This window comes from Homalodisca vitripennis, chromosome 8, assembly GCF_021130785.1.
Source record: "Homalodisca vitripennis isolate AUS2020 chromosome 8, UT_GWSS_2.1, whole genome shotgun sequence".
In the NCBI taxonomy this organism is placed as follows: Eukaryota; Metazoa; Arthropoda; class Insecta; order Hemiptera; family Cicadellidae; genus Homalodisca; species Homalodisca vitripennis.
In genome coordinates this window covers 95,830,004-96,118,361 of record NC_060214.1, presented here as the reverse complement: position 1 = coordinate 96,118,361, position 288,358 = coordinate 95,830,004, and the positions used below count along the sequence as shown (strand labels likewise).

Below are 288,358 nucleotides of genomic sequence, written 5' to 3'. Positions count from 1 at the left end.
AAGATTTAAACAGTCTAAGTGATATGCAGTTTTATTTTTAAACAGCTAATTATCGTTATTATTCATTGTGTAAGGTATTATTAATCGTGAAACATAACTAAAGGCAGATCAATAATAAAAAATGTTCTGTGTACAATCGGAATTCCCTACTGATTTATTTAACCCATAATATTTCGGAAACTAAACGTTCACGCGCACGCCAACACACGCACACACACACGCGCGCGCGCGCGCCTCTGGTCTCATACGAATTTATGTCGCGGCCACTTGCTTGATACATTTAGACATACAAAACAGAGTTGTTTCGAAATTTTAGAGACCCGGCAGAGTCAACAGCTGCAATGTTTTGAAGGTTTCTCTGCAGCACTCTCTGAAATGCAAATGTGCGATTAGTCGAATCGCTTGTTTTTGCAATTTGAACCCTCTCATCAATTGGTTGTTTGCACAAGTACCCCCACAATACCAATCCGTAGCAGAGGTGGGGTGCCTAATGACATATGATCATGTTTTTCATTAATTTAGGTTTGACATAAATAAAGTCCATAAAAAAGCTGAAATCAAATCTTTGTCACTGACGTTAACTTTAAATTCACTTTTTTCTTCTTACTCTATAAATAAAGGTCTTTATATGAAGTCACCAGGTTACAAAGATCATGTATTTGTTATGGTAGGTAAGCTACATGTATTAACATGTCACATGTTAAAATCCCATGTGATTGTACGAACTCAGTTTGCTTATTTTGATATATTATCGTTAACAGCATCGTTACTCATGAGTAAATGTGAGAAATATTTGCTAACGTTCAGCTAAATTCCATGGAGTGAAATGAAACTCAGTGATGCCTATATATAAATTAATCTTCATACAACATTTCAGTCTACAGGTCAGTTCATTTTCTAGATATCGTCCAAACATACAGACAGATAGACAAGACATAAATGGAATTGTTCAGCCCTTCGAATAATAGGCTTCGGTAACGCTGAGCCAATGAGTTGACCCTATACTATGGTATAAACTCAGATTCAGTGTAGAACAAATATTTTTATCCACCATAATGTTTTGTTATTTGTAAAATAACAATTTCAACCGCTGAATTCAAGCTCCTCTTGAAATCTAATTAATTATTCCTCCAACGTCTTGTTCAATGCAGTTGTTTGCCGCATTAGCCACCATTGTTGGGTTCTCTGATAACAAAGCCTGCTGAAACCACTGCTGACGTTCTTTACATTTGTGTTTTTCTTCACCACTTCAAAATTAACATCAATAACAATTAGTTAATAGTCAAACATTGTTAATTCTTGTCAATATGTAAGTAGATATGGTCATATTTGCTGTAAAATTTAAAACGTTAGTCAATAATATTAACTCTATATACATTTATTCGCCTATATTCTATGAGATTGTACGTACATGCATTTTGAAGAGGATCGAGGCACGTTGTAAAAAGGTTTTTAATGCTATGAACTTCTAAAAATTTACCCTTCGTAGAGACTAAATAATTCATCCTCTTCTATAATTTGTAGACCTATAAAAATTCTATGAAAAGATCCTACACGTAGCACATGTCTAATTAGTGTCATTCAAAAGGTTTGAAATTTAAAAAGTATTAATGCTCACATTATGAATAAGATTCATTTAATGATTAATATTATTTTATGTATAGTTCATATTGTGTATGGGTCGTTTCAGTATTGTGTAGATAATCTATATGTGATGGAAATATTTGTCCAAGGTAAGGAATAAAAGGATGTACAAACACAATTTTCAATGAAAGGGATTTGAAAGAAAATGTCACTCCATATGGTTATATTTTTATTTCATGAGTTTCTTCCAGGCTCATTTTGAGGTTATTAATTATATTATTGTATATTTATTATTTATTATTCACACTTTTGGAATGACCTCGACAACGAACTATTTTACAGAATAAAAATGAATCTCTTTCTTACCAAATATAATTCTAAATATTACACAATTATTTTTATATATCTTACTATTCACGTGAAATTCATTTAAAACAGTAATTAAATATTAAAATGGTTTTAACAAAAATAAAATATAAAAATAATAATAATTTTTATTAAACGTTTACGAAAGTTGAATACGAATTTTTTACAGCATTTAATTTATTTTTTTAAACACTCTTAAAGCTTCAGTGGTCGTATATTAGTTCACAACAATCGACAAATATACTCAAAGACTATTGACTATTACAGGAATAATTATTACAGCAAATGTTTCCATTACCGCATATGTCCTTTAGTAATTATAGCGACATGAGTCTATAGACGGACAGACCTGATTGTGTTTGCTGTTTGTTGTCTTTTGTTTGCTCACAAACACTGTTAGTGTCTGCGAGCTATAGAGCCAGACAATGGTGTGTTCAGGGCTGACATTTATGCTGATTACGCCCTTGTTCTCTGTCCCTTCCTGTCCGTTCACCAGTCAAATTTTGGGACAGTTGGTCGTGACCTAACCTGAAAGAACCATACGTTAAAATTTCCGATTCATTGAGAAATTTCAAAATAATTCATTCCTGAAGTAAAGAGAATTAAAAAAAAAATTATGCAATCTTAAAGTTCGGCTGCAGTGCGAAATTTTTTAAAGCGTGTACAATGTTCATTGCTTTCCTACACTTAAGATTCTTTCTATACCCGGTGGTTTGAACATAGAAGTTAAAAACATAATTCTTGTACACAGTTAATGCGAAATTAAAATATCTGCTTCTACTCAACTCAATGAATGGAGGTACTTATGTGGACTATGTTTCATAGTTCTTTATTGTAAGGTTTCTGGTTAAAAATTGTTTACTATATATTGAAGGTAAAAGTATACCAGATCAAGTCTACCCTCAATGACGTTGCAAGCAAAATTTTAATTCTGTAGCTTATTTTATTGTTAACATATTCCACGAACAAACAAGTAAACAGACTACAATACAAAATATAAAGGTTTTCAGCCTCCAGAAAAACCTAACAAAAGTGTATCAAGCGTAGTGAGTGTAAGAAAATACAAAAATTTGAAGTTTATATATAGCTCCAATAATTCTCGAAATATCTTTGTTAATTATATCCATATGTTTTGGAAACACTCAGCCTAATCCCCTGGATGGACTTGTATCATCAAGAAGTTCAATCATTTCTATGTATCACTCCATGAAAAATTTTAAGTCAATTTATCAAATCTTGAGATATTCACTGAATGACAGGCTTTATTACCGTTTCGTCAACTCACTAGCACGGACATGTAAAGACAGTAAAACCGATCTTTGTTATTTAGAATTATGCTTCATCCAAAGTTTACTGTCAAACCTTGTGGAAAGTTGGGCTTTACTAACGCTCGAGATATGCGGACGTAAAGACAGAAAAAAAATTGCCATTTTGATTGATTTCTTTACTGACGCTCAGCCAATACAATATGCAAATTACTACCACGTGCTACGTAACAGAGTCTGCTGGGACTGCATGAAAAGTTGCAACTCTATAGCTGCATGTTTTCGTATTTCACATACAAAGTTTGATTGATGTGGGTATTTAAGAAAATGAAAATTGAAACGGACAAATGAGATTGGGGATGTGAACGATTTGAAGAAGGATGGGTAAATTATATCACTCACTGCTGCAGTTTTTCTCTCCTCTCACATAAGTAGACTGTCTCTCCTCCACGTGACCATGGGTAGATGGAGAGTTAGAGACTCTGCTAACATTCCCTGTACTTCATAACAGTGTCTGGCACCGGGGGAATACATAGTAACAAAGAGTCTTATCTGTCGCGGGGCAACCAAAACTCTATTACAAACCTTGATAAACATAACGAGACTAGAGCGAGCGAGAGAGAGAGAGAGAGAGAGAGAGAGAGAGAGAGAGAAGGAGACAGACAGGCAGAGATAGTGCGTGACAGAGAAAGAGAGAAAGAGACAGTGAGTGAATGACAGATAGAGAGTGATAGATAGAGAGAATCAGAGAGAGAGAGAGAGAGAGAGAAAGAGACAGTGAGTGAATGAGTGAATGACAGATAGAGAGTGATAGAGAGAATCAGAGAGTGAGAGAGAGGGAGAGGGAGAGGGAGGGAGAGGGAGGGGGAGGGGAGGGGGAGGGAGAGGGAGGAAGAGGGAGAGGGAGAGGGGGAGAGAGAGAGAGAGAGAGGGTTTACATTTTGGAAGACTCGTACCCACTGCCTTGCCGGCCAGTGTACAGGGAACGGGAACGCTATGCCGGTCAAGCTATAACGTGATTTTAGGTGATGTTTGATTTTAAATGCTTCGGCCAATGGGAAGCATCACCCAGTCTGCTGGGACTGCATGAAAAGTTGCAACACTATAGCTGCATGTTTTCGTATTTCACATACAAAGTTTGATTGATGTGGGTATTTAAGAAAATGAAAATTGAAACGGACAAATGAGATTGGGGATGTGAACGATTTGAAGAAGGATGGGTAAATTATATCTCTCACTGCTGCAGTTTTTCTCTCCTCTCACATAAGTAGACTGTCTCTCCTCCACGTGACCATGGGTAGATGGAGAGTTAGAGACTCTGCTAACATTCCCTGTACTTCATAACAGTGTCTGGCACCGGGGAATACATAGTAACAAAGAGTCTTATCTGTCGCGGGGCAACCAAAACTCTATTACAAACCTTGATAAACATAACGAGACTAGAGCGAGCGAGTGAGAGATACTTTGATACTTTGATACTTTCTTTATTTACCCTGCCCCTGTTTGGACCAGAGGTCCACTCTTTCACCGAGACAGGCTCAAATTTGTACAATTACATTGTCTTTTTACAGAGTTGTGGCACACAATTTTATACTAACACACATGAAACATAGACTATTATTTAAATCATAATAATCTTACTTTACTTTATCTAAACTTTAAATTGAATTGTTAATTATAATATATTATTTGACTAAAATTATTTTACTTTCTAATTTTGATAGATTTAGAAAACACTAGCTACAATTATTTTCTACGGAAAAAGTTTACACAATTTATATTAATCTATTTAATTTATTTACTTAAACTTAAATGCGCAAATGTTTCTACTTTTTATATTGCACACATAAAAACACATTTTTACCGTTTTAAATATAATAAACTATTACTTAATAAAATTAACAGCAACAAACATAAGTGGAGTTACTCTAGACAATTAATATAAATCTATATGATTTTAATCAGTTTATCCTACAATGCTTAAATTTTCAACTTTAGACTACCTTTTAAAGCTAACAAATCGATTCTCAAATAAAACGTGTATTACAATAAAATCATACATCACAAGATAAGAATTAATTTTTCCTGCTTACGGATGACGTACATTAACACATTACTCATATCTTTTTACTAACTTGTCCTTCAATAATTTTTTAAAAGTTTGTTCTGAGGGAACATTTTTTATATTATTGTCTAAAACACTCATTAGTCTAATAGATTTTACATGAAAAGAATTTGTATAAATCACCGTTCTGTGAATAGGAAAACGCAAAGTTGTGCTTCCAAAACGAGTGTTTCTTTGATGAACATTATACATACTAACGTAACGCTCAAACAGATAATCCGGTTTTTCATATTTCAATATCTTAAACAACATTGTTAACACAGAATATTCTAATCTTTCTCTAATTTTTAACCATCTTAAATTCCAATAATAAATAGTTACATGATCATCAAGTTTTAGGTTATAAATATATCTTATACACGCATTCTGTGCTACCTGTAATTTATTCATTAGTGAGTTATTTAAATCACAATATGCTGCTTGAGCGTAATCAAAAAATGGGAACACCAATGTCTGAATCATTAGTTTCTTTACATGTACTGATGGATTAAAACTAAGTCTTTTAAACTGGTATAAACATTGATAAACTTTCTTAACTATACTATCCACCTGCTCGGCCCAAGATAAAGTGTTTGACATATTAAGACCTAAATTTACAAAACTATTTTCATATTTCAGTACTGTTCCTTCAATCACGATCGGTAATACATTTTCATAATCTATATTTGTCTAAGGTTCGGGAGGTTCCCAATATCATAGACTTACATTTTAAAGCATTCAAATTTAACCCATGACTTTTACACCAGCTAGAAATATTACATAAATCGGTGTTCATTGCATCAACAGCTTCATTTACCTTATTTATATTACAACTTATGTACAGCTGCATATCATCAGCATAACACATAAATTTGCTAAACATAATAATTTCATATATTCTATTTATATAAAGTGAGAAAAGTAAGGCAGACAATGTTGATCCCTGGGGAACTCCTACAGGATTAATCTTCCAATTGGATAACATTCCACCACTAGTTTTTACTCGTTGATTTCTATTCAATAGATATGATCTGAACCATTGAACTACATTGTCACTAATATTATAAGACTCCAAAACTGCTAATAACAACTCATGATTTACACAGTCGTAAGCACAACTGAAATCTAGAAGTGTTAAGACTACTATTTCCCTTTTATCCATTGACAACCTTATATCGTCCGTAATCCTAATCAGAGCCGTCTGAGTACTATACATTGGTCTATATCCAGATTGGTATTTACATAAAATATTACACTCATTAACATATATAGATAATTGTTGATACACCAACTTATCCATTATTTTACCCAAAACACACAATATATTAATAGGTCTATAATCTTTAGTTTCTATAGGACTCTTAACTTTAGGTAGCGGAAGAATTAATGCATTTTTCCATTGACTTGGATAGAGAGAGAGAGAGAGAGTTTACATTTTGGAAGACTCGTACCCACTGCCTTGCCGGCCAGTGTACAGGGAACGGGAACGCTAAAAGCTAAAACGTGATTTTAGGTGATGTTTGATTTTAAATGCTTCGCCCAATGGGAAGCATCACCTGTTCCACGCCCAAGTCCATAGTGCAACTCTTGATTAGACAGAGGCTGCAAATACAAACTAAATTATCTTATTCTAATAAATTATTATTGTAAATATTATGGCATGTGCTTGTACACACTTTATTCTAAATTTCCATCTTGGTTACCCATAAGATCAATGTCAAAACTTTCACTAATCTGACCTTTCTAAATCCCATGGAGTGACATGCAGCTGTATCGAATTCGATATTGCCTGTATATAAATGATGTTACTTAAAACATTCCTATAAGTCTAATGTCAGTTATTTTTTAATTACCGTGCAAACAGGCCAGACGAGGCACATTGCCAGCTCTCTGAGTGGTATATTTTGCTGACGCTCATCAAAAACATAATTACATTATTTAGTTACCATTTTTATTCTCTCCGTTTTAAAACAATTTGCATTACGAAGCAGTAAGTTTTGAATCTATACAAACATAAGTATACTAAACTTAAACCACATTTACCCAAGCAGAACCTCCCAATAAATGTTAATAGATTTGCTTATTCGGTTAACCGCTCTTTCCATAGCAAGTGTTTTATTTGAAATACTGCTGAGAAGTAAATTGTGCTTACGTCGTGGGAGGAGTGATTTGTTATTGTTCTCTGAAGAATTTCCACCCACTGTGCCACCCCTTGCATCAAAGCTTTCTCGGAATGATAAAACTACCCTTCCATCCCAGAGCGCAAAAGTCTTTTCTTATTCCATTCTACAAGTAGTAGTTATTCTAGAATATTACATTAAAACAACTTTAAATTCTTGTTTAATTCTTAGCCGAAATAATCATTCTTATAAGTTCCAGACGTAACATTGGGTATTAAAGTTCTAAATCATACATAAAACTTAAAAAGGGCAAAACTTAAAAGATACTATTGTGGAAGGGTAGATCTGATACAAAGGTATTCTGTAACTTCCATATAAGCAACAAAGCGCATTTTCGCATTCTTTATATTCAGAATTGCAAAGTCTCTTCAACCGTTCTAAAAAAATAACTAGTTAAAAGACATTTTCCACCGTGTTGTTGTAAATTAAGGTACGCACACATGAATGTAACACTTGCATTTATACAAGTATTACGTAATAATCGAAAGGCACCTTTAGAAATATAGTTTCTATTCTCTTCTTAAGGTGTGAAATCAAAGGTTGACCTTTAATAATAATGAGTCAAACAAAGAAAAATATCTCTGTGTAAACGCAATAATGTTTACTTAACAATATAAAGGTTGATAGTTAAGATATTTACAAAAACCAAATAATAAAATAAATTTGTAATAAGCATAATTACACAAAACCGATCCCGATGCACACAACACAACAGGCACATTGTTATCTGTTCCTATGGTTTCACCACGGTAAGGGACTAAAAAACAAGGGGTGACATCTTGGCTTATCCGCTTATCATAACAGACCTAAGGGACAGAATAGACATCAGACAAAATAGAGCATGACATTGATGGAAGTTTTGATTTAGCGGATATGCACCGCCTTATGTTATATATTTCTTTGCGTTGGCCTAAAGGTACCTACTTGTATCTGAAGCTCATTTCATTAGTCCGTAAAACCACAGTCAAAAACTTTCAATTGTACACACTACTTCAAGCAGTATAATGTTCATAAGTGGGATCACTTACGTATGTAATGCAATAAGAGAATAGTTCAAAATATTCTGTTATACTACGTGTCACTTAACAGGCTTTACTGCAGCTGCATACAGCAATCCAAATCTATAGCTCATTTTTAAGATATTCTGTGGACAAGCAGACAGACAGAAGGTACATTTTGCCAGTCCATGGAGAGGTAGTCTTCAGGCAAATTATGTTTAGATAAATGCCAAATACGGGACACACACGATCACCAAAAACGATATTTTTACAATTACAAAACTCAATGCTGCATATCATGAATGAAGCTAGAGGTAAAATGCCACATCTAATGCTCTACTCGTTCACTAGACATCCTGCGGAAAGTTAGTTTTCTAACGCTCAGTCAAATCTCATGAAGTAGCTTGTATCATCATCGAACTCAATGGTGTCTATGTAGTAATTAATTTTTATTCGGAATTTGAAGTCTATAAGTCTATTCTTCCTCGCCATATTCGGCGGACAGACAGAAAATAAATTTCGTCAGCTTCTGAGTTTAGAGCTACATAACCTGCTACAGGCTTGCTGGACATAAAAACCTAATTTAACTCATAACCAGTGGCCCTCTACTTCTTTAGGGCGACATAAGTTTAAAGAAACTTTAAAAATATGCTCTTTATGCATAAGATAGTGTGCACATCAATTTAAAGATATTTCTTAGTGGAGTACAATGCTGCAAACCAGAGCTTTAACGGACATCCGCGCCGGAAATGGCAACCGTTCAAAGATAGCTTTAATTGACAATGAATAGGTAAACGTAACAGAATTCAGAGTAGTTTGATTAATTATTCACATGCAAAACTAAATCAATTGATGATTGCTGGATCCCATTACAATGGCATAATTTAGGGATGAAATTGCAATGATTTAAGCATTAGTAGTTTACAGTTTTATTTACACTGCTTGATTCAAACCATCTTTAAACGGCTGCCATTTCCGCCTCGGTTGTCCGTTTGAGATCAGATTGTGGCATTGTACTGTAGTAATAAAGACCTTTACTTTGATTTGTATATCAATCAACTCATGCTTACATAAAACATTTTCTTCTAACTCCTTGTCGACTAAACCTTTGAAAAAGTGTCGGGTCACTGGACATGTATTAAATTAAATTTTTTTGTGCCGTGTTTTATAGCTCTATCTTTAGTCCTTTCAAAAATATTTTACCATCCCGGGACTTTCTATACACCTTGTAAATTGATCTTTTTTTTCAAAATTAATGCTATCCTCTTTTTCTTAAGTCTGTGAATAATTTACTTAAATAAATATTTCACTATTTACCAATTCTGTGATTCATAATGTATTATTCTAGTTTAAAATGCTTTTGACAAATTAAAGGATAGTGGTTGTGTATGCTACTTAATTATTCACAACTGCGATTAATGATATTAAATCACCGGGTTTATACGGTTTGTTGCCATTAGCTGATTAAATTGAGTGAGCAAACCTCTGAACAGGGCCATCAGCTCTGTTCACAATCAGCTGTGAATCTACCTCGGCTCCATGTTAAAACGCAGGCTCCTGTTATTAACCGAATGTCTCTCCGATAAATCGTATCCCTGATAAACCGTGACTCTCAATCATTTACGATTTCTCGTCCGGTTAATCTGTGAAATCTTTCCATTGCCGTAGCCCCCGTACTCCCCACAGCCGCCATATTATTTAGTTTCTCGAGAAAAGGTGAATACCATTATACAGTAAAGAAAGCATATTTTAAAATTTAGTTTATTCTTTTCACGTTAACATAATAGGCTACTTAACACTAATGTAGAAATTTACTGAGTATCGCTTTCTAAACTTTTGTAGCCATTAAAATGATATTAAATAATAATTTTTCTTTGTTGTAGCCTACTTAATGCCGATGATTACGATAAATTAAATCCACCAACATCGTTATTAGTTTTTTCATACACTTCTGGAATCTTCAGGAGAATTTTATAGTTTATTTGGACGCTAAAGTTTTATATAACTTGAAAATATACATCCGCAACCATTAAAATAATAATAAAAACATAAGAAAACCCGTTAGTATATTCAAAACTAAATGTACCATTTACAAAATCAAGTTTAAGGAGGGGAAATACTAATAAAACAAACCCATAAAAACAATGTAAAGATGGAATCACGGAATATTTTCTTAAGTCTTCAGTTAGTGCATTTCAGTGAACAGTTTGTATGTTTTATAAGCAACGTACAAAATGTCTAAAGAAACTATCTCGTGACCATTGTCTTTGTTAAAAAATACAACCTCATTTCACTATGTTCTCGTACTCGTTTATTTAGGCCGCAAAGGTCTAAAAACAAAGAGATTTATTGAAATATTTGGACCTACTTCGCAATCTAATTTATTTGGAATAGGGAACTGGAAAATTTTAAAAGTACTTGATGATCAACTCAATCAGCAATTTATTATTTTATCTATAGTTTTGTTTGAGGTAATATAATTTTACTTTAGTTTTAAACAGACGTTTCTGTAATAATAAACTGCTGCTTACCCGGGAGAAGTGTGTTCGGTTTGTGTATATCATTTTATATATATATATATATATATAAACAGGAATTTTTGAACATGTGATTAACACCAAAGAGAAATAAATAATATCATGAACAGAGAAAGAATTTAGAAAAATAATTTAGAAAAAACAATACATAATAATATATATATATATATATATATATATATATATATATACATATATGCATACTACCTATTGTGCTGTTCCCAATATTTTCGACGAGCGTCTTATAATATGAGCAGTGCAAACCTGTAACAATACATTAACCTTTGTTACTCAATCATAGGCCTTAAAAAGGGCCGTTTGAGATTTCTTGATAAGCCAGTCACCGATATCATGTTTGGTATTACATGACCCAGGAAACACGTGGACTGAGAAACACGTCGATGAAAGTAAACTATTTTATTGTCCAATTAAATCCTCCACCCAAACACTGATCATATTAAGCCATGAAACATAGAAAATGACCGGAAAGATCATATGACCCGCGTGTTTGAACAGCTATATCAATAGAAAATTAAGAACCAAGGACATCGTTAACGTCTAACCGAACATCCGGGCTTGTGGACAAACATTCAGCGGTCGGTTGATTCGGAAGCCACATTTCCAGGATCTGATTGATAAATTCGGTCTCCTAAACTAAATAAACGTATTCTCGAATTGGGTTCCCGTTTGTGGCTTCCAACGGCAATATTTGTTCTGAACTGCACAGTATTTTATTAGAAGTGAAGCTGTATTATTTGTTAACGTTTATACTATCAGTAAAATGTATTCGTATACTTGAAAAGAAGTTGTATTCTCTGTCCACAATAGTTCTGGGCAACATGGTTTCCAAATCTATGGGTATATTAATAATAATAATAATTAAATATAATAATAATTTTCGAAAACTCCAAAAAAAAGAGTAAACCAATAGTATCCCAGTACTTAAACGGCTCTTCTCTTTGCTTTGGCGCGCAAAGTACAATATGCGAACCCGGTTATTACATTGCTTAGTACAATCATCGATTCTAAAAGTATCGAATAATGAATCTATTGACATTAGATAATGGTTAAATAAAAAATAAAATTGAAGAATTAGTTTTATTTACAATATAAAAATATCATGGGGATTTTACATCTAAAGCCACAATTATAACATTAAATGTAAATAATTGTTTTGGAACAGTTTGAGATGCAAAGAGAGCCTAGCCTGAATAGCGGCGTATGAATAGTTCAACTGCCTTCAAAAAGTGGATGAAAGAGCATTATCCAGACAACCGTGATTCACTTATATAAGTATCGCAGAGTTTATCACTGTAAGGACGTCGGTTTTCGGTACAGATCCAATGTCTTGAAGACAGAAACACAGTTGATATATTAAAGCTAATTATGCTAAATTTCCTCATGTATATTTTAATTACACAAAAAACACCTTAAAAATAATTATTACGTTTACATTTTAAAACTGTTTTAAAATATGCTTTTAATTATTTGTTATATTATCAAGGCAACATTTTCCATGATTCGGTTTTTAAATTCAGTAGCACTACGTTTCGATATTTGGAATCTGATCTCATCCTCAGGTGGATAACTTTTAACACATAACTACAATCTAGGTTAAAATAAAGTAAATATACCGAGCGTTGTGACGCGCATTGGTCAGGAATCACAACAACAATGTTGTATCAACTCCATACACACTATTTCCAAAACATGCACTCAATAAAAACGAAAAACCAGTTATTGTTAATTAATTATAGAACACAGGTCACAATAAGTTTGCACTGAACGACAAACCTGTAAGAATTACTTTTCGGATTACTTTTACCCTCGATTACTGTGCGTGGGACTTGGTTGTCTCAGACTCAAGAATTGTTCATTAGTTTCGTCTCACGTCTAGTCTACTTACGAATACAACAAGGATTCTCTGAGACTTCTTTATGAATTTTCTAGCATGAACACGATGGTCACTACAGTTCAGAAAACATTGCAGGGTCACTCCACCAGGTCATGTTTGAGCGTTAGTTGGTTTGATGAAAGAGTCAGGATTTTGTATCTCATTACCATACCTATCAATCCGTTCTTTGCCTCCTATCTTCCATTTTCTCCTTTTGTGTTGTTGGCGTAGCCCTAAAAATCATTATACCGTCCAGAGTCACATTACCTAATAAGGAATTGAAGTACTTGACACTCTTCTGCATAAAGTGCCTCCATCGAAATAGAGATGCTTATTTTACTCTCTCTTGGAACATTAAGCCAATAAACCTATGTTCTCGTAAAATTGCACTCCATTGCAAACATATTTCTCTGCTCGTATAGTTCTCTGTATGTTGCGAAGGACAATGTTCTTGAACAGCTCCCTGCACTGTAATATAATGAATACACTGTCGTTTCATACATATAAATGTTAAACAGCTAAATGTTTACATGTTTTTCCTTATATAGATTACTATTTAAATATTCCCTATGCCTACAGACTGTCTGTAAAATATTCATAACAAGTGTAAACCCCCTTCACCACAAACTCCCCGCAGCCTGTTCCAGGCCAGTGGTTCATATAACCATCACACAGTTTATAACTTTTATCGCTTACATTATCATTCAAACATACATTACAGACAATCTGTCTATAGACGTTTTTTCCATGCAATATAAATTTAATAGTAAAACATATATATATATATATATATATATATATATATATATATATATATATATATATATATATATATATATATAAAAGCTATATTGCTTGCGTCAATTCATTTTAAACAGCTGAAAAGTGTTTTAATTAATCTAATAATGCTATTACAGAGCTCTAGTTCTTTTAAAACAGGAGACTAGCAAATCAGTTGTCATTGAAATGGGTTCACGAACACAGCTTTTGGTATTTCACACATTTTACGAGATCGAACATATATATTGTTCTGTGTGTAGGTGTGGCAACTCATGACGAGTACGAGCTTTCCAATTCAAAGTCCAAATTGTTTATTCATACTATTATACAATGTTGGGCTATGCTCAATTAAACATACGAAACGTGACAATATTTTATGCTGCATAAGATTTACAAAATCTCACTTATTTAAAAATTGAAACAAAATCTAAAATAAACTATACTTAGTTGAAATAGGTTGTAACTTAAAATATTTGCGGCTGTGAGCGAAAGACACTTTAGATTATTTTCTTCTTTATAAGTTACAAAATTCTCCAACCGTGTAGTAGGGCTGTCTAGGAGATGGTGCTTTTATAAAACTTTGTTTTGTTTTGTGGGAATTTTGAATTTTGAGAAGGGGAGAAATGTTTTATGCAGTTGCGGAGTATTGTATTAAACTATAACTAAGGATAATTTAAAAAACATTTTCTTTTACCCCCAGAATGAGTGGCAAACGTAATGATGAATTTTACCCTTATTTTAAACTTTCTATGTAGCAAAATAGGAATATGAAAATTCGTGAGCCAATATAAGTTACTACCTTGATTCCTATAAACATATTTTCCTTAGCTAATTACACCGTTATCACTTATACACACACGCATGTGTGACCTTTTTTACGCCACTTAAAACTCATTTTAAAAACGTAACTTAAAATGTTATTCTAATCTTACATCTGTCATAACCATTTAATTTCTTCGACAGGAACGATCAACGCAGACAGATTTTTATCACAAAATGATCCTCCCTATGCATGAATGATCCTTATTAACATATATGTACAAGGTACAGGTATATACGCAATGTTCTCATCATGGTTGCCTATAAGGCTAATATAATAATATTTGCTACTGCTCAGCCAAATCCCATAGAGTGACATGCACCATCATCGATCTCAGTGTTGCTCATATAAAATGAAGCTTCATGAGTGAATAAATTATAAAACATATTTTCTTATGGGTTTAATTCAAAACCTTGTATTTAATCCACAATAAAAACTGTTTATACATTAAAGTATCCCAACCAAATTGTCTCGTAGAAATATTTTATCTTGGTAATTTTATAGCATAGAAATTTAATGAAAATTATCTATAGCCATGCATACTTGTATCTGCTATGTACGTCTTATAATTATTTAAATCAAGTGAGATCCTCAGATCGTTGACCTTTTAAATTAATTTTTAAACTACTTTCACAGTGTCATACAATCAAAGAAGTACATAATTTGATGACATTTTTCCAGTTTGAACATTTCAATTTGCTAAGTGATGCTACCCATACAAGCCTTGTGTTGCATGAGGGCTTCTCTCAACTGTACGAGTATTTAAATATCCACAAATCACAACTTTCACTTCACAAATTTTAGTACATTTTCATTTAATACATTTTGAATTAATACTTTTTAGCCTAATTGAAACTATGTTTCAATAGAATTCAGAATTCAGTAAGATTTGTCCTATGTGGCTTTTAATTCTTAATGTGATGTGTAATTACAAAGAAATGAAAATTTATCATTTCATTCTATTGTGCCGCAAAAGATTTATTATAAATTACAAAGCAAATGAGAATTTTTACACTTTTTCCACTTATTTTACTTCAGTGTAAAACCTAGAAAATTGTAAAACGACTTATCTATTGTAGGTAAAAAAAAAAAACATTTTCTGAAATTTTTCCGTTGACTTCAAATACTTTTTCTTGGAAAAGTTAAATTTTCACCGTGCAAGATATCGAAAACAACCCAATTCTGTAAATATATATTTTCCAAACAAAACTCCACTTTTTACAAAACCGAGAGAGCGGTTTTACTGTAAAAATAACGGATTTACATGTGCATGACGGCATGGCTGTGTAAACCTACATGCTTGTTGTTTGCTTCCCAGACACAAAAGGGTGGAAACTGTCGGTTCGGATCCTGATAGAGCTCTTCCTTTTTATTATGCGCTTCGCCTGAATACGAATGCCCCAAAGTTTCTTGTTAACCAGTTATTTTGTACGATGCAAATATACATAAGATTTTGTGACTCAATATTGTACACAGAGACTCAGTTTTGTAATACTGTATCCAGTTCTCTATATGATATGGATTTCCAGACCAGCTTATACAATACAACCTCAAAACTCGGATAGATATTTTTTTTATAAATTCTCATTAATTTACCACTTTTCATTGCATTTCGTTGCTGGATTTAATGCATAAAATTCCAAAAATGACTTTTTTGGCTTTGACATACTTATCGGTAAACGTACTTGGTACCTTCAGAAATAATTATGTGAATATAAATATAATAACTTTAATATTTATACTGACCATTAAACTACAATTGGAGAACCTTTCCTTGTTTCTAGAGACATTTTAAAATACTCTCATCTTCTAAAAACTACAAATCTTCCATTATAGCGGCCATATTTGTTTATTTCTTATAAAATATCCCATGCGTACTATTTTCATAGAAAAGGTAATTTTATGACCTCAGTATTTTTTTCCACTTTTGTATTTCCCTTAGCGACATAGATATGAAAGCTAAAAGTGCTAGCATGCCTTATTAAGTTCAACATTAAAATTCCCATATATTAACTAATCCTACTAAACAAATACGGATTCTTCTTTAGTTATTCTTCCTCCTCGAATTCAACAACCGAATTTTTTTTATTGATGCTAATCATTCCTCAACTTGATAAAATGTAATGAGATATGTTCAGAAGGGTCCCTCCCTTCCCAAAATGGTACTGTGAAGTAAGAGATACAGATACATTGCTTACGATACGCACTTACTCAACGATTCATATGGACACCTTTCGATCCATTCAAAGCACTGATATGATACACTTACTTCCGTGTCCTTCCCATTTCTAGAATAGAAGTTCTAGGAATCCAGGACAAGTCGATGACCTACTTGTTGAAGCCGCATCCACTTTATTAGCACTGGGAACTCCTAAGTTATTTAAATCAAAGGAATGTTAAATAACCAAATATGGGCAAGCCTAGGCCATATTCAACCTACAAAGCATGAACGAGACCTTAACAAATATTGTTCACCCACAAAGATGATAGAATAAATATATTAAAGTAATGCCAGCCGATGGATATTGACTTTATCTCAACGCCTAAAGCGTGCTTGCTGAACGTTGTAACTGGGTGTTACGGGCAAATTCAATTTTGAAAACTATGTAAAACTACTCCCGGGGAATATTTTTAGATACTGACTCATTTCTAGCCAACAATTATAGCAGATATACTCCGTACACTATTTGTTCAATATTTAGTTCTTGCTTTTTTTCAATGTGGTTGTTTGTTCATTATTTGTAGCAAAATTATACGTTCACGCTGACCGAATGAAATTTAAAACCTTAAGAACTACTCAAAACGTCAGTAATATCCGTATTTTTTATTTTTACAAATAAAATCCCAAAATTAATAAGTTTATCCAAAAAGCTACATTAACACGTATTCTTCTGAGTTAAAGGACTTCATCATCCGTAAAAACACAACACAAGCTCTACAAGTCAACCCTTAAGTATGAACAACTGTTAAACTTCAAGCAGCTCAGGTACCATTGCAGACTGTTGGTCTCTCACTGTCGTCAACGTTTTATGAACCGCATTAACCAGTCAGTTATAAGCAACCCTAAGCTCCTCTGGGGCTTTGTAAACCAACTGAGAAATGTATCATCTTTCCCCACCAAGATTACCTTCGAAGGTAGGACGGCTGAAGACTCCGATTCTATCTCTAACCTATTTGCTGACTACTTCTCCACAATCTTCAAGGAACCAGCAAGTGAGCCCCCAACTTACAACTACACCAAGTCAAAGAACATATCAATCTGGCAAACATCTGCTGTGACCGTCGAGAGGAAACTAAAGAATCTCAACCCTGACAAAGGAGCTGGTCCTGACAACATCCCTCCTTCTGTACTGAAGTTCTGCAGCTCAATTCTCGCTCCTCATATCTCCATCTTTTGGAATTGCTTCTTCTCTTCTGGCATATTTCCCTCCTGCTTAAAGCCCGGTTTTATTGCACCTATATTTAAATCCGGTGACCGCACAGAAGCCAAGAACTATAGGCCCATAGTTATCCTCTCTTCTCTCTCAAAAGTATTTGAATCTCTCATAATGGATGGCCTGGAGTTTGAGCTGAAACACACAATTATTCCTGAACAACACGGTTTTATGAGTGGTAAATCTACAACCACTAATCTTGCCTTATTCCACCACTACATAACATCTGCATTCTCAAACGGAAATCAGGTTGACTGCATATTCTTAGACTTCTCAAAGGCATTTGACAGAGTGAGCCACAAGCACCTTATGGCTAAACTTGATGCCATGGGATTCTCAAACTATCTTTTGACGTTCCTTCATTCCTATCTCAGAGATCGTACACTCAAGGTTAGATGTGGAGGCGCTATTTCTCGGTCATTAAGTGCTTTATCAGGGGTTCCCCAGGGATCTCTCCTCGGGCCTCATCTGTTTAACCTCTTTATAAATGATATCGACCACTGCCCTGGAGTTGAGCTGCTACTATTTGCTGATGATGCAAAGATTTTCATAGAAATAAACTCTTTTACTGATCACCAACTGCTTCAATCAGCACTTTTCCATATCGAAAAATGGTGCCTTATGAACGCTATGGACCTTAATATATCTAAACGCGCTGTGATGACCTTTTCAAGATCTTTTACACCCTGTCTCTTCAACTACTCTCTTTACAACACCGTTCTTCATCGATTAGATAAAATAAAGTACCTTGGCGTCATCACAACACCAACTCTTCACCCTGCTGAGCACATCCAATACATCTGTAATAGAGCAAACTCAACTCTGGATTTATCTTCCGCTCTACTCGTAATCTTTCAGTAGACGCCCTGCTGATCCTCTACAAAGCACTTGTTCGTCCTCTCCTGGAATACAACTCTTCCATCTGGTCACCTTCCCAAGAAGGACTCAAAACACAACTTGAAAGAGTTCAGCATCGTCTTATCAGAACAGCTGGGTTCAGAGATGGCCACCACTACATGAATGTTCCAATTGCTGGTTATCAACTACAGCATGGCCTTGCTCCTCTTGAGGCTCGTAGAAAGATACATGATCTTATCTTTCTCCACAAGATCATCATTGGAAGCATTGATTGCCCGCAACTACTAAACAAAATCTACTTCCATGTTCCTGGGCATACGAGACTGCGAGACACCTTTGCAAGACTGTACTATTCAACGACCTACCAACAACAGAGTACGATACCTCGACTTCTACGCAGCGGAAATGAGATGGGACATCTTGTTGACTTCTTCGCCACCAGCCCTGCTAGATTTCGAGAAGAAATCATCAAATTAGTATATGGCACTCTATAATTCTGTTTCAACTATACCTTTTTTCTGTTTTTACTCGCCTTTTTTTAGTAGTACTTTGTTATATATTATAGTCTTTGCATTTAAATTGTTCGATATTGTTGTTGTATTTTATAGTTTATTGATTATTTCATGTACCTGTTCTTGTTGATCTTGTTTAATCAACCCTGTTTTGCTTGACTCTCTGTGCATCTTAAATCTCCAAACTTTTCTTGTTATATTGTCAAATGGTTACCTGTTGTTGTTATTGAATTATTATTATCTATTGATTTAGTCGTTATCAAGTTATTGTTATCCAATTGTATCAGTTGTTGTATTCGCTTGTTGCACTCTTATTCTATATTGTTATGTTATTTTACTATGTAATGGTATTGTAAAAGTGTCGTTTGCCGTGGAAATAAATAAATGAAATAAATGAAATGAAATGAAATGAAATACGGATTTAAATTTAGTTAAGTCATATCATGTAATTCTCTATATTATTAACGTCATATATTGATGAATGCTATTAACCGCATGTTGATAAGTGAAATTCTTAGGTTTTTTGTAGAATCGACTACGAAAATTCAGGTCTTTAGGGTTAAATAGTCAGATTATTTCAAATTGTAATTGTAATTTCATTTCACAAACAAGCTGGCCCTATTTTATTTAAGGTTCAATGTTGCCTAATAAGTGAGACTGGACTTCAGCGATTTATGAATCTTATCCTAACGGCAACATTAACCATCGGCTGGTCGACCAAATTCCCCACACTTATGCACCAAAGGACATAAAAGACTATCGAAGTATATTGAATTTCAATATTTTATCATTTTTTCTAGGAAATATTATTTGTTGTCTTAGGCAACTATGTGATTTATTAGTAAATTAATTAATTTCTTAGAGTTACATGGTGGATTGACACTTTTCTAATACGACAATATATTGTCAATCATCTTGTAAGGGACTTAAATTTTTAACAATTTCCAAAGTACAACACGTGGCTGAAGACATCGATAAGTTAAATTTATATTATTTTCAATAAAAATTAAGTAATTTTCTGATTCCGTTCATAATGTTAATAGGAGTAAAATTAAGCAACCTAAATTTTATCTTCCGTTTCAATATGCGTCTCCACGAATTTACGTAATTTAAACTGTATCGAAGCAATAACTGTTGGATAAGTCATTTATATCATTTTCTCTTGTGACATAAACACGGTTTTTGGTTGTAATTAAAAGTTTAAAATTATTTAAGTCTATATAGAACAACATATTTGTCTTTCTCCCCATATAAATTTTCTCGTACATCTCTCGTCAAGCAAGTGTTTAACACAATTAATTACGATGATGTATCGTCCATGTATAAAGCTATCTTCAATTATCATATTATGTTAAAATAAAACCGGACAAACCAACGATGCACTTCCGTTTGGAGGGGTGGTTTGGAGTGTTGAACGAAAAGTACCCGGTTATACTCAATGTTACACAGTTACGTTAGCTTTCATTGTGCTAGTTACAAGGGAGATGTAATTTAACACAGATGTGTGCTGAGATCCTAAACACTAGGGTAGCGCCATGTAACTTTAATTGTCACGGTTCAAATATTTACTACCTTAGCCTCTCACTCTACAGATAGCAATCAGAGCGCTCACATTCTCCGTGCCTTGATTTGTAATAGGTATTTATGTATTATATATATTGGATTAGTTATCTATTTGTAACTAATACTACCGAGGGTGTTAGTTACATTGTAACGCGGTGTGAATAGTGATGGCACCGGCCACTTATACCTCAAATTATTTACCAAATTGACTTTCCATCGGAAAGAAATATGTGCAATTTATTGCATCATTTTATACAGAGTGTCCCGTAACTCTCTGGACAAAGGTATACCACGTTATTGCTCAGGTCAAGTCAAACATATTGTACCATATGAACAAAGGGTCTCCGATTTTATAAAAAAAACTAATATCTATAAATTAAATTATACCAAATTGTTCTCAAATTTTTAAGATGAAAATTTCAATTACTGAAAAATATGTAATGAAATTATCCTCAGCATTTTCAAAATTGCGGGGATTAAAAATTTTGAGAGCTGCCGTTTATTCAGTGTTTGACTATTCACTGAGTACCTCAATATGGCCATGGTTTGTTTCAGTAAATATGCTCTAAATCAGATATTTATTATTCATTTAAATAATTTTTGTGTCATTAGATTCTTTTTAATTCTATCAAATAGCCGCCATGTTTAAAATGCAAAAATTTAATTTAATGATACATTTTTCAGTAAATAACCTTGATATCATAAACATTTGAGCCAAATTAATTAAATATATTATAATTGAATTTATTATTCTTTAAGATCTTAACTTTTTTATAAAAAACATATAGACTGACAGATTGGAAACTAAGCATATGTTCATATGCTGAAATATTTTAGTCTTGACCTGAGCAATAACTTGATATACCTTTGTCCAGAGAGTTACAGGAAATCGAATAATTATAGTGTACTTTTGGAGTGTCGGATATGAAGTAACAGTGCTGTATTGTAAACATGGCTCCACCATTTTTTTTCTACAGTTCCGTAACCATGAAGAGATTAATGATAGACCAAATATTAGTAAACTTTTATACACTTGTAATAGATATCAGTTGTAATTTAGTCCGTTCCTAATCAGCAAACCTTTCAGCATAATTAATGATACATTAATGATGGAACAGTTATTATTCGATACGCTAATACAATTATAAGAGACCGTTATATAGTTAAACTGTTAATGGTTTATTCAGCCATTCACCTGTCATAATCCATGGACTAAATAACATTAAACAAAGACTTTTCATATATACCGGCATTGGAAAATAAAAAAACTTCTGCTGTGAAAAATGCCGCGAGGAGTTTGGCGTGCACGTACTGTACTAAACAAAGCGGATACCGGTGTGTCATCAAGCTATTGTTTTATTTTGTTAGTTCTTTTTTAGGTTTGAAACATATCTCCACTGTGGTTAAAACCTAAAATTCTTCGGTGGAACGTATATATTAAACAAGGCTGGATTACATTACGCCATATATCGCAACAGGCTTCGCTGAGGTTACATGCAAAATTTCAAGTCTATACTTCACATCTTACTCTTACTCTTACTTACTTACTCCCAGGGCCATTTATATCGGAGGTGATATTTAGCCGCACCAACAAAGCTCCTCCATCTTGAACGGTCCTCTGCATCTTCCTCTGAAGCGCCCACCTTCTCCATATCAGCCTTCACCTAATTCCACCATCTCACTTTCGGTCTCCCACGGGGTCGTCTTCCTTCTGGGTTACCGTACCTTACCCTCCTCAGTTTGCATTCCTCTTCTCTTCTCAAAACAGAAGAGAAGATACTTCACATCACTCATGAATTTTCTGCAGATAGGCAGCTAGTCAGGCAATTATAGATAACAGAATCTTAACACCCTTCTCCCGGTAGACAAAAGAGAATCTTAGGTAGTCTACTTGGTGATAGGCTTTAATGACGCTCAGCCAAATCTTATGCACCATTGTAGAACGCATTCTTGTCTACATAGAAACGTTTCTGCAAGATTTAAATCGTACAGATGATATCTTACTCGATCTTACACATATTTAGTCTACATATTACAAGTTAAAATATCAAATTATTCTACTCTGTTCAGTTTTTATTCTCATTGCCATCATAGTTACCCATAATACCGATGTAAAAATGGTTCTTAACGCCCAACCAAGTCCCAAGAAGTGACATGCATCATCATAGAACTCAATAATGCCTGTATAGAAATGAAGCTTCATGTAATATGTCAGGTCTATAGGTTTGACTTACGTACTCAAACAATAAGTATGCACTAACTATATATATATATATATATATATATATATATATATATATATATATATATATACTTCTACAAATTTATGTTCTTTTGACAGCGAATGAACATCTAATAAATAATCAAAATCGACAAATCAGCTCTCTAAAATTAATATATACCTACTAATGCAGTATGGTGCGATACATGGTGGTATAGGGAGAGGTATTGTAGGCTATAGTCACAAATTTTATTTTTATTTCACTGTACAATGTAATTTTTGTAATTTGGTATATTACAAAAAATATGTGGCGTCTTTTGTGCCGCAAGTCTGCCAAAAATCGTCTGGATATTGTTGTAATTTTCCAATTTGGTGACCAATTTCTGTATTAGTATTATGAATATTTATTTAATGTATAATGTTTAATGTATTTATTGTATAATGAATATAGTATTTTATGATCAGTTTCAATTTAAAATTCTGAAAGTTATTTTTCTGTAAATAATTTCCTTAAAAATGTAAACTACATTTCGGCACGCTTGTTAAGGAGGGAACTAATGTACTAGTTGGCAAAACATTAATTCAAGGCGATATTTGGGGCATAATTAACCTGGGTTTTTGCCCTACATTATAATTTACACATTTCACATTATTCCTTCTTTGTCTTTCTTGATTCAACGATATGATATAAGGGAAACAGCCTCTGTAAAGCGCTTCACAGTGCTCATATCTCCTAAACTATTAGATTTATACAAACATTCATTTTAAATTGAAACTGATAATAGTTTAAGTGGTGCTCTTGGAAGTTGGCGATTTTTGAAGTTTTTGAATTATCTAAAAAGTAAAAAAAAAAATAACAATCCCCCGTGTAAAGCTGTCCGTCAGACTTTCACTTAAAAGATCAATATAACCCACTTTAAAAATAACCTTGTATATAACTACGTTATTAAAAATGTTCCCTTTTATATAATACAAACATAAATATTGGGTTAATGACAATTTTAAAGTTGTAACACTAAGTATTTAAAAATCAAATGTTACCTCATATTTCAGTAAATTTTATTTTCGTGATGTCATCCAAATAGTCTTTGAATTCCAAAAGGGTCTGTGGGCGATTGTAAAGCGAAAAATCTAAAATTTGTGTCACAGGATAATTTAAGGGCAAATTAGCATAAATTGTAAAACGTTTAGTTTTATGTTTATTAAATATGCATTATTTTATTATTGACGTTAGAAGAGGAATTGTTTATTATGAATTTTCCAACTACTTAAAAAAATATATTTAGATTTAGTTTGTTTTATTGTGAATATACATTATTTCAAAACCATAAATTGAGATTTAAAAATCACGTCTTTACGTTTAAAAAATTTTCAACTAAAGTAATTTTAGATATACCTATATTAGGTTTCTATTATGGCCGTTTCTGAAATGTCAAACTGAAGATTTTAATTTTAACAACACTGAAGGGGGATAATAACTGTCAACGCTGGCCTGTTAAAAGAATCTTAACGCTTTCAAACATTTGTAAACTCCATAATCTTGAAAACGAAACAAGATAAAAATTCATATCAGCTTAAAATTTTCTTTGTGTAAATATGGAATTGATTTAGTTACAATTAATCCAAAATTATGTCTAAAATATAATTATCCGCTTATACATCTTAAGCTTTAAACGTCCACTACCTTAAAAATTTAAGAATTAGTTGAAATATAAGAACAATTAATGCTTGAAATTGCTTTAAATTTCTTACAAAGAGATTTTAAAAAACGAGTCAACAGAAAAGATAAATATGTTACCGAAATGCAAATTAGCACCATTTTGACGTGTTTTATATGTTAAAACTGGCTTAAAAACTTTCCCAAGCAATGTGTGAATACTTTTTCCTTACCAAATTTTTTTTATCTGAGGTACTTGCCGTGTTCACAATTTCATTATTCTCGCAATGTGTGTACTACTTAAAACTTTGTAATGACCATCGTCTTGAAAGCTTAAAACATGGGGAAAAGTTAAAAGATGAAATTTGTTTATAAGTACTTACTATATGACATATATCATTTTAGGCATATATTAGACATTAGTCAAGTTTAAATTTTTGCTCGAATCCAAATGGCCGCCATCTTGAAACTTTAACTGGTTAATACTGACTAACGATCTAATCGAAACTATGTGGAAGAACTGCTGTTCACAAACTAGATATATATATATATATATATATATATATATATATATATATATATATATATATATATATATATAGACGTTTTTTAATTGTGATAGTTTTGGATTTTGAGGGTTATGGTCGGAGAAAACGCATAAAACCTCCCGGAAATCCCGATATGAGGGCGATTGCAATAAGCAGAGCTCCATGAAATTTGGCTAAAATGAAGGATCCAAAGTTTTTGTGATTGTTTTTTTTATTACTTTAAAACAACCGAACATAAATAACAATTAAATTCAAATTAATTGATCACATATAACAAACCGTATAAAAATTGTTTGACCTCACCTGTAATAGGTTATTAGAACGAGCTAGAAGAATAGCTCAGTTTAACTATGAATCTACTGTTGTAGTTCAACTGCCACTTGTATTAACAAGTGAAAGAGCAAAGTTCACAGAATAAGAACAGTTGTTAACTAGCCTCTTTGTGCTACCATGTTCTTTCTTTTAGAAGTAACATTTACTCTGATACTTGCATTTTTGAAAACTGAAGTTTTATTTGGATTAATATGTTGATTTCTATTTATATAATAGCAACATCCTAATAATATTATAAATGCGAAAATGACTTGGTTTTTTACGCGTAAACTATTTAATCAACTGTACTGAAATTTTACATGGACACTCTTGCAGTTCCTGGGATTAATGTAGGGTATTCAAAATATTTCGAAAACTCTCCGGGCTACGCCCCACTGGTCTTTAAAGTAATAAAAATCCCATCTTGGTTTCTAAAGTTGTGTAATATTGATTTAATGAGCCTGTCAAATGTAATCAACTGTTCTGTGTAAACGTTGTTTATTATTTTCAATATTTTACATTTATATTGAGTAAATGTTATAATAAGTTATCGTAATTTTAAACGCTGTTTTAGATTTCAGCTATTAGGTAAGTACTAATCTACCTTATAAAATGTCCTAAAACATAAGAAGGTTAGAATTTGACTCCAAAGACTACCTTTGATGCAGTCGACAAGAACTGTATACTAGATGTAATTTCGTTGGACTGTTCTTTTGAACTAACTAATATACCAATACTCGATCTAAATGTTCTAAAACATTTAAAACATTTTAATATAAATTTAAAGTTTGATATAAAACCTATCTTAGTTCTTTTTTGACATAAGTATACTTCTCTGATCTTTGTTATATTTTCTTGATCGGGAAGCAAAACAAAATCAACTATAGAACAAAACATACTAAGAAGGAATTAAATTACAATGGCTATAATTATAAACTTTTTAACGTATTTTCTTGATCGTGGCAATAAGGAAAAAATCTAAATTGGCGTCGGATATATAATTCACCTTAACCAGCAGTAGTCATATACGTGAAACGCCTACTAAATTGCGTGCGAAACCGCGGGTAACAGCTAGTTGTAATAATAAAAATTTCCAGTGCAATATAAACGCAAACACCTTCCAGTGATTAACAATTCTTCAAGTTAACTATTTTACCAAATAGCTGGAATTGGCTGTACATGGCTAAAATCATGTGTTTCTGTTTATTATTGCTCTCAACAACATATTCCCTTTTACTGTAATATGTACCAGTATCTCACCTGGGGCGTAGGAGACGGAAACCCTCCCAGTTATTTCATTTACAACTGGCTCCTTGACATATCAAACACAAATAACTTGAAATTAAATTTCAAACGTTTAATGTTCATAAAAATTTTTATTTAATATTAACCAATTAACAGACTAATTGAACCATGTATAGTATAATAGTACATCTGTTCATAAAATATTAATTAAACAACATTGAATAGCTAATTAAAAATAACAAATAACCGTAAAAGGCCATTGCTTGTTTTATTGTTTTAAGATTCAAAATAACCCATAAGCTTAAAATCACGTAGTTCCGAAAAATTCATAATTTAATAGATTAAGCAATATTAAACGACAAAAGTACCAAAACCCACATACAACACGTGTTTTATTACATGTAATTAAATAAAAAAATCACAACCACGCAATAGTTAAATGAACTTTATTACACTGTATTTCAGATTATGGATTCGTTATTACTCACATTTTATTTGTCTAAGCGTTATATTTTTTTATTTTTCCATGTAATAAATAAGCAAAGAATGCCCTCTGCAAAAGAAAAAGTAAGCCGAGCAATGAAATAATTATAAACTAAAACAAGAGGTATATGAATTAGAATATGTATTTTCAACAGCTATACATTTTATATCTAAAATCAAAGACATCTATGTAATAAATTATCAATCTTATCACAGCAATAATGCATTATATATAGGTAACTAACATTAAAACATTTGGTAGATATGATATTAAACAACATATTAAAATTAGTTTTTCTGAGAATAACGATGTAAATAGTTACTAGTTATTATTGCATTATTATTATTAATATTATTAATGAAACGAAATGTAATATACCCACTGAGTCGTATGGAATGGAAAATTCAAAACTGACTCGAGGAATTAAATGTCAAATTCTGAAAAATTATATTTTTTGTTCAATTTAGTAAACCTATAAAATAAGCAATTCAAAAATATCTCCTAAGAGTCTAAAATGTTTCTATGGACCTATGAAGAGTTAAATATGGACTACTTTGTAGTCAGGAAGTAGCTCATCGTGTGACAAATGTTATATTCATTTACCTAAGCTAAGTCCAGTAATAAAGTTATCCAAACAGTAGCCAAAATACATGTAAACCTCATAAGATGTCAAAATATCAAACCTGTATCACGAATATCATAATTTTTCTTTACAAATCATACCTCTACAGCATCTCTAGAATTTGTGAGACAAGCGGATTTAACAAATGTCTCAATACTCCTTGTTCGCTGTATAAAAATCTATCTCAATGTTGAGTACAAACCATACGTAAAACAAAAATTCATAAAACATTTAGAGATTTTGCGTTAGAGATATTTCCAACACTAGACCTCTACCTCCCTTGAGCTTCAAACCACTGCAAACCACTGTTGGTTAAATTAATCCGTTTAATTTTAATTTTCAAATAAAAATTCACCATATTGGCTAAAAACGAGCTCAAGATCCATTAATATTTACTATATATCAATGCCATTTTCGTGCTTTCAAAGTTATTGTGTAGAAAATGATTTTCGCACTAAAAATGACTATGCTATTTTAATTAACATATGTTGTACTCGAGTGTAATTTTTATTGTAATAATACATATGCAGTTATAAATTTAACAGAAACAGTGTGAGTAATAAAATAGAAATGTACGAACAAGTTATTTTGTAACTTTTTTAAAACGTTAAACTTTTGCTGAACTGTTTTTTAGTCAAATAACCGTAGATTGAAAAAGCAGACAGGCGAGCGGCTCATATTTCCGCCGATATCGCCGTTTATCATCGGTATGAGTGGTTAACTCATAAAGGTATCATCATTATGACGCCAGTAAACCTCAAGGCTTTGTGTTGGGCTTTTCACTGTCAAACAATACCTCACGCTCAATACACCGAACTTTGGCTTGTTGTGGTATCAATTTTGTCCCTCTTAATTTTCCCTTAATTGCTTACCAGAAGGTACTACTAAAACATAGGACATAAATCTATGATATTTTACTATGTCAATCTTGTTTTTTGTTATCAATATATAATATTGAAGAATTATTCTAGAAAATATTACATATTTTGGCAATTATTTCATGGCATATACCAAAAAATGCCAGAATGCGTACCAACTTCCACATGTTAAACCGTTATCAATGTAGTTCATCGTTTCTACACCATCAAACAAGTAACTGAAAGGTCCCAAACTGATACTTAAAATATATTTATTATAGAACAACATACAGTGTGTAATAGCGTCAATCATTTATAGAAAAATGTTTATTTATCAAAATGTGAATACAAACCATTTCAACTGAGTATCGAAGGACACGATAGAACGAACATAATGGTGCAAACACAGACTTGAAATGGACGGTTTGCCTTTTTACTAAAAAATCAGCGTTTTTCCTTGCATCATGATGTACCATTTAACACGTTTTAAGTCTGTATTCATTTACTTACTGAACCAACGGCAATTCCTTTGTGTACAAGGTAACATGCAATGATATAATAAGCGTTAACTAACTAAACTATTGAATATAAACTACAAACCTTATGCATTTAAAACAAGTTAAACTAAAATTAGTAAGAAACTTAAGAAAGAAATATTAAATATATCATAAATAAACTATTTTAAAATTAACACGCCTCAGCGTGTCCTTACTCCTTAGAGTTAAGATGCTTTAGGAACTTTAACACTAAGTATCGTAGACGGACAGAAGGACAGACAGACCGGTTGCCCTTTGACTCCAAAATTAATAGCGTTCTTCTTTAGGCCAAGAAGCCTACCAAGTTCCAAGTCTCTAGAACTTTTCTGCCAAGAGTTATTGCACAAACGAATGGACTGGTCTATGATCTTTAGATTACAAAATCAATAAAGCTTTTCCTTGAAGCAAGAGAAACATACGTGTCAAGTTTCATGTATGTGGACTTTTCTATGATCTTTTGATCGCAAAATAAATAGAGATTTTCCTTGGAATAAGATAAATCTATGTACCAAGTTTCAATTCTTTACGGTTTTCTACCATGAGTTGATGCAAAAATGGATGGACTGGTCTATGGCCTTTTGATTCCAAAATCAATAGAGATTTTCCTTGCACTAAGAGGAACCTATGCACCAGGTTTAAAGTCTCTAGGACTTTTATACCAAGAGTTATCGCACAAATATATGGGACAGACGGACGAATTGCAAGAAGGCCCTGTCTAATCCTTAAAAATAAGATTACTATACGAGTAATTTTCTCATTTAGCTAAATATTTAATCTTCTTAAACAGTCAGTGTGAAGTAAAATCCCCTCAACACTACAAGAGTCTCCTTGAAATGTTTTAAAAGCATAGCTCTTCTACGGGCATCATAGCTGTTTTGACAATGAATGCCCAAAACAGCATAACATAACAGCATGTGTTTAGTGTTTAGGTTCCAAAGCACTTAATTTAAATTTTGAATATCCAGAGGCCAAAATTTTTGCGAGCGTTCACGTGATCTGAGCATGAATTTAGGCACTATCTAGAGGGATGTTCATTTTTACCAGAAGTGCAGGGTGGCGCCAAAGCTGGCACTAATGGCCAGGGGCATTTCCGATCGGTACTTTCCCTGCCTGAGATCACGTGCCAGATCGTCGGTCGTCGAAAATGATGTAATGTCGGAAAATTTGGATGATCTGGGATGTTATCTGAGGTCGGAACGTTCGGATCAGAAATGCCCCTGGCAAGAAGTACGGGCTTCGTTGGCGCCCCGCCCCTTTGTAGATAGGGACAGAGTGATCTACTTCTCGCCCACATCGCTTCCTTTTGGGAGGCAGAAAACGAGAACCGACCGTCATAATATCATATAATTTTCACAATAAGTCAAATAAAGTCTGTGCTTTCAAATAATTTGGTTTATTAAGTCGCCGATAAGAAATACTTTTCCAAAAAATAGTGGCCTCCGCATGATACTAAAAGACCTTGACGAGTTTACAATAAACTTAACAAATTGGATTTTGTACTTACTAAAACTAACAGTATGCGCTTGAAATTAATCTAAAAATTCAGATTTTCTGATTGTTCTGTACACTTAAGCCTCTGGTCTTTCGTAGTTGACTATCTTGTAAATCGTTCGACTTATACAACATCAACAGATTGGCAAGATAATTGTATTATTGATTCGTACGCTTACGTGGTCGGTTTCATAACTTAAACCTAAGTTTTATTTAGTCACCGTGTGAATTATATTTGCTTTTTTCCATCTAGCGCGTATATAAGATAAGCTGAAGGTTTTCCCACGCATGGAAGGCCACATAGAGTAGCCCATGTGAGAAGCATGGATTCTTCGAAGCCTCCTGCAGCGATTTCCGATGTACACTGTTCATGGACATTGGAAAATAGAGTCGCTCATTTTCACGTGAAATGAAATGTTTCTGTTGACGTCTTATTTCACGAACTGAAGTGTTATTGTTTACATTCAACTGAACAATGGTGCGTTGTGTTGTCTTTCATGTTTGCCGACTGGTGTTATGTTAGCTGTAATAACACCTGTGTAATATCAACTGGTAATCAATCGAGGTCCGCACTGTATAATCGGATTAATCCGTTTTGTTTACAGAATAAAATGTGTGATGCAGTCTAATTTCTCATTGTTATTTTTTTAAGATATCTTATTTTAAAAGAGACACAGGCGGAAATAAACTAAAATTTTCTAGCCTCCCCGACTATTAAATTTCACTAAAGCTCATCCAACAGATTTAATGAGCAATTGGAGCGAATTGGCCTAATTTTATGCAAAACTAATTAATTTTAATAGTAGCTTTCTACAATCTACAAGAGGCTCTCGGCTTTCTTACATTTAGTCTCTCGCGATTGGACCGTTACGCTCGCTGTTTTCTAAACATTTTGTGTAATATATGTAATAATACCACTTTAAGTAAATTTAATACTTTAATGTAACCTGTTATTAATAATAAACTTATTGATTGATCTGTATTGACGTGCACAAAATCTTGATGATCAACCGTGTAAATAAAGATTCAATTCCATATATGTATATAAATAGTATATGTTATTAAGATCATTTCAATTATTATTCAACTGCCTTTTTGATAGATCAAAAAGTCAAATACATATCTCCAAGTTATTTTGGGGAAAAAATTCAACATAAAGGATTAATTTGTGGATTGATCTCTTTAAAATTAAACTGCAAGAAAACTACAAAAGTCCTTAAATACTCTACAGTTACCTCTTCCAGATTTTATCAATAATAAATCATTATCAAGTTCACACTTCAGGTCTGGTTTATTAAAGTATTAAATAATGCAGTGAAAACCCCCTAAATCATTTCTACCAAAAGCCTGAAATTATTCCAACACAATGTTTACGATAATGTTATCTGTAAGTTTTGTAATGGTCAGAAAGATACAGGAATTGTCAACGTCGCCTTTAATCCAAGGCAACCAGCTTCGAACCCGACAAATTACTCGCAGTATTAAACAACATACGTAATCCGGTAACACTTCATCGGCGAGCGATGAGAAATTGCCGGAAGGTAGATAAGATATCCCAGGAGAACGAGCTCCGTCAAACTTGGTTACTAAGCCGGAGAAAACTTCGTTTCTTACTCATACTTGATACTAAAGGTTATTCCACTGTAAATGATTAATATATTTTTGTCACTTAACATTATTTTGAAGTATTTTCCAAAAATAGATATTAAGCCGTTAAACATGCTTTATAAATAATACCCGGTAAACAAATTCAGAATTATTATAGGTGAAATTTCAATAGCTTATCACAAAGGATTATTCGTAACTAACTCCCAGAATATGAGGACACCGTGAAGAAAATAAAAGTAAAACACTTTCTCTTTCAGTAGGCGATAAATAAATTCAGAGTTTGGTCAGTTCTGTTCGCTTGTAAATGTCGGGAAAGTAGTCCCAGATTTTCCCGAACACGTTTGTCCGAGACACCTACCGCTTGCAAATTGCACCCTTAATTTTGCACTCCAATTTTGAGAGGATTTAGCAATTCTTATTCCCTTCCAACTATGCTATTATTTACAGTCCACCAACACCGTGCTCGCAACCAAGTGAGCTCATTACTTTTTCTTGGAAAACCCTTCTCTCCCACAATGAAATGTAAAGAGAGAGTCACTAGATTTTTATTTTTTGGTATCCCACAACAGGGCGGTTGCTTCTACTGGAGATAAGTTGCCTTGAATTGTTTAATTTTCATCTTGAAATTTTCCTCTTTTTATTTGTTCTACCTGTTGTATTTCTTTTCATAACCCTTTCTATACAGGCTGTTGCACATGACTCGTAAAATATATGTAGTTACTATCTACAAAAGCAAAGTAGAGCCCTGACATGACCAGATGTACATCTAAAGGTTTGTGCTGTATTTCCGGTTTGGCACGCTTTTCCTCATTGATACATGCATAAATTAATAATTGTGTTAGCCAATGATAACATTGTTTTATTCAAGAATTTGTCATTTTCTAAATACTTTAATTGTAGTTATGAGCTAACCACTACCTAAAATACGTACAAAATGACATTTAAAGGTCACAATCATCAAAATTATTTTTAGCAAAATGTCATGTAAATTTTTCATGACAAATATGGACAATTCTGTTAAAATAAAATAATTTAAATATTGAATTACTTAAATAGTTCCATTACATATGTTATTTTGGCTTAATTGTTTGAGATCGGTGCATTCCAAAATATAAGTTATTAAGCAAACATATAAATTACGATTTATGTAAACCATCATTCTATAAACTGCAGTACTGAAACTAACATAAAACATAAAATAACTTAATGATATACTCATTTAATATGACTGTATTTTGGATAAAACAAAAAATCAATTTTACGTAAAACTAAAATATAAATATCAAACGAAACATATTTAAACACTTTAAAGAATGGTGAATACAAAAAAACGTTTAACAATAAATAAACAATTTATCAAAATAATATTTTCAACAATATCTTAATGTGGAATATACAATAAAGACTAACGAGAAACTTAATAATTAGCAGAAGACATATTCTCGTTAGCAATGACATTATTTTTGTATTGTTATTATTCTCATGATTGCTCTCACTGAAGCATAAGGAAGCTTCATTATCCAGTTGCATTAAAATAAGTTGACAACAAAGGTGGAGTATTTTCTTCGATATAATCATTCAAACACGTTTAATTTTATATCCTTTTACGGCAATCGTATGTTTCAATGTATCGAAAAGGCGTAACCTGATTCACAACGGTGGACAGTAGGTTAATGATGCTAGAAGCATAACGAACTCTGACCTTCCGTCATCTCAACAACAGTGCTGCGTGGGCCCAGGACAATGGACACGTTTAATGACCCTAGCGGGAGGTAGGGTTGCGAGTCGCTTACGTCCATCCCTTACCACTGCTTTTACACTGATTGTCAGTGGCGTATTCATGGAGTGGACGAGGGGGGATCGCTCTCCCCCTCCATAAAAACATTCTCTGACAAGGGTACTCTGTTAGTATACGGGTGAACACGACTACCTGGGCCACTCATTGCATCGTTATAACAACTGTAGATAGTAGGTTAATGATGCCAGAAGCATAACGAACTCTGACCTTCCGTCATCTCAACAACAGTGCTGTTTGGGCCCAGGACAATGGACACGTTTAATGACTCTAGCGGGAGGTAGGGTTGTGAGTCCCTTACGTCCATCCCTTGCACTAAGTGTCAGTGGCGTATTCAGTGAGTGGCTGAGGGGGGATTCCCCCCCCCCATAAAAACACTCTCCGACAAGGGCACTCTGTTAGTATACGGGTGAACGAGAATACCTGGGCCAATGATTGAATCGTTAAAAAAGTAAAGATAGAAACTCCCTTTCAACCGTACATCCTCCCCCCCCATTTTGTGGCAAAGGAATTCGATAAAATTATTTTGGTCCCTATAAAATCTATAAGGGATATGTTTGGGGGATGAGGGTTGCATTTGGTAAATTTTTAAATGTTAAAGTTGGGGCGTGTAGTAACACATTTTAAACGTTTCTTGACGCGGATTATTTTTATGAATCATGCTGTAAATGAACATAGCGTAAAAAATTGGAAAAGCCAGCTTTAATTTTACCCAAAATTAGTTGAGTACCTACCACTCCAAAAGAAATTAAGATAATTCAGTTCCCAAAATCTTTCAACATGTAAACATTGTTTCCATTTGTAAAATTAAAAAATGTGCACAACTAAATATATATATATATATATATATATATATATATATATATATATATAAAATTTCATGATTTTAATTAAAGATATCATTACGGCAGATAAAAAGATTTTTTTAATTATTAAAAATTATAATTTCGAAGTTTTGTAAAGTATGAAAGGGAATAGTATGAACTTAATCAACGATGATGAATACGGTTAAATTTTTAGGGAAACCAATTTCGTATAATTCTTTTTTCCTTGTAAATTTGTGATGCGAATTCACATATCATAGCTTCTGTACATAAGAGAAAAAGAAAAATTCAAAATTTAAAGTAAAAAGTACATTGCTTTATATTCCAAACATTTAAAACTCTATGGCATTTAAACAAATGTATTTAAAATTCCAAAATCAATCATATTCTTGAAAACTGAAAATTAACAATATTCTTAATTATTCCGTTTTCCATAGATTCATAACCCACACTTTAGATCAGAAAGATTGTACTATGTACATTTAAAGTAGTACAATCAATATGCTGAAATTAAATGTCCCTGTTTTTTAATATTCTAACCACTTGTTATGATTTATAATGTATATTTCTTAAATTATCCAAAAGGGTGAAATCATAATTCTTTATATTCATAAAACTTTTTTTAATTGTCGGATAATCTTAAACTTCTTAAACATTTTACCTAAACTTCATGAAAATCGAAAAAATTTTAAATCCAGCCAAATTATCCCTAATTTTTAAACTCGTATCTCGTGAACTATTAGAGCTTTTTTATGAAATCTGCTCTATAGGGTCAGTAAATGTTAAAGAAGTTTTTAAAATCATCACTTCCAGTTACACTCTTGCTAAAAATATTTAACGCCATTTTATTGAATGACATTATAACAATTCTAGTTCAATTTCTTACTTAAATTATAAAATTAAAACAGTAGAAAAATATCAATTAATGTAACATCATCCGTTCCAAGATATGCTTCACCATCATATTTTGTTAAAATACCAGAAATATAAAATTGAAATTTAGGAGTGATTGAATTGTTTGCAAAATCAATATTAAACTCATTTTGTAATGTTTCATTAACATGCCAGTTAGTAATTGAGTAAAATATTTTAAAGTTCTGCCCTCTCATTATCGCTGGAATACTTTTGGTAATCCACCATTTATGAAAATAAAATATCCAATATTTTAATCAAATATACAAACAATAAGTATAATTGTTTATATAACATCTTTATCTGTTAATAATCTCCATAAACCATCAATATTTATGTGACAAATACTCCAAACCATAAAATAACTTTCGTATTCCATGTTTGTGTGTAAGATTGGTTTAAAATGGAAGATTATAATTTTACCGTACAGATACACAATTTGTTATAAAACCCCTTTATTTTAAAACTCAAAACTCTTGATGCCCAGTTTTAATAAAATAGAATAAATTACCAAAGATAGTATTTATTATGATACCATGTTTTTACGACATACTCATATTTCTAAATCAACAACACGCGCGAATCACGTGAAGCTGTTTATATTTTCGCCGATATTGTAGGTTATTATCGAAGTGCTCATAAAGGTATCAGCATTATAGCGCCACTAAACTTCAAGGCTTTGTGCTGTATTTTCATTGCCAAACAACAACTTCTACACAATTACACCTGATCGATGTAATATTTCTATTGTACACACAAACTGCCACTATTTACATGTAAATAAGTTTGCTAGTCTCATATGGGCATTTTACATAATTGAATTCCATATATTTCTTGCCATAGAATCGAGTACTGAATAGATAATATACTTTTTACACAAAAGACATTTCTTTCTTTGAAGTTTGTTTTTGACAATGGAAGGATTGTGAAGGCAATAGGGGTTTTCTGGACATTAGCCTTTGTTCAGTGATAAACAAATCGCTATCACTGAGTTTCAAGATTTTCAATCTGACCTCTTCTTCAAGTGAATAACTAACCGTAAAAATAACTCAAGTCTAGGCTAAAATAAATTATACATACTAGAGTGTTGTGACACGCACAATTCAGGAATCACACCAAATGCATTCATGTTCATGTGCATGGAGTTGACACACAAGATGGCTGTGATTCAAAAAAGTATTTAGCACCAAAATTTTGGTATAGTTGGAAAGTTAATTATTAATTTACACACCACACTACACAGTAGGAGAACACCATTAACTAAATTTCTAAAAAAACCGTGTTTTTTAATTGATTTATTTTATATTGAATATGCTTCGAACGTCAAACGCTAATATTCCATAATGCCATGGAAATTAGTAGTCTTAGATAATTGGAATAAGATTGTGTATTACATACCTTATAAATAATAATGTGAAGAAACAGAGTTTTTGGAAGATGTGAAGAGAGTTCATCTATAATTACAAATTCTCATAACATGTTTTATTTTATCTGCAGTGTTACAGCAATGTATTTATTTTATTTTTACAATGTATGAGTACACCATACCATGTATCTTGTAACAGACTTTGATGAGGCTGCATGCAAAATGTTTAATTTGTAACTCGTTTGATTCTCGAGATGCCCAGCTGGCAAAACAGTAGGAAGTAGATTTAAAACAACTATATTGGAATAATGGTGGAGATGGTTTTATATATGCTTTTCTTAAAGAAAACTGACACCTTTTCATTTGTTTTAAGATAACAAAACAACGATTAAAATTTATTAGGAATTACGTAAATTCTGCTGTTACGTAATAAACCGTATGATAAATGACTACCAATACTTGTCTTCAGCAATAAATTGTATCCACATGTCAAACACACGAGGAAAAGGCTCAAAAATGGAACCGAAGGATAACGAAAGATTTATCCACGCAAAACTTGAGAAAGAAAGGATCTGCCAGTGACCTAATAGAGTTTTAGTAAAGAATGAAACACGTGGATGTTTTTGTGAGGACAATTATGCGACAAACTCGATCGTTTCAGGTTAGATACTCAGCTGCTATGGGAATCGCATGTCCAGCTGACTAGTATTCCAGGAAGAATAAGTTGAGATCCTGCAAGAATCTCTTTTATAATAAGCAGGGAAGTTACTTTAAAAAAATTGAATCATTGAGAATTAATGATATGCGTTATAGAATTTCATTAAACACTTTACTACGCAAACGTGATTGAAGTTGACAATAAACGTAAATTGGTAGAAGTACATAACAACTGAAATAGCTGATACACAACTTCATCAAGTTTTAGGAACATCCGTTAGAGACATGTCCTTTGAGCAGAATTGACAGCCCGTCTAAGATGTGCTAAAAAGAAAGTTTGCCATGTTCTCTGTAACCATCTTCCAATATGTTAGTTGATTGTTCATAGAGTAAAATATAACTTTTCCTAAAAACGTATGTTTAAAACGCCTAGGTTTTCATTGCATCTTTGTCTACTGGTAATGACTAAAAGTCATACTCTTCGCAAGTTCTTTTAACTTATGGCAGTGTAATTTAGAGTATTTATTTGCCTTATGAAGGCCTAGCCTTTGTGTAGTACTTGTAAGATGTTTCTGTATCGGTTTTAGAAAGGCGTCTCAAAACAGTAATGACAAATTTGTAATTAATTGCTCCTTAATTTGGTAAGATAAGGTGAGAAATTTTACATTTAATATTTTGAGAACCACATAGATTACTTGTGGTTTACGTCAATTTAAACTGTACAAATTGCCTATTTTTGTTCGATTTTAATGAAAAATCTAAGCTTTCATTTTTGTTTTTCAGATCTTTTTGTTATTTTTTTCAGTAACCTTGGCTTTTTAAATTGAATTTTTAAACATTTACTATTGATAAACCAGCGGTAAGTACATTTTTTATTTTCATTTTTAGTTAAAGCATTACTAGCAATGTTAAAATACTGTAAGTGATAGGTGTAGCCTAGCAGCTGTCTGATTCTAGTAGACATTACGTTGTGTAGAGAGCTTGTATTGGGTAGTTTCCCACAAGGATTGCATACAATGAAAGACTAAAGGCTTTCAGAGACCAGCTAGTTAAGTACCTGTACATTTCAAACTGCTAGGGCACTATTGGAATTACGTGGAATAGTCCACGACTCGAGAGCCTATTAGCCATATATAAAAAATTTTTTTTAAAAACCAGTAAAATTTCATCTAAAAGATTTTGTCTGATGCTATAGTCATCGTACGTGTCGAATTTGGATTATAAGTGGAGGGGTTAGATAAAAATATGAAACGTTAATTTTTCTCTCATCATATGTATTAGCTTACACACTTAAAATCAGCGGTCAGACACATACAAAAGTACTGAAAATATTTTCAGTCAACGACATAAAATTAATGACAATCACCATTTTCAGCCAAATAGTCTATCTTTATACGGTAAGCTGATGCTAATTTGTTATGTTTTAGGATTTACCCGTTTGTTTTAAATATTTATCACTAAAAAACATAGAAAATTAAAAAATGGTGTCGTTTGATGATCTGAACCCTTTAAATATCTCCTTATTTTGACACTTACTAGAACTTAAGTGGATAACTGTCAATTACTTTCTTAGGCGAAATTTCTCTTTCAATGTCAACAAAAACTATAATGTGGTTTTTGTTATGTCGTTCTATGGCTTTTGCGCTAAAATTTCAGGATTTTTTTCTATTTTAAACTCTTATTAAATGATTTCTACAGTTTCTTATATGAGTTTCAAAATGTTATATGTATATTAATCCAATGACAAACGGGTCAGTAATCAGAGTAATACTTATGTACAAATTAAATTTTATATTAAATATAGCCATACAAAAAATGGAACACGTTTAAATACACAGGGTAAATAAGAAACTAGAAGGTTCCATACATTAGGTAAATTAAGGTAACTGGGGCCATTTATCTAGTACACATTTAGTTTAGAGCCTTTCAAAATATGATCGTTCCTAACTAAAGGAATATAAACGTCGAAGCTAAACGTTTTTTATTGCCTAAAGTTAAGCGAATCCTATCTCTTGTAGAGCTTCAGTCCTGTCTATATGTTAGTTTGCCTGACCACACGATATCTCGTAAACAAACTGACTTTTACCCTTTTATTTGAGGAATACCGAGGTCGACAATGGTGCATGTCACTCCATGAGATTTGGCTTGCGAATGTTTTTACATTGGTCATATGGGTAGTCACGATGAACCTAAGTGAAAATAGCAGAGACATTATTCTATGAACAAACTCAGTATACACATAAGGGATTCATGCAACATAAAAACACATTTATTATAACTATCCCAACACATACAAAATCATTTATAGTGACGTGGTGTGTAGACTTTGATTATTTAAAACTGATATGAAACAAAATTTAATTTAAAAATCTGATTGTATTACGTGGAAACATAAATCGTGAAAGATTTGAAATTTTGCATGAAATTTCTTTTATTCAAGAATGAAGTCATTTATCTTCCAACTAAAATTTGTATGATTGTCTATCTGTCTACAGGACGTTTCTGGAATAAAATTTGTCATGCAACCTCAACAATGTCTGTTACGACACGTGGTGTGGTGCAGTTGTAATTTTAAAGATTTGATCTGGTAAATTATTTCACTCTTGCAAGAACTTATATTATAATATTTAGCGTCTTAGAAGTCGAGAGAGAGCACTGTAGCAGGCGGTTCCATAACAACAACCACAAAGGAACAACTTACCTTTGACAACAAAGGATAGCGTTCTACACACCCTCGGAGCAATTACCATAATTTCACCCCTCCCCTCCCCACCACTTATAGCGCCACGTGTTGAACAACAACGAAATATAGAAGATGACGAACTTTTGATACGGAATAAAGTGGTTGCCATGTAGAGATTTAGGACAGCATGTACAAAGTTAACAAATTAATTTTTATTAGATAATATCTCTTTCTCTCTCTCTCTTTCTCTCTATCTTTTACTCTCTCTCTCTCTCTCTCTCTCTCTCTCTCTTGAAGTTATTTTATATTAGACAGTTATATCACACCAAGCACAATTATATAATATATAACTTATATCTGTCCTATATTTCTTGAAAGGTTACAGTTTTTCCCACCTGAAATGACTGCATGTTTAAGTAATAAAGTAATTACTGCTGATAAAGTAATTGTTTTAGAACCACCAGATAATTCTAATGCAAATTGGATCGAATTGCTATAAAGAATTACTATAAATCTATGAAGCTCCTCTTTCTGTGCTGTTAGATTTGTAATATTATTGGTTTTTCTTCATACCAACGGGAAAACCGAAGAGTAAAGAAATGTGTAAGCAAACTAAGCACAGTCGTGTGAGACTTTACACATGGCATATAGCCTAACTATCCTCACATGCATCATCTTTGGTGATTTGAGATGTAGACTTTAATTGTTTTAACAACGATAAGATACCCAACTGAATTAACAGACATCATTTTTTTCTTTTTTTCTGCCGGGAGTATGAAAAATCTTTATTCGGTATTGTTGTATGTCTGTCTATCTCTAAGGCCATCTCGAGTATTAAAGCTACAAACTTGAAATTCCAAATGAAACCTCAGCGAAACTTGATACCAACGCCTTGTGTTTTAACTTGCATTAATTAATTATTTTTTAGATTTTAAAAATTAAGTTTTATTTGTAAAATTTCATTGCAATCTTGAGAATGCAACCATTCTAAATCCACAATAAAATTAATAGTAATATAAATATTAACTTTAAGTATAAAAGTAGAAGATTTTATGGCAAATGTAGTTATGTTCGCTATTTGTAGATAGATAACTCTCCCATTATAAATATTTTGTTAGAATTTTAATCCTTTGCTGAAGAAAAAATGTTTATTTTTACCCTATTTTACTTTTTTTAATTATTGTTAAATATAAGTACTTATTACATTGCTTATTACAAGTGGTATTATAGTATATAATTACATGTTTTATGTAATATGTTTATTATTACAGTTTCTCTAGTTTGACACTGGATGGTGCTCCAGTGGTAACAGATTTTTACATTGATTGAAATGTGTTATTATTATTGAAGAATGAAAAATAAAAATTAAGAGAGGAATAATTTATTTGTTAGTGACACGATTGGATTTCATTGCACTTTTGCGATGTAGTACCCTTCCTAGCGCACCGGAAATTATATTATTAGAGCACTGCTATGAAACACAATTTAGTGGACAAAAATGTGAATGTATCATGTGGCAAGATATATATAGAAAGATCACATAATTACAGACTAGTCAATTAATACAGCACCAAAGAAGTTCTTTCAATTCAAATATAATTGGAGAGCGATATGGCATCGCGTCGTAGGTTAATATAAATGTAAATAATAATGATATTATAAATATAATGATGAGATATAACTCAAGGAATAACCGAGAGATAAAGTTTATTATGTTCAGTTATTACAATGCAATGAAATATTTGTATTTTTCTCCTGTTATTGGCTAAGTGTTGGCGAAGGTTATCACTCGAGGAACTGCAAAGATTTCATTTGTCTATTTATCTGTTAGTCAATACGATATCTCGAAAAGTAACTATATATATATATATATATATATATATATATATATAACTTTTTATAATATATATATTGCATATTTTGCATGTAGAAATATCGATTTCGATAATGGTGAATATCACTCCATGGGATTTGGTTGAACTTTAGCGAAAATTTCTGTTTTGGTCTTATGGATAACTATAAGGGCATCGAGAAAGTCGCAGAATACTCTTTACTCTTTTTACTCTTTACTCTTTACTCTTTCTTACTCTTTACTCTTTACTCATTACTCTTTACTCTTTACTCTTTACTCTTTACTCTTTACTCTTTACTCTTTACTCTTTACCCTTTACCCTTTACTCTTTACTCTTTACTCTTTACTCTTTACTCTTTACTCTTTACTCTTTACTCTTTACTCTTTACTCTTTACTCTTTACTCTTTACTCTTTACTCTTTACTCTTTACTCTTTACTCTTTACTCTTTACTCTTTACTCTTTACTCTTTACTCTTTACTCTTTACTCTCTTTACTCTTTACTCTTTACTCTTTACTCTTTACTCTTTACTCTTTTTACTCTTTACTCTGTTTACTCTTTATTTTATTTTACTCTTTACTCTTTACTCTTCGTACCGACACAATTGTGTATAACAAAATCAATGCTTCAAATATCTATAAACTAATCTATTTTACAGATAACAATATTGTAATAAAAGTAAACTTGAACTTAAAATCCTTAAATTATCTCGCATATATCTTCGTATAAATTATTAAAAGTTGTAAAATAAACAGATTAAAAAAAATTTAAGTCAAATATAAAATTTAATATTGTTATTTGCTTTCGGTGAGGTTGATTACCTATCAAGAGATATTTCATTAAATGCTGCAGTTCCTTTTAGCTTCCCTAAAAGTAATAACTAAACCAGTTACAATATTCAAGTGCTTTGTAAACTAATATTTCGTATTAGTAAGAACATTATTTTGACCTATTTTAACAATCAGCGATACGCTACTACAATACCGTGAGCTGTCGTAACGAGCTTTGCAGCAGTGGTTGACGTAAAGCCTCGGGTATGTGTACCCTTAGCAAAGCGTAAAACAGGCAAACCAACTTTACTTAGCTTGTACCGAGGCGCGCCGCTCCGCAACGTTACTCCGCTCTGCTCTTTGTTGTATCATTTATGTTCCCTGGGTTTGAGTGTTGAACTTTTATTTTGGTAGAACTTGTAATCTACTCTTTCCAATTACATAACTCAATCACCGCCCTGATGCTAACTCTCAGATTTGCTGAATTTCTTGGATAGCCCAAGAGCCGAAGACATTTGCAATGAACTCGAATAAGCAATCTAGTCTTTCTTGAAATCGGTAAAATTCCCTTAAGAAAAACCTATCGCCAGCTTTGCGACTTTTTGTGGGAGTTGAAAGATTGGGTTATTAAAAGAGTTAAAAATATTAAACATTTTTTTTCAGATTGTATTTTTTAGTTTAATATATTTAAAACTTAGCATCAGAGTCGTATATAAATATTATATTTAGCGTGAGGTAACGATTTACAGATCCCCAAAGTAGTGATTTGCTGTCTCTTTTTTACGAATATTTGTGAGGTTAACATTTAGTTTAGGTTTATCGAGCTATGAAAAATAAATAGTTTAATATGTTTAACTCTTTTAATGCCCTACTATTTCTACCTCCGCCAAAATTAGCGTAGTTGACGATCGTTTTTACACTTAAGAAAAAATCCTTTTATTGCTTTCTTTCAGGTTGCGCTTCTAAAGTGCGAATTGTCTCTCGAATACCATACTACGAAAAAGTGATAATACACAGCAAATTTGGGTTTTTGTTCTTAATTAAATCTCGAAAAAACCCAGTGTTGTTGCGCACATCTAGAACAGCCTCGGCGTCCACATATTATAGAGTTTGTTTGATTAGGAAATACTGATATCCGTATCACCATAATTATTCTTACCTTGATAAGAATAATGTAAATTGTTACTGAAAAATGTTTGAACTTTTTAGTATTGACCATATTGGAATTCCGACATTTTGGACATACAAACTGAACCATTTTAAGAGTAAGAGTGAAAGGAAACGTTAGATAAGGGCACGGAGAGATATTTATGCGAATAAAGATTAAAAGGAAGACAGATGATTGAGGATATGAACAAATCACAGAAAGGAGTTAAAATTTGTGCCATTCACCGACGACGTGGTTTTCCTTTTCTCACACGAACGTGGCATGGCACGGCTGGGACATCGCATCCTCCGGCGGGGCTCCCATGAGGTCCACTCCTTGGGTGGATGGGCAGTTGGCTACACCGCTAACATTTCACAACAAAAGTCATTGGCATTGGGGGTACACAGGTACAAAGGAACTCATCTACCATGATAATCCCCACAAATATAACGGGTTTTACGACATGCAACGGAGCCAAGGAGGGTTTCGAGATACCCTACAACTTAAAGGGTAGAACCAATGAAGATCAGTCACCTGATCCACGTCCATAGTGAAACTCAACCCAATTTATCAATTACTTTGGAAAAAGAAGATAAATGCAAACTAAACTATTACAAATAATAAAATTTTTTGTTATTCTAATCAAATATTATTTTAAATATTATACGCAATGGACGAAATGAACGTAACCAAAGATGACAAACATCTTCGAGAGTGCCTAAGTTAAACTAGATGCAAACGTGCAATATGAAGCTCACCTTTTATTGCACAAATTTAATTGTGCTCGGAACTTGCACCCTATGCACAACAGTCCACAAGGCCTGGGCTGGATTCTAAGCGGCTTTTTGGTATGTTTGAACTCTAGTCTTTCCCTTCTTTACTTCTTTCTGTTTGTTTTGTATTTATTAATATCGCCCACCTGATGAAGAGGATAAATTCCAATCCTCGAAACGTTGTGTTATACCTTATATAACCTATAATGATGGCCGCAATCCTGTTATCCTTTCAAACCTTCCGTCGACAATAGCAAACATTAAACAAAGAACATTTGAAATGTTACCATTTGTGTTAACTAGCAGTTAAAAGCCCAAGTACAATATAACGAGCGTTAGAGTTCCAACTGTTCCTCCGCTATAACTGTTACTGAGCTGACGTGTCACATTTAAGGTCGTTAGTGACAATACGATTACGAGGAGTTGTAATATTTTTTAGCCTTTTCTGAACGTAGTAATTCCAATTGCAGGTTTTCACGCTTTATTTAGTTGTTTAACAATCATTACTGAACTCTTACTAAGGTATCAATGTTTCTTTCTTACATTTTTGTGGTAAAGGGATGAAATTCGGCATTGAGAGCTGGAACTATCAGTATATTTTAAGACCAAATTCTGTAGGCTTCGAACTCCTTGTAAGACCATAGATCGTAGTTACTTGCCGTTTCTATCGGGCTATTACTTAATTAATGGCAGTTGCTAATAAATTGACAATATTTTATTAGTAACAAACCTACACTTCCTTCTCCGATACAATTCATCCATTATAATAATATATTACTCTATTTTATTCACCCATTGCATTGGTCTGTCGTAATCATTTATTGCACCAGCTATTAGATTATTGTTAGATATTCACACATTAAATCTATGCTGCGTTTTTCTAATAAATTCAGCAATTTCGGTCATGTGTACGAGTATTGTTACTTTATTAAATTTTTCCACTATTTTATAATACCACACAACTAGCCATTATATTCACCCATTTACATGCAAGCAATATACTAATAATTTGCATTCATTCACTACATTCGCTAATTAATTACATTGATACATAACACTCTGAAATATATGTACTTTGGAATGTAGTTGGTAATATAAATGAGTTAGAGGATATCGTAAATTAAGCTGAATGAGGTCTGGTCTTTGTATTAAACCCCCTTTCACATGACCCCCCCCCACCACCACTTGTACAAACAGCAGAACTATCATGTGTTTAACAAGTAGCAACTCGTCTTTTAATTCCCATTGTCGTAACCTTTAAATTAACAGTGTAAATTATAAAACCCCATTCTACTTTATCAAGTACGAGGGGTTTAATGTGTGAAGAACTATATACTTTTTAAACCTGAAAGATGCCAAAAATCCCATTTTCTTCGCAGTTTTATATTTTTCGCTGGGCATTTCTCAGTTATTTACCATTTTATTCCATGTTATAAAATCTCAACAAAATTAAATGTCCAATATTTTTCTTTTTTTTTGAAAAGAGGTAATTCATTTACGACCCAGCCTTACTATTTCTGATATCGTCTTCTGCAAAACGCTGAATTATTATTTTCTTTGAAACTTAATATGCACTTAATCTATGAATCACTATATACGACTTAAAACCGTACAATCGAGTCATCTTAAAATCCCAATTCGTTGCTTATATATGGGAAGATTTATCGTTTGTATTTGGGAAGAACGACTATCCAAATACGGGAAGAATGACCATTCGCATGCGGCGATACGACCTGAAATTGAAATGCATACATTTGAAATTTCGATTTTCAATGCCTCAATTATTCGCTTGATCAGATCCTATAATATGGTATAAATCAAATGTTTATACAGTAGTATTGTACCAATAGGAGCAATGATGTGTTCCATCAGTCACTTTACAAATCAGTCCATGTGGGATGTCTCCCTTGTGAGACAAATGGACGCGAGGCTAGAGGTGGAAGCAGACTACTGTTAGCAGGTACAAAGGAGAGCATAATTAATTGCTTCTTTTGTCCCTGGCCATGAATTGAGAGAAACCCATCTATTCCTCAGTACTTAGCAGAGATATCTTCCTTAATAGCTTTGGACAGGTTGCAAGAATCCCAGCCCACTCAGCAGTACTTTTTTATTTTGGTAAAATGAATCCCCTTGAAAAATTTCAAAATTTAGATCAGTATTATGTATATTTAAATGATTTATAACAGATATTTGGTGATATTTGATTAAAAATTGATTTTATTGCTAAATTTTTTAGAACCATGTTTCACGATTTTTGGATAATCGTAGAGCTAATTTACCAAAAATATTATATATTCTTACTAGCGGCTTCGCACGCAACTTTCAGGTTCTTAAACTACTTATTAAAAGCACTTACGATGTAGTATGATGGAGTCCAGTGACATTTTTTACTTAAGGGGAGCACGAGGGCAAAAATAAAAAAAAGATTTATTTTTTTAATTTTTATTTATAATTTTACAACTTATAACGAGTAATTTGATGTATAAAACATTATATAAAAACGTTTTAAAGTGTACATAATTAATTTTTGAAATCATTTGTGCAGTGCTTAAATACGCAAAATTTGCTATGTGTGGTTTGATACAGTAAGCAGTTTATTTCTACATAAGTTGCTTTGGTTTTAGTTTTTGTAGTTGGCTAACCTGATCTTTGTTTATTGGCCAGTATAGGACCATATGGTCCTGATCATAAAATATCTAAACTGTAATGTCCAACAACAGAAAAGAATGGGCACAAGATTGATAAGACTAAAATAAAGAACTAGAAAACAAACGTATTATTTTGTCTGACGGTAAAGGCTTAGGTGGCAAGAATAGGCTATCTCAAGCTGTCATTGATCAACTCCAGACCTACTATGGTTTAGCAATAAGAAGGAACACAGACAGTCTCGACAACATGGTGAAAGACATTTGGGCTTTGTACTTCCATAAGGTTTCAAGTGACAATGACCCACACCACGGTTTGTGTCCGAAAGGCTGAACAAGTTGGTGCGGATACCAAAAGGAAAATGCTAAAGGTGAGACTTACAGCCACAAACATAGTATTCCTGTGGCTTTAATGGAATTTATAAAACCAGTTTTTAAAAGTCTATCTGACAAAGAACTTTTGCGGAAAATGTTTACACGACAAGACACAAAATCCAAACGATAGTGTGAACGCGTTTATTTGGTCTAGGCTACCCAAAACCGGCTTTGTTGGACTGAAAACACTACATTTCGGAGTGTATGATGCTGTGTCAGTGTTCAATAGTGGTAATGTAACTAAATGCAGGTTGTTCCAAAAACTAGAGATAAACATTGGAAAAGTTTACTGTTCTTAGCATGAAAAAAATGGACCAACACCGCATCAAAGCATCGAAGCGTAACTCTTCAGATTTCAAAAAGCAAGCGAGGCAAAAGAAAAGACAAGTGAAGAGAAAGCTGGAAGATAAGGAAGAAGACCCTGATGACCCAAGCTATGGAGCTAGCCAGTTTTAGGTACTTTAAACTAAAGTTTTTGCTTACAATTTTATGTATTCATCATTTTTTGCCGTTTCCCGAAAAACAGGTTTTTTAAACTTTGAACGCAGATTCCTCAAGAACTACTGCATTTATTTCAAACAAATTTTTACCACAATTCACCAACATACTAATGCACACTTTAACACAGGGAAATATAAATATCTCTAATTTTCAAAAGAAAATAAATATTTTTTTTATTAAAATCATGTATTGTAATATTTAACAAATGTAATAAAACAAATATTAATACATATTCTTTTAAATCCATATGTTAAAGTGTACTGTAACATGTCTATAATACTTGGTAAAAATTTGGTTCAATTATCTTTAATGGTGTCTGAGTAAGCTGTGCTCAAAATATGCAATATTAACATGGGAAAGATACAACACTCGTGTTCCCCTTAAGTACGTATACATGAGGTACATATTATTTTATCAACCATGGTTTAGATTATCAGAGTTTTAACCTGAATCATGTTTTGCACGTCTAGGAGCACTTCTGGTTCGAATTGATTATATTTCCGTCGCCATAGCTGAGTCTTCCTTGTTGCCTCGATCATGAAAATATAAATACGTGGATCTCTGAAACCTACTTTGGTCACAAAGTGTTTACTTTCCGCCCTTATTATATACTGTCTAAGATATTTCGAGTACCATAGTAGAGTTTGCCTTGTTTTCTCGACGAAGAAAACATATATACATACATAAGACTGAGAAGCCTATTTTGGTTTATAAGGTGGTCTACTTCCGACCGTTTGAATTCACTTACGGTGCCACAGTTGTTTTGGTAGGTGCCTTATTGCCTCGAACAATAAGCAATATGTATGTAACTCTGGAAAATATACTTCGGTTAAAAGCGTCTGCTCTACTCTAAGAGAGTCTTCGGCTTTTGTAATCTATTTGGTCTAAGATATTTCTTGTGCCAAGATTGAGTTTGCCTTGTGATCCTAATGAAAAACATACAAGCATACGTAGGACTGTGAAGCCTGTTACGGTCTATAGCGAAATCAAACCTAACTCCTACATATTTCAGGTATAAGGGCGAAATCCTTATTAAGTTCATGCAACATTTCAAAGTGATCGTTTATAAAGTTTGCGTTACAGAAATGTTGTTGTTTTCGCTGACTAGTGTTTTATATCGTTGAAGCTTGTAAGTGTTCATTTCAATTTTTTTCCTTAAGCCACTGTTAAAAATCCAGTGGCATCAATCATAATTTCATATATAATAAATTTCATATATATAATATAATTATATATATAATTATAATATAATCAATAATTTCATATATATATATATATATATATATATATATATATATATAATTATATATATTATAATCATTTATAATAAATAATTTCATATATAATAAAATCATAATTTTAAGGAAGTCCACTAGTTTGAAGTACCCTATGTGAAAGAATGCATAGCTCTGTTCAATAAGATTGGTTTTATAATAGTGTTTAAATATTATTTACAATGCTTAGATGTTTTTAATTTGTCACTGGCACAGTCTGGAGTTAAAGTTAGATAATAACTTACTGTCTTTGCTATCTGCATTTCACTTCGCAGCTGTTTAGTATTTGGATTATAAAACATAAATATTACCAAAAATATTCTATGTAACTTATTCAACCTTGCTGTTCATATAAATCTTCCTCGGATTACAAAAAGAATTAGCAAAATCAGTAGAACCGTTCTCGAGATTAGCGCTTCGTAACAGGTTTTGCGATTCATTTTTATTTATACGATAACTATAACTATAAAGTTATTCATCCATGTTTGTCCGCTTTCACCGATAAAGAATGTAATGTACCGATATTTATTTTCATGATGATTTTTTATGCGTTAAAATGCTACTTTACTAACGTAAACCTAGTCTACTAAATTATTACAACTGTTTATTCAGTCAGGATACTCATAAGTATTTACCTAAAAATAAAATTCCGTTAGTGCTTATCCACCACGTAACATTACTGCACAGTATTTATCCTTTAGCTCAGTACTGACTAAACTTGATGTGTTACAGATAGTAATTTCGTGCTGGGTAACGCCCAAGTGCCGTCGGTCTACCCGATCGTGTACTGCACAGTATTTATCCTTTAGCTCAGTACTGACTAAACTTGATGTGTTACAGATAGTAATTTCGTGCTGGGTAACGCCCAAGTGCCGTCGGTCTACCCGATCGTGTACTGCACAGTATTTATTTATCCTTTAGCTCAGTACTGACTAAACTTGATGTGTGTTACAGATAGTAATTTCGTACTGGGTAACGCCCAAGTGCCGTCGGTCTACCCGATCGTGTACTGCTCAGTATTTATCCTTTAGCTCAGTACTGACTAAACTTGATGTGTTACAGATAGTAATTTCGTGCTGGGTAACGCCCAAGTGCCGTCGGTCTACCCGATCGTGTACTGCACAGTATTTATCCTTTAGCTCAGTACTGACTAAACTTGATGTGTTACAGATAGTAATTTCGTGCTGGGTAACGCCCAAGTGCCGTCGGTCTACCCGATCGTGTACTGCACAGTATGTATCCTTTAGCTCAGTACTGACTAAACATGATGTGTTACAGATAGTAATTTCGTGCTGGGTAACGCCCAAGTGCCGTCGGTCTACCCGATCGTGTACTGCTCAGATGGATTCTGCGAGCTCACTGGATTCGCCAGGGCCCAGATCATGCAGAAGGGGTGCGCCTGCAAGTTCCTCCACGGGCCGGACACCATGGACGAACACAAGCTGCAGATCGACAAGGCGCTGGAGTGCAAGACGGAGCTCAAACTGGAAGTCATCTTCTACAAGAAGAATGGTGAGTGTTGAGTGTTACACCCTTGAACTTTCATAGCTTTTACAATCTCCTCAATCTTCACGTGGGGGATAGCAAAGTGTATGGAAGCACACGGATCCTCTAACAAGCATAATATTGGAATGTAAACTTTACACCTCTTGCAATAAGTTAAAATGATTCACATAACTGTAACAACGCAATTATGAAACATTTATATAGGATGCTATGTACTTATGATTGTAATGAAGATGAGATTATCACCATAATTTCTTTGCAAGACAAGGAGGAAGATGGCCGTTTTAAAACCCTAGTAGTGTAGTACGAGATGATCCTCCATCTTGAAGTCTGTTTGTGTAGAGTATCAATTATGGATGTAACTAAATCTGGTGTAAAAATTTGTATGGTTCAATTGAGCAAACAAAAAGCAATTATAGATTTCATCAGCTGTATTGTTTTAGTTAGACTTCCATTACAATAATCCTCGTAACACACTTTCCTTTTTGCATAACATATTTCATTCCAAAACAGGACACTATTTTCTCAGATCATAATCCACAGAACTCAAAACTACCGTAACCCAAAAATTTATAAGGGCTGACCATTAGCGAAGCCTATCACTTGAGGGCCTGGAAAATTTTCAGTTATCTTTCTGTTTGCTACCTGTCAGTCCAAACTATACGAGATCAAACTGACCTATACACTTTAAACTTTGTAAAAAGCTTCATTTCTATAAAAGAAACATCGAGTTCGATAAAGGTGCATGTCGTTCCATGACTGAACATTAGTAAGCATTTTTACATTGGTCTTACGAGTAACCATGATTGAAACGAAAAAATCATTGAATAATCAGGTTTTTGAACATACCTGAATAGTATCATGACATACTAATAAGTGATATTGGGTGGATTATTTGGTAAGACCTTTATTATATTATATTGGATCCTTCCACACCTCGTTGTATTAGTTTATAGGTATGCAGGCAAGATAGAGTTCTAAGATGATACTCGTATATGTCCCTCCATATAATTTAGCTGAGCTGTTAATATCTCAGAAATGAATTAATTTATTTATAACCTTTTATATTACAAATCTTTTATATTTAGGTCAGCTGTCACAAGAGTTCTGGAAAAATTCATCTCCTATTTGTCTATTTGTTTTTCTATCTATCAGCCTTTTTGCATGTTTTCCTCTAAATATCTCAAGAACCAATTGAACTGGACTTAGAATTTTGCATTTAACGTCTTGTTTGATGCAAAAAATGTACCTCTATGGAATTTCACCTTTAGGCAGCCTAGCTATCCACAAGAAAAACTTTTATCTTAAGAAAAATTTTATCTGTTGACTAAATGTTGCATGAAATTTCATTTCTACATTGCCTAGAATAGATTTGATCAAGGTGCATGCCTAATTGGGTTCGACTGAGCGTTATTGAAGTCTATCGCTTAGTAGGCTGGCAGATGGTCTACTATGTATGTCTGGGGCTAGATGACTTCTTTAACTGGTCTCGACCAATAAAATGTTTCAAGACGGGAGCTATTAGCATTTATGGAAAATTTTTATCTCGGTTATTTAACAACATAATCGAAAATTAGTTTATTATGAGGGATTTGAAATAATTGAATGCAACTTTTATAATATATAGGTAGGTATATATAGCTAGGTTTTTTTATATAGTAGTTTCGAAATGGTAGCCATTAAAATCATTCACGATTGCAGTTTCTTTTACATTTATTTTTATATCTTGAAAGGTGTATGGATCGAACGGCCGTACAAAATGTCGAGAGCTGTACATTGGCAAAGCGGCAATTGTTGTAAACAAGAAGTTTTTTAATTTCAAACCAGTTACAAATACATTTACTACAGTGATAGTACTCACACATGGCTTGGATGAGTTCTCTATTCAGTGACGACCAATTGAACGTTTCATTATGGCGGCCATTCGCCTTTTTACAAAATTTTATATCGGGTATTTCTCTACACACCCGAAAATGGCATGATTTGTGGGAACTTTAAGTAATTTCTTGAGGTATCAAGATGGCAAGAGGTTCAAAATTTGGGACAGGAATAGTTGCGTATCATTGTTTACATAGTAAGGGCAAAACAAAAAATAATTTACAATGCTCAAATTATTTTCTAAAATTTTTGTGCTCACATTGTTTTTGAGGTATTGCATTTTTCGTGAAACAGCTGTATAAACTTTATAACACAGAATCATTAAAAGTGAATATGTTTGAAATTCTGTTTTCTGATTGACTGTAACTAAACTAAATCCACGTTTTAGAAGCAAATTTACATGCTTATAACAATTGTTTTTGTCTTGCAAATTTTGAAGATAATTGAGTTTTAAATATTTGAAAGTGCTAGAGTCTTATAATAAGTTAATATTTAAAGTGATGATACCATTAGTGCTATATAAATTAATGTTCTAATCTAATAAGGGATATCCATTTTGATATATCCGTATGACAGCGTTTCTGCCGACTAAGCAGGAATTACGCGTAGTTAAAAAAGATTCCTATTGTAGAAATGAAATACCAATAATCCATGTAGATCAAGAAAGACCTCATAATAGTGACCCAGAAAGCAATTCAAAAATAGAATAACCTAAAATATGTTCAGATGGGAGCATTGATTGTAGATTCCAGGGAATATGTAGACTTATCTTTTAGAGTTATATTTTATCTCTAGAGTCTAGATGATCAGCTGGAAAATAAAGAAATTACGCGTAATTTTTATAAATAGTTTATAAATCGTCAAAGTTGTGAGACTAAATAGAGATATAGTTTTTTTCCGTGGTCAAATTTTCTCGTTCATCATCTTACCTTTTTCCCTTTTACTGTTTTTCTTTTCCCTTTATTTATGTGTAATTTTTTACATTTTAAATTGTTCATTATTTTATGACTAATCAATTTAACTCATTCTTAATTTCACTTATGAATAAGTAGCCTACTTGTTTGTTTTGGTGTTTATTAAGAAGGAAATTACTAAATATAAAATAACTATTTACCTGTACTTTGAAAATTTCAGGATCAGAGCTCTTTTTAAGAACATTTAAATTAGAATAATAACAATGTATTGTCTCACTTTTAAAGTACCAAATGTGAATGATACACTAGAAAGTGTCCTTTAATAAACTCGTTATATATAAAATAAATATTTAAGTAATTAAATTACATTTATTATTGAAATGCTTAAGGCCATAGCCTAAACATTCTTTTTTATTTACTTTTCAACTGCTTACTATCTTTTGAATATTATTCCTTAGTTATTCAAGATTTTACTTTATTATTCAAGTAATTTTGACCCACAAAGTTATTAATAGAATATTATTTGTCAATATTTTTAAATGTAAAATCACCAACATTTATTTTTGTCATCCTAGACAAGAGGCAGAATTGAAAGACAGAACGGTAGCTTGTGAGAACTTGCCTTCACAGGCTGGTTCATTTAATCAACAGATTGCCAGATTCCATCAAAAGTGCCACAACGCCCGAAGCGTTGAAGATTAGCCTCAAACGCTTTTTAGCGCCAAAAGCATTTTGTAATGTCAGTGAATTTATAACACACAACTGGGAGACCGACCATTTACAAGACTGACCCCCAACTTTGGAAGTGGGTAACATTGACGTATGAATGCAAACACTCTATGTCTGAAAGTTTCTTGTGGTAAAATTACGAAATTATTTTAATTTAAATTCCTAGACATTTACTATAAATAACAACATGTTTTCCCAATAAACTATTTGATTTTGACGGACATTGACAATCATTACAGTTTACAAAATGTGTTATTTACGTTAAAACAAGTGATTGTATTAAATGTCCACATGAAACATTACGTTTTACTGCGGAATGGTACAAATAACTATATGTGCGAGAGAAGACATAACTCTTGTAAGGTTTAGAGGACGCTGTAGCGACATTTAGACGTTAACCTTATTACACTTGAGATACTGTGGTTCACTGCCATGTATTTGTGTAACAACCATAAACGTGGAATGTTTTTATGATAAACATTTCATTTAGTCTTTTCTCAAAACTGACTGCAAATTTTTATATCAAAAATATCTAAAAATAACATGAACAACTACAATAAATTATAATGTAAATTATTAAATTGATCGATGAAATTTACTGGTCATTTTATTTACTACACTTATTTAGTGTTCTGGGTTTGTATACAAAGTTTACACGCAAATATAGATAATTTCTTTTTTTCATTACACCCAAAACGTTGACATTAAGAACCCAACATAACGGGAATGTGCCGTACTGGCCAATCCAACTATCTCTTTCATTAACAGTAAATAGCTATAAGCACCCATCTTTAAATCAATTTAGAATAACGTGTAATCACGCTAAGGGCCAATCCAACTATATCTTTCATTAACAGTAAATAGCTATAAATACCCATTTTTAAATCAATTTAGAATTACGAGTATTCACTCTAAGGGCCAACCCAATTACTCTGATACAGTGCATTTCGGATAATAGTAATTATGTATAAAGACCAATCCGAATAACACTTTAGAATAACTAGAATTTTTATTAAGGGTCAATCCAAATACTCTCATACGATAACTCGGGCTACAATAACTAGCTTTAAGGTTCATTCTGAATATATCTTTATAATGATGAGAATTTGCTCTAAGAGCCAGAACAACTACCTTCATATGAGCCCTTTCGGATAGCAGTATGATCTATAAAGACCAATCCGAATAACATTTTTGAATAACGTTAATTTTCTCTGAGAGTCAGCTCAACTACCCTGATACGAACCCTTTCTAAAAGCAGTAATTATCTATAAATATGAATCCGAATAAAACTAGAATAACGGGAATTTGCTCTAAATGCCAACCCAACCATCCTGATACGATTCATTTCGGATAACAATCTATAAAGGTCAATCAGAATACCAGTTTAGGATAAAGGTAATTTGCTTTAAGGGCCAACCCAACTACCCTGATACAGACCCTTTCGAATAACAGTAATTATCCATAAAGACCAATCCGAATAACAATTTAAAATAAAGGTAATTTGCTTTAAGGGTAAACCCATCTATCCTGATACAAACACTTTCGAATAACAGTAATTATCCATAAAGACCAATCAGAATAACAATTTAAAATAAAGGTAATTTGCTTTAAGGGTAAACCCATCTACCCTGATACAAACACTTTTGAATAACAGTAATTATTTATGAAGACCAATCTGAATAACAATTTAAAATAAAGGTACGCCTAATTTGCTTTCAGGGTCTCCCCACTACCCTGATACAGACCCTTTCGAATAACAATAATTATCCATAAAGACCAATCCGAATAACAATTTAAAATAAAGGTAATTTGCTTTAAGGTTAAACCCATCTACCCTGATACAAACACTTTTGAATAACAGTAATTATTTATGAAGACCAATCTGAATAACAATTTAAAATAAAGGTAGGCCTAATTTGCTTTCAGGGTCAACCCAACTACCCTGATACAGACCCTTTCGAATAACAGTAATTATCCATAAAGACCAATCCGAATAACAATTTAAAATAAAGTTAATTTGCTTTAAGGTTAAAACCCATCTACCCTGATACAAACACTTTTGAATAACAGTAATTATTTATGAAGACCAATCTGAATAACAATTTAAAATAAAGGTAATTTGCTTTCAGGGTCAAACCCAACTACCCTGATACAGACCCTTTCGAATAACAGTAATTATCCATAAAGACCAATCCGAATAACAATTTAAAATAAAGGTAATTTGCTTTAAGGTTAAACCCATCTACCCTGATACAAACACTTTTGAATAACAGTAATTATTTATGAAGACCAATCTGAATAACAATTTAAAATAAAGGCCTAATTTGCTTTAAGGGTAAACCCATCTACCCTGATACAAACACTTTTGAATAACAGTAATTATTTATGAAAGACCAATCTGAATAACAATTTAAAATAAAGGTAGGCCTAATTTGCTTTCAGGGTCTCCCCAACTACCCTGATACAGACCCTTTCGAATAACAATAATTATCCATAAAGACCAATCCGAATAACAATTTAAAATAAAGGTAATTTGCTTTAAGGTTAAACCCATCTACCCTGATACAAACACTTTTGAATAACAGTAATTATTTATGAAGACCAATCTGAATAACAATTTAAAATAAAGGTAGGCCTAATTTGCTTTCAGGGTCAACCCAACTACCCTGATACAGACCCTTTCGAATAACAGTAATTATCCATAAAGACCAATCCGAATAAAAATTTAAAATAAAGGTAATTTGCTTTAAGGTTAAACCCATCTACCCTGATACAAACACTTTTGAATAACAGTAATTATTTATGAAGACCAATCTGAATAACAATTTAAAATAAAGGTAGGCCTAATTTGCTTTCAGGGTCAACCCAACTACCCTGATACAGACCCTTTCGAATAACAATAATTATCCATAAAGACCAATCCGAATAAAAATTTAAAATAAAGGTAATTTGCTTTAAGGGTAGACCCAACTACCCCTGATACAAACACTTTTGAATAACAGTAATTATTTATGAAGACCAATCTGAATAACAATTTAAAATAAAGGTAGGCCTAATTTGCTTTCAGGGTCAACCCAACTACCCTGATACAGACCCTTTCGAATAACAATAATTATCCATAAAGACCAATCCGAATAACAATTTAAAATAAAGGTAATTTGCTTTAAGGGTAGACCCAACTACCCTGATACAAACACTTTTGAATAACAGTAATTATTTATGAAGACCAATCCGAATAACAATTTAAAATAAAGGTAGGCCTAATTTGCTTTCAGGGCCAACCCAACTACCCTGATACAGACCCTTTCGAATAACAGTAATTATCCATAAAGACCAATCCGAATAACAATTTAAAATAAAGGTAATTTGCTTTAAGGGTCAACCCATCTACCCTGATACAAACACGAATAACAGTAATTATCCATAAAGACCAATCCGAATAACAATTTAAAATAAAGGTAATTTGCTTTAAGGGTCAACCCATCTATCCTGATACAAACACTTTCGAATAACAGTAATTATTTATAAAGACCATTTCGAATAATACATAAAATTACGGGACTTTGCTCTATAGGCCAATCTAACTATTCTCATGGGATCTATTTGGATAAAAGTAATTAGCTATAAGGACTAACCAAAATAACACTTTAAAATGACGGAAATTATATCTAAAGGCCAACCCAACTAGACTCATACGATCTCTTTGGGATAACCGTAATTAGTTATAAGGACTAACAAAAATAACTCTTTAAAATTAAGGGAATTTGCTCTAAAGGCCAATGCGAAAAACTCATTAGATGAACGAGAATTTCTATAAGGAGCTATCTGACTATCTCTTGCGGGTAAAGGGAGTTAGTTATAAGAACAATCCATATAACAGTATCAAACACAAGAATTTACTATAAGGACCAATTCGAGTACCTCTTTCATATTACAGAAACGACCTCGAAGTCAATAAATACAAAGTAGATAGTAGCATAGTTTAACTCGTGTACTGTTTGCATTGCGGATTTAATTAGTGAATTTATACGAGTATTTCAAATATAAAACAGTATCAGATCATGGTTATTTAAAATATTGAATAGAGTTATGACTCGTTTTTATGAAAGAATAAATACGCATTTGACCCAACAATGCTCCCTTGAGGGTGTTGTTATGCTGTCTACTTTATCCCTCCCTCAAGGTAAGGTTTAACTGCGTGACGTCATCAGCATTCCGCTTTTATTTCACCTCCGAGACGCATGGCTCTTATTTATTCTAACTTATCATAACGTTTTATGTCGCATCATACTTGCAAATAATTTTAAATAACATTAATGCATACATTCACCTCGTATATTTTGTTTACGATTTAAATCCATCTAGCCCATTAAAACCTCGATTTAAAACCGTGTGCAAAAGATTAAAAACTGCAATGAAATTCTGTAAAATCCCATTAGTCAAATAAATATCACTGGTAAATCCAGCATAGTAGATAATAAGTTCGTAACCCAGCTGAGATTCGAATCTGAATCTCTCATTTCCAATTTGGTTCAAGTTTTGGCGCACACTATTAAATACAATTTTGCGTGGTTTATAGTTACAACAATCCAATAAAAAATTAATGGATGATAATAAGTAAATTACAAACCGTCTATAATTATTTCAAAAGCAGTCCAGAACGCGTATGTTAAAACTAGTGCATGCTTTTAGACTTAATATTTTAATAGAAAATAGCTATTTAATCCATTGTTTGGTTATTTATTGTGAAACCGCTTATTATATTGACTACTTACATTTAAATATGCAGTAAATTATTCTACAACAACACAACTATTTGTTGACATTACCATCAGCAATAAGTAAATATTGGGAGATTTATTTTGCAAAGAAACACGTAATTTTAAATGATAAACTGATTACAGATATTGGCCACCGTTATTAGGTGTTAATACAAACAACAACACTGTGTTTCGTCGATTGTAATTTACCAATTTCTTCAGGCTTTACAGAAATGTTGAGGTATTAGGTTAAGCAACCAAACTTGAAAACTAGTCAATTTATGGCAATGACGTCACTAAATCCAAACTTTAACAATCAAAACAAATTACGTCAATACAATTAAACCTATAATCAGAGTGATCAGAAGAAATGTAAACCGTGTCACTGATCAACTAATACATGCTTCCCACACCACAAAATTTGAGGAACTGGGGGAAAATCAATTCCAGAACATCTTGTAGTATTACGGCACGTCAGTTGGAGTAAAATAGCAGGCTAAAGATGGTAATATTTTGAAAGAGAGTAACTGACTCCTTTATCCTTCCGCTTTTTTTATTGATCTTAGATTCATAGATAGTGTTCGGATTTTATAATCTGAAATTTATAAAATTTGATTAGGTGTCCTCATTAGGTTTTTTTTCTATTTTTAGTAGACAAAATGGCCTCACTTCACCCGAATTCAATAATATTCCATTGCCGTCGAGCTTCTTCTATGGTCGATAAAAATTTTATTTTAAGGAATATACAACAGTCTTTGAGCTAATACATGATTATCGTGTCACTGTGATCATTATAATGCACTAAAAAAGATTTTTTGCGATGAACCTCAAAGTAAAGTCAATAACATAGTTATATTATTATGTTCTTTACAGCCAACAGAAACACCTCTTATTAATTACTGTAAACGAAAAACTTCAAGCGACTATATTTACAGTATATCTAGGAAGGAATGAGTCATCTTCTACCTAGGCTCTATAGAACCGAACTATTATTAGATAAATTCTGTATATACCATTACCATCTCCGAACAAAAAAGTGTTAAATGGCAATCTTTGTTTGCTCTTTTAGGACAAGACGCTGTAAATCACCTCATTGCAAATTGGTCCTACGAGGGCCTTTTTTGCTTGCGGAGTGACAGGATAGAAAGGATAGGTAAGGATGGGTGTGGGTGCCGCCTTCTTTCAACAATCCCATTAATAACGATAGCGGACACTAAATCATCATGGCACCTGAGAAGAAGAAGACGCTAGCCTCTTTCAGACAAAGATGGCAGCGGAATGTACTTAGTTAGGCCTACTCACGTTTAGGCTATAAACACTCTTTAACACTAAGGGAGCTTCACCCAGTCCAACAGTTTTACTGTAGAGTTGATTAGACCTTTTATCTCCAAATCTGGACATTTAGGCTTAGTTATGTGCTGGTCCTAACCATCCATAGGGTTTCCACATGTAAGTGACAAATCGGTGTTTGCTGAAGCCAGAGTACGTTCAGCTGAAGATATAAACTAGCCAGTCGTGAACCTCCTGGGTTACAGTTCCAAGCCTTCAATCTAAACAGTTCCAAACTTTTCTGGATATCTACATATTGAAAACAACTAAGTATTGTATGCCCAAATTTTCTGATAAGAGGTTGAGACATGCATTCGTATGGGTGCAGAGCGATGAGTTCTCGTTACATATTAGCCTAACATCACATATACTACATTATATGCATCATGACAGGAATTCTCTGAGCAACCTTATGATGCTTATTGAGTTCAATAGGTGCAACGAAACGTTAGACCTGTGCTGGTTGATGGAATTCTTTCACCTTTTCCACGTCTGGACTCGGGTCAGTAATGCGGCTCAGCACCTAACTTTCACTATTTATATTCTTCCTCTGATTTGTTTCCATTAATTCTACTGACAATGTAAAAGAAGTACCAGTGGATTCTTAGGATCATACCGCTGTATAAAGCAAGGTAATGAATGACTCCTTTTTGCAGGGCACATCAAGACACAAAAGGAGCACAATTGCCTTTCATAAATCCCAGGGCTTACCTCAGAAATCTGCTAATAACTCACCCTTAAATCATGATTACTTCATAAACTTCGAGGCCATGAGTATTTGAGGCATACAGTGACTTCGGATACTTCGATTATGTAGATTTTATAACATTTGTTCACCGACTAAAGGGACGTTATTGGTCGTCGAACTCTCACGTTGTCCATCTTCACCGTAGTTTGAAGATAATGCTGTGGTTTTTTTGACTAGATGTATTAAATCTATAGTTAATATACAGTAGTTTAAGTACATGTATTATATCTATATATTTAGTGTACAGTAGATTAACTACAGGTATAGCTCAACCGTCATTGTAAAGTAGTTTAACTACAAGTATTATAGCTAGACTGTTATTTTACATTAAGTTAATTACACGTATTATAGCTAAACCGTGATTGTACAGTATTTTAATTAATGTACTGTATTATAACTAGACAGTTAGTATGGAGCAGTTTAACCACGTGAATTATAGTTGACATTTATTGACATTTATTGACATTTATTGACATTTATTGTACATTTGACATTGACATTTATTGTACATATTAATTCAATCCAGAGGTTACAGGTTTGATACCCGGGGAGGTCAAAAAGTTTTGCAAAAGTGTACAAAAGTATTTGGACTGTTTTCTCATTTATTACTCGTTAAAGTAAAGTGAAGTAAAGACGTCTTATTTTACCAGGCGAAGTTAGGGCTAAGAAGCCCTCTCTAACACTTAACCTCAAATAAACAAAATCCAACCCCCAAACCTCATTATTCTCCCAAATCAACAAAAATTAAAAACATGGATCAATAAATGAAATATGTTCAAACTACATAACATGTTATTGCGGGAAAAAACGCGAGCTTGTAAAATATATGTACTAATACACTGTAGTTAATAGTTTGATAAGGTATTAGGTGATAAGGTATCACGTGAGATAAACCCTTGTGTCACTAATCAATATTTTATTGTTATTAATAATTTTAAAGTTAATTAATTGTTTGGTGAATTTACCGTGATACCTGGCTTAGAGTTCCACTATCCACAAGCATTAGTATAGAAGAATTTCTTAAACATTATGGGTCAATATATGGCCAGAAAAACAGTTCTAACTTTATACAGTTTAAGCTTTTAAACTATTTTTTAACTATAAGCAAGAACTTTTACAATTAAAAATTAGTTCAATATAGATTTATACATAAGAAAATAAGATATATAGACATGATTCCAGGATTCGCAAAGTTTTGTTTGGTCTGTTTTACAAAAACTCTATATAGTATACTACTATGTTTTTAAATAAATAATGTAGGAATAAAATCTTCAAAAATATTTTACAGATTAGTCAAATTTGTTTTCGATTGAAGATCATAATTTTATACAACCCATTCTAAATACTATAAATGTAGTTATTTTAAGGTACAAGTAGGAAAAACATACAAAAATACAGTGGCACGTGATAAAAACTAACAGAGAGTTGTAGTGTACCTGCCTCGTGTATTTGGTTTAGCGTAATCCTCTTGTTTTACGGCTGTGAAAGACAAAACAAAATATTCCCGCGCATAAAATGTGTTGCACATTTTCCTTCTGTTTGCGACTGTTTGCAGAATAAATAAATTCGCATTGAACAATTAAATCAAACGTAAAGTTTTAATATTATAATTTCTATTATTTATTAAACACATGACACTTGGATGCGTTTTAAACATATTCGAATTAATCGCAAACTTATTTCTGATTGTGGGAGCTAAAAACCTTTTGCGAACACGGTAGATGCTCATAATTCCTAAGTGAGCTAAGTTAAATTATACCTAGCTGAATCCATACTTAGTATGGAAATTTCAAAATAGTGCCTAAATGCAATCAAAATTTTCAAAAGCTTTTAAGTTACGCTTTTAACTAAACGATTTTCAGAAGCTTTTGTTAAAACTGTTAAAAATGTATTCTTACTAATTGTACATTATCTCTTTAAGATCTTAATACGAGATCGGTGAAAATTTCAAAAAGGAATTACTTCTAGCCTGCCAAACTTTACAGATTAAAATTCCGACTCTTTTACATCCAAACTATCGTCTTGAATTTTTTTTTCGATTCCTGGTAAGTTTTCATAGGAATCGTACTATAACGACTTGGATTGTTGATCTTAATATTCCAGAGTATTAATATATAAATCATCAACAATACATCCAAGACGATATAAAATATTTTTTGATTAGTAAAGATCCTAGTGAATATTAAGTACAATGTATTACTAAAATTGTTAACTATTAAATATTATCTGGTTTGTCTAAAATAAAAATCACAGTTCTAAATTAAAACAATGGATTTATTTTTTAACTGGCAAATTAATAAGTTCAACGTTTCAGAATTTTTATCACTCTATTTTCCACAAAGAATTGACAAACCTTTTAGTAAATTTAAAAATTCCTTTGGCAAGAAATAAAAATATTAATCAAATTATCAAACTAAAAATCAGAGCTCTCTTCTAAAATAAAATAATAAAGTTTTAAAATAAAATGAAATACCACTTGGAAATAATTAAAATAAAAATGTTCACTTCTAAGTTCACTCAAAATACAAAATAAAATTTCAACTTCTCTTTACACTATTTGAACCTTAACTTTCAAGTCTCTGCAATTCAGATTACAAATCTCTCTCTAGCAATTATAAAGTTCAATTAATTTTCAATTAATAATTCACAATAAAACAGTTCCAGTTAAATATTAATAAATTACTACTTTTTCAAATCTCAATTACAGTTATTAACAAAGTTCAATTTTAATTCACTTCTCTTGCAAGCATGAACCAAATGTAACTTGTATGATTCTATTATGCTCTATTGTTCTTCGAGAATAAGTTATTCAGATTGCTCTGTAGTTTCTATGAATTTAATTTTTTCCTATAAAAAAGACAACAAAATTAATTTAATATCAGATCAAGAAGACTTTTTCAATAAAACGTACAATAAATTTGGTGCTTACCTCAAAATCACTCGCGAAAAAAAAATTTAAGAAATACGGCGCACTGCAATTAACTTCACTCACGAAAATAACCAAAAGAAGGGCGAAAATTATGAGCGGGCGCTTAAATACTTCCCTTTCCAATCACCTTTGCAGGACATCCGTGGAGCTCTCTCATTGGTCCAGCTGTATCAAACCAGGAGAACAATACTCACAATAAGACAAGTTCTAATCAATTCAAGGCAGTCAACCTGCCTTCCTAACAATTTAAAACTACCAGTGCTAACTTGCCAAAGGATTACATGTTCTATTTTACCCTGACATTTCACAATCTAATCTAAAATTAAGTCCCAATATTTCGATCCCAAAATTTTTATTTAATTTAAGTTTTAATTAAAAAAAAATAAATCAATGTAGCTTTAACAACGCTACACGTACAAAATCTTGAGCAGTATAGTCAACATGATCATTGCTTATCATAATCTCAGATTCCAACCAAAACTGGCACACTTATATTTAAATACATCTTGAACAGGCCTGTAACCTGTATCCATTCATTAAAGTTCTTAAATCTGTATAAATATAGAACATTCGATTCAGTTTACTTAGAATAATTGGGTTTTAAACTAATGCAAAATATTTTTAAGGAGCCGAATTAAAAAAAAACACACACACAAAGTAAAATTCATGGAAAATAGGAAATATTTTCATTTAATACCACTAGTGAGTAATAACACATACTCCAATATTTAATTAAATTTTGCGAGGCCTTTCAGAATCGAGGATTCCATCGCCACGCAATGAAAGTTAAGGCTACAGATCAGCTAGTTTTGTATATATCGTTGTGACAGTCAGACAAATAAAAGTTTTCCATCCCCTCCAGTGATAGGCTTCGCTAACGTTCTTTCAATAAAACTACGGTTATTATTGTTGTTAATATTGCCAACAGCAATAAGGCTTTAGTCCAGATAATTTTTATAAGTAATAAAACTTAGAATGTTTGTTATGCAGAGAGTCATTTCTGCTGTTACTACTTTGATATTCTTTACGCGAGTACAATCGCGTCTTTGATGTAACATAATTACTATAAATATGGCCGAATCAAATTTAAGGATGAATTCGATAAGTGTCAAAGCTGAAGCCATTCGGCGATTTTTGTGGGTGTCATTTAACATCTTTGGCTGTCGACACCACTCTTATATAACACAATCACTCATAACGTTTTCTCCGTGAATAACGGTACATTCTCTTATGGATTTCTTTTGCACTATTCCCTTTTGCTTGAAGGAAGCGAACAAAATTCCTTAGTTCACATTTGGTAGGAGATTCAATACGGGCGGGCATGTTTATGTGAATGTACCTTAGCGTAAGCTACTTGAACTCGGCAGTGACAATGTTGTACCGGGGAAGATGCGCGACCGACAACTGCGCACATCGCGGACCTGCTACGTGTCTGGCCGTCATGGCATGAGATCAGAGATAGAAAAACAGCCCTTTTAATATATTAATAAACGATTAAGTTTTTCATTGCAACCTACACACAATAAGGTTCTAAAATCTATAGTTTAAACAGTAATATAGCCATTGTTGGCTTCGATTAGAGAACCAACTACTGCAAAAGTCTGTTCACGGCAGATAACAAATTAATAAACCGCAATGGCCGGTAGAAGTGCAGCGCAATAATGAATGTGCAAGTAAACAAGTATTTTATAATTAATTTCCTACAGCTAATTTTATAGTTAAAGGTAAACGAAATTCTTTATTTTAATTGGGTACAAACTTCAACCCGCACACATTTTTGGCGAACTCATTCCAACAAAAGGCCGGAAAATAGTAGAAAATACAAAAATGTGTGAATAAGTTTAAAAATGGCGCAATATATTTTGTGGTAGATTCATCATTAAATATTTCACTCAAAAGGTAATCAAACAATGACTGAGAAGATAACAAGGAATAGCTGATTAATAGATTTTGTCAAGTCCCCAGTCACAAGATAAAAGAATAGTTACAAATTACTCCTGTCGCAACATCCTAAATTCTTAATCATCTTACGATTTTAAAATAGAAATAGAAAACGTTAATCATTGCTACACAGGAGAGAACATAAATAATTACGCATATTTCGTATTTCCTGTTATAAACTTTTTGTATGTTGTTATCATTTTATCATTAATGATTTATGAGTTTTCCCTATTTCCAGTTCTAATCGTTTTTTTTATCGTAAGAGCTCATTTATTATGTATAAGATTACCACTATGTGCAGTATTCGACAAATGAATATTAAGTATCCATGACTGTACTAATCGATATAAAAACCGGGTTCTCTTATCGTACTCTACCCAAAATGGTAAACATCGGTCCATTAGGAGTCGTTCTCCGGTCAAGGATGTTGTCCTCAGTGAGGTTGACTTGAAGCTGATGTGCGTTTAAATTTCTATATTCTTCTTATAAAAGACTAATTTGTTTTAAAATGTTCCACCCAAGAAATCGTAGGCTACAACTCAAGAAATTTACACCAATACAAGTCTAAATAATGGGTGATTCAAAAAGAGCGCCGGTTTTGAAAGACCGGTAAATTTTATTTTATCGGTTGACCACAATGTTTTACCTTGATTCTATTTCTGATTACATACCGATTGTTGACGCAGCTGATATTTCTCTCATTAGTGCATTCTGTGTCTAACCATAGAGAAGTTTACTTGTGCGCAACGAGTGTTAATAGTGAAAACGATTTTATCAGAGTGGAGAGAGTTATGTGGCTACTGTTAGGCGACTTCGCGGTACTCTAGGACGTAATGAAGCACTGAATGAATCAACAGTTCGCAGACTCATGAAAAAGTTTCAAGAAACGGGTTTAACAGTCGACCTCAAAAGTTCTGGACGTCGTCGTTGTGCCCGAACTGAACAGAACATTGAGGTAGTTCGTGTCAGTGTGGCTGTTAAACCCAGCGAAATCAATACGTCGCCGTTCTCAACAATTGGGTTTAAGATGTTCTTCTGTACGTAGAATTCTTCGGTACGATCTCAAATATCACCCCTATAAAATTCAGCTGACGCAACAATTGAAAGTGGCAGATCACCAGAAGAGACGACAGTTTGTTGATTGGGTATTGAGAAATTCGCAGGAGGAAGAAAACTTCGCAATGAATATTATCTTCAGTGATGAAGCGCACTTCCAATTGAATGGATTTGTTAATAAACAGAACTGCCGTATCTGGGGTTCAGAAAACTCTCGCATGATTAACGAAAGGGAAATGTATCCACAACGAGTGACAGTTTGGTGCGGCTTTTGGTCGTGCGGCGTCATCGGCCCTTATTTTTTTGAAGATCAGGAAGAGCAAGCTGTGACAGTGAATGGAGACCGATACCGTACGATGATTAGGGAGTTTTTGTGGCCTCATTTGGATAACATAGACATTGACCAGTTGTGGTTTCAGCAGGATGGTGCCACCTGCCACGCTGCCCGTGAAACAATTGTGTTGCTCCGTGACCGCTTTCAGGATCGCGTCATTTCTCGTAATTCCGACCATCAATGGCCACCTAGGTCGTGTGACTTAACACCTTGTGACTTTCATCTTTGGGGTTATCTAAAGTCATTAGTTTATGCCAATAAACCCCGAAGCATCAATGAGTTGTTGAATTGAAGTGTAAACTTGTCGTGCAGTCATGGCTAATTTCATGGACAAAGTTGTTGCGTGCCAGCGTAGCAGAGGAGGACACATGCATGACATTATTTTTCATACATGAAATCGGAAGGTTATATGAACATATTTATGTATTTTATTTCAGATTTTCATTAAAATAAATCTCTTAATTTGATATATCAAAACCGGCGCTCTTTTTGAATCACCCTTTACATTACATGGTACATATTGTCTCGAGGAGATATAATAAAGGTGATGGCATTGCTAAGCAACGCATGGTTTTCAAACGACAGAAAGATCGTTTGCTGATTTACTCAACCGAAGTAAACAAAGCGCCTTTCTGTAAGAGACTGGATCATTCCAGTTGGATTCTAACAACGTCGCTGACAAAGGCTGAATGCTCGAAAGAGATCGCCAGATAGAAGAGTCTATTACTATAACAAAGATCATTATTCTCTTTATTTGGTTTTATGGCCTGTTTATTTGTTACTGTTTCTTGTATTTGAAAATTGGAATTTTCCATTGGTCATAAAATCTTCTCCGTATTAATTGGTATTAATATTTATTGAGTGAAATCTCGTGAAGTTTCTTTCCTCATCTTTGCCTTTACATCACTAAATCAGTAAAAAGTGTTACATAACATCAAAGTGTGTGTTCTCATGCAACACTAATCTACTGAAGGATAATCAAAAATTGTTCAGTTCAGATGTAAAAGAATTAATTGGAAAATGTTTGGAAAAAACCAATTTTATTGATTAAATTTAGTTCACATACAAATCCAATGAACATAGCTAAACTAATTATACATCGTTTAAAAAATAGTATGGTAAAAAGATTACTTACCTTAGCAATCCTCGTAAATTATCTTTATATAATTTTATTTCAACAATTATAACATGTATTCAGAGGTGAATTAAACATTAATAAGAAATAATGTGTGTATTAATATACAGAGTGAGACAAAATTGTATAATAAAACTACTTTATTTGATTATAGTTGTCGTAGAGACATTAAAAAAGTTGCATTTTAATTTTCTTCGCCTTAACTATATATACTGTATACAGGGTGAATCAATACTGTACAAACTTTAGGATATTGTTCCATGGACTAAAAGGAACAAAACTATGCGACAAATGACAATACCTTTGTTTTTAATGTCTGTCTGAATATGTTTTTAGTTTTTACTTCAAAAAGCAATAAAATATATTAAACAAGTTTGGTACAACAATTAATTATTTTCAGTTTTCAAATAACAGAGAAATTAATATTATATTATGGCGGATGGTTGAAGGTTTAAAGCTTAAATACCATAAAATATAATAAGAATACGATACTTTGTAATGAATAGTAAAAGTTGAATAATCTAATTACAAACGTTTTTGATACTTAAAACTAAAAAATTGTCCAACAAACAATCCAAATAAGATTACAAAAGCGAAAGGGCTTTAGTTTGTTTTTATTTTTATTTTCACGCATTAACTACTCAACCAATTGTACTGAAATTTTAAATGGACATTCTTAGGGTCCCTGGGATGAATATAGCACTATTCTTATTTCAAAATTCCCTCCGTGCTACGCCCCACTGGTTACTAAAGCACAGATAAAATCCCATCTTGGTTGGATAGTAAAGTTTTTAAAATTAATTGAAAGAGCCTGTCAAATTCAATCAACATTATGTCTATGTAAACATTATTTTGTGACAGCACAATCATATGTTTAATTAATTTCAACTCTATTTTCAATTTATTTACAGTGTTTAAATTCCCTAAGGATTACCCGTTAGTTTTTTTTAGATTCACAGCGATCAGGTAAGTACTCATATACGTTAGAAAATGTCTACAACATAAGATGATCAATTTTTGATATGAAAGACTCCTTTTTAAGCATTTGGCACAACTAATTAATCTACACGAAAGTTTGCTAGGCTGTGCTTTTCAACCAATTCTAGCTCTAAATGTTTTAAAAGATTAAAAATATTTTCAAGTTTTCAAAGAAACAAACGCTTTTACTTTACGTTTTTAGCACTTATTTAGTATTAAATACAAAAGACTAAGTTTCTATCTAACCTTTAGTATACATTTTAGTAGTGTAATAATTTTAAGGTAGTGTCTTTTGACAGAAGTAGGCTTTTCTGACCGGTATGTATATATATAGTATATATATATATATATATATATATATATATATATATATAAAATTGTAATTTCCATAAACATGGGCAATATATAATTAAACATATGGACAAATATGAACCTATAATTTTAGGTCAAATAAAGGGTGTATACTTCTTTTGAATTATTTTCTTAGCCGTGGCAACAAGGCAAACCTCAAAATTAACGTCGGAAATATAATTCACTCAAACCAGCAGTGGTCATACACGAGCAACTAAATTGTGTTCCAAGCAGCAGGTAACTGTTAGCAGTTCAGATATAAAAGACAAAGTACCCTCACTATGAAATCTTAGCTGTTTTTTTAACAGAAATAGGCTTCTAAGAGCCTTATATATATATATATATATATATATATATATATATATATATATATATATATATATTTATATTCTTGAACGTGAGAAAGGCTGAATCCACTATGGGTAAAAAATACTAAGACAGGAGTAAATTACAATGTCCATAAATATGCACTTTTTTACATATTTTCTTGTTCACGGCAAGGTAAATTCAACATTGGCGTCAGAAATATAATTCACTTGAACCAGAAGTGTCCATAAAGGTGTTAAAGCAAAGTCGCGAGTAACTGCTAGTGTATATAAGGTTTTAAAGGTTGTAATGCACGGTTAATGATTCGTAAAGATTCAAACAATAACAATTTACATTTTCAAAGCAAAAAAGCACCTTTAAAATACTGTACTTTTTAATCATATGACAAGTAATAGACAAAAAATAATTATGTTACATATTTGTCCTCTACCTTTATAGTCTTTTAATAACTGCTGTAATAAAACAGTTATGTTACTGGTATTATTAGCTATATTAATCGTATAATTTATACTTTTATTAATATATAACTTTATTCAATAAAACTTTGTAAAGCTTTTGGATTTCTCTAAGAAGTGAATTAGTAAATTATTTCCAGTAACTTACTAACCGATGATATTCAGTGGACTATTCATAAAACGAAAAACTACCTGCTGAATGTACAATATTAATTAGCATTATAAATATCTGATAAGTACTATTATTTTACAATAGTTCATTGGATAATCTCAAGACAATATCCAGATATTGAAGATCAACTTGACACAGTGGTGCCTGTCGCCCATTGATCGGAGAAAAGCTGTTATAAACTCCTGTCAATTTTATCGGAATGTCTGACAACTTTAGCAAGACTGAAGCGTTCTTCACTTTAATAAACGATCCCTTCATGGGTCTTGATCATTATTGCGCTTTAGACTAAATGTATTAGTACACTATGGTTGGATATTCTGTTAATACTATTCTCGTATAGGTAACTAATGGAATAGTAGATTCGCTCAGGAATAATCAATAACTTAAGCTCTGAATTCCGAGCTATTTATAGGCACAGCTAAGAGCATTTCGGATGATTATTGGTATTTTACGTTAAAATACTTTAATTATGAAGACAGATCACCTTTTCCATTCAAGCATTCCCCATTATTTCATTAGCGTTAGTCAACTTCATAAAACCTGAGATAGAGTTGGGATTTTCCCTAGAACATGAGAATATAAAAGACGATTAAGACCTCATAATGTTCGGAATGGCCTCAAGTATAAGCTACTCTTGTGAGAGCATATGAAGCTAGTGAAACTCCTTCTTCTAGTTCTAAAAAGACCTATGCGCTTGCTTTCTGAGATCAGTGCCTTTGATCTTATAACAGGAATTGGCTTTTTTCCTATTTTTTATTGGGAAATGAAGTACATACAAATGTGTATCAAGAATTGTCGAGATATTTACATGTTGAAGGTATGGATGCGGTCTTTAAAGGCTACTAAAGATTATGGGAGTCCACTTCATTTCAATCAGTTTCTTGCAGCAATATTTGAAGTAATTGCATTTAGGGTTTTCATTTGATGAACTTGAAACGCCACAGTTTGCAGTATCAGGTGTTGGAATGGTCTCGATGCACATTTGATGTCCGACAATCGAAACACTGTCATCCGCAAACTGGCCAAAACAAAAGAGGGAACACTCGCATTTCTGATTCGAAGGAAGGAAAATTCCTGACCACAACGGTTTGAAGTAGTTGTGAAAGAATCCTTGGAAACTCCAACATCTAGGATGGAACGGGTGGATAAGGTACTTCGTATTCTGACTTAGGCACGCAGTCTCAAGGAAATCCAAGGTATCCATATAAATATTCAGAAGAATTATTAGATGGAAAAGTTTGGCATGAAGAGTAATCTTCCAAACAACGTGAAATGTTTTTAGATCATCCCCAAGGAGTATGAGTACGACAGTGCGACGGGAGTAGCACTTGCTGATCTGTTTGTGGCGTTGAACTCTATCCTCGCTAGAGTTGAAGGAATATTATCTTACGTATCTGAAATTTGTACAGACTATGTAAAAACTATGATAGTCCAAATTCGATAATTCATTTAAAACTGCTTTAAATTTACTTCTGTATTTATGTTTACGGCACTGACTTATATAGAATCTCACTCTTCTGTAACAACAAAAGACCAATTTTAAACTTTCTAGTCTGCATAACTCAACTTGAAGTGTATCAAGAGTAACAAAGTTGTGAAACAGTGTTAGAGTAACGCCGTGTTGACAGAGTACAGCACATTGCTCCATTATTGACTTCGGTGTTTTGATCAGCTGTTTGCGAAGTAACATAATCCGCTGATGGCGCTTTTGTTTGTTTAGTTCGCTAATTTGCGTTCCCACTATGATGAGGATTCCAGACTATTTACGCAAATAATATGATTGGGATCTATCAGCATCGTTTAGTTATGCTTTGTGGTATTTTACGCAATGTTAAATGCTAGTCATTGAATTCGGGGCATTAAGTAACTTTTTCATTTCCATTTAAAGTTAAGTTAGCATTAATGCAACATTAGTACAACAGATAAATATTTCGTATGTTCGAGCAAAAGTTCAACAACTGATTAACTGGGTTTTTTTAAATATAAATTACATTTTCCGTTCTTATAATTTATTATTTACATTTCTTATTCAAATTCAAATTCATTTATTTTTATAAAAGCGTTGATTACGTGTCAATATATGTATAACTATATATAATCATCTAGCATTGCTAATAGAGAGAGAACACTTTATTAAAAACCTTTTTTGGATTATATTAAGCATACCTTACATGCATATTTTTTTACATAAATACCTCTATATTAATTGTTGATTACATTAATTCAGCAATAAATATTTCTTAGAATAATGAAGAGGTTAAAATAATGTATAGGTATTAAACATATTCCTTCTTACAATAAAAATTACAGAAGTTATTTTTGTTTGAAAATGAAGAAAAAAAATGGAGCTGTAGATTGATATTTAAAAAAGAACTATAATATAATTAGGAATATAGTTGAACCTTTTATATTTAATATAGTGGGAATACATTTTTAAAACCATTGTGAGTGACCTTTGCCTGCCAGTGCTTTGAAAGAGAAAGTTACCTATGAGTTTATCAGTGCTGGGTTGTTTAACTGTAATGATATACCTGTATCTAAAAGAATGGGAAGCTAATATGATGGGGTCAGAAACCTGAACCGGAGGATACTGTTATGTCTTTTATACTGTATTCTTCTTAATGTTTTCATTGTGAAATGAACAGGAAAATAGAAGTGGCTCAGTTCCTCAACGCGGGTGGTGGATTTAAGAAAATATGTAAATTTAGTTAAATTTAGCGAGTTTAGTTACGATTTACTCTTTAATGCCATGGCCCCTTTATTTTTTCTACATTTACTCAGATATTAATATTGAATCTCGACCAAACTTTGGGTATAAAATATGTATTTTCACGTAGTTGACGTAGTACCACCCTATGGATGTGTATAGTTATGTAAACTCGCCCAAAAGTGTCTAGAGGTTACGATCGGTACATTTTTCACCCTCCCGGTAAAGGGTTTTACGGTGAGGATATTGGAAATGCTCATCATCTCAGGGAGAATAAATTTAGCAAATACTATTCTCAAATTCAATATTAGGACATAGTAAAGATGGACAGGATTCTGCCACAGGATAATTCAGCAATCATTATCATACATTAAAATGTGTGAGTAATAAAGTAGTTTTGACCACATTAACACAAAAATCAAAGTATTGACTCAGAGTACTTCTTACACGGTACCAACAACAGTAAAATTTTCGAAAATTATACATTTAAATTATTCTCACTGTTCTAATATGGTTTCCTACAGACCACAATGCCCAAGTTGTCGATGTCAAACTTTACTAAACTATTGTTGGTCTGGGGAAGGACAAACCAGTTCAGTAAACTACAGCGGAGAGTAGCCACAGCCTTAGGGTTTATGTAATCAACTAATTCTGCCAAGTGGCTGTTTGTTTTCTTGATTAAATAGTTAAGTTTCCTCTACAGCTTCTCGTTTGCTGTTCAGCGGTTATGATACGGTACGGCTACATACCTTAAGTGTTTAGCTGTGTATTTATAAATAATTAAAATACACATGACAGTATTTAAGAACAAAGGCAGTTAAGGCTTATCGCGAAATATTTTAAAACTCGTTTAGTAAAAATAGACTCTTGGAGGGTTGATAACGCTAGGAGTATACTATCGTTTCACCTATAATTCAACTGTATAATCTAACAATTTATTGAAAAAATTCACTCAACTGTTTGCTAGACACAGTTCGACACAGTTTCGGCTGTCAGAGAGTCCAGACAATTTTAGATTGAGATAAACTGTGTTCTCATAGTTTCAATTGTTTACAAAAGTTTTATATATATATATATATATATATATATATATATATATATACGTTTTAATTAGTGTATATAAGTTGCATAATGCATCATTTCGCCATTTACATCTCATAAAATAAAGGTTACGCAAAACACTACTACCTTTAATTTATATATTTTAATTAAAATTATTATTTACTAAGAATAGTCACAATATAAACTGTTAAATATATAAAGAAGTTCTGTGCATTCTTAGTATATTTGAAACTTACTGGTTCTTCATGTCATGTAAAGAGTTCCTAGAAACGAAAGTAAAGAAATTCTTTGTTAATAAACTACTACCAGCAGAATATTTTACCAGGATATCTTTAAATATTTCAATTTTTACAATGTAATAAATAATTTAAGTTTATTAAACTTTTATAGTATAAAATATGAAGTATTTATGACCATAAAGTCGTTTGAAACAGATCCTAAAACTTTACTCGTTTACTAAAAACACATTTGCTCAACATTCTTGTAAAAAACTTAATTCAGCTCTAGACAGTGGAAAGGATTATACAAAAGTGGTTTAATCGCTATAATTAATATAAGAATTAAAGGATAGCAAATTAACTGAAACTCTAATGTAATTAGTTAAGGCACTCGACAAATCAAAACAATTTTTTACTTTTTTAATTGCTATATAACCAATAAAATAGTTCGTTATCTATATATATTTCGTTTCAAATAGTATGTACCAGTAATACAGTTCGTTTCTATAATAAACTGAAATTGGTTGTTGACAAAGATTTCAAGCCAATAAATAAGTTAAATAGTTTTGTACTTTTCTTAATTTAAAAACTAGAGAAATATTAAGGGCAAAGAGAGAAGAAAACTCTGCACATATGCACATATAAGGGCAATGTAGCTGTATTAAACCCGGGAGTTAATAGACTATTTTTAAATTTCATGTTTAATAAACTACACAATTATTCCTTTTCGAAAATTCGTACACTGTCAACTTGAAACGTAAAATAATACTGTAAAATATGTCAAAACGTAAGACATATTTTACCAATGCAGAATGATAAAATTGAACAACCTGAAATATTGCAATCAAGATAATTTCGCGAAAATTTAAAGAAGATAATATAATAATATTCAATTTAACATTATTTTAAGGGGAAATATTTAATGTTTTCAGTCTAATAAAATCATATCATTGTATAATGTTACTTTTTTAATTTTCCAGCAATATTTACGATGTATAGTAAAAGTTTACACTGCACACTTAAAGCGTACAAGAAAGTTAGGAAAGACTACAGATTAACACTTGTACAGCGTAAAACTACCCACGGTCGAGTACACTTAACTCTTGTAATGTCCAAGGGTGTTGTGGTGACATCTAGACAGCCTTGTTAGCCCTGAGTTACCGTTGTTCTCTGCCATGTCTCCTGGTAACAAAACACTAGCCAGCCTATTACTCAACAAGATATATAGCGTTGTAGAAAAATATTTACTAAGTGTGTTTAATACAGGAATACTAGCATTAAAAATTAACACTAGCATAGCATAGTCAACCACAGTTGTGTACACTTAACTCTTGCAATGTCCAAGGGTTTTGTGGTGACATCTAGACAGCCTTGTTAGCCCTGAGTTACCGTTGTTCTCTGCCATGTCTCCTGGTAACAAAACACTAGCCAGCCTATTACTCAACAAGATATATAGCGTTGTAGAAAAATATTTACTAAGTGTGTTAATACAGGAATACTAGCATTAAAAATTAACACTAGCATAGCATAGTCAACCACAGTTGTGTACACTTAACTCTTGCAATGTTCAGAGGGTTTTGTGGTGACATCTAGACAGCCTTGTTAGCCCTGAGTTACCGTTGTTCTCTGCCATGTCTCCTGGTAACAAAACACTAGCCAGCCTATTACTCAACAAGATATATAGCGTTGTAGAAAAATATTTACTAAGTGTGTTAATACAGGAATACTAGCATTAAAAATTAACACTAGCATAGCATAGTCAACCACAGTTGTGTACACTTAACTCTTGCAATGTCCAAGGGTTTTGTGGTGACATCTAGACAGCCTTGTTAGCCCTGAGTTACCGTTGTTCTCTGCCATGTCTCCTGGTAACAAAACACTAGCCAGCCTATTACTCAACAAGATATATAGCGTTGTAGAAAAATATTTACTAAGTGTGTTTATACAGGCTATAAAAATTAACACCAGCATATCATAGTCACCCACAGTTGTGTTCACTTAACTCTTACAATGTTCAGAGGGTTTTGTGGTGACATTTAAATAATCTTTTAGCCACTTTTTTTGTCATACAGCCTAAGTTAGGTCACGGTATAGTTTTAAATTCATGTATGTAAATGTTACAGTCTCAGGTCTATGTGACAGCATGAGGATATTGTTAGTAATAATTCTTGATTAAAATAACGATGAATGACATTGATTATTTGTTTTGATGTTGTTGTTTCTTTGGTACCAACGATGCCTCTAAAATACCCCATTTTGGGGAGATTAAAAAATGTCCATACCTAAAAACTTTTCAGTTAGTCATATACACATCTTCTTAAGTAAATCACTCTATCTCTTCTGTGCAGAAGACAGTTAATAGGGGTGGGACTGTTAAGACACTCAGTATTTAAATATTATTTTAAAACCTGTTTAAAATACATTTTATAATTCGTCAGCATATAGACATTAATAATACGCTGATTAGTTATTTGAGAAAAGAATATACTTACTAATTTCAGTATACAAAAAATATATATTTTGCTTACGATATCAAACACGTAATACAACATAATATCTTCATTTCGAGCTTCGTGGTTATCTCTTCTGTGCAGAAGAAAGTTAATAGGGGTGGGACTGTTAAGACACCCGGTATTTAAATATTATTTTAAAACCTGTTTAAAATACATTTTATAATTCGTCAGCATATAGACATTAATAATACGCTGATTAGTTATTTAAGAAAAGAATATTCTTACTAATTTCAGTATACAAAAAATATCTATTTTGCTTACGATATCAAACACGTAATACAACATAATATCTTCATTTCGAGCTTCGTGGTTATCTCTTCTGTGCAGAAGAAAGTTAATAGGGGTGGGACTGTTAAGACACTCAGTATTTAAATATTATTTTAAAACCTGTTTAAAATACATTTTATAATTCGTCAGCATATAGACATTAATAATACGCTGATTAGTTATTTAAGAAAAGAATATTCTTACTAATTTCAGTATACAAAAAATATCTATTTTGCTTACGATATCAAACACGTAATACAACATAATATCTTCATTTCGAGCTTCGTGGTTGTCCTGCGTTATTGAGGATTTATAAATGATTTTGAAATTATCCTCAACCATTGTGAAGTTGGTGTGTAACTGTTGTAAGTTTTATACTATTTTGTTATACGTTAACGCGTGAAATGACGTTTTTACATAATTAAATTACGATGAAGATTTATGTAATTCTTGATCAAAACATAATCTATGCTCTGCTTTATTTCAACAAACTACAATAAATACTGTATCTTTTGTACACAGTCAATATTTTCAAGTTTGAGATTTGGCTTATCACTGTTTTATAGGTATTTTAAAATTATTAAAAATCTTTCATTACAAACCGTATTCCCTCTTTAATATTTGTTACCTGCCAGGATTTTACAAATACCAATGGGTTCGTGTATCGCTTTTGTGGCGTTGAATAATCTATATGATAAATCACTTAAACCGAAATATTTGAGGTCCAACACTCAAATAATAAATATTTGAAGCAAGGCATCATTGTGTCAGAAGGAGTACGTCTTTTATTGTTAACATGATGATCAGGAGTCACTGGTTTTACCACAGTTACAGGGTCTGTGCGGATAATTCGACGAGATATGAGAAAATTATACATCATTATCTGTCAGAAGCCATTGCTAGTGTCACAAACAAAGACATCAATTTGCTCATGGAATTGGTTATTGGTAGAATCTCATGAATATGAACTTTCTCAACGATGCTAAGATTTTGTGCAACGTAATTGTAAGTTCTGAATCGATATTGGTGTACAATCTCGGCGGTGGCCTAAGGCGTAAAAATACTCTGTTACCTTTAATTCCTATGTTTGGCCATGTTCAATCTTGTCAGCAACATGAACATAAATGAACAATAATGTAGATTTAAATAGGAGGGGAAGGTTGTGAGTATTAGTATACTTTGGGGTCAGTATTGTAGTTACCTGCACCAATCATGAAAGATAAACATTAGTGACATCCAGGTTAAGGTCAGTTAAAGTGATGGAATGTGACAATTCATAAAATAATAATACCAGTGCTCAAGAGGAAGATCGCCGGTCTGCAGGAGTTATCTGCCTAGGAGTTGCACAATGAGGGAAGACACTCGTTCTTACACTTTACCTGTACGTCTCTCATTGCTGTTATTTATATATTGTGTCTTGTTAATTCTTGTCTATTCTTGTTTATTCATGGTTTTATTCTCATTGTTTCGTGCTAATTTATTGCTGTTATTGTTCGTTGTTTTCCATAGTTCAAATCACGGTACACTAATAATTAATTACGTTATTGTCATTCATAGTTTATATCCGTTTCGTCACTTAAATAGTTTATTAATCGTTATTGCTCTATTTGTCACTGTGTTTGTTTACTTTCATTGCTTAATTATTGTTCAAAACTGTAAAAATGGAGATGTCCGTTGAAATGTAAAATAAAATAAAATAAAAAAAAGGGAGTAAAATTTTATAGTGACGTCTAGCTTGCACATGGTGACGCCAATCTGTGCTGGTTATTTTGATTATTTATCTGAATATTAAACTAATAACTTCTTATTTTTATACTATCGCATTTCTTGTATATATTACCTGAAATGTATGATTACGAGGTATAATAAAAGAAAAGACGTTACTGGGCAGTCTATCCTATTCAAATAAAAGAAATCATCGTTTGCTGACTCTTCCAACAGAAGTGAATAAACGCTCCGTTTCTTAAAGGACTGGATCATTTAATTCGGATTCTAACGACGTCGCTTTTTGGGGAAAATATATCGGAGATAATAGGACCTTATTACTTAAAGCAGAGCTTATTACACTGTTTATTTGCGTTTACTTGTCACTATTGTTAAAGAAAATCGTTTAAATTTTCCATCGTCAAAAACATATTTATTCTGATTGTGAGTACTGTAAACAGAAATATAATTTAGGGAAGCATATTTTTAGGTTTCTAAAATTAACTTTCATGTTTAAATCTCACATTTATGTGACAAAAATAAGTAATTACAAACTAGGTTAAAATAAAAAAAGGTTTGTTTATTTTAACCTAGTTTGTAATTATTATGTATTAGGTTAGTTACCTGACGAAGAGATCAGATTGCAGATCTCTAAGATCTCGAAACGTAGTGTTACTGATTTCTTGTTTCACTGAACGATGGCAAATGTCCGGAAAAATCCTGTTTCCTTCACAATCCTTCCATCGTCAAAAATAACCTTCAAGCAAAGAAACATAAATAATTTCAAATCATATGTAATGAGTACCAAGAAGAAAATCCAATACCATACAGTGAGTTAGTGAATTTATTTCACCCTATGCAATAATGAATAAAATTGAACTATTTTTTCAGATGACACACATCAGTTACGAGTTTTAAATTAACATAATTTAGTCTAACCTTTTTTCAGAAATAAATCATTAGACCCAAATTAATTGAATTATATTAAGAGGATGGCAAATCTATTTAATTTTTGTTGCTATAAAAACGTTCTTTAATATCGGGAAATTGTTTTTACGAAATAGTTTTTGTTTTGATTATTTAAGAAAATAATGTTGCTTTTCAAGATTAAAAAGTTTGGTATAAACTGGTAAGGTAATTGATAGATACTTAATTTATCATTTTATTAATTAAAACTTGTACAAATCTCCTGAAAGAAGATATTAATTAGCACCTTCTTCGGTCGTATGAAGCTTAAACTCATCACTTTAATCATGTAAGACAAAATACACGTACAACACAATTGTAACTGCGCTAAGAAATAAATGCTACGATTTCGTCATGGGAAAAACTATTACTGAACAGGATAGATAGCAGTGTAGTAAAACATTTTACTACGAGAGCTCGGATAAACTACAAATTAACACTCGTACAGTGTACAGTCACGGACGTGTACAGATAGCTCTTGCAAGGTCCAGGTGATGTTGTGGCGGTATCTAGACAGTATTCTTATCCTACAATCTATGCATCATGTCAAAATTTATGTGGAAACGGATTTATAAACGTTTTATTTTGAGAGCTGTCTGGAAGGATTGAACCCTAAATTGTTACTAATAGTTCCCTTTATAATTCACATTTTTTTTAATTTATTATTTCTTTTTTCCCATGATGTCTTCCATTTGAACATTAAAAAGGGCCTGAACTAATAAATAACAAGAAACCAACAACTCGACTATAAAGTTAATTGCTTAGGGATAATGAAAATTGATTATGCTGAAATAGAAAGCTAGGAGTACGAAATAATTATTAATAATGGTTTATATAATATTATGTAATGTATTTTTTTTACTTGTTGTAGAGATAACCAGTATGATGAAGAGTACAGATTTAAAACCTCGAAACGTTGTGTTATAAATGTTGTAACATATAACGATGGCAAATTACCTACCGAAATCCTGTTATTAAATATAAGTTTTGGAACATGTTGTTATGGGTACTTAAGTAATTTAAAACAAACGTGTGATTACGTTTTAATCTGAAATGGTACAAATTAACACATGTACGAGATAACACATACCTCATGTAAGGTATATAGGGCGTTGTAGCGACATGTTAGTTGTTACCTTATTAGCTATGAGTTACTGTTGTTCGCTGTAGCATATCTTTGTAACACATAACTGTGTAAAATGTCCAAATGTAAAATTATTTTTTACCCTGAAATGGTACAAATTAACAGATGTGCGAGAGAAAACATAACTCCTGTGAAATCTAGAAGGCATTGCAGCAACATTTACACGGTTACCTTATTAGCTGTGACTTTCTGTTGTTAGTTGTCGAGTGTATTTTTAACACACATAATAAATATTAAAATGTAAAATTTTATTATCTTATTAGATGTAAGATATTGTCGTTCGCTGATGCATATATTTTTAACACATAACAGTGTCAAATTTCCAAATGTAAAATTACGTTTTACCCTGAAATGGTACAAATTAACAGATGTGCGAGAGAACACACATCTCCTGTGAGATCTAGAGGGCATTGTAGCGACATTTACACGGCCACCTTATTAGCTGTGAGTTACTGTTGGTAGCTGTCGCGTATATTTTTAACACACATAATAAATATTTAAATGTAAAATTTATGACTACAATTATTTCTAATGTACATCACTGTATTAATATTAAATAATAATCATTTTTATCTATACATAAATAATCCCTCGGATTAGTATAATATACTACTCGGAAATATGGTTAATAGTCAAATTTCCGCTGTTGTTTTACCCTGAAATAAATGGTAAAAAATGTTTAAATTACAATAAATAATAATAAAGAAATTCTATATACAAAATGGCATAAGTACAAGAATTTCAAACAAGTGCTAGGTAATTGCCGCACACACAGTTTTCAGTCAAAATTGTGAAAGAAATTTACGTATTATTGACGTGACAACGTCTTAAATTAGGTTGCGGCTCGGAGTCACTCATGAAAAAGTGTAACGCCCGGTAACGTTACGATGCCCGTCCAGTGGGTCCGCCGCACGGGATCCGCACGGGATAAAGCAGATAACTGTGGGTCCGCCGCACGGGATAAAGCAGATAACTATGTTTATTCGTGAAAATGTGGAGTGCTTAGATTCGTCATTTACAACAACTACAACAATAAAGGTAAATAATTGTACACTGATATTTCATTATCGTAAACTATGATTGATTGATTAATTGTTAGATTGACACAAAAGTTGAGAAACTGAGTTTATAGGTTATGTCATACTATTGACAAATGTTGATAGTGTTAAGTAAATTATTAGTTTAAATCACTCTGCAATCAATCGTAATTCAGTCGATTGAGAAGAAACAGCGCGTATTGCTAGTCAAACATTTAAAATAACAAATTATAACCTCTAACCTGTCATAACAGTGCGACCAAACAAACGAACTAAACCGACCAATCACCACGCGCGGAGTTAGAATTTAACTGTGTTTAGCAAGAATTTCAAATTCCAATTTTAGTAAATGTTTTATTCAACTTTACCATTTACAATAACAAATTTTAATTAATTTCAAATTATGTACAATGTTTTAGTAAACAAAATATATTTCTATAGTTAAAATTTGTGCAATTCATATTTTCATTCAATTCCTTGTTCCTATTGTGCAATTTAATAATATTCATATCAATAAATATTCTACCGAGAAAAAGACGTTGTCACGTAAAATCTTCGCCCGTAAAACCGACTTTACAGGCAACCATAATTTTTTTTTAATTGTTGAACTAGTTTACAGCATATGAGATTTCGTTGAATTAGTGTACATTTTTTCAATTATGTAAATCTTTTCAACAAATGTTTATAACTCTCAAACTAAAAACATTTCTTTTCTATTATTCGATCGCATTAAAAACAATGTTCTATACAAACACACTGATAAGAAAGTACATTCTTCTAACCAAATTAATTACGTTATTAATAAATGAAAGGTTTTACTTGTTTCCTCACAAGACAATCAAAAGGAAAGCCCCTTCGGTGCTAATCCGCACTGAAAGCGATGAACGAAAATCATCCCTCGAGATAGTATATAGCAGTAAAATATCCAAAAGAAACATTGTGTAGGTTAATCCTTTTTATAGATATCTTCAGGATACTTAGGCTGGTATCTGTAACGCGTTACATGACATTTTAATATCACAGTTCATTTATAAATTTACTCATTCTGCTAATTTCTAGTTTCCATCATGGTAACTAATATAAAAATGTTCACTACACTCGGACAAATCACATAAAGTGACATGCGTCATCATCGAACCTGATTTTGCCTATGTAGAAATGAGGCGCATGAAATGTTAAAGTCTATATGTATGTTCGATCTCAAGATATTGCTAAGGCAGACGGACAAAAGTGAAATTTTTCTAGCCACCTCTAGTGGTAGGCTTCACAAACTTTCAGCCAAAACTCTGATTTCAATTTGTATTTATTCAAGATGTTACAAATCCTGACCCACAATTTCGTAAATAATACGGCTTTAAATTTTGTTTTTCTTTCTATGATATTGAAATTTGGTGCTTACACGATAATCGAAGAAGGATGTGGTGCTATAAGAATGATAATTCACTATAAGGAATAGTCCAAATGCCTCCTTATGAAAACGAATTCGATACAAGGACTAAATCAAATATCTCTTTGGAAAATAAAGAATTTGCTATAAGGAAAAATCCGAATATCTCATGAAAAGGAATCTGCTTCAAAGAAAAATTGGAATGTATTTTTATAAATAAGAATTTGTTACAAAGAACAATCCGAATGTCTCTTTAAGATACGGAATCTGCTACAAGGAACAATTAAAATATAGTTCTAGCACAAATATCTCCTTCAGAGAGCAAGAACTTGCTATAAGAAACAATCCGTACGAATCTTTATGAAAAGGAATTTGCTACAAGGACCACTTCAACTCTCTTTCGGGTGGCATAAAATTCATATAAGGACCATTCTAAGTATTTACTCGTATTTCAAACAATGGTACTTTACTATAAGAACAATTGTTTCCTTAACCGTTATAAAATTCTTAATTTTTGTTACGAAATTGAATATAGTTATGATTAGTTCTTGAACAGTAATATAAGAATTCAATTGACCCAACAATGCTCCCTTGGGGGTGTTACCATGCTATCTACTTCATCCTTCCCTCAAGATAAGGTTTAACTGCGTGACGTCATCAGCATTTATTTTACCTCCGAGACGCATGGGTCTTGTTTCCTCTATTTCATCATAACCTTTTATGTTGCGTCATAATACTCTTTGTCTTGAAAATAAATTAGAATAGTTGTAATTTAATCTCTTCAAGTTTCAAAAAACCTGAAGGCAAGTTTAAGCATGAAATAATTCTTCTAATTTGTAACTTATGGAAATGGAATCGCAAAAATCAAAATATACAACACAATGAGTTACGTCAATAAAATTATCAGAGTGGATATAAGAAGTATAAATCACAGAACAACACATGCTTTTCCAACAGAAAAGGTAAGACACTGGGAGAAATCCATATCCTTACTATGGCATGAAATCTACAGGAAAAGAGCAGGATTGTTCAGGATGATTTGGAGGAGGGTAAAAGGCAGAATTCGATTTTGCTTTCGATCTTTAAGTCACAGTAGAAATCGATTTTTATTAACTTCAACATGATTAATAATATTCAGTAGAACTAGGTTTCGTGTAACTTATTCTTTGGTCAATAATAAAATTTAAAAAAAGGTCTTAAAAAACATAAGTCTTCCAACTATAATGCCTAATTTTCGAGTGGCATATCTTTGTTCATATCATATCATTTTTATTTTGCCAGAACATTACAAAAAATGTATAGCAATAGTCATTTTTTCTATAATTTGGAACAATCACTCCACATTGAGACCAGTCAAACATACAGAAATTTAAGTCGCACCACATTCACTCATGCAAATTTTCCCATTTTCCAACGCCGGTTGTCAGTGTTCCTAGTGTGCGGTCACCCAGTCGAATGCCATAAACTCGTCAGCACTATAAAATGTTTGATACGCTAAAAAGCGTTTTAAACGAGCTTTTATCGCCTTGGGCGTTGGGGCATTTTTGATTGAATTTGGCAACTTGTTGAGAAAACGAACTCCTGCCTGCGAAGGCAAGTGTTCGTAAACCCCCGTCCTGTGATTTCCAGTTCGGTAGGTATCTCTGCCTCTTGTCCCATACGAATGTATGTCTCGGCCACGTGTCATTGCACATTTAGACATACAAAAAAAGATTGTCTCTAGGATGTAGAGACACGGCAGAGTCAACAGTTGCAGTTTTTTAAAAGCTGCCTTGCATGTTTCTCTGAACCTTAACTGTGCGATTATGCGAATCGCTTGCTTCTGCAATTTGAATGCTATGAAAAATTGATAGTTTACATGATGTAACAAAACATTGTTACATAGTAATTTTCATCAATGTATAATTTTAATTCATTTATAAACATGTATCAAACAACCTTAAATCAACGTGAATGAAATGATTATATTGTAAAGTTCTGTAGGGTCAACGTAAGGCAGCTCCTTTTAGTCACTATAAACCAAAAGAAGCCTATAGTGATATCACTATAGGCTTCTTCTAAATTTACAAGAGTGGAATCGCCTTCAGCGTAGATCGTTCGGAACACAAACGTTAAGGAGATTTTATAAAATCTATTCTCAATCTCGACTACCAAATGTCAGTCTAGTCTTCAAAGGTTTTTTTGTTCACTTAGGACAAGAATCTGAGAGACTCTAATAATTGCACTTAGTTCTAATATTACCATTAATTTTACTTCCGGAGTGCCCGGATATTTGGAATAAGCAGGGATGGGGTGTGTTGGCTCCTGTCGAGAATACCATGAGGAGGGATAGCGGGCACTATATATCAGTCATATCCAGTTTTACACCTTAGTAGAAGGAGAAGCTAGTTCTGTCCCAGCCTCTTTAGTCAAAGTCGGTATATACTTATGCTTAGGCTACTAGCAGCTGTGTTTAAGCTACTAATGGAGCTCCACCCACCCCAATAGTCACACCTATAAATCAACCCTTTTACGCCAATAACTCGACATTTTTAGGTTAGTAATGTGCTGCTCCTTGAGATCTGTAGGGTTGTCCAGATTAAAGTGATACATAGGTTTTTTCTGAACCCAGTGTAGGTTCAACTGGAAGATATAAGCCAGTCAAAATTGAACGCTCCTGGGACATGCCTCAGTATACTAGAGTACTAAATTTTTGCCGGCGCTCTACATTTTAGAAACAACTAGGTGTTGTATGTCCAAACGAACCTGTCCAAATGAATTGTATGATCATCTAAAATATACATTCATATGAGACCACCCCGTTGATTTCTCTTCATTACATCATATATGCTAATGATCGGCATCATGAATAGAATCCTCTAGGCATTCATATGAAGCTCCAATAACCGTTTAAGCCTGCTTAACTATGCAATATTGTGGCTCAGCAACCAATGTTTCCTATTTACACCATTGCTGTAACTTGTTTCCTTTAAATTGGCAATTTTAAAAAGGTAGATTCTTAGGATCATCCCATTATAGCTACTGAAGGACACAGAGGACTACAGACACATCAAGACACACAGGATGCAGAGACGATGATTTTTCGTAAAAGCCAACACTGGTCTCAAAAATATGCTGACGACAAATCCTTCAATAATGATTTCATATACGCGCGTCAAAGGCCACGAGCTTTTGGGAGGAGTGCAGCGATTTGGAAACTACGAGTTTGTGAATTTTATCAAATTATTATGACTGTCTTCAGAAATTATATAATAGAGACGTGGACAGCTAGTACAGACAGATAGTTATTGACCTTCACCGTAGCATAGGTGCAAGGCTGCGACCCTACATCCGAGAGGTTACGAGCTCGATTCCCGAGGAGGTAAAAAAAATGAAAATAGGTTTTACCATTTTTCCGTTATAGCTGTTTGGTAAAACTAATTGAATTACCACTGACGTAGAGAACTTCATTTTTCACTGGTACAGTATTTTTCACCATCTAAAACTAACGATGGTCATGAACTATGGAGATGATTAATCTCTGATCAAGAGGCTACGAATTATACTAGGAGTAACCAATTATTATTAATAATATTTTAATGTTTTGGACAATATTACTCCACGATTTTATAACACTTTCAATAAAATAATATTTTATCACTAATTGCTATTTTCTGGCAATTACTAACTTTTAATATTTAATATAATGTTTTTAATTTTCTGTAATTTAGGTTTCCAACAATTATTTTTGTAACTATAACCAAAAACTTTTACTACCGATAGTTATTCTAAGAATGTAAGATAAATGTATGATTCCAGTATGCCCAATGTGATTGATCTATTCCCCAACAATTCAATGTTAATTTTCTTACATGTTTCTCAAATATATTTTTTTTTTTTTTTCAATTTAAGAATCCTAGTGCTTTTATTCAATAAACCATGTAAATTATAAATTGAGTTGTTTTAAGGTAAAACTTGAGAAAACATACAGAAATACAGTGGCCACGTAATAAAAACTAACAGTGAGTTATATTGTATCAGGCTCGTGCATTTAGTTTAGCGTAATCCTCTTGTTTTATGGCCGGGCAACACGCTCATGTTGTGTTGAACATCACTGTCCTGGTGCTGACAAACTAAAAAGTTATTCATTGCACACCGAAATCAAATGTAAAGCATATAAATTGTTTTCTGTCACATCTCACATCAAGAAATTTCAGTTAGAAAATATGTTTTTAAACTTGGCGAGTAAAAATGTTTTACAAACTGTCCGGAGTTTGCGGTGCAGTAATTATTATTTACAACAATTATTATGGAGGTTGTAATGAATTTTATTACTGCTATTTCCAAAATATAAATTTTAAACAGATCAAGATTTATAACAATGTTATTTTTGCTTGTGTTAGTTGTAAACACGAAGTTTGCCGTTTTTAAGTAATGCGAACAAAATAATATTGTTACGGGTTTCCTTGAATGAAACACTCGGCGAATATTGATTCGACTTAATATGTATTAATCTTACAAATAAATCTAAATATAATATCTACTTAAAACTAGGCTGGCTTTTAAATAAACTACTTGTCTACAAAATTCACTAATTTATTCAGTCATAATTCACTATTAACCAAACTGACTATCTACACACAAGTCTACTTAACACTGACACAGTCAATAACTATTAACACATATTCAACTGTCATGAGTATTATTATTAGCTCTGTTACTTCCTTCTGGAGCTCAACACAACTCGCTGCATCGCTAAACTTCCTTATATAGGCCACTGGCTCTTCCCAAACATTCAAGTGGAGAAGTCCAGATTCCACTAGACGAGTGGAGAAAGGCCACAGCGGTAAGGAAAGGTGGGGACGGCGTGCCCACTGGCCGCTCCTCATGCATCCATTATCCCTTTGTATCGGGGTTCAGCCCGCTTGTCTGGAACATTCTCCCACACTCTCGTCACAATATCTAACTGCTTCGATATTTATGATTAAAATGTTGCCCAAGCGCAAAATATAAAAATTATAAAAAGTGAAATATGTGAACGCTTGAGTATTTTAACGAGGCTTATTGGAAGAGGTTGGTGGACCTGGTCTGCCTAAAACAGTCAAGCTTATTTACTGCTCTGCATATAAATGTACTTTTACTGATTAACAACTTGATTTAGTGATGATGGGTGCCTCTGGACATTTATATTAGTTTTTCAACTCGACGTGGTTAGTGTTATCACCATCTGAGCTCAACTGTAAGTAGCGTAATTGTCGAAACAAGTAACTAACAAGAGAGGCCAACTGACATGAAGCGGTGATGATAAGAGTTATCAGTCCGACTGCGCAGTTGATCGGTCGAACTCTACCGACTGGGGGACATGTATATTCCCACTAACTCAACTCCCGCCTGACTGTACTCTACAGAACAACTCTACTTACTGCCGTCACTACTACGCTACGGAAGGATTATCTTGGCGCCTTCAATTCTGCACAGACTGTATGTTGACTTGCCTGTATGGAAGACGTTGTTTCTTGGGTTTCAGGAGTTAGTGTTGGTGTCTGTTGTATTCTAGTTAAGCAAAAAAGTAACCTAGTCATAAATGAAAATTAATATTATTTATTTATTTATCTTGTTACTTATAGTATTAACTTATTAACTGTTTTAGTTACTCTGACTGTCATTATTGATCGTACGTGTTTATAAATTGACTTTTCAAAATTATAATTTAATGTATTTTTATTTTATTTTGTCATTTTATTGTATTTTTAAATAACTGTATATAAGACAAAATTGTATTATTATATTTATGTTTTTGCTAGTTTATTATTTATGTGTTGTCATTTCTAGCCTAGGCCTATTTATTAGTATTTTTAAGGTTATATAGTATAAAAAAAATGCTGTTACGAGGTCAAGTGGTAATTTGCTTCAGGTTTTAGATGGACTGGATCACCTAGATCAACATGTCATAGATTTAGCAGCTAGATTATTCACCGAACTGCGATCCTGTGTGGCTACCTTTGGTGATGAGACTGTGGAGAAACTAGTACCTCATGTGACCTCTTTGATGAGTGTTCTCAATAGTAGTCTTAAAGAAAATAGTGATCTGAAACATCATATTGAGTCCCTTCAAGACGACCTTACTTCAGCCGAGCATCGATTTTTAACCCTTGACAACAGCTTTAAAGGGAAGTCCGTCCAAATTTTCGAGATGGAGGACAACTACGAAGCTGAGATTAAGAAGCTGAAGGACGAAACTCAGCACGTGCAAGGCAGACAATACTCGCCTGCAGGAGACTGTGGACAGAGGAGTTGAGCTGAAGTGACGAGGATGCTCGCTGAAAGTCAGGAGAAGATCGACACTCTCACATCTGAGCGTAGAGGTCTCCTGACAAACGCTCGAGGTTCTAGAGGAGGACATCAAGTGCCTGCGAGCCGAGCTGCGGTCAGCAGAAAACCCGGGCCAAGCAGAGACGGTCATCCTTCGCTGACACGACATTTATACAGAGGTCCAAGCCAGCTGAGTCGACATCTGTGCCGAGCTGTAGTCGGCAACCAGTACCTGTGACGGTGACACAGCCTGTGCGGGATGTCCCTCAACAAAGGCAATGGCGTTAGGGAGTTTAGCAACGTCTTGCTCATCGGAGATTCCCATCTGAGACATTCTAGTGTTAAGTGTTGGAACAAAGGGGCTTTTGTGGAATGTTGTCCGGGGGGAAAAATTTTAGATGTAAGAAATGTTTTGTTAAGTTATGTAGGTGTTAGTTTGTCCGTAATATATTTGCACGTTGGTTGTAACAATCTCAGGCGAGGTTATCGGGAGGCCCTGGTTACAACGGTGGTCATGGGAAGCGTGAAGCTCTACATAAACATGGCCCAGCTTCTTTACACAGCCAGAACACAGTTCCCGATGCGAAAATAGTTCTAAACAGTGTGTTGCCCAGACGAGACATTGGCTACAAGGCTCTAAATGACTTCAACTCCCAACTGGAGTTGATGTGTGGCAATTTTGACGTTCTTTTCGTCGAGGCAAACACACTTGTTTCGAAAAAATATCTCGCCAAGGATGGCGTTTCATTCAATAAAAGGGGAGTCTCTCGTCTCAGCTCTCTGTTTGAAGACAATGTGTACTTGGCTCTTTTGAGTGTAGCCCCACTCTCTTCTGATCAAGAGAGCCAAGGTGAACCTGCTATTGCTGCTGGCTCAGGGTCTGAGGTCGGGGAGGACATTCCTGGCGATCACGAACCTCGTGAAAGTCCGAGTATTTCCCGGCCTCGGAAAAACTAGTCAGTAGGGGGGGCAGCAAGTGTCTTAGAGTTACTCACCTGAACATGAGATCATTGAATACGGGCTTTGATGAAATGTGTTCTTTGGTGAGTGACTTTGAATTTGATGCTTTTGGTGTTTCGGAAACCTGGCTTCACCGTCTACCTCATCTGACAGCTATACCATGCCAAGGATATGTCATGATCCGAAGTGATCGTCAAGATAATCTTGAAAACGTGGGGAAACAAGGAGGAGGAGTTGCCCTCTATCTAAAGGAAGGAATCGCTCACGAACCACGTCATCTGTCAAGAAATCTTGATCCTGGTATTGAGTATGTTTGTGTTGTTCTAAAGGTTAAGGGTGTTAAGCTGGGATTGTGTGTAGTTTACAGGCCATCCTAACCATTAGGTACTCTCAGTTTGGGGAGCTTTTCCATTCCTTGTTTTGTTGACCTTGCCAGTCGGAGTAAATCACGTCATGTACGTTGGAGATACAAACATTGACATGCAAGCTAGCAACTCTCATGAGACAAACTATTTGCGTCGGCTCTTGAGGGAAAATAATGTTATTCCAGAATCATCAAGGACCCAACCAGGGTTACAGAAAACACTGCTTCCTTGGTGGATCACATAATTGTGGATAAGGCTGCTAATATCAAGTGAAGCGGTGTTATGGATGTCTCAAAAATTACAGATTTTAGAGGTGTTGCAATTTCTGATCACAAGCTTGTTTTTTTGTCATATTGGGCCTTGAAAAGGAAAAGAATAATCCAGAATTCATTACTTATAGGGATTTTTTCTAGGTTTGACCCCGGATTTAGCAGTTACTCGTATGTCACATATTAACTGGGATGAGGCTTATTCAATTAACGATGTGGATGAGGTGGAGAAATTCATCACAAGCCATATCAAGTCTGTATATGATGAACTGGCCCCAGTAGTATGTAAACGGTGACAAAGCAAAGAGCTCCGTGGAGAACTGACCAAATAAAAGCAACTATCCAAAAAAAAAAAAAAAACAAGTTAAAGAAGATTTACAGTGCAAGTGGTGACCTTACAGACTGGGAATAACTATTCACATATAAGGAACAGACTGAACGGTTTGATAAGGAAGGCGAAAAAAAATTTTTTTGCACAGAATATTTCTTGAAAATACCTCTACCAACAGAGTTTTGGAATTGCCTTAAAAAGAGGCAATGTTATTAAGAAAGGTAAATCATCAAACATTCCATCTAACATCGAAATTGAAGAAGCTAATACATATGTTGCTGATATGGGGAACAATGGAATGGTTGATGATGAATTGTTGAGGTTTTTTACAAATCAAACTCTTTGAAAGAAAATGATGACAAATTTAGTTTTAGTAGGGTGTTCCGGAAGATGAGGTTATGCTTGCTATGAATAGCATCAAATCAGATGCTGTAGGCTGCGACCAAATATCGATTAAAATGATAAAAGCAGCTAGCTTCTATGCCCTAAAAAGCATGACCCATTTAGTAAATTTGAGTTTGGCCACTCAAAGCTTCCCTACCAATTGGAAAATGAGTATTGTACACCCTTTACCGAAGGTCACACCCCCCCCATCTACTGTGCAGAATTTAAGACCAATTTCTGTTTTGCCTGCAATGTCTAAAATAATTGAAAAAATTGTTATCAAACAGATGAATCAGTTCATAATATCAGAGAATATTATGCCAAAACTTCAGTCTGGTTTTCGCCAAAATCACAGCACATGTACAGCTTTGGTCAATTTGTATTGAGGATTTATTTAGAGCTAAAGATAGAGGAAAATATAGTTCTTTGGTTCTTTTGGATTATTCACAAGCCTTCGACTCTATAAACCATGAATTATTGATTGAAAAATTGAATTATTATGGGTTTGATCAAGGCGTTCGAAATTGGTTGAAATCTTATCTCCAATAACGACTGCAGGTAACAAAATTAGGAAATGAGTTTTCCACCCCATTTCCAGACTGCGAGGCGTGCCTCAAGGTAGTTGCTTGGGCCCAATATTTGTTTAACTTGTAAACGTCTGATCTGCCGACGTGTGTAAAACACTGCACAGCTCACCTTTACGCAGACGACTGCCAGTTGCATTTGTCCTATGATAATGAAACAGCAAACACAGCTATCCCACAAATAAATTCTGATCTGCTGAATATCTCTGACTGGTCTCAGAAAAATGGCCTAAAGTTAAACATAGGCAAATGTAACGTGCTTCACACAGGTCCAAAAGCTCTGATGGAGACCCTCGTGAACGTGGTGTGAGTGTTGAGCTCGGCGGCGAGAGGTTGACAGTGAAAAATAGTGTTTAAAACTCTCGGCGTTTGTGCTTGACAGCAAACTCACCTTCTCTGAGCACGTAACATTTAGTGTTCAGCGGGCTGTAGGTCGTTTAAAAGGGCTGCACAGATACCGAACACTACTGCCAGAGTGTGCCAAGATGCAGATCATGCAGTCAATGGTCTTATCTTTATTTAACTACTGCAATCCTGCATACGGAAATAGTATTACAAAGGAGGACGCTGGCAGAAATTCAAAGGCTGCAAAATTCTGCCATAAGATTTATCTTCAGCCTCAGTAAATTTGATCACGTGTCCCCTTCTCGAAAAGATGCTAATATCATCGCAATGCAGGACGTGTGCAGAATGATGACCTGCTGCATGGTCCACAAGACACTAACTAACCGGGGAGCCCGAGTATCTCAGCGAGAGACTCCTTCGTCGGGAGGATGTGTGTCTGAGCGGAAGCACACGGCAACGTACATTGCTCCAATTCCCTAAAGTACGCCTTGAGGTTGGGCGAAAGGGTTTTGATTATTTCGTCCGACCATGTTCAACGGCCTCCCTGTTAACCTCAAACAAATTAGATCTGTTCCTAATTTTAAACTTAAACTTAAGGAACATTTTAGCCATAGGTAGTTAGCTATAGGATTGTTTGTGTAAATCTTTATGTTTGTGTTGTGATATTTAAGTATTAATTTATTGTGTATTTGTATATTTATGTATATTTGTTGACCTGAGTTGATTTGAAAAACAAATTTGTAAAATTGAAATACGCTCGTGTAATAAACGCATTTTTATTTATTTATTGGCCGAACTTGAACAAAGTCTACTATGCCACTCTCGTGGGACTGGAAACATTTCATTTCTGTCAATCTGTCTGTCCGCATGATAACGAAAACGAACTGACATATGCGTATTAAATTGTGCAAACGGCTTCATTTCTATATGAGGAATATTGAGTTACACTTCATGGGATTTGGCACAGCGTTACCGAATATTTTTACATTGATCTTATAGTAACCACGATGGCAACATGAAAATAGTTGAATAAATAAATTTGTACGCAAACTCAGTATACTGTTATAATTCAAGGGTCAGATTCAAACATTTGACATTAATATCACATATATATTTTAACTATCTCAACACATTCAACATAAATTTACAGGCACTTGGTGAGTGGACTTTTATTATTTAAGCACTTATATGAAAACTAAATTAATGGACAATAGTGAATGTTTAATATTTATTATTTTTTTGTTACTGGCAAGGTATGTTGAGAAAGATTTCGTACGTAAACTTTACGTTTTACACTAAACTTCATTTCTACAAGAATGAGTTTAATGATGTGTCATTTTGCATCAACCTTATTTTATGATTTTCTTTGTCTATCTCGAGAATGAAGTGAAGAATAGATTTAAAAGTTTGCATGCAATCTCATAGCTGGTACATGTTCCATGTAACACAAGAACAGTTCATTAACGCTGAGAAGTATTGAAGAATAAGTGAAATAAGTATTGTCAATATCAACGTTACACAAATTAACGGTTATTGTGTAACAGTGACAGTTACAGTTACAGATTCCGTGTTTACTGTAACACAAGAACAGTTAATTAAAACTGAGAAATAAGTATTTTCAATATCAATGTTATACAAATTAACGGTTATTGTGTAACGGTGGCAGTTACAGCTACAGATTCCGTGTAACACAAGAACAGTTAATTAACGCTGAGAAAGAAGTATTGTCAATATCAACGTTACACAAAGTAACGGTTACGGTACCACAGTGACAGGGACAGTTACTGATTCCGTGTTTACTGAAACACAAGAACAGTTAATTAAAACTGAGAAATAAGTATTTTCAATATCAATGTTATACAAATTAACGGTTATTGTGTAACGATGGCAGTTACAGCTACAGATTCCGTGTAACACAAGAACAGTTAGTTAACGCTGAGAAAGAAGTATTGTCAATATCAACGATACACAAATTAACGGTTACGGTACCACAGTGACAAGGACAGTTACTGATTCCGTGTTTACTGTAACACAAGAACAGTTAATTAAAACTGAGAAAGAAGTATTTTCAATATCAACGTTACACAAAGTAACGGTTATTGTGTAACGGTGGCAGTTACAGCTACAGATTCCGTGTAACACAAGAACAGTTAATATTAACGCTGAGAAAGAAGTATTGTCAATATCAACGTTACACAAAGTAACGGTTACGGTGTCACGGTGACTGGGACAGATACTGATTACATATCTACTATAACATAAAAGTACAATGCTAGGAAAAAGGAGTCACAACAACGTTACAAATATTGAAATTAATATAATCCATGAAAATTCAATAAGAAATGTTCAGATTACAGCCATACGTAAGTTTATATTTCAATCATCTATACTAGAAAATATATTATACATAACACGTTTTAGACAAAATAATATGTTTAATTTCTTTTTGTTATTATTTAGAGTACCTAGCGATTACTTTGATTGACCAACATGCTGCACGAACCACTCTAATAAATTGGTAATGATTAACGACCGCTCTTTATTTATTTTTTTCGTTCTTGTGGTGATGTTTGAAAAGTTTACAGGATTTCCAAGCTCTTTAAATTATTTATAATATTTGTATTCTTCAATGACCATTAATAATAATTACGATTATCATTATTATTGTTATTAGTATTACTTGTGATATCTAGGCTTTAATCCAGATAGTTAAACAATTATCCTTTGATTCGTAAATAGGGAGTCAGTTATGTTGTTACTACTTTAGTTTTCTTTGCACAGGTATGTCTTTGGAATAAAAAATTACTATTGATACTTTTTCATCACTCTGTATGGCAATGGGCTGCTTTCCAAAACAGCTGATATCTGCGAAAGTCATTGTTCCCTTGTTTTTGTATCGGGCGTAATTCCGTTATTTGTTTTCACAGCCCTATGTTCAAACAGCTGATTGTAACATCAAACTGAATAATAAAATAGGGTTGCGTTTCCTTGGAAGAATAATTACTAGACTACGAAACCTTAGATAATTTGTTTATGATTTTTTTGTGTGTTTTTAGCACCTTGATGAATAGCCCTAATAGCATTTTCCGCGTTCATATTCGCCTCGCTCTTGAGTGTATTCTCGCTCCGCGGTTGATAACTTTCGAGACAAATAATGAAATGTAATATTATATTTGTGGGTATCAACATAACTGACATAAACGTAACAATACATCACTAAGTTGTAGACTATAACCAGGGGTATAATCGAATCCGGTATATATATTGGAGAACATTCCACCGTAAATACATAATACTTCGTAAGAACCTAAATTCGTAGTTTAGTAGCCATTTAAGCCATTGGAATGTAACATTAAAGGATGTAAAATTTTTCAATAAATTGTTATGTAATTCCTTATCGGTAATTTTATATTGCAGCAAAAGATAAGAAAATACAAGTATAAAATGGTAAACTATTTGCAGATTCGGGACTAAAACTTCGTCGCTAGGAGATGACCGAAAAGTCCATAACAAGACAAAAAGGAACGGCTGATTAATGAACTCTCAAGGCAATCAATAAAAAATTTTTTTTTTTAATAGTTATGAATACGAGATACTCTGGTGACGATGTTCTTAATGCGTGGCCCTTTGTCCTTCACATACATTTTTGAAGCTCGTACTACCATTCTAAACGAAATTTGGCATTCGCGTCGTTTTATTGATACCATTTTAATTTTTCTAAACATTTTGGAATATACATGGCCATATGTGTACAACATTCTCTAATCAAAGGTTTAAGGAAGTAAAAAATGGATTTTAACCTCTAACCTTAATAGAGGAACATGAATCGTGTAGTAGTAAGGATGGTTACTGTTTAAATACGTCTGGATTATTCATATTATGCCTAGTACGATCGACAAGACCTAGTGAACAGTGTTGAGGTTTACTTGTTAACATTTAGTTAACTCAAAATAACTAATACTTAGATGCTGGGCGTTTAGCGAAGCCTACCTCGCGAGTTGATGACGAAAGCGGATAAAAACTTTACTTGTAAGCAGCAGCTTAGTGCCCGTGCTTTGCTACGGGATCAAAACATAAACTTATTTCACTCATATTGTTACTGTCATTCAATCACGAGACTGTCAGGAGAGCAGGTCACAAACAGCTGGTCGTGAGTGAAGCACGGGCTCGCAGAAATCCACTCCAGCCATTTTGTACGAATGCCCTTGAGCATTATTTATTGTGATAAAAAATTGCAAAGTTTTATTTTGCAGAATTTTACCATTACATAGTTTAGGAGGGATGAAGTTCATTGTTAGAGTAATATTATTAGAGATCCAGCTTTCAAACAAAGATTGTAAATTGGAATTCCTGACGAGAGTTTTTGTAGAAATGTAACAACATAATGGACAGTGCCTTCTGGATCTACTATTGAGTTGATAGAGTGGTAGTTTACAATCTCAGAGGGAGAAGGCCTAATAAAAGATCATTAATGTATGTAGCATATGTTTTAGGAGTTAGAATCGCTCATTTCTTAGGCCTATATGTTTCTTAAGAACTAAAACCGCGTACGTCCTGTTGAATCTATTCTGTTAATGTTATTTTAGCTCTTGAAAAACCTCGCAATGATTTTCACGAATATTTGCAATGCCATCCTCCAACTCCTGTCACCTCTCTCCTTGTACGTCACATGATTAATGTGAGAAGTCATCACCTATTTGAAGAATGTTAAGAAGTACTCTCAGCTCTACGCGCAAAGATACAACTAGAGGCCTAAGATAGTATGACTTGTTACAGGTTTTAAATTCGTCACCTCAAGTTTCTCGGGATACTACAAAAATTTCTGTCTAAGATATAGAGAATATAAAGATTGATTAATTTCCGCAAATCTTGAAAAATGTAAAATGCAATGGTTTTACACGCATTTACGTTTAAAGAGGACTTTTCAATCAATTAAAAAATTGAATATTTTTAATGAATATTGATTTTTGTGTTGTGCCCCTTAAGAGGTATTTGTGGAAAATTTAAGCTTCAGCGAAATATTGTGTTGTTGTAGTGATCCTCTTTGTCAAATTGAGTTGGGTAACATGCACAAAATCAACACAATCTATATTAATTTTTAATATTTAACATACTTCTGGTCTGCATTTCACATGATCGTTTCTCAGAACACATATAGAGCATATAAAGAATAATTTTGGCTAGTTTCCAGGTCCAATAGTTTTTTTTTTTTTTTTTTTTTTTTTTTTTTTAAGAAAATCAGTCAGTCAGTAGTATTTGGATTATATATATATATATATATATATATATATATATATATATATATATACATTAATATATATATATATATATATATATATATATATATATACCTTTCAAATTATTTAAAAAAAATTTAAAACATCGGTCCATTGGATTGGGAGTAGTTTTCCGGTTGGAATGCTTTAAAAGTAGAGTTTCAAAGAATTTTAAAATGCATCGTAAGCATCAACTTAAGATATTTACAGTATCGCAAGTGTACATGTAGTACATACTGTTGCAAAAATAATAAAGGTACTGGTGTTGCTAAGCAACGCGCGGTTATCAAGCAACAGGAAAGATCGTTCGCCGACTTACTCAAACGAAGTGAACAAAGCGCCGTTCCTTAAGAGACTGGATCATTCCAGTTGGATTCTAACGACGTCGCTGACAAAGGCTGAATTCTCGGAAGAGATCTCGCCAGATAGAAGAGTCTATTACTTTAGCTGAGCTCATTAATCTCTGTATTTGCTTTTATGGTTTGTTTATTTATCACTATTTCCTGTAAAAGCTTTTGCGATTTTCTCTTTGCCATACAGTTCTTGTTTCCGGTAGTAACTGATATTATTGAAATTATTTATTGAGTGAAATCGCGTAAAGTCTTATTTGACTATATTTCTAAAATGGTCATGAAACATGTTTAAACTGTAAAAACCATTCCTTACGGGTTTGAAAAAGAATCTATATAATTTAATTCGTAATACATATTTCTTTCAATACCAATGCACTGAAGGAAATTAAACCATTTTTATTTGAGTTAATACCAAATGTTTACTATTAATTGCACCAATAAAAAAGGCCTATTAAACCTATTAACATTGGTGAATTTTGAAACCTAATGAGTACAGCTAAACTAATAATACATTATTTTTTGTAATAGTATGAAAGATAAGATCTGCAGAAATTTACAGAGTGAGGCTATCGTTAGAATTCCTTCTTTGTCTATATTTCACTAAATCAGTAAAAATTCTGCTGATTTTTTTTTAATAATTCTTATGGGTTTGTTCAATTAATCCCTATACGTAAGTTGAAATATGTGTTTTCATATAAGGCTAATGTACATTATGGATATAAACAATTTTGCAGTTTAGATAAATGTTTAAAATTAATTAATACATTTTTTTAATAAAAAAGCTATTTTAATATATTAAATTAGTAAAATTGGAAATATAACGAATGTAGCGAAACTTCTTCAAGACACATAACTTCTTGTTTTATTAGAATAAAAAATAATCTATAGGTTAATGAACATGAATAAAAAATTGAGTCTGTAGTAATATACAGAGTGAAGCAAAATTACGGATAAATTACTTTTTTCATTATAGTTGCCGTAGGGACCTTAACAAAATGATAATTATACCGGATATACTAAACTCTCTACTCAAACTTTGGAATATTGATTATGTATCAAGATTAAGAAAAAATTAAATGCTATATAAATGGACTATCTCTGTTCGTTTAACATCTGTCTGTATGTGTTTTTAGTTTTTATTTCTTACTTCTTACTTCAAAAACCACATATATAATATATGTATATATATATATATACATATATTATATATAAATATATATATATATATATATATATAAATATATATTTGATACAATTGTCTTTCTTGGAGTCTGTAGTCAAGAGAAATCTATCATCTCACGTTGCAAATTGCGAATCGTGGAGATTATAAGAGGATAATACCGTAAACACTAATAAGATTATGGTAATTTTTAAATACAAAATTGCATAATCTAATTTGAAACAATTTGACACTTAAAACGTAAAAATCACCATAGACATGATTTTGATATAAGTTATTAAAGATAGTTATGCACTTTTTTACCTGTAAGCCAAAGGAGATTTTTCATCTACAGTAGATTTAGCGATTTATGTTTTATAAGTCAAAATTTTTTAATTAGATTTATCAACTTTTATTATTATAAATTAACATAATAATATTAGATTTTACGGTATTACCCTTTTAAAACTTCAACCATTCGCCATTTTTAAACGTGAGATGATAATACAGTATAATATTAATTTTGCTCTCGAATAGGGACAGCAATCAAAAACAGCTGCATCACATACGGGGTTTAAATCTGTACTTTAAAAAAAATAAATTACATAAAGACAGATATGATGGTAAACGAAAAGAGATAACTCATAGATTGGTTACATTTCGTTTTTAACTCCTCTTTGTCCGTGAAGAAATATCGTAAAGTTTATGAAGAGAGTTTTGTTACACTTTGCATAAATGCTGTCTCAAAACAACATTGTTATTAAAATTTTATTTATTTTAAAGGGCATTAATGTATTGTTTCCAAACAAACATTGTTTTGTGCAGAGCATTTCAACAATATTCTTTTATCTCCTATAACATTACTGTTATAATTTGTGGAAATACAAAAACAAACAAATCAACAAACAATTAAACTCTTGTAAAAATATATCTGCAACTGTCATAATAAAGAGTAATTACTCATTCATAAACCCTTCATTAAATAAAATATTTATTGGTGAAAAATCGAAAGGATCTGCAATTTAAAAATATTAAATAAAACGTGATTTATTATATTTTAGAGCATGTGGTATGTTGAATAGACATTTCGTGTAGCTAACCCTATAAAAAGGCAAATATTTATTAAATCCTTTGTTTATCATGGGCAGTAGTTACACAAGGCAAGAAAATAATTATGTTCTATACTTTTATTTCACCATTATAATATTTTAATGATGTAGTAATGGTTTGTTTATAAAGGCAGCTAATTGTGGTAGTGGTATTGATTAACTTTTAACCTTTTTCTAAATATATAACTGTAACCAATAAAACTCGGTAAAACTTCTAACAAGTGAATTATTAATTATTTTCAATCACTAATTAGCCCATAATATTCGGTGAACTATGCATACAAACATATAACTGCCGGTTGAATGAGCAATATTATTTAGCATTATAAATATCTGAGAAAACTATTATTTTACAATAATTCACCGACGATGGATAATCCAAAGACAATATCGAGATATTGGAGAACAAGTTGAAACAGTGGCGTCTGTCACCCATTTATCAGAGAAAAGCTGTTATAAACTCCTGTCAATTTTATCGGAATGTCTGACAACTTAGCAAGAATGAGTTGTTCTTCGCTTTAATAAACGTTCCCTCATGGCCAGGATCATTATTATCTTTAGGCTACATGTAGTAGTAAATTTTGGTTCGGGTAAACTGTTGATAATATGGTCGAAAAGGTAACTGTTATTGGAGCAGAAGATTACCGATTATCGCTCAGGAATGAAGCTCAAAAATCAAGTTCCTATCTTCCCGTAGCTATTAGACACACAGCAAAGAGCATCGGATAATTATTGGTATTTTTTGTTCAAATGCCAATTTGATCAAATTAATAAATAATGAGGAGGGGTTCGGATTTCCCTAGAACAGGAGAAGATAACAGAGAGTTAACTTCCAATAATGAGATGCAGCAGTGAGCATAGGGTGAGTTTTTTGTTCACTTAGAACAAAACACTGTGGAAGTCACTCATTGCACGTAGTCCGTAAAAGGATTTTACGCTTGCTTCTGGAGTGAAAGGATTTTCAAGATGGGTAATGTCGGTGGTAGGGACCTCCTCCTGTCGAAATTTCATAAATAGGGTAAAGGACTTCTTATTTTTCTCATGTCACCTTGGAAGAACGAGAGTCTAGCTCTGTTCCAGCAATGCAATGCGAGAAGGGGCAGATACTCGGAAATCTGTAAGTTAGCATAAGCATTTTAACATTTCCATGCACTCAAACAGTCATCATCTTTCTTTAAAGTTTGTTATTGACTATTTAAGGTTTGTGCTCTTGAATTCTCGTAATCGTGACACATCCTGTGCAATGACAACGCCTGGGTTCATTTTCTCCTGTCTGGACTCCAAGCATTTTCGGATTTGTTTTATTTGTTTTCTTTTTCTTCTGCCTTGTTTAGTGGGATTCCATTGTCAGACTTTGTAACTTTTAAGTACATTTATGTGTACGATTTGTCTTTCACCTGACGAAGAGGATAGATTTTAATCCTTGAAACGTCATGCTATACATTGTGTAACAAACCACTATGGATAATGTCCGAAGTCCTCTGTTGAAACTAGACATTAGATGATAAAGATTAATACTAAATAATAATTATTTTATAAGCTCTTTTTACCTCAAAATATCGATATTTACTGTTAGTAATGTACCGCTCCTGCGAATCCATTGGGGTGACGGATAGTGATCCATCTTTTTTGCTGTACTCAGAATAGGTCAAACTGGCAGGTACAAACTAACCAGAAAAGTACTCCTCTGTTGAATTACGTACTTTGATGTCAGGATTTGTTCTATTCATTTGTGGAGGATGAATTACCAACGAATCGGGTTTTAAAAGCTATTAAGATATTTACACGTGCTGGAGGTTGTAATATGGGAGGTAGGCCTACTAAGAAATATTGGAATTCACTTCATCTCAATAACCTTCTTGCATCAAAGGCTTAAGTAAATGCATTTGGGATTTTAGTTTGCTAAACGTCATAATTTGCAGTAACTGGCGTTTGACTGGCCTGAAGGCGCTTTTGGATACCTAGAATTCGTCAGAACAGTTAAAACGCTATCATCTGTGAACTAAGAAACACCATAATTGGTGTCATTTGCACCTTCAGTCGGAAGGAAGGAAGCCTCCAACAACAATAATGTAAAGTGGTTTTCTTCAGTGCTTGAGGACTCCAGCGTTCAGGATGGAACTGGAACTTGAGAACCATCATAATCTGACAGGCACTGAAATTTCAAGAAGCTGGTACATCCACTTAATTAGCCAGAGGAATTAGTACGAGTTTGACAGTACGGTCACTGTGTCAAACAGCGCCAAAGGATTTTTCATGGATTCTTCATCATCCTTAAGGACTATGAGCTAGACGGTGTGACGGAAGTATACCTAGCTAGTCTGTTTATGGCCTTAAATCCCATCCAAAATTTAGCTTCTATAGATGGGATATTGAACAGTCTAAAACACTTTTACAGTCTATGTAAAAGCTGAAGGGGCAAAATCACGATGACAGTCAAAATTCTACTCTTTATATTTCATTTAAAAATGTATTCAGTATAGTTCAATACTTACCTATATACGACTCGTATATTAAATCACTCTCATATAACATAAAAAAATAAAAATTGTAAACTTTCTTGCATGCATAACTGAACTCAGTTTGTTTGTTTAGATCACTAATTTGTGTTTCCACCACGATTGCTATTTTAGTCTATTTACTCTATATCTCGCTATTGGGATTATCGCCAATGTCTAGTGTACTTTGTGGTGTGTTACGTAGAGTTAAATACAAGTATTACTCTTTCAATCAAGGCATGAAGTAATTTGTATTTTCATCTAAAGTAAAAATAGCATTAATGCAAAATATGTCAATTTTAATATCGTGTATATCGGAGTAATATTTGAACAACTTAATTAATACTTTTTGAGATATAAATTCAATTTTTATACCACTGCATACCATTCGCATAAAATAATTTGTTTGATTGTCATTTTAATTACAGTTTATTCTTGATTGCTATATTGTACTCTTTACTTTCTCTGCACTTCTTCAGATATTGATATTAGATCATCACAATATATTGTTGGTTGTGATCTGTACATATTGAACCCTCCCGGGAAGGGAAGTTTCTGTGAGGCTTAGATCAAAAGATCATTATACCAAGAAAATTTGCAAAATATTATCTCCAAATCCAATAGCAGGTCATATTAAAGATAAAATGAGACTGTAATAATATAACCTATTGTTTCATAAGGGAATTATCATTAACATTTATATGTGTCATAAAGTAGTTTTGCTTACATTAACACAAAAATCAAAGTACTGAACAAAGTACCTCTTGTAAATTTCTGCCGCTAAAATATGTTTTCATAAATTTCCTTATTCTCACTGTTCCAATTCAGTTTACCACAGACCGTAGTGCCTAATTTGTCGATGTCAAACATTACTAAACTATTGTTGGTCTGGGGAAGCACAAACAGTTTAGTACATTACGGCGGAGAGTTGCCTCACCCTTAGGGTTTAAGTAATCAACTAATTCTGCAATATGGCTGTTTGTATTCTTGATTAAATAGTTAAGTTTCCCCTACAGCTTCTTGTTTGCTGTTCAACGGTTATGATACAGTAAGGCTTCATACATTATAAATAAATGAACTGTTAGCTGTTTATTTATTAATAATAAATGGTGACATAACATTCTGTTTCACGATATTTCAGTATGGAAGCAGTTAAACCTATCACGAATCATAAAATTTAACATAACGTTTCGTGGATAGAAATCTATCCTCTTCTTAAGATAAGTAAATAATTACTAGATAGAAAATAAGCAATAGAAAGAAAGAAGAAAGAGAAAATGGGGTAAGGATTTCTCTACGGTCTTTTATTTCTTTTCCTTCTAGTCTATCTAATAATTATTTCCTTACTTCATTTCATTTCTTTCAATGGTGGGTTAAACATTTTTAACGATTTCAAATGTCCAAAAATCTTATTATCCTTTCAAAAAAATATCAATAACAAACTTCAAACAAAGTATCTGGAGTAATGTTTTCAAATGTTTTAATCAAAATATCCCTGCAGGTTTATGATGCTAGGAATTTGCTTGTTTATATTTTACATTTGTCTATTAAACATTTATATATTCTAAATAAATAATTTTCAAACATTCACCCAACTATATACATTTATTTTCCATATCCACACTCATAGAAAGTTATTGAAGTTTAGATTGAGACGTCATTTCCTCCAAATTGCAACTACTCATAAATATCCAAGAATATATTGGAGAAGTATTTAATTAGAGGAATTTTTTTAATTAGTTTTTATAGGCCATAAAGAGCATTCAACTAACATATATAGGGTTTACTCTAAGAAGACTTGTAACTTTTTAAAAACTAAAAAATTATTATCTACTACTTAAAAGAATCTTTAAATATAATAAGAAGTTCTGCACATTCAGTCTAATTGGAAAAAGATATGCAAGTTAGTGGCCTCATTCTTCATGTGCAGTAAAACGTTCCTAGGAACGCAATTTAGAATTCTTCGTTAGTAAGTTACTCACAGCGCAGTATCTTTGACTGGGAACTCAGTTCTTCGGTCCTATAAATTTTGTACTGTTTAAGAATAACTACTAAGAATGCAACATATGCAGTAACTTTGTTGGTTTATTAAAAACGAGTAACATTTGAGCAAGGTGTTTTTTATGTTTAAGACATTCTATACTTGTCAAAATATATTAACTGTTCTCCATTTCAAAAATTTTTTAAACATTAAAAATCGCTTAAGGGGGAATATGTATATCTTATGACACATATGACTCTGATTTTACTCTACGATGTTTGATATTTGAAACATAACTTTAGTCCAAATGTTAAAAGTTTAAAAATTGTTTTGTTTTGGTTTTTATTGTGCAATATAATCTGAATTTAAGCTTTATACCAAGTTAAACGCCATCTTGTAATAGATAGCAAGGAATATAGTTCATACACATTCTTCCAAAATATGATAGAAGATTATTTCAAGTGTATAGTAAAGGCAAATCGTATCCATAAAAAAAAATACTGTGATATAAACATGTTCTCTTTCAAGATTTCCAAAGATATGTAAGAGGTGTAGTAGAACATTTTTCTAGGGATGTTCGAAAAGGCTACAAATTAACACCTGCACACCGTAAAGCTAGTCGCGGTCATGTACACATTACTCTTGTGAGGTCCAGGGAGTGTTGTGGCGACATTTGGACAGTCTTGTTAGCCCAGAGTTACCGTTGTTCTCAGCCATTTCTCCTGGTAACAAAACACCAGCCAGCCTATTACTTTACTCTCAGGGAGCAACAATATTTTTTAACAGATTTTTATAATTATGGCGTTGATTAAAATACTTCGTTGTTAGTTATATGTTATTCGTCATTGATACCTGAATATTACAAAGCTCACTTATCCTTGCATCATGCCAAAATATAGTTCAATCCGTATTTATATAGTGATTCAATTTGAGAGCTGATTGGCTGCATTGAACACTATTTTGTTACTACCATGTCCAACAAGGAGCCTTTAAAATACTAAGAGAAAAAACTAGGATTCTAATATAATTACAAGGTATACATACGCTACACCACCTGTCTTGTAACAGACTGTGTTACTTGTTACTTTTACTGTGTTACTATGATACGAATATATCTCTAGCCATTTTATATTTTGTTGAACTATAATACATCTCTAGCCTTACTATACGTTGTTAATTTCCATGTTTGACCAAGGGTAATGATGCCTGCGCAACGCGAACGTTAATAAGGGAGGTTATTGATGTAAACAGGAAACGGAAGGAGTGATTTTATTGGTGCTGGTAACCACAATGCTGCCCCAGAATAATAAACTTATGGGTTACTTCTATGTTAAAGTGGTGGAATGTAACAATTTGTACAATAAAACTATAAGAGAATGAAAATCTCTGGTGATTTTAGGAAATGGAATGTTAGAACGTAACCCTCCGACTTGGATTTACACTAGTACAGCGTTAATTCAGGAATGTAGGCTGAGCACGTGGGTATGTGGCATATATATGTGGCAAATGTATGTGATTTAGTGTTAACACCACTATTAGCCTAATGCCTAAGATGGATATTTTTAGACAGAGCTTTAACGAACACTATCACTCAAACTAAAACTTTTAATTGGTGTCCTCTCTGTAGTCCACACGATACCTCGAAATGTAAGTGACCTAAAGTTCGCATGAAGATTCATTTATGCACACGCAACACTAAGTTCGATTATGATGCATGGTCACTACATGGGATTTTACTGAGTGTTAGTGAAAGTTTTTAGTTTTCTTATGTATAACCTTAATGGCAATGAGCAGAATAATCCAACGTTGTAAATAATCTGTAAATGAGCATACGTGTTGTGACATATCAACACGTGTAGCTTAACTAAACCAACACAGGGAAAGTGATCTTTTGGTGAATTTGGTGTAGCATAAAGTGAAAAGAAAAGGTGAGTACACTTTTATCGTTTAAACAAAGCTGTGGAACCCAATTTAATGAATATCATTTTGCAAAATATTTTTGAGAAGGTTTCATAAGTAGACTTTAAAATTTGGCATTAAACTTCCTTTCTACATGAACAAGAATGAGTTCTGTGATGGAATCTGTGGAATATTGTGACCGCAGTAGACTGAAACAGTTTTCTGTTGTTTGGAGAGTGAATATAAATACTTATTTCAGTATGATTGTCTGTTTACCTAGCCGCAGATCATTTCGAAAATGAAACGACATGTATACTTGAAATTTTGAATGCAAACTCCTTGAAGCCTGATACGCGCTACATCATCTGGCGTATTTAATCTTGTATCTAAATAATAAGTTTTTATTTTTACATTATTCCATGAATACAGTATATACTGAACAATTTGTTTGAAGTTTTTTTAACGATGGGAGAATTGTAAAGGCAACAGGATTTTTTCCATTTGTAGTTAAGTTTTAGTAATTAGTTTATACTCATTGCATGTTTTAGAGTTAGTGTGCACGTAGTAAACACACATCATGGCTGTTATGGATTCCTGACTTATGCGAGACACAACACTTTGGTATCTTTTGTTTACTTTAACCTAGATTGTAGTTATGTATTAGGTTAGTCATTCACGCACTGAGAAGAGATCCGATTGCAGATTTCGAAACGTTGTGTTACTGATTGTATTTTATCATTGAACAATAACAAATTTTCGGAAAAAATGCTGTTTCCTTCATATCAATATATGAAGAAAACAGTATTTTACAATTAAAAAGTGGTATCTGCTATTACGAGATATAATACATGGACATTGCTGAGTAGTCCGGCACATCAAGCAAAAGATTATCGTTATCAGACTTTTTCAACAGAAATAAACAAACGTGCTCGACCTTTAAGATACTGGATCATTTAAGATGGATTCTAATGACGTTGCTGACAAAGGCTGAATTCTCGGAAAAAGTCTCTCAGATAAAGGTTCTTATTACTTTAACTGGGCTTATTACTCTATTTATTTCCTTTTACAGTCCGTTTGTTTGCCACAATTTGTATAGTAAATCGTTGCTATTTTCCACCGACCAAAGGACTTTTCTTTCTGATTTAGAGTACTACAAAGAGAAATATAATTTAAAGGAGAATCTTTTAGAATTCTTAAAATTAAAATATCTGTTTAAATTTTACATTTATGGGCACAAATTTAATTAAAATATTGACCCATAATATATAATGGGTTAAAAAAGAAAATCTACATAATTCAATAAGTTGCTGTATTCATTCCATCCTATAAAATGCTAGAGGAAGTTAAACTATTGTTTCAGATAATGTATAAAAATGAGTTTAGAATATGGATACGTTCTGTTTAGTGTATGATTGATAAAGACGGCGAGATGGAACTCGAAATACCTTTCTAGGAAATAGAAGTGAACTTTTTAGTCACTGTTGCAACTTTACCCATCTTCCCAAAATATGATTTGAGGAGAGAGCGGCTCAAAATTTTTAAACGTAATGCCCATTAAGTGACAACTCATTAAAGAAGAAGAACATTTGGAAACTAGAGCTTTCTATTTCAACCAACAATCAGAACAAAATTGCAGCTCATTGAAATTAATTAAGTTAAAAGCATGGACGGATCCTGCTCAACGTTTAATGAACAAAGATAAAAAATAAAACTCAGGAACTGCCGTACTAGGAAACAAAGGCGAACCATGTTCCTAAAATGGGCTTTTTGGGGAAGTTTAAAATTTTTAAATGTAAATTTACAGTAGCCCTAGTTATTACAATTACGTTAAGGGATGAAACGGCTAAAACTTTCTAACCTATATTTTTATATCAGATGTTCAAACTGCTGTCCCAGGACAGTTTGACAATGTCCAAGCCTGTTGCAGAAACTTAAAACTGTACGGTATATGTATTCACGTGGGATTTTTAGATTTCGCTACTATTCTGTCCCCTAAGGTCATTAATGCACTGGGGTTTCGTTTTATAGACGTCGTTTTTAATGTGACCCCATATAAAGTAGTGAAGTGGAGATAAATCTGGCGATCTTGGAAGCCACTCGATACTTCCTCTTCTGCGTAGCGATTTGGAAAAAATTATCGTTTAAATACTCGCGGACATGCAGGCCATAGACTTGAGATGCTTCATCGTGTTGGAACCAAACTTAATTACAGTTATTGTTTGCTACTTGGATAGCTGGATCAACCTGATTTTTTAACATTTCCTGGTATACATTGGCATTAAGGTTTTCATCAATAAAAAAGAGCTCCACAAACTAATCCGTAACAATACAAAGCTAAATGTATAATTTTCAGGGTGCTGGGTATATTGCTCATTCATCCAATGAGGGTTAACATAAGCCCAATTGCTCGTTGCATTGTGTCTGTTAACGTTACCATTTAACATGAAGGTTTATTCATCTGAGAAAGCAATTTTGTTTAATCTAATTACATTATTATCAATGTTCCGAGTCGTTATGTTACAAAATTCTACTCGACGATAAAAATCGTCCTCACTATTAACTACATGAATTGTTTACCTTTCATAACTACTGTCTGGTAAAACATTACAAAACAATATTTTCAGATATACCTAATATTTGAGAAACAGTTCTAGTTGAGGAACGAAGATATTCTACAACAGACTGTAAAACGTCAAGTGACAATACTTCGGGAGGTGGTCTTTAAAACGCTGCCTGTTTCCTGGAAACATTGGATTGTTTTTTAAACTCCTGATTAAGATATAAGGTTTCGATTCGTATAAGTGTCATTAAAACATTCCTTACTTCATCATAAGGAAGATTAGATCTCAATCGGTTGCCGTAGCCTCGCATCATCAGGATCAATTCGTGTTTTTTTTTTTGTATGAGTGAAAAACAACATCAGTTGTTTTAAATTCTACATATTGTACATAGAGTAATACACTGTGGCTCGAACGTCTATCACCGTGGTCAAACATATATCTGATTGCATGCAATAGTAGTCATCGTTTATGATCTTTAAAGAGTGAATAAGGCTCTTGTAAATAACTTTTAAAAGGTTTGAAACAAGGCTCTTAGAAGAAGAAATTAGCTATCACCTTCTTTAGTCGTACGAAATTATACAATTAAAATAGTACCAACTGCCAACTGGTTAAAATATATTACTATCTGGCACATACATTTTTAAATCAGTATTATTGGCGATCATATATTGGAGAATGGTGGCAATAGTAGTGTAAGACGCCCATTCATTCAAATGAAAAGTTGGTATAATCGCTTCTCAATTTTAACGGATTGACTGAAGTCTCAAAAACTTTAAAATGATATTAAAACTTTCTTCGCTTCAATAAATTCTCTACATAATTACTATTCCATTTTTGTATCGTGCATAAAGAAATTCATTGCAGTTCAATAGTGAAGCGCTGTGGTCAAACATGCAAAGTGTTCCAAAAAGTCCCAGGATGGTTAATAATTTTGAAACAATTTACGACAGAGCTACAAAAAATTGATTACAGAGTTACAGGATGTAAAATTCCTTTCTCAGGGTTACGTCACAAAAGTAGTCACAAGAAAATCTCAAACATAGGATGTTATGCACATCAAATTAAAAGTCTTTATCAGTAAAATATAATGCTGCAAACCCGTGTTGAAACAGACAACCGAGCCGGTAAATGCAGCCTTTCGCAGATGGCTTGAATTCGTAACTATTAGGTAATCGATTTAATCAATTTCTTGCTAATTCAATGAATTTATTAACAGGTAAAATCTCTATTGATGTAGCAATTGATTGCGGAATCTCTTTACAATGGCGTAATCCAGGGATCAAATGGCAACGATTAAAAACATTAGTATTTTATTACTTACAGTGCTTAATTACAAATTCAAGCCATTAGTGAAGGCCTTTTTTCTCATTCCGTTCTACTTTTGGGAATACATGAACATCTCATATCCTCCGAAGTGAGAGGATATGAATAAAGCAGTTTTTGGTTGTTATGTGTGGCGGAAAGTTCGAATAGTGCAGTTCATATGATGGTTATTCCGAAAAATACGATGGGAATTGGTTTTAATTCTCCCATTTGAGTTGGAGGAAGGAAAGTGTCAGACGGTTTTCAATAGTGAAACTCCTTTTAGAGAATATTTACACTTAGTGGAGGAGTTACTGAGCGTTACTAGATTTCACTTTATCACAGCAGCTTTTTCTTCAAATTTGAAATAAATTCAAAAAGTGGTGTAGGCATTGACTTGGAAACACTTTTTGGATACCTGTATTTTTCAAATCAAATCATTTTTAACAGTCGTATGGCAGTACATGGAGTGACAAAGTCTCAAACTTTAGCCAAATGCCTCGTCGAAAATTAATATTAATAACATCAAAATAAAATTTAAAAGCAAGCAATCCATAAGTAACAAGTTGTAAATGAGATTTATGTTGTGGTTCTGCAGACTAGAGTACAGTCAGAGTAGAGACATTTCCGTAGTAGCACCAAAAAAAAAAAATTATTCGATAATTGGTCAAATTACTTGTGAATTCAGCAATGTCATTTGCCAATTGTCATATAATGACAAATTATACTTCCATTGCACATTAGAATGAACAAAAATCGCAGCGATACAAATCTTAAAATTAAATACAATACTATTTCGGCCCATTCAATGGAGCATAACACAAAATGCTATGGATGTTTTTCTTTAAAAAGTATTAACAAAATTCAGAACCCCTCATAAACTTAAAATGAAATTATTTACAAATAGCTCATCAGAGGGTGCTACAAACTAAACATCCAGATGGTCTATAATTTAAAGTATGGATAGTTGTAGATATAAATTTTCCTTCACAATTTTAATTAGTTTTATTTTATTAAATTACACAATTAACTACAAATGTATTTTTAAAATTAATATTCCTTTTACTATGCAAAATTATTTACTCTTTGTACCTAATACAAAATTATTTTTATTAACATATTGTTTCTTTTGTTTATTATTTTTTTGTTAGTATGTTTACCTATTTATTTATCTTAAAATGTCTTGCTTTAGATGAAATATAGAGAATTTATATGTTTCACTTTTCTGTTTTTATTGAAGATATATATTAAAAAGATTAGTAGTGAGTACGCAAAGTATGGAAGTGTGGCTAAGCAGTAAGATACTTCAGAATTCAGAGTCAAAGAGGTGCCCCGATTACTGAAATAGTATCGCTTTAGTTCATTATTATCTTGACACAACTCTCATTTAAATAATATAACTTTGAAACTGTTAAAACAGCAGCAACTTTAACTTTCTTGAATGTATAATTCAACTCTGAGTGCACACAAAATGCGCAAAGTTTTGATACGCTGGAAACGCCCTGTTTACAAAATAGAGCACATTGCTCCATTATTGACTGTAGTGTTTTGATCAGCTGTTTGCGAAGTAACATAATCAGCTGATGGAGCTTTTGTGTTGTTGATTCGCTAACTTGTGTTTCCACCACGATGACAGTTCTAAACTATTCATTCTTATAATCACGATATTATTTGGGATGTATCAATTTGCAGCTGCTATAAAATTTGTGGAACTTTATGTAGACAAATATTATTCGTTGAATTAAAATAGTAAAGCTATAATAATTTTTTTTACTATAGATGTAAAAGTGAACGTAATTCATATTAACATATTTTTAACAAGTAATAAAAATACTCGTATTGTTTACTACAGTCGGCAGGTATATTTTTCATTAAACCACGCGTAATATTTAACTTACATATAGTTTATGGATTATTATTCTATGTATGATACTAAAGGGTAACGTGACTTTTTTTATTGTTTTAAATTATCAATACGAGGAAGCAAAATTACGTTAGATGAAGTTTATCGCCTTTGTGTTAATCATATAAATATCCTGATTAATACAACTTTATTTGTTGAAAATCAGAAAAGACCACTATATAAATGGTAACGAGAAATGCCCTCCATTCCTTGTTTCGCCTTACAGCCCTTTAAATGTCGAATCTATAACCTTTAGTTATGTCTTGTCTTCCATCTCCATTCCCAATTAATCTCTGGATCATGTTTCTACTTGTAAATTACTGCACCTATAAATTTACTTTTTAATTGCCATTTTATGTCATATCAGGCGGATGGCCTGCAAGGAGTCAGAAGTAAATCTTAAATTAGAGCAAAGGTCGAGTATTAGATCAAATTTGTAGATTACAATGACGCAAATCCGACCGGAAAAGATGTACTCTTTAAACAATTATGCTGGTTTAAAGTTTCAAACATTTACAGTTACAACATACCATTGTTAACATTTAAGGGGTCTTTTTAGCAGAGATGAGTGATAAAGGGAAATCCTGGTATTAGTTGTTATAATAGAAAGTTCTTATTTTTATGTTGGGCTTTGGACTTGACTTAAAGTACATGTACTTGAGCTATGCTTATGTTAAATTTTTTGCTGAACTTCTAGATCATCGTCCATTGGATGTGAAGAGCCTAAAAACTATCTTAAAATCTTTTTTTTAAGTTCCAGTTTTCATTTACTAAGTTTAACTTTCACTGCTTGAGCCAAGACAAAAATATTCAACCATCTATAACAGGACCTATACATACATTGTAAATGTTTCAAACTTTAAACCAGCTAATTTTGTAATTTTGTTTCGCCAGGTGGAGGGAGAAAAGAAACCAAATATAATAAAGTAAAAAGTAATAATTCTCTCACATTAACGTATTTATTCAATTTAACTTAATATCACGTTTTCTACATTGATTCTAAACACAAAATATTTATATTCGTATAGGTATATAAAATATATTAAACTAAAGTTACTTCCATTGCTCAGATATACATATACTACTGACCAATTTTTCAATGTCAAACCTTCTACTAATTATTTTTAGTCTGAGGAAACACAAACCATTTCAGTAAACTGCGATGGAGAGTAGCCTCATCCTTAATGTTTATGTAATCAACTGTAACAGAAGTCCAGGGGTTATGCAATCAACTAATTCTGCAATGTGGTTGTTTGTTTTCTTGATTAAATTGTTAACTTTTCACTAAAGCCGTCCAACGGTTACGACGTGGTGTGGCAGCATGAGCTATAAATAAATGAATGTTGCTGTTTGTTGACTGAGCATAAGCGAAAAATTTGCTGAAACCTTTTTCATTTTGCCTGTTTCTCCACCTGACGTCTTGATGTTAAACTGAACTGTACACTTTGAAGTACACTTTATTTCAATATTAGCAACACTAAATTATATGATGGAATATGTCACTCCATGGAATTTAGTACCCATCGCCATGGATAACCATGATGGTAACGAGAAAATACAATCAAATGCACAAATAAACTCAATATTTTTATAACAGATTTTAATACGTAACGCATGAACATATGCAGATCATTCACAAAGTAACAGTAATAGAGTTAATTTCAATGTTGTAATACCCTTCCTAACCCACTGGAACTTTAATTATTCAGATAGTGCTTTGGAACCTAATTGTCAAAAAACGTAAATATATCTTGTGGAAAGATATCTCAAAAAAGATATTTTGCAGATACATTAAACTTCATTTCTACATAAATGAGTTCTATGATGGTGCATGTCCAACCATGAAAGATGTCAAGTATATCATTCAGTAAGGTGACACATTTTCTATTTTCCTTGTCGTAAGGATTGTAAACCTTCTTTTCTGTATGATATCTACCTGTTTTTCTAACCGCAGGACTTCATTCAAAAAGTAATAGATTTGAAATTCGCATGGAATAGAGTTAACGACACATAGTGCTTTTTTATTTTTTTATTTTAATCACCCTTGATGATGATGATTAAATGATTCATTATTTGACATTTAATTAGCCTATTAATCAATTGTATGATTTAACTTTTCTTTATTGGAACCTATACACACTATAAATATTTCTCCATAATGATATAAAGTATCTTGAAGATAAAATTGAAACTCATATCTTATTGTTTATAAAAAGATCAAATTTTTTAAGAACAGATTTTATGTATTTGAGTTTTGAAATTGGTTTTTTTTCTACATAAAGCATTCAACTAACGTCTATGGAGCTTTCGCTACGAAAATCTCTATTATTAAATTTATTTTTTTAGTCATAATTATCATTTACTCTATTATTATAATACAATAAATTAAATATAGCAAGCACCTATGTACATGTCTGTAAAGACATGTCAGAAACATATCTTTTCCATTATGTGAATCAAAGTTCTTAGATACGTAATTTAAGAAATACTTCCATAGTTTGAAATTCAGGCATTTTAAAACACATTATTGGAGAGTGTTACCTATTGTAGTGTTTTTTACTTTTTTTATTTTAATAATTGTGACCTTAAATAACTTTGCTTTATGACAAAGTAAAATTTGTGCATGAAACATTTAAAATACGTAATTTTTAAAAGTATAAACATACATAAACCTATCAAATTTTACAAAATTCCCTTGATATGATGATTAAAATGAAATGATTCGTTATGTATTTATTATTGCACTGACTTTTATAATAAATACTTTGTAAAATTATTAACTATTTTTTTATTCGCCGAACCGTCCCTCATAGAGACAAACTTTAAACGTAGAAAATGTTTATTTTTTAAAGATTTCTAAATTATGAAACGTCAACCTTATTGCTGTTTATTTTTTTGGAAATTCTGTTAGTATTTCAAAATTTTATGTATTTTTAAAATGTGTAAATTTTGGGGTAGGGTGGCATTTGATAATATTTTTCGATAAGCCGTCTCATAATTAGTTTTGAATAAAAATATCGTCTCTCTACATTTTTTGCAGGTAGTTTCAATAAATTTACCCACAAACCCCTGATGTTTTAACGTTTTGGTGTACCCTGTACATAAGCGGCAAGATAGGTTCAAACTTTGCATCAAAATAATCAGTAAAGAAATACCTTTAAAATGAGTTATATCTAAACATACCTTTACATTTGAAAATTTTCCAAAGGTTCAACCCTTTTGGCGAGTTTTAGAGATTTCAAAATAATTTCTCCAAATTCTGTGGGGTGGAAATAGGGGGGTTTAAGTTGTTACGAATAATCTACCTCGTTTGGTTTGGCCGCTATACGTACTGTACGGGTGGTCTGCCTCACCCTGTATGTCTATTGTGCAATATAAACTAGATAAAAATGCTTCTGGTAATAAAATACTATCTATCCTATTACCTAACAACGTAGGTAATGTTGTAGTAAAACATTTTACTGGGAGTGATCAAAAAAGCTAAAAATTAACACTTGTACAACGTAAATTCGTCCACGGTCCTGTACACATAACTCTTATAAAGCCTAAAGTGTGTTTGGCGTCATCATTTGTAGACAACCTTGTTAGTCCTGAGTTACCTTTCCGTTGTTGTTCTCTGTCGATTCTCCAGGTAACAAAACACTAGCTAGCTTTTAGTCCTGAGTTACCGTTGTTCTGTACCAGTTCTCCAGGTAACAAAACACTAGCTAGCCTATTACTCTACAAGATAGGTAACAGTGGAGTAAAACATTTTACTATGGGGTATTCGGAAAGGCTACACAATGACACTTGTACAACTTAAAGCCACCTACGATTATGTTCACATAACTATTGTAAGGCCCAGAGTGTGTTGTGGCGATATCAACTGTAGACAGCCTTGTTTACTCTGAAAATTTTCCTTCCATTTCTTCTAGTAAAAAAAAACACGTTAATAATTGGATTTATACGGATTACAAATATTTTCAGGGAATAGTTAAATTAATTTTAGTATGACCCTAGTACAACATATTATTTTAGACTTTAAACTGTATTTATAAACTTTTCATTCTCACCAGAGTGCCCCCCCCCTGGCATTGCACACTATACTGTTCATAATGATCAAAACTGTTTTTGTTCGTTTTTCTCTGTTATGGGTAGCTAAGGCGGAGCTTCTTGTTAATTTTCATAGAACTCTTATGTGTTTCAGTAGTGCACAAACCTTTACACGATCAATGTATTTTGTTCAAACATTTATTCCCCTTTTATGTACAGTGTGATAAAGCTCAAAATGTTCAAATTGAATCCATTTTTACTAAATTTTCATCTTGAGCTATAAATCAGAAATTGCCAAAGTAATAAATATTTTATCCTATTTGGAAGATTAAAAAATCTCATAAATCATTCTTTGTGGGTAAAATAAGGTGAATATTTTTATAAAATAATCAATTGTAATTTTAAACAATATATTATTAATGTCATTCATTAAATAGCCATCAAGCGATCAACTTTTCACAAATTTAAAAACTTTTTAGTCTATGTATGTTAAGTTGAAGAAATATGTCCCTCTTCGAAAGTTCCGGAAAGGATAAATCTCTAGTATTCTTTTACTTATCTTTCTTGTGTAGTTGTTATTGTAACATCTATTTACTTGTATTTTATATGAAATTATATACACGTTATTATTTTACATTATCATTACAAAATGTTCTTATTTGGTTCATATTCCTTACAAAAGTTTAATGTACAATTATACACAATAATTTTTATTTATATAATAATATACAATTTTTATTAGATGTTTTTTAATATTTAGTTGTAAAATGCAGAAAATTTAGAATAAATAATTGTATAAGCTTAACGAAGTTTTTATATTGAAAAATACTTTATATTAATCCAATAATATATTATTGAGAACGAGTAACTGCTTTTTTAAAATTACAATCTTTCAGACATGGAGATTAATTTTAAGGTATTTAGTTTTATTATAATCTTGTGACTGAGCAATAGAAACCTAAGTTGCTCTTTTAAAATGTAGTTATTTAAAAATTCATATTAATTATTTATTAAATGATGAAAAGGGTACGTTATATTCCAATACAAATAATATTTTTGATGATTACCTAAAACATTACATATATTTTCCAGTGGGTTATATATCTTTCAGAGTTAGACGTTTTTTTACATAAAATGGTGTTGTAGGTTCAAGCAGTGTTCAAAAGAATGCGGATATTATTTATGTAGTTTACAGAAATACGCTGTACACAAGCAGTCTATTCAGCGATTAAAAGCATGGGTTAATGTTAAGGTATAAAGTGCCAACAATCGCCGGACTCCATTGTGAGAAAATTGTTTTTGTTCGTAAGGTTTTAATTAATATCTATCCTTAAGTACAAACAGCGCTGAAAACCATAAAAAAGAAGAAACGTAAAGCTGTATCGGTTTTGCCTTAGTGGAAGACCTTGCAGTAAATATCTTCTGAGGACATAATCACTCGAAGTACTTTTATGCAATGCAGAAAATGATCCCGAGTGATGAAGATGCTTGGGAGAAGTGTTATGTACTCTATATTTATTATTGGGAGAGGTATAAAACACCCACTCACCCGAGTTTCACTTCTGTGAGTGCTCACAGTTCAGTTCTGGAAAATAGGTCAATTGTAAACGTGGCCAAGATATCAACAAGCATGTAAAGAGACTCAAAATCTTGAGTACTTTGTGTTTAATCTAATTTGTATCAATCTATCTGAAAAGCAGCGTGTTATGATACCATTGTTGATATTTTGAATGAACTTGCCTAGCCATTTTAAGAACTTAATACAGTTATAAATTAATATAATTTCAAACGACCAATATTTACAAAATATAAACAAGCATGACAAGTGGCTCTAATCTTGAGTATTTTGTGTTTAATCTAATTTGTATAAATCTATCTGAAAAGCAGCGCGTTATGATACAATTTTTGATTCTTTGAATGAGCTTACCGAGCCATTAAAAGAAACTTATTTCAATTATATCTTCATATAATTTTAAACGACTTATGTTTACAAAATATAGATCGTTTGAAATTATGCTTACTATTTGTAGAAAATTACATTTAAATTAACTTCAAAACCTGGTAGCCATTTTAAGTAATAATTTTGTGAAAAACTGTGTGGGCTACTAAAGATGTTGCAAGAGATAAAGAATGGAGTCCAGAACGTTTTAAAGTACGAATAGTTATATCTCTAATTTTAATGTTTACGGAATCATTTAATTGTAGTTCAAATACTTCTTTTTACCTTAATGATATTTACGACTAAAACACCGTAATGTACTAATTATTAGCGTATTTTGGTATTGTTAGTGAAGAAATACATGAGAGAAGTACAAATAAATTAAAAATGAAAATACTCAATAAGTTTCGCAGAGTAACGACGAGTTAATCAGTGACGTTGTGTCGTCAACTTGATCCCTTCCTCCAGATAAGGTTTAACTTCGGTGACGTAATTGTAGCTCCACTTTTATTCCACCACTGAGACGCCGAGTTTATGTTTTATTTCAACTCCCTTGGAGTTTATGGGCGCCACTTTGTTATGCATTAAGTATTTCTGTGATATGACTTGCTTTTATTTTACGCGAAGGAATATCAATTGTGTTCTTAACACTGTTACTCTATTTATAGATATTTACGGGAAAGTCGGCAGTTACTTGCAGACTCCAGGTTTTGGAAGCATGATAAAAACTGGAGTGTTGTTTCTCCCTGTGTGTTTCGCTTAACTCTGCTTTACTGCGAAGATACGGAGACCACATACTCGTATACGATAGAAGCAGTGGCCGCTGCTGAACGGTATTGGCTAGACTTCGTGTGGTGAGCGTTAGAAAATCCGTGCATTTACCATTCCACTAAAAGAATATTAAACGTGTGCATAGAGTGTTTAAGAACCCTCCTGTAATATTTTGGTAATTTGTCCTTCGGGTCAAGGAAAGCGAAAAATAAACTACAGAAAAGGTCTAAAATGCTTTGTTTTATGTCTGTCGATATGTGTTTTTAGATTTATTTTTACTCAGAAACCGGTCGAAGACAAAATTAGATTTTTTTTCATAATTATTGTTTTTTTAGGCCTCAAATTGAGAGAGAAATGAATATCGTATTACCCTATCGCGCTTCAATGTGGCGGGCGGTTCATGTTTTAAAGATTAATAACGTAAAATACTAATAAGATTACGAAAACTTTTAATGTATAGTATAATAAAAGTTGTGAAAATTAAATACTAACAGTTTGACACCTATGATATAAAAATTGGTTGATAAATAATTTAGATATGAGGTTTAACCTGTTGTAATGCTATGATGCCCTAAACATGGAAATCATTAATATTATGCTGTTATAATGCATGTGTGCTTACATCTACTTTATTTCTTGACCAATTTTTGTGTTCTAGGTGTCAAAATGTTTGTATTTCAATTACGCAATTATTGTTTAAGAATTCCATAGTCTTATTAGTTTCTTTATTATTGAGTTTCAAAACTTCAACTTTCCGCTTTGTTACTGACATTCAGACGGTAAACTAAGCATTTCTGAGCCAAACATTCTGCTGCCCAGATTCGGTACCAAACGAACGAACTGGTCAGCATTTCCAAATGTTCTAGTCACAGTTGGAGTTTAAACCTAAGGTATCTCAGGTCCGGATTCCTCAAATCCCTATGTACAACCTTCGGCCATGCCTTATCCTAAACTGCAGTTCCCTATGTGGTATCTTCGATTCTTTTTGAAGAGAACTGATTATAGTTCCCTATAATTGGTTTGACACCTTAGAGCAATTTAACAACAACCTCTCCGTTTGCAATTTACATGTTTTATGTACCTTTCTCAGAAATTATCCAATATACGCAAATTTAGTTTTTATCTTAATTCGTTTGTATGAATACCCCGGCTTATCATATTTTATGCTGCGTTTCCATGTACGTTTAATATATATTTTTGAAATCTCAAGTAAAATTAGATATTACATACTACATTCGCACATTTCGCTGTAGCTTCAGGAGTGTTTTAATCCAAACGAACAGATAGTGATAAGGGGCATTTTCGTCCTTTATTTTCTCAACCTTCATTTTTTGTGTAGCCCGTGATTTTCGACCTTAATTTTGGAATTCTGAAATGAATTTTTAATACATCTATACCGATACATCTTTAAATAGGTGAAGTGAGAGTCTCACTGTCTCATCAGGTGCACACTTAAACGTCTCTGATGTCGAAACGATGTAAAACTTTGTTTTGAGCTTCTTCGTCGCCGACTTTCTTTGGATCTCTTCAGACGAACATGTCTACAGAATCCAGGATTCAAGTCTAAGTCAGCGTCCGGTACCAGAAGCTGCAATAAAAGGAAGGTGAATTGAATGCTAAATTCAACATTCATATTGAATCAACCCTTCCTACCATTGCTGCGTCATGCGTCTTTAAAAAGTTGTATAGAAGTAAAAACCAAATATTTTTTAATTTATAAATATAAAAAATAATTTAAACTTAAAAATTCAGATATCCAGTTGCAAAAATATGTTCCTGTTTTTTTTAGTTTTTTTTTACTCAGGGAGGCAACTTATTTAATGGAAATCAGTTAATACATTAATTCAACCCTTGAGTAAAATTATCTATCAATCCACTTTATTACTTGATTACTATTAAAAATATATAAAAATTGTGTATATTGTATAGTTGTATACGGGAGTACATCGACCGACGTCATTCTTGTCTTCTTTGCTTTCTAACTTTTATGGGCATTTCTGTTCACTGCTAATGCAAAAATTAACTTAAAACTCTCCATTACCAATAAATTGATGTATTGGTTTCAATCCTTAAATTTGTTGTTATTGTTTACATACAACTGGTCTTCAAAGCCTCCTGCAATATTCAGTGAGTAAATAAATTGTTATTCCAACCAGAAAATGTCGCTCGGTGTAAATAGATTACCTGTCGATCAGACTTCACTAAAACTTATTCCGAGGTGACACATTTCTCTCCATTTTCTGAACTTCTTTTCCCGTTCCGACATAGCTGATGGTCCGTCGATTTTGGATGTTAGTAAATTACCAAAAGGTTATTGAGATTTATCTTGTTACTTTTATCTCTTGTATCAAATAGCAATTAGTTCAAGCAAACGGCAATACAGATTGCTTACATAAAGTGAGCAGTAAATATAGTGTTAATATTGCCATTTATGCTCATATGGATAGCAATATTCCGTTAAATACACCGCTAATGAACAGCAATATAAGTACAATGATTGATTGCTAACAGGCAGTGTCAATCTCACCAGCATATTAGCAATATGCTGTAAAATTCCTAGCAATTAATAATACTAATAAACAGCAATGCCAGCATAATGTTGAGATTGCTAATATACAGGGTTAACATCAACAGTATTGCTATTAAATCACAGTGTGCTGTTACTAGTTCCAATAAAAATTTATATTAGCATAATGCTGTGATTGCTAATAAACATAAATATGCTGTTCTATAGCATGTCGTTAATAATGCTAATAAACAGCAATACAAGCTGTGATTGCTAATAAACATAAATATGCTGTTCAATAGCATGTCGTTAATAATGCTAATAAACAGCAATACAAGCTGTGATTGCTAATAAACATAAATATGCTGTTCAATAGCATGTCGTTAATAATGCTAATAAACAGCAATACAAGCTGTGATTGCTAATAAACATAAATATGCTGTTCAATAGCATGTCGTTAATAATGCTAATAAACAGCAATACAAGCTGTGATTGCTAATATACACTATTAATATTAGCATATTAGATCGGTCTTTGAGCCGTTTATACAATAGTATGGTTGAATTTTAAGATACATTATGTTAGAAAATATATTGTTTTTAATTTTTAGTAGAAAAAAAGTTTATTTTTAGTATCAGAGTCATTATAGCCGTGGGGATGATCTATTTGATCCTAAAGGAGACATCTAACTCAAAACCCCTTCAAACCGTAAATCGCCATAAAGTTTTGATTACGCATGTTCAAAAGAATAATTTAATAATAAAAACAATGTACGAGTACTCTAAACCACCTGTGTCGCATAAGAGGCATGCACGCAAAAGTCCAAAATGGTTGTTTATTTACAAATTTATTTATTCTGTAATTTTATCTTTGCCATCAAGGTATAAAAGCAATGCAAAAATGTTCGTTAACGCCAAGCCAAATTCCATTGAGTGACATATACCGCAATAAAACTCGGTGGTCCTCATATAAACATGAATTTTCATGTAAAATTTCAAGTTTTCATGTCAGTTCATACTCAAGATATCGTGTGAAGAAACATATAGACCGCCATCAGAAATCAAATTTATCAAGCCCTGGAACGAAAGGTTTCGTTAACGCTCAGCCAGTTAATTTTGTACTATACATGAGGCACGACTTTTATGCTACAAAACGCACAGAAATTCCTTACAGGAACTGTTGGTGTTAACAATAGGTACGAATTCAAATATCACCTAGTTTTGCAAACTACCAGAGATATCACTTGCGTAATAGATTACAAGGTACGTGAGGTCGTTTGCGTGCTAATTTAACCAGACAGAGATGAACGTAGAGGAAACATTACTGTTCCTATCTTCAGTTACACTGTGTCGGACATAATGTTTTATACTGCCAGAGAGATCACTTGTGTAATAAATTACAAGGCACGTGAGGTCGTTTGCGTGCTAATTTAACCTGACAGAGATAAACGTAGAGTAAATATTATAGTTCCTGTTTTCAGTCACACTGAGTCTTACACGGTTTTGTAGACTGCCAGAGAGATCACTTGTGTAATAGATTACAAGGCACGTGAAGCCGTTTGCGTGCTAATTTAACCAGACAGAGATTGACGTAAAGCAAAACTTTCCTGTTTCTGTTTTCAGTCACACTGAGTCTTACACGGTTTTGTAGACTGCCAGAGAGATCACTTGTGTAACAGATTACAAGGCACGTGATGTCGTTTGCGTGCTAATTTAACCAGACAGAGATTGACGTAAAGCAAACATTACTGTTCCTGTTTTCAGTCACACTGAGTAGGACACGGTTTTGTAGACTGCCAGAGAGATCACTTGTGTAACAGACTACAAGGCACGTGATGTCGTTTGCGTGCTAATTTAACCAGACAGAGATTGACGTAAAGCAAAACTGTACTGTTCCTGTTTTCAGTCACACTGAGTAGGACACGGTTTTGTAGACTGCCAGAGAGATCACTTGTGTAACAGACTTACAAGGCACGTGATGTCGTTTGCGTGCTAATTTAACCAGACAGAGATTGACGTAAAGCAAACATTACTGTTCCTGTTTTCAGTCACACTGAGTCGGACACGGTTTTGTAGACTGCCAGAGAGATCACTTGTGTAACAGACTTACAAGGCACGTGAGGTCGTTTGCGTGCTAATTTAACCAGACAGAGATTGACGTAAAGCAAATCATTACTGTTCCTGTTTTCAGTCACACTGAGTCGGACACGGTTTTGTAGACTGCCAGAGAGATCACTTGTGTAACAGATTACAAGGCACGTGATGTCGTTTGCGTGCTAATTTAACCAGACAGAGATTGACGTAAAGCAAACATTACTGTTCCTGTTTTCAGTCACACTGTGTCGGACACAGTTTTGTAGACTGCCAGAGAGATCACTTGTGTAATAGATTACAAGGCACGTGAAGTCGTTTGCGTGCTAATTTAACCAGACAGAGATTGACGTAGAGCAAACATTACTGTTCCTGTTTTCAGTCACACTGTGTCGGACACAGTTTTGTAGACTGCCAGAGAGATCACTTGTGTAACAGATTACAAGGCACGTGAGGTCGTTTGCGTGCTAATTTAACCAGACAGAGATGAACGTAGAGGAAACATTACTGTTCCTGTTTTCAGTCACACTGAGTCGGACACAGGTTTTGTAGACTGCCAGAGAGATCACTTGTGTAACAGATTACAAGGCACGTGAAGTCGTTTGCGTGCTAATTTAACCAGACAGAGATTGACGTAAAGCAAACATTACTGTTCCTGTTTTCAGTCACACTGAGTCGGACACAGTTTTGTAGACTGCCAGAGAGATCACTTGTGTAATAGATTACAAGGCACGTGAGGTCGTTTGCGTGCTAATTTAACCAGACAGAGATTGACGTAGAGCAAACATTACTGTTCCTGTTTTCAGTCACACTGTGTCGGACACAGTTTTGTAGACTGCCAGAGAGATCACTTGTGTAATAGATTACAAGGCACGTGAGGTCGTTTGCGAGCTAATTTAACCAGACAGAGATTGACGTAGAGCAAACATTACTGTCTCTGCCTTCAGTCACACTGTGTCGGACATAGTTTTGTAGACTGACAGATATAGATTATATGATTACAAGCTAGATAGCTTACAAGATTACAAAAGAGGTAGAGTACAGTAATAGATTACAAGGCACGTGATGTAGTTTGTTTGCTAATTTAACCAGATAGAGATGGACGTAGAGCAAACTGTACTGTTCCTGATTTCAGGTTTTAGGCCTACTTCTGTAAGTCTACATTTTGAATGTTTAGTTTTTGAAAATTATTGGTAAAACAGCGTATTTTTATAAAAAACAATACGCATTAAAATTTTTTGCTATATTAATCTGCTAATTTACCGAACTTTCTTTCAATATACCAAACGATTAAAAATTCGTCCACTTATTACGTTGAATTCAGAATTACCTATAGTTGATTAAGGTTATTCAACATATTCAAATTGGCATTTACGGCATTTTTCATGTATTTAGTCATATAGTATAACTTTATATTTCTACGCTCAGCTGTTGGTGACAAGCGTTGATCCAATTTGATTTTTGAATTCAGCTCCAGTTCATCTCCCTCTTAATACAGCGTCTATGACAGACCAAAACTCCTGGAATCTGGAGTCACGTTTGTCTGAAAAAGATCCAAAAACATGTCGGCAATGAAGAATCCCAAAATCAACTCTTTTCAGCATAAGACACACCTAGACTACACAATGTAGTATAATATAAGGGAAGAGGTATTCTCATTTTCTCACAGGGAGTTAAATCTGCATTCTCATCAGATTCCAGACGCTGCAGTAAGAGGAAGGTGAACTGGAGCTGAACTAAAAGTCTACATTGAATCAACCCTTCCCACCATAGCAGCGTTGTGTGTAGAGAACTAGGTTGCTCTACCGTGCTTACAGATCGTGTCTAAAACGTCGTAGTGCACTCAATTGTTGTGTTACTCGGCGGAGAATCCCTACTTTGCTCTCTATTACCTTTGTGTCAAAATTCGAGATCAAAGCAAAATAGCAGTGGGGATTTTACACTGTCGTATTCTTGATAGTATTTTGGAATGGTGTAGGAACAAGCAATTGCGGTTTTTACATGCTCTATATGTTGATGTAGGATAGTAGAACACGAGGGTGGTCTAGATCAAACAACGTGACTTCCATCCCCACCTTAATCCTTATGCAATGCGAGTGTTCTGAGCTATAGCCTTTTAGAAATCTATGTTTCATAAACACATAACTTTGATGTAGGTTTGTGTGAACTTTTATTTCGATTTTAAACCTATTCACCATTAATAATTCATAACACGTGGCGACCGTGATATGTATTTGTAAGTTTTATTGATTATTTAAACCCGTGTTTTTAAACTATGGTCATTGACGCGGAGACATAACTTGCCCATTTTCAAATGGCTTTTCACCACTATCCCACCTTTAACTGATTAAAATGGCACTGACGATGGTGTAGGAAAGACCCCTTAAATGGAAATGTGTTCAAACAAATTATTTTGTCTAGTAGCTTTTCTAACTATAAAATTTTCCATTCGAACACTATCTCACTTTAACCTTGAATTAACGCCCTCATGAACAGCATGATGGACGACATCTGCCAACGGGTTGGCTCACCTTTCATGAACCCCAAACACACCAATTAGATAAGCTACTAAAATTGTATACTATTTTCTAATCTATTTACTTAAAAGAGTTGTACTGTTTTAAATATATTGAAGCTTAATTTAAACTCTTTAAATTCAGGACTCATGCAATCTTGTGTTGCTGTGCAAGATATATATATAAATTACGTTATACAAACATTCCCGAATATATTACTATACGATATTATTGCCTCTCTTTCATCCAGTAATTAACAATTCAATACTTATTGGTCTTATACTTAACGACAATTGTTGTACAATTAGAATAAATATAAATTCTATATATGTGGTATATCGTAGTGGTAGGTGGTATTTCAATTTGCGTATTTTGCTGGTAATCTTCAGGGGATTTGATCTTACATTGTAACCACTAGAAATTCTGGAAACACTTATTTTACTGTAGTTTTTTAAAATAATTTTCAGCCTTTTCCTGTTTGTCCTCGTGGGCCACTGTCTTTTGCGAGTATCTTTACAAAGAGAGTAAAGGCGGTGCAGCCGGTACAGTACAAGATCGACAGTACTTTTAAAAATTGAAATTTTCTAATAACCGGACGTCTCTGTGTGTGTATGTATCGAGCACATCTTTGTTTAAAGTCTTCTAAATAGGTAATAGTCTTCACTTAGTTGTAATAGTGTAACATACAGATGTACTCGTAAGAAATATCAGTCCAATTAAGTCATATTTATGCTAGGCCGAAACATTTACGTTTATCACATATTCTTAAGCTAACACATACACACTTTAGTTGCTTTTTCATGCTATATCACACAATTTTAACTTGATAAAAATGCATAAATTTTAAAACTATTTAAAAATTGAAATAATGAAAACCTTTTATTTCACCTTCACCTCAAATTAAGGAATTTCTGCCCAGGGTGTAAAGGTAGGGGAAGGGTTGTGGTGCAAACGCTCAGGCGCGAAATTTCGTAGTCAATGGGTGGATTATTCCAACTTTAAACGCGTCATCGCTCACATGTCGTAGGGAAATATGGAAGAATGCAAACAACTTAGAAGATTTATAGGGAGCTACCCCATTTATTCCTAAATCGCCGAATTGCAATTTTACCCCCTTCTTACTATGGAATCAAAACGTTTACGATAAATTGATTTCATAGAACAATTCAGATTTGACATCCACACAACTAACTTCGGATGGTCTAACAGGTGATTGTGCATTCTATTTATAAACTTGAAACGGAAAATGAGGAGTTAGTTGATTATTCAACGATCGAATTACACCAGTGCCAACATTTTAATGTAAACCTATTTCAAGATCATACCATATAGAATAAATTGACTATGTAGTCCCGAGTAACTCGAGTGTATAAAATCAATCTATTTAAAAAACATAATCTAATATAGTGATTTATTGTATCACTGAACGATGGGAAATGTCCGGAAAATCCAGTTTATTTCACAATCCTTCCATCGTCTAAAACAAACTTCATACAAATATAGTTTAAACTATTTAGTTTCGAGTTTAGTATTCTATGGATTACATCGGTTTCAACACACTTCAAGCAAACTTATATTGTAGGATCAAGAATAATATCGTGATTTAACCCATTGGATACACCCAGCAGGGATCACTTCTGGCTGGTTTATACCTTCTAGTTGAACCTACCCCTGGGCACAGCAAAAACCGATGTGTCAAATCTGGGTAACCTTATGAATGTCCAGGAGTGGCACATCACTAACCGCAAATAACGAGATTCTGGAGTGCAAGGGCAAGGATGGTTGATAGGTCTAGCCTACTGCGGGAGATGACTGTTGGAGTTTGTTGAGGTTTGTTCCCTAACTGTCGGAGGATTTTGCAAGCCTCAACAAGGGTGTGCCATCCCCTGCCTATTTTGACTGGAGAGGGTGGTTCAGAGCTGGCCTCACCTTCTTCTGGGGAGACATGATCTTGAGATTAGTGCCCTAATTCTCCTCATGGATCTCGATAAGAGGTGGCCCCTACCCCCTAATGTCCTACCCATCCTGAATATCCTGCCACTCCGGAAGAAGCGCTAAGGTTCTTATAGGACTAAGTGCAATTTATAAGCTTCTTGTCCTAAGAGAAAAAACCCATTGTATCTTGAATTTAGAGCTTAAAGGCTTATTGCATTTCCAATTAGTAACTATTGTATTTATAAACCTCATAATTTAAGTAAACTACTTATATTCGTAAATTTTTCAGCTAAAAAGCTAATTTGTTAATTACTCACGTTTTCTGTGATTTGATAATAGAGAAAATTATCAATCTAAGTTCCAAGAGTAAAATTATAGAAGAAGCTTATCGGGGAATTTGAACTGGTTTTATTCGTGAAAATTGCAGGATAGCACATTAGAAGTTTCTTGAATCCGTGACAAGCGACTTCCTGTCGACCCCTGTCAAGCAGAATGTGCCAGGATCTGAATTATCTCTCGAAGCCCACCAGCTGATGCGGCTCTTTCACTAACTAATAACTTCCACGACCCTTACTACTCTACTAGTCCGGGATATTTGAGAAAATAAAGTTATACTTGAAATTGATAGTAGAAAAACTGAACCCTTGATTATGAAAGCTTCTGAGAAGGATTCAAATCAAAGCTATGAATTTGTTATATTATAAAATTGTTCCCGTTAAAGTCCATCTACGTATGTGCCACCTAGCGGCTAACGCTATTAGTGACCAGCGAGCAGCGCCAAGCGGAAGTGTTGCAGTAGTGCAGCGCGCGCAGTTCAGAATGTTGTTTCAGAGGCCTGAAACGGGCAACAGCTGGTAGCGAAAGAGTAGGCAGACAGAGCCGAGCAGTCCCGACTATCACCGACAAGCCCCGACATTTGTGGGCAGGCGAGGGGTTAAAGGCCATTTCACACTGGCATCCATGGACATCCACGGACGGGAATGGAAAAAAATTGCTTAACATGTATTTTAATGGGACCATTCAAACTGGCGTACATGGACATCCACGTATGTCCTAGGACGTCTTGGACGCGTCCACATAGATCGATCCCGGAGCGATCAGCTTGGAACATCCGAGTGGACATCGAGATGTCTTCATCAATAATTGACAAAACTTCTTCGAACTCGTCCTTATTTAATCTAAAATAGGTCTTGAACCTGTCGTCATCCAACTTGAGATCGCGTATTAAATTGTGGTACTCACCAAAGTTTTCTCGTTTTTTGTTTATTGGGTGAACCCATTTAGATCTATTTGTAAGACTACAACAGTACTGTTTCTTCGTCACTACTGCTACTTTCACAATCACGCCACGGTACGTCTTCACAAAACCCATCACTACACCACGGCACGTCAGAAGACATCATCTCTTTGTCGAAGACTGAGAGTCTTCGAGAAGAGTAGTCATGAGAGAATTGACGTTTGTAAGAGTAGACGGGGGAAATGACACATCTACTACAAATATGTCCACATGCAGTTTGAAATGGCACGTCCACGGCGTCCATGGACATCCATGGACGCTGTGGATTGCAGTGTGAAAAGGCCTTAAAGGAAGGAGGGGCTGATGGGTGAAGCGATTGTTGCGACTCTGGTAGCGGGTACGCGAACCACGTAAAACCGCGTACACTGGCCGATCATACTCGTCCCGTAGGGATGACGTATCTTCTCAGAAGCATTCATAATCAAGGGCGAAACTTAAAGTGTCTAATCTATACTTAACAAATACAACAAGGTACAAATACGCCATTACATGTTGTGTAAAAGGTCTCTGCGTATGGCTCTCCTTCAACTAATAAGGGTCTTCATCCCTCTATAAACGGCAGTTGTTATTACTTACTTGCCCATTAAGGGCAAAGTTAGCTTCTCAGAATAAACAATGTTAGCTAAAATTAGCTAAATTGAGGTTATTGGTAACACTTAGTCATTATTACTTCACAGAATCCGGTCTAAATCGTCCTCTGAAAGCTCCTGGACTAATTTAATACTATACGGTTTATATTAGTTTTTCTTTAACACTTTCAGCACTGAATAAGGACTTACATGGTGATAAGTAGCTGCATGTCTTATGGATGATATAGGCTCTATGACAATTGTTTGCAGTATTTCTAAGGATTAATCTCCATTAGTAGCAGATAAGGATCTACCACTTCTTCTTGGACGATCTTTAACACTGCCAGTCATCTCAAAACGTTGTATTGTTTTAAATACAGGAGACTTCGTTATGGGTGGTCTGTTGGGAAATATATCATTAAACAATGACCAACTTCTTCATGAGGCCGAACCCGTTCACCATATCCCCTCATCATAAGTCAAGTAATTCTTTCCATTTCACTGAGGGACAATTAAATCACAGAATTAAATTTTAACAGAACAATATCAAATACGATAACCACATCACTACAAAAAATATTTAATATCTAATAAAAAAATAAAATATTTTGTGTAAACATTGACTGAGTGATAATGCATGTCACCAAGACTTGTTTCAGTGATAAGCTATGCCCAGGAAAATCCACAGAAACAGGAAATCACCAATAGTAGTCAGTTACTTGTGTTTTTTTTTTTTTTTTTTTTTTTTTTTTTTTTTTTTTTTTTTTTTTTTTTTTTTTCTAAATGCCATAATTTCTTACTCGATCAACCTTTTGAGAGGCGGTTTGTGGCATTCAAACTCTATTAGATGAGGACTTTAAAATTAATTCAACCCATATTTACATTAAAGGTTTTTATGAAACCCTCCACTGGCCAACCGACCCCCCACCCACCCAACCCCATTGTATGCGTGTGATGGTATGTATACACACAAAGGTAATATAACCTGTGCAAATTTTACGTATTATATTAAGCAATGGTTTGAAAAAAACTAAGCGTTTCAAAACTTTTTAATCATTCTGTGTAGTTCAAACACCGCTTTAAATTTATCTTTATTGCCAAAATAGTTGCCAAAATATATCTGATGGAACATAAACACAATTCCTAGAGTGAAGTACATGATCAAAGGCGGAGAAAGTTTTTTTTTTAATTAAGGATAACAGCGATTGGGAAATTTTTATCAGTGGGTATGGGCAGAAACAGCTTTGGTCAGCATTTCCAGAACGGACGGAAGGCATGCGATGTTCAGGAGCCTGTTGTGTGGGAAGTGCAGAAGACAAAACTCGAAAATACCTGCGTCGCGAGATTTACTACCAAATAAAGTTATGGACAGTATTTCCCGATTTTATTTTTTAATGTTCTATAGATATAAATGATTCACCTAAATATCAATCCTTACATGGTTACGAATACTCCGGATTGTGCAGTATTGCAGTTTTACAGTAGGCCATAATACATCGAAACAATTCACTCGTACACCAATTTTTACATTTAAACATGGTTACGAAAATACTGGATTGTGCAGTATTGCAGTTTTACAGTAGGCCATAATACATCGAAACAATTCACTCGTACACCAATTTTTACATTTAAACATGGTTACGAAAATACTGGATTGTGCAGTATTGCAGTTTTACAGTAGGCCATAATACATCGAAACAATTCACTCGTACACCAATTTTTACATTTAAACATGGTTACGAAAATACTGGATTGTGCAGTATTGCAGTTTTACAGTAGGCCATAATACATCGAAACAATTCACTCGTACACCAATTTTTACATTTAAACATGGTTACGAAAATACTGGATTGTGCAGTATTGCAGTTTTACAGTAGGCCATAATACATCGAAGCAATTCACTCGTACACCAATTTTTACATTTAAACATGGTTACGAAAATACTGGATTGTGCAGTATTTCAGATTTACTGTAGGGTATAATAAATAGAAACATTTACTCGTACACTGATTCTAACATTGAACCATGGTTACGAAAATTAAACCTCCGTAGTCTTGACAGAGGGATTATTTAAGGTCGACTAGCAAATAGAATTTACTTGAAATGGGTCGAAGTGAACGCTCAAGCACTAGAATCGTAATCGTATTTACTCGCGAAAGTGGTTATTTGTCTCCCGTTCCTCAGTGCATTAAGATTTTTATTGAGGATTTTCAAATTTTCAAAATTGGCCGAATTGTCACAATTAATTTACACTGTATAAAATCAAACCTAAATTTCTTATGAAATAATAGAAGAGATTATCCTTAAATAAAACGGTAAATCAGAAATTAATCGGTCGTTAAGAACGCTTTTTTGTGAGGATCGACCTAGAAGGATAAAAAGCCTCATTTTACCTATATGAAAGCTTCATGCACAATTTCTAGTCTATAAGTCAGTTGATATTCGAGATTGATCTAGGTCTACAATTCTCGAGAGATCGTACGAACAGATAGACGGAAATTAAAATTCTCCATGTCTTCAAGTGACGCTCAACTGTAAAGTTTTTAGAGTTTTTTGAGCTTTTTGTAATAACAAAGTAAAACTTTATTTTATTACATCATCAGCGTATTGGATCATTGAGACTTTACAACTGCTTAAAAGCAATAATAGTTGCAGTAGAAGTAAACAATTAAATTAATGATATCACGATTATTATAATTTATAAGATATTGGTATAATCATTGCAACGTTTATGAATCACGAGAAAAATTCATTAGAATATATTAGCCGTTTTTTAAATTGCAGAAGTAACCGTGAAAATCATTGCAAATTGCATACTTTTTTCCAAGATACATCAAAATTAAATATTTTTTATCCTAAATTGAATAAATTTGGTATAAAATTATTTACGTTGTTATTTAAAATCGACAGATTGGTCAATAATAAGTTTCAATTTCTGGCAATCAAAAAGTGACTTTGGTTACATTAAATCTTTTGAGTAAAATGTTAAAACGAGAAAAAAGCAGAATAAATATCACTTATCAACTCATTTGTAGCAAACCGTGTATAAAGTAACTATGGTTGGAGGGGTTCAATTTGAATGTTGATTTTAGCTCCAGTTCGCCTTCATTTTATTGAAGCGTCTGATATCTCAAGACTTGTCTCCTGGATTCTTGAGTCATTTTAGTGTGAAGAGATTTATAGGTTCATTTTGAGTTTCCTCGTCACCGACTATCTTTGGATCTCTTCAGGAGTCAAGATACCTATATACAAGATTCCCGGAGTCAAATCTGAGACAGCGTCAGATACCAGACGCTGCAATAAAAAGAGGGTGAGCTGCAGCTAAACTCAACATTCAAACCGTGTATATTGTGACTCACGTGACGTCAGTTTTCAATTACTTATCAATTCAATTCTACTTTATCAATTACATTAAACCAGTAAGACTACATACTGTATATATATATAGTTATAAAAATAAAAGCAATATTCTTGGTTAGAGATTGGCGGTTTCATCGTGTGAGTTTAATATCATCAACTGAATCACATTGGATTAACCAGTTTTCATCGGGTGTATGAGAAACAATCCAATTACACTAATTGAATCCATAAAAATGTTTTACGTAGTTCGTAGTAAAGCTTTAATCTTTGAGATTTGTTGGAATTTACCAGTCGCTGGCTCTACATATCAAGAATAATAACTAGGTTTTCTCTTTTTTTAGATGTATTGTTTGCTTCTATATTTTATTGTTACGATATTAGTGTTGTAATAAACTATTAGAACTTTTAGTAGTAAAAACTTGCTAAATAGCCTATTATTGTTTGATTATTTATGTGCAATTCAAGGCGTTCCCTTTTATGGTGGATATGCTTTTATCAATTGGTATGTGTTCGATTACCTATTTTTTTAATTTTTTGTGTTGTTAATTCCTATTTTACAGCAATAATCGGCACTTAACAGACATTAAATTGTTATTTTGAATAGGAATTCACCACTCGGTGTAAATAAATTGCTTGTCCGTCATTCCTGAGTGAAAGGTATTGTGGAGTGACGAAAAAATCTACCTCCCCCTCGTCACTACCACCCACGCTTTAAATCGAACGGCGCGGACTTTTATCGAGAACCTTTCTTGATTTCCTTTAATTTTCTTCAACTTCGCCAATACTCTTACTGTCCAATGTCACTCAACAAAAAACCCAAAGAACGGTAACATATCTTTGAGGAAAGAAATTTAAGGGAATAAATAAACCAATATAACGGAGAGTCAAACAATCAGACAGAACGTAACTGAAGTCTTTACAGAACTGATTTAAACCACATCAATTTTACAATCAGCTGAGCCTATTCTTATGAAACCAACCAATTCAACAAATTGCCACGATTTCCTTTCATAATACATTTAGTTTGTTTATTTTGCGACTGACTTGTTGATATTATGGTTACCAATAAGACCAATTTACCCCAGCAGGGATCACTTCTGGCTGGTTTATACCTTCCAGTTGAACCTACCACTGGGCTCAGCAAAAACCGATGTATCACTTCAATCTGGGTAACCTTATGGATGTCCAGGAGCGCAAATGTCGATATTCTGGGGTGCAAGGGTAATTCGTTAGGTCTAGTCTACTGCAGGAGATGACTGTTGGAGTTGGTGAGGTTCGTTCCCTAAGTGTCGGAGGATCTTGCTAGCCTTAAAATAAGGGTGTGCCACCCCCTGCCTGCTTTTATTGGAGAGGCTGGTGCACAGCTGCTTTCTTTCGAGGGACATGACTTTGAGATTAGTGCCCTAAATTCTCTCTCATGGATCTCGATAGGAGGTGGCCCCTACTCCTATCCTTTTACATCCTGAATATCCTGTCACTCCGGAAGCAGTGCAAAGGGCCTTATAGGACTAAGTGCAATTTAAAAACTTCTTGTCCTAAGAGAACAACAAAATTTAAAATTTAAGGACTTTTTACCTCAAAAGATTTTTAAAGGTAACAACCAACGTATTAAGTTTCAAATCTATAGTAAGTATCAAGAGCTATCACACGGACAAGGATACAGAAGGACCGTCAACGATACGATGCCATGTACTTGATAGGAATTATTACCAATAATCATTTATATATCAGGAAAATCTCTTGAATTCCCCCTTCCTATTTTGTCAAAATTGTCTTCAAATGGATTCATTTATGTGTGCCAAAGAACTAGCAATACCAGGCCATATGATAGCCGTATAACTAAACAAGACCACGTTAACGGATTTAAAAATAAGATCTTTTAACTAAACTCATAACTTAGAATCCTCTCTTAACATTGTGGAGTTTCCGGTGTAGTACACGGAAAAATAATTTTCTCAGAAGTACTAACAATGTTGGAGCAAATTCCCTGACGAATTCGCGTTAGAATGCGATTTCATTTCTCTTTTTAAAGCAATTTTTTGTTGCTTTTATGCCATCTGTGTTCATTACGCAATTAAAGCAATGATGCTAGCAAGTTCTCCAATTTGAAAACCGTAATGCTTATTTATTGGTTTAAACTTCAATCACTGTTCATAATTTTAATATTTTTAATAAATCAAGTTAAACACCTTCTTCCTTGTTAAGTCTATTATATAACTCAAACAATATAATTAATAAAGGAAATTATATACCAAAATACGAATATGAAAAAATATAAAATATATCTGATTAAAAATGTGACCAATACAGTGGCACACATCACACGCGCGTGCATCTAAATGTGTTCTAGAACCTAGAATCGACCCTTGTTCAAGGTTAATTCTCCGAACATCAACGTTCAAGGCAACTAAGCAGTTTATTATTTCTAGGGCTTATTCACGAAAACAAGAAAATCAGAGCCACAAATACATGAGTTTGAACATTCGATTTGGATCAGGTTTTCCTGTTCCAGAATCCAAGTAAACTTTGGAAACGTGTAAGGATTATTGGCTTTTATGTTTGAGAGTCCACGTCAATCAATGTCAGCTTTCCATATGTGTTGAACGAATAATTTTTAATATTGGAAAACCTTCCGCACGGTAACAAAAATAAATTCTATTGAAAGGGAAGAATACTTTTAACATCTCAGTTTTCCTGTTCAAACCACGTCGACACATTATTTACACAATTACGTATTTACATTTGTAACTGTTAATTTATGAGAATGGAATACAATAATTAATGTAATAGTTTTATAATCAATACAAAAAATTCTACTAACCAAATATATTTAAGTATTTTACTTCAAAAATTGTGTTAAGAATTAGAAAACTCCGTATTTTTAAACTTAAGAATTTATTTCGTTGTTTTGATGGGGGCTACATTTCAGTATTACATTTCAGTTTTCTTGATCAAACCACGTTGACACATCATTTACACATCATGACTTATTTACATTTGTAACTCTTAATTTATAGAATTTAATAGTTTTATATTTTTATTCGTGCAAAAAATTCTACTAACCAAAAACATTTTAAGTATTTATACTTCCAAAATTGTGTTAAGAATTAGAAAACCCCAAGTTTTTAAACTCAAACATTTATTTCGTTGGTTTAGTAGGGCTTTTGTATGGATTAAAAATTATTGTTTTGATTAAAATTATATCTTAACTAAAGTTATAAATACAAAAAAAATTTTATATAAGAACTTGTTATAATTTCATTTGTGATATTAATATAAATTTATGTTTTAATATTTATTGGAATAACGAAGAGCTCTTAATGTGGTTCTCTCGGTTTTTATTAGGTATATTTTTTATGTGTCAAGACAATGTTGGCCTCAGCCTTGATATATATGTTTTGTAAATACAGGATATTCATAGAACCACTTTAAATTAATTATGAATTTATTGGCTGGTCTTTAAATTTTTATCCCTCGTAAGGCTGGAAAAAATTTCATTTATGTCTGTCTGTGCTCACGATATCTCTAAAATAATCTGACCTATAGATTTTAAATTGAGCACTAAACTTCATTTATATATGAGAAGCACTGAGTTAGATGTTGGTACATGTCACTCTATGGGACTTGGCTGAGCGTTAGCGAATATTTTACATTGGTTTTATGGGTAACCATGATGGCAACGAGAAAATAGCAGGAAAAAATAAATTTGTAAGCAAACTCAGTACACTCATTAAAGATTAAACGAGATATTAACAAGTGCAACCTAGCTATTCTAACACATCCAACATCATTTTATGGTGACTTGGCATGTAGAAAACTTCTATTATTTAAAGTCTGATATGATACCCAATTTCATGTATAAAAGTTTTAATGTATTATGTAGCAAGATATGCCGAGAAGGGTTTCATATTTAGAGTTTTAATTTTGAATGAAATTTCATTTCTGCAGAGTTCTACGAGGGGTATTAGAAAAATAAGGTTCCCATGATTTTTTTTAAATAGACAGCTCTATATTTCTACTTGGTGTTATACATCAATTTAACACGTAAAAGTTAAGCTATTTTTCCACATAATCACCGTTTCTGTCCAAACACTTTTGTAGACGATGCTCCAACTTTTCTATCCCCGTATGTAGAATTCTGCCGCCAATCCTTTGAGTAACCTCTTCCTTGACTTCATCATCGGTACTGAAGCGTTGGCCACCCAAGTGTTCCTTTGATTTTTGGAATAAGTGATAATCACTTGGGGCTAGGTCTGGGCTGTAGGGGGGATGGGGCACAATAGTACAGCCAAAATTTGTCAGCAGTTCTTGAGTTTGACGTGAGACATGAGGTCGAGCATTGTCATGGAGAAGCCTCACGCCACTGGACAATCTTCCTCTCCGGCGGTTCTGGATCGCGCGTCTCAGTTTTTTTAATGTGTCGCATTATCTGTCAGAGTTTACTGTTGTTCGTGTGAATGGTGATTCTCCGATTTTCAAGCAGTATTGTCAAAACTTTTTCAATAACTCCATCTGAAACTGAAGGCCGTCCACTTCGGTTTTCATTGTGAATTTCCATGCGGCCTTCACTGAATTCTCTACACCATTTCCGAACGTGTTAAACAGATATGCAGTTTTCCCCATAAACTTTGATTAACTGACGATGAATTTCAATAGATAAAATCTGTTTTGCATTTAAAAAACGTATCACAGCACGAATTTCGCATCTGGCGGTAACAATGACAGAGAGCTCTATCTTCGAAGGCAGCTAGGCCGGCACTGATGGGCGTAGCGAGGCGCGAGTGGCATGGATAGAGAGAGGGAGAGTTGATGAGTAAGACAGTGTTGCCAGATTTCTCTCAACATATCGCATTCTGTCTCGGCGGCATAGGGAACCTTATTTTTCTAATACCCCTCGTATAATGCATCATTTTCATGTCAACTTCTTATTTTGTATGATTGTGTTGCTGTGACACGTGGTGTGACGTATTTCTACTTTGTAATATTGTACTTGGATCAATAAATAAGATGTATCAGTTTATATAGCTGGGTAAACAAAGTACTTGTTGAAGATAAATCATGTTGCCAAGTGCCTCTGAAAAGAGTGATGTCATCACTATGAATTATCCAAACCTGGGTTACACCTTTATACTGCATTGGAGATCAGATAATCTAAAATTGGTTTTACGTGTTGTCAGCGATTCGTGCACCTAACACTGAATGCATTGAAAACACAATAAAGAACCATGTAAATTTTAATTGACTGGTCGTAAGCGAAACCTATCCATTTGAGGAATTTTTATTTCTACCTTATGTCTGTCCACACAATGTCTCGAAAAAGAAATGAACAGACTAAATTAGACTTGAAATTTTGCAAAACTTCATTTCTACATGATGTGAATATCGTGTTTGATGATGGCGCATGCCACTCCATATAATTTCACCGAGCATTGGCAAAGATTTTTACATTTATCTAATGAGTAACCCCGTTGACATTGAGAAAATCGTAGCATAAATAAATTTGTCAACAAATTTAACTTAGGTACAAGAGTGACTATGGACTTAAAATTTTGCATGCAGCCTTAGCGAAGCTTATTATACGACACATGGTATGACTGAGTCCTGCCTTATAATACAAAAAATACCGAAAAACCTTTTTTAAGCAGATTATTTTCTACTGAAAATTCTAACCATCTTGAAAAATTTTAATAATTTTGCTTGTGTTTGAATATAATTATAATTTTTTTAAATTAATTTTATGAATACCAACCCGTCCCACTCAACCTTCATCTATTAAATTCTTTTCCTACTAAAGAGCATCGGTATGAGCATTACTAAATTAACAGATTTTCTCTCCCTTGCCAAATAATTTTCTTAGATAGATTCCAAAAATTTAAATCTTTTGGAATATTCTTTATACAATTTGTGTGTTTTAAATGTATGTTTATTTTGCTTAATTTTCCAAAATAAATTAGTTCTACAATAGCATTTCCCATCTGCTGAAAATACTAAGCTATCTCCCAAATTTAAAAAAATCATGTATTTATCTTAGCTGTGTATAATAAAATCAACGGTCATTTATTTAGAATTGAGAATTCCAAAATTTTGTTTTATTTTCCATTTTATTTCAAAGTTGACCAAGAAACTCCTACCAAAGGTCTTATTCGAGGAAGTGGAACTAATTGCTCTTTAAAATATATAAAAAGTGCATATTATACTATTTTTTCATTTTATCTTTATTTAACTTTTTCAAACAATTGTTAAAAAGGTTTCAATTTTGACAATAAGAAAAATTCAAAAGGGATGCTTTAGACGTAACATATACCAGTTTATTTTAAAACATTTTATACATAAAAACAATGCGTATGATTTTAAAATATTGTTAAAATAAAGGTTAAAAAATTCTAATGTCTTAGTAACCCCAACAACAACTATTTTCCTACCGTGATGTAGGTTTGTTAATATACGCTACATCAATTCCATTGTGCGATGGAACAATACGGCTAGAACAAAACCGTACACAATCAGTTAATCTCTCTGCGGTCATTCGGCTAGTTAGGTAATTAGTTCAATAATCTTGTTATACCAGCCTGCCAAAATCAACCGCTGTAACTGCAATACGCATGAACCCGCTCTTTCAGTAAACTTCTCTCCAAAATATATATTTTTCTTGATCTCCAAGGACATTTAACATAATTTTGTATGGACTCACACGTGTCAAAAATGTATGTGAGTTATAATGATTCGGGGGGCTGAAAGTTTATTACCTAAGCGTTAGTGAAACCTACCACTGCTGAAAGAAATTGTATTTCTTTCGTTTGTCTGCCTATACGTTATCTCAAGAACGAACATTTAAGATTGTACATGAAGCTTCATTTCTATATAAGCAAGACCGAGTTGATGATGGTGCATGTCGAGCATTTGGGTTTGCCTGAGGATTAACTTTTACATGGTCTTATGGCCTCGAGAAAATCGCAGAATAAAAATTTGTAATCAAACTGAGAGTAATCATATGGCATTTTAACATACGACATAGTGTCACGTGTAGCAATATATCCGCTAGACATTTCGAGAGATGTATCATCTGTAGAGTTTGAATTGTCCATGCAACCCCAGAAACTCTGTTACATGACAACTCCTACCTTGTGTATAGTGTTAATGATACACAATATATCCGCTAGACATTTCGAGAGATGTATCATCTGTAGAGTTTGAAATGTCTGCAACCCCAGAAATAGTCTGTTACATGACAGTTGGTGTGGCGTACTCCTACCTTGTGTATAGTGTTAATGATACACAATATATCCGCTAAACATTTCGAGAGATGTATCATCTGTAGAGTTTGAAATTGTCCATGCAACCCCAGAAATAGTCTGTTACATGACAGTTGGTGTGGCGTACTCCTACCTTGTGTATAGTGTTAATGATACACAATATATCCGCTAGACATTTCGAGAGATGTATCATCTGTAGAGTTTGAAATGTCCATGCAACCCCAGAAATAGTCTGTTACATGACAGTTGGTGTGGCGTACTCCTACCTTGTGTATAGTGTTAATGATACACAATATATCCGCTAGACATTTCGAGAGATGTATCATCTGTAGAGTATGAATTGTCCATGCAACCACAGAAACAGTCTGTTACATGACAGTTGGTGTGGCGTACTCCTACCTTGTGTATAGTGTTAATGATACACAATATATCCGCTAGACATTTCGAGAGATGTATCATCTGTAGAGTATGAAATTGTCCATGCAACCCCAGAAACAGTCTGTTACATGACAGTTGGTGTGGCGTACTCCTACCTTGTGTATAGTGTTAATGATACACAATATATCCGCTAGACATTTCGAGAGATGTATCATCTGTAGAGTTTGAATTGTCCATTGCAACCCCAGAAACAGTCTGTTACATGACAGTTGGTGTGGCGTACTCCTACCTTGTGTATAGTGTTAATGATACACAATATATCCGCTAGACATTTCGAGAGATGTATCATCTGTAGAGTATGAATTGTCCATGCAACCCCAGAAACAGTCTGTTACATGACAGTTGGTGTGGCGTACCCCTACCTTGTGTATAGTGTTAATGATACACAATATATCCGCTAGACATTTCGAGAGATGTATCATCTGTAGAGTATGAATTGTCCATGCAACCACAGAAACAGTCTGTTACATGACAGTTGGTGTGGCGTACTCCTACCTTGTGTATAGTGTTAATGATACACAATATATCCGCTAGACATTTTCGAGAGATGTATCATCTGTAGAGTATGAATTGTCCATGCAACCCCAGAAATAGTCTGTTACATGACAGTTGGTGTGGCGTACTCCTACCTTGTGTATAGTGTTAATGATACACAATATATCCGCTAGACATTTCGAGAGATGTATCATCTGTAGAGTATGAATTGTCCATGCAACCACAGAAACAGTCTGTTACATGACAGTTGGTGTGGCGTACTCCTACCTTGTGTATAGTGTTAATGATACACAATATATCCGCTAGACATTTCGAGAGATGTATCATCTGTAGAGTTTGAATTGTCCATGCAACCCCAGAAACAGTCTGTTACATGACAGTTGGTGTGGCGTACTCCTACCTTGTGTATAGTGTTAATGATACACAATATATCCGCTAGACATTTCGAGAGATGTATCATCTGTAGAGTATGAATTATTGTCCATGCAACCACAGAAATAGTCTGTTACATGACAGTTGGTGTGGCGTACTCCTACCTTGTGTATATAGTGTTAATGATACACAAGAGTAACATTTTTTTCAATTATGTTTCCGATATTTTTTAAATATGTATCAGCTTCATATACAGTATTTCAAAGAAATTTCTATAAATGTTAGAAATGGCTTTATCGGCTAGTTTGTTGTCTAAATTAAAACATGTGTTTTAGAACTCTTTACAATATAAATCTTTGTTTCTGAGCTATAAGCTAAATCTAAATATTATATTGAAATCTTCAACAAGTCCAGTACGTACAGACATAAAATTGTACATATAACTTTACAACATTAAAATTAAGAAAACTAAAAAAAGGAAATTAGTTAATTTTTTTAACCACTCTTTTTTACTGTTAAAATTATTTTAGGTGCTCTGTGATTGTTGCATTCTTGTAGAGGGACCGAGTATCTAAACGTAACAGTAACCTGCTACAGACAGCCAAGCACCATACAAAATTAACAAATCTCTTTTAATATTAATCAATGTTTACAAATAAGGTGTCGTAAGATTTTTTTTAATGTCCAAAAACAATTATTTGTTTAACGTTTTCGTACAATTAGCCCTATGTAAACTATTCAAGTACAAATGGCCACAATTTCGGTTTTAGTTTTTTATTAATATTGCCTATATTTTGTTTTTCGAAATTTTGTGAAGCTATTTTAAACATTCATAAATCGAACGTTTGTATAGTTTCTGAACAAAACCAATGAGTGAGAAACAAAATGGCGCCTTTATGTGTAGCTAGGGACTTTCTGATGATTGTAATATTGTAGATATTGTAGTTTTAGATATTCTTTAGAAAATAGAAGCTATGTAAAATGGCATTGCTGTATACATTATAAATTTTTGGTACTAAAAATAATGTAAGTGAAGTAAACACTGTTTTTCTCTACTTAAATATCATTAATGACATCTAATAGTGCATTTCATTAATAATCTCAAAAGTGACCTATATAGCAAAATGCTATAATAGCCCGTAATAGAACTTTGAGGCGATCATTAAACAATACTTAGCAAAAATAGCAAGAAATATTTTAAAATATTATGATATTGTATAGCATAGTAATTATCCTTCCATACGGAAACCTAACACTACTTTATAATTCATTTAGGTGCTAAAATCGGCAATCTGAATTAATGACTGTTAAAACAAATAACGAAATCGCTCAGGACTTCAATTGTGTTTTATAGGGAAAAACGTTTTTGCGAAGGAAAAGCCATGTTTACATAAAGAAAGTAATGTTTGGTAGAGGGAAAATCAGCTGATTTAGCTACGAGGAAACGATGACTTTCCCAGATCTCAGCTGTATTGGAAATCAGGCCATTACCACATATAGTGATTTAAAATCACTTCCGGCAGACTCGGAAGCAAGTAATTATCGATTTATTTTAAAAAATCAAACTAAAGAATTGGTTTTTAAAGTTAATTTACACAAAATTGATATGAAAATAGTTAAAATACTTAAACTTTCGAACATTTTAATCTAAAATCTTTTAAGATTAAAATCGGTTTATTAAATTTGGATTTGGCTTGGTTTAAATAAGTTATGTTCATAAACATAATTATTTAAAACCCGTTGGATTGTTTTGCATCATTGGCCACTATTGTGAAATATTATGAGGTTATATAAAAATTCAAGTAAGGCCGAACATTTTACTATATTTCCTGTTCCAGGTACGCCGTTCTGGTGCTCGCTGGACATTGTTTCCATCAAGAACGAGAAAAGTGAAATGGTCTTTTTCCATCCGTTTCGATTTTTGTTGAACATTTTTCCCATAAGAAATGGGAGCATTGAAATGGCCTTTGTCTATTCATTTATTTCGTGTTCCAGGAAAGCCGTTCTGGTGCTCGCTGAACATTGTGCCCATAAAGAACGAGAAAAGTGAAGTGGTCTTTGTGCATCCGTTTCGATGCTTGCTGGACATTGTTCCCATCAGAAATGAGAAACTTGAAATGGCCTTTGTCTATTCATTGTTTTTGTTCCAGGAACGCCGTTCTGGTGCTTGCTGGACATTGTTCCCATCAGAAATAAGAAACTTGAAATAGCCTTTGTCTATTCATTGTTTTTGTTCCAGGAACGCCGTTCTGGTGCTTGTTGGACATTGTTCCCATCAGAAATAAGAAACTTGAAATGGCCTTTGTCTATTCATTGTTTTTGTTCCAGGAACGCCGTTCTGGTGCTTGCTGGACATTGTTCCCATCAAGAACGAGAAGAGGGAGGTGGTCCTGTTCCTGGCGTCCCACAAGGATATCACACACACCAAAATGGCAGACTGTGATCTCTACGATAGTGGTAAGCACAATATCTAACATCTATGTAGAAATTTCCATAGCATTTAGAGTGTCTTATAAATTATCGAAGTAGGCATATCTGAAATAATTTAAAATAAACTGTTATCAGTTCATAACTTATTTTTTAATAGACGCTCCCTTCTTAAAACAAACAACATAACTGAGAGTATGTGTAAGGAATCATAAATACGAATCTAAACCACCTTAATTCGTCCAATTAGAATGCATAAAACTCGGTGCAAAAAACCCCTATTCCAATCCTTTTTGTTTTATTGCGAAGCTCAAAAAAAGAATTTTCGAAGCACACCCAAATTCACAGGGGCAGTGTAACTTCAAATGATTTTGGCATCCTTGAACTCGGTATCCTGTATTTTTATCTAATTAACGGATATAGTTTATTATTATTTCATTACAATCGTTTTAAAAATTATATAAGTTTAAAAACCTGCTAATATTTGAATGTATTTGTAACTGTTACATTTACTATTATTAAATCTGCTTATATGCTCTGTTCTCTTAGTATAAAATAAGGAAGTTATAGTAATTGCGATATTACTTATATTAAAATAATCATATTTCATTTTTAACCATGAATTCATCTCATTATTGTCAGTATTTGTTGGTTTCACTTTAAATACGAATACTCTATTTTTAAGCAAACTACGAAGTACTTGGGTATGAAAGATCTGTCGTCAATCTAACTTGGACTTTACATTGATTAGGGTTTAATTGGTTTTGTAAAAAATATAAAGTTTATAACTAACTCTAACCTTTCCATCGTCTCAATGGTATACCCGAAAGCGGCAGGAGTACAAGTTAAAATGGTATCGTCCACATTCCGCTCCGCACAAACATGACAGTTCCAAATATAGCTGTATCAATACAGAAGACAAAAACCCCGAGTTCAGAAGCACATGATTTAAGAGTATAATGTAGAATACAAAGTCCTTGTGAGTGTCGATAAAACTTGAAAATGCGAAAGGCGTGGAACACTTTGAGAGTGATGAAAGCGGCAGAGATATCGTTGTTCGTGATGCCGAAGTTTATCTAGTAGGGAAGGATGGTGACTACTCATGACTTTCCGCACGAACTTGCATCTGTCAGGGGTGGCAGTAGGTACTCTGCGGTGATGACCGTGGCACGCCACAGAGCAGATTCCCCGCTCAACTGGGCCTGTGCTAGCATCCCACCGCCTCCACCGTGAAAAAGAAGCCCATCACGAAGTAGAACAGATAGCCCGCAGTCGAAATGCGCGGCTTCTCGAAGGCTCGCCACATCTGCTGGATATTGGTCAGTTTGGGTAATTGCGGTAGCCGTTCCTAAGGCTCGCCATATCTCAGCTGAATTTTGGTCAATTGAGTGAATTTCGGTAGCCGTTCCTAAGGCTCGCCACATCTTCAGCTGAATGTTGGTCAGTTTGGAGAATTCTGGTAGCCGTTCCTAAGGCTCGCCACATCTTCAGCTGAATTTTGGTCAGTTTAGTGAATTTCGGTAGCCGTCCCTAACGCTCGCCACATCATCATCCCTGATTGTTAGTCAGTTTGGGGAATTCTGGTAGCTGTCCCTGAAGTCCTTTTAGCACCATCTTCGATCGCACCCGGCAGGATACTGAAGGACACCAGTTCTTCGTCGTGATTCGTTAAACATTCGTGATTGGGGTATTGCAATTTCCCCGTACAGTAATAATTGAGAATTCTAAATCCTAGTTGATATCATTCCTACAGAATGCACAGTTTTGGTTAAAAGCCACACAACTCTGTGACCTCTGGGATGTAGTCAAGGACAATCCTAGGTTAACATTTGTCCATACAACAACCATACCAATATGATCAAAATCCAAATGATCTCATTGGTTGTTGTTTATAAAACGTTTTTTGTAGAATGGGTTGTATTCAAAGCTTGATTTCGGGTTCAACAGTAAAAACTACCATTGAGTATCCGAGTATTGTTATTGTTTTCCTATTATAGGAATCTAAGCATTAGTAAATACTATTGGCAACTTAAACAAAATTATATTCCTGATTTGAAAGTCATTATTTTTGAATAAAGTTAAATTTAAATTTTTTGGGGAGGAGTAAATGTTTGTATCCCACGGTGTCTTGCCCTTGGTACTCCACACCCGTCAGATGAGTATCAACAATAAACATACAATTTTTCTAATTCTTTTAATATCACGGCTGTAATGTTTTTGGTTCGTGGAAAAAGTGATTTATACGATGAACAATTTAACGGGTAGATTAAAATGAAATATTTCATATAGAATCGATTACGATGTTTTAGGTTTGAAAATTAAAGAAATTTATTTTCGTAATATAAAAAGTAAGGCTTAGTTATTGCCTTGTTTGAAATAAGTACTTTACGAAACCCAGACAGTGTTGAGAGACTAAGGAATAACGAAGTTTTATTGAAACAAGATTGTTCTTCAAGTTTCTGATCAAGATGTTCTCAAAGTATATCTAAAATTCAGTCAGAATGTTCTGCTAAGACTCTGCGCAGCTTCTTATCTTCAATTACTTTTCCAATACTCGTCATGTTTTACCAACATTTTACTTCTTTCAGAGCCACGTTATTGTAAATATGCCAATAATCTCTCAGTTACTGGGTTCAATGCAGTGGCGTACCTAGGACTTAGTTTTGGGAGGGGGTGCAAATATTTGAATACATTTTAATTTAATTTAATATGACTAATTAAAATTAAAAGATCTTACTATTGTATCAATGTTTTATGGCTCTTAGGTGGGGTTCTATTACTCACCCGTAATTACTCCACTGGTTTAAGTAACATATTAAAGTGAGCTGACCATTTCATAGTATAGGCACTATACAGCGAATGATGGGTTTGTTTTGTATTAGATTAGCTTATGACTGCCCTTAACCCTTTTAGGGTCTGGAAACGAATTTCTTTTTTATCAAGGTGTTAAAAAGAAGTATCTGTATGACAACCAAGCATTTGTAAAGTTCTGGTAAAACTATTGCATTGTTATCCTGTACTTTTTGCAAATATTTTTAATAGTAAAGTTTTTTCACTGCAGTATTTTTTATAAACTCATAATATTTTAGTGTATTGAATAAAACCAAATTTGCTAACAGATGCAGTTTGCTATACAATATTTGCCTTTAGAGACAATACTATGACATTCCATTTTATTTACTATGAGACAAACAAATTTGATGTAAAACAATGAACGATAAGTAAAAGGTCGCCAATTTATTACTTCAACTCCACAGACGAAAGCAAAGTCAGTTTTACCATATCATTAGAAGAAAAGACAAAGTGTTTAAAATATTTCACAAAGTAGTTATTTTTGTTCTGCATTACATATTTCCACCATAAAAATGGACATAGTTACATGGAATAATTATATTTTATTGTAAGGAAGTAAAAGTAACAGCGACAGTTTTTTAAGTTATTCAATTTACTAAAGTTGAAAGATCCTTGAATTTAAAATTGTTAATGATATTTTTCAATGTATGTAATTATTATTTTCAAATATATAGTTCTAATTTTATTTGCTATTAAAATTGGTTACATTTATGTAATATAGTGTCTCAAACGTGTTCAATTTATAATACATTATTTTTTAATGTTCTGTTGTGATGAATCAATATGTGTTTTCTGTGAACCTACATTTTAAAATAGTTTTGCTAATAATAATACGATGAACTGTAACAATAAACATTTTACTAAAATCGTTAGAACAGGGTTTTTATGGTTTTGTAATGCATGGTGCATATTTAGGTTACATTAGGTTACGGTTAGGTTAGATAAGTTAAGGTTATGATAGGTTAGGCAAGGTGAGGTGAGATGAGGTGAGGTTATGTTAGGTTAGGTTAGATTACATTAGAGTTAAGTTAGGTTAGGTTATGTGACGTTAGGTTAGGTTATGTTAGGGTAGGTATTACTGTATTACTTATTGTCCAATAGCCAAGAGCTAATTTGCACTGATTAAGCACACAACGTAGGTTTTCAGTAAATAATAATATAAAATAATAATAATAATATAATAAAAATATATATATAAAATTAAATATATAAATATATAATAATTAAATTGATAGAGGTAAAAACATCTTGTCAGACACGCTAGTGTTTGTAAGGGTCTAAATGTGGTTACCAAACTGGTATACAAATTTTAAAAGCGATGATTTTTCTCTCGTTATAATTTCGATACGTGATACACTTAAAATCTACGGTCAGACACACAAGTAATAGTTGTATCACTGATAGATAATTAGGTACAAAGAAAATTTCACCTCTTTAATGAATGTATAATGTTAGCTAATAAAATAAAACAGTAATTCATGTATCTGTCGGTTCGTTTTAAGCGTGTACATTTTAGAAAATAATGATTAGGCTAGATAAAGAGATCGAAATCTGATACTTTGAGTGAGCATAAATGGTTACGTTTATCTTCGTTTCTGAACGTGGTTCTTAAATATATCAAGATACTAAAACTTTAATTTGAATGTAAATAGTGATTATTTCTTATTTTTAACTGTTTTGAAAAAATCCCACTCCGACCTTACCAAAATCACTGCTTCTGACGATCGATTTATTTATTTCGGAAAATTATGTATCAATTTCAAGAAAACTATGTTATTTCCTTGTACAACGCAAATTGGCTATTGCACTATTGCTCTATTGTTATCAGACGAAGATTATCTAAACATCTGGGATGCCATAAACTATTATTGGTACTCATGCATGTTATGCAACCTGTTGAGGAAAATGCCTTTGCATTTAACTGGTTACCTAGTGATTAATTTATTCGCTAATTATTAATATCGGGCAAGTGATCTGTTTCAAATTAATTCTTTGAAATGTTTATTTGGCGGCGATAATTAACGTATAACGTTACTATCCTCTCTGGCTAATTAAATTTACGAACGTTTACATTTCAAAGTGAAAGTATCCATTTGGTTCAGATCATAGTTTGTTCTTTTATTTCTACTCTATTTTTAAAACTTCCAAGTTGTATACTATATTAATAGTGAAAGTTATTCTATTAACACATATTTTAAAACCTTAATTAGCTGTACCTCATTTTAATTCAAAATATATAAAAAATACCGGCGTAAAAATGATACTTTACAACTATAAAAACAAAACCAATGCGGAATAACTAAATATACATTTTTATACAAGATATAACCTCGTATACTGCCTCTATTACAGTAAAATTTAATCAGTGTTTTGTTCCTCCAATATTGCAATAAATAACTAAATTGCGGATTGTGATAAAAGATTTTATAATACTGTTAATTTTTAATAATACTGGTTTTTTTGTTATTTCGCTTTAATAATTTTTGAGCAGGCTCCAATTTGTTAATATCGAAGCGAATAACACTATTTTTTTCCTCTTATTTGCGATTACCTATGCGCACAGTTTGATATCTGTAGCTTTATTATTTCTAATGATAATAATGTTTTTTTAATTAGAAATGGTAGCTAGCAGCTTAAAAAAACATTTCTCGACCTTTTAACTATATTAACGACAGATTTACAAACGTACCAAAGTACGCGAGTAACACATTGTTCTTTGTTTTAAGGAGGGGGAGCAATAGTATTTATTCTTCCTTTAAAATATATAGGCTGGAAGAGGCAAAATTCCACCTATAAAAGATCTTCAGGAAATCGTTAATTACTTCCTAGCCAAAGATAAATTGCCAATGATAAAAATAAAAAATGGTAAATATTGAGGAAAATGACAGATTTATCTTGTTAAATATTACGACTCAATTATTATTTAGCAATAGCATTCCTTACTTATGTATACGTAATGTGACAAAATAATTTAGCTTGATATAAGTGTGCCTACTTATAAACAGTCCTTTAAAATAAACATAAATTTATAGTGCATCCAGCACTTTTTCACGTAACGTAGCTATGGTCGGTTGATTAAATGGAAATGTTGACTTAAGCTCCATAAAACCTCCCGCTTAGTGCAGCGTCGTAAACTTGACTCCTTTTATCAGGAGTCCTCATCTACGACAGAGTCAGATTTTAGATTTTAGCTCTATAACTCATTCTGCTTAGTGCAACGCCTAAATCTGACACTGTCACAGACTTGACTCCTATTATCAGGAGTTCTCATCTACGACAGAGTCAGATTTTAGCTCCATTACACCTTCCGCTTAGTGTAGCGTCTAAAATCTGACACTGCCTTAGGCTTGACTTCTGTTATCAGGAGTCCTCATCTACGACAGAGTCAGAGTTTAGCACCATAACACCTTCCGCTTAGTGCAGCGTCTAAAATCTGACACTGTCTTAGACTTCACTTCTATTATCAGGAGTCCTCATCTACGACAGAGTCAGAGTTTAGCACCATTACACCTTCCGCTTAGTGCAGCGTCTAAAATCAGACACTGTCTTAGATTTGACTCTTAATATCAGGAGTCCTCATCTACAACAGAATCAGAGTTTAGCTCTATTAAACCTTCCGCTTAGTGCAGCGTCTAAAATCTGACAATGTGTTAGACTTGACTTCTGTTATCAGGAGTCCTCATCTACGACAGAGTCAGAGTTTAGTTCTATTACACCTTCCGCTTAGTGCAGCGTCTAAAATCTGACAATGTCTTAGACTTGACTTCTATTATCAGGAGTCCTCATCTACGACAGAGTCAGAGTATAGCTCTATTACACTCTCCGCTTAGTGCAGCGTCTAAAATCTGACAATGTCTTAGACTTGACTTCTATTATCAGGAGTCCTCATCTACGACAGATTCAGAGTTTAGCTCTATTACATCTTCCGCTTAGTGCAGCGTCTAAAATCAGACACTGTCTTAGATTTGACTCTATAATCAGGAGTCCTCATCTACGACAGAGTCAGAGTTTAGCTCCATTAAACCTCCTGCTTGGTGCAACGCCTAAAACTGAGCCAGGCAGGCCTCTTCTATAGTTTAGCTGTCTCTGTGATCATAACGATACAAAGGGTCACCTAAGGCTTCTCTCGAGATCTCTCAGACGGACGTGGACTCGGATTGTGTAAAGTCAACATCTACACTTTCATCCCATTATTTCTAAATCCTCATGAATGAAAGAACCAACTCATGTAGCGACGACGTTAACGTTTTTAGTGACGATGGGACAGCTATGGTACAGTACTTAAATATGAACACATAAGTGCTTTTTGCTGTTCCACTATATATTCTCGGCCTTATATTTTCTATTTAATTTCCTTAATATTCTTCACTAAATGCATCATGCGTATTTATTAAATAAAACTACATTTGTAACTTTATTTTTATTTTTAACATCTTGAGTCCCGATGCTCTGTCTTATACGTTACACATATTTACGGCAAAATAACCTTCTACCATTAGGAAACAGGCACCACATTCAGGTGGTTTGCACCCATAAACCTCGATTGTTTCTTGGATTGTCGAGGTTACATAATTTCCTGCATCTCAAAAATGCGAAATGCCAAAATGTTTTAGATATTTAAATTTTAAGATGACTTTTTGATACATTGAGGGAAGGAATCTTTGCAATGACTATTGATACTGCAATTATGACATTTAAATACTACCGTATATAAGAAAAATATTAGCTTTTTAGTTAGTTCGTGTCTCAATAGATGTTTGAGAAATATAATAAAATCTCATAACTTAATGTTTAGCATTTAACATGTTTGCGGCCTGAATTTTTGAAAATCCTTTCTCAGTACGTATCTAGAATCTAGAGCATGTAAAGAATAACTGTGCTTACTTTCATGATCCAAGTTTTTACAGCATATAAGAAATTTAATGAATCAATCAGTATGTGTATAGTTATAAATTTATATTTTTATCACATATATTGACTTAAGTTTGTGATCATTTGTCTTTTAAAAAATATTTCTTGTAAAGCAGGTTCAAACTTATAATCTGCCTCAAAATTTTACAATATATGCACACGTTTCATTAGCAGCACAAACGGCTTTTTAATTTTTTTTTTTTTTATACTTCTAAAAGCAGATATTGCTTTATCTTGTTATTTGAAGAGGAGCGATTGTACCGATGAAATATAAGTTTCCAGATTCACACTATCTGCACATAAAGTAAAGTTTTAACTACGTAAAATTAAACTTGCGCCACGGGATCCAAACTTTTCCAGTTTGGTTAAAGCAAGACTTTGATTCTCATCTCAATTTGAATATTGTACTTAAAAGTTTCCCCTGGCGAGACTTCAGAGAGTGAGAGAGAGCTGTTTGTCTTCACGAGTGGCCCAATCGCTGGATTAATTCATAAACTTCCAGCTACACAATAACCATTTGGTGATAAAAGTATCAGATTTTCAAACCCTTGCAGACAGATCTTTTCAGAGTATTATGCTACTCAAGTGTTTCATTCTGTAACGGTCAGTGTGAAAGCAAAGGTAAGTTAAATTCAATTTGCAACTACACATCAAGACGTTATATCCAGTCTTAAGTGTCTTCCTACTTTACAATAAATCATTGTGTACTCTAAATTTTTAATGAATGGAAATTCATTAATGCTCTTTCACTCTCTTCAATTCACTGTGTTCCAGGCGACGAATTGGTGAACGTTAGTAATTTGAGCTGGTCAATTCTGCTTCCAAATCCTTGTCTACAGTTGAAACCCCACAAATTATTTTAGGGTCCATATGAAATTTGTCACTTTTTGACTGCATACTCAAGAAATCTGCGAAATTCCATGTGTTTTAGCTAATCTAGATTTGGGAAACGAAACTGTTGATTCTTTGTTTGAAGTTTATTTTTGAAGATGGAAGGATTGTGAAGGAAACAGGATTTTTCCGGACATTTGCCATCGTTCAGTGAAACAAAAAATCAGTAACACTACGTTTCGAGATCTGCAATCTGATCTCTTCTTCAGATAAAAAACTAACCTAATATACAATTATAAACTAGGTTAAAATAAACAAATCATACCAAAATGTAGTTCAGTTGTAATGATTAGTATTGTGTGTAGTTTTTTATTAAGTGCATGTTTTAGAGTTAGTGAAGTTGACACACAGCATGGTGGTTGTGATTCCTGACTTAGGCGTGCCACAACGCTTTGCTATGATTTGTTTATTTTAACCTAACTTAATTACATTAAAACATAAAACCAATATTTAATACTTTTATTTTTGTGAGGCCTTTCGATAGCAAGGCTATCTTCGTCAGACACATCACAAAAGTCTTAATTTATCTTAAGATAGCCTTGCTATCGAAAGGCCTCACAAAAATAAAAGTATTAAATATTGGTTTTATGTTTTAATGTAATTAAGTTAACAGTAAACAATATAAGCTTCATCTACAATATTTTAACCTAGCTTGTAATTGTATATTAGATTAGTTTTTTACCTGAAGAAGAGATCAGATTGCAGATCTCGAAACGTAGTGTTACTGATTTTTTGTTTCACTGAACGATGGCAAATGTCCGGAAAAACTGATATTATTTACACGAGAGTTCGTGAAAAATTAGCCACATAAAACATCAACATTAGGATAACACACATATTGATATGCAATTTCGAAACCATACATGCTATAAAATTCGAGATGAAAATAACTTTTACGTTGAAGTCAGCATCAGATTCCAAAAAGCTGGCCACCGGTGATAAATAACCATTATGAAAGCTGATTTGTTTGATTTATTATTGCGTTTTGCATATTGCTTTAGCTTCAGTTCAGTGCGTTCTCTATCAAAACGGTATAACAATCTCATATCTGGAATTAGGCTTACTGGCTCTTCCAATTTTGGTTTAATATATGTTGTTTGAAGATAGCTCTCCTTAAAATTCTTAAAATCTTACGATTTAACTCATTTTAGCAATGTTTTGCCTCGGCATTTCCGGATTATATTGAGAATGACCTCTAATGTAAAGATTTTAGTTTTTAACTTTTTCATTTTCTACAGGAAACTAAACCGTTTTAATTTCTCACTTTGAGGGCAGGATAATTTAAAATCTTTTAGACATATTACTATTCCTAAAAGACATTTAAACATTTCTAGTTGTACATACTAATGGTAGCGAAGAGTGGAATTTATATTGTTTAAATTGCTTTATATATATATATATATATATATATATATATATATATATATATATATATATATATATATATACAGTGGAGTCCCGCTAATCCGAACACGTGTAATCCGAACGTCGGTTAATCCGAACGTCGGTTAATCCGAACGTCGGTTAATCCGAACGTCGGTTAATCCGAACGTCGGTTAATCCGAACGTCGGTTAATCCGAACGTCGGTTAATCCGAACAGGTCCAGGAGGAATTATTTATAACGATAATGAACAGTTATAGGAACTAATTATATAAAAAATGAAAATGGGTGCATCATTTCGTACATAAACAAAGAAAACTTTAATTAAATAGACATACAGTATTTTATTAAGACAAATTGTGTACGGTACAGTACATAAAGTTAAATACAGTACCAAATTGAAACTTATAGGTTAAGTATGAGTTAAATTACTGTATTAAGAAGTAATCAAACAAAAATTGGACGTACAGTACTAATATTATTATTGAGTACAATATTAAATGTTAAAAGACATAAATTCAGTTATTGTCTTCTGTCGCATTAAAGAGACTATTGGATGACGCGTAGTTTCGCTCACATTGCTTAACAATAGAACTCTCACACTAAATACGGTAAATGTGCTTAGTACTCGCAAACACGTTTATTTGTCAAGAAATACAATGCAACAGTCAGAAAACATGTTTTAATAAAAATGTTGATAATTCTATAACAAAATAGACCCATCTCAAGTTTAAAACCGTATTTTTCTGTAATTCTGGCTAATCCGAACAATCACATAATCCGAATAGGGCTCGGTCCCAATTAGGTCGGATTAACGGGACTCTACTGTATATATATATATGTGTGTGTGTGTGTGTGTGTGTGTGTGTGTGTTTTATATATTTTTTATATATTGTTTTATATATCCGTAGGTATATTGAAAACGGATTGAGATATCGATGTACAATCTTCACGATGCCTGTTACGTAATACGTTATTGGACTCTTTGGAGAGTAAAAATAGTTCACCCTACATTTTAAAGGAGGGTTGAGAGGAGTAACTTTAATTTTTCAAATTGCAAACCCTAACTTGTGACATGTCATTTGAAAGGTAAACTCAAAGGAAACACAATGAAATAAACTACACATCTCTACGAAGAACCTAGCAAAGTTATGGGCAAACAACCCCTTATATCTAAGGGTGTAAATTAAGTCCTGATACGCCTGGTATATTCCAAACGGATTGAGATATCAATGTACAATCTTCACCACCCTTATTAAATTACTTTTTTGGATTTTTTTTAGAGTAACAAAATGTTCATCCCTTTTTCAAAGTGGAGTATGGGGGAATAACTTTAAATTTACAAATTGCAAACCCTATCTTGTAACATGTCATACTAAAGGTGCATTTAATAGAAACACAATGACATGAACAAAACATCTCTACGATGATCCTATCAAAAGTTGTGGACAAATAATCCCTTAAATCTTAATGCCACCTAGAAAAAGGCAACTCTTACCAACGCTATGCACACCAGACACATTAAATACTACGTAAAGGGGTAAGCTGGGCCCCTTTTCTTACTAAACAATATTACGCATGCATTGTGTTGACATGTCCTACAGATTATTATTTTTTTACTTATTTTCCTATAACCTTAACTAGGGCGTAGAGGTTATTAGTGTCAGTGTGTTTCTATTTAATAGACCTTTAATACGACATGCCACAAGACAGAGGTTGCAATTTGAAAATTTAAATTTACACTTGCTTTGGATATTTTTCTAAATCCAGATTTCCTGTTTGGTAATACATTTTCATGTAACATGTAAGTTCTTATATGGCTATGAAGGAAGGAGGCGATCATTATTAAAAATCGTTGATATGGTTGAGATCATCGATATTATCAAAAACGGTTGATATTATTAGGGGTACTCACTTTTGGAAGTAGCCAAACAATGATTATTTTTCATGTTTCATGTAAGCTACAAAGTGGCTATGAAGGAAGGAGGCGATCATTATTAAAATTCTTTGATATGCTTGAGAATATCGATATTATTAGGGGTACTCACTTTTGGAAGTAGCCAAACAATGCTAGTTTTCATGTTTCATGTAAGCTACAAAGTGGTTAAGAAGGAAAAAGGTGATCTTATTAAAAATCTTTGATATGATGAGAATATCGATATTGTCATAAATGGTTGATATTATTAGGGGTACTCACTTTTGGTAGTAGCCAAACAATGCTAGTTTTTATGTTTCATGTAAGCTACAAAGTGGTTAAGAAGGAAAAAGGTGATCTTATTACAAATCTTTGATATGGTTGAGAATATCGATATTGTCATAAATGGTTGATATTATTAGGGGTAATCACTTTTGGTAGTAGCCAAACAATGCTAGTTTTCATGTTTCATGTAAGCTAACTTTAAATGTAATGTATGATAACTTTAAATTTACAAATTGCAACCCCTATCTTGTAACATGTCACATTAAAGGTATATTCAATGGAAGCACAACGACGTGAACAAAACATCTCTACGATGATCCTATTAAAAGTTATGGAGAAATAACTCCTTAAATTTTAATGCCACCTAGAAAAAGACAACTCTTACCAACGCTATGCACACCAGAAACATTAAATACTACGTAAAGGGGTAAGCTGGGCCCCTTTTCTTACTAAACAATATTACGCATGCATTGTGTTGACATGTCCTACAGATTATTATTTTTTTACTTATTTTCCTATAACCTTAACTAGGGCGTAGAGGTTATTAGTGTCAGTGTGTTTCTATTTAATAGACCTTTAATACGACATGCCACAAGACAGAGGTTGCAATTTGAAAATTTAAATTTACACTTGCTTTGGATATTTTTCTAAATCCAGATTTCCTGTTTGGTAATACATTTTCATGTAACATGTAAGTTCTTATATGGCTATGAAGGAAGGAGGCGATCATTATTAAAAATCGTTGATATGGTTGAGATCATCGATATTATCAAAAACGGTTGATATTATTAGGGGTACTCACTTTTGGAAGTAGCCAAACAATGATTATTTTTCATGTTTCATGTAAGCTACAAAGTGGCTATGAAGGAAGGAGGCGATCATTATTAAAATTCTTTGATATGCTTGAGAATATCGATATTATTAGGGGTACTCACTTTTGGAAGTAGCCAAACAATGCTAGTTTTCATGTTTCATGTAAGCTACAAAGTGGTTAAGAAGGAAAAAGGTGATCTTATTAAAAATCTTTGATATGGTGAGAATATCGATATTGTCATAAATGGTTGATATTATTAGGGGTACTCACTTTTGGTAGTAGCCAAACAATGCTAGTTTTCATGTTTCATGTAAGCTACAAAGTGGTTAAGAAGGAAAAAGGTGATCTTATTAAAAATCTTTGATATGGTTGAGAATATCGATATTGTCATAAATGTTTGATATTATTAGGGGTACTCACTTTTGGTAGTAGCCAAACAATGCTAGTTTTCATGTTTCATGTAAGCTACAAAGTGGTTAAGAAGGAAAAAGGTGATCTTATTAAAAATCTTTGATATGGTTGAGAATATCGATATTGTCATAAATAATTGATATTATTAGGGGTACTCACTTTTGGTAGTAGCCAAACAATGCTAGTTTTCACGTTTCATGTAAGCTACAAAGTGGTTAAGAAGGAAAAAGGTGATCTTATTAAAAATCTTTGATATGGTTGAGAATATCGATATTGTCATAAATGGTTGATATTATTAGGGGTACTCACTTTTGGTAGTAGCCAAACAATGATTATTTTTCATGTTTCATGTAAGCTACAAAGTGGCTATGAAAGGGGAAGGTGATCTTATTAAATATTTTTGATATGGCTGAGAATATCGATATTGTCGTAAATAATTGATATTATTAGGGGTATTCACTTTTGGTAGTAGCCAAATAATGTTTGTTATCATTTTTCGGAAATTTTTCTCTTGATAGTCATCTATTCCCAAGATACGAATAGCTTCTAAAGCTTTTCATTCTGAATGCTTGGTGAGATCCATGTCTCTTGTAGGTAAATATAATTAAATTCTAATTGTATTCGTTTTTTACTTACAAATTTATTTATAATCTTATGTATCTTACGTATTAATATTTAGATGATTACAATGTAGTAAACAAAATAATTTATTCTTTCGTATTCTTTTCGTATAATAGTATCTTCTCATTTCATTATCCTGCTATGATGTTTTGTAATATTTACTGATTTATGTATTTAAAACTAGATCATATACATATAAGGACTAATATTTATATATAAGAGCAAATATAGAAAAGAAAGTGTTTGGGACCTGAAAATAATTTAAATAACCCTTCTGCTGATATAATAGTTGGGCACTTTGATTAGTTGTTTCCTCTTTTTTAGAAAGTCATACACGCAATATATATAATTCAAAATTTTACATAAGATATCGTAAATTTAAATTTAATAAAGGATCAAGATTAAATTTCTGGAATCAAGTTCTGAGTATCATTTCATATTTGGTAATATTCTCCTTTACGTTAATAATTATTAATTGACTTTAGCGCTTTTATTACACTGTACAAAATATCAAATTAACTCTATCCGGCAATTAAAAAAGTTGTATAACTTCATTGCTGAAATAATCACTGCTTAACAATCTGGGGGGTTCGTTTTAATTAAAACATCCACCTTTGCCCAAGTTAAGTTGAAAGTAAATAACTAAGTCTTAAGAGGTAAGTTCCAACTCTGTTTATCAAATTGCTCTTTTATTGACTTTCTTGAACATTTAACTAATACCGTAAGACCAACAGGCTCGCAAACTTTATAGTCTGTTTTGCATTCATATCACTTAAAAGTTTGACTACAATTACATCCCACAAAATCACGTTTTTTTAATAATTTTAATTAGGTATTATTGAGTTCTTATTTTCTATGGACTATTTAATTTTTCTAAAATGTTTTAATCTGTAATCATCTTAGCTCTCGAAAATTTTGTCTTGTGCACTTTCTGTTACATTTTCAGTAGAGAAGGGATGTACGGATTTTTTTTTTTTCAAAAATATGTCGAGGTACTAATTCTCCAGAAAAAATGTATTAGTTAAAAATTACGAGTTAAAAGAATATTGTTAAATTACTCTTTTTCTCCCGTAAATTAAAACACAACCTTCCGGTTTTATGCATTGGAAAAACAGAAAACATTTAATCGATTGAGATAAGCACAAAGCCACTCACCACGAAAAGAGTAAAGGTTTCTGTTTCGATTTTTAGGCTATAAACTTGCCATAATAGGCTATAAACTTGTTAAAAAATGTTGGGCCCATGTAGCAGAACTGGCATCTGGAGGGAACTGAACCAAAAAGAGGCAATTCCGGTTTTATGCATTGGAAAAACAGAAAACATTTAATCGATTGAGATAGGCCCAAAGCCACTCACCACGAAAGTAGTAAAGGTTACTGTTTTGATTTTTAGTAGACCTAAGTATTCAACTCTAAACGAAGCTTGTTATTTTTACTGCACGACTAACAACAACGCAATAGAGAGCCGAAGTCAGATTACCGATACCTAAAGTTTCTGAATTTGGATATCCTATCTGTGACATTAGCCCTTTTCATCACTACCATGTACTTAGTACTGTATCGATTCTCCTCCTTATTTTGTTTTTGATAAAATCCTCGCACAGGCCAGTGATCCATGAGAACAGGCAGAGTAAGGTTTAAAAGTGACTAAGCCTCTCATTTAAAAATTCTATTAAATTTTGGTTTAGCTAAAACAACCACCTACAACCTCAGGAAGATAGCATCTCCTCTTGTATTTAGAAGTATAAAGTTCCAACCAAACTGATACATTGAATGCACAATTTATTGGAGTCATGAATATAAAACTGAAGATTGGTGAAATAACTAACACACTGGCTCGTAATTAGTTTAATTCTTCATCAAGTAGGAGTGTGGAAAGTTTTTTTGATTTTTGGCTCAAGTAGGAGTGTGGAATTTTTTGTTTGTCTCTGACTATGGAGGAAACAGGACTTTTGTTCAGTGATACAAAAAATCAATAACACTACGTTTCGAGATCTGCAATCTGACCTTTTCTTCAGGTAAATAACTAACCTAACACATAATTAAAATCTAGGTTAAAATAAACAAATCATATCAGAGCGTTGTGCCACGCATAAGTCAGGAATCACAACCACCATGTTGTGTGTCAACTTCACTAACTCTAAAACATGCATTTGATAAAAAACAAAACACAATACTAACTATTATAATTGAACTACAGAATACAGATCACGATATGTCTGCATTCGCCGACTAACCACCTACGACTGACCAGAGGCCAATATTAAATGGCAATCGTTACGACAGTATTTACGTGAAAAAGATTGCATATTTCGAAACGTAGTGTTTCTTATTTTTTTTATCACTGAACAATGGAACATGTCCGGAAAAGTCCTGTTTCCTTCATGGGTTTTATGTTCAGCTATTATGAAAATCTGTGTACCCTGACGTACAAAAATGTAAGGGCAATAGAGTCGGAATTCAAATAAAAAGAATGTTTTATTCTACCAGGTGAAGTTAGGACAAAGAAGTTCTCTCTAAAGTTTTATCTAAGGACCAATGGATTACATGTGACTAATGAACAGGCGGACTGCTAGCAAGGATCGCTTAGCGCTCACCCACCCAAGCAGCAGCCACGATCGATGTTGCTTGACTACACTGCGCCATCGTTGCGTTTTCTTCAAAAAATGCATAGTATCGTTTTAATTACCATTAATTTAAGGAGTGGATGCCAGTTTTTTTGCAATTTTTTAACCACCAATATTGAGTTAAATATTGTAAGAAAGATGTCTTTAATTTTACTAGTTTGGAACACGGCGAAACTATAGGTGTGGAAACCTACCTGTGCCAGTGTGGAAACACTGAACTACCATGGAAGGATGAGAGATTACACTCTGAACCAAGAATTTAGGTCGTATTATATCGTATTCTATAAAGTTATACGCCATACAAATACAATTATGTATATAATTTTAATTTGAGATTGTGGCCTTTCACTTTGATAAAAATGTATTTTTATTATTAATCTACATAACTATTTACAGATATTTTCCCTTACAAAAACCTACTACTTATAAAAATTATTCACAGTACACAAATGTCCAAATACTTTCGTTTTGCTAGGGTAAACTTTGTTGACATATTTAAGACAATGGAAATAAATCAAATTATAAAGAGTTCACTCTATTAATTCCGTATTTATACTTGATTACCCAAGTCTGCTCCATGATGTTCCAAGAGAACTAGGAAAAGCACAGCTCGAGCACCAGGGAATTTTGGGAAACTGAAAATCTTACGCAACAGGCTACCAACAAGGAAAACTCAGCTTTGCGAGAATTGCTTCCAACACGTGGCCAATTTTAATGTGCTACCTATTTCACTGCTGCTCCCTCCAACAAGGGAAACAGGCTACCAACAAGGAAAACTCAGCTTTGCGAGAATTGCTTCCAACACGTGGCCAATTTTAATGTGCTACCTATTTCACTGCTGCTCCCTCCAACAAGGGAAACAGGCTACCAACAAGGAAATCTCAGCTTTGCGAGAATTTCTTCCAACACGTGGCCAATTTTAATGTGCTACCTATTTCACTGCTGCTCCCTCCAACAAGGGAAACATGCTACCAACAAGGAAAACTCAGCTTTGCGAGAATTGCTTCCAACACGTGGCCAATTTTAATGTGCTACCTATTTCACTGCTGCTCCCTCCAACAAGGGAAACAGGCTACCAACAAGGAAAACTCAGCTTTGCGAGAATTGCTTCCAACACGTGGCCAATTTTAATGTGCTACCTATTTCACTGTTGCTTCCTCCAACAATAACTCAGTATCCAAAATATTTATTTCATCAATAGCGTGAAAATTATTCACTTCTTTTGTCCTTTAACCTTATCATCATCAGAGTCGTTACTGGCATATTCGCTATCACAGGATGTCTTACCTCTATGACACTTAATGACACCTAATGTTACATCTTGATGTTACTTCCTTATTTTACTTCCTGATGTTGCAGACGCCAACGGTAACCTTGATCCAGAGGCCCCTCCAGCCAACTACGGCAGACGACGCAGTAGAGCTGTGCTCTACCAACTGTCCGGGCACTACAAGCAAGACAAGATCAAAACCAAACTCAAACTCAACAATGTGAGTATATCAACTTGCAATTTGAATAACTCATAAAATAGATTAGGTTTGATAGTATAACATAGAATTAGTGTATTCTGCGTTTTCTATTTTAATGGAGTGAATTTGTTATTTTGGTGTTCTTGTATTGGAGTTTTAGATGGGGGATAAGCATCTGCCTTTTAGAATTATAAATGAACACTATTAGAATTATGTTCGTTGTGCTTAGTCCTCAAAGGGCCTTTGCGCTGCTTCCGAATGACAAGATAATCGGGATGGATAATGTTAGGGGTTAGGGTACACCCATCGTTAGGTAGCGACCACTATCTCTGTCATGTCACCTTCAGAGAAGAGCAGGATAGCTCTGTTCCAAAGTCTAAGTCAAAATGGCCACAGAGCGGGGTACTCTTATGCTTAGATTTGCAGAACTTTTAAGATTAAGGGCCCTCCACCAACCCCAACAGCATTCCTTCACAGAAAGCTCGACAACCTATCAGCCAATCCATAGCCTACAGTAGATATATCGATGATCATCCCTTTTACCCATTATCTCGACGTTTGTGATGAGGGATGTGCCGCTCCATTGCATTACCCAGGTGTAAGTGATACCTCCGGTTTCAGTAGTGTGAGTTGAACTGGGAGGTATAAACTATCCAGAAGTAAATCCTCTTTGGGCATTAGAAATGTATTAATTTAAACGTTGCATCATAAAAAGTATTTCTAAGAAATCTTTCTAAAAGAAGGGAAAAGGTTGCCCAAATGATGTCTTTTACCTCTGAGAATGAATAGAGCAATGCTTTTAACAAATCATTTGAATTTTAAAATAATCCTTCCGGCTTTTATGGAAGAAAGGTAGATTTCATATGTGGCTGTCATCTATAAATGTTAAACTGAAGATGAATAATTAATTGAGACTTTAATTTGCGCAATACTGATTGGACGATAATTCTCAGAATTGGCATGTTCATACTCGTAACACTTTCAAATATTTAGAAACTCCATCACATTGAAACGGTACGTGATAAAAATCTTAAAATCAATATTGATCTATTGGCATTGTCTCTTTAATGTTTGAGCCGGTGCCATCTTAAAATCTTAAGGGTTCATCGAAATATTTCTAATAATAAATGTTGCTGGAAATTGTTTGAGAGTTTTCTAATAGGGTCCAATTTTATTATGTTGTGAAATACCCAAGAGAAAAATATTTTATGTGGGTATTTTATAATGTCCATAATATCGAAACTATTTATATTTTTATATTAGCTAACGAACATGTTCAAGCCATGTATAAGGACTATCTTTGTACCAATTTTAAATTTTATTGGCAAAACATTGCATCACTTATAATGTTCACCAAATTTTTACAACGTTACTGAATATTACTGAAAATTACTGTGCGATCATTATCTGAAAACCTTAAAAGCAATATTATCTGAAAACCAAAATCCACGTATTTACAATCATTATTGCTAATTAATTGAGAAATTCTAAAACACATTTTTGGTTTATTGTACGATACACAATAACTGAGATATAACCATTTCGTTTGTAAACATTTTATAATGTAGCCATTTAAAAATATTAAAAAAATAACATTTGCTTAAAATTACTTATTATTTTAATATCACTAATTGTTTCGGGTCTATATAAATAAATAGTTAAGCTGAAATGTTTGGAATATGCGATGGCCGTCATTTTAAAACTGTTTATTGGTTAAAATTGCCTAACGAATTTATCCAAGCTAAGTGCAAATACTGCTTCTGTACCAAGTTTACTCTAGATTTATTAAAAACTATGACAGTTTTTGTATAGAGAATTATTTTCACAATGCTGTATAATACTTGAAAACTGTACGGCTGCTAACTGGAAGTCTTACAAAATATAGAAACACATAAGAACAAACATTTCAAATGACCTGAGAGTTCTCAAATACTTCTTTGTTTTGCTCTTGGATTAAAAATAATATAAAATATAAACATTTCACCACCAAATTATGAATTTTTCACCTTCCTGAAACTTTAAGAGATATATAAAAGTGCAGGGATAAACTGTGTTTATAATTAACTACTATTGTTTAAAATTGCGTCATTTTTGTTATGTATTTGGAAATAGCCGAATTAAAATTTTTGCACATATGCGAATAGCCGCCATCTTGAAACTTACTATTGGTTTAAACTGGATAACAAACTTGTCCAAGCTATCTACAAAGACTGCCTCTGTACCCAATTTAGCCTGGATTTATTAAAAACTACGGCAGTTATCGTGTTCGCAAGGTTGCGTTGTATTGCATAAGCCCATACATACATATATAATGGTACATAAATGTTTGTATAATGGTAGTTTTGAGTTCTGGGGGTCACATCAAAGAAAATAGAATAAAAGTCTCCCGAAAATTTCAATAAGAGTGCGATTGCAATAGGCATGTTCCTATAAAAACTACCTAATACCCATACATACGTAAATATAAATTTTTGGATTATAGTATGTTTGAGTTCTGGGACCACAATCGGAGAAAATAGAAAAAAAAGTCTCCCGGAAATTTCAATAAGAGGGCGACTGCAATAGGCATATTCCTATAAAAACTACTTAATACCCATACATACGTATATATAATTTTTTTTTTATTATAGTAGGTTTGAGTTCTGGGATCAGAATCGGAGAAAACTTTCTAAAACAATACCTAATAGTGCAACAAAATTATTTTTCCACCTACTGAACATTCAATTCCCGCAAATATAACTCTGTTTCACTAATAAAATTCACCACTACGATCAATGTTTAATGGTGGAAGAATTGAATTGAATTGAATGAATGGTGCAGAATTGAAAAAAACCCGAAAACTCAGTCAATAAAAGTTAATTAATTAATGCTTACTCCCCAGAAATAAGCGACAAAAGTGAGCGCAAGACTTGACGTATATTTGAAGTAAATCTAAGGTGAACACAATAAGGTGAATGTATTTGGCGCTCCGTGCCGTCGACGCGTCGCCCTCGAGAGCAAATATTGACCATAGCATCAGAAGAAAGTGTATCAACAACTTTATTGGATTTTATTGTCCGGGGCAGACGTCTGAGCCCTGCGAGACAGCGCTTCTCTGAGCGTTAAAAGGTGCACTGAAGAGACAATTTCACAGGAACAATCAAACAATACATTATTGATCCATCTTTGTAGCTGGTAGGCTTTATTAAATCTCTCGCTCATTGTCCTTTTTATCGTTGTAAACCAGACAATTTAACCCGTATAAGTCCAATTTCTTACTACGTCTTCAAAATACAGCATTGGCTAGACGAAGTGACTGTCTAAAATGTAACAAAATTCCACAAATTAGTACACGGTGTGATAATAAATTTATTATGAAGCACGGCAGATAACGCATTATTCATATTATGAATACATTTCAAAGGCTTGTCCGTAAATAAAAACCACCAATAAATTATTCAGCGTACCTGCCTATGGTGGTTTTACTTGTTTTTCGCTTGTTGAATATTACTGATAAATATTTACTAACTATACTCAGATAAAACAATTAGTGAACATTTAATACTACTAATAAATTACCACAGTTTCCAATATTAAATTTATTTTTTCGAGGTCTTTCAAAATAAAGGATTACATCGTCAAGCAACTTCGTATAAGTTGAAGTTGGTTTCCTGTAGCAATATGACCATTAAATTACAATAATTTTTGTTACGAAAGTTCAAGTAACGGCACTGTCATGACGTAAAACACAAGTTTTTCTTGTGACACTGGTTACATGAAAACTATGTCACTAATAAACTCAAAAATATTATTTTTGTAACTTCATTGTCACATTGTTACAAAAAAAACAACTTTTTGTAAGCTTAAACAGACTACCTCTATATTGTTTGTTTCTTATAAACTTTGCTCTTGTTTAGAATCGTTGATCATATTTTTGTATGTACTCCTCAAATATTTGATAAAATTTTCTAAAATTATGATTCGGGTAAAAAAGGTATTTAAGCTAGTGGGGAATCTAAATGGTGACTAATGAGGAAAACAACTGCGGGCGTCACAGAGTGCCGGGAAATAGCTTGGGTCAGTCCCAAGTAAATGAAGGATCAGGAGACAGGATATTTCATACAGACTGTAGGCAAGCAGTCAGGTGTGAACAGGAAGGAATCTAGTTCCTTGAAATTTATCCACAATCAACGTACGTAGAACCTTAATTGTAGATAAAAAGTGCCCATGGTACACAATTAGGTAAGCAGTGAAGGTGTGAACAGGAAGGAATCTAGTTCCTTGAAATTTATCCACAATCAACGTACGTAGAACCTTAATTGTAGATAAAAAGTGTCCATGGTACACAATTAGGTAAGCAGTGAAGGTGTGAACAGGAAGGAATCTAGTTCCTTGAAATTAAGCCACAATCGACGTACGTAGAACCTTAATTGGTGATAAAAGTGTCCATGGTACACAATTAGATAAGCAGTGAAGGTGTGAACAGGAAGGAATCTAGTTCCTTGAAATTTATCCACAATCAACGTACGTAGAACCTTAATTGTAGATAAAAGTGTCCATGGTACACAATTAGGTAAGCAGTGAAGGTGTGACCAGGAAGGAATCTAGTTCCTTGAAATTTAGCCACAATCAACGTACGTAGAACCTTAATTGTAGATAAAAGTGTTCATGGTACACAATTAGGTAAGCAGTGAAGGTGTGAACAGGAAGGAATCTAGTTCCTTGAAATTTATCCACAATCAACGTACGTAGAACCTTAATTGTAGATAAAAGTGTCCATGGTACATAATTAGGTAAGCAGTGAAGGTGTGAACAGGAAGGAATCTAGTTCCTTGAAATTTATCCACAATCAACGTACGTAGAACCTTAATTGTAGATAAAAGTGTCCATGGTACACAATTAGGTAAGCAGTGAAGGTGTGAACAGGAAGGAATCTAGTTCCTTGAAATTTATCCACAATCGAAGTACGTAGAACCTTAATTGTAGATAAAAAGTGTCCATGGTACACAATTAGGTAAGCAGTGAAGGTGTGAACAGGAAGGAATCTAGGTGCTTGAAATTTAGCCACAATCGACGTACGTAGAACCTTAATTGTAGATAAAAAGTGCTCATGGTACACAATTAGGTAAGCAGTGAAGGTGTGACCAGGAAGGAATATAGTTCCTTGAAATTTATCCACAATCAACGTACGTAGAACCTTAATTGTAGATAAAAGTGTCCATGGTACACTATTAGGTAAGCAGTGAAGGTGTGAACAGGAAGGAATCTAGTTCCTTGAAATTTATCCACAATCAAAGTACGTAGAACCTTAATTGTAGATAAAAGTGTCCATGGTACACAATTAGGTAAGCAGTGAAGGTGTGAACAGGAAGGAATCTAGTTCCTTGAAATTTAGCCACAATCGACGTACGTAGAACCTTAATTGTAGATAAAAGTGTCCATGGTACACAATTAGGTAAGCAGTGAAGGTGTGAACAGGAAGGAATCTAGTTCCTTGAAATTTATCCACAATCAACGTACGTAGAACCTTAATTGTAGATAAAAGTGTCCATGGTACACAATTAGGTAAGCAGTGAAGGTGTGAACAGGAAGGAATCTAGTTCCTTGAAATTTAGCCACAATCAACGTACGTAGAACCTTAATTGTAGATCAAAGTGTCCATGGTACACAATTAGGTAAGCAGTGAAGGTGTGAACAGGAAGGAATCTAGTTCCTTGAAATTTAGCCACAATCAACGTACGTAGAACCTTAATTGTAGATAAAAGTGTCCATGGTACACAATTAGGTAAGCAGTGAAGGTGTGAACAGATAGGAAGCTAGTGGGGAATTCTAGGAAAACAGCTACAAGCGTCACAGAGTGCAAGTTCCAGGTACATTAAGGGTCAGGGGACAGGTTACTTTGTACAGACTGTAATGTCTATACTGAGTGAAACCTACGGATCTCTCTGCTTCACCTTCGTAAAGCACCTGTCGCAGTTAAAAAATGATAACCAATTTGTTATGCACAGAAAACATAATTTACCAATGGAACAAATATAGATGTTCTTAATCTATGAACACACGCAACTTCACAGGCTTATTCTTGCACCTTTCCGTTTCTTTCGATTTAGCATAAATTACTATACATGATGTTTTAGAATTATATGGTCATCTTTTGTTGATATGCTCTTCAGGTCAAGACAAACAAAAAATTGTGTACAAACATGAGTTATTCTGTACCCCTTTTTCTGTATATGTATTTTTTATATTTTTTAACCAGTATAGATTAAAAGATGCAAATTCTGTTTAGTTATTTTGGCAGTCTCAAATCAATAGAAAAATAATGTTAGATTTTTAAGTTTCATGATGGCGCACGGTTGAAGTTTTTAAAGCTTAATAATTTAAAAAATTATGAACATTTTGAAAGAATATTAAAATTTGATCAATTTAACAAAAATATTTTGACACCTAGATTATTAAATTTTTAAAAAGGTCAGTAAAAGCTTTAAACTGTTGTAATTGGAACATTCTTATGTACTAGAAACGTTAACAACTACAATGCGAAGTATTCCGTTTTCTATTTTCAATTATAACCAATTATATGTACAATACTTAACTTTCTTTTATAAAAATATTATTACTTTTAAAACAGTTACTTTAGTTTGATGTGCTTCTTTTCTAAACCATATATTAAGCGCTAGGTTCCTATGTCCAGGAATACTAATTTTACTTCCTATTGCCTATTAAACACAGTTCTATAATTAAAATATTTTTTGGTTCTTCAGGTAAATGGCATTATTATAAATATCTAACAGACTACAATGGGTTAAAGTGGAGTTTCATTACCCTTTCAATAGATTTTACTTGATTGCATGCAATATGCAATCAACAGAATACTCTGGTTACTGTATCGGTCGTCAACGATTTACATCTAATCTGCAATCCAACAATTGCAATTATCAGCAAATCCATTACAGTTAAAGTTATTTTTACACCAGTTTTCACCAATTCTGAATCCTGTATAGCCGTTATATATGGTGACGACTCCATGCGAAACATTAATTTTCATTAATTAACAATTAAATTTAGTTTCCTATATATTTATAAATAATATGAGTATTTTATATTAAAGTGTTTTTATATTCTTTTTTAAAGAGAAGAACTGTCATTGTTAATGTGTAGATAATAATTTTAAATCGATATTAGTGGTTTTTTTAGTTCTAGTCTTTATCGAAAACAATAAACTTTTTTACTCCATCATTTAAATAGCAAATAATAATGTATTGGCATAAAGAATCTATACCTATTTTTAGAAACATTGGGACTCTACGAGAAAAGTGTACTATAGGTAATATAGTTTTAATACAAACATTCAATAGATAACATTCTATTATAACGCTCTCATGGAGTTAATTATGCTGTAAACTATGTAGGATTCCATTATTTTACTACAGGTAGAGAATTAAATCATAATGTAACAGTCTATACAGTTTTATAGTATGGTCTTAATGTCTAAACTTTCACGAATTTTTAATATCGTTTTCTCTAACCTGTGGACTTCCTGAAGTTCATGAAGGATTTAAGCTGCAAAGTGTCAAGCGGAACTGAGATAAAAAGTTTTATAACTTTAAATCCACACCAGAATGGTTTACCCCGAGAGAATTGGATTTGCTCGCTCAAATTGCAACAGAGTAACTAATTTCAATGTATCCCCACTTCTGGATTATTTATTAGTCAATAATCATCAGGAAAGTCTGGACTACAGAGAAGAAAATTGCTTACGCTTTGCATGTAGATCATATAGCCAAAATGTAATACATTTCGTAAAATAGTGTCTGGCGTCTTTTTAAGTGTCGAGAATCTTAATATATGTCTTTAATTATGCACATAATTTAAAAAAAGTTCATGATAAGTCTAAAACATGCCTAGAAATATATCTAAGGCTTTTGACAGTTAAATGTGATACAAGATCACGTCACGTTTTTACCAATGACTAAGGTGTGAAAACCTGTTTACAATGTACTGATGAGACTTCCCCATCCACAGAAATTTGTTATCTCGACATTTGTTCCATTTCGTGAAATGAAAACCCTTCACGAGAGGAATTCAAAACTCTCGCTGAATCGTTGAAATTAAAAGTTAAGTAAATAATGTATTATTTTACCATGCTATTTTAAGGATAAGAAGCCCTCTCTAACGGCATAACGGTGACTTCCGAACCATCATCAATATCGCAGAGGTCACCCATCCAAGCAGCAGCCACGCTCGACGTTGTTGTGACTCATTTATCTTATTATAGCGATTTCAATCGTACCCCCTACACTGTGCCATTGGCTATTGAGTTAAGTCCATTAGTTAAATCGAATAGGAATATGTTAGACTAGAAACTTTAGTAATGTGAGATTTAATGTCATACTCTGAGTATACTTTTCTACACATTTTACTTGTTCACTTTTTAATTTCAAATTATATTCATAAAATGTAATTTTGTGTTTGTTCTATAGTTGATAATATTATTCACTCATTCTCCCACACAGTTCGTTATTTACAAGGTATGAGTTCGCCACGTCACGTGTCACGGAACGGCTTCTATAAGGTTGCATGCAAAGTTGAAGTCCTACAAAATTCCTACAAAGTAACAGATAATCGTAGAGATAAATCAATTTTACATCCCCCCTAGACAAAACATTAAGTCAGCCAAATCTTTCTTTAGATATCGATATCTCTTACGGGCAGCTAGACTATATGATATATAACTATTTCAAGTTAATTAAATTGCATATGATTTGCTCTCACATTTATAACTAATTTATTTATTCTTCGATACTCTCTGTGCATCGTGGTTACTTTGTAAAAGTATTTGCTAACGCTCAGCCAAAATGGATTATCATCAAATTCGATTTTTCTTATGTACAAATGAAGCTTCATGCCAAATTCCAACTCTACAGGTCAATTGGTTTTTGAGGTATAATGTGGTCAGACGGTAAAACAGACAAAAATGGAATTTTTCCTGCCCTACGAGTTATACGCTTCACTAACCCTCAGCCAGTTATCTGCTTTAACTCAAGGTCCTTGCATTGCACCTTTCTTAGTTTAGGACTCACGATTTACAGCGGTAATAACTAAGTAATAATTTGGTGTTGTTTTACTTATGTAACAAAACTCGTATTTTTGTAGAACAGCTAAAACGTGTTGTACTAAAGTAGAACGTTACTCATAACTAAACATATATGTTTCCTTGCTTCAATCTTAAGAGTAAGAATAATGAAGTGGTAGTACTAAAGTAGAACATTACTCATAACTGAACATATATGTTTCCTTGCTTCAATCTTAAGAGTAAGAATAATGAAGTGGTAGTACTAAAGTAGAACATTACTCATAACTGAACATATATGTTTCCTTGCTTCAATCTTAAGAGTAAGAATAATGAAGTGGTAGTACTAAAGTAGAACATTACTCATAACTGAACATATATGTTTCCTTGCTTCAATCTTAAGAGTAAGAATAATGAAGTGGTAGTACTAAAGTAGAACTTTACTCATAACTGAACATATATGTTTCCTTGCTTCAATCTTAAGAGTAAGAATAATGAAGTGGTAGTACTAAAGTAGAACGTTACTCATAACTGAAAATATATGTTTCCTTGCTTCAATCTTAAGAGTAAGAATAATGAAGTGGTAGTACTAAAGTAGAACATTACTCATAACTGAACATATATGTTTCCTTGCTTCAATCTTAAGAGTAAGAATAATGAAGTGGTAGTACTAAAGTAGAACATTACTCATAACTGAACATATATGTTTCCTTGCTTCAATCTTAAGAGTAAGAATAATGAAGTGGTAGTACTAAAGTAGAACTTTACTCATAACTGAACATATATGTTTCCTTGCTTCAATCTTAAGAGTAAGAATAATGAAGTGGTAGTACTAAAGTAGAACATTACTCATAACTGAACATATATGTTTCCTTGCGTCAAGCTTAAGAGTAAGAATAATGAAGTGGTAGTACTAAAGTAGAACATTACTCATAACTGAACATATATGTTCCTTTGCTTCAATCTTAAGAGTAAGAATAATGAAGTGGTAGTACTAAAGTAGAACGTTACTCATAACTGAACATATATGTTTCCTTGCTTCAATCTTAAGAGTAAGAATAATGAAGTGGTAGTACTAAAGTAGAACATTACTCATAACTGAACATATATGTTTCCTTGCTTCAATCTTAAGAGTAAGAATAATGAAGTGGTAGTACTAAAGTAGAACATTACTCATAACTGAACATATATGTTTCCTTGCTTCAATCTTAAGAGTAAGAATAATGAAGTGGTAGTACTAAAGTAGAACTTTACTCATAACTGAACATATATGTTTCCTTGCTTCAATCTTAAGAGTAAGAATAATGAAGTGGTAGTACTAAAGTAGAACGTTACTCATAACTGAACATATATGTTTCCTTGCTTCAATCTTAAGAGTAAGAATAATGAAGTGGTAAAGTTTTCTGTTACGTTGCATCCTACAATATTGCCACTCGAACATGTGCTCGACCTTTAGTTCGTTTTAAACAGTTTTAAGCGGATGAATGAATACGTGTAGGACAAGTCAGGAAATCTTGTTAGCTTATAGTGTTCTGTATCTCGTGTGCAAGTTCAAAATTGCAGAACCTTACTCTGTTTATAATATTTTTTTTGTCTGACTCAACCGTGTGGGTGGCGTATATTCGTTGTTTAGTTTAGATAATGCATTAAATTTAAGAAATTATTGCATAATCACAATAAATTATGTTTTAAACCCAAGTCAGAGGTTGTATTCCTTACATGATGCTGACTATAACAGTGAAATCGTCAAGAGATTTAATTATTTCTCAAAGTTATACAAAAAAATTATATTGGTCAAATTGTATATAAAATTTAGAAATAATGAAACAAAAATGATTTTTAGTTTTACAAAATTTAGATTACTCCTAAAGAATAAATACATTATTTGGCATCAAATTCTTTGATGTCAATACAATGAAATTAAGTAAGTTCTATGTTATCAATCTAGATTTTTTATTTCAACAATAGTTTCGGGAGCAATCCCCTATTATCAAATTAGGTCGTCAAATCGTTAAATCCGAACACAGGAACTGACTCAATGCTGACTCAGTGTCAATTCCTGTCCATGGCCGGCCATATGTATAAACAGAAATATTATTCAGAGTTTCTGCGTTGAGTGTTTGCGTGCGTGTGTTTTTGTTTATTTATTTATTTATTTATTAACTTTATTTGTAGTTCTATTTATTTCGACGACGTTTTCTGGTTTAGTTAACATTATTTAATTTTATACTCAAGTATCAGTTCAGGAGGCAAAACATACATAAATGTTCTGTACCCATAATGACAGAATACGACTTAGAGATTAAAACATTGCATTCTTTTATAATCAAGTTAGTTATTAAAGTATATCGGAAGACATCGAAATGAGTCTTTCCTGTGGAATTTTTATATAACAAATCATATAGAGACCTCTGTTTTTAATCCAAAATAAATTATGTGAAAGGTTTACGACATTGAAACACTCACTAAGGCATTACAAAGGCCAAACCGTTTGCTTGCTTATTAAAGAGGCTGCAATAAAAAAATTTTGGTTGGTAAAAACGATAGATGACGTCATCGTCGATAAACCGTGTCATCTACAACAAATTGTGAATGGTTTTCTTAACTTCATTAGTATCCGAATCACAAAGGGGTCGAATATTTACATATCCAGCCTTTCAATTTGAATCTATCCAGTAAGTACAGAATATACGTTGATTCCGTAAATTTTTCATTGTGACAATCGTTTTGAGTGTAATCTGGTGTTCTCAGAGCATAGTTCTTACAAAGTTGGATCACGTCTCGACTGCTCAGGAATGGTTCGAGGGTAATTAGGAATGAAATGAAAAATGCCTTTATCAATGAATGAGTTCTAATATGCCTTAGGAATCTCGTGGATAGAATAAGATAGAATAGAATTGTGGGTGCTGTGAAGAAAGATTATCGACCATCCAAAGTTTGGGAAATGTGAGTCAAAGGGAGTTAGTACCTATCACACCAGTGCCCTTGCCACCGTTACTGTTCTCTTCTACTTCCATCCTTCTCCTGATGGTTTATGTGGCCGATAACGTTAAAAATATCGTTCCTTCCTGAAACCAAAACGTGTATTTAAAACAGGTCAGAGATAACAAGAATTGAAAACACAACATATCACTATCTTCAATTTCATATCTTCCTCAAATGGATAACCAACCGAACACTTAACTGTGTAGAGTAAATTAGCAAATCACAACGAAACATTGCAACATACGTCAATTATTCATGAATCACAAAAAAGTTTGACAACTCCGTGCACACTATCTCTAAGATATGCACTCAATGAAGCTAGCTTACAACAGTTTGCACAGAATATTCGTCTGTTCGCAATAACCAACCACTGATAACTCATCCGTGAGCAGAATAACATGGCGAACGTCACGGCAGATACACAATGGCAGCAAATCTGAGGACGGACTTGGACTTTAAAACTTATTAATGGCTCATTCTATAAACCTGTTCCCTGATTTACCATCTTGCGTCAGTTGTAACGATACCATTTTTAACCCACTACCATTGCAACCAACTAATTCTTTTTATATTAAAAAATCAGCACGCACACAATTATATTTGTGAATTTTAAAATTGAAAAAAAACAAAATCAGGAAAAACCCGTGTTGTAATTTATAATGACCAAAAATTCAGGCATCACAGAATTTCTGAAGAATGGAGATGTTTCCTGGCCGTTGCCTTGGAAGGAAATTGCGGAGCAAACCATTAAAACTGACTCCAACTTTAAAATCTTGACAGTGGGCTATGACAAACACACTGGTCCACAACCGGTTACCATGAGAGAACACTTTGTTATCGCCGCGGGGGTTCTTTCGTCTCCCGGAGTGTCCACTCCTGCACTACCAGCCGCTTTCGTTATCTGGACAAGACGCTGCCTCGACGCCTGTTGTCGCGGCCGCATTCTCTATTCCTTCCTTGACACCTACTGTCTGTTCGCCTGTCTCATCTATCACACTGCCTCCTTGTCACCCACCTCACCGTCCGTCCCTGCGCTGTCCATGGTTTCGCACCCGGATCTCGCAGCCCTCCTCTCCGGTTGTACGTTTCTACACACTGAACAAAAATCAGGTATAAGTCGATCTAGTAGAAGAAAACGCCGCTCTGAAAGACAAGATATGTGAGCTAAAAGAACAACTACAACCTGTCGAAGAGAAGTCAGTTGCCTGTAAGACATCTGGACTGCAGTGGAGCCCCGACGCTGACCCTTTGAGACGTTTGGCGGACGTAGTGAAGACTTAACACACAAAAAGTGGCGTACAACCAAAAAAATCTCTTTTAATTCTAATGACATCAAATGTGACTTAAAATCAAGGATTAATCAGCATCGGATGTACAAAAAGAATAAACTAAAATATTAAACAAACAAAAAAATAACAAAAATTCCGTTTTTCACAATCAAAATTTTCTGTTGTGCACCAAAACACACAAACAGCTTCTAATAAAGTTGATGAGCTATCGCTCATGGCTGGGGAGCTCCATCCGGGACGTTTTTATAGTAACTGAGCATAGCTTTCTCACCTGAAGCGGATATTGTGTTTAAAATTGGACAATTTTCAATTGGCAGCAATATTTCACCGATAACATTGCAAAGGCGGAGGTCTTGTGGCAATTTTCGGTTAAGAAAAGGGACTGATATTCCAACCCTTCAAGGTTGATTTCAGTGTGATCTAGACTGTTGTGATCTTAGACTTTGAAGTGGGATGGTATAAAAAAGTCAATCTAAATTCCGTAGGAAAAATTACAATCATTAGCTTATACAGATCCCCAAATGGATTGCTCAATAAATTTTTTTGAATAAATTTGAATGAATCCCTTCTACATTTTCTCTCGATGTCACAGGTGACTTTAACATCGATGTTTTGGACCACACCAACCCCCTGACCCAGCGGCTACGCGATATTCTCACCTCTTTCGGCTTAGTTTGGTCCGTGAAAAACACGCCAACACGAGTGATGTGCTACATCGAGTACGGCCATCGACAAACGTCATTACAAAACGTAGTAGACGTTTACGTTTTCGTTCTGGACGCGGCTATCTCCGACCACTTCGCGCAGGAGGCCGTTGTTGGGAATCTCAGTCCGAAGATCGAACCTCTTTCGGTAAATATAAGCGAAGAGATCTTAAAATTCAAAATATCCAAATTCTTAACAGATTTCTCCAAGAAGAATCCTGGTTTTTTATTGATAGTTTTGATAATACGGAGGAAGTGGAAAGCGTTTTCTGCGTTTACAGACTCGTTTTTAAACTTTTAGTTGAACATCTACTTGCCCTTATAAGTTCATTCAAAAGAGCGATTCAGACAAAAAACACAACACTTGGATTAATCATAAATGTCAAAGAACATTCTCAATTTAAGAAAAACATTAAAAATTTTATCTCATTTAATTTACATAGAATCGACAAATGTCGAGATTCAAAAATTTCATTCGAGCATACAAGCTAATTTACCGCAAAGAAATAAAAGCCGCTAAGGCTCGGGATATCGAAAATAGACTAATGGAAATAGTGAAAAATTTTTTAAAATACAACTCAAAAACCACAAGGTCCTAAAAACATTTCAAACCTAAACCTTTAAAATACACGGTAAAATAACAAAAAAAGCCGCATTGAAGTGGCAAGTGAGTTTAATAATTTCTTTTTCTCCATGTGTTGCTGGGCCCGGACCCTATGTTTTTAGTGGGAACAGCAACCCGAGAGGACTCATTTATGGGACCGGTCTACGTCCATGGTCCTGTCTCCTGTGAGCGAGCTACTGGAGTGATCCGTGTGGTGCGGCGAGCTGAAGCCTCGAAAAAGTCTGGTGACATCAATGGCGATGTCTGTGTGGTTACTTAAGTGCTGCTTTAAGCATATTTCAGGTACCACTCACAAAAACTGATTAACCGAGATGTCGTTCGCCCAAGGCGTCGTCCCGTCCACTTTGAAGACAGCAAAAGTCATTACAATTTTTAAAAAGGACGATCCTTACGTCGCAAGTAACTACCGTCCCAATTTCCATTCTTCGGTCCTCTCAGCAAATTTTCGAAAAAAGCCTTCCTTCGACGAATAGAAGATTTCTTCATTCGGTTTTGAAGTTATTTGTAATGAACAAATTTGGATTTAGAAAAAACAATATCGGACTATTGATGCTGTCACGAGTCTCGTTGATTCTGTTGTCGATGGTTTGGAGAGGCGGGAAACAATGTGCTTAGCCACTATTTCTCGACCTATCAAAAGGCCTTTGACTGTGTGCACATCATGAAAATACTGTTGCACACAGTTATGGTCAAGCGGTGTTCGTGGTTTGCCTCACAAATGGCTCTTGTCATTCCATAAACTGATAGCAGAGCAGTGTGTGCAAAACGCGAGAATACCCTCTCAGGAAAAGATTGTTAAAATGCCCTATGAGAGTCCCACAGGGATCGATTTTTAGGGCCTGTACTATTTCTCGTCTACGTCAAACAGATTGTGAGTTCATCAATCCCATAATTGAGAAAGTATGGAATTCAGTATGCTGACGATTACGACTCTCTGCATTAGATCAAAAACACAAACCAGATTCTTGAAATCAAAAAGCCTGTGACAGAACTCAAACTCATGCATTGATCATTTTTTTTCAATATAAATTTGAAAACAAGTTGTTCTAAAACAAGCGTTGTGGATTAATTTCTGTTTTCGGCAACCATGAAAACGAAATCCGGACCAATTGTGATGGTGGATGGCACCATAATAGAAGAAGAAGAATCCACCAAGTTTCTTGGATGCACCTTGATCGAGGGCTGACATGGACGTTCACCATTGAAGAGTATCTGTTCAAAGGTTGCTTCTGGCATTTATGTCTTACGCTCAATTTGGCAAAATTATTGTTCATTGGATATTCTGAAGACAGCTTACTTTGGCCTAATACATCCACATTTAGCTTATGGTCTAAGATTGTGGGGTGGCTGTGTTCTAGATTACAACATTGTAATAGAGTGTTTAGAATGTGCAAAAATAAAGCTGTCAGAATCATTTACAAATTAAATCAGAGAGAGTAAATTAGCCTTCGGGGATCTTTGGATTACAGACTTTGCCTAATATTCGGCCTCTTACATTCTCGACGTCGTGATATACTGCCGATTACAAGTGCGTCTCACTTCGGGGTAGCGAGCGTACACCAATACGGAACTAGAGGCCGTTACAAACTTTCGTATAGCACAGCACAGAACTACTGTTTTTGAACGCTTGCCATTCTCAGGTTGGTTTTGTAAGGCTAATCAATAGGCTCCCCTGAAGAGATCAAACGCGTCAATAACCACAAACAATTTAAATCTCGATTAAAACACTTCTTAGTGTCCAAAGCATTTTACTCAGTTGACGGACGTTTGCGATGGGTCGCTGGGATAGGTTCTTCACTAACATTTAAATAAAAATTACAACTCCCCTTCTGGTATTCAAGAAAATTTGGCCACTATCGAAGAAAACGGCGGCAGGTGGCATTCATACCCAAAAAGTTAATTTTTATTTTAAATTTACTTATCTATTATTTTTTACTCAGAATTAAAATTAATTGTGTTAGTTATTAGATTAGGACTTTTATTTCTATATTGACGCTTGCAATTACTATTATTGTTAATTGTTTCCACTGCAATAAAGAATATTATTATTATTATTATTATTTTACTATTACCGGACATTGGTCGGTGTGTTGCATTAGTTGCTCGCCTGGTGAAGAGATAAGATTGCAGATCTCGAAACGTTGTGTTACTAAATTTTCACGGATCAACGGTGAAATCTGGAAAAAAATTCAGTTACCTTCATAAAACTTCCATCTTTAAAAAACAATCTTTAAACAAAATCAGCTCGTTTGATCTCATCCCTTTAAAACAATTCAACATCAAAATTTAGTCCCTAAGTCGATTTTTTTTCTTTTGTTCCTCGTGGCCGGTACTGTTTTATAGCAGCTTAGATCTGTCGTTAGGTGCCATTTCAAATCTCCAGTAAACAATGATCAATGGCTAACTCGTGACAATCGCTAGAACTCATGAGGCAGAAGTCAAGTTTCCGATTCTCCAGTGAGTAAATACTTGAGCTGTTGGAAGTTAATGGCTAAAGTTCGTCCTCTCCATGGAGGCGTAGTTGTTTTCCTGTTATACCCCGTACAGCTTGACAAGTTCAACAGTTAATCGCCTGGCAAACAAACAACTAATTATCAAAGCTTAACGTCCTAACCAATTAAAATTGCAATTTTACTGCCACTATCATTTCTGTGACTTATCCCAAAATGCAAAAGTGTTTCTAACTTTATTTCTTACGCGTGATTTTAACACTCATAATGTTCCAAATATGTTCAAAACATATTAATCACCCAAATATTACATAAAACGTATTTTAAACTAAAAATTTCCCAAGAGATGCAACTTTAATTAATTAGATTATAAATAAATGAAAATATATAAATTCTGAAACACTGTGTTCTAAAACTCGCAAACCATAACAAGTTAGACTAATAGAACAACGGTACTCGTTGAAGAAGTTTCTCACAACTGGGTAGAAATGCTTCTTTAAAATGGAAAATAATCACGAAGTAGGAGTGAAGTAAAAATACGAAGAAAACATTTTGTCACCACATCAACTAAACTAGTCTACTTCCTCTATCCTAATACAAATAGGATCTCATATGCTTTATCCTTTACATAGCAAGATCATAATAAAGAAATTTTGTGACGTATCTACTGTTTTATATCGTCACCTTATACTGTAATACAAGGGGTTTACTCTAATACATAAATCTTAGCCTTCAGAGCTCATACATAATCATTTATTACAACACTCTAGTGTTATGTACTGACACTTTCTTTGTTATATAGCTCACTAACTTTAAACTTACATAGTCTTATAGTCCTCAGTCTTGACCACGACCTTGAAACAATGCACACTTTCTCAATAGTCGTCCTAATCAAAATTACCTCCCTTGATCTGGATCATGGATCTCGGTTGGCTCTAGGGATGCTGATGACTGTGAAGTGTTGCTACTAGGGAGTTTGATGACCATCAATCCATAAACGATAAACGAAACATAAAAGATAACCATTAAACACCATAAAATTAATTAATTACTTTTATATCATTTACTGTAAAATACATTAATGCTAATATTTGCAAGACGTTCCCAGCTTAATGTACAGACCAATTTGTCTAACGGATACCACCACACTTATACCGGAAGTGGGTGTTAAACACAACCACGAATAATATATAGGAGGTGTTTAGTTATGGTAATGTTCATTATTATAATCATTAAAACCAAATTTCAACACCGGTAACGACATTTTTACTCCTTTTTTTATTTTCCATCTAAACATTATACAATATAGACGACAAAAGAAACACTTATAAACCTATTAATTGTATTAAAATTGGTCAGCAACCGGTCTATATTTTGATGCAGAATAAATTGTAGCTTGTAATAGATAATTAAAATACTCGACTTGCTAATTGGCAATGATTATTCATTGCTTATGCTCACAACATAGATCTTCTTGAAATCGACAGAGAAATTACCCCTGAGTAATAAATCAATCGTCGCTACTTTTGGCGGAAGTAAAAATTGGAGGTTAAAAATATGAAATGATGTTTTTCTCAATGTCAGAAACATAAATTATGTTAAATCATCACCAGCCAATTGTATACAGACTCTTATGATGGTGACTTTCAGTCTCTTAATCTAGTTTTCTGGTGGTGGCACAACTGTTATTTATGTATCTGGCTGTGGGTTTTAAGTGTACCTAGCTAGAAAACATATTTAGAAAAATATATAATTTTATATTTTTAACCCTTCCGATACCCCTCCCATTTGGACCTCCATCTTTTTTTAAAGGAGAGGCCGATCCCCTGTTAAGCATTATTCTGTCCGTCCTCATGGGCCACTGGCCTGTGCGAAGGTTAGGGGGAGAGTCGATACAGTACAAGGTTGATGGTACTGATAAAACTTGCAACGGTCACAGACAGGATTTGAAATTGCGCTATCTCTAAATCAGACCCAAAGTCCAACAACTTAGACCGTTCGGCAATCGGCGCTCCCAAAAATCAACTCTCCAAAAAAAAACACAACTAAAAAAATCAAAACTTGTGTGGTCTAACTGTATATTTCTTTCATCATTCCTCTATCGATTTCAATAAACACCAGGTTGTGTGTTTATACAACATTTTCTGTAATAATTCTACTGACTCTAATGGGCAAGAATTGCAATTTTAATAATTATTAAAAATTATTATTTTTAATTTTTAACCCTTCCGATACCCTCCATCAAAACTAGTGTGGCTGATATATTTCTTTCACAGGGTTCGTTTCTCTATCGATTTCAATAAACACCAAGTTGTGTTAATTGTTTTCGTTGGAATTGTTGTAAACAACAGGAGATGTTTTTGTTGAGAATCCCAAAACAATGTGAATTGCCGGTTTTGTAAAGTCTACTTCCTAGTACGTCGTTTGGTAAGGTTTACCGTAGTATTCCTTTAATTATTTCTAAAAACTGACTTTTTCCGCTGTTTTGTTTCGCTTAACTCACATTGGAACCCTTATGTACCTAAAAAGTATTCTTTAAATAAAAAATTAAACCAAATATGTATGTTTCATAAGTTTATAATCAAACCTCAAACCAACATTTATGTTCAAAATTTAATGTTTCTAATATGGTGGATAATAGCCAAAAATGTTCTTTGTGTCAATGAGTAAGTTACTAATTAAGTGAGTTAGATGGTCGACCGGTCGGCAGTCAGATGTACGATAAATATTTACGCTGAACTCTGAACATTTAATTTATAGAACGAATTGCAATTTAATAAAGCAATAAATAATTTAGAGTGAATAAAGTATCAATCATGTTATGTTAATTGCTTGTGAACAACTAATTAATATCCCTGTTAAACCCTTTAACGGAAAGTTCCCAGAGGATCTATAATTGATTGATTCATTAGCAAAGTACTTAGTCCGTCCTCTAATATAAAGTTTTTTCCCTCTTTCAATTAATGAACTGAATTGAAAATTCCACTGAGCGTTTTACACAGATCACTTCATTCTTTTAACAGGTTTCACTGGATAAACAACCTGTTAAATTTGTTTCTTTTTGTTGTGCTCAAATATTACCTCTAATTTTCAAAATCAGTTAGTTACTGCCACAGGATGGATTCTGGATTATTTTCCTTTTTCTGTCTCTCTTAAACATATTTCATGAGAAATTGCTGTGGTGGTGTGGAAAATATATTATAGACATTAAAGAAAAATGTCTATTTTCGTTAAAAATGTAGGAGAGTAAAAATTCCATCTGATCGTAAGTGACCAAACCAAAGTCACGGTCCGTACCAGTCGTACGGTTGGTTAGTCGACCGGACCAAATTGGCTTCACAGTCCGTTAGTGAAGTTATAGTTCGCTATCCTGAAGTACAAACCTGCCAGTGAAGTATTCTGCTAAAGGAGAACAAATTTGCTAATAAATTCAGTCTGCTATTGAAGCAAAAATGTGCTATCGAAGTTAAAGGCCATTAGCAGTCGTCAAAGTCTGCAAATAAAGTCACAGACAAGAGGAAAATTGACATACTCTAACGAAATTCTCTCTTATAAATGGCATGCTCTGACTTGTAAAAAAAAACACTTTCATCGTTAAAAAAATGTAAGTGCTATAAATTTAATTTTTTATTGCTTCAACTTTGTGTAATTATAATCTATTATATACCATCTTTATATCCACGCCAAATATACCGCGTACACAAAGTATTTAGTAAACCCCGGTAAGGCATGAAGCACTGGACTTTTGCTCCGAATTTTCAGAACATATTACATCATATGAGACCTCAAGACAGTAATATACAATATATCGTCATAGAAACTCATTTGCACTCAAAATATATTAAATTGTAATGGAGAAGACATAACTGGTTATAAGATCCAAAATTCAGTATTCGATTCTTTGTGCTCGAATCAATTTTACTGAGAGATGATTGTTGGAGTTGATGGGGCTCCACCCCATACTATAGGGACTTCTCACTCCCTGATTGTTTTGACTAGAGAGACTGATATAGAGTTAGCTTCCCCTTCTTCCAAGGAGACAAGACCAAGATATGTGGCCTGCATGCCTCCTCGTGGATCTCGACAAAATGACCCTACCCCCAACCGAAGCGTCCAGAATACCGCCGAGTCACTCCGGAAGCAGCGCAAATGTCCTTTCAGGACTAGGTGCAATTCTTCAGCTTTTTTCTCCTAAGAGAACACAAAATAGTCATAGCTGTAAATCTTTTTTACAAATGGCAGCTAAATCAAAATTATGATTATACTTTTTTGGGATTAAGATAAAAAATATTGTCTGAAACACAGGCTTCATCCGTAGTATTTATTATTAGCTTTCTTTGCCCTAAATTCATTTCTTTAACTTTCCTTCGCTGATACACTTGTTTTGTGAAACATTAAAGATTTAGTCTGTGATGTTAAAAACATCAAATAAGCATAATTTTGATTTGTGCTGTATAATTTATTGTATTAATGATATTGTTCTTAGTTATTAAGATTTCCAAAGTATCTGCTTACATTAAAGATCTTTCCCTAACTCCTCATCGGTCAACATTTTCAAAATGCAAAGAGCTATTTTACAATGAAAGGTAATTAATGAAAGTTACTGTATTGATTTTCCCTCTATATTTAATTTTTAATTGAGCAAGCAACAAATTTTTACCTTTCCTTAGGCCTACACACCTTTAATTAAAGTGTTTTGTATGTAAAATGAGACTATTTATTTTAACTAGCTGTAACTCATATTGTTCCCTTTGAAACACGATTTATAAGATGAACATAAAAAGATATATATATATATATATATATATACATGTTATGTTTTAGTGTTTTATATATATATATATATATATATCTTTTTATGTTCATCTTATAAATCGTGTTTCAAAGGGAACAATATGGGATTCAGCTAATTTAAATAAATAGTCTCATTTTATATACAAAACACTTTAATTAAAGGTGTTTAAAGGAAAGGTTAAAATTAGTTGCTTGCTCAATGAAAAATAAAATATAGAGGGCAATCAATACAGCAATTATCATGTATATATATATATATATATATATATATATATATATATATATATACATATGCTGTAAACATATAAAATATTTGTGTATATATATATATATATATATATATATATAATATTATTAATTCCATACATAAAGTCTTTATTCTAAGCACAAGAATAAACGAGAAGAAATCAATAATATCTCTCAAAGAGTAAAGAAGCCTACAAAGAGAGAGACTAAATTGCCCCCAGTAATGTAGATTGATATTTTTTGTTGAAGGGGTGAAATGAAAAAGAGGTAATCTGTAAAGTAAACTGGAAAGAATGATAGAAAGCAACATTCAGAGGAAGTAATTACCAGGGCACTGGTCTCTCTGTCACTCGCTCATGTAGATTCATCAGGCGCATTGAAAACTATTGGTCCTGCACTTACATCAAAGCTCTTCCCCACTTTAGACTTGAGTCGAGGGTCAAAACAATCAGCAAAGGACATCTTCTTTACTAGGGTGTTTTTAATATGTTATCAAACTACTTGTTAAACTTAATATAATTACTATTTTTAACTCGTTTTGGATTCTTTTCTCAGTTATATCAAAACGGTTTTATTTTAATTTTAGAAATCTATGGAGTATTAATTGCCAATAAGATTAATCAAGAGATAATTGGCCTAACGTTAAAAAAACCGATCACTCGAGTTCCTTAAGATTTTATTACAAGATTAATCTTATTATATGTATTACAATTCGAGAACAAACTAAACTACAGACTTTAAATTTTGCATAAAATTGATTGTCATAATGGTGCTCGTCACTTCATAGGATTTAACTGAGCGTTAGCGAACATTTTACAATCGGTAACCACGATAGCAACGAGGCAACAAGAACATGAATCAATTTTTAAACAAACTGCGGATAATAAGAATATGCGATTTTAACATATTACTACTTTTAGTCTAACTACCCCAACAGATGTGTTTTTATGACTTGGTGTGTAGCATAGAGTAACAGGAAAAATTGATTATTTATAAAGCTGCTATGAAACCCAATTTGGCAACTAAATGAAGAAACGTGTGAATGTGGAAAGATATATCGAGACACATTTCATCAGTAGGCTTTAGTAGCATAACACTTCATTTTTACATAGACAAGAATGAGTTCTATGATGGTGCGTGTTCAACTTTGGAATTTGGCTAAGTCAGTTGAAGCCTGTCACCCAGTAGGCTGATACTATCTCTCCTTTATCTGCCGAGAGGAAGTAAAAGTTTATTTTCTGTATGTTTCCTATCAGTCCGCAGGACATCTCGAGAATAAAATGTACTATAGACCGTTATGTGACACGTGGTGTGGCATACTCCTACCCTCTCTTAGATTGTGTTGTCTTAAGAAGTGTGTTGATTGGTCGTGTTTCGTGTTCAAAGAACAAGCAAGTTCCTGTTAAAACATTTATGTCATACAGAAACAAACAGACATTTTGACAGAAAAACCCGGTTTTGTAGCAAAAACTCTTTCCCTTTATCAGTAGTTTTCCAATAATAAAGAGTTACAAATAAATTAACTGATATAAAAGGGGATAATTTAGAAGGACCCAAAAGAGCATAAGGACAGTGTTACCAACAAAATAAGTGCACTGCATTGTCAATGAAATAACTAAATTAAATACACTGATAAATTAAATACACTACTGGTCAGAAATTGACATCCATTAATTTTCAACTTTGGCGTTACGTTGCCTTTTCCATCGCTACGAATGTTTTGGGAATTGTGGCCTGCCTCCTGAACTATAGGCCCAAGGGTCTCATTACTCATTTACTCGTACCATCAAGTGATTAATTCAACTGCCCTCTCTTTTCATTGCCTACCTAGTGGTTACCTTCTTTTGACCTTCCACTCCACAGAGATGGGGGGGGGGGGGAGTGGTTGAATTTAGATTTACTTGTAGCCCCTCTACAACACAGTTAGGAAACTTTGACGTTTTCTCTTCTTCATCGCTGTTATCTACATCTTAATTTTTTTTTAACTTCCTTTAATTTCTTCTCCAGCTTGGCATAATAAGGAGCTCATTTCCACCCTCGATAGTTCAACACATTACAAATGCTAAATTATACCAAACTGTTTCTAAATTCTATATATAAATATATATATATATATATATATATATATATATATTTATATATATATATATATATAGAATCTACTTCCAAGGATCTCTTATGATGTGCCTTTAATGCAATAACATCTTTACGTATTGCCAACCATAGCAATAAAAAAACTAAAAACTGACAAAGAACTTTGGATATGTTTTCATCTATAGTGTACTTGCTATTGTTGCCTTTGGTCCTCGCTCAGTTTTTTTTAGTGCTCCAATAAATATTTTCCATTAACCAGAAAAATCAAATGGCCTTTATCCCAAGAATAATGCTTCAAGACTCATATTAAAGGTGCATTTCCTCGAGGAATTAATTCCATAAATTGTCATTTTGGTATACCTTTGAACTCGCAACTACAACTACTATCAACCACATTTATCCACCTGTCAATATTTGTCAACCTACCTAACAAATTCCTGATTTATTGAAAATGGATAAGTCACAAAGCACTAAAACGTTTAACACTTGAGTTACAAGCACTCGTTTGGATATTCAAAAACAGTTAGTACATCGCGTTAGATTGGTTTCACCAAGTGGAAAGTTAGCGTGGGCTGACTCTGTGTAGTCTGGAAATTAATTAGAAGTTGAATCAACGGTTTAGTTTCTACCATTATTTGCTTTATTCAATTCTCTCGTCCCACACTTTAGTCCATGAGCTTCTCTGCTAGAATGGTCATTTCATCCATAATTACTTCCCGTTACTGATTTAGCTAGTAGCGTTGTGACCCATCAGATGTTATACCACAAAAGCAAAATTCAAATACGTAGCCGTGTACTGTTGGATTCAAAACAGGGGATGATTTTAATTTTTGTATTATATGTATGAATTCGAAAATGAGATGAACAAAAAAGAAAACTTAAACTGTAATGGGCTTTAAGGTAGTATTTGCTTCCTGTACGAGAAATCACTTCTGGCTGTTCCAGTAGAACCCACACAGGCCAAAGCAAAAACCGATGAGTCACTTAAATCTGGGCAACCTTATAGATGTCCAGGAGCGGCACATCACTAACCGCATATGTTAAGATTCTGGTGTGCAATGATAGTTCAGTAGGTCTAGTCTACTGCGGGAGATGACTGTTGGAGTTGGTGGGGTTCCCTAAGAGTAAAAGGTTCTTGATAGTCTAGACATAAGGGCGTGCCACCCCTGCCTGCTTTGCCTGAAGAAGCTCGTTCAGGACTGGCTTCTCCTTCTTCCGAGGGAACATGACTGAGATTAAGCCCCTAAATTCATTCTCATTGATGTGGACAGGAGATGGCCCCTACCCCTAACCTTACCCATACAGAATATCCTGTCATTCCGGAAGCAGTGCAATTTTAATTTTAGGACTACGTGCAATTACTAAGCTTCTTGTCCTAAGAGAACAAAAAAATAAAAAATTTAAGGACTTTTTACCTTAAATTTTTAAAGGTAACAACCAACTTATTAGGTAAGTTTCAAATCTATAGTAAGTATCAAGAGCTATTACACGGACAAGGATACAGAAGAACCGTCAACGATACGATGCCATGTATGTATAATTTCGTGTATAATTTCAATTTCAATTTTGTAGGAGGACCCATTGTTTTTAAAAGCATGTTAATATTGCAAATATCAGATTTAGATTAAATGTATACCGTACAACAGTTCTTGTAAACGTATTAATTATCTACATTTGATGAATTTCTATTTACAAATGTTATGAATATGTAATATTTTTCTTTCAGTGTTATGCAATTTCGTCTCCTTGAGTAATTTGTAGTCGACATGGAGGAACGAAATGGTGATGAAGATCGTCCGCTAAATTTCTTTTTCACAATACCTGTATACGTACGTGTCTTTATCGTTTGTTTTGAAGTAGGTCTAATACGTTATATAATACGAGTTATACAACGTATGTTAACGCAGTTTTTCTATTTATCTGCTTAGTTATGTATGATTACTTTTCAATATTATTATTTTTTACTCCATGATAGCTAGAACCTTTACACCATAGCGAACATCAAGGAGTACAATAATGTTTGAAAATCAGATTTAGGTAAATTCATATATCTGTGATGAGTAGTGTTATACACGATTGCTTTCGATATTTTATGGTCGTAGTTATATTTTGACTTTTTTCCATGGAATATCTAGCTGAATTAAAGTTTATACTACCAAGCCACACACATTAAGTAAGATTTCACATCTAACAAGTTATTACAGTTATAAAAATGGAATTTCAATTATCGTATATTTTTTACTGTATGAATAATCTACATGTGATTACATGCCGCATATTACAACCTAATACTGTAATTGAACTCAGTTTTTTACAAAATTATTTATTCTGTTATTTACTAATTGCGATCATGGTTACCAATAAGTAAAAATATTCGCTAACGCTCAGCCAAATTCTATGTAATGGCATGCTCTACATCGAACTCAATTTTGTCTGTATAGAAATGAAGATTCACCCACAATTTTAAATCTGTAAGTCAGTTTGTTTTAAAGACATCGTGTGGACAGTAGTTCAGGAAAAAATTCATAGTACCTCGAGTAATAGGCTTCGCTAACGCCCAGCCAATTAGCAAAATTACAAACACACATGGATGATAAATTCTGTGTTATACCCTTATGTATGAAAATATAATCGACATTACACCACGACCACTCTTGCAGACGCTGCTCCAGGCTTCGAACGCTCCACTCCCCGAGTATAAGACGTCCGCCCTCAAGAAATCCCGCTTCGTGCTGTCCCATTACGGCGTGTTCAAGACCTGCTGGGATTGGCTGATTCTGATCGCCACGTTCTACGTAGCCATAGTGGTCCCCTACAACGCCAGCTTCGTCAACACCGACCGTCCTTCCATGGTCAGTGATGTCGTCGTCGAGGCGCTCTTTATTGTAGGTAGGTCGAACCACAACATGGGTGAGTTTTTAGTCAAATCATGTCAAGTGTTCATTAAAATATGGTAGTAATTTACATGATTAAGTGGATACACAAATAAAGATGCCAACAGAAGTTATAGCCTTCCGTATTCATGCATTCATCATCCATTCAGCAAGTGGTTTGAAATTCACAAGAAACCTTTCCTGTCCTACGGTGAACCTCCTGGCACATTTCATTGGATCAGATACAAACTCAGCAGAGTACTCTTTTAAACAAAAAAAACCTTTCTTATTTAATTTGTAGTCTATTCTGTAAAGCCCTTCTCCCCTCTCCTGTCCTAGAAGTACTTTGTTCTCCATCTTCACAACCCACTTTCATCCACCTTCTCTCACTTTGGGATTCAACTTTAAGTTTAAAATATATCAAATAGACATAAAGCCATAAATATTAGGAAAATATCTTAGTATCATCCGATTTAAATTGTTTTTGCCAGCTTTTTACAGCTGAACATACCACCTAAGCTTCCACGGGTGGCATGCAAGGGAAGGATTACTCTAAAAAAACATTACAGACCGCTGGTTCGCTTAAGCCTTGGTTATGAATCCTTCTGAGAAGATATATCATAACTACGGGACGAGTGTGATCAGCCAGTGTACGCGGTTTTACGTGGTTCACGTACCTGCCACCAGAGTCGCAACAATCGCTTCACCCATCAGCCCCTCCTTCCTCTAACCCCTCGCCTACCTCCAATCGTTCGGGGCTTGTCGGTGATAGTCGGAATTACTCAGCTCTTACTACCTGCTCTTTCGCTACGAGCCGTTGCCCAATTCAGGCCTCTGAATGAACATTCTAACCTTCGCACGCTACTCTAGTTCTACGACACTCCCGCTTAGCGGGAAACACAAATAGTTGGTGTGATTCTACCGTCAGCCGCTAGTTGGCACATAAGCCGAAGGATTGCAACGGGAACAATTTATATCATTGAAAAGTTTATCTTCTTGAAGGATTCATAATCTAGGGCTTAAGTCATCTTACCATCACAAATTAATGTATATCTGCTGGAAGTGTTTGTTAATCACATGGAAGAAATATCCATCCAGCTAACCTAACCTAACATAACCTCTCCTTTAAGTTAGCTTGGGACCTCAGTGAGTTACCGAGAACACCAATTGGAGGACACTTTCGCATAGATTTAGTTGGCGGGAAAAACTGAGGATCTCAACTGCCATTATCGTCATCATTCGGTGGATTCATAAACTTAGTAAGTCTCATTATACATTATTCTATAAGCCTTGCCCGTTGCATAAAAATCTCGCCCCTTAAAGTTCTGGTAACCATCCAACTGGTAAATTTTAATCATATTGTCCAAAACATTTCATAAGCAAGTGTTAAGGGAAAATACATTGTAAAAGCTTTCACGAAGTGCGATCTCGTTTGGATGTGTGTCTACTAAATCCAAAGAGATGAGATCGAGTTTGAAGCTCCCACTTGGAGTATTAAACTTTGGAATCCACTTCAAGAGAGATTTAGATGATTACGCCTGGGGATATTGTGTCGAAATAGCGCATGTTGTCAGCCAGCAATTATGTCTTGACATTATTCCATACACTACTCTACATCGTTTCATATACTACTCCTTGAATTTTTCCTTAAATTATAGCACGTGTTTCTTTTTGTACTGCCTTAAAGATATATTTAAATATTAGTTTGAATTGTCCTCTATGCCGTTTTTAGGGGTATTATAAATGAGCCCTAAACTAATTTGAGGTTAACAGTGATATTTTATACGTCTTCGCATAAAAGGTATAAACATCCTGGGAAAAATTTTAAAAACTGTTTACAACAATAATATTTTTTCGTTGTATATTATCAAAAGATCTATCCCTTTGGATGGTTCAACAAATCAAGAACAATAGGATTTCGTACAATTTCCATCGTTATATATTACAAAAGGTATAAAACAAAGTGTCGATTATTAAATCCCATCCTGTTCGTTAGGATATATCGTCTACCTGAAGAAGAGGATAGATTACAATCCTCGAAACGTTTTGTTATACCTTTGTAAAATATGACGATGGAAAATGTCCAGTCATTTTATCCTTTCAAACCTTCCCTTGTCGATAACAAACAAAGAAATCAAGAACTTAGTAATTTACCTACTTAGTAATACCTCTTCAATCAAATACCTAAGTACAGGTTCCCATGAGTGTTTTTACTACATAGGAGAAATTCAATATGAGTACGCGCCTGAAGACTTCATTATGTAATACTTCATATTTCTAGTCACTATGCGTTGTAGCGTAAATGTTCTGACTTACGAACTAGTGTTTAGCACGCGTGTTATAGTGTATTTGGAAATATGCAATGCGTTTACGGGCATGATAACTTCACTGTCGATCTAGTGGGATCGGTTATAAGGTGGGTTAATACTTTTAATTTTATAGTCAGACATTTTTAGAATACCTTCTCTGAGGATATTAAATTTTTCAAATAGTCATTTAAGGATTTATTTTGGGCGGTTTTTTATTAAAAGCAAGAAAGAAGATAAAAATATGAAACCTATTCAAATGAATTGACTTTAGGATACAGCACGTTATGAATAAAACTCAAAAATTGTTACGTGAATAAACCTGTCATTCCCCTTGTCATGTATCATATACATACAGTGCACTAGATTTCAAGTTGGCCAAAATAGTTACTTTAAATCACTGCAATTTCTTCGGAAATAAACAAATTCTATTTATAATTTTTTTAGGTTAATGTGTTGTGATTTTAAAAATATCGAGCCTGCGCTACCTTAAGGGCGAATGAACCTGCTCGCTGTACCCGGACGCAATTATCGGCCTCACTGCCTTCCTTCCAATTCCATAATGCAATTCAAAACTTGTTCTTCTAGACCCAGTTTTTCCCCTCGAACTCAACTAATTGAATTGTTAAGTTTCTGAATAAAATTTGCATTATGCAATGAGAATTTGTTCAATTGCAACTATTACTTAACAACACTGTTGCGTAGCAATTTAATTTACAGAAACGTAACTCCAAATGGCCTAACGCTAACTTGTTTCGATATGAATTCCTTGGTCTATATTATAATATAAAAGTGATAAATATTCCTGACTGAATTGCTAGCTCATAAATTCTGAGAAAAAACCATTAAAGAATGAAATTTGGTACACAGTTGTCTTGTGGCCTACAGGTGCACTAAAAACGATTTTTTCTCTCCGATCCTAGGGTTCCTCCCCGCCTTTGAAATTGCAAAATGTCCCATAAGACATGCATTGCAGCAAACAAATTTCATTAATTGAAAGAGCCTGTTAAAACGTAATCAACTGTCCAAGTAATCATTGTATTATGACAGAACTATCACATGTTTAATTAATTGAATTCAAATTTTAAATATTTTTCCATTTATAGTTATCAAACCATAAAGTAAGCTTAAAAATACAACACTTCTTATTAATTCAACTCTTTCTCCAGAAACTAAGATTGGAAGTTTTTGTATTATACATTTAGCCGTACATTTTGTCAAACATACTTGGTCAGTACTGTGATGCAGATATCAAAGACAAAGTTACTGTCAAACTTTGACAACAGATTATAAGACAGTTATAAAACACATCTTAGTTGCTTTTTGACAGACGTAAAACCTATATCAGAACACAAAATCAGATTTTAACTAATGAATTACCAGATTTTATTGCATTAATAATAGAGAAATCATTCATACGAACGAGATCCGTGAAATCATTTGGTGTTTTCGTATAATCCGGAGGTCACTATTTTTAGTTTGTCTCACCGGGGGTTTAAAATACTACATTATTTGAAATAACATACTTTATTTAACTGTAAAAGTGTCTATATGAGGATCTGTTTTTTTTTTCTGTCTCCCAAAAGGAAGCGATGTCTGTGAGAAGTATGCCGCTCTGCCTATATCTACTTCTTGTTATTACTCGATATAAGTAGGTTTAAATCATGTTCTCCTAAATATGTTACTAGTAGTACCTTTGGTTATGAATTTTCTGTAGGTTTCAGCCTAAGAAGGATTCGTATTCAATGATTGCAGCGAGCAGATATGACAAATGTGCGCGAGTGCGCATTGGTGTGTTAACATCGCTATACCGTTTACCAGTTCTTAACTGCGCACGCTGCACTAGTTCTACGACACTCCGCTTGGCGCTGCTCGCCGGTCACTAATAGCGTGTGTTTCTAAAGTTAGCCGCTAGGTGGCACATACATCGAGTGATTTCAGAAGATCACAGCTTACAGCATTGAAAAGTTTATCTTCTCAGAAGGATTAATAAACAAGGGTAGTAACAAAGGTAAATTATAACCTTTACGAGCGCTCAAGTGATCTATTTGGGTATTATCTCGCGGGATGTTTTTCTTTGGAGAAGTGCGGGGTGGCTCCGAACACCAAAGACCTCACTGATGGCCAGGGGCATTTCTGATCGGTACTTTCCCAACCTCATATCTTCTAACGTGGTCTTATTTCGGAAAAGTTGGACGCTGGTACTGGTATTCGGACTTGGGTACCCCGCACTTTTGGTGAAATAAGAAAAAACATCCCTTGAGATAATGCCTAAATTCAAACTCTGATCACGTGAGTTCTCGTAAATGTCGCTTATATTTAACTTTTTATATTTATAATACGTACGCATGTAGAGCATATAACAAATACTCGATAGCGACAGAGTGGTCTCATTCTCGCTTACATTGCTTCCATTCGAGAGGCAGAAAACAAGAACTGATCGTCAAAATTACATTTAATTTTCACAGTAAGTCAAATAAAGTCTATTATTTCTAATAATGTAGTTTTTTAGGTCCTCAGCAAGAATCTCTGGTCATAGGCAGATAGTAACTTTGTCTTTTATATCTACATCACAGTACAGACCAAGTACTGCATGGTTAATGTTTGTTAAAATGTACTAAATCTATATTTGTACTAAAATTTTCAATTTTATTATCTGGAGAAAGGGTGGAATTGATAAAAAGTGTTGTTATTTTCAAGCTTACTCTATGGTTTGAAGGTTATTTAAAATTGGAATTCAATTAATTAAACATGTGATAGTTTTGTCATGATACAATGATTACATAGCCTGCAATGGCCTGCACAATTTTATTATCTGGAGAAAGGGTTGAATTGATAAAAAGTGTTGTTATTTTCAAGCTTACTCTATGGTTTGAAGGTTATTTAAAATTGGAATTCAATTAATTAAACATGTGATAGTTTTGTCATGATACAATGATTACATAGCCTGCAATGGCCTGCACAATTTTATTATCTGGAGAAAGGGTTGAATTGATAAAAAGTGTTGTTATTTTCAAGCTTACTCTATGGTTTGAAGGTTATTTAAAATTGGAATTCAATTAATTAAACATGTGATAGTTTTGTCATAATACAATGATTACATAGCCTGCAATGGCCTGCACATTTTGCCGTAATGCATTTCTTATGAAAAATTTCGCAATTTCAAAAGCACGTGGGGCGGAGCAACTCATAATTTAAAGAAAGACGTGAAAGCATGTAATAAGCTTAAAAGTAAAAACACTACTGATTTCAATCTTCTCTGCAATCACTGTTGAGCAATGAGGTTATTCGAATAATATTACTAATATCAAAGTATTATTAAAAATATATTTACTTCTGTACATTTTAGCACATAATAAGCATGCAATGCTTGATCAGTATTGTAATGCAGATATCAAACTATGTACTTTATGCAAACAAATTTAAAGACTGTTATGAAACCCATTTAAGTTGTTTTTGTACCGAATTAGGCTTCTCAGACCTAGTACGTATATATTTTTTATCGGGATAACAAATAAAACTCAAAGAAGGCGTCAGAATCGTTTCAAACCAGCAGTGCTAATACACGCGCAAAGATTAGACTAATAGCAATTAGGAACTTCGCTTAACAAGTTTCGCGAAATTTGAAACCATATGGTTTCAATGTTAACCATAAACATTGAAATAGTATGTAACTAAAATTATGCCTTCTTTCTTTTAAAACAGATATAGAGCCTCGTCATTTATTACATCACAATATCATTAACCGGAAATCTAAGGACTTGAAATTTATGATTCCTCCACACTGACCTTTTAAATTGTTACTAAAATCGTTGCAGCTACACAACCAAATATTATGTAATATTTAAAATAAATTCGAGTTATTTCCCAGGTATTTGTAAAAACTTGTTCACCTCCGACTTCAGCATTCCAAAATACTGATCTTTAAACATAAGTCTAAAATTGATCAAGATATTGTAATAGATTTCACTAACTATCACCTATATGTGATTTGTTTAGAATGTCATTAAATTAATAATATGAGCATAGTGGCCATGTTTTTCAGAATTAAATTGCCTACGAAGCCACATATAACTGGTAGTTGTTTTTGTTAATAGACAAAACCAATATATCTAAATAAAGGTAAGTGGTAATAATAATAATGTCGTTTATTGTGAAAAGACAATATAGAAATTGTATCACAATCGTCCTAAATATAACCTAACCATTCTCGCTGACAATGAGTATTCGCTTACATAACCTCATTCACACTTCTCTCTTACAGTTACAGATCAGGCATTACGATTTTGTGAATTGCTCTTAATTGTCCCAGCAATTCATCATAAACTCGTCGACAGAGTAAAATGCCTTTGACACCAAAATTGTTTTCAACTGAGCTTTTCATTTTGTTGTTTAATACCTTCATGGAGACTGTTGATTAGTCTATTACCAACTTGAGAAGGCAAATTTCTGAAAGCATTTTTCTGTGTTATTGTTGGACTCGAAAGTTGTCCTTGCCTCTAGTCTTATGATGGTGAACATCCACGCCTCGAACCAAAGCGCACTTTGATCTGGAGTAAAGGACCATCTCGAGAATATAGAGACGGAGCAAAGTCAGTAACCCCAGCTCCCTAAAAGCATCTCTGCACGACTATCTGGCTCTCAAAACCACAATCACTCTCACGGCTCTTTTTTGGAGTCTGAAGACCCGTTCCAATTCGTGTTTTGCACAGCTACCCCAGAGTTTAATTCCGTACCCTAGATGAGGATAGATTAGGCCAAAATAAGACGTTTTCAATACTCTAATGGAGCAATATTGTGCCAAATTGCGAAGAGCAAAAAAAATGGTAAATTTGAATTTCACCATTTAACTTAATTCGGAAGCTTAATATTATTGCCTAGTTTGTTGCCCGCCTTATCTTAGCACGCCATTTACAAATTCACAACGCCGTTATTTATGAACCCTGAGAAAATACTTGAAGTGTTCTGAAATGCCTATAACATTTCCTAGACGTTTTTCGCAAACATTTCTTTCCTCAAACGTATATATTTCAGTTGTTACAAAATCTACCTACTTCTTCCGACTAAAACGGAAGGACTATTTCAACTTCAGGCATTCCAATTTTAAGTATAAAAAACTTTCCATCAAAATTATTAACCTTTCAAAGGAACTTTTTAAACTTTAACGTTTCCAACAATATTTAGCATATTCTGGACGCTGCTGTTATAAGATAAGTGTGTTTCTACATTTAGGACAAAATATTTTTAATTTGATACCCCATCTGCTTAATTATCAATGACATATTTTTGAGCACTGATATTATGGACGCTAAGATGAAGTACTTTTCAAAGTTATTTGAAACATTACTTTCCGTTAATTTTTCGTGGTGAAACTTTTTATGTTCCCCAAAGTATACTCGGGGGAAAATGGGGAAGGACTTAAAGTTTGACTGACCACCCCAGTGTTAGGCTGTTATTGAGTCAATGAGCCAATCAACTCTTTTACCTTTATAGTATTATATGATATACGTACCTAATGGATTTATTTAATGGGAGTATTACAGTATACTGTAGTATTACAGTAATTGTATAATAACAAAAGTATTTCTCCTTTAACACGTTTAGTGTAAAAAAAGAAACTTGATAGTTTAAGAATTGAGTATTGGGTAATGAGCAACTAAAATATCTTGAGTTGTCAAAACCAAGATGAACTGAAGAGTTGCTAACCATTAATCCCAAGTATAATCTGCTAAAGCCTTCTTGAGATGGATTTCAAAGTTCCATCCCACAAGCGAAATCTTCTAACTCAAACTCGTGCCTCTAGACTTTCACGTATTTACATCTTTAGGAAGGATTTCTTATCGGAGAAATCGGCAGTCACAACTTTATCTCCTTTATAACTAGTATCAAACTAGTAGTCCGCCACACTTAATTTTGCGCTACTGAGAGGAGCAAAATTTCTTGTTTGTAACTCATTTCATTCATGACACATTTTTTTATTCATATCTCAGTCTAATCTCATGAAACGGACCTCCATCGAACTCATTCTTGTCTGTGTATCAATGAAGTAGCGTGCAAAATTTAAATATGCAGTAATTAAGTATGAGTTGAAATCGTTCTCGATGTATGCTGCAGATAGCTTGGCTTCGAAAAGGCTCAACAAAATTCCATAGAAAGACACGACGTTGCCTAAGGATATAAGACGTTAGCCTACTTGCAAAATTTCAAGTCAATAACTCGATTTATTTTGTTTTATTTCCTTCCAACGGTCAACCAATTAATAATTATAAACATACTACAAGGTAGCTCATTACTGCAATACTCAACATCATAGAGACAAGCCAAACATGAAACTGGACTTTATATTCCTAGACATAATTAACAATATATAAAATGTGTATAAATTATAATGAATATAACGATAATAATAAATCATAAATGTGTACCGATTGTATTAAATTGTAATTCTGGGGTAACTGGATTACCGGTGGAAGGAGTAGGCCCAGAAGAATGATAAGGACTGGACTGTACAAAAGAGGCTGCTATCAGCGAGGCGCGCATCGCAGATGGCAGTGTTTGATAACGAAATTGAGAGGTGGGGTGAGGTAGACGTGCCGTACCTTCCGTCCTAGTTACTAACCAAAGTAAGTCGTATATATTTGAGTTGTCTTCGTTCAGAAAATACAAAACCTAAGTTCACATCAGTATATCGGGTTTTTGTTCAAAACCCTGAACAATTATATGGGAAAATGTAATTTTTGTCTTTAATACACAATTATTTTTTATCTTTATATTTTTAAGTGGTTCATTACAGTTTTTTAAGGGGGTATACAATACACAGTTCTCAAAAATTATATTATATTTCATTAATCTTTCCCAAATATTTCTGTATTGGAAATATTTTTTGTAATGGTTTTATGAGAATTGTATTTAGGACTCATTTGTTTGACAATTAATGGATACCATCAAAAGGACAAAAACATTTAATACTGAGAAGACTAATGTTTTTAAGGTAAGAACAGTTTTACCTACTGAAAACTACAAAATAAACTGGCATCTTTAAAAATCGGTTTTAACCGCTTTTGCGTGTATAGCACGTTGCAAACCACCATGATTAACTTTGGACTCTAACTTCGTTAAACCTTGTTTACTCTTACTTGGTAATCCCTACTAGCGCCTAACCAACTTCAAGTAATACTAGGTCCGCTAGCTTGTCTTTAACAGAAAAAATATAGTAAACTTTGTTAGCGTTGGATCGTCGTCACAAATAAAAAAAGAAACTAGTAACTTACTATTTGAACTATTTATACAGTGTGTAAATTTAAGTCTTGACACATATGCAAATATTCCCCCCCCCCCCGCTTTCTCAAAAGGAAGAAAAAGAGGATCACTTTAAATTCTCAAATTGCAACCTCTATCTTGTGATGTGTCATTTGAAATTTAAATTTAAAAGAAACACAATGACATGAACAAAACATCTCTACGACGATCCTAGCAAAAGTTTGTTGCCCTCAAAAAGTCCAATAAAGTAATTTAATAAGTATTGTGAAGGTTGTACATTGCTATCTCAATCTGTCTGGAATATATTCAGGCGTATCAGGACTTAATTTGCACAGTTAGATGTAAGGGGTTGTTTGCCCATAACTTTTGCTAGGATCGTCGTAGAGATGTTTTGTTCATTTCGTTGTGTTTCTTTTGAATTTACCTTTCAAATGACATGTCACAAGATAGGAGTTGCGAATAGAAAATTTAAAGTGACCCCCCTTTTTCCCCCTTGAAAAAGGAGGGATTTTTTTCTTTAAATAAGTTCAAAAAAGTATTTTTATAGGTATGGTGAAGATTTTACATCGATATTTCAATCCGTTTAGAATATATCCCGGCGTATCAGGACTTAATTTACGAGTACACCCTATATATGTTTCAAGTTATTACAGCCTCTTAATATTTCTGTCACAAAGTTCTTAGTTCATGTTTTGTAACCTTTATTGATTGTTGTACGTGGATATTTTGTATTGATACAATTGGTAAATTTTAATTATATTTCCATAAAACTTGCGAATTCCATTTAGAGCATCGAAGTTAATTTTAACGTTGAGACTTTCTTAAGAATTGGTTCCGATTATCCTTTCCGGCTTAAACGAAAGAAATGCAGACATCGCATTTAACTGTCATCTTGAAATTTCAAACTAAAGACGCATTACTAGTGAGACGTTTAATTTTCACACTGATGACTGATTACATGATGTCAGTCAGGGCTAGCATGTCAATGTACTCGTATCATTCAAATATTTAGAAACTCCATAATCTTGAAACTTCAGAAAAGAAATTGTCATAATAGTATAAATACGTTAGTACATACGGGACCTAAACTGTGTACCATCAGTCAGAGGTTATGTTTGTAAACATATTAATTTATAACGATTTGCTGTGTACATTTGAAACTTTTGAACGACCGCCTTCTAAAAATCTTAAGAGTTAAAGAAAAATGAGTAAGATTAAATATTGCTCGACATTGCTTGATAAGTTCGTAAAAAGTGAAAAGTTTTATTTATGTTGTACAATACCAGAGATAAATTCGTACACATGTGAGTATATTTTTTACTTTTTTTTAATATCCGTCACTGTGTAACCTATTTTCGTTCTGAATGGGATAGAAAATACAGCAGTTCCACAACAAGATGTGTTCACTCTTATTTCCACATGTTTTCTGTATGTTACTCAAAACATTATACGTTCACTGGAAAAATTTACCAGATATAAAAATCCATTAAAAACAAACATTATTGTAAATGACTTGACACTTTATTGTTTTGCTTCACGTTGTACAACGACTGACACATAATCATTTCTTTTCTACATTTTTAATAGACCTTGACATCTTTTATTTTTAAGAAATATCGAAAAATGTGCAAGAATTAAATTTATTTATACTTAATATTTCTGAACGTGACTTTTAGGGCCTATTTTAAAAATTAGTCGAATCAATGTTTTTGCACGAATACTAATTGCCGCATATTGAAAGCATGGTTTTATTGGTTAAGCACGGTTGAAGATTCGTACAAGCAATTTTCAAATATCCCTTCTCCAAGTTTCGTGTGAATCTGTTAAAAATTACGGTGGTTAATTTGTCCACAAGTTCGCGTTATATTTCATTATTTACATAGGCAGGATTCTTAAATGAGCCACCATGCGTGATCTTAGAAACTATAAATCTATCAGCAAAATTTAAATAGTGAATTTTCCTTGCTTTTAGAGACATTTATAAAAAAGTACATCAAACTTATAAAGTCTGTCTCCATTTTTATATGGTGGTTAACTTTGTTTTATCTAGTGAAACAGCCTGTGTTTTATTATTTATTTTATACTTTAAAAAAATAATTTTCACACTGTTTTGTTTCAATTATAATTAACTACTATTCTGTTTATTCTGACTTAAGTCAACATGGTTAAAGAAGACAAAATCCCGATTACCTTTCACTCTTCAGAGGATCTATTTTTTGCTTGTAATCTACTTTTGCGATCGTGAAGATGAAACGTTACACGGGAGGCACTGAATACAATTGCCATTGAACTGCGTTTAGCTAAAGGTTGGAAATCCCTCAAGGAATTATGCCATTTTTATGTGAACTATACAATAAATTCTAAAGTTGTCAAATTAAGAGAAAATAGATCAAAAGAATTCAGAAAAAACTATAAACGTCTTCAATCACGATTTTCTACTGTACACGCATAGTTATTTTAAATTAAGATTTGGAAATATTCTATAACGCATTATTTCGAAGTGACTTTTGTCACAAGCTATCAAGGTAGCCCAATCAGCCGAAGGGGTGATATTAAGGGCTCAAGAGAGTGACAAAGGTAATGATGGTACTGAATATTTTATTATTCAGACTCCTAAAATTGCACTCTTTAATAGCTGACCTCCAATTACAATCAAACACATAATGCCATATATCTAGTCATGGAATACATTAGAACATTCCATCATCATAGTTGCTACCTCCTTTCAGTCAATATGAAAGAAACACTGATAGCTTATCTGCGTTTCAAGTATTCGCTGTTCACTGGGAACTCTTACGCAAAAAGTGCTACTTTTCCTCTCATTTGCCAAGTTTTGTCGATTTGTAACTCAAAGGATCCTTTGCCCCTGGTTATTTTTTCCCAAATGTAATCTCATCCATGTACTCAGCGTAAATCCAAAACAGGACTTTAGTTGTCCAGCCTGCTCATAAACTATCACAAACTCGTAACAGAGTTATGAATTTTAATGCAGTTAACTTTGTTCTAATGAAAATTACTTAGGTTCTGACAGTTACAGACGTTTTGTCAGCATTTAGGTGTGAAAGTCACGCCATTAAATGCGAAACAACGGACAGTGTTTTACTATGATTTTGGAAAATCAAAAATTACAAATTACAAAGTTTCAACTACTTACGTAAATCATGTAAAAGCTATTATGAATAGATAATAGAATTTCGGATATTTTCAATTTTCATACGTTACCAAAGTATAACACAACGTTTTGAGGATTGAAATCTACCCTCTTCTTCAGATGTTAGGAATCCTAATACATAAACTTGAAAAAAACATGAAAACTAAAAAGTGTGGTAATGGGCTGCCATTCAAAAATTCGCATAATAATTGACAGATACACCGACACCATGAAGAGATAATGAACCCAAGTGATGTCACTGCACAGACAATACATCACACGCACCAGCGAAGGTGTAAAACTGGAAAAGAGAGACTAGGACACCTGGAGACGAGAGTAGTCTTCAAGAGTTGAAACGTAGTGTTATTTTTTTGCAACATATAACGTAACAAATTTCCGAAATCCTACGATCCTTTCAAATCATCCAACGTCAGTAAAGTATTATAGATGCTTTTGAATTCCTGGAAATATCTGTTGGATTGCACCATAATCATAGTCACTTTATGGTACGTGTGTATAACGCGATGCTGCAAGGTGCGAAGCTGTCACAACACTGCCGGGCGAATATAACACTGCATTAGTGTGGGGAGATATAAAGTCGCCTATCTATGGCAATATTTAACAAGCCTGAACACAAGTAACGTAACAAACTGGTAAAATACTTAACTATTTTTAAAACGTTTCAAATTGTGTTCGTAAGACATGTAATTAAGGCTTCTTATGTTTAGCAGTTTAGGAGTACGCTTCGCCACGTGTTGCGTGACAGGCTTCTTTTGTGTTACACGCAAAGTTCCAAGTCTATAATTACATTGGTTATTATGTAGCATGTGAAAATTTCATACGACTGTACTCAGTTTTTTTACAAATTAATGTATTCTGCGATTTTCTCGTTGCCATAATGGTGACACTCAAGTCCAATGTCAAAATGTTCATTCATGCTCGTATAATCCCAATGCAATTTCAACGAATGCTGTGTTACTTCTATAGATATAAAGCTTTTTGCATAATTTTAAGTTAATATTTTTCGAGGTACCGTACGGACAGACAGGCAAATAACTTTTGTTCTAACCATTCAAGTGATAGGCTTCGTTAACGCTCTACAAATTACTTAAATTCCACTCAACCCCTCGTTGCACTTGTTTTCCCCTTACGTCTTGTTAGATCGGTGTGAATCCCGTTCTCCACTATACAGGTCATAAATTCAATACCTAAGAAACAGTGGTTATATTTGCAGATATTTAAGATTTCCAGTTGAAAATAATTCTTTGAATATAACACCAACATAATTTAGTTATCATTAGATGCGGAACACATAATATATAATTGTTAGTATTATCATTGATTAGTAATACAATATAGACAGCTCATCCACACAGCGCAGTTATGTTGGTTATAGTCTGTGAGCCATTATTAGTTTAGTGTGCCGTGCAGAGATAGCGCCATCATCTTGGCGAATATACATCTCCCCGATAATGAACGTTACTGTAGAGAACACTGCGAAATATCACAACTCATGTCACATTTGAGACAGAACTTGGGTCGTGGTTTGTCTCGTGTAATTTCTGTCTAACCGGAAGGTAGAGTCACATGTTCCTTTTTTGCTCTAAAACCGTTGTAATTTCAAAATGTTTTAATTTTCTTTATAATACTATTCACCAGTATATCGTACGTAAATGGAGTAAAACCCATTTGTTGTGTACACAAAACCTCGTATACACTGTTATATACAGTGTTTAATTACTTTCTATATAGAATAGATCAAAGTGTTAATGTTCTTCACAGTACACCACTTGGTGTTATTTTAACGAAATAACAATTCTACTCCCTACATAGATAAGCTGCTTAAAAAAACACTGACGAAACGAACTATTGTGTGACATTTAAAATTAGAGATCGTGATGTAACTTCAAACAACTCGATTCCAAGAACAGTCCTTAGTAAGCACTCTGTTAAGTGGCACCCGTGTTATTCTTAACCCCTTCAAGGTTTTTGACGTAATAATAGGTTATAGAGATTTCGTAAAAGTAGGCTCGTGACGTAATATTACGCATAGTTATATTGTTCCTATTCTACCGTAACATTGTGGAAGGAGCATTATGCGACAGCCGCGTGACGCGCAATAGTTCTGGTTTTTAAAACTAGATGTCAGCACTTCCTTGGTCCTCTGACCTTGTGCATCTGGGTGAGTTTTCTGTAGTCGCACAATGCAGACAGCTACCGCGTGTAATTGTTGCATGTCACCCGTCCTAGAGTATTTTATGGTTTTTATTTCTAGTGTGTATTGTGCCATAGAAATATCCGACGCAAAAATAGTTGACTTCGTTTACGTGACGATGAGACGGAAGCGGATAGTGAAAATGACTTAGACGACGTAAAAAACAATCAAAATTTTAAAAAAGGACACTATGAATGTCTTTCTTTACATAAAGACCATGTAAGTAGCCTACACCCTACATAAACCTGTATCTGTGAAACAGCAAATAATGCAGCAAGGCAATATAGTTTAAGGTACAAAGGAAAAAGCGTTAGGGGTTTTAACTAAACATATTCTGGTGTGATATAATTACATAGTATTTTATTTATAATACTTAAGTAGAAATAGAAATAATTTATAACACAACTGAGAACGATTAGATGCCCTATTTATAATAATCATCTCATCCTAAATAGCGAGCTCTTGATTGTGCGGAATTATTCGTTTTCAAACAAATCGAGAATTAAAGTATCATCTTTCCAGATTAACACATTTCATTAGCGATGATATTGATTTATACTGATATTGTTTCTGGAAAAGAAATGGCTATTTAGGTTAGTCTTTGTAGTTTGGAGGATTTCATGTTATGTTTTATGTTGTATGTCACGGCAAATCTTTTAATTTAAGATTTTCAGTCGACAAAATATTCTTATTAAATTTAATTGCGTTCTCCTCCCTTCAGCTGCTATTTTGAGTTTGGATGTTATTTGATACGCCGTAACAGCAATTTTATTTAATAAGCCACAACAAATTCTGAAATGTTCATCAAATGCTGTTAAGATGTTGCTTATGATGATGCTCTCTACTCGTTTACGTCGTAAAACCCTGTAAATTTTTTGCTTTATACAGGGTGTTCAAAAAGTCCCGGGTCGGTTGAATATTTTTCAAAATATTTAAAATAGAGCTACAAAACCTTACACAAAGTTACTGGACATAAAAATCTATTTTATCACATATTCAGTGATCCGCTACTTCCTCAGGGGGGCGGCCCGCTAGGAGTCAGAAGAAAATCTTAAATGTAAGCATAGGTTGATATGCATATCAAATTAAAGGTCTTTATTAGTAGAGTAAAAAGCCGCAAACCCGACCTCAAACGGATGACCGAGTCAAAAATGACAGCCGTTCAAAGATGGCTAGAGTTTGCAACTTAGGTTAATGAAACAAAATACACTGATGAGATTTTTTACTTTAACTTTCCTAACATTAAAAAATGGACATGAGGTGTTTCTTGAGGTGATTGAGGGTCATTTGGATAACTCATTAAATTGTAAACAGTTTTGGGTTAGTAAAGTTAAAATCAAAAAGCTCATCAGTGTATTTTGTTACATTAACCTAAGTTGTAAACTCTTAACCATCTTTGAACAGCTGTCATTTTTGACTCGGTTGTCCGTTTGAGGTCGGGTTTGCGGCTCTGTACTCTACTAATATAGATCTTTAATTTGATATGCATATCAACCTATGCTTACATTTAAGATTTTCTTCTGACTCCTAGCGGGCCGCCCCCCTGAGAAAGTAGCGGATCACTGAATATGTGATAAAATAGATTTTTATGTCCAGTAACTTTGTGTAAGGTTTTGTAGCTCTATTTAAAATATTTTGAAAAATATTTAACCGACCCGGGACTTTTTGGACACCCTGTATTGATAAACATTTGCTTTCATTGACTATTTAATGGTCTGAGTAAAGAAACAAACTCGTTCACTGGTTTTAGTTTGAATATATGTACAACAAATAGGTTATTACTTGGAAAATTAAATTTAGTTTTTATGACCCGCTGCTAACGGGAAACCCTCGTTCCATTCATTGAAGTTTATGTTACAAACTCAGAACTAATTACATAATACCAGAAAAACAACTCGGGCTTAAAGCGTTCACTTGTTTTTCCGCCTTCAGCATTGAAAAGTTAGACACTCAAGTTGGCAGAGAATGTTTTCCCCGCTTCCTACTCACTGGGGCTGTATTCCCAGTAATCAAAGAATAATGTAACAGCTGCTCGGCTATTATAGCTATTACAACCTTGCAAATAATCGATAAGAACAAATATTTCATTATCTTGTTTTCTCAGGTCATAGTAGAAGTCATTATTATTTACAAAGACAGTGATTCAAAATAAAGGCATAACTGTTCAGTTTGGTTATTGAAAATGCAGGTTTGTTTTTTTAATTATTTATAAGGGCATAAAACACGGAGGTTATCAATGCCCGTAGGGTTAACGGAGACCTACACTTTAAAATATGGTGTCACGTTATCAGTGCAAAGAATAGACACTGGATCGCTGTGTCACAGAAAATTATCACATTAAGACAATAAGAAAAACAACAGCAGTGAACAGAGGACTAAAACTAAACAACAAAAATATCCGAGAGGCTGTAAAGGGGCCCAATAGTTAAAATATGCCAGATAAATAAAAACGATAATAAATATAACAAAAATCTACTGCTAAAACCAGGTAAGTTAGTGAAGGTAGGTTGTAAAGGGGCCCACCCTCACTAATAACAAATAAATAGAAGGACAAAAGTTTATATAACTTAACAGGTACTCGCTCAAACCAAATCTTTGAGATAAGACTCGCTCTTCTTAAGAATTCAAAAAGTTTTACAATGATTGACTCATCATCCCCCAACAGATCGAATAGACTTGCTGGGAGCTGACAAGATCGTCTTAGCATTGCATAGTCACGGCATTCGACCAAAATATGCTCGACACTCAGAGCCACTCCACAACGCGCACACTCCGGGGGATCCCCGCGGCTCATGAGGTACCCGTGAGTCAGCAGCGTGTGACCGAATCGCAACCGACTCAACACTACTTCCTCTTTGCGGTTCTCGCGTATGGCTGTCCCCCAGGGAGCTACTGTGTGTTTTACGGCTCTGAGGTTGTTGCACACCGTCCGAGACCAAGAGTCACCCCAAACTCGTCTTAACTTCTCCTTCACCACTAGCTTTAGGTCTGACCCTGACACCATAGCAGTAAAAGGAGGTAGCTCATGAGCACTCCCAGTAGCCCTGTCGGCAAGCTCATTTCCGGGAATTCCCGCGTGACCGGGCACCCACACTAGAACAACCTGTATATTTTGGACCTGAAGTCTGTGAATGGCACATCGGATGTCGCGCACAAGGACATGTTTTGGATACATGTCCTTGATTGCTTGCAGACTACTAAGCGAGTCGGAGCAGATGACCAGCCTTCTTGTCCTGGGATGCAGGTTTGGGATGGATTGTGTATATCACTGGAAAAGAATGAAAATTTGTCGCTCTCGTCTCCACATTGTGGGTTGAAATTTTACTCTCAAAATGTGACGTAGTGGTCAATGTCTCTCTCCATACGCTTATATAACTATTAAAGTGTACTAAACATAGGCGAGGATTATACAGTGCAACATAGTAATTACTCCTAGATTAGCGAATACAATAGGCTCTCTCTTAACCGCCCGCGGATTAACCGCTCGTCCAATTAACCGACTCTTTCCCAGAAAGACATGATTAGACTAACTTCCGCTGTGGCAATGACGTACCATCAAAAATAGATAATTCACTGTAGGTCTCTCTGTGTTTAAACGTTTTAGTGTTATGATAGTGCATTTTACTATTTGCAGTTACTAGGCACAGCGAACGACGTTGAATGTGGGTGGATGTATTATTATTAATATACTACATTTGCTTATAATTGTAACAATTTATACTGTGACAGATTAAATTACAACAATGGTTTTTACCGGTCAGAGATTTCTTTCTGCAATTTTATATTTAACCTATGCCTGGTCCCGTCATGGTGGGTTGAGATGGAGGCAAGTGTAGTGGTTGATCAAAGGATGTTTGGATGAACAGTTACATTAAATCGCTATTTTCTTAAACACCATTATATTAATTGATTATGGGAAAAAATTATGATAAAGAGATTATTGGAACTCCTTTAGGTTTAATAGTAATTAGGCTTAACTATCTCAAAATAGGCCCCGTGGATCTTCTATTTCTTTACATGTATTCCAGGGTTAGAATTTGGATGTATGGATGAAAATATACGAGGGTGGTTTATATTGATAAAAAAATTAACTCTTTGGAATGATATTTTATCCTTAGGGTCAATTTTAATATTTAGAAATTTACTGTAAAATATTTAATAAACCATTTTATGAATATTAATATCTCAAATAAATATTTATGATAAATAAATATTACTTTTGTAATTATTATTCTGTTTTACACAATATTAATTATATTCGTCATTTTTGTGCATTTAAAAATAAGAGTGGGCTAGTCTTTTATTAATAATAACACTCGCCGTTTAGTTGTTTTAATAGTGACATGTGAATTCTATAAGTTACAAGTGCAGAAGATCTTCTCCAATAGATATAAATTATTTAAACATCATACTACATGATAAAGCTCGTGAGCTATAAGGTTCATGCTTGTGTTTACGCAAGAAGGGTACAAAGAAGAGAGTATTGGATCGCTTAAGCATATCATTGTATCATCACTAATTATTGTGACATATGACATGCACCATGATATACTATCGCCTTTATGAATATTTAAATTCGACGAAAACAGCTGAAATTCCGATTTACATATCCCAATCTTTTTATCTGATCTAATGGCAGTAGTAATATCTTTTTAAATTATATGAGTACAGGGTCGAACTTAGGGCAACGTGGTTCATTCTTACATTTAATCTCAAAAAAGAAACCAACTACTAAATACATAGTTCTAGTCAAAAAATTAATCAAATTAAACCTGTCTACTGTTTTAAATCGTTTAAAAATTCAAATAAGACTAAAAATAAATATTACTTTTTTAAGAGCGTTAAAAGAACGTGTCCAACTCAATTCATATAGATAGAATATACTTATTATTTTTTGGTTAGTAGAATGTATTGTAGTGAATTAACTAAGTACGAGTAGTTGAACTTGGTATTCGAAAAATGTTTCTTTGACACAAACGTTTCCCTATCATTAAAGCGGCATAAATTGTAATTTGTTGTTCCCATACTACCAGAGTGATTTAAAAAGTCTGGAAAGTTGTCTAATGCTTAAAATTTCTTTAATTATTTTTTGTTGTTTTTTATACAGATATAAATTTTTATATAAATCATTCATTTTAATAAATAATGCAAATCTAAACAAACACATTAACATAATCATTCATGAATTTCAAAATTATTTAAAATTTAAAGGTGTATATAATTAGATATATAATTTAAATTTCATCAAAACTATGCCGCTCTTATCACTAATACAATAATATTTTATTTTATCTGAAATTGCAACCTTATAGCTGTTAAAATGCATTTATTTCAGACAGATATAGTCGTGTCATGTTGCTGGATATTTCATCGGTAGAACAATTTCAAGTTGTAATAAAGATCATGTCAGTAAGTATTAAGGCATTTAGATTTCTTGACTAAATACAATTAAAAGACTTGTAAATAAAAACCGTGTACAGGGGTATTTTCCAACTACTCGTATACGCCAAATTTGACCAAAATTTATCCATGGATTTCTGATTTTTTCCCTATTGACCTCTTTTCTAAAACGTTCCAATGTGAGTGACGGCGTATCAAATTTCAACTATGTTTCAATTTAATCGAATAGCGAATATGCCCATAGGTATGTATAACTATTTTAAAGGTTAACCAAATTATTTTTTTTATGAATTATTGTTATCTTATATAGGCTTCTACACTAGTTCACAGCTTACATTATTAGAGCTTGATTTTTACTTGGGCTGTTTGTGCACTAGAGAAATATGTTATCTATCTCTGGTAATAAGAAAGTACGCTAAACCGTATTGTGGTACGTAGTTTGTAAATGATTTCACATGGGTACGTATTGTACGTAGTTTTATATCAATAACACACAATTTACACACACAGGTTTCAAGCAGTTACGTTTGACTATTCGAGTGCCATTTCGGTTCTCGGAATTTGAAGTATTTCCTTCTGTAACTGGGATATTGTTCAATTTACTTCTTCAGGAACTTCATTGTGAATGGCTTCACCTATAAATGGAATAACAGCGACATTCGCTTTTAACCTACCTTGACATACAGTACGTTCTATGCCAAATGCAAGATATGTCTTCCTATATAACTCTGCAATACATGTCTGTACTTCTATAATATAATACCTTTTCTGTATAAATGTAGACTGCACTGCACTACATGTTGCGTGACAGGCTTCGCTCAGGCTGCGTGCAGAATTTCAAGTCTATAGCTCATTTCATTAAACTAAAGTTTTGCTATGTCACGTGTTTTTTTTTTTTTTTTTTTTTTTTTTTTTTTTGTTATCTTAGGACAAGAAGCTTATAAATTGCACTTAGTCCTGTAAGAACCTTTGCGCTGCTTCCGGAGTGACAGGATATTCAGGATGGGTAAGGTTAAGGAGCAGGAGCCGCCTCCTATCGAGATCCATGAGGAATAATTAGGGCATTACATCTCAAAGTCATGTCCCCCTGGAAGGGGAGGCCAGCTCTGAACCAGTCTCTCCAGTCAAAATAGGCAGGGGGTGTCATACCCTTGGTGAGGTTAGCAAGAACCTCTGAGGTTAGGGAACAAACGCCACCAGCTCCAACAGTCTTCTCCCACAGTAGACTAGACCTATCGAATTGCCCATGAACCCCAGAATCTCGACATATGCGGTTAGTGATGTGCCGCTCCTGGCCATCCATAAGGTTGCCCAGATTGAAGTGACACATCGGTTTTTGCTGTGCCCAGTAGTGGGTTTAACTGAAAGGTATAAACCACCCAAAGTGATCCCTGATGGGTATATGTCACATGTTACAATACCAACTAAAACACCTCCTTTACTTCTTGGACCATCCTGGAAATTGCGTTCCCAAAACTTAGGAACATTCCTTTTTTTTAGCGTTAGTTTAGCTCTCATCTGGTCTCCTTTGTTTCTCTACATTAGTTGTTCGCGTTTTAAAGTCATCTTTTTCGTTCTTAGAATTTTCTCCACGTCTGTGTCCACCGTATTCCACATAAAGACCCAGAGAAAAGAAGGTTCTGGGCTCCCCTTTAAGCAAGCCTCTTACGCCAAGCAGGAAATACTCTCAAGTCCTTCCTGTACCTGGTGGGGGTCTTGCCTCTTGAGTTATATGTTTCACTAACACTCAGCCAATAAACCAATTCAAAATATTAAACTGTTACAACTATTATAAAAACATTTTGATTGGTAACAGCGGATAGAGAAAACTAGTTTGAATTATAGTGTTTCAAGTGTCATGATTTGATTTGTCAAGTGTGATAACCGTGTTACCAATTTTTCACAAACGTATGTCTCGTCCCACTGTTCTGTCCAAAGCGATATTTTTCCTGTTGAATCTGATAATTTTGTTGTCCGTTGTCTCCTTTCCTTAGTCTGAGATACATACATTGTTTTGACTACAGCTTCGTAGTCAGGGTAAAAGGTTCCACCAGGAGCAATGATTCCATTTGTCAGCCTCATTTTAGCTGGAATTCAAATAGTTCAATAATGTGGTCGATACATTGAAATTAATTTTAAACTTGTTTGTGCTGCAACAGGCCCGTAGAATTGGAGATTACTGTTAGACATGTCTCAAGAACGTATGGACTGGTTAGTGAACATTTAAAATAGAAAGGTTTCAACAAACCATTATTTCCAAAGAAAAATATTCATAAACTAGATGTCTCGCCGAGGTTAGGAACTATGATCACTAAACAGAATTCGCTGGTGTTAAGGTTGGTTCCATAAAATAATGATCATTAGGGGTAACCATATGATCATACTATGACTTTTGTATTTTCCATTCTTGTGCTTTATATTTTCTGTGCCCAATGCCACATTCACATATTTAAATTCGTTGATATGTTTTCGTGGTGTACGTTGAAATCAATACAAAAACAGGTTCACATCAAACATGATTTATATAAATTATATAAGTAGCTGGGGGACGCTATGTTCATACAGAAAATATATAAAACTGTTATTTTTTTAGGATTGGTTTTATTTCCATTTTTGGTAGAATTATTTTTTAATCCTACCAAAAATGTAACCTAAATTTAAAATTTAAATTTAATTAAAATAAAAAAAAAGTAATTTAATTTTAATTTTTTATCTTTTGTTTTTTTTTTATTTTTTTAGTATGGTTACTTCTTGAGATACAACCATACCTGTTACGTATTTTAATATGAATGTGAATGTGGGAACAATGTGTTTCATAAAGTATCCCACCAAATTGTGTCTTAAAGATGACGTGGAGTCCATAATTTTTGGACTTAGCTATATCCATAGATTGTTCAAATCCAATTTCCTATCTGAATTTCATCTCTCTAGCACCCAAAAGTGATGTGGACTCCTTTACATTGCTCCATGACGTTTGTGGGTCAACACGGTCGTCGTGGACCGAACACAAGAATACTAATTCTAAAAAATTAACCTCAAACAATTTTCAATTTATTTCCTCCCTAATTGAGTTTGAAATTTAAACTTGTTCCCAAATTAATGCGCAAAACAATAATAGGGTGCAAAATACGGCATGCGGACTTTAACACAGAGAAACGTGCAAATTGGTGAACAAAACCGCACATGTTGACAGTGAAATGTGTCAGCCTTCAACGTCTGTCAACGCAATAATTAACGCGAAAATCCCACAAATGTTTTCTCTCTTGCCAACAGGCAAGTTGACAAGACAAAAGTTGCTCTAGTTAAATCAACACATTTATTTTCTATGGTCTCCTCCAGTTTCAACCATCTAATATTCTTTTTAACAAACTCAATCAATCATATCTACGCTACGAATATTTTTTTGCCAACGTTAAGAATCCAATTTCAGATTCGTGTTGGTTAATCACACCAACACTCCTAAACACACTCCAAATTTATTCTTGGTTATATTTAAATTCATTAGATGAGATTAGGTCAAATTTAAGTTGTATTGAGTAAAAATGTCGTACAGAATGAATGTGGGTGCCCTTTGTAGTGAGTGTTCTTACAATTTAAACACAAGGATCCTAAAAGTGTAAACACAAGGATCCTAACAGTGTAAACACAAGATCCTAAGAAATAAAACCCCATTGACCACCGTAGGTAAGGAACTAACAATATCAACTGGAATTGGAACCATATAAGTGTTTATTTTATTAGCTACATTTAACTGTGTGTGTCTTTGACTGAAATGTTATGTTCTGTCACATAAGTCAATATTTTACATAAACGAATTTATTTATTTCTGTTATATTATCGATGAAGATAAAGATGTTTTGAGGTCAAAGACTACTTTTGCTTGGAGATAGCTCTTTTCACTGAGTTCTAGTTCTTTTTTAGTTAAGTGTATTAGCGGAACGTCCATATTTTTTGGGTAAAAACATATACATTTTAGAGTGCATTTTAGGGAGCACCGAAAGATATTATGATGCAATACCGCCTCTATAGTAGACATGTCCAAACACGATTTTCATTAAAACTGAGCTCAGGTTTTGATGAATATTTCCGTACAGAGTGCGTTTACAAAATCTAAGCTCTTTATTTTCATTTCTGAAAGTTACCAGAGGCAAAAGACAAATTACTCATGAAAAGTGTCATTTATAAGACAAGCTGGTCTACGGAAAGACAGCTAGTAAGACAACTTGATACTTTTAGGACTTTGGTTGGAATTACAGGGAAGGGGATGGCTTTGATTATGAGAGAGTCTATGAGAAGATATTGCATCCAATGCTAAAATACGATGCTATTTTAAATGTTATGGATGCGCTTTGTCTAGTGGAAAACAGAAGAAACCGTGATTGTACGTCTTGTAGAAAAGTACAAAACATGTTTTATTGAGTGAACTCTGAGAATAGTAAAAAATACCTAATTTTTTTTTATTTATTCCCAAAAACGAAGTACTATACGATTAAATTTGATTATAGCTCCGGACAAATTATGACTCTATCTAAGCGGCAACGAATCTAGCTGTACGGAACCAAATTTCTGTCACCCAAATGGATGCGGGTATATTCCGTTTTGAAATCGAAAATGTGTTCGTGAGTTTGAGACAAAACCGTTTTGTTCATAAGTTCAAAATTAAGTTTAATGTTGGCAAATACACAGATATAACCTGTGTTCTTCGTGTTTACTTGTTCATGGTTGTTTGTTCATGGCTCTGCTGGAATCCTAGGGATCCTGGGATCTAGGATCCTTGAGAGGAAAGAGTAGTTCAAAAACGAGCGAGTCTCGGTAATTAATAAACACCGTTCTGCCAGACCAGTTTAAATTTCAACTCCCTTTTTATACATTTAAATTGATTTCGAATATTAGCGTTCAATAAACAGTCAATACTACTTAAATATTCTTACTCGCATGTTTAATCCACTAACGAATAAAGATTATTGTAAATGTCAATGGAGAGATTAGATTCTCAAGCACGACAATGAGTGGTCTCGTGTAGCTCAACTAATGCAAGAAACCGTCGAGAAAAGCTGCGAACTATTCTTTCCATCTATTTAAAGCCTTGGTTAATTGATTGATAGTGAGCAGGGTGTGAAACATCTAAATAATGATTTTTTATTATTGTTATTTTACCTAAAGTACTTTAGAGGGATTCATTTTATTCTAGTTCAAAGAACTATAAATATTTTTTCTACTGTATAAATAACAACTGTATTTGATATTTAAGTTGGTGCATGAAGATATTATTTTCGCGATCAGGAGTCTGAAAAATCAACTGAGACACAATTTCAGATTTTCAGTTCACTAACTTAAACCTTTGTTGTTGTTCCAATACAAGTAAATAACAGCTATTTTTTATATTTAAACTTGATAGTATCACTGTACTCTGTTATTATGTAATAAAGTTTTAATAGAGCATAAAACCTAAAATTGTAATTTTTGTTTTCTTATTTTTTTTATCTTTCCACTAACCTACCCCTAATCTAACCTAACCTAATCTAAGTCGGCTTCACCTCGCACATAAAATATGATTGCGCAACGAATACAACTATTTTACTTCCTAGTGATAAAAACTATTTTTTTCAAATAATGATTTTTTTAATATGGATTCTGTATTAAAATACTTTTGTTTTCTAACTATTCTTTGAATGCAAACTTGTATTTTGTTGTGATTTGTTGAGTTTTAGTTCAGTTCAATTTTATTTGTTAAACTAATCCTCTTGTTAACATAAATATATTATAAGATATTAAGGGAAATATAAATAACTCTACATTCAAACCCCATTGGTAATTGATATCAAAAGAGGGTTGACTTATAACCGTTAAAAATGTTTCATTTTATGTATGTTTTTAATCTATTTCAATACTGGGTTTGCTCCAAACAAATAATTGTACTGATATGTAGTTCAAATTATTTAAACATTATCCTTACATATAAATTTAAGAATAGTGTTCAAATCCATAAGTTCGTACAACACAGAAGAACTCATAATTGGATACCTGCAATGTAAAATGAAAAAGGACTAAAATAGAGTTTCATCTGACAAGTATGAAGGAGGAGAACATATTGTGGGTGAATATTACAGGTTTTAATAAAAACGTAAATCCTTTTCAAGAACGAAAGAGTTGCAAAGGATGAATGAAATTTTAATAAAATGTTTCTTCCTCGAGCTTCAGTTTTACGCTGAAACTTGGAGAAAACCCGAGTGAAGTGTTGTATGTGTAATTGCATTGGATTTGGATTAAAGCTTAATCCAACTTAGTTATGGGATGACAGTATAGATTTTTAACTCTCACAATATTTTGTCTGTGTTGAAGTAATTCAAAGAAATATACGGAACCATTGGTGTTCGTGAATATGGAAATAAAAATGGTAAACAATATGAAATGTGCCATAAAAAGCAATGTTGCCCCACAGTTTAAATCACAATTAATGTGACACTAACAGAATGCAGTGTCTGTCGTCTGTCACAAATGTCAAGAGGGCTTTCACAGTCACATAATTTATTAGCTCTCGATACTTTCAACCCAAATAGCACAATTTTATGCGTATTTCATTTTGTAGTGACCGATCGATGATTTGGTGATTGGAGTACCACAAATAATCACTTGGATAATCACCTGTGTTAATTGGATGACCAGTAAGCTTCTAAGGTTAGCCAACTGTAAATGAAATAATTTTTTTTTTAACTCGCTTGTGTACATTAAATTGTTTTGCCCATCGTCCCCAATAGTTTATCAATGGAAACGTTTCACTAAGAAATTATACTTAGAAAATATTTAAAACATTTCAAGTGACTACCCTTACTTACTTTGCGATCCATCCAGAAGGACAAAAAATCAAGACTTTATGCAAAATTGATTTATTCGCCTTTGAAGTTTTCAATTCCAAATGCTAATGCGTTGTTTAAAGATTGTGGAAGTTTACAAAACTTCTTTCTGTTAAGTTTTTATAACATACAAAAATAGTACAATTAATCACAGATTTGTATATATGTATTGTTCAGCTTTATACCAAGCAGTTCCAGCTTCATACATCCTGATCAGTACATAGTTTCGAAACGTTATTGTAATAGTATCATGATATCAAAAGATGATAGGTACAAAATTTGCTAGAGTATTTTTTTAAAGTATTTAAGTGTAATTTTTTTATTTGACAAATACCCAAGATAAAGTTCTAGCAGAAATTAGAAAAGACGCTACCTTGATACCTGTTATTGGTTGAGACTGGCTAACGAACTTATATACAAGTCATTTTTAAGTGACATCACTGTAAGATGGACACCTACTGTATTTCCACAATTTTATACAATACAAGCTTCTCAAAACTTTGTAAGTCACTATGTTGAAACCTTAAGAGGTACCGAAAAAACGTAAGAAATGTTAAGTGAACTGAGAATTCCAAAACACTTTTTCTTTTTGCTCTGCGATATCCATACTTTTCCAAACCTTCAAATGCCGCAATCTTGAAAATGTTGCACCAAATCCACAGATTTAAATTAAATTTAACTAATATTAATTGGGGATTTCTATTTGTCAAACAATGGAAGCAAAAATGTTTCTTTTTCAATCTTTCTATTAATCCCTCAAAAAGTGTGGGCCTACACAAGGGTTAATAAAAGAATTTTCACTTGAAATTTGAACACTCATACACTAAAATAAAATAATCGAACATCTGGCGTGAAATCTATATATATAAAAATGAATGTTTGTATGTTTGTCCTTTATGGAATCGTGAACTATTGGACCGATCATGATGAAAATTTGTACGTATATGTATTTTTCCACGGAGAAGGTTTATAAGCTATGCCCATCCCTTTCCCGATTCAGGATTCCGCCCCACTGGTTACAGAAATACCCATAAGAAATGCATTGCAGCAAACATATGTTAACGTCTTTTCAAATTTTTAATCAGCTGTTCTTTGTAAACATATATTACACTTATAGTTTTAAAGCATAGAGTAAGCTTAAGAGAAACGACAAATTTTGTTTAAACTGTTTTTGCAATCACTGTTAAACATAGACTTTACTATCCAGATAATACAATTCAAATTTGACGTAAAAATTCACCTTTAACTGCAATATTTATTTAATATAAACCATGCTCATGCTTGATCAGAAGAGTAATGCAGATATCATAATTACTATCTTACGTTGGCTACAAATATAAAGAATGTTATAAAATCAACCTTAGTTGTTTTTTTTTGACAGAAGTATGGTTCTCAAAACTCCGTGTGTACATATTCTCTCGATCGAGACAACAAAGCAAGCTCAATCGTGGCATCGGAGATATAACTAATTTAATCTAAAATTTATTATAGTAAAAAAAAATTTACTAAGTAATATAAGGACTTCGGTTCTTAAGATTTGCGTGCGAAGCCGTGGGTAACAGCTAGATAGAGACAGGAATATGGTACATACCTTCATAATACGCCAAGAGGCTCACGATGGAACGACTATCAATTATCTCAGCAATGTTTAGAATGTGATAGAAAAAGAATAAGTGAATATAGTGTACTGTTTTCAACGGGAAATTGCGTGCGAAGCCGCGGGCAACTTTTGCAAAAAATTATTGAAATGCGCAGCAAAGCGCGCCGGGCCCGCTAGTGAAATATAAAATTGAAACTATAAATGACTATAACATTTAAAAAAATATCTCCACAAAAGTTATTCAAAGAAATTAAATAAACTAAATATGCTTTACTTATGTGTCTTTCAACAAACTAACGAATTAAACTTTAATATTTCCAAAATATTTCGCTAAAAACGTATATTCTAAATTCAAAACTTTAACTTGAAACAAAATGTATTATTTCAAATCTGTTTAAAAATCATTAATATATCTTGATGAAATATTTCGGATGAGATAGCCTCCCTTTTATAACCGATACATTGCTGATTGGTTGTATCAATTTCTTTGTTAGCTTAAAGATTTCTTCATCAACTAATTTAATAATACTCGATAAAATATAAACTATAAATCATTAAATGTTAACTTAAATTTGTTAAACTTTTTTTTGAACTGGTCCATCTCACCCTTATACTCTGGGTTCCATGGACCTAATCATATAGGTAGAGATGGGCCAACAATAAAAATACAGCAAAAAATGTGTATGCATTTATTTAACATACATATACACACTATAAAATGACTAAGTAGTTACAAAAGTTTGGCCATAAGTTGGAAAATTGTAAAATATAAAATAGTAACATACTTACAAAATGTAATTAAAGGTAACTATTGGCCTTATTTACTGTTTCTTTTTTTTTTTTTTTTTTTTTTTTTTTTTTTAAGCACCACCAGTCGTTTATTTGTATTTTCCATTCTCGAACAAAAATCTCAAAGATCTCCATATTTTTAGTACAGTTATCATGAGGCCACCTTGAACATTTTATACACTTTATTCAATCTGCAGTGCTCTACGCAGTTTCATAGTCCTCCAGACGTAAACCATATCCTTTTGGCTGGCCTTTTTATCCTGTAGAAATATTGCTTTCTTGAGTTCTCGTTTCCTTTTGATTTCCTATTTTATTTTTGATTTGTTCTTCATCTCTTCATCGGTGATTATGAGCCACTTAATATTACTTGCCGAGTTTAAAATTTTGGTAATGCATTAATGCTCCGTTCAGTTTTTTCTTGTGCAGAGAAGGTATTGGTGATATTTTTTTTAAGAGTTTTTATTCGAATAGGATTCTCATCATCCTGTTGAGTGCTTGATCCAGAGAGTGCTATATTGTCACTGTCTGTGTTTTGGGGATTGCTTGTTGCGGGCGTTTGACTCAATTCTTGGGTATTAGCTTCTGCTAGGGTGTGAATATCTTCATGAGCTTTGCGTCACTTTCTGATGCAATTAAGTTATAAAAATTTGTCTGTGACTAATTTGAGTCACTTTGCTCTCCATCTTGCAACAAAAATCAATATTAAGGTACTGCTGTGCTGTTATGTCTAGAGGTACTATTCCATACTTTTTAAAGCCAGATGTCGTATTTTCAACAGTTGCTGGTTTAAATCAGGCCTCTGACAAAATGTTACCAAACTGAAGACGGGCTATCTGTCGTGATGGATTTTTTGTCCTTAAGGACTTAAAAAATCTTCTGTTAAGATGTTGAAGGTAATTTACGTGTGGCTTGGAAGGCTCAAAAGTATTACATCATTATTCTCAGCATACTCGAGCATTTCAACAGAGCTGCAATGACATCTGTGACCATCAAGGATAAGTAATACTTTACCCGGAGGCTTTCTAGGAATAAAGAGGGTTTTCATCCAAGCTAGAAATATATCTGAGTTGATGTACGGGGACTTTTCGTCATATCTATGGCCGAACCCGGTGGCATACCGTCGGCATACTCAGCCTTCTTATTTGTACCCTTATAATATTATAAGGAGGTAATTAGCTTCTCTCCCCACTGAAACAGCTCATTACTGTCACTACCTCTCCCTTCTCACCGGATTTAATGGAATTGCCATTTTATACCCCTTAATAGGAAACCACTTTAATGTTACTTAGCTGCAGCCCAGTTTCTACCGTATTATACATGCTACAAGTTTTTTTATGAAGTTACTCTCTTTCAAAACATCTTCCAGCAGTTGAAAATATTGTTTAACTTCTTTGTTCATCCCAAGGGCCCTATGTTTTGACACTACTTCCGATTTTCTAACAAATATTTTAGGGATTCGCTCCATAAATGTCAGTTTGGCTAACGAAATTAAAGTCGTGATTGATATTCAACTGTTCAGCCAATTTGAAGGTCATTAAACGTACACAATCTCGTGTAGGAGAAAATCCACAAGCTTGGAGCTTTTGAACGTGATGTACCATTTTTTTTTTTTTTCAACAATAGCTCCCAAGACTGAAGGTGGACAACAAGGCTCTTTTGTCAAACGATTGTACGCAATCTTCGTTTAAGAGTAGTTTTAGGAATATTAAAATACCTGGCAGTTTCATTCACACCCATACGATACTTTTTCACTGCACCAACAGCTTCTACCAAGTTCTCTTCCTTCCACTAGGCACGTAGGGAACCCTGCTTAAGGGCGTACTTACCCAGAATTTCTTTCATAAAATTCTACAAAAAGTAAACATAAAAAAATTTAAAATTCAGCTATAATTTATTAATACACAGGTTATAACCTAGTTAAGACATAACACAAGCAAATATAAATATAAACATATATTAGTACGCCAAATTGTTCACAGTAAATTTAACTTGATCAAATTTTTTATTTACATACAATAATTGTGCATTTCTCAGTTCATTCCTTAAAAATAATGCGTTAGTTATTTCATAAATTTAAGGAAACCTAAACACATCTCAAAAAGACCATAGTAAAACAATTGTCCATATAATACCAATTCGACGTGGATGATCGCATGATAGAGATGGACCAGAAGGTCGTTTTGTCTCTGTCAACAGCAGGTGCTCTACAATGAACCGTTACACAATCAACTTGCTTTAAGTCAACCAGAAACATAATAAAAATATAGTTTACACCACAATGATTGAAAAGTGTACTCTGCAAAAATTATTCACTCGCCTGAAATCTATTTCTTCAAATAACTTCTAAACAAGCGGATCAATTTAAGGGGGGTCCGTACCAAAAATTTCTTTTTTAAAGTTTTTGGTTTTTTTTTAGTTTTATATTCTTCAGAATCTCGCCTTTTCAAAGATGTGCTTATTTTCTTTCTATCTTTATTAGAAGTTATCGAAAAGAAAGTTTTTAGAAAGCATTGCAACCACTTCATGGTGAAAGAGGCAGCCCCGCTGGTGGCCCAGTACTGGGTTATAATACTGTTATACTGTTATAATACTGAGTATGATCATAACAAACACTTTCTATTGCCAAAAGCTGTTATGCTTGCTATAAGCACATTTAATAATGGCCTGATAAGTAGAGTACAAATAATGGATGAGCTTAAACTTTCTACTGGTAAAACTTTGGTTGCTGCAATGGAAAGCCTTGAGAATAAGTGACTCAAGAAAGCCGAATTAGCTGCAAGTGAGCTTGAGAAGAAAATCAGGAAGGCTAAGTCATTAAAGAAAAGAATGTTAGAGGACCAATTTGAGCAGGATGAAGCAGACAAACCAGCCTACAGCACTGGCAGCTACTGATGTTACCAAGTTCAGTGTAGGTTTGTACAAAGATTTTTTCAATCGCGTTTTCCCAAAAGTTGTATTTTCTAACTTTGATGTAAGTTTTCTCAGGACCCGTTAAAGATATCTTTATGAAATTTTCACTGTGTGTTTATTTTAGTATGTACAAGTCACTAACACAAAGGTTTTGTAAAAGTTTAATTTTTGAGCTTATAAAAAAATTTCTAATTTAAAAATCTGAAATTTAACACAAGTTTTTAAAAACTTTGTAGAAAAATTAAAATACAAAATAAACGAAATTCCTTGTATCAGTGACTAGAGTATTACATGATTAATAAAATAAAATAAAAGATTTCAGTGTAGGTCCAACCCAACTCTATAAAAATTACATATAATTAACATTACGGAGATAGGCGCACAGACCCCCTGAACTGAAAATACGGGAGTAAACTAACACAGTACCTACGCCATGACACCTGCACACTACTAGTAACGATCTCTAGCGGCTAGGTTTTAAATTACGCGACTGGTCCATCTCACCCGCTGGTCCATCTCTCCCGGCTTTACCCTACGCGAGTTTTTTTTTATACGTCAATCTGTAATAGTATAAATTATTTAAATGACTTAATATCTTATACATAACTCTAAATGGAAGAAGATACCCAATTGGAGAAATCTGGGTATTTCGACCTCTAAAAGGCTAACGTTTAGCTAGTGAACTGATCTAAACAAGACATTAAAAAGTGTGGGATTTAGATGAAGGAGGGAGATGGGCAGGACATAAACAGGATGTGACAATTTGTATTTCTATAATACACATTCCGGATCAGCTGTTCAGTTTTAAATATGCCTCGGGCCCGCGCGGCAGACGAAGTCCACGGCTTGATTGTCTGTATGTTTGCGCCAAATCCAGGAGGTCTGTTGAAATAAACCCTAATTTGAATACCTATTCTTGACCCCTAATTTCAGTTGAAAACAAGCTTAATGCCTCCGTCATTTGTGGTTATCAGTTACAAAACCGGGGGACACTAAGAATATTGAAAATTGTGAAAGAATATTAGATTGTATTGTCTAAATTTGTCATTTTGAACTACGTGGGGATATGGCCACACATTATCCCCCATTATGAAGGTTGTCAACAATTACTCTACCAAACTTCATCATTTCAATTGTCAGGCCAAAATAAGTCAGAAACGTTGTATAAAGCCCTGTCTTGCTTACTTCACCGTATCTCTGTCTGTTTGTGTGTGTGTGTGTGTGTGTGTGTGTGTGTGTGTGTGTGTGTGTGTTTTTTTTTTTTTTTTTTTAAGAAAACCCTTTATCTTTAAATTGAGCAAAATCATAAAATGCAAACATAAAAAATATTGTATAAGGTTTTAAAGAGGCGGCCAGACAACTTTTCAAACTGTTATAACTCAAAAATGGAAAATTTTATGAAAAGGTTATAAAAATAGTGAAATATAGGTTACATTTATATGAACAGTTTCATGCTAAATTTATTTCGCTGCAACAAATAGTTAAGGTTTTACTGAGCTCCATCGAGCCAATTTGGATTGTACGAGAGAATAGCCTTATTAAGTTCGTGATATTGACGGATACATTTTTCTTTAAACATCACTCGTTAATTGCGCTAGTTTACATACTACTAAAAACCATCCGTTAAACAAGGTAAGGTTAGATCAAAAATGTGTATTGGCCTTTGAAACATATTAAATGACATAAATGGTATTGAAAGTATAACAATTAACACTTTATTCGAGGTGCTTGTTTAATGTTGCATAACATAATTAAGGCACTGCTTTCCTACATTTTGCATAATGGAAATAGCTTTACTAAGTACAAAGTGTATAACACTCTGAGACTTGCAAAAACACATGTGAACATTAAATTTTAAATACTAAAATTCTTATGAAACGTAGACTAATAACGTATACAAAGCGTGTTTGTTCCTTTGACTTTATGAGTATAAAGTTACACGCTGTACTTCCCAAAGGCTAAGGAAATACACGAACAAAGCAAACAAGAGTAGGGTTGCAGAGCAATCAAAGGAGTGACTTAGTCAGTTCTGGAGTTTTATTTTCTATAAAATAAGTGTAATTGAAAATTCGTAAAAGAATAAAATATCAATAAGAGTGTCAAGCAGAACAAGTAAGGCCAGTGACTCAGCTTATAAATAAATATGCCTTTATTCATTCCAGCGTTTCTCAGATACACTGCTTTTTAGACCAATTCATGCCACATTTAAATATTAAAAATTCTACATTTAAATAAACTATTTTGTTATAGTTCGCTATCAATTCGAGCCAAATTTATAACATAGTCGTTTATAAAAGAGGAGGAAATCCCAAAATCTTTATTTATTGCCTAATATTAATTGCTTTTTTTATAGTTTGAGATGAGATTGATAGAATTTAGAATTCTTTGAGTAAGAAAAATAAAAAAATAACCATATAAACCAATTGTTTTTTTTTTTAGAAAATAAATGGCTAATATATAAACACAAAAAAATGCAAATAATTTATTGTTCATTTAACTTATAATTAATAAATTATTATAACTCAATATGTCAACAATAGGTCAAATTTAAAATTTAATGTAGCCTATACTAAAACTTTAAATATTTTTTTTTATTTTTTAAATACTGCTGTTTTAAAATAAATTAATACTTTACAAATAATATTAATGTCAATCCCGTCTTTAAAAATAATTCCAGCGATATATTACGAAGCAAAAATTACAATGTTTCCGCCCAGGATCGAACTGGGGACCTTCTGCGTGTTAGGCAGACGTGATAACCGCTACACCACGGAAACTGTGGTAGGCAATATCTATCTTTAGATCGTAAGCTGCTGACAAGCTGATTTGGTTTGCTAAAATTGATATGAGTATACATTACCTATTTATATTTGACTATGTGAATGTAGTTATAGAAGTTATAGAAACAACTAGCAGTTACCCGCGGCTTCGCACGAAATTTCGTATGTTTGCACCTGTATAAGTACCTCTGGTTCGAGTGAATTTTATTTCTGCCTTATTCCCACGTTCAATAAAATATGTTAAAAATTGCATAGTGATTGAAATTTACTCCGATCTTAGTATTTTTGTTCCATAGCTGATTTTGCTTCATTCCGGATCAAGATAATACATATAAATATACAGCTCTGTGAAGCCTACTTTTGTCAAAATACAACTAATTTAGGTTTCATAACAGCCTTTAAATGTAATGTTAAAGTTAGACTACATTGTCTCTTATATCTGCACTGCTAGCAGTTACCTGTTTATTTGCGCGCAAATTAGTAGGCTTAGCACGTGTATGAACACTGCTGTATCGAGTGAGTTATATTTCCGACGCCAAGGTTGAGTTTGCTTTGTTGCCACGGCCAATAAAATAGGTCAACAGTTTTTATTTGTAGCAATTGTACATTATTTGTTCTTAGCATGATTTGTTCCATAGCCTACTTGATCTTGCCATGATTCCCGATAAAGAAAATATATAGGTATCACAGATCAGAAAAGACTACTTCTGTTAACAGTGAACTAAGAAGAGTTTTATAGTAAAGGTTAGATAGTAATATTGTCTTTTTTTAGACCTAATACTTAGTATTTAATAAAAATGTACAGATAGAACTGCATTAACAATGACATTATGCGTTTGTTCCTTTATAAACTGAAAAAATGTTAATATTTTGGTACATTTAGATCTGGAACTGGTACATTAGCTCAAAGGCATGGCCCAGCAAACTTTCATCTAGCATAGTTCTTACCGACCGCTTCATATTGAGTTTTCGGAGTCAAATTCTGACTAGCTTGTATTTTAGGACATTTAATAAGGTGATGAGTACTTAACGCTGAACTCTAAAACTGCTTTAAAAATAATGGCTATTCCTACCATTATTATAAATAATGCATATTAGAATATACTCACTGTAAATGCAAATAAATAAATGTAAAATAATAAACAATATTTACACAGAACAGTTGATTACATTAGGCATTCTCTTTTAATTGATATTTCACAACTTTAGAGACCAAGATGGGATTTTCACTACTTCAAAGACCAGTGGGGCGTACCCCAGATGGGATTTCAAAATAAGAATAGGCCTATATTCATCCCCGGGATCGTAAGAATGCCCATGTAAAGTTTCAGTACGAACGGTTGAATAGTTTACGCGTGAAAGCAAAACAAACATAAGCACTTTCGCATTTATAATATTATTTTAGAAATTAAACTGACAGACTATTACTTTTCGCTTTCTCTATAGCCCAGAAGCCTAGAACCAATTTGCATTGTATAAATTTCGAGCCGATAAAGTAATTTGCTCTAAAAAAGAAATCGATCATCAGCTGAACTAGCTTTGGTGGAGGTCGAAATGAAAGGGTGTCATAAGTGTTAATATCAAAATATAAATATCAAACAATAATTATATTCTCAGATCTTATTCTTCTTAACTTGACACACTTGAAACTACCCGTGAGAGGAAAATTAGATCTAAATCAAATTCAGCCTAACCTAAAAAGACGCTAAAGTGTATATAAATTTCTTTGTCTTGTGGTATGGCACTGACATAACAATTATCTAGATGTCTTGAGGCCGATTTAAAACGCAACAAGCTCAAATATTTTTATCTGAGAAGAATTATTATTGTTTTATATTTTTAACCCTTTTGATAGCATCTCGTTTCGACCTCCGCCAAAATTAACGTGGTTGGCGATCGATTTCCTTTTCAGGAAAAATCGTTCTGTCGATCTCACGAAAAACTAAGTTGTGTGAGACAATGCAAAATGGCTCTTAAGCTATAAACAGGACTTCATTCAAGTTGTGTCCTTGTCTGTCTGACTGTCTGTGCGATAACTCCTTTTAATACTGTAGGGAACTCACGTGTGGTGTAGCGAGGAGTCGGGGAAGTGGGATAGATTCCTCGAATTCGTCGAACTAGTCATTCCAAAAAATATGCTGTGATACTCCCCTCCCCACCCCTCAATCGTAGTGCCTGCCTACCACAGTGTCATCTCTTGGTCCGCTTTGTGTACATGTGCCGTATTAAACTTGAAAAGTGTCATTTTAGTTGTTGTTGACAGTATAGTTAACCTAGTGCATTATTTAATCAGTACTTCGTAATTAAGAAAATATCGAAATGTGTCGATAATTATCTAACATTTAACATTATACTGTGCATGTTTAAATATACAATTATTATTTAACTAAATTACCTCATTTATGGTAACTATTACAAGGCTTTACAATGACTCTTTTGTATTTGTATTTATCAATAATTTTTTAAATACATATAGTTTCAAACGGATGAAATAAATTTATAACTACAACAGTTGCATTACAATTTAAAATACTAAATAATGCTACAATCATTCTATATTAAGATAATTAACAAACATTAGAGTTAGTAACCAATTAAAACAGTCAAATAGACAAAAATAATACAAGAACAACGACAAACAATATGATTAATAATACTATGCACACATAAAATTTCTCCACTTAAAGAAAAGATAAGGTCAAAAGCCATAAAAATTTATTATAATTAAAAATTAATTACATAATGTCATTTTGTTCAAAAACTTTAAGTGAATTATTTATAGTCTAGCATGCGCAACGTTTTTAGAAATGCGTGAAAAGTGATTGACAGGGAGCCCTGACAGTCTAGGGCGCATACCTCCCCCCCCCCAACACCACTCGTAAGCTCCATACAGTAGAAAGGTCCTACAGAGTTGGAACTTGGTATGTGTACCTCTTGATCCTCTTCATCTTGCGGCTATTATTTATTGTGAGGGTATAAAGTCAAAATTATAAATAAAAATCAAATTCTGAAACTTTTAAATTAGTAACAGTAACCACGAGAACATCACAAAATAGACAAATTTGTAAACAAACTAAGTAGGCTACAAATATTACATTTATTTTATTATGTGACCTGTCACACGTGTGATGTTACTTTGTTGGAAAGATTTTTGTTACATTATTTAATTTTTGGTTCTTTCTATAATTCCTTGTGTCAGTATAGTGGCATTACTATTAGAGAAACTATTTTCAAATAATATTCAGTGTTGTTTGTGTATATATAAAATTATAATGACTTTAGTCATACGTTTACAAAATTACATATAATTTTATTGTTTTTATGGCTGTCATCGCTTTAAATTCACAATTCCAATATAAAACTCATATCATAAGTACATCATGTTTATACCCTTATACCATGAATACAATACCATGAAAGCTCAAAAAATCGTATGACCTTCCCTCGAATTATATTTGTACGAATACATAAAATCTTTTTAATAATAACCCAAACATGTTAGGTTACACTGTCTTTTACAGTAAAGGATACAATAAAAAAGGAAATTGTGAATAGATCCATGCTTTCCTTACAGATCTTCATAAGTTAGGAATTTTATATTTGTTCAAACAATCAGAAATTGGATGTCTTTGTTTGTTTTACCTTTAATTCGAAGACTTAAAGGTATTGGTGATTTCACAGTTATTACTTAATGGACACATTTAAAATTTAGTGCCACCCCACCCACCCAGTTTGGAAGTGAGTGGGATTGTTTCTAAATCAATTTAAAATATCCTCAAAATAACATTAATTATGTTCACAAAGAAGATTTAAATGCTCCCAACCATAGAAAAATAGAACACTGTTCTTAGATTGATTCGATAACAGGGCATAGAACCTAACATTGACTGTGTACATTATTAGCAAGCTCTGTTCACTGGTTCCATGGGGCTTAAGCCCCCCGAAATTTTGAAAGACTTCCATCAAAAATGTGCTTAGTAGTTTGCTTTATGCTAGAACACACTCAAGAGGTCTTAAAACTCAAAAATTCCCAGTGGGAAGATACCTGAGCCTCTATTTTTGAAGGTTTTTTTTTATACTTCCTAAACAACCCAGTCAGTCCACCCTTCCCTCTGACATAATTCTCTATATACGCCAGTGAAAGGTCCTAGGTGTACATGTAGTCTTCTTAAATTAGGTACATTTAATTAAAAAATATATTTTCAAGGTACAAATAAATATTAAACATTTCACACTTAAAAGCTATGCTTCGTGTACGTACTGTACAGTAGACGTTTTATATTTTCGTCTTAAACTGTTTTCAATTGGGCGTTATTACAAAATGGACTAAATTACGTACTGTAAATGCCTATAGTTTCACGTGAATCGATACAAAATTCTACTTTTCTATATTCAGGGATGTTATATTGAAGGGCTATGAATTTGATATAACATTATTTTTCAAATCCAAAATCGATTTCACCACTTTAGAGTACTTCATGTAACCTTTACAATTGCATATAAAATAACTAATGGAATATCTAATACTGAAATTCAGTTAAGTTTCAAATTATTGTATTTATATTCAGGTTTTCAAGTGAAACAGGATTTCCTTTAGCGCAAAAGAAACAACCGAAACCCTGAGTAAATTACATTAGAGATAAAGACCTGAGTGTGTTTAGAGAATGTGTGCTTGGAGAATGTGTGCTTAGAGAGTGTGTATTGACAAACAATATTGCTACAAGAGTATTCAGAGTAGCTGGAGTATGTGGTGAGAACGGTGCTTGGATTCAAGTGCACCCATGCCTCCCCCCCTACCATCACTCCCACCCCACCACACCTAACCGAATACCTTTCAGACCATCTGATACAGCTCGGGCTCTGGCTTGACAATGTGGGGAATGAGATTCAGATGTAAGCAGCTGCTAACAGCTTCGTAAATCTTTCACAACAACATTGTGCTAGTTTGCTCAGTTGTTGTTACAACATTCTGTTGTGTCGTAACTATGTTATTTGTATCATAATTTAATTGTAACAGTAGTTAATTTGAACCTCTACAAAAGTATAGCAAGATTACACTGTATTATTTTCTATAATACAATAATACATAGAAGGTAGGAGTACAACTCAAGACATCACGCAATAGGCTTCGCTGAGGTTGCATGCAAAATTTCAAGTCAACTCATTTCATGTTTTACTATGTCACATGTTAAAAATTTTTATTATTGTAATCTTTTTGTTTACACATTTATTTATTCTGCAATATTCTCGTTGTCATTATGGTTACTAATAACACCAATCAAATGTGATATGCGTGATCTTTGAACTCGTTGTTTATATAGAGATGAAGCTTCATTCAAGATTTTAAGTCTGTAGGTCAGATCGTTTTTAAGATACAGTGCGGACATATAGATAGACAGACAGAAATGAAATTTTCAAGTTCGTCAAATGATTGGCTGAGCATTAGCTCAGCCATCAATGGAGTATTGAGGTATTTTTCAGACGTCTACAATGCTAGCAAGCTTTTAAAGTAAGGGTAATAACTGTATTTTTGTATGCGTAGATGAACATTCTCTGTTGATGTGTTGTGTAAATCCATTTTTACAGAGTAGAGAAGTTTTTTTTAATAGTGGAGAGTCCATGTTAAGGTTAATGCTGAAATTTGGCTACCTCACATTTTATCTACAGTGGAGTCCTCCCTTAAAAAAATCAAGTTGAATCTAGACATCTCACTAAGGTTAGTAAATAGGACAAGCCAACAAAATTTGCTAGTGTGATTAAGACAAGTCAATTTTGTAATACAATAAATACCTTACTTGGCATGTGCTAGGTTACTAATGTTACCACAAAAAATTCATAGTTACTATAAGCAAATTAAATCATTCATCATATTTGTTTAGTGCCTACTAGCCATTAATCGTTTCAAATGTTTTTTTTATTACGGTAACAGTTTATAACCTTGCTTATTATTTATAGAGTCATATAATCTGCTTTTCAACTTCAGCCCTTCCCTTTTCTATACGTGTATATTTTAGAAACTATATTGCATTTAAAATTTAAATGTAAATCATTTTAAGGAAGTACAAACTAAGTTAAAGATGTGTATATGTGTTATGTTAGTTACTCACCTGAGGAAGAGGTGTGAGGGGAAAGATGTGTGTATGTGTCAGGTTAGTTACTCACCTGAGAAAGAGATGTGAGAGGAAATATGTGTGTATGTGTCAGGTTAGTTACTCACCTGAGAAAGAGGTGTGAAAGGAAAGATGTGTATGTGTTAGGTTAGGTACTCACCTGAGGAAGAGATGTCAGAGGAAAGATGTGTGTATGTGTTAGGTTAGGTACTCACCTGAGGAAGATATGTGAGGGGAAAGATGGGTGTATGTGTCAGGTTAGTTACTCACCTGAGGAAGAGATGTGAGGGGAAAGATGTGTGTATGTGTCAGGTTAGTTACTCAACTGAGGAAGAGATGTGAGAGGAAAGATGTGTGTATGTGTCAGGTTAGTTACTCACCTGAGGAAGAGATGTGAGAGGAAAGATGTGTGCATGTGTTAGGTTAGGTACTCACCTGAGGAAGAGATGTCAGAGGAAAGATGTGTGTATGTGTTAGGTTAGGTACTCACCTGAGGAAGATATGTGAGGGGAAAGATGGGTGTATGTGTCAGGTTAGTTACTCACCTGAGGAAGAGATGTGAGGGGAAAGATGTGTGTATGTGTCAGGTTAGTTACTCAACTGAGGAAGAGATGTGAGAGGAAAGATGTGTGTATGTGTCAGGTTAGTTACTCACCTGAGGTAGAGATGTGAGAGGAAAGATGTGTGCATGTGTTAGGTTAGGTACTCACCTGAGGAAGAGATGTGAGAGGAAAGATGTGTGTATGTGTCAGGTTAGTTACTCACCTGAGGAAGAGATGTGAGAGGAAAGATGTGTGTATGTGTCAGGTTAGTTACTCACCTGAGGAAGAGATGTGTGAGGAAAGATGTGTGTATGTGTTAGGTTAGGTACTCACCTGAGGAAGAGATGTGATAGGAAAGATGTGTGTATGTGTCAGGTTAGTTACTCACCTGAGGAAGAGATGTGAGAGGAAAGGTGTGTGTATGTGTCAGGTTAGTTACTCACCTGAGGAAGAGATGTGAGGGGAAAGATGTGTGTATGTGTCAGGTTAGTTACTCACCTGAGGAAGAGATGTGAGAGGAAAGATGTGTGTATGTGTCAGGTTAGTTACTCACCTGAGGAAGAGATGTGAGAGGAAAGATGTGTGTATGTGTCAGGTTAGTTACTTACCTGAGGAAGAGGTGTGAGAAGAAAGATGTGTGTATGTGTTAGGTTACTTACCCACCTGAGGAAGAGAAAAGGTTGTGGATATTGAAACTTAATGTTATGCATTTTGTAATATATATATATAAACGATGCCAAATGTCATAAATCCTATCATTCTTTACAACCTTCCACCTTCAGTAACAAAGAATGGTTATTATTGCTATTTTCTTTATTGCCATATTACAAAAACTGGTTCAAACCGCTTTGAGGGCCGGTAGCTAAAACCGAATAGTCTCTGAGCTAGCGGTTCAAGTCAACGCAACGGTATTGTCCATCGATTTAAAGATTATATTTAAAGGCCATTGATACAAAGATTCGGAGTGTAAACAGCCCAATTGAATGAATTAGATACAACTATAGAAAAAAGGTTGTTGCATCAACAAACCTATTTTTAGTTGTATCCTTATACTCTTTATATGGTTCATTGTGACAAAGAACCTTTTGATTCAAATTGTAATTTTCTTAGTAATTTGGGTCATTGTCAAAACGCCTCATAGAGTAAAAGACCCTCTGTTATTTGTTATTTGTTTAGAAAGGGTCATTGAGTCAACGATTAATAGTGTAAAAGACCCAACACTACAATTGCAAATATAAAAATAGGGTCGTTGAGACAATTCATAGATATAGTTATTTAAGTTAACAATCAACGTTATTAAAAATAACTTAAATAGTTTTGCAGAAAGGAATAACTTTTGTTTCGCACCACAGACTGCTACATCACGCTTGTTGCTCTGTAGCCGCTAGGGGCGGGACTACCGTGGCCATTTTGATGTCAGTGCATTTCTCTATTGCTCAGTGCTTTCCAGGTGTGCTTGTGAGAGGTTACTATCGCTCCTTGTTGAAATGACTACTTCTTTTGGCGGGCTTATAACTGTATGTTTGTACGGGGGGGGGGGGGAATGGAAAGGCAGTAGCGGGACTGACCAACAGAAGTGACTACTTCTTATAACGTGCTATGAATAAAATCAAACACAGACTAAAATGTATAGTAAAATAATGGTTTGAATAAATCTACGAACTACTAATTTATTTTTAAAGAATCCATTGTAAAATTGAGTAACATATTGCATGATCATTTAACAGCGGTATTTAAAGCTCATCGGATTCTAAATTAAATTTCAGCACGGTTAATATTAACTCCTATTTCAGTTCAATAGTAGCTTCATCCTGATGAGATTTAAGGATGGATTAAAAATAAATTGAATCTTTTCTACCTAACAAAGCTGTTGTGTAATTTAATCCTGGCAGAAAATCAGTCTTTCTGTTGATTATAATTATAGTCTTTACTAAGGTTACATTGGGATCTTACCTTACATTCGCTTAAAAATAAATTACATAAAACAGATTTTGATACACATTTTCCTGAGAAATCATCAAAACCATTAATTGACCTTTTACAAGATAAATTAAATTCAACAATGTCAAACGATAAAAACATAAGTACAACATATTTAGCAAGATTGTATTCCAGAATTTTTATTTCTTATTTAAGTTATTATAAACCCATAATTTTACTTTTAGAATATAATGACAATGAAAAAATTATTTCATAAATACAAGATTGTAGTGAAAACTATAGTGACCAAATTAAAATAGAAACTAATACAAATTTTTAAGAACTAAACGTCTCATATTATTTTCAAATATAAAAAACAACCATTTAATAATTAGCAAACATACTTTTTAAAGATATATACGAGTATTCTCATCCCGTTACAAGATGAAGTCACTTTTGTCGGTCAGTCACGCGACTGCCTTTCCATTTTTCTGAACACAAAGCAAAAGCTAATGAATCCTAAAATTTTAAAACTATATCTTTAAAATTTTTATGCACTATTAAAAACTCTTGAATGTCTTGAAACTGTGTTTTTATCCATCCTTGTGTGATAGCTCTCAAAAGAAAGGTCTTTGAAGTTACATAAGTTTCTTTTGGTCCAAGGAAGATTTTTATTGATTATGGGGTCAAAATGTCAAAAGAAAGTCTTTCTGTCAATCTATCTGTCTGTTTACCCGGCTGTGCAATAACTCTTGATAGAAAAGTCCTAAAGATTTGAAACTTGGTATATAGCTGCCTCTTAATCCAAGCAAGAACCTCTTTGATTTTAGATTCCAAAGATGAAAGGACAGTCTATCTGTCTGTGTAAACGTTAACTCGTTTTTCAGTTCATAAATTGGTTAACCCTACATCGGGCGCTAAACGGAGTTTTCCTCCGTGTATTTTTTTATTATTATAAATAGTACTACTTTTCTGATGTTGGCAGTCGTTTCCCGCAGTGTACTTCACGAGCATCTTTCGGAGAAGCGAAACAATAGCCTCCCGCTTATCTTTGTCAAAATCTGTCAGTATGAGGTCTACTTCCGTGTGAGACTGGACGATTCCTCCGTGAGCGCCCGATGTCGTGTTTGTAGTCCTTGGACGAAAACTCCGTGAGCGCCTTATAGTGTTTAGTTTTTATGGAGTAATAATCCGTGTGCGCCTAAATGTGTGACCTGTGATGGTTTCTTTTTAAGTTTTACAATATATTTTATTTGAATTTTGTGAAATGGAGAATGAAGACGAGAGACTTGTCAGTACAGTACTCGTGTGCTAGGGAACATTTCAGTACTGTTTATGGAGTGAACATGTCGTTATAAGAACCAGAAGGAAAATGTTTTGAAACTTTGTGTAGTGTTAAAAAAATGTTTAGTAAAGAATAAATTTTGATTTTAGAATAATAATTGACATTACAATTGTATAGGCCTAATATCTCAAGAATTGAAGTAAGTTGTTTTTGTAAGAAGTTAAACACTAAGTTAATTTCCATATATTATTACAAAAGGTTAAACATTTTTACAATTAATTGCATTATTCCTTAAAATAAATCATGTTGTTATTATACAATAACATTTTTTTTTAATTTCGAAATTCTTATTTGGAAAATTCCATACATAAGAGAGTAATTTTTATTTAAATTCTAAAAATGAATATATTACATTGTAATTAAATCAGTATGAATATTTAAACAAATAAAAACAGTTTAAACGACTGTAATATCCATTATTCGCTAACCTGGAGGAAACCTCCGTGAGCGCCTGATGGAGGGTTAATAAACAAGTTTTTACAAAAATTACAGCAATAATATAGAAACTATGTAAACAATATACATATTGTATTATTTATGCAGTCTCAGAAGAATAATCAACTATGTTCAGGTATTTATGTCAAATGTAGAATTTAATTTTGTTTAAAAACTCCAAGCTCCTCTAATATAAATTTTATTTTTATAGATATTGTAAAAATGTTCTTAAGTTAAAACGTTAAATTAATAAAAAAATGTATTTTTATCATGCATACGTATTTTTTATCACTAACATAATAAATCACCTTATACATGCTATATAAGAAAACTACAATTGTGCCATCTAAAAGTACCTTGTTTGAGTTATTATTATAATCATTTTATTTCTTCATACATACAAAAATAACATCTCAAACAAAATATAGCATGAATAACATTTCATTTATCAATACAATGAAGTCAACAAGACACTACACCTGTTACTTGGTTAGATACTGCTGCTGACAAACCCAAACAAACTGACACCGCTATAAAACAAACAAAAATAAAATGAACGAACAAGGGCAGTCAAATGTTGTTGCTCCTACAGCAAACACAGCCCTGAATAGTAGTGTTCTACAATAAATATTTGTTCTAAAAGCTTTTATATCTATTGATACAGGTTACAAGTTCTCACTTAAGGTATGGACAATCCAACAAATTTAGTGCAGTGGGAGCTACAGTAATCAGAGACAGGTTTGCACATTCGCATTAATCACTTTCCCTCTCCTAGTACAGCAATTTTTTATAATCATACGTATTTGTTTTCGTCTAAAACATGTGCATTTGTTTACATTTTCATGTCCCGCATCCACACCATCCATTGACACGGTCAAATCAAATCAAAATATTCTTTATTCGTACTGTATTACATACATACAATTTAATAGTGTCAAAACTTACAAAATAAGACCATGTATTTATGATCTTTTACTAAATTAAAATACAGTACCTTACAATATCCTCATAGTCCATTGAATGAATAAAGGATATTATTTATTAAATATCCCTTCAAATAGACGTGAATTTACTTACGGACCTGGACGTAGGGGAATTATGGTCATTAACTACATCTCCTACACACCAGAACTGTGGCCAACACTGTAAATCTTTTTGCAAATTAACATAAAAACTTGACAGATTTGGTTTTTAAAAATAGAATTTCTCACATATAAAATCTTTATTAACAAATAAATATTCTTACAGTTATTATATACAATGGAAAAATAAAAAGTTAACATTCACGTAACTCACTTAAAAGTGAGAAATCAATTGTCCAAGGCATCATAGTCGTCAGGATCACGCTTACGTTTCCGGTTTAGTTCATCGTCTCCTTCCAGTTTGACTGTGCCCATCTCTATCTGCCCAGCTGTTGCTATCTGTATTTTTGGTTTCGGTGTCATCATTTTCTGGGCTTGTGGCAGACCTGAGAAACAGTTGTCATCAAAACCTTGCTTCACAGCCTCTACTATTCAAATTCAAAATAACCTTTATTCATTAGATTGTACATCGATATGAAGAATGGCATCATACATAAAATACTAACCTAAAAGAACTAAATATACTACACGTTTTTATGAGTAATACAAATAAACTTACTCTAAATTCAATATTTTATAAAACAGATAGTTTGTGTTTTTATATTTTTAAACTCGTCTGTTAAATAAAGAGGTTTTGATATTATATACTCTTTCAGATTTTTCTTAACAACTTTTTGGTGGTTATACACATTTTCATGTTTTCCTTGAACTCTCATTTTTTGACAACTGTACTGCACAAAGAGCATCATGTTATAAAACACAATATAATAAATTAAGATTTCACTTAATCTATTAAACTATTTATGACAATTTTAATGCAACATTGCCAATTACAGCATCTTAACACAGACTCTTTTCGTAACGAAATGCCACAAGGCGCTCAGCATTCAAATTGTAATTAATACTTGTTTTTTTCATATTTTAGTTTTTTCTTCTAGACTCTTAATCTCATTAGTTACAAAATAAAACAATATGCTAATAGGTGCACCTGAACTTAAGTTTAAGTTTGGACAGCTTAAGCATTCCACTTCTAAGCTGAAAGTGCAACTGAGAGCAGATGTCCGAATAAATGAGCTGGAAAGGGTTTAAATCACTTCTCAAATAAATACTTAAATTGTTGCATTAAAAACCATTCAATGCAATGAATGGACAATGCTTATTTACCTACTGAACCTGCTGGTGAAAACTTGATAACGGGCTTGGGTGCAGTGATGGACTGTGTGCGGGGAACAGTTGTCAAACTTGCGCTTGACGGCCGCTTGACCAGTTGCAGCTGTGGCCCCTTGCTGGCCAACTTCATAGAGGCTTGCTGCACGCCGTAGCTGCTTCCCGAGAGAGTAGAATGTCCAAACTACAACAAGACAGAATTTGTGAGCCCGTTATACTCTGCAGACCTAAAGATAACCCATATCTTACAAGGGCCAGAAAGTAACAGACATTTTGAAATAAAAAATCAACCAACTGAAATAGGAAAATTTTGTTATATACATTTAAAAGCTACAATCTTAGACTTCAACGTAATCCCCGTTCAAATTGAGACATTTATCATAACGTGACACAAGGTTTTCGATTTCAGCTTTGTAGAAATCTGAGATCTTAACCACCGCCAACGTGAAGTTCAGCTATCATCTTGAACATTGGTGTGTCCATTTTTAACCCTTATAACGTCAGTATATCTTTTCATGACTTCCAGCAAATGGCACAATATTAAAAAAAAAAAATTTATATGTTAAAGTTCATTTTTATTTTTACTTTCTATAATTATGGTAAGTATAAAAAAAGTAAACATTTTAAAATTAAAAAGTTACTGTACTCAGGATCGTCAATGTTACGAGACATGTTATTTATCACTAATAATGAACACGGTACTTTGGAATTATACCGACCACACCCAGACATGAATCGTTATTTGACATTTTGCTTCTACTGATTACTAGATTAGCGTAGAACAATATTTCGTCAATATAAAACAGGAATTGTCTTATCGCAAACCCCTCCCCATCCTCAGACAGAGGTCAAAGTCGAGCGGTCTAGTAGATAACATGATTGCAGAGTCTCGCCGCCCGTTCAGCTGGTGCGTCGCTTTCTTGTACTTCCGTGTTTTACCTCTACATTTCTCCAAACACAAAAATTCAATAAAAACAAACGTGATCAAACTAAAACTAAACTCTTTATTGAAAAAACACTTAAAACTTGTTTTTATTCTTGATCATACTCCGCCACCCAAAATGCGAGTGCCATGCCTTCTCGCTGATGTCAACGAAAGAAAAACATCCCTCGAGATAGTACCTATCAGTAAAATATCAAATTCTAGAGGATCTGATCAGAAATATAAATTGAATTGTAATGGAAAGGCAATTATGTACCGCGCAAATCATGTGATGCCGCGTGGTCTGTCGAAATCAGGATTCTCGAGAAAGATAAGATAACAGCGACAACAATACCGATCACAGTGCCTGGAAATGCTTGTAAGTTTGTAATTTTGTAATTAAAGAGTTGTTTTTTCGTTCTATCATGTTTGTTTAGCTATAAATTTATATTTTTGTGTTCTTCATACTGGTGTAGTCGGTATAATCTCAAAGTACCTGAACACTAAATAGGTAACACTAAACACTAAAATGACACTAAAAACACTAAAATGAATACTAAAACTAAGATATCAATACTTTTAACAAATAAATAAAAACCATATAAACAGAAAACACGACTAAGGAAACCGACTCAGCGATGGTTAGACACGCACTACCTGAAGCCAAACTGCAAACAAAAGCGCGCGCGCGCTGTACGGCGTCTGTGCCGTGTGGCGGGGAGAGTGCCTAGACACCGCGTCTATTGTTTCAAACAATGTAACGCGAAAGCTATATTTTGACGCTTGACATAGGACAATAACCCACACACATGATTGACGCATACCGTTAGTGACATTGATCGGATTTAAAAGGAACTTAAATTTGCTATAGACGCAGTTTTGTGTCGATGCGCCGTACCGCGTCTTTGCCGTTTGGAGATAGTTTGTCTATGCGCCATACGGCGTCTGTGACGTTATAAGGGTTAAAGTGAATAAACACCACTGCCTTATTATGCTTTCACTCATTATTCCATTTCCATAAACTTCACACAGTTGGCAATAGATTTCAATTAGTTTATGGTTTTTTTAAAAACCCTATCACTGAACGCACTTCACAAGTGGTAGGATTTTCAATTGCAGCACACATTTTAATTAATCACAGTGAGAAAAGTAAAAGAGATACAGACCACGCACGACTACAGCTGGATGAGTACTGAACATCAGTGTTTTCATACCAAGATGGCGGCTGTAGCCCCCCTCCCCCCCCCCCCCACTGCCATACCATTCAAAAACATCTGTTACTTTCTGGATAGCCATTGTATATATGTCTCAATCATATCACAATATATCATATGTTTCACTGTAAAATTATAATTCTTTAGGTATTTGGAGAACTCAGAATCAATACAAGGAGAATTTCAAAAATAAGAAATTAAAATTTTTTTATCTGCAATCGATGTTTGTGAATTTGTGCCATTAAGTCAATTTTACTACTGATACCTTTTTACTTTACTACAGATTAGCCATCTTATTCTGTTCAGCAAATCTACTTTTTAGATATTGGGAGCAGTGAAGGATGTATCAGGGTTAACGGTAGAAGAAAGAAGGCCATTCCTCTATAATACATCTCTCACATATTTTACAATATTTCCATAGAAAAGAACATTGGAAATGTCAGTTTTCTTAGATTTATTGTGTTATTTTACTTATAAATTAAGTAGTCTATACTGGCCAAATTTAAGTCCAATCATTTTAATTACACGGTTGAGTTTGATTAATAAAAAATGTGTGACAAGCATTTCTGTTGTCCTTGACTGTACTTTAAACATAGTTACAGTACGACCCACATTGCAGTATTTATTGTCTCTATTAACTCCCTAACTGAAATCGGCATTATGCACGATGTCCAGTGCAATACCATATAGTCAATGCTGCTTACATAGCACAAGGCAGGCCAATCAAATATTTTTTGGCATTTGGGATGTTTTGGATTCAAAAAAAGCATTAAATATGATCTAAGAACAAATATGAAAATGATACAAGTTTGATTTAATTTGGTTCTTTTATCCTCATGTAAGCTTATAACGATCATAGTACAGCTGAGACCCAATTTGCACAGTATAAGCACATACTTTTTCTTGTAATTAACTCAGGCCTATGAAAGAAATTGATCACCAGCCTTGTTATTTTTGGTAGAGGTCGAAATGGGGTATTTATTAAAAGGTTAAAAATGTAAAATGATAATTTTTAATTTTTTCTTTATATTACAGTATATTTTTCTAATTGTGACACTTAAAACTAACCGTCAGGCGCCTAAATGAATGTTAAATCAGTGCCAGTTAACCCTTTTAATGCCGACGAGCGCCGCGAGCGCACGTCATTAGGTTTTACGAAAAATGCCGACGTGCGCTGGGGGCGCTCGTCCGGTTTTTGTTATATTGTAGTTTTAATTATTGACCAAATGCCATTAAACTTTGCATACTGTGTCTAGACACTACTACTAATGATACAAACTCAACATGTGATGACGTTATCAGCTGTTTTCAACCTCATTTACGTCCAATCATTCAGTGAGCGTCTTTGGTTGCTGTGGTAATACGGTGTTGCTAGGTTATGTTTTAATGGGAATTATTCGTGCTTTTCTTTTGTTTATTTCAGTTTGCTTATATTATTATTAGTTTTGTGATTATTGTAAATAGATTTGACCATGAGTAAAAGAGGGGGATTCATACTTTGTGCTTCGGCAAACACAAGTGTTAAAAAATTTTTAAATTATGTACCCTATATTGTAAATAATTAATTTTAATTTTATGTAAACTACTTTCTTTATTATTTCAACAAACAATTTTATACATTGGGCTAAACAACACGTGTAAATAAAGTGATTTTGAATGAAACTGACCAAAATATGTCTTACTGAATTTTACTGTAAATTGTGGACTTTACAAGGTTTTCGATAAAATGCTGTAACTTCACTATTTTTCAAGGGAAGTTCTTCAAATTTTGTGTTTGTGTTAATAATTAAACATAGTACAATTGCCAGTAACTACTTTTTAGTTAAGGCTAATAATTAAGGTACCTTTATATGTTCAAACTATTTTTTTTTTAAGTTTTTGTTTTTTTACTTTTTGTTTTTTACAAATATAAATTATATAAGTTTGTAAAAATTTTAATACTCATTTGTTTTAAACACTCCACATTATGACATAAAAAACAACACCTCAATGGATAATTTCCTTCAATAAATAAAAAAGTTATACATTTTAAAAAAATAGTTGTCAAATTATGGAAAAAAGGGCCTGGCATTCTTCGCATGTACTTTTTGAAAACAGGTTGGCATTTTTCGCATGGTCACTAAAAAAATGTCTGACATTAAAAGGGTTAACAATATACAGACAATTGGAGAGACCATGTTCAGTCTCTTTATCTATTTGTCTATTTGAGATAACGGGTGAATTGTCTATTTGAGATCCACGTACTTCGCGCTTGGCGGAAGATTGGATTGACATTTTTCTGTGGACATTGGGGTTGAATCTGTGCAGTGTTGTAACTGCAGTGTAGCCAATATGTCTTAAACAAATTACCTCTCGGCTCCTACACTACCATTTTATTCCAAACCACTATGAATAGCTGTAGATAGAGATATAGACTAGAGATATTGTCAGACTGTTTGTTTTCATCCTGTTTCTTTTTTTTATATTTGCAACATTGATCTAAAACAAATTAATATACAGGGGTATATTCTACTAATTTAAAACCACAGAACTAATAGTAAAAAAAAAAATACAAAATGAAACTCAATAAATTTTGACATTTTGAATTAGTGAATTAAACCATTGTCAACCAATTTAGAAACATCAGCACACTTTTAAGCAGATAAATATATAACGCAATTAATTCAATCAAGTACTTAAGACGAACAATTAGATTCCGTACCTTCTTGGGTGCCGTGCTCTTGAGACGATAGTTGCATGAATTGAGACAGTAGCGGTCCGGCGGCAGCCGGATACCACAGTGGGGTTTCACCAGCGGCAGGGGACTGTTGTTTTTCAGCCGAGCAATCTCCAACAATAGCTGAAAGGTGAAAACATTATTTCTCCGACAAAGGGGTTTGTGATGTTAGTAATAATCACTTCTGAGACTGGACTGAGATCAATTTATCACCCTTTCTTCCCACACCCCCTCACCCCCTTTCACAAACTCTGCTCTATCACTGTACATTACCTCAACTGAAATATAACTTCCTTCTATTCTTAAAATTTTTTCTGTCAGGTTCAAACAATTACTACATAACTATCCATCTTTTGTACATATTACTTTCAGTGAATGACTGTTAACAAGTTTAATTTATCTCTTCACTTTCTGATTAATATTTTTGTGTTATATGCTGAAACTGATTTCAAATTACAGCTTCGTATAAATTAAAACAACATTTTTAATGCATTAACCCTTTCAAGGCCAGGACCAAATATGAGATGTTGCAAAATTTTTTCACATCTCATATCCCCTTTTGACGTCAAAAGTGCCAGGCTAAAATTGGCGGATTTTGCAGTCTCTTAGATTAAAATTTATAATTTTTCATAAAAATTAGAGAATGACCTAAAAGTTGCACCAAATTACTCGTATAGATATATATACTATCAACAAAAAAATATATAGATGTAGTTTTAAGTAATTTTAAATTTTAAAAAATAATGTTTTAATAGATTACATAAAACTTTTTATTTTTTTGCAAATAATTAAAAAAGGAAAAATAATTTTACTGTCGGAAGCTATTTTATTGTATTGTGCATTTAGAAAGGAACAACCATACAAAATTTTGTGTTATTTCTCTCATAAATAAATTTTTTATGACACATTTTGTATAAATACGCATAATTGTACTTCGCAACATTTTATAAGTGTTAAAGCAACTGACTCTTACATTGCAAGAAACTTAAAATAAATATTCACATTATGGATGTACCGGTAAACAGATGATTGTAGGATCCATAAACAGTTTCAATACAGTTAAAAGACACTATTTACCAAGAAATATTTACACCATTTTATTTGAAATTTATTTACAATTTTCTATTTACAAATGTGCTACTTACAATTTCACTCCCGTGAGATCGCAAATTGTCAGTCATTGTAACTACAACACATAATTTAGCTAAGCACGTAACAACTAACACTAGTAATATTTACAACCACAAAATAAAATAATGAAGAAGAATCCAGCATACAATAGTACGATTACACTAAAGCATAAAGAATTAACAACAAAAGATCGAGTCAGCTGATAATGTCACGTGACAATTACGAAATAAAAATGCATAGACCTCCAAAATAAAAATGATATTCATATTAATTATCTACAAATATACCAGGAAATAAAAAAACATAAAACTTTAATCTTTTGACGTCGTATTTATTTAAGAAAACGACGAATATCAAGAAGACTATATATTGCCGCGTGGCGCTTTTCACGTATGTCACCGACGGCAATATATTGCCGCCTGGCCCGGAAAGGGTTAAGCCTACATCAGTATCAATATTAACTCATAAGAATTAATATTTCATCATTCGATTTTTTTATAGTAAATTTTATCGATTGTTTAAAATGTTGACATCATTTGTAATCTTGATGATTATAAATAAAGATTAATTCTGATTCTGATTTATATGCTAATTGAATTACATAATTAAATGGCAAATTCTTCAAAATTAATAATAACACATTTGTTAAATGATATATCAAAGTACATAGGCAAATACCTTATAAACCAATCATACTAATTAGTATTAGTTATAGTATACTAGTACTGGACATGTGATTAGGCTATTCCTAAGATTTTATTTTTGTAATGTTTTTGTATTTATTTAAAGGAATAAATCATTATTCTCATTCAGTTGGAGAAAACTTATGAATGTTATGCTTCAGATTAGTATTTTAGATTGGAATCAACTGTTTTAATTGTAAGATACCCCTACAATGACAAGTTACAATATGTTAAAATTACAAGTTACACAAGTGAGTAAAATTACAAGTGATTAGCCTACAGATTAATTTAATAACTAAATAAGAAAGGTCATCTATAGCGTACATTGGTTTTCTTAATGTAATGACTATATTATAAAATCACGAATGTAAGTGTTTGACAAAGACAGCCTTGGTGACAAAATTCCTTGCAAATCAAAAGTCAAATATTCGTTGGGATATTTTAATATAGTGACTACAATTTAACACTAATATAATTTGGTTGATAGCATATTTTTTTAATGGTTGCCTCCTAATTAGGTTGTTACAGTAAAAAACATAATACATTTTTAATCATTTTGCAATATAAGTGGTCTTTGTAAAATAAACTACTCCCATTGAATGAATTTGTCCACATAATTTGGTTAGTTAAAAGGTAGATACAAACATCTCTTGGAGGAGGAGTCGTGAAGTTCCTGTCGACCTGCATCTGAACAGCCAACCGCACATCTTCGATATCAGGCATCTTCTTCTTGGCATGATTGGCATACACTTTGGCATCGTCCAAAACACCAGTCACATATCCTGCAATTAATACTTTCGTAATGATTCATTGTTTTGTCAAAAAATAGTCAGTTTTGGTTTTTTTTTTTAATCAATGGCCTGTTATCTAGTTATATAGTATATATCAATGTTAATATTTTGCTTGCATGAATATAATCTATCAATTTTGTCCGGCTAAAACAAATAAAGGCAAAAAATGAGGCCCCAAAATATTTAATGAAGAATTTTGGAGCATTAGAAAAAGTTTAAATGAAGCACTAGTAAATGAATACAGATTTTCCCATATTAATTTTATTATTGCAAGGCCTTTCTGAATCAATGATTGATTCCATCATCAGTAACAGTAATTAAATTGGTGATGAATAGATTCTAAAAATTGTAGACTAATAATTGAAACAATAAACAAGATAAACTAAATCGTATCTCACTCATTATTCAAAAATTAATTTCTCTGTTTTCACTAAATGCTTTGTTACTTTCTCGTTCATACGTGCAAACTCTCTCCAAGTCCTTGGATTTCTTCATAAATATATCCTTCAAACAGTTATGTATGTGCGGTGTATATATAGATTTGTACAGTAACCAGATAATTACACACTCAAAAGTCTAAACGAGATAAAGAGGTCCATTGATACACTGAAAACTAAAGGGATCAAAATGTAGACTGGGATCATGATTAGGAATTTTTTGTAAATCTGTGTCTATAGAAAGAAAGAGTTACGCCATATTTTATCACTAATTAAATTACTTTTATTTCTCTTAAAACTCAGAATATAGAACTTTAAGTATATATCCCCTATGCTCAATTAAATATAGGGAACTATACTAAAGGTCTAATAACAGATTTACTTCCTTAGTAGATATATAGAAGAACACTTTCTTAACACGTTTGTTCCAAGTTTACAAATTATGTATATTTTAGTCTATACATGTACAACCTTTGCTTAACTGAAAAGCAGTTTATGTTGAAAACGTATGATATTTGATGAGTTGTTACATGTACCGACACAACTTTGTACAAAAAAGGAACATTTTCAATAGTTCTGATCTTTTTTTATACATTTTTTTGCGTGGGTCATAAATAATTCAAATAGGGTTGGTTAAATATAATATTACTTATAGACGTTGTAGACAACTAGTAGCCCTACACTGTTTCCCACCCAAACCATGCTACTTCCCGCCCACTCCGTGTTTCCCCCATAGTGGCAATCCTTCAACTGCATATCACATTCTCGCATTGTGTTTCTCTTTCCAGTTGTTTTGAACACATTACTCATGACAAGAAAACATCTTACGATTTGATGGAATTTTTGGAATTTTACCCAAGTAAATGTAAATCAAGAACCTTCAAAACGTTATTTAACTGGACTGTGTAGTTCTTTAAACATGTCCACTAAGATCCTGGCGTTAAAAAAAATATGTAAAAATATGAACTGTTTGTGGACTACAGGTGGCTCAACACTTGATTTAACTAATGTTCGTCATGAGCCACAAGTGGAACACACTAGCTATCTGTGATGATTGTATGGGCCATAAATGGCCCACATAATTTTGAATGTGTGTTTACAAACCTTAAGAAATGATAACATATTGGTTACTTGCTGGTGAACAACAAGAAAATCAGCCCTTGAGAAGGTACCTACCTACAAGACAACAGATTATGATCATTCTGGAAGACCTGATCACGAATGCTTATGACAAACAGTGAAAGCTGTAAGAGTACTATTACTCACCCCTAACTCACAATAAATTAAGACCTGCCAAACAGATTGATCTTGTCCATGTTTACGTCCGATAAATGACCAATGTACCTATTGCTCCTTCAATTGTTCTGTATATAGACTTTACATCATCACTTAATAGACATTTCTAATGAATATTTCATAATTTGTAAATAACATACCACATCTCAGTATGACAATATTCCAAGTTGGCAATTTGTATACAGTTAGGCTACCCCTATTACAGTAGGGATATTACACTTTAGGAAGATTTGAAAATTATTGTTGTTGGGTATTGTACTGTAAAAAGCAGTAAGCCTAACTTAACCAACTGGTTATAACATGCTCTAGCCATAGTTTTCTAACTCATATGGTAACATATAGATTGGCCATTTCCTACAATCAGTATTAGTTTATCCACAGTATACACTAAATCACTTTAGACTTTTAGAATTTTTTAGAATTGATTACTATGTTGAATGAAAACATGTCAACAAACAGTAGCCACAGATAAAAACGCATCAACAACGGTTACGGAGTTTAAAATATATTTTAGATAATTCCAGGTCTTTAAGGAGTTTCAGTATAAATAAATAAAAATGCCTTTATTGACGAGTGACACATCAGCTCAATACTGCTTTACAGCACAACTCCTAGTCAAAGAACTTACACTAAAAATAACAATTAAAACATATTCAACACAAATTCAAAACTGACAACAAGAGTAAGAAAGTAATTAACACACAATCAAAATAATATCAAAACTTATATGAAATAACAAATAAAATAAACTATCTATACATGTGAGACTGATATTGCTTCAGTCTCTTTTTGAAAGCCGAGACCGATAGCTGCTTGAGGTCACAGGGGAGATCATTATAAAGTTTAGGCCCGAAGTAGGAGAACCCTCTCCTTCCCACCTCAAGCCTAACCCTTGCAAAATGCAGTATTATTGGTTTAGCAATACCTTCCAACAACTGCTCATGGTTCAACCAGTTTTGTACAATTTATAGGATTATCTTTTGTCAAGCACTAAAACACAACAATAAAAATAAAATATATACACCATTGTACATAATTTTACTCAGAACTTTCAGTAAAGTCGAAATATGATTTCTTTGAAAGTTACAGTAGAATTACAATTATCCAAAGCAGACTGAGATAATTTTAAAAAAATTGTGGTTTTAAAGACACTACGAGCAATGAATATGCAAGAATCGTGTGCAGTAGTTGACCCTTGTCAATACGAACATAGTGTAGCAATAGCGGAAAAATTTATGTTGTATATTTTGTGTTCCTTAGTGTTTTGATTATGTACTGCGATGAGTTCTAAGAGATCGTTATCCGATAAATTTAAAATTATCGAACAGTTGAACAAAGAAGAGGAAAAAATGAGAGAGGAGGAAAATGGAGTCTGTTACAGTTGAAGAAATCAGAGATATCATCATAAACATTCCCGGATGTTCCGAGAGCAGTGCACAGGATGTAGGCAAGTGGCTGTTATGTGATTCAACGGATCCTGGATACCAGATTCTCAATGATGATGAGAACCCGTCTAAAGTGTTGTGACAGCAGAAAGTGATGACCCAGAAGATGAGGGGCTGACTGCGAGTAAGGCATTTGCAGGCCTAGACACCATGTTTAAATGTATGGACCGTCAACCAGAGTGTGATTACTTGCAACTGCTAACCACAAAACGGATACAAGATTTGGTGGTGCAGAATCGATATATATCTCAGCAAAATAGCTGACTCTGGTATGTTAAAAAAATAACGCATTTTACTGTGATTTAGTATTGTTTGTTATTATTACGTAATGTAAACATCGTCTTTGATTTTAAAAAAATAATAAATACCGTAAATGTTCTATATTGGATTTTGTTTACATTTTTTCCTAAATGGCCTTTTCTAAAAAAAATCTAATTATTTAAGTTAATCCAGATAATTGGAGTTCTACAGTACTAATGGAATTTTAAATTGTTTCTAGGTAGAATGTGAAAAAATATTGAATGTTACATTTCACATCACATTTTCATAATTACTAAATAAAAACTATAGTAAATATCTACAGTTGCTACATTATTTACTACATCAAGAACCATGTAGTCCTATCTTCGCCTGTTAAAATAAAGAATTTTTCAATTCATTTTATCAAATTAAATTTCTGTAATATTGAAATGTACTACAGTTAACATTTTTAATAACATTTCAAACGATTTACAGGTGTTGTAGAGACGAAATAACCTTAAAAACGATATAAAAATTATCAATAATGAAGCAAAGTAATCTTCTGTCCCTATATAGGCTACTATTTGTTATTACGTGATATAGATAGGTGGGTACGTGCATAGATAGAAATAAGTTAAATTTAATCTTTATAAGTGCTTACGCACCAACGTGATCTAACACAGGAAAGTAGTGATAAGTAATGCCCCTGACCATCAATGTGGGCTTTAGTGATGCCTGCACTTCTAGTGGATTAAGAAAAAATCCCACAAGGCAGTACCTAAATTCAAACTCAGTTGATGTAAGCATGATGATGATGGTTCTTAGTTATTCCAATGCTAGCTTATTCTAACCAATGATGTTAACCTTTCCCAAGCAATGTTATTTTTAATTCAAAGTTCTTACACCAAAATAAACAAGGCCATTTTGAAGCATGTTACATAAATTTACACAATTTGGCTTAACTCTTTTATTTTTAGCACAATTCAATGATTTCATGATTTCTTCAATTCCGTTTTGTTTAATAAGTGTAGCTACATTATAAATATATAAACGTTATAAATGAGTACAAACTTGTTTTGAGAAACAAAAAATGAAAATTATTTTTTGACAAAACCTTATTTTGGTGAACATGAGTAGTCAAGTAATATAAATTTGATAGTAAAATAAACTATATTCAATAATTTATTAAACTAGGCCATGAGATAAGCATAAACAACACGCACAAATATACTTTACTCAATAATAAATTAAACTAGGCGGGTAGGGTACGATAAGCGGACCCGAATTTTTATATCGAAGAATGTAATAATAATCGATAACTAATATTCTCATCTCAAATCCTAGACTATCAATCGATATAAAAGTATCTATAGTCCTCAATAACAATCACGTTTTAAATTAAAATATGAATTTAATATTTACAGTGATCAAACAAATTATTATAACCAAAATTAGGAAAACTGAAGACGACCATATTTGCTCCTCTCACAGTTACAGTTGTGTCTTTCCCACAAATTTCACATACGTTTTTCGGTACGATTATGTGTATTATCTGAAAGTGTTTACAGCTGTTGATATAGATTAAGTTAATTGTTCAAAATAATTAATCAGTAGGCCTAACGATTAGTTATATCGATGGTTATGATTCAGTATTATCGTTTGCCAATTTCGATATAAAAAAACCCTACCCAACTAGGCTACAAAATTTGAAAAACTTATCTCATTTGAAAGTACCATAGCCTATTTTTATTTTCTTCCAAACATGTCATACTTAAAAGCTGAGTGTGATGGAGCGGAGCATATTAGCACCGTTACATACATATTGTGTAGGTCAAATAAGAAACTAAAATCAGGATTTTCATCAGTATTATCCACTAGGCCTACATCACTAATATGTTAATTTTGCAAAAAAAGAATCCAAATTGTTATTTTATTCAATAGGTTTAAAGCAATTAATTTTTCACTAAGCTCATCATCCACACCACTCATTTTTATATTTGCAAATAAGTATTTTTGCTGAATGGTGACGTAGCTTGCCCTCGATTGCAGTGTTCATTTTGCACATTACATATAATTAATAACATGAAATAGCCTATTGTTCCGAAAACAAAATAAACAAGACAAATATGAACCTAATTAGCACATTAAATGTTACAATAACTTAGACTGATTGTCGGAACGGCTGTTAATGCTGATGTCAATAAATGCGGTAAATTAAATTAAATACAACTAGGCCTACTAATGTCCCAAAGTGTCACTCTTAAGCTATAGCCTAGCTTATAATCCCACTATTTCCACTATTAAGTAGTAAAATTTCAATGAATATGACTACTTTATAAGCCGACAATCTTAAATGTAGCAGACGTACTTGTACTACGAACGTTGGCACTTTCTGCCAAAATAGTCAACGTCTATATAAAAAGTATGTTGACGTGCAAAGGGTTAAGTACGTATAACATAGCAAAGCTAGACAGAAGTATAGCAACAACACTGGTGCTTTAGTATACTAAGGTACAGCCATCAATAGGCTAACTTTTGTGGACTTTAACTAACCAAGTGGAACTATCACAGACAAGTAGGCTAGAAGTAATAAGTACTACTACACTTTTGCACGGGGTTTGAGTGACCCTTCTAGCAGACATTGTAATTACATAATAAACCTATCCATAATGTTTTACTTAACTTTGGTTAACCCATCTCATATCCTACTCCTTACTGGAAAATCCTACTACAGTTACATAAACCGAAAGTATTGATTTTCAAAAAGTGTATGAGAATATAAAAAGACAAGATTTTTAAACAAAATGTTTGCAACAATTAGACAGCATACACAGTGTATCAAAAGCTACTTATAGGTTATGTGGTTAAAGAATCAACACTGCAGAAATATTTACTTACGATAGGTGAATTCTAGCAACTGGTTGATTACTCGTGGTTCGTAGTCATTAATTCCAAGTTCTTTGAGGATTGAAGTGATAACTAGAGCATCTTTCGGCAATTGCTTCTGCTGAACAGCAGACATTCCTGCCATATTTCGCCAATTTTAATTTAAACAGCAATCCAAGACAAGATGTGCTTGGCGCTGACTACACAAACTACAAACTAGAGAGTAAAAAGTCAGACAGATGATTCAACTGACGATTTTTTTAGCGAAGTTGCAGTTCCACACACAGCTGGGCTGCATTCAGAATGGTACATGCGCAGTTGAATGTTGGATAATGGCGGGCCAGCAAACAAAAATCAATATCTTCAAACTAACACTGAAAATTAAATAAACACTTCATTGTTCTATAAATGAACAAAAATGCAATATTTAACGTGTTTAATCCTGATTCTCCACTTTATATCAATATTCCCCTCATGGAAAATGGGTTTCAATGTACTGTTAACCTATATTATCTGTGAAATATTGCGATTCATATTTCTATCCTCATCTTATTCAATACAATCTCCAAAAACTTAAAAATACGAGAATGTCATTCTTACCACTAGTAATATTGATCTTTCCCTAATGACAAAGTAAATATTTCATGTATTCCAACGTATGTAAATATGAAATTGTTTTGTTTGACGACAGTCTGAATACCTGGTAACTAACATTAAATCAGTGATTCATTTTTGTAAATGCATTCAAAATATATCCAAGTGTTTGAATGTTCATAAATGGTTAAATTTCATAAATGCTGGTAGACAATAAAGACATTGAGACAAAAGTTAAATTTTATGATACAAACATATTTTTTATCATACTGTTTTTACAGTTAATGAAATACTTACTTCTGTTAGATCGTCTACATTACTTACTTAACCATATTTTATTATGGATATCCAATATTTGTTCTCTTGGTAGATGTCATTCTGAAACTACTAAAATATTTGCGTTTCATACTTTTTATATTAAAAAAACACACACTGTGCTGCCTTTCGCTGTTTAACTGTAGGTATCTACTAGCTCGTTCAAATATAAAATAAAATAAATCATGTTTATGGATAAACTTTGCTATACTCTTCTGTAGTAATTACTTTAAATTACATGATCCAGTGTTTACTGCTAAAATTCGCTCAGAAATAGACAATATTGATTTAATACAGAATTATAGACAAGTATTACTCAGATTCAATTACATAATCATGCTACTTATATTACGTCATTGTGTTGAAAATCTGTATGGTATTAATATGCTTTCAGATATTTTACTGAATTTTCGCACAACATTTGTGAACCGCAAAGGCGAAGTGGTGTCTATCTCCAGCTCTATCGCTCTTCACTATCTCAAGGGTTGGTTTGTGGTGGACCTCCTGGCTGCCCTGCCCTTTGACCTACTCTACGCCTCTGATGTTTACAGCGGAGAGGTTAGTTTTATATATATTAATGTTAGATTTATGTTTTTTTTAAATAGAGAGGACCGATTTTCTTCAAAGAAAATATATTTAGGCAAACTGCTTGATTATATAAGTAACAGGTACTTTGGGATTATACCGACCACACCCAGACATGAATCGTTATTTAACATTTTGCTTCTACTGATTACTAGATTAGCGTAGAAGACTATTTCGTCAGTATAAAACAGGAATTGTCTTATCGCAAACCCCTCCCCATCCTCAGACAGAGGTCAAAGTCGAGCGTCTAGTAGATAACGTGATTGCAGAGCCTCGCCGCCCGTTCAGCTGGTGCATCGCTTTGTTGTACTTTCGTGTTTTACCTCTACATTTCTCCAAACACAAAAATTTAACAAAAACAAACATTTACCAAACTAAACTCTTTATTAAAAAAACACTCAAAACTTGTTTTTATTCTTGATCACATTCCGCCACCCAAAATGCGAGTGCCTCCGGCCATCAGCGCGGGCTTCGACAGCACCTTCGGTGCTGCCCCGCGCTGATGTCGACGAAAGAAAAACATCCCTCGAGATAGTACCTATCAGTAAAATATCAAATTCTAGAGGGGCTAATCAGAAATATAAATTGAATTGAAATGGAAAGGCAATTATGTACCGTGCAAATCACGTGATGCCGCGCGGCCTGCCGTAATCAGGATTCTCGAGAAAGATAAGATAACAGCGACAACAATACCGATCACAATACCTGGAAATGCTTGTAAGTTTGTAATTTTGTAATTGAAGAGTTGTTTTTTCGTTCTATCATGTTTGTTTCTATAAATTTCTATTTTTGTGTTCTTCATACTGGTGTGGTCGGTATAATCCCAAAGTACCAAGTAACATTTTGAAGGAATGTAAACCAAAGATAGGCCTACAAAGTTGAAACGTATATTTAAAATTGTGTATCTTTGGGGGGCACTTCCTAACTGAAAAGATCTCACCATAAAACTAGTTATCCTTTTCAAAATTAAATATGTCATTCGGTGTTTATAATACCTGAGCAATTCATTTAGGAAAAGTTACTTAACAAACATAATTGAACATGAATTATATTTGTCGTTCATATTTTAATGTTGTACCAGTGTTAGACCTGATCTCGTCGCGATCTGAAGGGGTGTAGATTACTTTCGCGGTGCTCACTTGGATCTCCGAGAGAATAAATAAAATAATTCAACAAAATTATACTTTTGTTTCTCGTCCATACGGTGTTCTAACAATTTTCATTTAATTTGTCCAAATGTAGCATTGCAAGTTGTAAACTATTCGTTCCACTATACCGTACGTCCGTCCGACCAAAATCCGATGTGTGTATAAAAGCGTGTCATACATTTATTCCTTTATGTCACTACGTATATGGACACGGCCATGTGTCGGTCGGTTGCAGAGGCAATAACAAGCTGCTACATGGCACAACGTAGGCACCGCGCCTGTTTAATGAAATGTGTGAAAGGTCCCATACTCGTGCCACTAAAAGAATGTTGACGTCGGGATATTTTTCTGTCCGTCCAAAAGCGGCCGTGTGTTCACACCGCGTCGAAACATTCTTGAAATACTTCGGCCTCACTGTAGAAAGCTAGAACAGATGTCAAACCGAAAATGCCAATAATCTTTCTTCGTTTGAAGGTTATTTTTTACGATGGAAGGATTGTGAAGGAAACAGGATTTTTCCGGACATTTGCCATCGTTCAGTGAAAACAGTTGTAGGTGGTTAGTAGACGAGTGAAGACATATTGTGACCTGTATTCCGTAGTTCAGTTTTAATGATTAGTGTGTTGTATAGTTTTTTATTAGGTGCATGTTTATAGAGTTAGTGAATATGACAAACAATATGTAGGTTGTGATTCCTGACTAAGGCGTGCCACAACGCTTTGGTAAGATTTGTTTATTTTAACCTAGTTTGTAATTATGTATTAGGTTAGTTCTTTACCTGAAGAAGAGATCAGATTGCAGATCTCGAAACGTAGTGTTACTGATTTCTTGTTTCACTGAACGATGGCAAATGTCCGGAAAAATCCTGTTTCTTCACAATCTTTCTTCAGTAGAATTGAGTTAAAAGGTGCTGCGTTTTATTGTGATTGGCTGAAGCTTAACCAGCCAAGACCAACAAGCTAAGCATAATAAATTATTAGTATGGATACTTTGCATCACGCATATTCGACGTTATTTACACCGGAGAACTTTGATAATATTTAAAATACCTACTCAAATCTCTTTTCGTATGACATCATATATACTGTAACTACTTCGACATGAGCTGTTCTGTTTGGATTGGTGATCGACAGTTTTGAGTTTCTGGTATCTAACGTTGACTTGTCCTGTTAATATTGAGTTGCAGGAGTCGGGTCACGGACATATCCACCTGCTCAAGCTGACGCGGCTGCTCCGGCTCGCGCGATTGCTGCAGAAGATGGACCGCTACTCTCAGTACAGTGCAGCAATACTCACGCTACTCATGTTCTCCTTCACTCTCGTCGCACACTGGCTCGCATGCATCTGGTTCGTCATTGCTGAGAAAGAACGGACCAGAAATGACAAAGACTGGGATCTCAGTGAGTTTTTCAACATTTGATAACATTTAAGCAGAGGCATCATAAGATGTATGAGTGCTGTGCATTTTAATTGAGTTTTCCTTGCAGGAAATGCTATTACAATATGTAAATATATTTTTGTACTCGGCAAAAGCAACTATATGAAATATTAGTGTCATTGCACAACTTCTCAAAAGGGTCACACGCACTTGTAGTTCAAGTTCTGTACTGTTGTAGGTCAACACTCTACAGTACCATAGGCTATGAATGAGTATAAACTCCACATGTATAGTCTCTGACAATACTGATATTTTCGTTATTTACTTTTTCAAGCACAATCTGTAGATTCTTACCAGAAGAGGGAGGGTAGGAACTATCATATGATCCTCAATATTCACCCTTTAATAATTATTACTTACATACATAATTTTGTAATTTTATTAAAGAAATACAGAGAATGCTACCCAAGACTGTGTAAATTCATTGTTAAATTTACTTACAATTTATTTTAAGATGTTGAGATATATTTAACAATGAAATTATAATTTATTGGTCTAAATTTTCCTATGCTTTTAGATAATAAATATATTTTTAACATGTTAAATCATTTTATTGAAGTTTAAGGTAAACTAACTAAGTTGATTTATACATCTAACCATTTTATATGATTTATTTTCTTCTTGGGTTCTCTAAGAAAATATTCTATCCCTCAAAGGTTTATTCTGTGTTTATTAGCCTATAAACATTCCCATTATTTTTATAGCTGTTGTAAGCATTTAAGCTGATAACTGAGATAACTTTTGCTCCAAGATTTGAAAGTTGTGATGTTCCAATCACAATACCAAGGTTTATTTTGGTAAAAGCAATGAAAAATAATATTTGTTATAGAAGTGAGAGTAATGTTAGTAGTGATAATATGTGCTTTTATTGTTATTTATTTTTAGTGTATACTTTAAGTATTTTAATGTGTTCCACTTTATTACAAATTTAATGAAATTATACAATTCATGGAATTTGTATACATTGTAGAATATAGGATATTTTAACTTTGAGCCTTTAATATTCTCCTATTTTTATGGAGTCAATTTATTCAGTAACTCATAAAATTAATATTACTTTCTGATTAACTCGTAATTGCGGCAAACCTTTCTATAAAACTTGGTAAAATTGTATTTGTTGCAGGCTGGATCCACACACTGGCAGAGAAACTGAAGGTGGACATCCAGAATGTTTCTCACTCAGAGTCGTACATCACCGCACTGTATTTCACCTGCTCTAGTCTAACCAGTGTAGGCTTCGGCAACGTCTCAGCCAACACTAGTAGTGAGAAGATCTTCAGCATCGTCACCATGCTCATCGGAGGTACGTCATGAAATGATAATAATATATGAACTGTTTCTTTCATGTAATTTTATGGCCGGTTTTAAATTTATTTGTATGGCACTCAGGCTATAATTGCTGTATTTATTTCATATTTGCCAATATTTATTAGTTACAAATACATTTTTTTGAACTCCTTATTGCACTCAGTCCTAGAGCTGCACTTGTTGCAGAGTCATAGGATATTCAGGATTGGTAAGGCTGGGAGTTGAGATCCCATGAAGTGGTATGTGAGGCTCTATAACTCAGTGATATCATTGTGGAAGGGGAGGATAATGAAAATGAATGAAATATGCCTTTATTCAAGAGGCAGGGTTAGGGCTATTTAGCCCTCTCTACCACTCAACCTCAATACAATGAAGATATGAAAGGAAATAAGCGACTTCAAATCTTATATGCACAAGTACATAATTATTTAGTAACTAATAAATTTTCCTCCAGGAGGGTTCACCTCCGGCTGGTTTATACCATTCCCTTAGTGTTAAGGTTAGAATTTCCTTAGTTTTAAAGGCTGTTGTTAGCTTAAACATGAGTGAGTACTATCCCTTACCCAGGAACAGGATAGATATGTTCCAGTGGGTTATTACAACATTTGTAGGAAAACACTATTTATTGAAGAAAATAACGTTGTTTATTAATAACTAAATGTTAGATATTGTGTGTATTACAAATTGTTTCTTTCAGCCACAATTTTCAAGGTTACTGTTAAATTACTAAACTTATAAAAATAAGAAATAAACTGTAATCTGCCATAACATTGTATTTTCAGAACCACATTTTTTAAAAAACATAAACAAAAAAACATCTGATGGATTAATTATAAAAGGCAAAATTAAATCAATCATATGTATCAATTCTCCCCCCCTAAACTTCACATTTCAATAGCTGGTCAACATGCCTCCTCCAAACACTTCCATCGTCCATTTTAACTTTGTACAGTAGCGAACTTTCTTTTTCCATAATTGTTCCAAAACTCCACTAGTATCTTGATTGGTGTAATCTCGAGCCTGTACTCTGTCTCCCACCTGAAATTGTCTGCGTACGATTCGTGCAACTTCTTGTGCATTTTTGCTATCTGGTATAATAGCTCAAGTGAGTTCGAACACTTCTTCCAAACATAAGTTTGTATGAGTTTGAGCCAGTTGTGTTTGGAGATTGTCGAAGTTGCATCAAAAGCCTGTATAATTTTAGCTCAATCTTTCCCCCCTCATCTTCCATTGCCCTCAGTGATTTTTTTACTGTTTGGAACATAACGCTCAGCTTGTCCATTAGACGAAGGATGGTAGGGAGCTGGTAGTTTTGTGTACAACACCATTAGCAGATAAGAACTGGCGAAATATTGTAGATGTAAATTGGCTTCCATTGTCTGAAACTAAGACCAAAGGAAGGTCGAATGTAGAGAAAACATTTTTCTTAGCTCCTTCATACACCATTCTGCTGACGTGTTTTTAGTAGGGATTACTTCAACCCACTTGGTAAAGGCGTCCACAACAATGAAATACCACTGACCTTGTATCGGGCCAGCAAAATCTATGTGTAATCTCTCCCATGGTCCTTGAGGGGTCAGCCATGGATGATTCGGTGTCTTTTGCAGGTTGATTTTGTTTTAGTCGACATTGTTTACATGTACGTACCATTTGCTCAATATCTCTGTCAATACTTTTTCCACGTGCAAAAACTTCTAGCAAGGATTTTTCATCTTCTCCATGCCTAGATGTCCAACATGTAGTTTCATTTAACACTGAGTGTTGTAAAGCTTCTGGAATCATTATCCTGTAGCCCTTGAATATGCAACCATTTTGTAGTGTTAGTTCGTTGTCGTGGAAACCAAAAGGTTCGAACCGTCTCTCCTGTTTCAAGGGCATGTAGTACTGGTTGTAAATATTTATCTTGAGCAGTTGTTCTGGATATAAGCATACTGTCAATCTGCAATGAATCAAGTTGATTAAGTTTGAAAAAGGCTGCAATCGTCCACAAAGTTTTGTAGTGCTATGTTCAGTAGGAAAACGAGACAAAAAGTCAACGTTGGCATGGTCAGAGGTTCTTCTATATTCAATTGAGTAGTCAAAACCTGATAAAAAGTGTGCATAATTGAACAGTCTTGTAGCAGATATTGTTGGAAGGGTTTTGGTGGGACTGAATATTGACACTAACGGTTTATGGTCAGTCACTAAAATGAACTTTCGCCCGTAGCAGTAAGGGAAAAATTTCTTGAGTCCCCAGTAAATACCTGTTGCTTCCTTATCAATTTGACTGTATTTTTGTTCACATTTGGTCCAAAGTGCGTGAGGTAAAACTAATTGGCCTCTCACTTCCATCGCTGTATCGATGTGAAAGACAGGCTCCAAGGCCCACTGGAGACGCATCGGTTGCAAGCACTAATGGGAGTTCTGGATTGTAGTGGACAAGTACATTGTTACTGGTTATTTCCGACTTAACCTTCTGAAAGCTTTCTTCACATTTTGAAGTCCACACATAACGGTTGCCTTTCTTCAGTAAATTATTGAGTGGGTGGAGGATTGTTGCTAAATCTTTGATGAACTTGTTGTAATAGTTTTGCCAGACCGAGAAATGTTCTAAGTTCACTTATGTTTTCCGGTCTTTTGCTGTTCATGATAGACAAGACTTTGTCTTTGGTTTTTGTGAAGTTCCTTGAGCATCAATGACATGCCCAAGATATTGGATACTCGTTTGAAAAAAAACTTGCATTTATCTCGGTTCATCTTTAAGTTATTGTTTCTTAATCGTTCTAGAACTTTTACGTAATCTAGCCAATAATTCGGTACTTTGGGATTATACCGACCACACCAGTATGACGAACACAAAAATAGAAATTTATAGAAACAAACATGATAGAACGAAAAAACAACTCTTCAATTACAAAATTACAAACTTACAAGCATTTCCAGGTATTGTGATCGGTATTGTTGTCGCTGTTATCTTATCTTTCTCGAGAATCCTGATTACGGCAGGCCGCGCGGCATCACGTGATTTGCACGGTACATCATTGCCTTTCCATTACAATTTCAATTTATATTTCTGATTAGCCCTCTCTAGAATTTGATATTTTACTGATAGGTACTATCTCGAGGGATGTTTTTTCTTTCGTCGACATCAGCGCGGGGCAGCACCGAAGGCCGGAGGCACTCGCATTTTGGGTGGCGGAATGTGATCAAGAATAAAAACAAGTTTTGAGGTGTTTTTTTAATAAAAAGTTTAGTTTGGTAAATGTTTGTTTTGTTGTTGAATTTTTGTGTTTTGGAGAAATGTAGAGGTAAAACACGGAAGTACAACAAAGCGATGCACCAGCTGAACGGGCGGCGAGACTCTGCAATCACGTTATCTACTAGACGCTCGACTTTTGACCTCTGTCTGAGGATGGGGAGGTTTTTTGCGATAAGACAATTCCTGTTTTATATTGACGAAATATTGTTCTACGCTAATCTAGTAATCAGTAGAAACGAAATGTGAAATAACGATTCATGTCTGGGTGTGGTCGGTATAATCCCAAAGTACCAATAATTCTTCAGCTGTTTTAACCCTGAACGATAATATCGTCAAAGAAACATTGTACACCAGAAAGTCCCTGCAAGGTTTTGTCCATGAATTGTTGCCAGAGAGATGGTGCTACCTTCACCCCAAACATCAAACGATTTACTTTGTACATACCTTTATGGGTGCTGAGTGTCTGCATGTGTGTGCACTTTCTTCGTCCATTTTCATGTGGAGGTAAGCATTAGAAATATCCAAGTACAAAAATAATTTTCCTCCGTTCATTTGAGAGAAGATTTCTTCAATCCTGGGTAATGGATGGTTTTCGTCTTTGATCACTTGTTTAAAGTCACTTTATAGTCAGCACAAATCCGTGTTTGACCGTTCGGCTTGACAACAGGTACGATGGGTGGTTCCCCAGTCTGAATGATCTACTTTTGTTATGATTCCACATTCTTCTAGTCTCGTAAGTTCATTTTCTACTTTACTTCTTAGGGAAAACGGTACTTGTCTTGGTTTTACAAATATTGGCGTCGCGCCATCAGTAAGTCTAAAATGTCCCAGATATTCAGGTATAACACCAATTTTTCCATCAAATAAGTCACTAAATTCACTTAACAAGCTTCCTAGATTTGAAGTCTTGACTCGTTGTAAGACTTTTAATCTCACCCCAATCTAATTTAACTTCTCTCAACCAGTCCCTTCCGAATATGGCGTCAACGTTTTGATCAATTAGGTAAAGTTTTCCAACAAACTTCTGAGTCTTGTACGTGCATTTAACAAATGTTACTCCTTTCGGTTTTTATGGTTTCTCCTGTATAAGTTCGAAGTTCAATGTTAGTAGAAAATATTTTCTGTGGGATGGCAAAGCTTTTTAAAACTCGTTGTAAGACATTGTACTAAGAGCTGCACCATGTCTAATTCCATGGGTAATGTCTTGCCTTCGATGTTGATGTTAACCATAAATTTGTCATTATTTTCTGTCACTAATTACATTAATCTCATATTCATTCTCACTATTCAAGTCACTTTTGTTTTCAGTTTGATGTTGTCCAGGTTTCATTTGTAATTGAGATTTACTTTGCAAACAAACACTAGCCATGTGTCCAACTTTTCCACATTTTTGACAAGTTGCATCTATGAATCTGCAGCTATTAGCACGATGGAGGGTGAACCACAACGATAGCATTTTCCTTTGAGCCTTTCAATGGCTGAATTTGTTGAACGTGGACTAAGTAGAGGTTTTGGCCGAGGTGAGACTCTCTTAGATGTGTTTTCTTCATTTGAATGTCTTTGCTGAACCTGATTTAATTCAATGTGTTCAGTACGTGTTCGGCTAACAGTCATACTTTCTGCTTTGGCAAGCTCTATAGCCGAAGCTATGTTCACAATGTCCTGATAGGTGTGTTTCTCGCGGTCTTGGAGTAATTTAGTCCGAATATCTATGTCTTTCAATCCACGAATTAAACTGTAACTTGAGAAATAATTCTGGAACTGATTTACCGCAACCACAATTGAAGTTACAGTTAATTGTCATCTTCTTGAGAGCCACCGAGAACTCACTAACTGATTCATGTTCTTGTAGAGTTGAGTCCGTGAAATAAATTTATGCGCAAGGCCCACTGGCTTGGTTTGCGGGTCGATAAAATCCTTAAGAAGCTGTACTAACTCGTCGTAATCTTTATCTAACGGGTCGTTGGGAGCACAAATATCGTACAGTTGTTGGTGCAGGTTGGGGAGTGAGAGCATGTAGCAATGTGTAAACTTTAGTTTTATCATAAGCGCTTTGATTCTTTAGTTTTAAAAACACTTCTAATCTTCTCACAAAATTTGAAATGGTTTCATCAGGGTGGTAGGGATTGAAATTTATATTCCCTGAAGTGTAGTTTGAAACCGTACAAACAGCTTCACTTGGAGATGAAGTAGATGTAATGTTTGTGTCTTTGAGATTGTGTACCATTTCTTGTAATTTTGTTGTAAGGTTTAAAATACTCATCCTCCACATTACATCTGTATTCTATTTCATGTTCTAAATAGTTTTCATCTGTCAAACAATCAATGCCATTCTGAACCTGCTTGTAACGTTTCCCAGTATTCAGTCACAGCCTTGATTTTTATATTTAGTTCGGTTTAATGTAGGGTTACCTTCAGCAAGTCTTTTGCCCTTTGAAAATTGGCCCTTAATAATAGATCGAGCTTTTTTTAGTTTTTGTAACTCTTCTTCTTCTTTAGTAATTTCTCCTTCTTTTTACCTCGTCGCCACTGTTAAATTACTAAACTTATAAAAATAAGAAATAAACTGTAATCTGCCATAACATTGTAATTTTCAGAACCACATTTTTTAAAACATAAACAAAAAAAAAATCTGATGGATTAATTATAAAAGGCAAAATTAAATCAAATCATATGTATCAGTTACTGAGGTGGATATAGTCATTTAATTTTCTTCTACAATGTCACTATTTGATCACTTTTTGTTTTAGTCCATTAAGAAATTATTCTATGAATTTTATAGTAGAACGCTGATTAGAGTTACTTTTACGTGAATGTTTTTTAATACTCTCAGATTTGAATAACTCTCTCCAATAAATTATTATTCTTTGACAAAACTTATATTTATGAACAACAATATTTCTTCATGATTTTTGTAGTCTTGTTATTCTTCAACTATAGATTCAGCTAAAATAATGTCTGTATATTTCTTAAAATAATATAAGTAAACAAAATGTTTCATAATAAATAATCCTGATGTATTTATATGAAATTAATTTGATTACAACTAGATAGCTGAAATTTTAATGTTTTTAACTTACAATAAATAATAAGCTAATTAATTAATGAATAAAAATACCATTCATTATTAATTTATTATTTGGTGGAGGACTCTAGATATAAAAACATAAAATAATATTCATAATTGATTTATTTTCTTTGATTTATTTTTGTTTTTGATCACATATTTGTTTTCCTGCTTATTTGAAATAAATGACTGATGTTTTGTAAAAAGTTGTTCTTAATTTTTTTATGTAATTCTTAAACTGACTTTAGATCATTTCATTTTTTGTATTCATTACATCCTGCAACTCAAATAAAATCTTAATTGGCATTTAACGTTACAATACTACCCCTTAGCTTCTTGTTCTAATCGTCTTGTTTTACAGATAAATGTATAATTATTGTTCTAACAGTTTAAAGTTTTAATTTCTTTAAATGTAGAAATATATACAACCCAATTTGTGCAACAGATAAAAAATAATTCTTATTGTATACTAGCATAGATTCTACAACATATAAATCTGTATTAAATTCGTTTACTAAAAGAAGCATTCACTAGACAAAATCCTAACTTATACAAATTATATGTATGTCCCCATAATCTTTTGTAAACTAAAAAAAAAATCTCTTTCCAGAGAGTTTAATTAGGGTGGAGGTGAAAATATTTCATAATTAATGTAAATCTTTTAATACACCTATAACACTTTAAAAACTAGGAATTTTTAATTAGAATATATTATAATTTCTATGATCACTCCCCAGTATTGAAAGATGGCTTGTTCAGCTTATCCTGAAATATATAATGTCAATTCTTTAAATATTTATTCTTTTGAACAGGGAAAGTTTTTTATACCACTCTCAAATTTTATTTATTTAACACAATGCTCTTCAGGAAAGTGTCTCAAAACCTAATTATTTTATTTAGTAAATAGTGAATAGCGTGTTGATATTGATCTAGATTACCTCTGAATTGTTGCATTAAAGCACTAAGATAAATATCCTTGTAATATTAAAGCAAACATTAAACAAGATGTCTGAGCATCGGAAAGGAATGTCAAATATTTGATGCTGCGAACAGTGGTTCTGTTAGCTAAGTGTAAATTTGACTACAGAATAAACACTGATGTTTCCATCTCTATTAGAACTCACATAAATAATTATTTCCTTGTTTTTATTTTATATTTTAACAAGTGAATTATTAAAAAAGTCTTTATTAAAAAAATGTTTATTTCTGTTTGCTTAGTTTATATGTTGTATTTAAATTTAAGCTGCATCCACACTAAGCAAACATTGGCGGCGAACATGTTTGCTAAAAATATTGTTCATCAATCTAAATATTTTTTGCAAAAATTGATTTCCGAACATGTATTTAAATGTTTATCAAACAAATTATGGTGTTCACTGTGAATTCTGCGTTTGCGTTGTCAGTAAAAAGTAATTGTGTGCGTCCACATGTACTTGCTTGTACTGTTGTTTCTGCTGCAAGTATAAGTCAGCAGCCATCAATGGCGTCATCGGTGGTGGCAGAGGTGGTACGATTAAGAAGACGATATGAATATAGTTATGAAGACTTATATATAATATACTTATATATGAATATAATTCACCACTATAGTGACTTGACAAATGGTTGCTAGTCCTCCAACTTTACTCAAATGCCAATTGTGAATTGCTAAGAACATTAATAGGTTCTGAAATTTCAAAACAGAAATAGGTGAATTGGCAGTCTCATTGTCTTATCAGGTGCACAATTGATGATACAAATATGTGTCTCTGATGTCAAAAGATGTAAAGGTTCGTCTTGAGCTTCTTCGTCACCGACTTTCTTTGGATCTCTTCAGACTAACATGACTCCAGATTCCAGGAGTCAAGTCTGAGACAGCGTCAGATACTAGATACTGCAATAAAAGGAAGGTGAAGTGGAGGAAATTCATCATTCAAATTTACTAATCTCTCGGTATAACCATTACCCCAAAGTATATTCATCTGAAAACAATTTTTAGCTACTACACTTGCACCATTGCAACCTTTAATGTACTTTTGCACAACTCTATATCAGTTTATTTCTGTGTATATTAAAAAGAAACAACAAAATTTACATCTTTTTTTACTGTTTGAAATCTTTAATTTTTAATCTAAGATTTTATAGGGACGCAATTTGTGCATTAATTTTTATAAGAATTTGATGTTAAAAGTTAATCAAAGTAATTAGAGAAATTTTTGAGAAAATTATCAATTTTCAAGTACAATTTTACATTAGCATAAATTTTTAAATTATTATGCTCTATATGTGTTACACCATTAGGATTTTTAAAGGTGGGTTTAATTTTATTTCTTTTCAATGGTTTTTATGGGCTAATAGCTCCCTGATAGAAAGCTATGAGAAGGTAACTCCCATCCACTAACAAATAGGCTACCATTTGCTTTACACGCATTTCATGTTTCTTTACTCAAATCATGGTCGATATATAATCCTCTAATGTTCTTCTCGCTAACATTGGTTCCATATTTTTTTTCAACTCAAATTAACTGTAGTAAACTAAAGTACTGTACAACTGTGTTCAAATATGTTCACAAGTTTCAGACTGTCCTTTTACATTTTGTCCTCAACATCAACAGAGTTGTTCCTTAAACCGGAAGAAACCTATTTGCCAAGTTTAAAATCTCTAGAACATTTCTATCACTAGTTATTACAGACACAGGCTGACAAATGGGAGTATTGACCATCCTTAAATCAATAGGGCTTTCCCTCGGTCTAAGAGGAATCTACCTACTAAGTTTAAAGTGTCAAGAACCTTTCTACCAAAAGTTATCGCACAGACGGACAGATGGATGGACAACAAAATTTTAAAAAGCACCTGTCGGGTCCGTACTAAACCAAAATATCTTAACACAACATTAACTGCGCTTGTAACTGAATGATCATTGTGCAGCCTTGATGCACGCCGTAGTGTTCGGTAACGTAACAGCCATCATCCAGCGGATGTACTCACGTCGTTCACTCTACCAGACCAAGTGGCGGGACCTCAAGGACTTCCTGACGCTCCACCAGATCCCTAAGGAGCTCAAGCAGCGCATGCAGGACTACTTCCAGACAATGTGGTCCCTCAACCACGGCATAGACATTCATGAGGTGAGAGAGGTACGTGGGAGCCACAATGCATGTGCCTGTGCATGAGCTAGACTGCCCGTTTTACCGATCTTTTGATCTTCTCTTATATCCAATATTATTATGTAGTAAAATCGTGTGCTAAACAAAATACCCCTGTGCAAAAACAAAGTTATACCTCCTGAATGTTTTAGAACATTTCATTTACACACTATTATGAAATGAAGTTTCTGGATGATCGAGTGAGATTTAAGTGTAGGCATAAACTCAGTCAACGGTTAGAAAATGAAATAGATAAAATGTAAACTATTAAAGCAGCTGCTTTGTTATATTTAATTTCACTAATTTATCCAAAGGTGAGATGCTTAAACAATATTATCCTAAAATTGATATAACTCTACCAAAAGAAGCCTTGCAGTTAATATTTATTTGCACTATTCAGTGAAAATTGAGGGGCATACTTTTCTTTAGTCACAGGAAACTCATCAGCAGCAAAAATACTGTGTTCAAAAAGTCAAAGAAATGATGTGTTACCATGTATTACTGAGTATTTGTATGTACTATTTTAAAAATCATCTTTTTGTCCAAACTTGACCTTATGTTGTATACATTAGTTTTCAATGTTGAAGATGGAGCTTGTATTGGCTACTGTTAACCTAATTACATTTAAAACACATAAACCAATACTTAAAACTTTTATTTTTGTGAGGCCCTTCGATAGCAAGGCTATCTTCTTTTGTGATGTGTTTGACAAAGATAGCCTTGCTATTGAAAGGCCTCACAAAAATAAATTTTAAGTATTGGTTTATGTGTTTTAAATGTAATTAAATTGGTTTTCAAGTACATGGGCAATTAAAGAAAAAAGTCAAAATAAAAATTAAGTGTATCGTTTTGAAATGTGAACCACTCAATGGTTTTTGAAACACTTTAATTCACATTCTATCACAAGCCAAGTTTTGTAACTGCTTCGTCTGAAATTACAGAAAAGTTTTACATTTTTTATAAACATACCATGTGATATATTGTTTTTATTTTCAACGGATAGAATGGCTTAGATTTTTTTTTATTAATATTTTTTCTATACATGCCATGTATTACACCTTTTTATGAAAGATGGGAAATATAAAATTTTCGTATATAACAGGACTAATGACTCTTGTCATACAAAAAGAGGCTATTTTTATTATTAGTGAGAGGAAAATAGTAAGCTGAAAGAAAGATGTTCCATTGCCAAGATTTACTTGAGCAAGATAATCATTGTTGTTACTACACAAATTATTTTTAATATAATGGTTTATTATTGTACTCAGTGTTGTTACTACAGAATAATGTTATTTTATGAAGTGTTGTTACATTAAATAACATACACCTGGACAAAGTGAACACAATGACTGTGGCAGATGGCTTAAGGCACAGTCAGTATGAAAATACTTCAGATAACTCAGTATAAAGCCATAGTGAAAGTGTTAAGAGACACATTAGTCAGCTGTGCGTATAGGACTCTGCTTTTACTCGTATCATGGGACAATGTTTAAAATGTGTTAAAAATAGGGACTCGTGTCAAATCCATTAATGTTTTACTTCCAAAACTTAGATTTTATTGTGTCGATGCTGATTAATTGTTAACAATACAATTATCTGTCAATACTGATAGTTTATCATTTATATTCAAAACAGAGTTTCTTATGTGGAAAATCTATACAGAATACACTTTATAAACAATTAGTATTAACGAATAATTATACTTACTTACTCTTACTCCCAGGGCCATTTATATCGGAGGTGATATTTAGCCGCACCAACAAAGCTCCTCCATCTTGAACGGTCCTCTGCATCTTCCTCTGAAGCGCCCACCTTCTCCATATCAGCCTTCACCTGGTTCCACCATCTCACTTTCGGTCTCCCACGGGGTCATCTTCCTTCTGGGTTACTGTACATTACCCTCCTCAGTTTGCATTCCTCTTCTCTTCTCATGGCCTGCCCAACGGAGTCTTCTGCACTTTATTTCTCCTATTACATCCGTACTATTGTAGAGCTCCCTGATTTCTCTATTATGTTTTCTTCTCCATACCCCTTGTTCATATGATGGCCCATAAATTTTACGTAAAATTCTATTCTCAAAAACTAGAAGCTTTTTCTCATCCTTCTTATTTAGCCTCCACGTTTCGGATCCGTACAAAAGCACTGGACATATAATTGTTTTGTATATTCTAGTTTTAGTTTTGTGAGAGAGAGATTTGGTTGAAAGTATCCTATTGCATGCATATACACATCTATTTGCTGAGTTGATCCTATTTTGTATCTCTGGTTCATCTGTGTTTTTATTTGATATTGTGACCCCAAGGTACTTAAAGTTCTCCACTTGTTCGAAAACATGCCCATCAATTTGTAGGGGTCAAATATAACGAATAATTATATTTTTAACAATTCATTAGCAATGAGAAAATGAAATCTAAGTTTCTGAAATAAAACATTTATGAATTTGAGACAAGTTCTCATAGTTAGGAGCCTAAGATATGCAGCTAGCAGTTGACTAGCATTTCCTCTTGAAACAAATACAAGTTTTCTTCAAAACAATTATTAATGATATTTCCACAATAAAAATCTTTTTGGAGCAAAATCTCATTTTTATTTCAAACTTTTTATTTAAATGTTTAGTTTTCTTTACAACTGGTGCCATTTTATAAGCACTTCAAATTATTACTACAAATGGTTTTAAATTATGACTAGACTTAATTTTGTCTAGTATATCTAGATGATTTAATCTTTTAACCCTTTGAGCTCCTCAGTCCACGGAGTGTGGACACAGGACATTTTCCTTTGCACTCCAGATAGTCTGGCAGGAGTAGTGTTCATACACTCCTCTGTCCACGGAGCGTGGACACCATTATTATTACCCACCACTCCTCACTTACCTGGACATGGCTTCCATTTCCACTCCAGCATGTTCTTGGCACTAACCTTCATCAACCTAATTAAAGGGCTATTTAAATGGACAATATTTAAATGGTCTTTTATGATAGAACTTTACTGTTTGATTTATCCTATCGTTTATTTAATATATTTTGCCATGTATTGGTTTTAAAAATATAATAAAAAGCATTATATAAAAAATAAAAATTATAAAAAAGGCAAACATTTACAACAAAAATTGTTTAAAATGAAATTAAAAGGGTATAATGAGCCCAAAAAACAATTGGTAGAAAAGAATTGACTAATTTATTATTTATACAAAGAATAATTACGAGCAAAAATAAAAAGCTTTTCAATAGTATGTAAACACTTATTGATTCTTGAATTTTTTTCAAGGTGTGATATCTTGGAAAACAGTTTCCAGGGTGTAGTCCTGGTTTTTCAGGATAGGTGTCACAAAACAATCGGGTTCTCTTCCTTTGAGATGAGTCCTTTCTCAAGGACAAAATTTCCCCTTTCTTTAATTTGGGGTTTTTCCTTATTACCTCGGGTAGATCTTTTCTATTCCTATTAATCGTGCCAGTAGTATGTACTTTCTTTTCATACAATTCCGTCGCAAGCTGAACACTAGTGTAGTATCTATCTGTAAAAATATGTATACCTTCTACACCTCCATATGCATTATGCAATTTTTCTAACATTGTTAACACAATTCTTGTAGTAACTAATAGTTCTGGCCTAACAAGTTGAGAAGTCATGGCAGACCTCATGTATGGTTCTAATGCACATATGTATCCTGATGTAGTGTCACTCACTACAAACACTTTAATGCCCCACTTTACGGGTTTGTCTTTATTGTATACTTTAAAAGTCAAGCGAACCTTAAAACCAATTGTACTCTCGTCCAAACTTACATTTTCTGAAGGGCAGAAATACCTTTGGAACTGTTTTTCTAAGTACATTAGAAACCTTTTTATTCTCCCTGATCTTGTCAATGTTCCTAATACAGGACTAGTGCTTTGTGGGGGCCTAATATGCAGAGCCCAAAAGAGTTGGAGAAATCTCTCCCGGGAAAATGTTTTTAAAGAATGGTTGAAAGTCCAAAAAATTGGTTGAAAAATATTCCTCTATCTTTGACTTTACATTTAATGACATACTAAGGATTACACCAATGAAAGCTTTAATCTCAGGCAGTGTGCAATCCACCCACGTGGATTATTTATTGGATGTGCCCTGAGGATGTTCTCATCCAGTCAGCTGGCACCCAGACTCTAGTAAACATATGTCTATATGTTTCTTATTTATATTTCAGATAAAATAAACAACCTCAAATAACCATACATTTATAAATAAAATAATGTACTGGCATTAGTCTAGGTTACAAAGCAATGCTTAATTTCACAGGTTAATAATGAACAAATAATTAAAATTGTAATTAATAAACCAGTATTGTTTAAATAATTAATGTAATTAATAAATAATAAATATTGTTTATTACGTAGTTCTGAAACATACCAACAATAGCAGCACTCTCTAAATGTAATACAAAAATTAAAAAAAAATTGTAATAATGTAACACACCACTGTCCACAGAGCGTGGACAGAGGAGTGCAACGACACGGACTTCGGTAAAAAAATTGGAGCATATAGGGAAATGACCTTTGTCCACGGACTGTGGACAGAGGAGTGAAAAGTATGTATCTGTGTTTCAGATTAGGAGTGCAAAGGGTTAAGTGTTATAATTGACTTATTGATTAATGTTCATTCTAATGCAAAGGATATTTCAATTGATACTTTATTACACTATCGTTATTCTTCAGAAATCTATTTATTTAACTTATTTGTCAGTAATGAAGTTCAGCTACAGTAGTTTGTTAAAGCTTACTAGACCAATTTTTCTCTTATTTTGCATGTTGGCTTGTAAAAAAACATGTTGAAAAGTATGCCAGTGTTTGCTTGTTCTTTTACAGCATTTTCTCTGTTTACAGTTTTGTGCTTATATTAAATAGTATATGTTTTGATGAGAATACTTTTGGTTCCCAACCAACCTCAACCACCTTCGTGTAAGACGATCTTGTAAGTACAAATTAATTTCATCTGACTTGGGTAATTTTTATGTGTTTATTGTATTATATTATATTTCTTATTTTATAATGCACCCTAATTAAATTTTTATATAATTTTACAATGTTGTACTTATTTTTAAAATTAATTATTAAAGTTGCTTTTAATTTAGAATAGATGCAAGAATTTTTTGCATCAAATTCGTGTTTTTCTCGTTTATTTGACAATTGTTAACATTTGTATGATTGTATGCATGCGTTTGAGATGCATGTTTACACTCATAAATTTATTATGCTTATAATTATTTTCTTTAATAATGAAAATTTGATGCAGCATATATTTTAATTCTTTACAGCAAAAGCTGAGTGTCTTAAAAATTATGTTCCTAGCAAATGCGTTAATTAAAGCTAAATTATCAATATGTCAACCTGAGAGATTTATGTTGAAACTGATTCAAGAGATTGCAGTTTTATTTGGCTACACTAATACGCTGCTAAATGTAAAATTAAAAATCTTCACAACCCTAAAGTTACACATAACATAAATGGGAAGGATTGATTCAATACGAATGTGGAGTTCAACTCCATATCACATTCTGCTTACTCTAGCATCTGAAATTTGTCACTTCCACAGACTTGACTCTTGGAATCTGGAGTTCACGCTCATCTGAAGAGATCCAAACAATTGGTGGTGAAGCTGTTAAAAATAAACTCTTTATATCGCTTTGAAATCAGATATGCCTAGACTACAAAAGGGGTCGGTCTGACCACCTATCCATTGTAATCTAGAAGAAGAAGTTTTCTCATTATCTCATCAGAATTGAGTGCACAACCATGTTTTAAACATGATCCCAAATCATGGTAGAGCAATTGGGTTCAGCTGCATTTCACCTTCCACTTTTGGTTCTTTTCAGGCAAATTTGGACCAGATTACAGAAGTCAAGTCTGTGGAGCATCAGATCTCAGATGCTGGATTAAACGGAAGGTGAAATGGAGCTGAATCAAATGTTACCCTGACACTTTCAAAAGACCCCTTTTATCAAATTTTCTTTCAATGGGCAAAATGTTAATGTACCATCTGATGATGATCCTGATAACACGGACACTGAGCACTAAATACTCCATCAGTCCTAATTCAGCTTTGACTCTTGACTGCTTTCTGTATTACTTTAAAATGGTGGCTACTAAAGTCTTTAGAGGTACCCAGCAGGGATCATTTCTGGCTGGTTTATATCTTCCAGTTGAACCTACCACTGGACAAAGCAAAAGCCGGTGTCACTTAAATCTGGGCAACTTTATGGATGTCCAGGAGCGGCACATCACTAACTACAAATGTTGAGATTCTGGGTTGCAAAGGGCAAGGGTGGTTGATAGGGCTAGTCTACTGCGGGAGATGAGTGTCGGAGTTTAGTGGGGTTTATTTTCTAACTATCAGAGGTTCTTGCTAGCCTCAATAAGGGTGTGCCACCCCCTGCCTGCTTTGACTAGAGAGGCTGGTTCACAGCTAGCCTCCCCTCCTTCTGGGGGGACATGACTTTGAGATTAATGCCCTAATTCTTCCTCATGGATCTCGATAGGAGGCGGCCCCTCCCCCGTAATCTTACCCATCCTGAATGTCCTGTCACTCCAGAAGCAGCGCTAAGGTTCTTACAGGACTAAGTGCAATTTATAAGCTTCTTTTCCTAAGAGAACAAAAACAAAAAAAAGTCTTTAGAGGATCCACATTTTATTCATTTATTTTATTCAATAAAAGTTTCATATTGTGTTTACACTAGCAGAGCTAACATTAACATGTGAATTGTCAGTGTAGTCTAGTCAATCCTAAAAATAAAATAATATAAAATCAAACATTATCTAATAATTATGATTTAAGACATACAAGAAATTGAAATATCAACTACTTAAATACTCTTCAACCATAATAGAATGCCCAGTTTATGGGGTAACAGTTTAGGGATGTTTTAAATGACTGTATTGAGCATACATGTTTTTAAGACTCTGACAATTTATTTTAAAGTTTTAATGCAGAATAATACACTTCCTCCTCATACAGTTAAAGCTGATGCATAGGTAGTGTAGTATCTGATTTCTTTTGTTGTTGAAGACAATATTTGATTTTTATGGAACTACTCACTATTGGACGTAAAAACTTAATACTTCAAAGATGTATACAAATGGAAGGGTCAAAATATTCTTATTAATGGAAAATTGTTTACATGACTGTCTGGATCAGAGTATAAACATAATTCTTATAATTCGTGTTTGCAATTTAAACACAGTTTTTGAGTTTGGTGAATTTCTCCAAAATGTCATCCAATACTTCGACTTGTACCATCAAACTGAATACATCAATGCTACTGGATCATTTGCTAAATTTTTGGCATTTAGAATTCTTTCTCTAGGGAAAAAAGTGAGATTCTTATCCAAGTCTTCTGATCAAAGACTATATTTTTGATAATTCAGACTTGTTAAAGTCCACTGATGGTCATACACGCTATCATAGTCATATCTACTTGATAAGGATCTTCTAATGTTTACACTAATTACGAGTATTCTTACACTGTATGATGACAAAACAGTTACATTTCAAAAGGTAAATTATACATGTTCTGTGATAGTAAACAGCCCCATTTGTGTGACCCTCAAGCCCCTGTTTTTGGAGGGTATTTTGTACCTCCTAAACCACCCAATTTGTCAGCCCTCCAAAATAATTTTCTATATACGAGTACACCACTAAGCTATGTGAAAAATTCAATAACAACAAATATTTCAAAACTAATCTATATGAGTATACTTCAAGCTTGATTTACTTGATTTACAATGCCAAGGCAAAGAATTCTTGAATCGTGCAGACTGGTCATTCCAAAAGCCAGTTTTAAAGTTGTTTTTAGTGTTTCTTGTAAGACATAATAAGACATTTTATTTATCCTTCAGCATGTTACATACATTGCAATAGATATTGTCATTCTCAGTTTTTATCCTTAGGTATACTCAAGGATTAGAAATTAGATATAATACAAGTACTAATATACAGATGAAATGTTGTACAACTTTTACAACTTCTTACTGGTACTTAATAGGCTACAACTTCATATCATATCTTTTATGGCTTTATAATATTCGTCTAATTTATAGAATGGATTTCTAGATAGCCAGTCATGTAACACTACTGAAAACTTTTTTCTCTGCTAGATGTTGCCATGCAGCAGGTAGACTATTGTACATTTTTAAGCCCTGATACTTATGGTAATTCATGGTTCTAGTTAACCTATACCTTGGTAATTCAAGCTTATTACTATTTCTGGTGTTATGGTAATGCGTCATGTTTCTTAAAAGGTATTTGTTAAAATCTTTCTTAACTAAAAGTAAAACGTCAAATATATACAAATTTACAATGGTTAAAATACTGGTTTTTACAAAAAGTGGTCTACAATGAGTTAATGGCTTAGAGCCAGTTAATATTCTTACTGCTTTTTTCTGCAGGATTAAAATCTTCTCTATGCCTACCCCATTCCCCCATACCACTAAACCATACCTTATAATACTCTCAAAAAATGAGTAGTAGGCCATTTGTACATAACTGGTAATTACATGATTCCTTAAATTAGCAAGTAAAAATATTACTCTAGACAATTTTTTACAAACACTATCAATGTGACATTTCCATGAAAGTTTAGAATCAATATTTATTCCTAACAAGGTAACTAGATTATTAACATCATGTTTTATATTTACAGATTTCAAAGAAACAAGTAACTTTTGAGTTTTATCTTTGTTTAATCGAAGGCCATTGATTTCAAACCAAGAGGTTGCCTCCAACAAAGTGCCCTCAGACAACAAATCAAGCTGTTCCATATTTTTATGTACATTAAGGAAAGAGGTATCATCAGCATAAATTGTGGTAAAGTTTAACAGAGAGTGTAGGCATTTCAGGTTCTGGTAGTGAGTTATAGAATTTCCGTCCTGCTTAAGATCGTTTTTTTTTTATAAATATATTCATGCATAACTACTGCTTGAATATACAGAGCCGTGACTGTCAAGATTTTGAGAATTTTGTAAGCCTCTCTACAGCTTTCCATTGGGGTGAGGCTGGCAATTGCTTTTATCGCTTTTTTTAAGTACAAGTATACTTTTGATGTTGTGCTCAAAGGTTCCTCCCCATACAATCAGGTCATATATGATGTGGGATTCTACCAAGGCATGATATGCTGTCTTAGCTGCCACAAGCCCTCCTATCTATTTCATTTCATGAACTACATAGACTCAAGAGCTGTTTCTTATTGAATATGTCAACATGAGCGGTCTAGGAAGGGTCAGCATCTATTGTTAAGCCAGAAATGTAGTTAGCTGTTCTGTAGAGATGTTAAGAATTTTCTGTATTTCTTGATGTTTGCAACTAAAATGGATTTGTGTTGTCTTCAATAGGTTTATTGCTAAATCGTTATATAAGAAGTAATGAAGTGCTTTATCTATTGTGTGTGTAATGTCAGAAATTAGACTTTGAACGTTTTCATTCTTAAAAAGCAAGGTGGTATCATCTGTACACATTACTGTCTCCACAGTTTTGCCATTTATAAAACAATAGTCATTTGTTAAAAGCACATACATGAAAGAACTCATGACTGAGCCCTGAGACACCTCTTTTCACCAATAGTGTCTTGGATCTGACAATACTGTTTATATTGCTGTTTGTTGTCTGAAATTCAATGACTTGTCTACGTCCTAAATAGCTGGTTACCCAATATCTGGCCCTGCCTTGAAATCCTAGTGCAACCAGTTTATTTAGTATTAATTTGTTACCCTAAACAGTCTAATGCTTTGCTGCAGTCTAGCAAAGCAGCCGAGACATGGTGTTTTCTTCTAATTGATCTGTAATAAACTCACCCAAGCTTGTAAAGGCACTAACAGTTGACTTCCACTTGAAAAATCCATACTGGTTCTTAGTTAGCAGATTGTTAATTTCAAGGTACTGCAGCATTTTTCTCATTGCAACTTTTTCAATTATTTTGGAAAATGTGGATAGGAGTGATATAGGTCAATAGTTTTTGTAGATCTGTAGATGAACCTTTATTATGCTTGGGGTAGATTTTAGATATTTTCAGGGCAGACTGGAATTGGCCCAAACTTAATGAGTGTTAGTGACTCTTTATAACTTGATTCAATCAGTAAGTGAGTATTATAAAGTAGTTTTATAGCTAGTTAAACTTTTAAATCTAGAGAATATTATAAAAATATTATAAGTATCAAAAGTATTAGTGTAAAAATTTTGCCTCTGAAACTTCATTTGAGTACAATTACAGGGTTATAATGAGATACAGAAACAGTTGTTCTATATTGTATTGTTTGTATGTGACATGTAGCTCAATTTTAGATTTGATGATAAGTCATTAAGATGATGAAAATGTATAGGCCTAGTCAATGTAAACCTTTGCATTGTCAGACCTCCTTCTTTTTTCTTACTGACAAAGAATTTTGTGTCCTCAGACACTGAAAGAGTTCCCAGAGGAATTGCGAGGTGATGTGTCAATGCACCTGCACCGGGAGATCCTTCAACTCCCGATATTTGAAGGGGCATCACAGGGCTGTCTCAAGCTGCTTTCTCTTCACATCCGCACCAACTTCTGTGCTCCCGGAGAGTATCTGATACATAAGGGAGATGCTCTCGGCTCCATCTACTATCTCTGTAACGGCTCTATGGAAGTCGTCCAGAACGAAATGGTTGTTGCCATTTTAGGTATTTTTCTTCTGTTACTTTAATAAAAAACTAGAAACATTTTTTGTAAGGTGTAACAATAATAAACTAAATTTAATTTTTTTAATCTGGAAATACATTGTTGATGTTGATATTACCAAAAATAATGTTGTTTAACTACGTATGTTAGCTAGGCAGTTAAGAATGATCCTGTTGTCATTGTAGGGAAGGGGGATCTGGTAGGATGTGACATCAGCATGTACTTGTCGACGGGAGAGAACGGGGGAAAGTGTCCAGGCGGACCAGCTCCCGACGTGGTGGTCAAGTCGAGTTGCGATGTGAAAGCACTCACCTACTGTGACCTCAAGTGTATCAACATGCAGGGACTTGTAGATGTCCTTCGTCTCTACCCCGAGTACCAGCAGGAGTTTGCCAATGACATCCAGCACGATCTCACGTACAACCTCCGCGAGGGTTATGAGATTGAGGTAAAGAATATTCATTAGTTTTAGAGTTTTCTTTCTAGGTTTACTGAAGACAGGCAACTGGATCATCGTACATATTAGATACAATTATATACTATTTTGGAATGGAACAAATATCAACAGCCCTCACAGGGGTACATAAAAGATAAACACAAGTATTCTAAATAACTGATATGTCTATAATTATCGTTTTCAAATACGCAGCAAGAGTCGGAGATGAACGGAGTGCCTTCGCTGACCCTCCCCTCCATCAGTGAGGATGATGAGAATGTGCCAGAGGAGGGGGAGACTTCCCCTCTCTCGCCTCCGACCAGATCTCCCATGCATGTAGCTGTCAGTCCAAGGCATGCCAAGTTTAACTCCAGGTAAAGATTTTTTTAACTATAACATTTTATTTCTGTGTTAGAACCAAGATTACGGTCATTGCAATGATGTGTTTTGCCTCATTTCAGGCTGGAGAGAAGGATAGTAGAGAAGGACATCGGGAGGAATAACGTGGACCGTTTGGACACTCAGGTGACATTCCTACATCAACATGTTGCAAATCTCAGTCAAGAGGTAAGGTAATTTAATTAGTGGTCTTTTAACTAATTCATGTACATGGTTTATTTTCAACAAAATTTTTACATTTTATCCAAAAACCAGAAATTACGGAAAATCACGCTATTTAGCTGCTCAAGTTGTATGTATCAAGAACTTTCCCCTTTAGAAATATTTCGAAAAATTTACTCGAATACCTATGTAAAATTTTGAAAATATTAAACTAAAAACAATTTCATACTAGTAATATAGGATGATACGATTTTCTGTTAGATCTTTCCCTTGCCCTCAGATAATTGGATCAAAAATTCAGATGATGAACAACATAAGACTTGTAAAGCAGAGAACACAATAGACTATAGATTAGTCAGTTTTTTAAATGAAATGTTGTTAACTTGGCTGATTATCTATTCCTATTTATGTTTTAGGTTGCAAAGTGTCTATGGCTTTCTCTACTTTCTTTCCTACAATTAATTCCTTAATTTGGACTGGAATTCTTTTCCTGTTATTGGTATTGCATGCTGAATTTGGGTTGATGTTGTTGTTTTAGAGTCTTTTCCACTATAGACTCTTTAATGGTAGTTCCATTTACCTGAACTTGAAGTTGATTAGGATTAGCTACAACTTTCTTTTCTATATTAATCATTTTCCAAAATGATTTAGGTTTGTTCTCAGCATTGTTGATGAAAGTTACGTTGCTGCTTACGTAATACTTTCAGTTTAAGATCATATTCATTTTTCCGTGGAGCTGTGACTCTTTTGTCTTCAACTTGAACTTGACCTGAGCAGAAATTACGTTCTAGAGCTTTGATGTAAGCATTCTTCAGACTTGTGCACTTTGTATCCCAGCACTGCTTCATTGTTTTTTGCTTGCAATAAAGTTCTTGAAAATCGGCGGACGTTATCTAGATTTTTCTGAATTGTGTTATAAGCTAGATCAACATCCTCAGCCACGAGAATGCTTTCCTATTTATGGTTTTTCAGATTTTCTTTAAATTTCACCTGGAAATTCCACAGAACTGTTAAAAGATCCTGTTATATTTGACTCAGCTCAAATTTGCAAAATTTCGGTCCTTTCATTTCCATGACTCCCTTTTGGCCTGGAATCCAACATAGTGATGATGTTTATCCTAATGAGGGAAGTATAAACAGCAGTCTGAGACAAATTAGAAGTCAAACACATACAGAGTCCAATGCCTTCAATATTTTTTGGGCTATCAGTGAAAATTTTTATTTTCTTGTCCATGAAGTTCCATCAAGACTCCTGCATTCATGCCACTTTATTATGGTCAACCTTGCCATGTTCTTCATGATTTAAGTTAGATGAGTGCTGTTTAGTGTTTTTGGGTAGTTATACTATTTTACAATTGTTCTATGATATGACTTTCAGCAATTTATCCAGAAAGTTTTACTCATTTCCCATAAAATAAAATTAATTAAACTTTACATTTGTTAGGTACGAAATGCCATCAATGCATTGCAAGAGTTGGCAACTACGAGTAACACTGTGGCCAACAACCGGTTTCCATTCCCGCTGCCTGCACATTCCAACCCGAACCTGCCACACGTACGTGGGAGTGACATCCCTTTACCCCGAAGTTCCTCGCACCCCCCGGACATGTTCTGCTGGGAGGATGAGGGTGACGCAGGAGCCGACCGGTCCGTCACTGACGCCCACACACAGACAGATCTCCCTCTGGAGTACTTCCGCCAGTTCGTGATTGACAACCGTCGGACAGTTTTGCAGTGGCTGGAATCCACTGCAGAGACTGAGACGAGTGTTTGTGTTTTCCGTGAGAGAGAGACGAGAGACAACCGTCACAGTAAGCCCCCCGATTGGCTGACCGAGCCCCTCCCACCTCCTGCCTCCTGGAACACCCACCACCACCGTTTCAGCGCAGGAGATGTCATAGAACGATCCTCTCACGTCTACCAACCCTTGCCTTCCTCTCGTTCTCTCAAGTTCCATCCATACAGCTGAACAATTACGATCCAGTCATATCATCCAGCAGTATTATAAGTATAGTGGAGAGTTTTATAAGACTATATTGCGAAAATTAACTATTTTCATATCATTCCTATTTCTTGATATTTAAGGTTTATTAGCTTACTCAGAAGTGATCAGTGTTTGTTATACTTTAAAGTTAATCTGTTGTAAATATGTAAAGTGTCTAAGGTCTTAGTTAAAGTCAATTTATGAATCTGAGTAACTTTGTCATAATAGTTATATCTCAGAGTTTATGTATTTAAAATATCAAGTTGAATTTTTCATGGATATTTGTTGTTAAAATTGAGAAAATGTGTGTGGCCAAGTAGTTTTTGCATTATATATTTTTAATCAACTATTTCAGATTATATTGTTTGTAAAGATATATTTAAATTACTATAATTAAAATATTTTTAAGAGATCGATGGTATTTAAGCAATAAAAATAATCCTTACATATGTATTTATACAAACCTCCTTGAAAAGCCTTGTACATATTATATTGGTAATTTACCACACCAAAAGAAAACTGCATATTTTTTCTCAATTTTTAAATAATTTCAGAACTTTTGATTCACTTTCTTTAAATAAAAAGTACAAGTAAAGTTATAATAACTGAAACAAAACCTGAATTGCATGATTTCGGCAATTTTGCAGAGTTTCAGACTATCTAACTATTTATATTCAAAAGGAAACTATTCAACAAAACACGGGGAAAAGTTGGATCACATCAGAATGTAATTTTATCCAGACTTAATCCAAGTCAAAGTTTGCAGCACTGATGCAAATTTGACCAAAAATCAGATCTTCCAATAATGGGATTTATTGATTTATTTTGAAATGTCCAAAATTAGCTTCCAAATTGTTTATTAAAATAATGATAAAAATGTCCATGCAGGAAAATTCTCCGGTTTAAAGATGATCAATGATTCAAGAGCATACAAAGTCTAGCAAATTTCTTTGTGGAAGTAAGAAATTGAATATTTGATTGATGTCATAAACATATAAAGAAACTTTCACATACTATAATTATTGTGTATAAAAAAAACTATGAAATGCTCTTTCATGAGAAATAGCAGTCTTAACTGTCATACTTAAAAACTGTTTATATTCACATATAGGTATTTCAATATACTTTATTCAATTCCTTAACAATTTAAGCAAATTTTGATTTCTGCCATTGCATCTTGTGCCACTTCAATCTACTTAGATAAAACAGAACTAAAAAGTACAACTTCACTCTCCATATTTATGAATGGAAGTTCCATAAACGTGCATGAAAGTAACATAACAGTATGATAGGTGTGTTTCATTTCATATAAAATTATGATTCTGTTCATTTAATCAGATCTAAAGCTTAATATTTTAATATTATTTTATAGCAACTCTCAAACTCCTCAATAATGTAGATAGTTTAGTTTCTCCTGTATTCGTTCTAAATAAAAATAACTGTAATAACTTTATAAACATAGTTTTGATAAAATTGGTTTAACTTGAATAGCTAAAGTGTTGTACTTCATTGTTTCAAATCATAAAAGGAGTATTTTCAACTTTTAAGCTAATGCTTTCAGGAATTCCTAAATTTCTATTTGTTTCATTTTATTTGCACTTTAAAATGAATTCTTTACATTGCGAGTAACATATTCAGAACAGAAACAAACTTACAAAACGGGAGAAAGGAATTATTTGTAAGACCACTTATACCTGCAGTACTCGCCATTATTTTATTAATTCCTCTCAGATAAGGTGGAGAAGGTATATGTTACTACTACGTCATCCTTCTTGTACTAGTGCAGTTTTATTGCTGCCTTGGAGAAGTGTCTTGGGACTCAAAAAACCTGTAGGTACTCTAAGATGAGATTGTGCACAATGAAACATTATTATAAGCACAACACACACTGTATTTTGCACAATGACACTGTATTTCTGAGTCAGACATAACCTCCAAGGTTACTCTCAATACTTGACCACTTGTAAATCAATCTGCACAGGAACTACAATCAGTTGTGCCAACAATACTTGAAGAGAAAGAGTATTGTGCCATCCCTCGGAAAGAGAAATTTACCAAGAATGGTGCATAAAAGATTGTTTAAGTACAATTTAAATGAGCAGAGTTATGTTAGTGAAAACACATCACAGATTTTAACTGACCAATGATTTTCCACTTTGTACCTAAGCCTTCATGTGAAAAATAGTTATATACTTCCCATCTTACCTAGCACAAGTGTCTACAAGTGTTTAAAACTTGTTAGCTGTTGTCACATGCCTTTTGTTTGTTTACATAGAAGGTATTTGAAATTAAATCTATAAAAATAATAATTATTATTACTGTTTATAGTCACTTGATGTTCTGATTGAAATTTTATTGAACACTTGTGTAAAAGACTACCTATTAAAAGTTTGTTGATCGAACTTTTTTGATAGCAAATGTTTTGATGGTTAAATTTAATTTGTAAAAATGTACCATACATTAGTGATTCTGCTTATTATTCCATAAGCTAGTTATTGACTCCTTACAACATTGTGTAGTTACGGCCTAGACTTGTACATCTACTGTATATACTACTTTGGTGCTATACTTCGCAACTTGTAAATATACCTTTTACCCGTTCCAAGTGGACAGAGAGTTTATATTTTAGTATCGTAAAAACCTTGTAAGTTGTTCATGATGTTAGGTCTATGTTTTTTACACAATAAATTTTATTGTAAATTTGTACGTTCTAGTGTTTGGACATTTTTATTGTTAGAACATTTGTGAAAACGTTTTGACTGGTAAGATTTCAGTTAAGTTATTTACTTTGTTATTTAGTTTTATTTAGCTGGCTGTGTTAATCGTATTGTTGTATCGTTGACGTAGTTTAAACAAAAATGGAAAAGTTTGTTATTTATTCCATTTTGTTTTTAGTGCTATTCTAAAATAATGAAGTGAAAGATTTGGACGTACAGTGGGAAACATAAAACCAAACCATTTTAGTGTTAGTACCAAGTTTAGCTCTCTGGAAGTAATTTCCATTACTTGAACCCAAACTGACATAAAGGTTATCCCCTCATCATTAAGTCAATAGTAAATAATATTTGTATTTAATAATAAAAACACTGCATTGTTAACTTGTTATAAATACCTCCCATAAAATAATTAATATGGGTTTCATTTCCTATTCAAAACATTTTAGAAATTAAAAATATAATAATAATGACCAACAGTAACAGATCTACATAACACAGTAATAGTCATCACTTTTAACAAATATTAACAAACAATCTTAGTGGTATTAGCAGAGAAATAATAATTAATATACCTAATATGGCCATAAAAAGTTCTATAACTTAGGTTTTAACAAGTTTCGAGTTATAAAATGGCATTTATTTCTTAACTTACTGTAATCACCTTAAATAATGAATTTGTTTATTTCAGTAAAAAATTTTTGAACAAATATATATATTTGAATTAATATTGTTACTACTTTTAAATTAAATAAAATAAAGAGTAAAAAGAGCGCAAAAAGTAATACAATTGTTCCAAATATTACAAAATAGTAAAACACTAACACAAAATATATATGGTAAAATATTGTATGGCGTTCATTTAAAAAAATTTGGTAAAATCAATTTGCAATAAAGCATTTTACAATATTGGATATATTACTCAATTATTTGAAATCAACTAATCCATGTTAAATTTTACAATGACTAAATTGTTCAGAAAAATATAGAACCTATGAATTGTTCATGGTTCAAAAGATTTTAATCTCATAATTTAAAAATATTAGATGTAGACATACTTTAGATATAAAAAAAGCATCCAAACATTAATACTGACCAATCTCAAGAGTCAGACTTTGGATCTGATCTTTGTTTGTTCTGTTTCAAGGGCATGGGAACCTTTCTAGCAAATACCTAAACGGTTCTTCTACGCATATGAGACTCATACTTACTAAGACCCCCTGCCATTTGTATTACATGATGCAGGTGCCAGGAGTTCAGCTCCTGCAGGGCCTTTTATTCATTAGTTCTTCTATATTTTCATTCAGTTCAATCATTACTCTTCCTTCTTTAAATGTCTTTGATCGTACTGATCATTATTATGATAAAGTCTTTCCAGGCATCTTCATTCTCCAGCACCCTCTAACAACGAATCTTACTATAAGGTGCTGCCTCCCTTTGCATCTCTCAGACTTTCACTTACTTAAGCAAACATAGTTTGCTGTTCATCCTCATGGTAGTACCAAAATTCTGCAGTTTGGCTTTTCCCTATCCTGAGAAGACAGCTGTGAAAACTTCCATGACCACTTAGTATTCCATGTTGCCATGTGCTCAAGCTTCAGATTGGAAATAATCCTTTTCTGCATCTCTTCTGCCATCCCCTCATGAGCTCCTGGTATTCTCTGTCCTCATACCACCATGAATTTCTGATCTGTCTTTGGCCTGGAGCTCCATTGAAGAGACATCTGCTGCTATAAATGGTTCAGTGGATACAGTTTTATATCCACTGCATGTCCTCAGTGTCACCTTTCACTGCACACACTTCAACCTTTTTTTGTGACTGCTCTTGCAGTTCAGCTCCAAACTGATGTGTCATACACACCACTGAGGCAGTAACAGATACGAGTAATCATCTTGAGCCTTGCTTAGGCCTCCAACATTAGACGTAAGTCATGCCTCTGCCCTATGAACCATTTCCTTTACACGTTCACACTCTGAGATATCTTTTCCTTGTCATTAAATAATCAATAATCATTTCTTACACCTAGAGTACTTTACAGCCTGACAACAGATCTGAGCTAGAGATTGTGAAGGGCCAAATCCTATCTGCAATCATAACACTTTTCTATCTTTCCTTAAAACAATTATATTAAACAGTTATATAGAACCACAAAACACAAATTGTAATGCATTTTTAATACACAGTATAAAAATAATAGTATAAAATCTGGTATTAGTTTTATTTTTTCATTGTGATTCTCTATAACACATATGATTTTATAAAGCGTTACATTACAGTTAATTACATTCATCTGTCTAGAAAAATATAATTACCTTTTGGTACTATAAAAACATCTTTATAAACCTATCAAATATAATACAAATTTTGATTTCATAACACTATAAAATCATACATAAATTCTAACAAGACATTAGCATTTTGTAACATGTTTCATTAACAAACACTTTAAGAGCCAAATGAATTAGTTTATTAACAAAGCCATAAGCAAAATAAAAATTACTTCCTTATCAATAGAAACATTTAGAAGTGATTTTTTTTTTACCAGCCTAAAAGTTTTTAATTGATATAACAATAATTGTAGCATTTATTTGTTTAAAGTTTGTTATTGAGGATGGAATGTTTGAAAGGATGACAGGATTTCGTACATTTGCCATCGTTATATGTTACAAAATTTATAACACTATAATGAATTGTAGCATGAGAAAATAAGTTGTTGAATTAATGAATATTTATAAATTTGTAATTTATATTGTTTTAGCTTATGCTGTAAAAAATTATACTGTACATGTATTCTGCATGGAAACAAACTGCTAAATTTTCTTGTATTTTCAAAAAAGAGAAGAAGTAAAATTTAATAATGTATAAGCTCTTTTAATACTTTACCAAAAATGGTAGAATTGAAATTGGTCATTAGTCATCGCTTTGTTAAAGTTGTTTTTTCAGGCCTGGCACAACTTTGGCAATTTTAATTGTGAAAGAAAAGATACCAAAGTATAAAAATACTAAATTATTTTTTTAGTGTTTCAAGCTACACTAACATTGTTAAGAGTTTTGGCAGGTAGCTTCTTTATTATATTAGTTTTAGCTTCTAATTCCCATAAGTTCTCTCATAGTTAATATAACCTCATAAATATGATTAACTAAACTGAACAAGACAATTAAGTATTACTTAAATAAAATTCAAAATATTTTCTCTGCTTCATAAAACTATATCAACATACGAGTTACCATAAATTTAAACAGTTTTAATAAATTTTAATTTTAACAGTAACATTTTTATAGATATGTTTTTGCTTTTCAGCTTATCGCCAGAGTACACGAATACAGATTTCAAATAAACATTATCTTATAACAAACTGTTGTTCTTTAAAATACAGTAAAAATTATTTACTCTCCAAACAATGCTTTTTACAAAAACAAAAAATTGTATTACAATAACACGAAAAATAATTATTTCTCAATAACTTTAAATATTCTTAGTAGACCCCAGCACTTCTTGTTACAATCTTGTAGATTATTGAAAAATTGGTTTCAAATTTTAGGAACAGACATAAAAAATTACACTCTTTAAACTAGTATCTCCACACTTGTACAGACTTTTGAAATTAAACAAATGCACACAGTTGTAAAAGTTCCATAGACAATTTTTACTTCATTGTTACCATAATAGATGTGTTTTTGTATAGTGTAGTTTTGTTTAGTTAGAATTTGACTTTGAATTAATTAAAAATATCTGTGAAATTAAAGAAACACCATTACAGTTACCACAACTGTCATTTACTATTGTTGCCCTGGACTAAACACCGTAAATATACTATACACCATTTAATTCAAATACAGAGTATTTAAGTCAATGTGTAAACCAACTGTCGATAATAGTGAAATATGCAAACCTTGCTCTGTAAATGTCTTGTTGATTTTGTGAATTATTATTTTAATTTCAACAAGAATCTGTGCTTTATTACTCCTTCCTTTTCCTGGAAAAATCCCAATTAACTTAATATTACTGGCATTATTCAGCTTAGGATGTTTTAATGATGAAGGATGGAGGTTTGGAATGATGATTTGTACTTTAGTAGAAAAGAAAATCTTA

At 33.3% G+C, this 288,358-nt stretch overlaps 2 protein-coding genes and 1 non-coding gene across 3 annotated transcripts; 1 reads left to right on the top strand and 2 right to left on the bottom strand.

The window, feature by feature from the left end:
• Positions 1–50,991: 50,991 nt before the first annotated feature.
• Positions 50,992–285,045, top strand: LOC124368279 (potassium voltage-gated channel subfamily H member 8). Its single transcript, XM_046825553.1, has 16 exons — positions 50,992–51,022; positions 51,113–51,130; positions 51,221–51,286; positions 51,329–51,562; positions 146,069–146,197; positions 164,236–164,366; positions 191,245–191,473; positions 254,388–254,551; positions 256,913–257,126; positions 258,288–258,467; positions 267,686–267,894; positions 278,322–278,571; positions 278,755–279,017; positions 279,219–279,379; positions 279,467–279,572; positions 281,011–285,045. Exons 1-16 carry the CDS (start codon positions 50,992–50,994, stop codon positions 281,533–281,535), a joined length of 2,910 nt encoding a protein of 969 aa, XP_046681509.1. The 3' UTR covers positions 281,536–285,045.
• Trnav-aac lies at positions 226,647–226,719 on the bottom strand. Its single transcript has one exon. It is a non-coding gene; the product is annotated as a tRNA-Val (tRNA).
• LOC124367777 (transcription initiation factor TFIID subunit 9) lies at positions 238,278–253,325 on the bottom strand. The gene is made up of 5 exons (XM_046824885.1): positions 253,097–253,325; positions 246,635–246,771; positions 244,161–244,298; positions 239,321–239,507; positions 238,278–238,542 (listed from the first exon to the last, which is right to left on the bottom strand). Exons 1-5 carry the CDS (start codon positions 253,227–253,229, stop codon positions 238,385–238,387), a joined length of 753 nt encoding a protein of 250 aa, XP_046680841.1. The 5' UTR covers positions 253,230–253,325; the 3' UTR covers positions 238,278–238,384.
• Positions 285,046–288,358: the final 3,313 nt, after the last annotated feature.

Bases quoted from the DNA above. Each gene is read 5' to 3' on its own strand.
- LOC124368279 (XM_046825553.1), top strand. From the start codon at position 50,992: ATGTGTGTTACAGATAGTAATTTCGTACTGG. The intron at 51,563-146,068 runs GTGAGTGTTGAG...TTTTTGTTCCAG, and splicing joins CATCTTCTACAAGAAGAATG to GAACGCCGTTCTGGTGCTTG. The intron at 164,367-191,244 runs GTGAGTATATCA...CCACTCTTGCAG, and splicing joins CCAAACTCAAACTCAACAAT to ACGCTGCTCCAGGCTTCGAA.
- LOC124367777 (XM_046824885.1), bottom strand. From the start codon at position 253,229: ATGGCAGGAATGTCTGCTGTTCAGCAGAAGCAATTGCCGAAAGATGCT. The intron at 239,508-244,160 runs GTACGGAATCTA...GTCTTGTTGTAG, and splicing joins AGAGCACGGCACCCAAGAAG to TTTGGACATTCTACTCTCTC. The intron at 238,543-239,320 runs GTAAATAAGCAT...ACTGTTTCTCAG, and splicing joins TTCACCAGCAGGTTCAGTAG to GTCTGCCACAAGCCCAGAAA.